Below are 237,103 nucleotides of genomic sequence, written 5' to 3'. Positions count from 1 at the left end.
GCGCATGCGGACGCGGTGATGCGGCATATGCGATTATGATATTATTTTTTTAAAGGCATGAATGGACTGCACGCCTTTATTTCCAAGTGACAATGACAAGCATACAATACAGCTTGCCTATTTGTAGTAAGTACTAGCAGGCTATAGGCGTAAGGGGCTTAATCATTCACCATTTATAAGTGCTTAGACAGTTTTGACAGTTCAGATAAAAGCGAGATCATTTTCGGGGCTCGGGAGGACGGGACCGCGGCGTGCGTCGCCAACACATACCAGCGCAAGCGGCAAGCCTTCATCCATATGTTTATGATTCGTTCATCAATGATCAAATCACTACATAAACGTTGATTGTGAACTGCCTTGACGACATGATAGCCTATCTCTCATGCAGGCATGTCACCCACAGGACTTTAATATCACAGCAGTGCGCAGTAGCCTATCACGCCTTCGCCGTGCACTGCGCACGAATGGGTAAAATTAATATAGGCCAGCCTACAAAAACTAATTCCATTCATGGCGATGCGATGTCGATGTGTCATGTATATGCGTGCATGCGTGGACATGACAGCAAAGCAAGCGAGGTGAGAGGAAAACAGACAGGGTAGGCCTACAACTTTATTTAATTCATGCAGGTGTTCGTTCTTTATTTAACAAGACACCAGTGGGCTTGCAAGTTGCGTGTGCTTCTGCGTGTGTGTGTGTGTGTGTGTGTGTGTGTGTGTGTGTGTGAGAGAGAGGTGCGTGAGGCGGGCAAGGCACGGGAGAAACCTTTTTTCCATAGTAAAAACTTGTTTCCATGGTTCCCACAGGTCGTAATTCATGTGTTCAGTCGCAAAAACGAGGGCGAGGCTTGATTTCATAGGGCGTGCCAGATAGATTTCAGCCGTCACATTTATTAACGTGAGAACGAAATTAAGGAAGGATCAGCTGTTTGCGATCACTTTATAAATGCCGTGGCGACGTGGGTGTACTACGAAACCTGCACTCGAATCTGTGGCAGATTTTACACTCGATTGATAAATGAGGGCCTATGTGTTTGTACTATATTTTCATCAATCTAATGAGCAGAACTACTTTAAAACAAAAATCTGAATCTTCTCTGCAAAATATAGAGGTATAAATGTTTTTTTATAAAACTGCAACCATATGGTCTTTAGCCATTAAAGAGAAATCTGATGACTTTCAAGAAATATTGGGACAGTTATGGACAGCAATCCATTAGGACCTGTATTAGATAATCCACAGTAATGTGGGGAGGAAAATGGGGACCATATCTGTTTTAGTTGTTTGTTATGATTGTATTTTTTATAAATTTTTTGTCATTGTATTGTATTTGTGTATCTGTTATGTTTTTTTTTCTGGACATTTTATTAACAAGAGAGCTAAACTGTAATGTTTTATATAATTGAAAAAGAATGTCAATAAATATATTGTTAAAAAAAGAAACTGCAACCATATAGTATCTAGTACCAGGAGCTGGTAACAATTTGGTCTCATTGTAGGCTCTCAAGAGGTATAATGAATTATTGTTAAACATCTGCATTACTTCATTTACACATCATCTCATCATTTTGGACCATGGGCTATAGCCCATATAGTACGGCATACTATAGCGCGCCGTTTTTCATCATTTTTGAGGATTTGAAAAAAATGACGAAATTACAAAAACGATGGGTTATAGCCCATGTTTTTTGAAATTTTGAAAAAAAAAGTTAGCCTCGTTTCTCATCATTTTGGACTGTGGGCTATAGCCCATATCGTACGGCATACTATAGCGCACTATTTTTCATCATTTTTGAGGATTTGAAAAAAATTACGAAATGACAAAAACGATGGGTTATAGCCCATGTTTTTTGAAATTTTGAAAAAAAAAGTTAGCCTCGTTTCTCATCATTTTGGACCATGGGCTATAGCCCATATCGTACGGCATACTATAGCGCGCCGTTTTTCATCATTTTTGAGGATTTGAAAAAAATGACGAAATTACAAAAACGATGGGTTATAGCCCATGTTTTTTGAAATTTTGAAAAAAAAAGTTAGCCTCGTTTCTCATCATTTTGGACCGTGGGCTATAGCCCATATCGTACGGCATACTATAGCGCGCCGTTTTTCATCATTTTTGAAGATTTGAAAAAAATGACGAAATGACAAAAACGATGGGTTATAGCCCATGTTTTTTGAAATTTTGAAAAAAAAAGTTAGCCTCGTTTCTCATCATTTTGGACCGTGGGCTATAGCCCATATCGTACAGCATACTATAGCGCGCCGTTTTTCATCATTTTTGAGGATTTGAAAAAAATGAAAAAATGAAAAAAACGATGGGTTATAGCCCATGTCTTTTGAAATTTTGAAAAAAAAAGTTAGCCTCGTTTCTCATCATTTTGGACTGTGGGCTATAGCCCATATCGTACGGCATACTATAGCGCGGCATTTTTCATCATTTTTGAGGATTTGAAAAAAATGACGAAATGAAAAAAACGATGGGTTATAGCCCATGTTTTTTGAAATTTTGAAAAAAAAAGTTAGCCTCGTTTCTCATCATTTTGGACTGTGGGCTATAGCCCATATCGTACGGCATACTATAGCGCGCTGTTTTTCATCATTTTTGAGGATTTGAAAAAAATGACGAAATGACAAAAACGATGGGTTATAGCCCATGTTTTTTGAAATTTTGAAAAAAAAAGTTAGCCTCGTTTCTCATCATTTTGGACCGTGGGCTATAGCCCATATCGTACGGCATACTATGGCACGCCATTTTTCATCATTTTTGAGGATTTGAAAAAAATGACGAAATGAAAAAAACGATGGGTTATAGCCCATGTTTTTTGATTAAAAAAAAAAAAAAGTTAGCCTCGTTTCTCATCATTTTGGACCATGGGCTATAGCCCATATTGTACGGCATACTATAGCGCGCCGTTTTTCATCATTTTTGAAGATTTGAAAAAAATGACGAAATGACAAAAACGATGGGTTATAGCCCATGTTTTTTGAAATTTTGGAAAAAAAAGTTAGCCTCGTTTCTCATCATTTTGGACCATGGGCTATAGCCCATATCGTACGGCATACTATAGCGCCCCGTTTTTCATCATTTTTGAAGATTTGAAAAAAATGACGAAATGACAAAAACGATGGGTTATAGCCCATGTTTTTTGAAATTTTGAAAAAAAAAGTTAGCCTCGTTTCTCATCATTTTGGACTGTGGGCTATAGCCCATATCGTACGGCATACTATAGCGCACTATTTTTCATCATTTTTGAGGATTTGAAAAAAATGACGAAATGACAAAAACGATGGGTTATAGCCCATGTTTTTTGAAATTTTGAAAAAAAAAGTTAGCCTCGTTTCTCATCATTTTGGACCATGGGCTATAGCTCATATCGTACGGCATACTATAGCGCGCCGTTTTTCATCATTTTTGAGGATTTGAAAAAAATGACGAAATTACAAAAACGATGGGTTATAGCCCATGTTTTTTGAAATTTTGAAAAAAAGAGTTAGCCTCGTTTCTCATCATTTTGGACTGTGGGCTATAGCCCATATCGTACGGCATACTATAGCGCGCTGTTTTTCATCATTTTTGAGGATTTGAAAAAAATGACGAAATGACAAAAACGATGGGTTATAGCCCATGTTTTTTGAAATTTTGAAAAAAAAAGTTAGCCTCGTTTCTCATCATTTTGGACCGTGGGCTATAGCCCATATCGTACGGCATACTATGGCACGCCATTTTTCATAATTTTTGAGGATTTGAAAAAAATGACGAAATTACAAAAACGATGGGTTATAGCCCATGTTTTTTGAAATTTTGAAAAAAAAAGTTAGCCTCGTTTCTCATCATTTTGGACCATGGGCTATAGCCCATATTGTACGGCATACTATAGCGCGCCGTTTTTCATCATTTTTGAAGATTTGAAAAAAATGACGAAATGACAAAATACGATGGGTTATAGCCCATGTTTTTTGAAATTTTGAAAAAAAGAGTTAGCCTCGTTTCTCATCATTTTGGACTGTGGGCTATAGCCCATATCGTACGGCATACTATAGCGCGCTGTTTTTCATCATTTTTGAGGATTTGAAAAAAATGACGAAATGACAAAAACGATGGGTTATAGCCCATGTTTTTTGAAATTTTGAAAAAAAAAGTTAGCCTCGTTTCTCATCATTTTGGACCATGGGCTATAGCCCATATTGTACGGCATACTATAGCGCGCCGTTTTTCATCATTTTTGAAGATTTGAAAAAAATGACGAAATGACAAAAACGATGGGTTATAGCCCATGTTTTTTGAAATTTTGGAAAAAAAAGTTAGCCTCGTTTCTCATCATTTTGGACCATGGGCTATAGCCCATATCGTACGGCATACTATAGCGCCCCGTTTTTCATCATTTTTGAAGATTTGAAAAAAATGACGAAATGACAAAAACGATGGGTTATAGCCCATGTTTTTTGAAATTTTGAAAAAAAAAGTTAGCCTCGTTTCTCATCATTTTGGACTGTGGGCTATAGCCCATATCGTACGGCATACTATAGCGCGCCGTTTTTCATCATTTTTGAGGATTTGAAAAAAATATCGAAATTACAAAAACAATGGGTTATAGCCCATGTTTTTTGAAATTTTGAAAAAAAAAGTTAGCCTCGTTTCTCATCATTTTGGACCGTGGGCTATAGCCCATATCGTACGGCATACTATAGCGCGCCGTTTTTCATCATTTTTGAAGATTTGAAAAAAATGACGAAATGACAAAAACGATGGGTTATAGCCCATGTTTTTTGAAATTTTGAAAAAAAAAGTTAGCCTCGTTTCTCATCATTTTGGACAGTGGGCTATAGCCCATATCGTACAGCATACTATAGCGCGCCGTTTTTCATCATTTTTGAGGATTTGAAAAAAATGAAAAAATGAAAAAAACGATGGGTTATAGCCCATGTCTTTTGAAATTTTGAAAAAAAAAGTTAGCCTCGTTTCTCATCATTTTGGACTGTGGGCTATAGCCCATATCGTACGGCATACTATAGCGCGGCATTTTTCATCATTTTTGAGGATTTGAAAAAAATGACGAAATGAAAAAAACGATGGGTTATAGCCCATGTTTTTTGAAATTTTGAAAAAAAAAGTTAGCCTCGTTTCTCATCATTTTGGACCGTGGGCTATAGCCCATATCGTACGGCATACTATGGCACGCCATTTTTCATCATTTTTGAGGATTTGAAAAAAATGACGAAATGAAAAAAACGATGGGTTATAGCCCATGTTTTTTGATTTAAAAAAAAAAAAAGTTAGCCTCGTTTCTCATCATTTTGGACCATGGGCTATAGCCCATATTGTACGGCATACTATAGCGCGCCGTTTTTCATCATTTTTGAAGATTTGAAAAAAATGACGAAATGACAAAAACGATGGGTTATAGCCCATGTTTTTTGAAATTTTGGAAAAAAAAGTTAGCCTCGTTTCTCATCATTTTGGACCATGGGCTATAGCCCATATCGTACGGCATACTATAGCGCCCCGTTTTTCATCATTTTTGAAGATTTGAAAAAAATGACGAAATGACAAAAACGATGGGTTATAGCCCATGTTTTTTGAAATTTTGAAAAAAAAAGTTAGCCTCGTTTCTCATCATTTTGGACTGTGGGCTATAGCCCATATCGTACGGCATACTATAGCGCACTATTTTTCATCATTTTTGAGGATTTGAAAAAAATGACGAAATGACAAAAACGATGGGTTATAGCCCATGTTTTTTGAAATTTTGAAAAAAAAAGTTAGCCTCGTTTCTCATCATTTTGGACCATGGGCTATAGCTCATATCGTACGGCATACTATAGCGCGCCGTTTTTCATCATTTTTGAGGATTTGAAAAAAATGACGAAATTACAAAAACGATGGGTTATAGCCCATGTTTTTTGAAATTTTGAAAAAAAGAGTTAGCCTCGTTTCTCATCATTTTGGACTGTGGGCTATAGCCCATATCGTACGGCATACTATAGCGCGCTGTTTTTCATCATTTTTGAGGATTTGAAAAAAATGACGAAATGACAAAAACGATGGGTTATAGCCCATGTTTTTTGAAATTTTGAAAAAAAAAGTTAGCCTCGTTTCTCATCATTTTGGACCGTGGGCTATAGCCCATATCGTACGGCATACTATGGCACGCCATTTTTCATCATTTTTGAGGATTTGAAAAAAATGACGAAATTACAAAAACGATGGGTTATAGCCCATGTTTTTTGAAATTTTGAAAAAAAAAGTTAGCCTCGTTTCTCATCATTTTGGACCATGGGCTATAGCCCATATTGTACGGCATACTATAGCGCGCCGTTTTTCATCATTTTTGAAGATTTGAAAAAAATGACGAAATGACAAAATACGATGGGTTATAGCCCATGTTTTTTGAAATTTTGAAAAAAAGAGTTAGCCTCGTTTCTCATCATTTTGGACTGTGGGCTATAGCCCATATCGTACGGCATACTATAGCGCGCTGTTTTTCATCATTTTTGAGGATTTGAAAAAAATGACGAAATGACAAAAACGATGGGTTATAGCCCATGTTTTTTGAAATTTTGAAAAAAAAAGTTAGCCTCGTTTCTCATCATTTTGGACCGTGGGCTATAGCCCATATCGTACGGCATACTATGGCACGCCATTTTTCATCATTTTTGAGGATTTGAAAAAAATGACGAAATGACAAAAACGATGGGTTATAGCCCATGTTTTTTGAAATTTTGAAAAAAAAAGTTAGCCTCGTTTCTCATCATTTTGGACCATGGGCTATAGCCCATATTGTACGGCATACAATAGCGCGCCGTTTTTCATCATTTTTGAAGATTTGAAAAAAATGACGAAATGACAAAAACGATGGGTTATAGCCCATGTTTTTTGAAATTTTGGAAAAAAAAGTTAGCCTCGTTTCTCATCATTTTGGACCATGGGCTATAGCCCATATCGTACGGCATACTATAGCGCGCCGTTTTTCATCATTTTTGAAGATTTAAAAAAAATGACGAAATGACAAAAACTATGGGTTATAGCCCATGTTTTTTGAAATTTTGAAAAAAAGAGTTAGCCTCGTTTCTCATCATTTTGGACCGTGGGCTATAGCCCATATCGTACGGCATACTATAGCGCGCCGTTTTTCATCATTTTTGAAGATTTGAAAAAAATGACGAAATGACAAAAACGATGGGTTATAGCCCATGTTTTTTGAAATTTTGAAAAAAAAAGTTAGCCTCGTTTCTCATCATTTTGGACCGTGGGCTATAGCCCATATCGTACAGCATACTATAGCGCGCCGTTTTTCATCATTTTTGAGGATTTGGAAAAAATGAAAAAAACGATGGGTTATAGCCCATGTCTTTTGAAATTTTGAAAAAAAAAGTTAGCCTCGTTTCTCATCATTTTGGACTGTGGGCTATAGCCCATATCGTACGGCATACTATAGCGCGGCATTTTTCATCATTTTTGAGGATTTGAAAAAAATGACGAAATGAAAAAAACGATGGGTTATAGCCCATGTTTTTTGAAATTTTGAAAAAAAAAGTTAGCCTCGTTTCTCATCATTTTGGACCATGGGCTATAGTCCATATCGTACGGCATACTATAGCGCGCTATTTTTCATCATTTTTGAGGATTTGAAAAAAATGACGAAATGACAAAAACGATGGGTTATAGCCCATGTTTTTTGAAATTTTGAAAAAAATAGTTATCCTCGTTTCTCATCATTTTGGACCATGGGCTATAGCCCATATCGTACGGCATACTATAGCGCGCCGTTTTTCATCATTTTTGAGGATTTGAAAAAAATGACGAAATGACAAAAACGATGGGTTATAGCCCATGTTTTTTGAAATTTTGAAAAAAAAAGTTAGCCTCGTTTCTCATCATTTTGGACCATGGGCTATAGCCCATATCGTACGGCATACTATAGCGCGCCGTATTTCATCATTTTTGAAGATTTGAAAAAAATGACGAAATGACAAAAACGATGGGTTATAGCCCATGTTTTTTGAAATTTTGAAAAAAAAGGTTAGCCTCGTTTCTCATCATTTTGGACTGTGGGCTATAGCCCATATCGTACGGCATACTATAGCGCGCTATTTTTCATAATTTTTGAGGATTTGAAAAAAATGACGAAATGACAAAAACGATGGGTTATAGCCCATGTTTTTTGAAATTTTGAAAAAAAAAGTTAGCCTCGTTTCTCATCATTTTGGACCATGGGCTATAGCCCATATCGTACGGCATACTATAGCGCGCCGTTTTTCATCATTTTTGAAGATTTGAAAAAAATGACGAAATGACAAAAACGATGGGTTATAGCCCATGTTTTTTGAAATTTTGGAAAAAAAAGTTAGCCTCGTTTCTCATCATTTTGGACCATGGGCTATAGCCCATATCGTACGGCATACTATAGCGCCCCGTTTTTCATCATTTTTGAAGATTTGAAAAAAATGACGAAATGACAAAAACGATGGGTTATAGCCCATGTTTTTTGAAATTTTGAAAAAAAAAGTTAGCCTCGTTTCTCATCATTTTGGACCATGGGCTATAGCCCATATCGTACGGCATACTATAGCGCGCCGTTTTTCATCATTTTTGAGGATTTTAAAAAAATGACGAAATTACAAAAACGATGGGTTATAGCCCATGTTTTTTGAAATTTTGAAAAAAAAAGTTAGCCTCGTTTCTCATCATTTTGGACCGTGGGCTATAGCCCATATCGTACGGCATACTATAGCGCGCCATTTTTCATCATTTTTGAAGATTTGAAAAAAATGACGAAATGACAAAAACGATGGGTTATAGCCCATGTTTTTTGAAATTTTGAAAAAAAAAGTTAGCCTCGTTTCTCATCATTTTGGACCATGGGCTATAGCCCATATCGTACGGCATACTTTAGCGCGCCGTTTTTCATCATTTTTGAAAATTTGAAAAAAATGACGAAATGACAAAAACGATGGGTTATAGCCCATGTTTTTTGAAATTTTGAAAAAAAAAGTTAGCCTCGTTTCTCATCATTTTGGACCATGGGCTATAGCCCATATCGTACGGCATACTATAGCGCGCCGTTTTTCATCATTTTTGAGGATTTTTAAAAAATGACGAAATTACAAAAACGATGGGTTATAGCCCATGTTTTTTGAAATTTTGAAAAAAAAAGTTAGCCTCGTTTCTCATCATTTTGGACCGTGGGCTATAGCCCATATCGTACGGCATACTATAGCGCGCCGTTTTTCATCATTTTTGAAGATTTGAAAAAAATGACGAAATGACAAAAACGATGGGTTATAGCCCATGTTTTTTGAAATTTTGAAAAAAAAAGTTAGCCTCGTTTCTCATCATTTTGGACCATGGGCTATAGCCCATATCGTACGGCATACTATAGCGCACCGTTTTTCATCATTTTTGAAGATTTGAAAAAAATGACGAAATGACAAAAACGATGGTTTATAGCCCATGTTTTTTGAAATTTTGAAAAAAAAAGTTAGCCTCGTTTCTCATCATTTTGGACCATGGGCTATAGCCCATATCGTACGGCATACTTTAGCGCGCCGTTTTTCATCATTTTTGAAAATTTGAAAAAAATGACGAAATGACAAAAACGATGGGTTATAGCCCATGTTTTTTGAAATTTTGAAAAAAAAAGTTAGCCTCGTTTCTCATCATTTTGGACCATGGGCTATAGCCCATATCGTACGGCATACTATAGCGCGCCGTTTTTCATCATTTTTGAGGATTTTTAAAAAATGACGAAATTACAAAAACGATGGGTTATAGCCCATGTTTTTTGAAATTTTGAAAAAAAAAGTTAGCCTCGTTTCTCATCATTTTGGACCGTGGGCTATAGCCCATATCGTACGGCATACTATAGCGCGCCGTTTTTCATCATTTTTGAAGATTTGAAAAAAATGACGAAATGACAAAAACGATGGGTTATAGCCCATGTTTTTTGAAATTTTGAAAAAAAAAGTTAGCCTCGTTTCTCATCATTTTGGACCATGGGCTATAGCCCATATCGTACGGCATACTATAGCGCACCGTTTTTCATCATTTTTGAAGATTTGAAAAAAATGACGAAATGACAAAAACGATGGTTTATAGCCCATGTTTTTTGAAATTTTGAAAAAAAAAGTTAGCCTCGTTTCTCATCATTTTGGACTGTGGGCTATAGCCCATATCGTACGGCATACTATAGCGCGCTATTTTTCATAATTTTTGAGGATTTGAAAAAAATGACGAAATGACAAAAACGATGGGTTATAGCCCATGTTTTTTGAAATTTTGAAAAAAAAAGTTAGCCTCGTTTCTCATCATTTTGGACCATGGGCTATAGCCCATATCGTACGGCATACTATAGCGCGCCGTTTTTCATAATTTTTGAGGATTTGAAAAAAATGACGAAATTACAAAAACGATGGGTTATAGCCCATGTTTTTTGAAATTTTGAAAAAAAGAGTTAGCCTCGTTTCTCATCATTTTGGACCGTGGGCTATAGCCCATATCGTACGGCATACTATAGCGCGCCGTTTTTCATCATTTTTGAAGATTTGAAAAAAATGACGAAATGACAAAAACGATGGGTTATAGCCCATGTTTTTTGAAATTTTGAAAAAAAAAGTTAGCCTCGTTTCTCATCATTTTGGACCGTGGGCTATAGCCCATATCGTACAGCATACTATAGCGCGCCGTTTTTCATCATTTTTGAGGATTTGGAAAAAATGAAAAAAACGATGGGTTATAGCCCATGTCTTTTGAAATTTTGAAAAAAAAAGTTAGCCTCGTTTCTCATCATTTTGGACTGTGGGCTATAGCCCATATCGTACGGCATACTATAGCGCGGCATTTTTCATCATTTTTGAGGATTTGAAAAAAATGACGAAATGAAAAAAACGATGGGTTATAGCCCATGTTTTTTTAAATTTTGAAAAAAAAAGTTAGCCTCGTTTCTCATCATTTTGGACCATGGGCTATAGCCCATATCGTACGGCATACTATAGCGCGCCGTTTTTCATCACTTTTGAGGATTTTAAAAAAATGACGAAATTACAAAAACGATGGGTTATAGCCCATGTTTTTTGAAATTTTGAAAAAAAAAGTTAGCCTCGTTTCTCATCATTTTGGACCGTGGGCTATAGCCCATATCGTACGGCATACTATAGCGCGCCGTTTTTCATCATTTTTGAAGATTTAAAAAAAATGACGAAATGACAAAAACGATGGGTTATAGCCCATGTTTTTTGAAATTTTGAAAAAAAAAGTTAGCCTCGTTTCTCATCATTTTGGACCATGGGCTATAGCCCATATCGTACGGCATACTATAGCGCGCCGTTTTTCATCATTTTTGAAGATTTGAAAAAAATGACGAAATGACAAAAACGATGGTTTATAGCCCATGTTTTTTGAAATTTTGAAAAAAAAAGTTAGCCTCGTTTCTCATCATTTTGGACTGTGGGCTATAGCCCATATCGTACGGCATACTATAGCGCGCTATTCTTCATAATTTTTGAGGATTTGAAAAAAATGACGAAATGACAAAAACGATGGGTTATAGCCCATGTTTTTTGAAATTTTGAAAAAAAAAGTTAGCCTCGTTTCTCATCATTTTGGACCATGGGCTATAGCCCATATCGTACGGCATACTATAGCGCGCCGTTTTTCATAATTTTTGAGGATTTGAAAAAAATGACGAAATTACAAAAACGATGGGTTATAGCCCATGTTTTTTGAAATTTTGAAAAAAAGAGTTAGCCTCGTTTCTCATCATTTTGGACCGTGGGCTATAGCCCATATCGTACGGCATACTATAGCGCGCCGTTTTTCATCATTTTTGAAGATTTGAAAAAAATGACGAAATGACAAAAACGATGGGTTATAGCCCATGTTTTTTGAAATTTTGAAAAAAAAAGTTAGCCTTGTTTCTCATCATTTTGGACCGTGGGCTATAGCCCATATCGTACAGCATACTATAGCGCGCCGTTTTTCATCATTTTTGAGGATTTGGAAAAAATGAAAAAAACGATGGGTTATAGCCCATGTCTTTTGAAATTTTGAAAAAAAAAGTTAGCCTCGTTTCTCATCATTTTGGACTGTGGGCTATAGCCCATATCGTACGGCATACTATAGCGCGGCATTTTTCATCATTTTTGAGGATTTGAAAAAAATGACGAAATGAAAAAAACGATGGGTTATAGCCCATGTTTTTTGAATTTTTGAAAAATAAAGTTAGCCTCGTTTCTCATCATTTTGGACTGTGGGCTATAGCCCATATCGTACGGCATACTATAGCGCGCTGTTTTTCATCATTTTTGAGGATTTGAAAAAAATGACGAAATGACAAAAACGATGGGTTATAGCCCATGTTTTTTGAAATTTTGAAAAAAAAAGTTAGCCTCGTTTCTCATCATTTTGGACCGTGGGCTATAGCCCATATCGTACGGCATACTATAGCGCGCTATTTTTCATCATTTTTGAGGATTTGAAAAAAATGACGAAATGACAAAAACGATGGGTTATAGCCCATGTTTTTTGAAATTTTGAAAAAAAAAGTTAGCCTCGTTTCTCATCATTTTGGACCGTGGGCTATAGCCCATATCTTACGGCATACTATAGCGTGCCGTTTTTCATCATTTTTGAAGATTTGAAAAAAATGACGAAATGACAAAAACGATGGGTTATAGCCCATGTTTTTTGAAATTTTGAAAAAAAAAAAGTTAGCCTCGTTTATCATCATTTTGGACCGTGGGCTATAGCCCATATCGTACGGCATACTATAGCGCGCTATTTTTCATAATTTTTGAGGATTTGAAAAAAATGACGAAATGACAAAAACGATGGGTTATAGCCCATGTTTTTTGAAATTTTGAAAAAAAAAGTTAGCCTCGTTTCTCATCATTTTGGACCATGGGCTATAGCCCATATCGTACGGCATACTATAGCGCGCCGTTTTTCATAATTTTTGAGGATTTGAAAAAAATGACGAAATTACAAAAACGATGGGTTATAGCCCATGTTTTTTGAAATTTTGAAAAAAAGAGTTAGCCTCGTTTCTCATCATTTTGGACCGTGGGCTATAGCCCATATCGTACGGCATACTATAGCGCGCCGTTTTTCATCATTTTTGAAGATTTGAAAAAAATGACGAAATGACAAAAACGATGGGTTATAGCCCATGTTTTTTGAAATTTTGAAAAAAAAAGTTAGCCTTGTTTCTCATCATTTTGGACCGTGGGCTATAGCCCATATCGTACAGCATACTATAGCGCGCCGTTTTTCATCATTTTTGAGGATTTGGAAAAAATGAAAAAAACGATGGGTTATAGCCCATGTCTTTTGAAATTTTGAAAAAAAAAGTTAGCCTCGTTTCTCATCATTTTGGACTGTGGGCTATAGCCCATATCGTACGGCATACTATAGCGCGGCATTTTTCATCATTTTTGAGGATTTGAAAAAAATGACGAAATGAAAAAAACGATGGGTTATAGCCCATGTTTTTTGAATTTTTGAAAAAAAAAGTTAGCCTCGTTTCTCATCATTTTGGACTGTGGGCTATAGCCCATATCGTACGGCATACTATAGCGCGCTGTTTTTCATCATTTTTGAGGATTTGAAAAAAATGACGAAATGACAAAAACGATGGGTTATAGCCCATGTTTTTTGAAATTTTGAAAAAAAAAGTTAGCCTCGTTTCTCATCATTTTGGACCGTGGGCTATAGCCCATATCGTACGGCATACTATAGCGCGCTATTTTTCATCATTTTTGAGGATTTGAAAAAAATGACGAAATGACAAAAACGATGGGTTATAGCCCATGTTTTTTGAAATTTTGAAAAAAAAAGTTAGCCTCGTTTCTCATCATTTTGGACCGTGGGCTATAGCCCATATCTTACGGCATACTATAGCGTGCCGTTTTTCATCATTTTTGAAGATTTGAAAAAAATGACGAAATGACAAAAACGATGGGTTATAGCCCATGTTTTTTGAAATTTTGAAAAAAAAAAAGTTAGCCTCGTTTATCATCATTTTGGACCGTGGGCTATAGCCCATATCGTACGGCATACTATGGCACGCCGTTTTTCATCATTTTGGAAGATTTGAAAAAAATGACGAAATGACAAAAACGATGGGTTATATCCCATGTTTTTTGAAATTTTGAAAAAAAGAGTTATCCTCGTTTCTCATCATTTTGGACCATGGGCTATAGCCCATATCGTACGGCATACTATAGCGCGCCGTTTTTCATCATTTTTGAGGATTTGAAAAAAATGACGAAATTACAAAAACGATGGGTTATAGCTCATGTTTTTTGAAATTTTGAAAAAAAAAAGTTAGCCTCGTTTCTCATCATTTTGGACCGTGGGCTATAGCCCATATCGTACGGCATACTATAGCGCGCCATTTTTCATCATTTTTGAAGATTTGAAAAAAATGACGAAATGACAAAAACGATGGGTTATAGCCCATGTTTATTGAAATTTTGAAAAAAAAAGTTAGCCTCGTTTCTCATCATTTTGGACCATGGGCTATAGCCCATATCGTACGGCATATTATAGCGCGCCGTTTTTCATCATTTTTGAGGATTTGAAAAAAATGACGAAATTACAAAAACGATGGGTTATAGCCCATGTTTTTTGAAATTTTGAAAAAAAAAGTTAGCCTCGTTTCTCATCATTTTGGACCGTGGGCTATAGCCCATATCGTACGGCATACTATAGCGCGCCGTTTTTCATCATTTTTGAAGATTTGAAAAAAATGACGAAATGACAAAAACGATGGGTTATAGCCCATGTTTTTTTAAATTTTGTAAAAAAAAGTTAGCCTCGTTTCTCATCATTTTGGACCATGGGCTATAGCCCATATTGTACGGCATACTATAGCGCGCCGTTTTTCATCATTTTTGAGGATTTGAAAAAAATGACGAAATTACAAAAACGATGGGTTATAGCCCATGTTTTTTGAAATTTTGAAAAAAAAAGTTAGCCTCGTTTCTCATCATTTTGGACTGTGGGCTATAGCCCATATCGTACGGCATACTATAGCGCACTATTTTTCATCATTTTTGAGGATTTGAAAAAAATGACGAAATGACAAAAACGATGGGTTATAGCCCATGTTTTTTGAAATTTTGAAAAAAAAAGTTAGCCTCGTTTCTCATCATTTTGGACCATGGGCTATAGCCCATATCGTACGGCATACTATAGCGCGCCGTTTTTCATCATTTTTGAGGATTTGAAAAAAATGACGAAATTACAAAAACGATGGGTTATAGCCCATGTTTTTTTAAATTTTGAAAAAAAAAGTTAGCCTCGTTTCTCATCATTTTGGACCATGGGCTATAGCCCATATCGTACGGCATACTATGGCACGCCGTTTTCCATCATTTTTGAGGATTTGAAAAAAATGACGAAATTACAAAAACGATGGGTTATAGCCCATGTTTTTTGAAATTTTGAAAAAAAAAGTTAGCCTCGTTTCTCATCATTTTGGACCGTGGGCTATAGCCCATATCGTACGGCATACTATAGCGCGCCGTTTTTCATCATTTTTGAAGATTTGAAAAAAATGACGAAATGACAAAAACGATGGGTTATAGCCCATGTTTTTTGAAATTTTGGAAAAAAAAGTTAGCCTCGTTTCTCATCATTTTGGACTGTGGGCTATAGCCCATATCGTACGGCATACTATAGCGCGCTATTTTTCATCATTTTTGAGGATTTGAAAAAAATGACGAAATTACAAAAACGATGGGTTATAGCCCATGTTTTTTGAAATTTTGAAAAAAAAAGTTAGCCTCGTTTCTCATCATTTTGGACCATGGGCTATAGCCCATATCGTACGGCATACTATAGCGCGCCGTTTTTCATCATTTTTGAAGATTTGAAAAAAATGACGAAATGACAAAAACGATGGGTTATAGCCCATGTTTTTTGAAATTTTGGAAAAAAAAGTTAGCCTCGTTTCTCATCATTTTGGACCATGGGCTATAGCCCATATCGTACGGCATACTATAGCGCGCCGTTTTTCATCATTTTTGAAGATTTGAAAAAAATGACGAAATGACAAAAACGATGGGTTATAGCCCATGTTTTTTGAAATTTTGAAAAAAAAAGTTAGCCTCGTTTCTCATCATTTTGGACCATGGGCTATAGCCCATATCGTACGGCATACTATAGCGCGCCGTTTTTCATCATTTTTGAAGATTTGAAAAAAATGACGAAATGACAAAAACGATGGGTTATAGCCCATGTTTTTTGAAATTTTGGAAAAAAAAGTTAGCCTCGTTTCTCATCATTTTGGACTGTGGGCTATAGCCCATATCGTACGGCATACTATAGCGCGCCGTTTTTCATCATTTTTGAGGATTTGAAAAAAATGACGAAATTACAAAAACGATGGGTTATAGCCCATGTTTTTTGAAATTTTGAAAAAAAAAGTTAGCCTCGTTTCTCATCATTTTGGACCATGGGCTATAGCCCATATCGTACGGCATACTATAGCGCGCCGTTTTTCATCATTTTTGAGGATTTGAAAAAAATGACGAAATTACAAAAACGATGGGTTATAGCCCATGTTTTTTGAAATTTTGAAAAAAAAAGTTAGCCTCGTTTCTCATCATTTTGGACCATGGGCTATAGCCCATATCGTACGGCATACTATAGCGCGCCGTTTTTCATCATTTTTGAAGATTTGAAAAAAATGACGAAATGACAAAAACGATGGGTTATAGCCCATGTTTTTTGAAATTTTGAAAAAAAAAGTTAGCCTCGTTCTCATCATTTTGGACCATGGGCTATAGCCCATATCGTACGGCATACTATGGCACGCCGTTTTCCATCATTTTTGAGGATTTGAAAAAAATGACGAAATTACAAAAACGATGGGTTATAGCCCATGTTTTTTGAAATTTTGAAAAAAAAAGTTAGCCTCGTTTCTCATCATTTTGGACCGTGGGCTATAGCCCATATCGTACGGCATACTATAGCGCGCCGTTTTTCATCATTTTTGAAGATTTGAAAAAAATGACGAAATGACAAAAACGATGGGTTATAGCCCATGTTTTTTGAAATTTTGGAAAAAAAAGTTAGCCTCGTTTCTCATCATTTTGGACTGTGGGCTATAGCCCATATCGTACGGCATACTATAGCGCGCCGTTTTTCATCATTTTTGAGGATTTGAAAAAAATGACGAAATTACAAAAACGATGGGTTATAGCCCATGTTTTTTGAAATTTTGAAAAAAAAAGTTAGCCTCGTTTCTCATCATTTTGGACCATGGGCTATAGCCCATATCGTACGGCATACTATAGCGCGCCGTTTTTCATCATTTTTGAGGATTTGAAAAAAATGACGAAATTACAAAAACGATGGGTTATAGCCCATGTTTTTTGAAATTTTGAAAAAAAAAGTTAGCCTCGTTTCTCATCATTTTGGACCATGGGCTATAGCCCATATCGTACGGCATACTATAGCGCGCCGTTTTTCATCATTTTTGAAGATTTGAAAAAAATGACGAAATGACAAAAACGATGGGTTATAGCCCATGTTTTTTGAAATTTTGAAAAAAAAAGTTAGCCTCGTTCTCATCATTTTGGACCATGGGCTATAGCCCATATCGTACGGCATACTATGGCACGCCGTTTTCCATCATTTTTGAGGATTTGAAAAAAATGACGAAATTACAAAAACGATGGGTTATAGCCCATGTTTTTTGAAATTTTGAAAAAAAAAGTTAGCCTCGTTTCTCATCATTTTGGACCGTGGGCTATAGCCCATATCGTACGGCATACTATAGCGCGCCGTTTTTCATCATTTTTGAAGATTTGAAAAAAATGACGAAATGACAAAAACGATGGGTTATAGCCCATGTTTTTTGAAATTTTGGAAAAAAAAGTTAGCCTCGTTTCTCATCATTTTGGACTGTGGGCTATAGCCCATATCGTACGGCATACTATAGCGCGCCGTTTTTCATCATTTTTGAGGATTTGAAAAAAATGACGAAATTACAAAAACGATGGGTTATAGCCCATGTTTTTTGAAATTTTGAAAAAAAAAGTTAGCCTCGTTTCTCATCATTTTGGACCATGGGCTATAGCCCATATCGTACGGCATACTATAGCGCGCCGTTTTTCATCATTTTTGAGGATTTGAAAAAAATGACGAAATTACAAAAACGATGGGTTATAGCCCATGTTTTTTGAAATTTTGAAAAAAAAAGTTAGCCTCGTTTCTCATCATTTTGGACCATGGGCTATAGCCCATATCGTACGGCATACTATAGCGCGCCGTTTTTCATCATTTTTGAAGATTTGAAAAAAATGACGAAATGACAAAAACGATGGGTTATAGCCCATGTTTTTTGAAATTTTGAAAAAAAAAGTTAGCCTCGTTTCTCATCATTTTGGACCATGGGCTATAGCCCATATCGTACGGCATACTATGGCACGCCGTTTTCCATCATTTTTGAGGATTTGAAAAAAATGACGAAATTACAAAAACGATGGGTTATAGCCCATGTTTTTTGAAATTTTGAAAAAAAAAGTTAGCCTCGTTTCTCATCATTTTGGACCGTGGGCTATAGCCCATATCGTACGGCATACTATAGCGCGCCGTTTTTCATCATTTTTGAAGATTTGAAAAAAATGACGAAATGACAAAAACGATGGGTTATAGCCCATGTTTTTTGAAATTTTGGAAAAAAAAGTTAGCCTCGTTTCTCATCATTTTGGACTGTGGGCTATAGCCCATATCGTACGGCATACTATAGCGCGCCGTTTTTCATCATTTTTGAGGATTTGAAAAAAATGACGAAATTACAAAAACGATGGGTTATAGCCCATGTTTTTTGAAATTTTGAAAAAAAAAGTTAGCCTCGTTTCTCATCATTTTGGACCATGGGCTATAGCCCATATCGTACGGCATACTATAGCGCGCCGTTTTTCATCATTTTTGAGGATTTGAAAAAAATGACGAAATTACAAAAACGATGGGTTATAGCCCATGTTTTTTGAAATTTTGAAAAAAAAAGTTAGCCTCGTTTCTCATCATTTTGGACCATGGGCTATAGCCCATATCGTACGGCATACTATAGCGCGCCGTTTTTCATCATTTTTGAAGATTTGAAAAAAATGACGAAATGACAAAAACGATGGGTTATAGCCCATGTTTTTTGAAATTTTGAAAAAAGAAGTTAGCCTCGTTTCTCATCATTTTGGACCATGGGCTATAGCCCATATCGTACGGCATACTATGGCACGCCGTTTTCCATCATTTTTGAGGATTTGAAAAAAATAACGAAATTACAAAAACGATGGGTTATAGCCCATGTTTTTTGAAATTTTGAAAAAAAAAGTTAGCCTCGTTTCTCATCATTTTGGACCGTGGGCTATAGCCCATATCGTACGGCATACTATAGCGCGCCGTTTTTCATCATTTTTGAAGATTTGAAAAAAATGACGAAATGACAAAAACGATGGGTTATAGCCCATGTTTTTTGAAATTTTGGAAAAAAAAGTTAGCCTCGTTTCTCATCATTTTGGACTGTGGGCTATAGCCCATATCGTACGGCATACTATAGCGCGCCGTTTTTCATCATTTTTGAGGATTTGAAAAAAATGACGAATTTACAAAAACGATGGGTTATAGCCCATGTTTTTAGAAATTTTGAAAAAAAAAGTTAGCCTCGTTTCTCATCATTTTGGACCATGGGCTATAGCCCATATCGTACGGCATACTATAGCGCGCCGTTTTTCATCATTTTGAGGATTTGAAAAAAATGACGAAATTACAAAAACGATGGGTTATAGCCCATGTTTTTTGAAATTTTGAAAAAAAAAGTTAGCCTCGTTTCTCATCATTTTGGACCATGGGCTATAGCCCATATCGTACGGCATACTATAGCGCGCCGTTTTTCATCATTTTTGAAGATTTGAAAAAAATGACGAAATGACAAAAACGATGGGTTATAGCCCATGTTTTTTGAAATTTTGAAAAAAAAGTTAGCCTCGTTTCTCATCATTTTGGACCATGGGCTATAGCCCATATCGTACGGCATACTATGGCAAGCCGTTTTTCATCATTTTTGAGGATTTGAAAAAAATGACGAAATTACAAAAACGATGGGTTATAGCCCATGTTTTTTGAAATTTTGAAAAAAAAAGTTAGCCTCGTTTCTCATCATTTTGGACTGTGGGCTATAGCCCATATCGTACGGCATACTATAGCGCGCTATTTTTCATCATTTTTGAGGATTTGAAAAAAATGACGAAATGACAAAAACGATGGGTTATAGCCCATGTTTTTTGAAATTTTGAAAAAAAAAGTTAGCCTCGTTTCTCATCATTTTGGACCATGGGCTATAGCCCATATCGTACGGCATACTATAGCGCGCCGTTTTTCATCATTTTTGAGGATTTGAAAAAAATGACGAAATTACAAAAACGATGGGTTATAGCCCATGTTTTTTGAAATTTTGAAAAAAAAAGTTAGCCTCGTTTCTCATCATTTTGGACCATGGGCTATAGCCCATATCGTACGGCATACTATAGCGCGCCGTTTTTCATAATTTTTGAAGATTTGAAAAATAATGACGAAATGACAAAAACGATGGGTTATAGCCCATGTTTTTTGAAATTTTGAAAAAAAAAGTTAGCCTCGTTTCTCATCATTTTGGACCATGGGCTATAGCCCATATCGTACGGCATACTATGGCACGCCGTTTTTCATCATTTTTGAGGATTTGAAAAAAATGACGAAATTACAAAAACGATGGGTTATAGCCCATGTTTTTTGAAATTTTGAAAAAAAAAGTTAGCCTCGTTTCTCATCATTTTGGACCGTGGGCTATAGCCCATATCGTACGGCATACTATAGCTTGCCGTTTTTCATCATTTTTGAAGATTTGAAAAAAATGACGAAATGACAAAAACGATGGGTTATAGCCCATGTTTTTTGAAATTTTGAAAAAAAAAGTTAGCCTCGTTTCTCATCATTTTGGACCGTGGGCTATAGCCCATATCGTACGGCATACTATAGCGCGCTATTTTTCATCATTTTTGAGGATTTGAAAAAAATGACGAAATGACAAAAACGATGGGTTATAGCCCATGTTTTTTGAAATTTTGAAAAAAAAAGTTAGCCTCGTTTCTCATCATTTTGGACCATGGGCTATAGCCCATATCGTACGGCATACTATAGCGCGCCGTTTTTCATCATTTTTGAAGATTTGAAAAAAATGACGAAATGACAAAAACGATGGGTTATAGCCCATGTTTTTTGAAATTTTGGAAAAAAAAGTTAGCCTCGTTTCTCATCATTTTGGACCGTGGGCTATAGCCCATATCGTACGGCATACTATAGCGCGCCGTTTTTCATCATTTTTGAAGATTTGAAAAAAATGACGAAATGACAAAAACGATGGGTTATAGCCCATGTTTTTTGAAATTTTGAAAAAAAAAGTTAGCCTCGTTTCTCATCATTTTGGACCATGGGCTATAGCCCATATCGTACGGCATACTATGGCACGCCGTTTTTCATCATTTTTGAGGATTTGAAAAAAATGACGAAATTACAAAAACGATGGGTTATAGCCCATGTTTTTTGAAATTTTGAAAAAAAAAGTTAGCCTCGTTTCTCATCATTTTGGACCATGGGCTATAGCCCATATCGTACGGCATACTATAGCGCGCCGTTTTTCATCATTTTTGAAGATTTGAAAAAAATGACGAAATGACAAAAACGATGGGTTATAGCCCATGTTTTTTGAAATTTTGGAAAAAAAAGTTAGCCTCGTTTCTCATCATTTTGGACCGTGGGCTATAGCCCATATCGTACGGCATACTATAGCGCGCCGTTTTTCATCATTTTTGAAGATTTGAAAAAAATGACGAAATGACAAAAACGATGGGTTATAGCCCATGTTTTTTGAAATTTTGAAAAAAAAAGTTAGCCTCGTTTCTCATCATTTTGGACCATGGGCTATAGCCCATATCGTACGGCATACTATGGCACGCCGTTTTTCATCATTTTTGAGGATTTGAAAAAAATGACGAAATTACAAAAACGATGGGTTATAGCCCATGTTTTTTGAAATTTTGAAAAAAAAAGTTAGCCTCGTTTCTCATCATTTTGGACCATGGGCTATAGCCCATATCGTACGGCATACTATAGCGCGCCGTTTTTCATCATTTTTGAAGATTTGAAAAAAATGACGAAATGACAAAAACGATGGGTTATAGCCCATGTTTTTTGAAATTTTGAAAAAAAAGTTAGCCTCGTTTCTCATCATTTTGGACCATGGGCTATAGCCCATATCGTACGGCATACTATGGCAAGCCGTTTTTCATCATTTTTGAGGATTTGAAAAAAATGACGAAATTACAAAAACGATGGGTTATAGCCCATGTTTTTTGAAATTTTGAAAAAAAAAGTTAGCCTCGTTTCTCATCATTTTGGACTGTGGGCTATAGCCCATATCGTACGGCATACTATAGCGCGCTATTTTTCATCATTTTTGAGGATTTGAAAAAAATGACGAAATGACAAAAACGATGGGTTATAGCCCATGTTTTTTGAAATTTTGAAAAAAAAAGTTAGCCTCGTTTCTCATCATTTTGGACCATGGGCTATAGCCCATATCGTACGGCATACTATAGCGCGCCGTTTTTCATCATTTTTGAGGATTTGAAAAAAATGACGAAATTACAAAAACGATGGGTTATAGCCCATGTTTTTTGAAATTTTGAAAAAAAAAGTTAGCCTCGTTTCTCATCATTTTGGACCATGGGCTATAGCCCATATCGTACGGCATACTATAGCGCGCCGTTTTTCATAATTTTTGAAGATTTGAAAAATAATGACGAAATGACAAAAACGATGGGTTATAGCCCATGTTTTTTGAAATTTTGAAAAAAAAAGTTAGCCTCGTTTCTCATCATTTTGGACCATGGGCTATAGCCCATATCGTACGGCATACTATGGCACGCCGTTTTTCATCATTTTTGAGGATTTGAAAAAAATGACGAAATTACAAAAACGATGGGTTATAGCCCATGTTTTTTGAAATTTTGAAAAAAAAAGTTAGCCTCGTTTCTCATCATTTTGGACCGTGGGCTATAGCCCATATCGTACGGCATACTATAGCGCGCCGTTTTTCATCATTTTTGAAGATTTGAAAAAAATGACGAAATGACAAAAACGATGGGTTATAGCCCATGTTTTTTGAAATTTTGAAAAAAAAAGTTAGCCTCGTTTCTCATCATTTTGGACCGTGGGCTATAGCCCATATCGTACGGCATACTATAGCGCGCTATTTTTCATCATTTTTGAGGATTTGAAAAAAATGACGAAATGACAAAAACGATGGGTTATAGCCCATGTTTTTTGAAATTTTGAAAAAAAAAGTTAGCCTCGTTTCTCATCATTTTGGACCATGGGCTATAGCCCATATCGTACGGCATACTATAGCGCGCCGTTTTTCATCATTTTTGAAGATTTGAAAAAAATGACGAAATGACAAAAACGATGGGTTATAGCCCATGTTTTTTGAAATTTTGGAAAAAAAAGTTAGCCTCGTTTCTCATCATTTTGGACCGTGGGCTATAGCCCATATCGTACGGCATACTATAGCGCGCCGTTTTTCATCATTTTTGAAGATTTGAAAAAAATGACGAAATGACAAAAACGATGGGTTATAGCCCATGTTTTTTGAAATTTTGAAAAAAAAAGTTAGCCTCGTTTCTCATCATTTTGGACCATGGGCTATAGCCCATATCGTACGGCATACTATGGCACGCCGTTTTTCATCATTTTTGAGGATTTGAAAAAAATGACGAAATTACAAAAACGATGGGTTATAGCCCATGTTTTTTGAAATTTTGAAAAAAAAAGTTAGCCTCGTTTCTCATCATTTTGGACCGTGGGCTATAGCTCATATCGTACGGCATACCATAGCGCGCCGTTTTTTAACATTTTTGAAGATTTGAAAAAAATGACGAAATGACAAAAACGATGGGTTATAGCCCATGTTTTTTGAAATTTTGAAAAAAAAAGTTAGCCTCGTTTCTCATCATTTTGGACCATGGGCTATAGCCCATATCGTACGGCATACTATAGCGCGCCATTTTTCATCATTTTTGAAGATTTGAAAAAAATGACGAAATGACAAAAACGATGGGTTATAGCCCATGTTTTTTGAAATTTTGAAAAAAAAAAGTTAGCCTCGTTTCTCATCATTTTGGACTGTGGGCTATAGCCCATATCGTACGGCATACTATAGCGCGCTATTTTTCATCATTTTTGAGGATTTGAAAAAAATGACGAAATGACAAAAACGATGGGTTATAGCCCATGTTTTTTGAAATTTTGAAAAAAAAAGTTAGCCTCGTTTCTCATCATTTTGGACCATGGGCTATAGCCCATATCGTACGGCATACTATAGCGCGCCGTTTTTCATCATTTTTGAGGATTTGAAAAAAATGACGAAATTACAAAAACGATGGGTTATAGCCCATGTTTTTTGAAATTTTGAAAAAAAAAGTTAGCCTCGTTTCTCATCATTTTGGACCGTGGGCTATAGCCCATATCGTACGGCATACTATAGCGCGCCGTTTTTCATCATTTTTGAAGATTTGAAAAAAATGACGAAATGACAAAAACGATGGGTTATAGCCCATGTTTTTTGAAATTTTGGAAAAAAAAGTTAGCCTCGTTTCTCATCATTTTGGACTGTGGGCTATAGCCCATATCGTACGGCATACTATAGCGTGCCGTTTTTCATCATTTTTGAGGATTTGAAAAAAATGACGAAATTACAAAAACGATGGGTTATAGCCCATGTTTTTTGAAATTTTGAAAAAAAAAGTTAGCCTCGTTTCTCATCATTTTGGACCATGGGCTATAGCCCATATCGTACGGCATACTATAGCGCGCCGTTTTTCATCATTTTTGAGGATTTGAAAAAAATGACGAAATTACAAAAACGATGGGTTATAGCCCATGTTTTTTGAAATTTTGAAAAAAAAAGTTAGCCTCGTTTCTCATCATTTTGGACCATGGGCTATAGCCCATATCGTACGGCATGCTATAGCGCGCCGTTTTTCATCATTTTTGAAGATTTGAAAAAAATGACGAAATGACAAAAACGATGGGTTATAGCCCATGTTTTTTGAAATTTTGGAAAAAAAAGTTAGCCTCGTTTCTCATCATTTTGGACCATGGGCTATAGCCCATATCGTACGGCATACTATGGCACGCCGTTTTCCATCATTTTTGAGGATTTGAAAAAAATGACGAAATTACAAAAACGATGGGTTATAGCCCATGTTTTTTGAAATTTTGGAAAAAAAAGTTAGCCTCGTTTCTCATCATTTTGGACTGTGGGCTATAGCCCATATCGTACGGCATACTATAGCGCGCCGTTTTTCATCATTTTTGAGGATTTGAAAAAAATGACGAAATTACAAAAACGATGGGTTATAGCCCATGTTTTTTGAAATTTTGAAAAAAAAAGTTAGCCTCGTTTCTCATCATTTTGGACCATGGGCTATAGCCCATATCGTACGGCATACTATAGCGCGCCGTTTTTCATCATTTTTGAGGATTTGAAAAAAATGACGAAATTACAAAAACGATGGGTTATAGCCCATGTTTTTTGAAATTTTGAAAAAAAAAGTTAGCCTCGTTTCTCATCATTTTGGACCATGGGCTATAGCCCATATCGTACGGCATACTATAGCGCGCCGTTTTTCATCATTTTTGAAGATTTGAAAAAAATGACGAAATGACAAAAACGATGGGTTATAGCCCATGTTTTTTGAAATTTTGAAAAAAAAAGTTAGCCTCGTTTCTCATCATTTTGGACCATGGGCTATAGCCCATATCGTACGGCATACTATGGCACGCCGTTTTCCATCATTTTTGAGGATTTGAAAAAAATGACGAAATTACAAAAACGATGGGTTATAGCCCATGTTTTTTGAAATTTTGAAAAAAAAAGTTAGCCTCGTTTCTCATCATTTTGGACCGTGGGCTATAGCCCATATCGTACGGCATACTATAGCGCGCCGTTTTTCATCATTTTTGAAGATTTGAAAAAAATGACGAAATGACAAAAACGATGGGTTATAGCCCATGTTTTTTGAAATTTTGGAAAAAAAAGTTAGCCTCGTTTCTCATCATTTTGGACTGTGGGCTATAGCCCATATCGTACGGCATACTATAGCGCGCCGTTTTTCATCATTTTTGAGGATTTGAAAAAAATGACGAAATTACAAAAACGATGGGTTATAGCCCATGTTTTTTGAAATTTTGAAAAAAAAAGTTAGCCTCGTTTCTCATCATTTTGGACCATGGGCTATAGCCCATATCGTACGGCATACTATAGCGCGCCGTTTTTCATCATTTTTGAGGATTTGAAAAAAATGACGAAATTACAAAAACGATGGGTTATAGCCCATGTTTTTTGAAATTTTGAAAAAAAAAGTTAGCCTCGTTTCTCATCATTTTGGACCATGGGCTATAGCCCATATCGTACGGCATACTATAGCGCGCCGTTTTTCATCATTTTTGAAGATTTGAAAAAAATGACGAAATGACAAAAACGATGGGTTATAGCCCATGTTTTTTGAAATTTTGAAAAAAGAAGTTAGCCTCGTTTCTCATCATTTTGGACCATGGGCTATAGCCCATATCGTACGGCATACTATGGCACGCCGTTTTCCATCATTTTTGAGGATTTGAAAAAAATAACGAAATTACAAAAACGATGGGTTATAGCCCATGTTTTTTGAAATTTTGAAAAAAAAAGTTAGCCTCGTTTCTCATCATTTTGGACCGTGGGCTATAGCCCATATCGTACGGCATACTATAGCGCGCCGTTTTTCATCATTTTTGAAGATTTGAAAAAAATGACGAAATGACAAAAACGATGGGTTATAGCCCATGTTTTTTGAAATTTTGGAAAAAAAAGTTAGCCTCGTTTCTCATCATTTTGGACTGTGGGCTATAGCCCATATCGTACGGCATACTATAGCGCGCCGTTTTTCATCATTTTTGAGGATTTGAAAAAAATGACGAATTTACAAAAACGATGGGTTATAGCCCATGTTTTTAGAAATTTTGAAAAAAAAAGTTAGCCTCGTTTCTCATCATTTTGGACCATGGGCTATAGCCCATATCGTACGGCATACTATAGCGCGCCGTTTTTCATCATTTTGAGGATTTGAAAAAAATGACGAAATTACAAAAACGATGGGTTATAGCCCATGTTTTTTGAAATTTTGAAAAAAAAAGTTAGCCTTGTTTCTCATCATTTTGGACCATGGGCTATAGCCCATATCGTACGGCATACTATAGCGCGCCGTTTTTCATCATTTTTGAAGATTTGAAAAAAATGACGAAATGACAAAAACGATGGGTTATAGCCCATGTTTTTTGAAATTTTGAAAAAAAAGTTAGCCTCGTTTCTCATCATTTTGGACCATGGGCTATAGCCCATATCGTACGGCATACTATGGCAAGCCGTTTTTCATCATTTTTGAGGATTTGAAAAAAATGACGAAATTACAAAAACGATGGGTTATAGCCCATGTTTTTTGAAATTTTGAAAAAAAAAGTTAGCCTCGTTTCTCATCATTTTGGACTGTGGGCTATAGCCCATATCGTACGGCATACTATAGCGCGCTATTTTTCATCATTTTTGAGGATTTGAAAAAAATGACGAAATGACAAAAACGATGGGTTATAGCCCATGTTTTTTGAAATTTTGAAAAAAAAAGTTAGCCTCGTTTCTCATCATTTTGGACCATGGGCTATAGCCCATATCGTACGGCATACTATAGCGCGCCGTTTTTCATCATTTTTGAGGATTTGAAAAAAATGACGAAATTACAAAAACGATGGGTTATAGCCCATGTTTTTTGAAATTTTGAAAAAAAAAGTTAGCCTCGTTTCTCATCATTTTGGACCATGGGCTATAGCCCATATCGTACGGCATACTATAGCGCGCCGTTTTTCATAATTTTTGAAGATTTGAAAAATAATGACGAAATGACAAAAACGATGGGTTATAGCCCATGTTTTTTGAAATTTTGAAAAAAAAAGTTAGCCTCGTTTCTCATCATTTTGGACCATGGGCTATAGCCCATATCGTACGGCATACTATGGCACGCCGTTTTTCATCATTTTTGAGGATTTGAAAAAAATGACGAAATTACAAAAACGATGGGTTATAGCCCATGTTTTTTGAAATTTTGAAAAAAAAAGTTAGCCTCGTTTCTCATCATTTTGGACCGTGGGCTATAGCCCATATCGTACGGCATACTATAGCGCGCCGTTTTTCATCATTTTTGAAGATTTGAAAAAAATGACGAAATGACAAAAACGATGGGTTATAGCCCATGTTTTTTGAAATTTTGAAAAAAAAAGTTAGCCTCGTTTCTCATCATTTTGGACCGTGGGCTATAGCCCATATCGTACGGCATACTATAGCGCGCTATTTTTCATCATTTTTGAGGATTTGAAAAAAATGACGAAATGACAAAAACGATGGGTTATAGCCCATGTTTTTTGAAATTTTGAAAAAAAAAGTTAGCCTCGTTTCTCATCATTTTGGACCATGGGCTATAGCCCATATCGTACGGCATACTATAGCGCGCCGTTTTTCATCATTTTTGAAGATTTGAAAAAAATGACGAAATGACAAAAACGATGGGTTATAGCCCATGTTTTTTGAAATTTTGGAAAAAAAAGTTAGCCTCGTTTCTCATCATTTTGGACCGTGGGCTATAGCCCATATCGTACGGCATACTATAGCGCGCCGTTTTTCATCATTTTTGAAGATTTGAAAAAAATGACGAAATGACAAAAACGATGGGTTATAGCCCATGTTTTTTGAAATTTTGAAAAAAAAAGTTAGCCTCGTTTCTCATCATTTTGGACCATGGGCTATAGCCCATATCGTACGGCATACTATGGCACGCCGTTTTTCATCATTTTTGAGGATTTGAAAAAAATGACGAAATTACAAAAACGATGGGTTATAGCCCATGTTTTTTGAAATTTTGAAAAAAAAAGTTAGCCTCGTTTCTCATCATTTTGGACCGTGGGCTATAGCTCATATCGTACGGCATACCATAGCGCGCCGTTTTTTAACATTTTTGAAGATTTGAAAAAAATGACGAAATGACAAAAACGATGGGTTATAGCCCATGTTTTTTGAAATTTTGAAAAAAAAAGTTAGCCTCGTTTCTCATCATTTTGGACCATGGGCTATAGCCCATATCGTACGGCATACTATAGCGCGCCATTTTTCATCATTTTTGAAGATTTGAAAAAAATGACGAAATGACAAAAACGATGGGTTATAGCCCATGTTTTTTGAAATTTTGAAAAAAAAAAGTTAGCCTCGTTTCTCATCATTTTGGACTGTGGGCTATAGCCCATATCGTACGGCATACTATAGCGCGCTATTTTTCATCATTTTTGAGGATTTGAAAAAAATGACGAAATGACAAAAACGATGGGTTATAGCCCATGTTTTTTGAAATTTTGAAAAAAAAAGTTAGCCTCGTTTCTCATCATTTTGGACCATGGGCTATAGCCCATATCGTACGGCATACTATAGCGCGCCGTTTTTCATCATTTTTGAGGATTTGAAAAAAATGACGAAATTACAAAAACGATGGGTTATAGCCCATGTTTTTTGAAATTTTGAAAAAAAAAGTTAGCCTCGTTTCTCATCATTTTGGACCATGGGCTATAGCCCATATCGTACGGCATACTATAGCGCGCCGTTTTTCATCATTTTTGAAGATTTGAAAAATAATGACGAAATGACAAAAACGATGGGTTATAGCCCATGTTTTTTGAAATTTTGGAAAAAAAAGTTAGCCTCGTTTCTCATCATTTTGGACCATGGGCTATAGCCCATATCGTACGGCATACTATGGCACGCCGTTTTTCATCATTTTTGAGGATTTGAAAAAAATGACGAAATTACAAAAACGATGGGTTATAGCCCATGTTTTTTGAAATTTTGAAAAAAAAAGTTAGCCTCGTTTCTCATCATTTTGGACCGTGGGCTATAGCCCATATCGTACGGCATACTATAGCGCGCCGTTTTTCATCATTTTTGAAGATTTGAAAAAAATGACGAAATGACAAAAACGAAGGGTTATAGCCCATGTTTTTTGAAATTTTGAAAAAAAAAGTTAGCCTCGTTTCTCATCATTTTGGACCATGGGCTATAGCCCATATCGTACGGCATACTATATCGCGCCATTTTTCATCATTTTTAAAGATTTAAAAAAAATGACGAAATGACAAAAACGATGGGTTATAGCCCATGTTTTTTGAAATTTTGAAAAAAAAAGTTAGCCTCGTTTCTTATCATTTTGGACTGTGGGCTATAGCCCATATCGTACGGCATACTATAGCGCGCCGTTTTTCATCATTTTTGAAGATTTGAAAAAAATGACGAAATGACAAAAACGATGGGTTATAGCCCATGTTTTTTGAAATTTTGAAAAAAAAAGTTAGCCTCGTTTCTCATCATTTTGGACCGTGGGCTATAGCCCATATCGTACGGCATACTATAGCGCGCCGTTTTTCATCATTTTTGAAGATTTGAAAAAAATGACGAAATGACAAAAACGATGGGTTATAGCCCATGTTTTTTGAAATTTTGAAAAAAAAAGTTAGCCTCGTTTCTCATCATTTTGGACTGTGGGCTATAGCCCATATCGTACGGCATACTATAGCGCGCTATTTTTCATCATTTTTGAGGATTTGAAAAAAATGACGAAATGACAAAAACGATGGGTTATAGCCCATGTTTTTTGAAATTTTGAAAAAAAAAGTTAGCCTCGTTTCTCATCATTTTGGACTGTGGGCTATAGCCCATATCGTACGGCATACTATAGCGCGCTATTTTTCATCATTTTTGAGGATTTGAAAAAAATGACGAAATGACAAAAACGATGGGTTATAGCCCATGTTTTTTGAAATTTTGAAAAAAAAAGTTAACCTCGTTTCTCATCATTTTGGACCATGGGCTATAGCCCATATCGTACGGCATACTATAGCGCGCCGTTTTTCATCATTTTTGAGGATTTGAAAAAAATGACGAAATTACAAAAACGATGGGTTATAGCCCATGTTTTTTTAAATTTTGAAAAAAAAAGTTAGCCTCGTTTCTCATCATTTTGGACCATGGGCTATAGCCCATATCGTACGGCATACTATGGCACGCCGTTTTCCATCATTTTTGAGGATTTGAAAAAAATGACGAAATTACAAAAACGATGGGTTATAGCCCATGTTTTTTGAAATTTTGAAAAAAAAAGTTAGCCTCGTTTCTCATCATTTTGGACCGTGGGCTATAGCCCATATCGTACGGCATACTATAGCGCGCCGTTTTTCATCATTTTTGAAGATTTGAAAAAAATGACGAAATGACAAAAACGATGGGTTATAGCCCATGTTTTTTGAAATTTTGGAAAAAAAGAGTTAGCCTCGTTTCTCATCATTTTGGACTGTGGGCTATAGCCCATATCGTACGGCATACTATAGCGCGCTATTTTTCATCATTTTTGAGGATTTGAAAAAAATGACGAAATGACAAAAACGATGGGTTATAGCCCATGTTTTTTGAAATTTTGAAAAAAAAAGTTAGCCTCGTTTCTCATCATTTTGGACCATGGGCTATAGCCCATATCGTACGGCATACTATAGCGCGCCGTTTTTCATCATTTTTGAGGATTTGAAAAAAATGACGAAATTACAAAAACGATGGGTTATAGCCCATGTTTTTTGAAATTTTGAAAAAAAAAGTTAGCCTCGTTTCTCATCATTTTGGACCATGGGCTATAGCCCATATCGTACGGCATACTATAGCGCGCCGTTTTTCATCATTTTTGAAGATTTGAAAAAAATGACGAAATGACAAAAACGATGGGTTATAGCCCATGTTTTTTGAAATTTTGAAAAAAAAAGTTAGCCTCGTTTCTCATCATTTTGGACCATGGGCTATAGCCCATATCGTACGGCATACTATGGCACGCCGTTTTTCATCATTTTTGAGGATTTGAAAAAAATGACGAAATTACAAAAACGATGGGTTATAGCCCATGTTTTTTGAAATTTTGAAAAAAAAAGTTAGCCTCGTTTCTCATCATTTTGGACCGTGGGCTATAGCCCATATCGTACGGCATACTATAGCGCGCCGTTTTTCATCATTTTTGAAGATTTAAAAAAAATGACGAAATGACAAAAACGATGGGTTATAGCCCATGTTTTTTGAAATTTTGAAAAAAAAAGTTAGCCTCGTTTCTCATCATTTTGGACCACGGGCTATAGCCCATATCGTACGGCATACTATAGCGCGCTATTTTTCATCATTTTTGAGGATTTGAAAAAAATGAAAAAATGACAAAAACGATGGGTTATAGCCCATGTTTTTTGAAATTTTGAAAAACAAAGTTAACCTCGTTTCTCATCATTTTGGACCATGGGCTATAGCCCATATCGTACGGCATACTATAGCGCGCCGTTTTTCATCATTTTTGAGGATTTGAAAAAAATGACGAAATTACAAAAACGATGGGTTATAGCCCATGTTTTTTGAAATTTTGAAAAAAAAAGTTAGCCTCGTTTCTCATCATTTTGGACCGTGGGCTATAGCCCATATCGTACGGCATACTATAGCGCGCCGTTTTTCATCATTTTTGAAGATTTGAAAAAAATGACGAAATGACAAAAACGATGGGTTATAGCCCATGTTTTTTGAAATTTTGGAAAAAAAAGTTAGCCTCGTTTCTCATCATTTTGGACTGTGGGCTATAGCCCATATCGTACGGCATACTATAGCGCGCTATTTTTCATCATTTTTGAGGATTTGAAAAAATGACGAAATGACAAAAACGATGGGTTATAGCCCATGTTTTTTGAAATTTTGAAAAAAAAAGTTAGCCTCGTTTCTCATCATTTTGGACCATGGGCTATAGCCCATATCGTACGGCATACTATAGCGCGCCGTTTTTCATCATTTTTGAGGATTTGAAAAAAATGACGAAATTACAAAAACGATGGGTTATATCCCATGTTTTTTGAAATTTTGAAAAAAAAAGTTAGCCTCGTTTCTCATCATTTTGGACCATGGGCTATAGCCCATATCGTACGGCATACTATAGCGCGCCGTTTTTCATCATTTTTGAAGATTTGAAAAAAATGACGAAATGACAAAAACGATGGGTTATAGCCCATGTTTTTTGAAATTTTGAAAAAAAAAGTTAGCCTCGTTTCTCATCATTTTGGACCATGGGCTATAGCCCATATCGTACGGCATACTATGGCACGCCGTTTTTCATCATTTTTGAGGATTTGAAAAAAATGACGAAATTACAAAAACGATGGGTTATAGCCCATGTTTTTTGAAATTTTGAAAAAAAAAGTTAGCCTCGTTTCTCATCATTTTGGACCGTGGGCTATAGCCCATATCGTACGGCATACTATAGCGCGCCGTTTTTCATCATTTTTGAAGATTTGAAAAAAATGACGAAATGACAAAAACGATGGGTTATAGCCCATGTTTTTTGAAATTTTGAAAAAAAAAGTTAGCCTCGTTTCTCATCATTTTGGACCACGGGCTATAGCCCATATCGTACGGCATACTATAGCGCGCCATTTTTCATCATTTTTGAAGATTTGAAAAAAATGACGAAATGACAAAAACGATGGGTTATAGCCCATGTTTTTTGAAATTTTGAAAAAAAAAGTTAGCCTCGTTTCTCATCATTTTGGACTGTGGGCTATAGCCCATATCGTACGGCATACTATAGCGCGCTATTTTTCATCATTTTTGAGGATTTGAAAAAAATGACGAAATGACAAAAACGATGGGTTATAGCCCATGTTTTTTGAAATTTTGGAAAAAAAGAGTTAGCCTCGTTTCTCATCATTTTGGACTGTGGGCTATAGCCCATATCGTACGGCATACTATAGCGCGCTATTTTTCATCATTTTTGAGGATTTGAAAAAAATGACGAAATGACAAAAACGATGGGTTATAGCCCATGTTTTTTGAAATTTTGAAAAAAAAAGTTAGCCTCGTTTCTCATCATTTTGGACCATGGGCTAAAGCCCATATCGTACGGCATACTATAGCGCGCTATTTTTCATCATTTTTGAGGATTTGAAAAAAATGACGAAATGACAAAAACGATGGGTTATAGCCCATGTTTTTTGAAATTTTGAAAAAAAAAGTTAACCTCGTTTCTTATCATTTTGGACCATGGGCTATAGCCCATATCGTACGGCATACTATAGCGCGCCGTTTTTCATCATTTTTGAGGATTTGAAAAAAATGACGAAATTACAAAAACGATGGGTTATAGCCCATGTTTTTTGAAATTTTGAAAAAAAAAGTTAGCCTCGTTTCTCATCATTTTGGACCATGGGCTATAGCCCATATCGTACGGCATACTATGGCACGCCGTTTTCCATCATTTTTGAGGATTTGAAAAAAATGACGAAATTACAAAAACGATGGGTTATAGCCCATGTTTTTTGAAATTTTGAAAAAAAAAGTTAGCCTCGTTTCTCATCATTTTGGACCGTGGGCTATAGCCCATATCGTACGGCATACTATAGCGCGCCGTTTTTCATCATTTTTGAAGATTTGAAAAAAATGACGAAATGACAAAAACGATGGGTTATAGCCCATGTTTTTTGAAATTTTGGAAAAAAAGAGTTAGCCTCGTTTCTCATCATTTTGGACTGTGGGCTATAGCCCATATCGTACGGCATACTATAGCGCGCTATTTTTCATCATTTTTGAGGATTTGAAAAAAATGACGAAATGACAAAAACGATGGGTTATAGCCCATGTTTTTTGAAATTTTGAAAAAAAAAGTTAGCCTCGTTTCTCATCATTTTGGACCATGGGCTATAGCCCATATCGTACGGCATACTATAGCGCGCCATTTTTCATCATTTTTGAAGATTTAAAAAAATGACGAAATGACAAAAACGATGGGTTATAGCCCATGTTTTTTTAAATTTTGAAAAAAAAAGTTAGCCTCGTTTCTCATCATTTTGGACTGTGGGCTATAGCCCATATCGTACGGCATACTATAGCGCGCCGTTTTTCATCATTTTTGAAGATTTGAAAAAAATGACGAAATGACAAAAACGATGGGTTATAGCCCATGTTTTTTGAAATTTTGAAAAAAAAAGTTAGCCTCGTTTCTCATCATTTTGGACCGTGGGCTATAGCCCATATCGTACGGCATACTATAGCGCGCCGTTTTTCATCATTTTTGAAGATTTGAAAAAAATGACGAAATGACAAAAACGATGGGTTATAGCCCATGTTTTTTGAAATTTTGAAAAAAAAAGTTAGCCTCGTTTCTCATCATTTTGGACTGTGGGCTATAGCCCATATCGTACGGCATACTATAGCGCGCTATTTTTCATCATTTTTGAGGATTTGAAAAAAATGACGAAATGACAAAAACGATGGGTTATAGCCCATGTTTTTTGAAATTTTGAAAAAAAAAGTTAACCTCGTTTCTCATCATTTTGGACCATGGGCTATAGCCCATATCGTACGGCATACTATAGCGCGCCGTTTTTCATCATTTTTGAGGATTTGAAAAAAATGACGAAATTACAAAAACGATGGGTTATAGCCCATGTTTTTTTAAATTTTGAAAAAAAAAGTTAGCCTCGTTTCTCATCATTTTGGACCATGGGCTATAGCCCATATCGTACGGCATACTATGGCACGCCGTTTTCCATCATTTTTGAGGATTTGAAAAAAATTACGAAATTACAAAAACGATGGGTTATAGCCCATGTTTTTTGAAATTTTGAAAAAAAAAGTTAGCCTCGTTTCTCATCATTTTGGACCGTGGGCTATAGCCCATATCGTACGGCATACTATAGCGCGCCGTTTTTCATCATTTTTGAAGATTTGAAAAAAATGACGAAATGACAAAAACGATGGGTTATAGCCCATGTTTTTTGAAATTTTGGAAAAAAAGAGTTAGCCTCGTTTCTCATCATTTTGGACTGTGGGCTATAGCCCATATCGTACGGCATACTATAGCGCGCTATTTTTCATCATTTTTGAGGATTTGAAAAAAATGACGAAATGACAAAAACGATGGGTTATAGCCCATGTTTTTTGAAATTTTGAAAAAAAAAGTTAGCCTCGTTTCTCATCATTTTGGACCATGGGCTATAGCCCATATCGTACGGCATACTATAGCGCGCCGTTTTTCATCATTTTTGAGGATTTGAAAAAAATGACGAAATTACAAAAACGATGGGTTATAGCCCATGTTTTTTGAAATTTTGAAAAAAAAAGTTAGCCTCGTTTCTCATCATTTTGGACCATGGGCTATAGCCCATATCGTACGGCATACTATAGCGCGCCGTTTTTCATCATTTTTGAAGATTTGAAAAAATGACGAAATGACAAAAACGATGGGTTATAGCCCATGTTTTTTGAAATTTTGAAAAAAAAAGTTAGCCTCGTTTCTCATCATTTTGGACCATGGGCTATAGCCCATATCGTACGGCATACTATGGCACGCCGTTTTTCATCATTTTTGAGGATTTGAAAAAAATGACGAAATTACAAAAACGATGGGTTATAGCCCATGTTTTTTGAAATTTTGAAAAAAAAAGTTAGCCTCGTTTCTCATCATTTTGGACCGTGGGCTATAGCCCATATCGTACGGCATACTATAGCGCGCCGTTTTTCATCATTTTTGAAGATTTGAAAAAAATGACGAAATGACAAAAACGATGGGTTATAGCCCATGTTTTTTGAAATTTTGAAAAAAAAAGTTAGCCTCGTTTCTCATCATTTTGGACCACGGGCTATAGCCCATATCGTACGGCATACTATAGCGCGCTATTTTTCATCATTTTTGAGGATTTGAAAAAAATGACGAAATGACAAAAACGATGGGTTATAGCCCATGTTTTTTGAAATTTTGAAAAAAAAAGTTAACCTCGTTTCTCATCATTTTGGACCATGGGCTATAGCCCATATCGTACGGCATACTATAGCGCGCCGTTTTTCATCATTTTTGAGGATTTGAAAAAAATGACGAAATTACAAAAACGATGGGTTATAGCCCATGTTTTTTGAAATTTTGAAAAAAAAAGTTAGCCTCGTTTCTCATCATTTTGGACCGTGGGCTATAGCCCATATCGTACGGCATACTATAGCGCGCCGTTTTTCATCATTTTTGAAGATTTGAAAAAAATGACGAAATGACAAAAACGATGGGTTATAGCCCATGTTTTTTGAAATTTTGGAAAAAAAAGTTAGCCTCGTTTCTCATCATTTTGGACTGTGGGCTATAGCCCATATCGTACGGCATACTATAGCGCGCTATTTTTCATCATTTTTGAGGATTTGAAAAAATGACGAAATGACAAAAACGATGGGTTATAGCCCATGTTTTTTGAAATTTTGAAAAAAAAAGTTAGCCTCGTTTCTCATCATTTTGGACCATGGGCTATAGCCCATATCGTACGGCATACTATAGCGCGCCGTTTTTCATCATTTTTGAGGATTTGAAAAAAATGACGAAATTACAAAAACGATGGGTTATAGCCCATGTTTTTTGAAATTTTGAAAAAAAAAGTTAGCCTCGTTTCTCATCATTTTGGACCATGGGCTATAGCCCATATCGTACGGCATACTATAGCGCGCCGTTTTTCATCATTTTTGAAGATTTGAAAAAAATGACGAAATGACAAAAACGATGGGTTATAGCCCATGTTTTTTGAAATTTTGAAAAAAAAAGTTAGCCTCGTTTCTCATCATTTTGGACCATGGGCTATAGCCCATATCGTACGGCATACTATGGCACGCCGTTTTTCATCATTTTTGAGGATTTGAAAAAAATGACGAAATTACAAAAACGATGGGTTATAGCCCATGTTTTTTGAAATTTTGAAAAAAAAAGTTAGCCTCGTTTCTCATCATTTTGGACCGTGGGCTATAGCCCATATCGTACAGCATACTATAGCGCGCCGTTTTTCATCATTTTTGAAGATTTGAAAAAAATGACGAAATGACAAAAACGATGGGTTATAGCCCATGTTTTTTGAAATTTTGAAAAAAAAAGTTAGCCTCGTTTCTCATCATTTTGGACCACGGGCTATAGCCCATATCGTACGGCATACTATAGCGCGCCATTTTTCATCATTTTTGAAGATTTGAAAAAAATGACGAAATGACAAAAACGATGGGTTATAGCCCATGTTTTTTGAAATTTTGGAAAAAAAAGTTAGCCTCGTTTCTCATCATTTTGGACTGTGGGCTATAGCCCATATCGTACGGCATACTATAGCGCGCTATTTTTCATCATTTTTGAGGATTTGAAAAAATGACGAAATGACAAAAACGATGGGTTATAGCCCATGTTTTTTGAAATTTTGAAAAAAAAAGTTAGCCTCGTTTCTCATCATTTTGGACCATGGGCTATAGCCCATATCGTACGGCATACTATAGCGCGCCGTTTTTCATCATTTTTGAGGATTTGAAAAAAATGACGAAATGACAAAAACGATGGGTTATAGCCCATGTTTTTTGAAATTTTGAAAAAAAAAGTTAGCCTCGTTTCTCATCATTTTGGACCACGGGCTATAGCCCATATCGTACGGCATACTATAGCGCGCCATTTTTCATCATTTTTGAAGATTTGAAAAAAATGACGAAATGACAAAAACGATGGGTTATAGCCCATGTTTTTTGAAATTTTGGAAAAAAAGAGTTAGCCTCGTTTCTCATCATTTTGGACTGTGGGCTATAGCCCATATCGTACGGCATACTATAGCGCGCTATTTTTCATCATTTTTGAGGATTTGAAAAAATGACGAAATGACAAAAACGATGGGTTATAGCCCATGTTTTTTGAAATTTTGAAAAAAAAAGTTAGCCTCGTTTCTCATCATTTTGGACCATGGGCTATAGCCCATATCGTACGGCATACTATAGCGCGCCGTTTTTCATCATTTTTGAGGATTTGAAAAAAATGACGAAATTACAAAAACGATGGGTTATAGCCCATGTTTTTTGAAATTTTGAAAAAAAAAGTTAGCCTCGTTTCTCATCATTTTGGACCATGGGCTATAGCCCATATCGTACGGCATACTATAGCGCGCCGTTTTTCATCATTTTTGAAGATTTGAAAAAAATGACGAAATGACAAAAACGATGGGTTATAGCCCATGTTTTTTGAAATTTTGAAAAAAAAAGTTAGCCTCGTTTCTCATCATTTTGGACCATGGGCTATAGCCCATATCGTACGGCATACTATGGCACGCCGTTTTTCATCATTTTTGAGGATTTGAAAAAAATGACGAAATTACAAAAACGATGGGTTATAGCCCATGTTTTTTGAAATTTTGAAAAAAAAAGTTAGCCTCGTTTCTCATCATTTTGGACCGTGGGCTATAGCCCATATCGTACAGCATACTATAGCGCGCCGTTTTTCATCATTTTTGAAGATTTGAAAAAAATGACGAAATGACAAAAACGATGGGTTATAGCCCATGTTTTTTGAAATTTTGAAAAAAAAAGTTAGCCTCGTTTCTCATCATTTTGGACCACGGGCTATAGCCCATATCGTACGGCATACTATAGCGCGCCATTTTTCATCATTTTTGAAGATTTGAAAAAAATGACGAAATGACAAAAACGATGGGTTATAGCCCATGTTTTTTGAAATTTTGAAAAAAAAAGTTAGCCTCGTTTCTCATCATTTTGGACTGTGGGCTATAGCCCATATCGTACGGCATACTATAGCGCGCTATTTTTCATCATTTTTGAGGATTTGAAAAAAATGACGAAATGACAAAAACGATGGGTTATAGCCCATGTTTTTTGAAATTTTGAAAAAAAAAGTTAGCCTCGTTTCTCATCATTTTGGACCATGGGCTATAGCCCATATCGTACGGCATACTATAGCGCGCCGTTTTTCATCATTTTTGAGGATTTGAAAAAAATGACGAAATTACAAAAACGATGGGTTATAGCCCATGTTTTTTGAAATTTTGAAAAAAAAAGTTAGCCTCGTTTCTCATCATTTTGGACCATGGGCTATAGCCCATATCGTACGGCATACTATAGCGCGCCGTTTTTCATCATTTTTGAAGATTTGAAAAATAATGACGAAATGACAAAAACGATGGGTTATAGCCCATGTTTTTTGAAATTTTGAAAAAAAAAGTTAGCCTCGTTTCTCATCATTTTGGACCATGGGCTATAGCCCATATCGTACGGCATACTATAGCGCGCCATTTTTCATCATTTTTGAAGATTTAAAAAAAATGACGAAATGACAAAAACGATGGGTTATAGCCCATGTTTTTTGAAATTTTGAAAAAAAAAGTTAGCCTCGTTTCTCATCATTTTGGACCGTGGGCTATAGCCCATATCGTACGGCATACTATAGCGCGCTATTTTTCATCATTTTTGAGGATTTGAAAAAAATGACGAAATGACAAAAACGATGGGTTATAGCCCATGTTTTTTGAAATTTTGAAAAAAAAAGTTAGCCTCGTTTCTCATCATTTTGGACCATGGGCTATAGCCCATATCGTACGGCATACTATAGCGCGCCGTTTTTCATCATTTTTGAGGATTTGAAAAAAATGACGAAATTACAAAAACGATGGGTTATAGCCCATGTTTTTTGAAATTTTGGAAAAAAAAGTTAGCCTCGTTTCTCATCATTTTGGACCGTGGGCTATAGCCCATATCGTACGGCATACTATAGCGCGCCGTTTTTCATCATTTTTGAAGATTTGAAAAAAATGACGAAATGACAAAAACGATGGGTTATAGCCCATGTTTTTTGAAATTTTGAAAAAAAAAGTTAGCCTCGTTTCTCATCATTTTGGACCGTGGGCTATAGCCCATATCGTACGGCATACTATAGCGCGCCGTTTTTCATCATTTTTGAAGATTTGAAAAAAATGACGAAATGACAAAAACGATGGGTTATAGCCCATGTTTTTTGAAATTTTGAAAAAAAAAGTTAGCCTCGTTTCTCATCATTTTGGACCATGGGCTATAGCCCATATCGTACGGCATACTATAGCGCGCCGTTTTTCATCATTTTTGAGGATTTGAAAAAAATGACGAAATTACAAAAACGATGGGTTATAGCCCATGTTTTTTGAAATTTTGAAAAAAAAAGTTAGCCTCGTTTCTCATCATTTTGGACCATGGGCTATAGCCCATATCGTACGGCATACTATAGCGCGCCGTTTTTCATCATTTTTGAAGATTTGAAAAAAATGACGAAATGACAAAAACGATGGGTTATAGCCCATGTTTTTTGAAATTTTGAAAAAAAAAGTTAGCCTCGTTTCTCATCATTTTGGACCATGGGCTATAGCCCATATCGTACGGCATACTATGGCACGCCGTTTTTCATCATTTTTGAGGATTTGAAAAAAATGACGAAATTACAAAAACGATGGGTTATAGCCCATGTTTTTTGAAATTTTGAAAAAAAAAGTTAGCCTCGTTTCTCATCATTTTGGACCGTGGGCTATAGCCCATATCGTACGGCATACTATAGCGCGCCGTTTTTCATCATTTTTGAAGATTTGAAAAAAATGACGAAATGACAAAAACGATGGGTTATAGCCCATGTTTTTTGAAATTTTGAAAAAAAAAGTTAGCCTCGTTTCTCATCATTTTGGACCACGGGCTATAGCCCATATCGTACGGCATACTATAGCGCGCCATTTTTCATCATTTTTGAAGATTTGAAAAAAATGACGAAATGACAAAAACGATGGGTTATAGCCCATGTTTTTTGAAATTTTGAAAAAAAAAGTTAGCCTCGTTTCTCATCATTTTGGACTGTGGGCTATAGCCCATATCGTACGGCATACTATAGCGCGCTATTTTTCATCATTTTTGAGGATTTGAAAAAAATGACGAAATGACAAAAACGATGGGTTATAGCCCATGTTTTTTGAAATTTTGAAAAAAAAAGTTAGCCTCGTTTCTCATCATTTTGGACCATGGGCTATAGCCCATATCGTACGGCATACTATAGCGCGCCGTTTTTCATCATTTTTGAGGATTTGAAAAAAATGACGAAATTACAAAAACGATGGGTTATAGCCCATGTTTTTTGAAATTTTGAAAAAAAAAGTTAGCCTCGTTTCTCATCATTTTGGACCATGGGCTATAGCCCATATCGTACGGCATACTATAGCGCGCCGTTTTTCATCATTTTTGAAGATTTGAAAAATAATGACGAAATGACAAAAACGATGGGTTATAGCCCATGTTTTTTGAAATTTTGAAAAAAAAAGTTAGCCTCGTTTCTCATCATTTTGGACCATGGGCTATAGCCCATATCGTACGGCATACTATAGCGCGCCATTTTTCATCATTTTTGAAGATTTAAAAAAAATGACGAAATGACAAAAACGATGGGTTATAGCCCATGTTTTTTGAAATTTTGAAAAAAAAAGTTAGCCTCGTTTCTCATCATTTTGGACCGTGGGCTATAGCCCATATCGTACGGCATACTATAGCGCGCTATTTTTCATCATTTTTGAGGATTTGAAAAAAATGACGAAATGACAAAAACGATGGGTTATAGCCCATGTTTTTTGAAATTTTGAAAAAAAAAGTTAGCCTCGTTTCTCATCATTTTGGACCATGGGCTATAGCCCATATCGTACGGCATACTATAGCGCGCCGTTTTTCATCATTTTTGAGGATTTGAAAAAAATGACGAAATTACAAAAACGATGGGTTATAGCCCATGTTTTTTGAAATTTTGGAAAAAAAAGTTAGCCTCGTTTCTCATCATTTTGGACCGTGGGCTATAGCCCATATCGTACGGCATACTATAGCGCGCCGTTTTTCATCATTTTTGAAGATTTGAAAAAAATGACGAAATGACAAAAACGATGGGTTATAGCCCATGTTTTTTGAAATTTTGAAAAAAAAAGTTAGCCTCGTTTCTCATCATTTTGGACCGTGGGCTATAGCCCATATCGTACGGCATACTATAGCGCGCCGTTTTTCATCATTTTTGAAGATTTGAAAAAAATGACGAAATGACAAAAACGATGGGTTATAGCCCATGTTTTTTGAAATTTTGAAAAAAAAAGTTAGCCTCGTTTCTCATCATTTTGGACCGTGGGCTATAGCCCATATCGTACGGCATACTATGGCACGCCGTTTTTCATCATTTTTGAAGATTTGAAAAAAATGACGAAATGACAAACACGATGGGTTATAGCCCATGTTTTTTGAAATTTTGAAAAAAAAAGTTATCCTCGTTTCTCATCATTTTGGACCATGGGCTATAGCCCATATCGTACGGCATACTATAGCGCGCTATTTTTCATCATTTTTGAGGATTTGAAAAAAATGACGAAATGACAAAAACGATGGGTTATAGCCCATGTTTTTTGAAATTTTGAAAAAAAAAGTTAGCCTCGTTTCTCATCATTTTGGACCATGGGCTATAGCCCATATCGTACGGCATACTATAGCGCGCCGTTTTTCATCATTTTTGAGGATTTGAAAAAAATGACGAAATTACAAAAACGATGGGTTATAGCCCATGTTTTTTGAAATTTTGAAAAAAAAAGTTAGCCTCGTTTCTCATCATTTTGGACCATGGGCTATAGCCCATATCGTACGGCATACTATAGCGCGCCGTTTTTCATCATTTTTGAAGATTTGAAAAATAATGACGAAATGACAAAAACGATGGGTTATAGCCCATGTTTTTTGAAATTTTGAAAAAAAAAGTTAGCCTCGTTTCTCATCATTTTGGACCGTGGGCTATAGCCCATATCGTACGGCATACTATAGCGCGCCGTTTTTCATCATTTTTGAAGATTTGAAAAAAATGACGAAATGACAAAAACGATGGGTTATAGCCCATGTTTTTTGAAATTTTGAAAAAAAAAGTTAGCCTCGTTTCTCATCATTTTGGACCGTGGGCTATAGCCCATATCGTACGGCATACTATAGCGCGCTATTTTTCATCATTTTTGAGGATTTGAAAAAAATGACGAAATGACAAAAACGATGGGTTATAGCCCATGTTTTTTGAAATTTTGAAAAAAAAAGTTAGCCTCGTTTCTCATCATTTTGGACCATGGGCTATAGCCCATATCGTACGGCATACTATAGCGCGCCGTTTTTCATCATTTTTGAGGATTTGAAAAAAATGACGAAATTACAAAAACGATGGGTTATAGCCCATGTTTTTTGAAATTTTGGAAAAAAAAGTTAGCCTCGTTTCTCATCATTTTGGACCGTGGGCTATAGCCCATATCGTACGGCATACTATAGCGCGCCGTTTTTCATCATTTTTGAAGATTTGAAAAAAATGACGAAATGACAAAAACGATGGGTTATAGCCCATGTTTTTTGAAATTTTGAAAAAAAAAGTTAGCCTCGTTTCTCATCATTTTGGACCGTGGGCTATAGCCCATATCGTACGGCATACTATGGCACGCCGTTTTTCATAATTTTTGAAGATTTGAAAAAAATGACGAAATGACAAAAACGATGGGTTATAGCCCATGTTTTTTGAAATTTTGAAAAAAAAAGTTATCCTCGTTTCTCATCATTTTGGACCATGGGCTATAGCCCATATCGTACGGCATACTATAGCGCGCCGTTTTTCATCATTTGTGAGGATTTGAAAAAAATGACGAAATTACAAAAACGATGGGTTATAGCCCATGTTTTTTGAAATTTTGAAAAAAAAAGTTAGCCTCGTTTCTCATCATTTTGGACCGTGGGCTATAGCCCATATCGTACGGCATACTATAGCGCGCCGTTTTTCATCATTTTTGAAGATTTGAAAAAAATGACGAAATGACAAAAACGATGGGTTATAGCCCATGTTTTTTGAAATTTTGAAAAAAGAAGTTAGCCTCGTTTCTCATCATTTTGGACCGTGGGCTATAGCCCATATCGTACGGCATACTATAGCGCGCCGTTTTTCATCATTTTTGAGGATTTGAAAAAAATGAAAAAATGAAAAAAACGATGGGTTATAGCCCATGTTTTTTGAAATTTTGAAAAAAAAAGTTAGCCTCGTTTCTCATCATTTTGGACCATGGGCTATAGCCCATATCGTACGGCATACTATAGCGCGCCGTTTTTCATCATTTTTGAGGATTTGAAAAAAATGACGAAATTACAAAAACGATGGGTTATAGCCCATGTTTTTTTAAATTTTGAAAAAAAAAGTTAGCCTCGTTTCTCATCATTTTGGACCATGGGCTATAGCCCATATCGTACGGCATACTATAGCGCGCCGTTTTTCATCATTTTTGAAGATTTGAAAAAAATGACGAAATGACAAAAACGATGGGTTATAGCCCATGTTTTTTGAAATTTTGAAAAAAAAAGTTAGCCTCGTTTCTCATCATTTTGGACCATGGGCTATAGCCCATATCGTACGGCATACTATAGCGCACTATTTTTCATCATTTTTGAGGATTTGAAAAAAATGACGAAATGACAAAAACGATGGGTTATAGCTAGTGGTGTCAAAAAATATCGATATGAATCGATAATCGATTTTAACATTAACGATGCGACTACATCGATGCACGTGTGTCTGGATCGGTCAAAATAGCGTCTGCATCGGACGTTGGTTCGATCCTAAAGCTGCGAATCGATATAATTCAACTAACTGCAGGAAAAACACAGATGTACAAGCCCAAAGCGCTGTGCATTGCGACGGGTAGATAGCTTGTAGATCTGCTACTTCCAGCGCAGGACGGGCGCATGCTTATGATGACGCTCTATTGCATCAGCAGCCAGCGACAACAGACGAGCACAGTAGCAGCATAAACCACTCGTTGTCAGACGGAATACACATGCAGATACGAGTCACGACACAGCATGATTGCACATCTGTGCTTTGCCTTTCATCCACGCTTCTATAGCCTTTTACATTTCATTTCCCATCCACGGGCACAAGCAACGTGATATCAACAGCTTCCACCCGATCTGGATGGTCGTGTTGTTTCTGACGAGGGTAGCAACAGTTAGCATGGGAGCTAACATTAGTTTAACTCTGGTCCATATCGTTAGAAGGAGTCCTCCTTAATAACTCTATGGTCCATTCGTTCCCCAACCCTCACACTCGATGCTGCGTTTACACAGACAGACACAAAGACGAATGGGAATATCATTTGGAGCAGGCCGAGCAGCTACTGTACACGTCTGTTTGCATCGACAGTATGACTGTATCGTTGCGTCTGTCCTTGCCACAGCAGGCATGACCTGTCAAAACAATGCACTTCCCAAAGCTCAGAGATATGCCACCAGTCTCCACCACCTATAAATTCAAACCCAGAATGTCTTTCCCCAGCTATCTCATTCCACTTTCATTTATTTTATTCCATAGTCTTAGTTTTTCTCTTATAAAGTTGTTTTTATTAGTTTTCTAATGTTCCCCATGAAAAGCGTCTAAGTACTCAGAGAAGCATTATATAAATAATAATATTATCACTATTATTATTACAACTTTTTTAATTGCCTATTCATTCATTGATTCACTCGTATCCAAATCCATTTGAAATAAAAGCTCACTGATCAGGTCAAATAGGCCTATTGATATGTGATTAATTGAGATTAATTAATCACAAATCCTCCAATTAATTAGATGGTTTTTTTAAGTCCCAACCCTATTCTTTATAGATCTAGCTTCAAATTAAAAATCTAAAAAAGGTTAAATGTGTCAGATCGCACCGTATCGCATCGAATCGCATCGAATCGCCTCAAATTCCACAAAATCGAAATCGCATCGAATTCCACCGAATCGAATCGAATTCGAATCGTTCTGTGTATAAATGTATCGTCTCTGAATCGCATCGTAGCCCATGCATATCGATACGTATCGAATCGTCTTGTAAAGGAGAGATGCACACCCCTAGTTATAGCCCATGTTTTTTGAAATTTTGGAAAAAAAAGTTAGCCTCGTTTCTCATCATTTTGGACCATGGGCTATAACCCATATCGTACGGCATACTATAGCGCGCCGTTTTTCATCATTTTTGAGGATTTGAAAAAAATGACGAAATTACAAAAACGATGGGTTATAGCCCAAGTTTTTTGAAATTTTGAAAAAAAGAGTTAGCCTCGTTTCTCATCATTTTGGACCGTGGGCTATAGCCCATATCGTACGGCATACTATAGCGCGCCGTTTTTCATCATTTTTGAAGATTTGAAAAAAATGACGAAATGACAAAAACGATGGGTTATAGCCCATGTTTTTTGAAATTTTGAAAAAAAAAGTTAGCCTCGTTTCTCATCATTTTGGACCATGGGCTATAGCCCGTATCGTACGGCATACTATGGCACGCCGTTTTTCATCATTTTTGAGGATTTGAAAAAAATGACGAAATTACAAAAACGATGGGTTATAGCCCATGTTTTTTGAAATTTTGAAAAAAAAAGTTAGCCTCGTTTCTCATCATTTTGGACCGTGGGCTATAGCCCATATCATACGGCATACTATAGCGCGCCGTTTTTCATCATTTTTGAAGATTTGAAAAAAATGACGAAATGACAAAAACGATGGGTTATAGCCCATGTTTTTTGAAATTTTGAAAAAAAAAGTTAGCCTCGTTTCTCATCATTTTGGACCACGGGCTATAGCCCATATCGTACGGCATACTATAGCGCGCTATTTTTCATCATTTTTGAGGATTTGAAAAAAATGACGAAATGACAAAAACGATGGGTTATAGCCCATGTTTTTTGAAATTTTGAAAAAAAAAGTTAACCTCGTTTCTCATCATTTTGGACCATGGGCTATAGCCCATATCGTACGGCATACTATAGCGCGCCGTTTTTCATCATTTTTGAGGATTTGAAAAAAATGACGAAATTACAAAAACGATGGGTTATAGCCCATGTTTTTTGAAATTTTGGAAAAAAAAGTTAGCCTCGTTTCTCATCATTTTGGACTGTGGGCTATAGCCCATATCGTACGGCATACTATAGCGCGCTATTTTTCATCATTTTTGAGGATTTGAAAAAAATGACGAAATGACAAAAACGATGGGTTATAGCCCATGTTTTTTGAAATTTTGAAAAAAAAAGTTAGCCTCGTTTCTCATCATTTTGGACCATGGGCTATAGCCCATATCGTACGGCATACTATTACGCGCCGTTTTTCATCATTTTTGAGGATTTGAAAAAAATGACGAAATTACAAAAACGATGGGTTATAGCCCATGTTTTTTGAAATTTTGAAAAAAAAAGTTAGCCTCGTTTCTCATCATTTTGGACCATGGGCTATAGCCCATATCGTACGGCATACTATAGCGCGCCGTTTTTCATCATTTTTGAAGATTTGAAAAAAATGACGAAATGACAAAAACGATGGGTTATAGCCCATGTTTTTTGAAATTTTGAAAAAAAAAGTTAGCCTCGTTTCTCATCATTTTGGACCATGGGCTATAGCCCATATCGTACGGCATACTATGGCACGCCGTTTTTCATCATTTTTGAGGATTTGAAAAAAATGACGAAATTACAAAAACGATGGGTTATAGCCCATGTTTTTTGAAATTTTGAAAAAAAAAGTTAGCCTCGTTTCTCATCATTTTGGACCGTGGGCTATAGCCCATATCGTACGGCATACTATAGCGCGCCGTTTTTCATCATTTTTGAAGATTTGAAAAAAATGACGAAATGACAAAAACGATGGGTTATAGCCCATGTTTTTTGAAATTTTGAAAAAAAAAGTTAGCCTCGTTTCTCATCATTTTGGACCATGGGCTATAGCCCATATCGTACGGCATACTATGGCACGCCGTTTTTCATCATTTTTGAGGATTTGAAAAAAATGACGAAATTACAAAAACGATGGGTTATAGCCCATGTTTTTTGAAATTTTGAAAAAAAAAGTTAGCCTCGTTTCTCATCATTTTGGACCGTGGGCTATAGCCCATATCATACGGCATACTATAGCGCGCCGTTTTTCATCATTTTTGAAGATTTGAAAAAAATGACGAAATGACAAAAACGATGGGTTATAGCCCATGTTTTTTGAAATTTTGAAAAAAAAAGTTAGCCTCGTTTCTCATCATTTTGGACCACGGGCTATAGCCCATATCGTACGGCATACTATAGCGCGCTATTTTTCATCATTTTTGAGGATTTGAAAAAAATGACGAAATGACAAAAACGATGGGTTATAGCCCATGTTTTTTGAAATTTTAAAAAAAAAAGTTAACCTCGTTTCTCATCATTTTGGACCATGGGCTATAGCCCATATCGTACGGCATACTATAGCGCGCCGTTTTTCATCATTTTTGAGGATTTGAAAAAAATGACGAAATTACAAAAACGATGGGTTATAGCCCATGTTTTTTGAAATTTTGGAAAAAAAAGTTAGCCTCGTTTCTCATCATTTTGGACTGTGGGCTATAGCCCATATCGTACGGCATACTATAGCGCGCTATTTTTCATCATTTTTGAGGATTTGAAAAAAATGACGAAATGACAAAAACGATGGGTTATAGCCCATGTTTTTTGAAATTTTGAAAAAAAAAAGTTAGCCTCGTTTCTCATCATTTTGGACCATGGGCTATAGCCCATATCGTACGGCATACTATATCGCGCCGTTTTTCATCATTTTTGAGGATTTGAAAAAAATGACGAAATTACAAAAACGATGGGTTATAGCCCATGTTTTTTGAAATTTTGAAAAAAAAAGTTAGCCTCGTTTCTCATCATTTTGGACCATGGGCTATAGCCCATATCGTACGGCATACTATAGCGCGCCGTTTTTCATCATTTTTGAAGATTTGAAAAAAAGGACGAAATGACAAAAACGATGGGTTATAGCCCATGTTTTTTGAAATTTTGAAAAAAAAAGTTAGCCTCGTTTCTCATCATTTTGGACCATGGGCTATAGCCCATATCGTACGGCATACTATGGCACGCCGTTTTTCATCATTTTTGAGGATTTGAAAAAAATGACGAAATTACAAAAACGATGGGTTATAGCCCATGTTTTTTGAAATTTTGAAAAAAAAAGTTAGCCTCGTTTCTCATCATTTTGGACCGTGGGCTATAGCCCATATCGTACGGCATACTATAGCGCGCCGTTTTTCATCATTTTTGAAGATTTGAAAAAAATGACGAAATGACAAAAACGATGGGTTATAGCCCATGTTTTTTGAAATTTTGAAAAAAAAAGTTAACCTCGTTTCTCATCATTTTGGACCATGGGCTATAGCCCATATCGTACGGCATACTATAGCGCGCTATTTTTCATCATTTTTGAGGATTTGAAAAAAATGACGAAATGACAAAAACGATGGGTTATAGCCCATGTTTTTTGAAATTTTGAAAAAAAAAGTTAACCTCGTTTCTCATCATTTTGGACCATGGGCTATAGCCCATATCGTACGGCATACTATAGCGCGCCGTTTTTCATCATTTTTGAGGATTTGAAAAAAATGACGAAATTACAAAAACGATGGGTTATAGCTAGTGGTGTCAAAAAATATCGATATGAATCGATAATCGATTTTAACATTAACGATGCGACTACATCGATGCACGTGTGTCTGGATCGGTCAAAATAGCGTCTGCATCGGACGTTGGTTCGATCCTAAAGCTGCGAATCGATATAATTCAACTAACTGCAGGAAAAACACAGATGTACAAGCCCAAAGCGCTGTGCATTGCGACGGGTAGATAGCTTGTAGATCTGCTACTTCCAGCGCAGGACGGGCGCATGCTTATGATGACGCTCTATTGCATCAGCAGCCAGCGACAACAGACGAGCACAGTAGCAGCATAAACCACTCGTTGTCAGACGGAATACACATGCAGATACGAGTCACGACACAGCATGATTGCACATCTGTGCTTTGCCTTTCATCCACGCTTCTATAGCCTTTTACATTTCATTTCCCATCCACGGGCACAAGCAACGTGATATCAACAGCTTCCACCCGATCTGGATGGTCGTGTTGTTTCTGACGAGGGTAGCAACAGTTAGCATGGGAGCTAACATTAGTTTAACTCTGGTCCATATCGTTAGAAGGAGTCCTCCTTAATAACTCTATGGTCCATTCGTTCCCCAACCCTCACACTCGATGCTGCGTTTACACAGACAGACACAAAGACGAATGGGAATATCATTTGGAGCAGGCCGAGCAGCTACTGTACACGTCTGTTTGCATCGACAGTATGACTGTATCGTTGCGTCTGTCCTTGCCACAGCAGGCATGACCTGTCAAAACAATGCACTTCCCAAAGCTCAGAGATATGCCACCAGTCTCCACCACCTATAAATTCAAACCCAGAATGTCTTTCCCCAGCTATCTCATTCCACTTTCATTTATTTTATTCCATAGTCTTAGTTTTTCTCTTATAAAGTTGTTTTTATTAGTTTTCTAATGTTCCCCATGAAAAGCGTCTAAGTACTCAGAGAAGCATTATATAAATAATAATATTATCACTATTATTATTACAACTTTTTTAATTGCCTATTCATTCATTGATTCACTCGTATCCAAATCCATTTGAAATAAAAGCTCACTGATCAGGTCAAATAGGCCTATTGATATGTGATTAATTGAGATTAATTAATCACAAATCCTCCAATTAATTAGATGGTTTTTTTAAGTCCCAACCCTATTCTTTATAGATCTAGCTTCAAATTAAAAATCTAAAAAAGGTTAAATGTGTCAGATCGCACCGTATCGCATCGAATCGCATCGAATCGCCTCAAATTCCACAAAATCGAAATCGCATCGAATTCCACCGAATCGAATCGAATTCGAATCGTTCTGTGTATAAATGTATCGTCTCTGAATCGCATCGTAGCCCATGCATATCGATACGTATCGAATCGTCTTGTAAAGGAGAGATGCACACCCCTAGTTATAGCCCATGTTTTTTGAAATTTTGGAAAAAAAAGTTAGCCTCGTTTCTCATCATTTTGGACCATGGGCTATAACCCATATCGTACGGCATACTATAGCGCGCCGTTTTTCATCATTTTTGAGGATTTGAAAAAAATGACGAAATTACAAAAACGATGGGTTATAGCCCAAGTTTTTTGAAATTTTGAAAAAAAGAGTTAGCCTCGTTTCTCATCATTTTGGACCGTGGGCTATAGCCCATATCGTACGGCATACTATAGCGCGCCGTTTTTCATCATTTTTGAAGATTTGAAAAAAATGACGAAATGACAAAAACGATGGGTTATAGCCCATGTTTTTTGAAATTTTGAAAAAAAAAGTTAGCCTCGTTTCTCATCATTTTGGACCATGGGCTATAGCCCGTATCGTACGGCATACTATGGCACGCCGTTTTTCATCATTTTTGAGGATTTGAAAAAAATGACGAAATTACAAAAACGATGGGTTATAGCCCATGTTTTTTGAAATTTTGAAAAAAAAAGTTAGCCTCGTTTCTCATCATTTTGGACCGTGGGCTATAGCCCATATCATACGGCATACTATAGCGCGCCGTTTTTCATCATTTTTGAAGATTTGAAAAAAATGACGAAATGACAAAAACGATGGGTTATAGCCCATGTTTTTTGAAATTTTGAAAAAAAAAGTTAGCCTCGTTTCTCATCATTTTGGACCACGGGCTATAGCCCATATCGTACGGCATACTATAGCGCGCTATTTTTCATCATTTTTGAGGATTTGAAAAAAATGACGAAATGACAAAAACGATGGGTTATAGCCCATGTTTTTTGAAATTTTGAAAAAAAAAGTTAACCTCGTTTCTCATCATTTTGGACCATGGGCTATAGCCCATATCGTACGGCATACTATAGCGCGCCGTTTTTCATCATTTTTGAGGATTTGAAAAAAATGACGAAATTACAAAAACGATGGGTTATAGCCCATGTTTTTTGAAATTTTGGAAAAAAAAGTTAGCCTCGTTTCTCATCATTTTGGACTGTGGGCTATAGCCCATATCGTACGGCATACTATAGCGCGCTATTTTTCATCATTTTTGAGGATTTGAAAAAAATGACGAAATGACAAAAACGATGGGTTATAGCCCATGTTTTTTGAAATTTTGAAAAAAAAAGTTAGCCTCGTTTCTCATCATTTTGGACCATGGGCTATAGCCCATATCGTACGGCATACTATTACGCGCCGTTTTTCATCATTTTTGAGGATTTGAAAAAAATGACGAAATTACAAAAACGATGGGTTATAGCCCATGTTTTTTGAAATTTTGAAAAAAAAAGTTAGCCTCGTTTCTCATCATTTTGGACCATGGGCTATAGCCCATATCGTACGGCATACTATAGCGCGCCGTTTTTCATCATTTTTGAAGATTTGAAAAAAATGACGAAATGACAAAAACGATGGGTTATAGCCCATGTTTTTTGAAATTTTGAAAAAAAAAGTTAGCCTCGTTTCTCATCATTTTGGACCATGGGCTATAGCCCATATCGTACGGCATACTATGGCACGCCGTTTTTCATCATTTTTGAGGATTTGAAAAAAATGACGAAATTACAAAAACGATGGGTTATAGCCCATGTTTTTTGAAATTTTGAAAAAAAAAGTTAGCCTCGTTTCTCATCATTTTGGACCGTGGGCTATAGCCCATATCGTACGGCATACTATAGCGCGCCGTTTTTCATCATTTTTGAAGATTTGAAAAAAATGACGAAATGACAAAAACGATGGGTTATAGCCCATGTTTTTTGAAATTTTGAAAAAAAAAGTTAGCCTCGTTTCTCATCATTTTGGACCATGGGCTATAGCCCATATCGTACGGCATACTATGGCACGCCGTTTTTCATCATTTTTGAGGATTTGAAAAAAATGACGAAATTACAAAAACGATGGGTTATAGCCCATGTTTTTTGAAATTTTGAAAAAAAAAGTTAGCCTCGTTTCTCATCATTTTGGACCGTGGGCTATAGCCCATATCATACGGCATACTATAGCGCGCCGTTTTTCATCATTTTTGAAGATTTGAAAAAAATGACGAAATGACAAAAACGATGGGTTATAGCCCATGTTTTTTGAAATTTTGAAAAAAAAAGTTAGCCTCGTTTCTCATCATTTTGGACCACGGGCTATAGCCCATATCGTACGGCATACTATAGCGCGCTATTTTTCATCATTTTTGAGGATTTGAAAAAAATGACGAAATGACAAAAACGATGGGTTATAGCCCATGTTTTTTGAAATTTAAAAAAAAAAAGTTAACCTCGTTTCTCATCATTTTGGACCATGGGCTATAGCCCATATCGTACGGCATACTATAGCGCGCCGTTTTTCATCATTTTTGAGGATTTGAAAAAAATGACGAAATTACAAAAACGATGGGTTATAGCCCATGTTTTTTGAAATTTTGGAAAAAAAAGTTAGCCTCGTTTCTCATCATTTTGGACTGTGGGCTATAGCCCATATCGTACGGCATACTATAGCGCGCTATTTTTCATCATTTTTGAGGATTTGAAAAAAATGACGAAATGACAAAAACGATGGGTTATAGCCCATGTTTTTTGAAATTTTGAAAAAAAAAAGTTAGCCTCGTTTCTCATCATTTTGGACCATGGGCTATAGCCCATATCGTACGGCATACTATAGCGCGCCGTTTTTCATCATTTTTGAGGATTTGAAAAAAATGACGAAATTACAAAAACGATGGGTTATAGCCCATGTTTTTTGAAATTTTGAAAAAAAAAGTTAGCCTCGTTTCTCATCATTTTGGACCATGGGCTATAGCCCATATCGTACGGCATACTATAGCGCGCCGTTTTTCATCATTTTTGAAGATTTGAAAAAAATGACGAAATGACAAAAACGATGGGTTATAGCCCATGTTTTTTGAAATTTTGAAAAAAAAAGTTAGCCTCGTTTCTCATCATTTTGGACCATGGGCTATAGCCCATATCGTACGGCATACTATGGCACGCCGTTTTTCATCATTTTTGAGGATTTGAAAAAAATGACGAAATTACAAAAACGATGGGTTATAGCCCATGTTTTTTGAAATTTTGAAAAAAAAAGTTAGCCTCGTTTCTCATCATTTTGGACCGTGGGCTATAGCCCATATCGTACGGCATACTATAGCGCGCCGTTTTTCATCATTTTTGAAGATTTGAAAAAAATGACGAAATGACAAAAACGATGGGTTATAGCCCATGTTTTTTGAAATTTTGAAAAAAAAAGTTAACCTCGTTTCTCATCATTTTGGACCATGGGCTATAGCCCATATCGTACGGCATACTATAGCGCGCTATTTTTCATCATTTTTGAGGATTTGAAAAAAATGACGAAATGACAAAAACGATGGGTTATAGCCCATGTTTTTTGAAATTTTGAAAAAAAAAGTTAACCTCGTTTCTCATCATTTTGGACCATGGGCTATAGCCCATATCGTACGGCATACTATAGCGCGCCGTTTTTCATCATTTTTGAGGATTTGAAAAAAATGACGAAATTACAAAAACGATGGGTTATAGCCCATGTTTTTTGAAATTTTGGAAAAAAAAGTTAACCTCGTTTCTCATCATTTTGGACTGTGGGCTATAGCCCATATCGTACGGCATACTATAGCGCGCTATTTTTCATCATTTTTGAGGATTTGAAAAAAATGACGAAATGACAAAAACGATGGGTTATAGCCCATGTTTTTTGAAATTTTGAAAAAAAAAGTTAGCCTCGTTTCTCATCATTTTGGACCATGGGCTATAGCCCATATCGTACGGCATACTATAGCGCGCCGTTTTTCATCATTTTTGAGGATTTGAAAAAAATGACGAAATTACAAAAACGATGGGTTATAGCCCATGTTTTTTGAAATTTTGAAAAAAAAAAGTTAGCCTCGTTTCTCATCATTTTGGACCATGGGCTATAGCCCATATCGTACGGCATACTATAGCGCGCCGTTTTTCATCATTTTTGAAGATTTGAAAAAAATGACGAAATGACAAAAACGATGGGTTATAGCCCATGTTTTTTGAAATTTTGAAAAAAAAAGTTAGCCTCGTTTCTCATCATTTTGGACCATGGGCTATAGCCCATATCGTACGGCATACTATGGCACGCCGTTTTTCATCATTTTTGAGGATTTGAAAAAAATGACGAAATTACAAAAACGATGGGTTATAGCCCATGTTTTTTGAAATTTTGAAAAAAAAAGTTAGCCTCGTTTCTCATCATTTTGGACCGTGGGCTATAGCCCATATCGTACGGCATACTATAGCGCGCCGTTTTTCATCATTTTTGAAGATTTGAAAAAAATGACGAAATGACAAAAACGATGGGTTATAGCCCATGTTTTTTGAAATTTTGAAAAAAAAAGTTAGCCTCGTTTCTCATCATTTTGGACCACGGGCTATAGCCCATATCGTACGGCATACTATAGCGCGCCGTTTTTCATCATTTTTGAGGATTTGAAAAAAATGACGAAATTACAAAAACGATGGGTTATAGCCCATGTTTTTTGAAATTTTGGAAAAAAAAGTTAACCTCGTTTCTCATCATTTTGGACTGTGGGCTATAGCCCATATCGTACGGCATACTATAGCGCGCTATTTTTCATCATTTTTGAGGATTTGAAAAAAATGACGAAATGACAAAAACGATGGGTTATAGCCCATGTTTTTTGAAATTTTGAAAAAAAAAGTTAGCCTCGTTTCTCATCATTTTGGACCATGGGCTATAGCCCATATCGTACGGCATACTATAGCGCGCCGTTTTTCATCATTTTTGAGGATTTGAAAAAAATGACGAAATTACAAAAACGATGGGTTATAGCCCATGTTTTTTGAAATTTTGAAAAAAAAAAGTTAGCCTCGTTTCTCATCATTTTGGACCATGGGCTATAGCCCATATCGTACGGCATACTATAGCGCGCCGTTTTTCATCATTTTTGAAGATTTGAAAAAAATGACGAAATGACAAAAACGATGGGTTATAGCCCATGTTTTTTGAAATTTTGAAAAAAAAAGTTAGCCTCGTTTCTCATCATTTTGGACCATGGGCTATAGCCCATATCGTACGGCATACTATGGCACGCCGTTTTTCATCATTTTTGAGGATTTGAAAAAAATGACGAAATTACAAAAACGATGGGTTATAGCCCATGTTTTTTGAAATTTTGAAAAAAAAAGTTAGCCTCGTTTCTCATCATTTTGGACCGTGGGCTATAGCCCATATCGTACGGCATACTATAGCGCGCCGTTTTTCATCATTTTTGAAGATTTGAAAAAAATGACGAAATGACAAAAACGATGGGTTATAGCCCATGTTTTTTGAAATTTTGAAAAAAAAAGTTAGCCTCGTTTCTCATCATTTTGGACCACGGGCTATAGCCCATATCGTACGGCATACTATAGCGCGCCATTTTTCATCATTTTTGAAGATTTGAAAAAAATGACGAAATGACAAAAACGATGGGTTATAGCCCATGTTTTTTGAAATTTTGAAAAAAAAAGTTAGCCTCGTTTCTCATCATTTTGGACTGTGGGCTATAGCCCATATCGTACGGCATACTATAGCGCGCTATTTTTCATCATTTTTGAGGATTTGAAAAAAATGACGAAATGACAAAAACGATGGGTTATAGCCCATGTTTTTTGAAATTTTGAAAAAAAAAGTTAGCCTCGTTTCTCATCATTTTGGACCATGGGCTATAGCCCATATCGTACGGCATACTATAGCGCGCCGTTTTTCATCATTTTTGAGGATTTGAAAAAAATGACGAAATTACAAAAACGATGGGTTATAGCCCATGTTTTTTGAAATTTTGAAAAAAAAAGTTAGCCTCGTTTCTCATCATTTTGGACCATGGGCTATAGCCCATATCGTACGGCATACTATAGCGCGCCGTTTTTCATCATTTTTGAAGATTTGAAAAATAATGACGAAATGACAAAAACGATGGGTTATAGCCCATGTTTTTTGAAATTTTGAAAAAAAAAGTTAGCCTCGTTTCTCATCATTTTGGACCATGGGCTATAGCCCATATCGTACGGCATACTATGGCACGCCGTTTTTCATCATTTTTGAGGATTTGAAAAAAATGACGAAATTACAAAAACGATGGGTTATAGCCCATGTTTTTTGAAATTTTGAAAAAAAAAGTTAGCCTCGTTTCTCATCATTTTGGACCGTGGGCTATAGCCCATATCGTACGGCATACTATAGCGCGCCGTTTTTCATCATTTTTGAAGATTTGAAAAAAATGACGAAATGACAAAAACGATGGGTTATAGCCCATGTTTTTTGAAATTTTGAAAAAAAAAGTTAGCCTCGTTTCTCATCATTTTGGACCATGGGCTATAGCCCATATCGTACGGCATACTATGGCACGCCGTTTTTCATCATTTTTGAGGATTTGAAAAAAATGACGAAATTACAAAAACGATGGGTTATAGCCCATGTTTTTTGAAATTTTGAAAAAAAAAGGTAGCCTCATTTCTCATCATTTTGGACCGTGGGCTATAGCCCATATCGTACGGCATACTATAGCGCGCCGTTTTTCATCATTTTTGAAGATTTGAAAAAAATGACGAAATGACAAAAACGATGGGTTATAGCCCATGTTTTTTGAAATTTTGAAAAAACAAGTTAGCCTCGTTTCTCATCATTTTGGACCATGGGCTATAGCCCATATCGTACGGCATACTATAGCGCGCCATTTTTCATCATTTTTGAAGATTTAAAAAAAATGACGAAATGACAAAAACGATGGGTTATAGCCCATGTTTTTTGAAATTTTGAAAAAAAAAGTTAGCCTCGTTTCTCATCATTTTGGACCGTGGGCTATAGCCCATATCGTACGGCATACTATAGCGCGCTATTTTTCATCATTTTTGAGGATTTGAAAAAAATGACGAAATGACAAAAACGATGGGTTATAGCCCATGTTTTTTGAAATTTTGAAAAAAAAAGTTATCCTCGTTTCTCATCATTTTGGACCATGGGCTATAGCCCATATCGTACGGCATACTATAGCGCGCCGTTTTTCATCATTTTTGAGGATTTGAAAAAAATGACAAAATGACAAAAACGATGGGTTATAGCCCATGTTTTTTGAAATTTTGGAAAAAAAAGTTAGCCTCGTTTCTCATCATTTTGGACCGTGGGCTATAGCCCATATCGTACGGCATACTATAGCGCGCCGTTTTTCATCATTTTTGAAGATTTGAAAAAAATGACGAAATGACAAAAACGATGGGTTATAGCCCATGTTTTTTGAAATTTTGAAAAAAAAAGTTAGCCTCGTTTCTCATCATTTTGGACCGTGGGCTATAGCCCATATCGTACGGCATACTATGGCACGCCGTTTTTCATCATTTTTGAAGATTTTAAAAAAAATGACGAAATGACAAAAACGATGGGTTATAGCCCATGTTTTTTGAAATTTTGAAAAAAAAAGTTATCCTCGTTTCTCATCATTTTGGACCATGGGCTATAGCCCATATCGTACGGCATACTATAGCGCGCCGTTTTTCATCATTTGTGAGGATTTGAAAAAAATGACGAAATTACAAAAACGATGGGTTATAGCCCATGTTTTTTGAAATTTTGAAAAAAAAAGTTAGCCTCGTTTCTCATCATTTTGGACCGTGGGCTATAGCCCATATCGTACGGCATACTATAGCGCGCCGTTTTTCATCATTTTTGAAGATTTGAAAAAAATGACGAAATGACAAAAACGATGGGTTATAGCCCATGTTTTTTGAAATTTTGAAAAAAAAAGTTAGCCTCGTTTCTCATCATTTTGGACCGTGGGCTATAGCCCATATCGTACGGCATACTATAGCGCGCCGTTTTTCATCATTTTTGAGGATTTGAAAAAAATGAAAAAATGAAAAAAACGATGGGTTATAGCCCATTTTTTTTGAAATTTTGAAAAAAAAAGTTAGCCTCGTTTCTCATCATTTTGGACCATGGGCTATAGCCCATATCGTACGGCATACTATAGCGCGCCGTTTTTCATCATTTTTGAGGATTTGAAAAAAATGACGAAATTACAAAAACGATGGGTTATAGCCCATGTTTTTTTAAATTTTGAAAAAAAAAGTTAGCCTCGTTTCTCATCATTTTGGACCATGGGCTATAGCCCATATCGTACGGCATACTATAGCGCGCCGTTTTTCATCATTTTTGAAGATTTGAAAAAAATGACGAAATGACGAAAACGATGGGTTATAGCCCATGTTTTTTGAAATTTTGGAAAAAAAAGTTAGCCTCGTTTCTCATCATTTTGGACCATGGGCTATAGCCCATATCGTACGGCATACTATAGCGCACTATTTTTCATCATTTTTGAGGATTTGAAAAAAATGACGAAATGACAAAAACGATGGGTTATAGCTAGTGGTGTCAAAAAATATCGATATGAATCGATAATCGATTTTAACATTAACGATGCGACTACATCGATGCACGTGTGTCTGGATCGGTCAAAATAGCGTCTGCATCGGACGTTGGTTCGATCCTAAAGCTGCGAATCGATATAATTCAACTAACTGCAGGAAAAACACAGATGTACAAGCCCAAAGCGCTGTGCATTGCGACGGGTAGATAGCTTGTAGATCTGCTACTTCCAGCGCAGGACGGGCGCATGCTTATGATGACGCTCTATTGCATCAGCAGCCAGCGACAACAGACGAGCACAGTAGCAGCATAAACCACTCGTTGTCAGACGGAATACACACGCAGATACGAGTCACGACACAGCATGATTGCACATCTGTGCTTTGCCTTTCATCCACGCTTCTATAGCCTTTTACATTTCATTTCCCATCCACGGGCACAAGCAACGTGATATCAACAGCTTCCACCCGATCTGGATGGTCGTGTTGTTTCTGACGAGGGTAGCAACAGTTAGCATGGGAGCTAACATTAGTTTAACTCTGGTCCATATCGTTAGAAGGAGTCCTCCTTAATAACTCTATGGTCCATTCGTTCCCCAACCCTCACACTCGATGCTGCGTTTACACAGACAGACACAAAGACGAATGGGAATATCATTTGGAGCAGGCCGAGCAGCTACTGTACACGTCTGTTTGCATCGACAGTATGACTGTATCGTTGCGTCTGTCCTTGCCACAGCAGGCATGACCTGTCAAAACAATGCACTTCCCAAAGCTCAGAGATATGCCACCAGTCTCCACCACCTATAAATTCAAACCCAGAATGTCTTTCCCCAGCTATCTCATTCCACTTTCATTTATTTTATTCCATAGTCTTAGTTTTTCTCTTATAAAGTTGTTTTTATTAGTTTTCTAATGTTCCCCATGAAAAGCGTCTAAGTACTCAGAGAAGCATTATATAAATAATAATATTATCACTATTATTATTACTACTTTTTTAATTGCCTATTCATTCATTGATTCACTCGTATCCAAATCCATTTGAAATAAAAGCTCACTGATCAGGTCAAATAGGCCTATTGATATGTGATTAATTGAGATTAATTAATCACAAATCCTCCAATTAATTAGATGTTTTTTTTAAGTCCCAACCCTATTCTTTATAGATCTAGCTTCAAATTAAAAATCTAAAAAAGGTTAAATGTGTCAGATCGCACCGTATCGCATCGAATCGCCTCAAATTCCACAAAATCGAAATCGCATCGAATTCCACCGAATCGAATCGAATTCGAATCGTTCTGTGTATAAATGTATCGTCTCTGACGCATCGTATTCCATGCATATCGATACGTATCGAATCGTCTTGTAAAGGAGAGATGCACACCCCTAGTTATAGCCCATGTTTTTTGAAATTTTGAAAAAAAAAGTTAGCCTCGTTTCTCATCATTTTGGACCATGGGCTATAACCCATATCGTACGGCATACTATAGCGCGCCGTTTTTCATCATTTTTGAGGATTTGAAAAAAATGAAAAAATGAAAAAAACGATGGGTTATAGCCCATGTTTTTTGAAATTTTGAAAAAAAAAGTTAGCCTCGTTTCTCATCATTTTGGACCATGGGCTATAGCCCATATCGTACGGCATACTATAGCGCGCCGTTTTTCATCATTTTTGAGGATTTGAAAAAAATGAAAAAAACGATGGGTTATAGCCCATGTCTTTTGAAATTTTGAAAAAAAAAGTTAGCCTCGTTTCTCATCATTTTGGACTGTGGGCTATAGCCCATATCGTACGGCATACTATAGCGCGGCATTTTTCATCATTTTTGAGGATTTGAAAAAAATGACGAAATGACAAAAACGATGGGTTATAGCCCATGTTTTTTGAAATTTTGAAAAAAAAAGTTAGCCTCGTTTCTCATCATTTTGGACCGTGGGCTATAGCCCATATCGTACGGCATACTATAGCGCGCCGTTTTTCATCATTTTTGAAGATTTGAAAAAAATGACGAAATGACAACAACGATGGGTTATAGCCCATGTTTTTTGAAATTTTGAAAAAAAAAAGTTAGCCTCGTTTATCATTTTGGACCGTGGGCTATAGCCTATATCGTACGGCATTATAGCGCACCGTTTTTCATCATTTTTGATGATTTGACAGATGAAAAAAAACGATGGGTTATAGCCCATGTTTTTTGAAAAAAAAAGTTATCCTCGTTTCTCATCATTTTGGACCATGGGCTATATCGTACGGCATACTAAAGCGCGCCGTTTTTCATCATTTTAGAAAAAAAATGTAATGAAAACAAAATTTGTATGTCTACTTGGAAGTTATGCACATTTTATGATAGGCCACTCCCATTACATCTCCCCCACCCCTTTTAGCCAGTTGGTCTGAAAGCACATGACCTTCATGCAACATTTCAGTCTTCTACAGCAAATATTGTAGCTGCTAGAGGGACGTTTAGGAAGATTTGACAAAACCGCTGGCGGCCATTTTGAAAAATGGCTGCCACACCCACCAGAATAAGAATTTGGGATGGCCCAATATCCAGTTTCGTTACCAATATATCTGTCAAAACTTGCCAAATTTGGCGCTTACGTCATAAAATGAACGATAGGTTAGCTATGCCGCCTCACTATGGAACGAAAATCATTCCGAGACCATGGGCTATAGTCCATGATCTTGGAATGATTAGTCCACTTTTTCAAATCCTCCAAAATGAAAAACGGCATACTGAAAAACGAGGATTTGAAAAAAAGTTCCATGGACTTCTAATATGGACCCCCAACCCCCAACTGACTGCCGAGTGTGACCGTGGACTGCCATTTTTGGTGGAAGGAGAAGAGAAAACCAAGAGTACCTTCGGGCTTGTCCCTAAATAGACTTGTAACCCAAATGTAGAGAGTACAAACGCAGTAAAGAACCTGGGGGTTATAATCTCTGAAAAGGCAACAATGAGCAGAAAATGAACCATGTAAATACAACAAATTGAGGGCACCGCAGGGAGTTGAACCCCATTCTGGTAAACCAGTAGTACCACACCAGTGCCTTAGTTTGTTTTGTTGTAATTTACAGGTCCAAAAGCAATCACATTCATAATAATTTGAATCATAATGGACTATAAATGATAGCCATGATTATGTCTTACAATTGAAATCGAGAAGAAGACTAAGGAAAAGTCCTCAGACATAAACTAAGAAAATATTTTATTTTTCCGTGCTCATAAAGAGCTGCAAAGTGCTAAAAGTGAAAAGTGCAGCAGAAAACCTTTGGGTCATAGGCCCATCGTCAATGCCTCGCCTACTGACCGGCATGAATTAAGTTTTAGCTGCAAATGGCAGCATAAATAAATCACATCAATACACACCACATAATGTGATGTGAACTGACACCATGAAGCTTCAATCGCACATTATAAAAGACATACATCACATCAATCCACATCACATACCTAACCCTAGCCCTAACCCTAAATTCATCATGTGATGTGGGGATGACGTGATGAAGCCTTACTCACCAATGTGAAATGATACGAGACATAAACACACATCACATACCGGGCCTGTGTTCATATGTGATGTGGGCTTAGATGAAGCTTTACTCACAAATTGGATCTGATAATATAGCACAAACAATGCTCTTATGACCTAGAGGTTTGCTGCTGGACTTCTCACTTAAAGCACTTGGAGCGCTTTATGAACATGAACAAAACAAAAAGATTCTTGGTCTCCGCCCAAGCAGTTGGCCTTAGGTTTGTGGCCAGTCTTTCTAGCCAGTTGTCCCACATTTCTATTTTAAAATCTACATGTTTTCAAAAGAATTGCCCACATTTAAATATACATTACAATTTATGCCATTTGTGGACGATTGACAAATTATACGAGGTGCAAATTATGCAATGGCAGAAGCATTCTTTGGACCCCAGTATTTGTCAGCAATACAGCAACACTATGAACATGAGAACACAACATACATACAACACTGAGGATGACATTAGAACACAAGAGCAATGAACAGAGTGCATGGCGTGCAACGAGCTATCCGCAATTTGTGAAATAATCACATAAAAATATCACATAAATGCACATCACATACCGGCTGTGTTCATATCTGATGTGAACTGACGTGATGGCGCTTTACCAGCAAATGACACAACGCAAATGACGTGAAACGATACAGCTCCAATCAAATGATTAGAAACTGTATGAGAGACACGACCCGACACACGCACCACATACACTAGTGAAGAACTAGTGATAGATAGGAAAGAAAGAAATGACTTATGAAAAATAAAGCAAAATGCGATTAAAAACTCTGACCAGAAAAAACAAGAACTTTATTAAAGCAAAGAATAGAGAGAAGAGAAGATGAAAGGTCGGGGTAGAAACCGTGCATGTTCGATACTAATAGGTTATATTCAATAATGGATGATCTTTGCATCGTGAGCTTGTAGATCAGCTATTTGCTACTTTAGTGTGTGACATGACACTGTAGCATGACCAAGTAAGGAAATTAATTTACAAAAGGTTGAACTATGGAGATACAAGGTTTCTGCCCGACATCAAAAGATAATAAACTACGCCCACTTACCTTCAATATCAGCACTAAACAAAACAAACTAACCAACGAAGAAAATCTGCCATAATTTTCTTCCTGTTAGTTTGGACAGATCTACAGCATAGAAGGCTGTAAACAGTGTTAAGCAGGCTACATGCTACCATAATGACACCGGAAATAAGTCGCATGACGCCAAATCACATTTTGTACACACAGTCCACTAGTGAAGAACTAGGGCAATGGGCAAGGAGAAATAAAAAAAATACTTTTTTTTATTAAAAGAGAAAGGAAATAGAAATTCGAATAACTCGACACAGAAAACAGCACAGAAAGACTACAACAGAACATACATAATGTGATGTGACGTGACGCGACAGCTTTACCCGTAAATTATGTTAAACAATACATAAATCACATTGCGGCATGTGATGTAGAGTGGCATTATACACAGATTACGTGAAACGATACACGGTGCGAATGACAACCTATGGTATGGTAGCATGTAGCATGTAGCCCACTTACACAAGCATCAGGAATCAAAAGGTTCATTACTAACCTTCACTGCCAACAGCACCCAGGAGTGGCAACAGCACTGTACCTTCAATACCGACGTCGCCTTGTCAGCTTCACGTTCTGAAATGACAAGAAAAATATATATCTATTTAGTTGTCGGCCTACAGGATGACATTTTGTAAGTCATAACAGTCACTGAAAGCTGTGTCACCAATATCTTACTTTATTATTGTCACAAATTGTGATTAAAGCTCCTATAAGCAATAATGTCAATTTTAATGATTTTTATTTCATTCAGCAATGAGTAAAACCCACATGATTTAGTCTCTGCGATACATCTAGGGGCCACAATCTGCAGTCAAAGATATTCCTAGAAGCTTTGTCATTGGTCAGAGAAAAAAAAAGAACCCGGTCAAAATGACTGACCAATCAGGAAGTAGACAGGCAAATCGACCAATGACAAAGCTAGGAACATCTTTGAATGCAGATTGTGGCCCCAAGATGTGTCAGAGACAACATTGTTTTACCCATTGCTGGCAGTCTGAATACCATTTTTTTTAAAGTATACATTTGACATATTGCTTATAGCAGCTTTAATGATTCAACCCATTAAACGGCGACTTCACCCCTTTTGCAACCAGAGCTTATTTTAATGATGTTTGGGAGACAAGAAACACTTTCCTGGGTTTTTTATGTGGGTAATCGTCGTTTTTAGATATGTAGTATTTCAAGTGTCCATGGGCTCCATGATGTCATGGACAATGGGCTCACTTCCTCCCTAGACTACATGTTGTCTCAGTAAGACAGCCCTCCCCTATGCACAAGGAGCAGTGCACCAAAGCATTATGGGAATTGTAGTCTGGGTAGGAAGTGTCCATGAAATCATGGACACATTGAAATACTAAAAACACATAAAAACCTCAGTAAGGTTTTTCACCCAAACATATGTAAAATCATATGTATGACAATGAATGGTCAACTTGTCATGTAATGGTGACACTGCCCTCGTTTCTACTACAGCCACATGTAATCCAGGTACATACCATGGGGGGGCTTCCGTCGCTCAGTTGAAGATAGCCGGTATTAATAGAGCCGCGTAGGTTGTATGGCACAATACGTCCCGAGCACCGTACGCCTCGTAATCTCAGGGAGCGTTCGTTGACACCGTTATACGTTTCAGCTCAGCCGAGTAGACACTCTATTATCAATACCAGCCATCTCCTGATGACCCCATCCAAGGTCACACATGACACCAAGGTCACATGATTAACCTGCAAGACATAAATAAAAACAACATTACTCTTTATCCAGATTTCATACATTGTAAAATTCATATAATATTAAAAGGATATTTCACTTTATCGTCTACTCAGGCTTATGTGAACACTGCAGACAGCTTTTAAGTTGCTTGATTCAGTATTTAAATATTCATTTTAGCTTTTTAGCATTTTAACTTAAAAACTGTCTGTAGTGTTCACATAAAAAAAGAGTAGATAATACAATGACAAAAAGTTAGTTTTTTAAAGTGAATTGTCCCTTTAAGATATTGGTAAAAAAAAATCTAAACTTCAAAATCTACATTATATAACTTGAGTCAAAGTTAAAAGGTTTTGGCATCAAAATGTACTTAAACATTTCAAATGGGACAATCTTGGTCATTTTGAACAGAAAAAAACCTTTTGAAAATAGCAGATCTAAAAGCTCACAATGTGTCACATCACATTCACAATGCATTGTGAGCTTGTAGATCAGCCATTTTCACAGACAAGACAATGCTTTTGTTGCGATCAAGGCCCAAGGCCTCAGTCACACATAAGCATATGTTCTGGGCTCTGCCTGTGTTTGATTGCCCCCCAAAATCAAACACAAATGTTTGGTCAAAGCATGTGCCTCCCATTGGAAATGCATTGGGGCGGCCATTAAACAGACAAGACAAATTTTTTTTTGTGTGATCGAGGCCCAAGGCCAAAGAACGAGTCCTATAAAAGGACAAACATTGCTGACATTGTTGTCCATTTAGTGTCACAATAAACAACAGTCTTATAAATACTCTGTTTAAACAATAAACAGTCCTATAAATCATCTTAATGTCTAAACAACAACAGTGCTCAAGGATAAAACCGTGTTTCTCAAACAAACGCTTCTTACCTTGGAACAATCAGCTCTGCTCACAGACAGCATGAAGTGGATCCCAAACCAAACAGCATGCTGGGAAAAAACATGGCCGCTCCTATTTAAATCCAAAGCCCCGCCCACTGGATCCGGTCACCTGTTCAACTAGTCCGTCCGTCATTGGTCCGTTGATTTGTGTTTGGATCATCCACTGTTGATGTAACTGCTGTGTGCACCACACACACACACACACACACACACTCATGCACTCACGCATGCACGCACGTGCATTATTTCACCCTTTGGTTGGTTATAAAGGCTTATATTAATAAACACAAGGACGTGTGTGTCTGTGGCTGTCTGTATCAGCCTTTATAGGTTTGTTTATTCCGCCATCTTGTTTGATATTTGTTTGAGTGTCACCACCATCAGCCTTTAACAGGTGTTCAATCAGGCAAATGAGCACCAGCAGCCATCTAGCAGCTGATGCACTCTGGGAGATGTAGTTGTTGAGACTGTAGAAGTTGTCTGAGGTGTCTTGTAGAAGATCCATGCTCCATTTATGAGTTTTAACTCAACAATAACGATTCATTATGAACTAATAACCTATAAGCTCATCAAGTGTGGTAGGACAAGGTGTCAAATCTTGAGGTCCTGCAGAAGTGTGGTCTACCCAGTGTTGAAAGCCTGATCATCAAGGCCCAGTTCCGGGCAGTAATGATACTGCCTGTGATACTGACATGATACTGATACGATGTAAAACTTTTCTCAACAATATGACCCGTAATTACATTATTAACTGTGAATTGAGCGGCTACATGTAACACATTATTGAGTAACACATTAAATGAGTAGTGATATGGCTGACTGAGTAAAATAAAACAATCTACCTGAAAATAGATAGCTATAAGTGAAGAGCAATTTCCGCAATTTCCGCAATTACCATTTCCGCAAAGGGATATTTCTCATCCATTTTTTTATTCAAAATTTCAGGAAAAAAAAAGAAAATACAAGAATTTCTCAGATATACATTTGGAGATGGCATGTCAAAAATACACCATCTCAACTATAGATGTGAAAACACTTTGAGGCCTCAGATACAGAACTAGGAAGAAGATAAAGGCTAGCAGAGCTTTTTGATCCCCCCCCCCCCCCCCCCCACAGACTGTCAAATGTTGTTAAAGTGAATAAAACAATAGCAGATCAAGGGCCCCTTCTGAAGTTGTAGGAATGCAAATCATAGAATTAGAAGCATGGTACTGATAAACCTCAAACTAATTATTGCGTTTTTGAATGCATTGATGCATCCTCCATTAAACCTGAGGTTTGCATTAAGAACATTCTGAAGAAGATAAACCAAATTTAGATAAAAAATGATTATTATTATTGACATGTATTATTTTCAGTCAGTATACTTTGTATATTCCTCACAATCTGGCAATGCGAAAAGCAACTATCCTATTGTAAACATAGGCCTATGATCTGACTCTACTCATGTTGTGTACTCTTCATCATGGCTACCCGTAATCTACTAGACATCCGTGTCTGATTCACATCCACATATTTCCTTACCTTACCAGTCAGTCATAACAGGTTTATTATGACTGACTCGTAACTAAAGAGCTTTGACATATATATTCACAAGACTAACTTTGTGTCTGTTGGAAAAACTGAAAGACCAGAAATAGGTCACAGATGTCCATATATTTTGTCATCACATACACTCAAACTGAAATGCCATTAAAGAAATGTAATAAGTAGCAACATAAACACAGTTGGCGTTTGTGAGTGGTAATCTTTATGCCACACTCTATGATGCCCACTTACAATCCAACTGTGATAATTTCCCCCAAAGATTTCTACTTTTTTCGATTGTACAGTATGTTTAAGAGGAACCCAGTACAACTACATGCGCCCGAGATTTTACCTCAAAGATCACATCAGAAGTGTATACTAGTGACCTGGCTATACAGTATGACTCCGATTTTGTTTTATTTTATTGCATTTGGGGTGTTATTTCAACACGTCATTTGTTTTTAAATCAAATGCCATTTTATGCATATTGCCCTGAGACAGTGCCCTCTGTATGCCCCCTAAAAGATCTAAAAGCTACTGTGCCGTCATTGCACTTGACACTGGAGAGGATTTGGATTCCGTCAGGTGATTCTTGGAACCAGCAGCATTACTGTAAGCAGCAGTAGAACAAGTGTATTACTTGCAATTCATCAAAAGGATGACCCAAAGTGAGTCCACACAAGTTCCAGAATGGTTACAAAATTGGTGTTTACAGAACACAGCCTGGCTATAGGGCTTGACATACTTTGTTGCATGTGTGATGTTGTCTTGTACCGAAAATAGATCTGCAAGCTCACACGCAATGCATTGGGCGCTTGTAGATTGGCTATTTCCAGTGTGCGCAACAACCGAGTATGAATCCGGCGTATGCTGGACATGAGTCTAGACCTCAGTGAAGAATCGGCAGGCGTACAGGAGAAATGATGGTGCACGTGTGACCACAGTGTGTTTTGGGGCAGAAGTAAAGAGAGTTGCAAGTTCTTGGCGACATTCAAATCACACTGCCAACAAAAGCAGTTTGTGCTGAGGCTTTGGTTCCAACATTGACCTAGAAACCACTTGAAACTCTCAGGGCGGATGTGCATTGTGGAATTCCAAGTGTTCAACCACATTGGAGGTGGAGTCACTGCTATCTCGTATTGTAGAGGCAAAGAGAAATCCTTGCTAGACTTCACAGTACAGACGCATATACAGGATAGGATCATATAAAAGGTTGTTGTGTGAGAACAGCATGGCAGAGACATTTCAAAGTGTGGAATAGTTTGTTGTAATGTGGATTTGAACTGACAAATTGATATACTCCTCATATAAATGTACTGTGGAGGTAAAAAATATGTTTTCCCTTTCTTTTATAATAAGAATAATCTCCATAACTGATTTATGTATGAGAAAATAATAACCTGTTTTGGTAGTCTGAGGATTCCAGGTTGTGAAATTGATTGTGCTGCAGAGTTGGTGCATGAGATGGAATGTCTGATGGTGTTGACGTTGTGTCCTGGCCTCTTTTTGATACTACACATTGCACAGTTCCAAAGCCTTAACAACACTGCAAACCATCCGCTCAAAAATAAACGCAACAATAAATGTTTTAATCTGTTCTCATATGACAAATTGACAACGCAGACAATCTGCATTGTTTCTGCACAGAACGAGCCTCTGCATGGCACCGCACCACAGGCCTCTGTTGGCCTATCAGTACAGTACAGTACTGGTATCACATACATACACTGTTCCCTTTTAACTCATACACCTATACACTTGCCTTCCTAAAGGATCATTAGACCAGAAGCTGATTGAACAATCTTGGGCACAGGACAACAATTCAAACCACCACCAAGAGAGATTCCATCCAAGGTGTGAGGTCTTATCGAGATCCCTGCAGGGATTTACTGTATCCAGAACACGAGGGTTTATCCAGAGACAAGGGTTTTCTATGAAAACTTATAGAGAGGGTGAAATGTTTTCTTTTTTCCTTTTTCTTTTTTTTTTCTTCTTTTTTTCTTTTTCATATGCATACATATATTCAAAAAGAGTGAGGTAGATACATACTTGAAGGAAAAATAAAATAAAGTAAAAGTCCCCCAGTCATGACACCAAAGAAAATACATACAAAAGAAAGTCCAACTTTATACTGAATCATGGGGCATTTTATACAGTGATTTAAACTGATATCACAAAAAAAGGAAAAATAAAAAAAATAAATAAATAACACTCCTACAGGAAAAGGAAAATAATTCAAAGAAGGAAGAAAATAAAATCACCAAGCATCATTTCAAAAGATGAGGAAGAATCCTTCAAAAACACTTTTTCTTTTCTTAAACTACTCAGCCTCCATGTAAGACCTATTCCATGAATGACATTGACATGTCATCCCGTCCCTGGACATTAACCCATCATTTTTGTTTGTGTTGTTTTTCTTTTGGTTCACAGATAGGATGATGATGACCAACAATAAGACCTGTTGTCGGAATTAGCAAGTCAACAGAATGCAGCAGAAGTGGCATAATATTGCGCTTGAGGAGATTTAACGCAGGAAACAAACGAGAAGGAAAAAAAAGTTAAAATGACTGAATGGTTGTTCCAAGTGGTTGGGATAATTAAGGCAAATGAGACAACCCAATTAGCCCTATTAACAGGAAATGGGATGGGTTAAAATACCAGACTCTGGTGTGGGGAAAACATCCTGCATGCTTGAACTTGTCCTGACTTCAAAAGGAGCCACCGGGGAGGGGAGTAGGCCTACGTGTACCACAGTGGCGCTCACTTTATTTAAATTGACTTGTATTTGGCTGTGGACCACCTTCACCATAGATGAGCCATTTTCAAATAGCCGTGGTTTAACTTGATTTTGATGCTGCATTGACCCAATTCTGCTGGGGACCACCCTTTAAACCTTCTGACAACCACTGACGTTCTGTACCCGTCATGGAGGCTGGGGGTGGGGCAGATAGGTAGCCTGGGTTCCAGCCTGATTCGCTGCGTTCCGTAGATTTGTAATTGTCACTCCGTAGCTTTACTTTATTTGTTTATTTAGATGGGACAATGCACTTAATTCCATAAATGCCATGTAAATACACCAGATTTAGCAAAATTGCTCATTTTCATCCGCAGTCCCCAGACTCCCCACAGTAAAACATAAAACAAAACAAGCAAACAGTACCTTACATTAGGAAACAAAGCATTTAAAAACATACATACACAAGGAAAGCACAAAGGTAGCGGAGTGACAATTACAAATCCACTGAACGCAGCGAATCAGGCTGGAAACCAGGCTAGCAGTTAGGAGGAGGCTAGGCGTAGGTACTGTACATGTCATGGAGGAGTTTATGTGTACTGTACCTGTCATGGAGGTTCAGAGAGGGGTGGGGCACCCTTGGACTCCCATGAAGCACGAGGATTGTACTACTACAACAACAACAACAAAAAAGGTGAGAAAAGTAGAGGACAATCATGAGAATGTATGGAGAAAGCAAAGCCTTTACTTTGACCTGAGATTGAGACGCACCTAGAGGACAACACTAGGTGCAGTGCTAGACATCTAGAAACATAAAGAAAGAAGGGTGCAGGAAGTACACGCTCAGACATGGAGCTAAGGTGTCCATTCCTAATAATAATTATTATTATGATGATGATAATAATAATAATAATAATAAGTATAATAATAATATAAAGACATCTACAAAAAGAAGACAGAAGGAAACATTTCATAAAAAAATAAAAGGCAATGAACAAAATGTAGTGATAAAGAAGACCTTTTGGGGTAACTTAAACCTTTTTTTGTGTCGGACTTTGTAATTTTCGTATTTTCGAAATGGACTGTAGTGGAAACCATATAATATCAAACCTGAAGGATATAATGTGTGTGTGTGTGTGTGTGTGTGTGTGTGTGTGTGTGTGTGTGTGTGTGTGTGTGTGTGTGTGTGTGTGTGCGTGTGCATGTGCGCGTGTGTGTGTGTGCTGTATATCATATAGCTATACTGTGTGTGTGTGTGTGTGTGTGTGTGTGTGTGTGTGTGTGTGTATATATACATACACAGACATAGACATGGACAAAAAGAGAAACATAATAAAATAGCAGCTTTGTTCTGTACAGACACAGAGGCGGACATCTGAACCGTAAAAAGGCTATAAAAGTGACAGACCAATGATGGGTATAAAAGTGATTCTGCATCTAACATACACTGTAAGACCTCTCTTTATATGTATATATATAATTATTATTCATATTTATTTATATACGTATATGTATGTAATTGTAGAGAGTCCTATGACTAGTCTAAAAGAGACCTGTTGTGGAAAACCTGACTAGGCTACAGAATAGAAGAATCTTCACAGATCCAATAATTTATCTAATCTCTACTAACCAGATCTTTATCTGTTTAATGTTGTGTATTTGGTGCTATGTCTGTTTAAACAGTCTCATTGAGAGATGTTGATCTCTAGGATGAAACTTAAAAGTTAAAAATGACAGATTAATGCTCTGATTTTAAAGTTTGGAGAACTGGAAACAAAACAGGGAAAATCCTAAAAATCTGTGAAACTCAGCGATTAGCATTGTGAGAATTATGCGTGTGAGTTTTTTCTTTCTTTCTTTCTTTTTTTTGTTGTTGTTGAATCCAATGTCGAGCTATGGCTTTGATTCAGAGTTGGCTGACTTATAGGTCACATGCATACAATTCCTTCAGATAATACAAAAAATGTGTGGGGGGAAAAAAAGTAATTCATTCATTTCAGACCTGGGGTAATCCATCAGAAATATACTAAAACATGTCTGATATCTGCCCCAAGTTGCCACATTTTGTCCACAGAGCGTTATCAGTGGCCCTTTCTTGGGTTTAAATTGAGGAAATGACCGAGGCTTAAAACATACTCAATATGATGGAGGCCAACAACTTTGTTTTGTCATCTCCATGTAGTTAGCTACCAGGTTTTCGATTAGATTCACAGTAGAATGATGGTCTACCTTTATGTGTAGTTTTGTGTAAGTGATAATGTGTTGGTATTATATTATTGCCAGTAGCATAGACTCTTGTCTCAACTCTGAACCATAGCCATATTGCAAGAAGGGAGACCTATACAATGTTTTAAGAAAAACTTAATTTGGCAAATGTTTGGCAGATACACAATAGCCCCTTCTCTTCCATTTTCACCCACTCCTGAAAGGATCTAAAAAACATAGAAATATCAACAGGAAAATCGCACAATGATCGTAGTCCAAAAATTCATGGTTGAGGCATCCTCACACGGCATGAGCTAGTCTCACGCTCATGGAAATAAAGTCATATCAATGGAAAGACATTTTGGAAATGGAGCTATATCATATTATAGAGAGAATCATGTGTTGGTATAAATACACACTCAGATATCCACAACATCCTCTCTAAAATCATCATCAAAAAAGTGCTCTTCTGTTGGATTTGCTGGCAGATATGCTAGGAAATTATTATCTTCAGTTCATGTCTTACAAATAACTTGTACGTTAGGATAAATGCCTGTGTCAATGTCCTTCTTCTTGAAGGAATTGTGTAACAAACGTACAATACAGGCCACACAGGAAGGAGACTGCAGCGCTCCCCAGTCTTAAAGCCACAATACTCCAAACGCTTTAGCAAGGTTTCTGTGCTGTATCAGTCTCCATAGAGTTCATCATTGACCTCAGTACTGCAACCATAAAGAAGTGCAGAGATCAGCCTACTGCTTTACACATCTCTTACCTCATCCATCCCTCCATTAAGAGACTGGAGGGGGGGGGGGGGGTGCTACCCTGTGTGAGAGGAGGAGGGGGCTGGGCTGGCCCGCCGGGGGGGCTGATATCAGCAGGCCGAAGACTGGGGCAGTGGCAGAGCGCGTTCATTCTTCCTGCCGCCGTTCATATGTGCATAGGGCTGCATCTCGTCAAAGTTGGGCCGCAGCAGCACCATGGGCCCGTTGGCCGAGACCTGTCCTGAGTGCTTGTTGTCCAAGGCTTGGCCCCCCGGAGGAGACCCCAACATGGCTGATGCAGCCGCCGGGGCCGTGGAAGGCGAGCCGGGTCCCAGTAAAGGAGCGGCGGGGCCTTGCATGGGGGATAACTGCTGCTGGGGAGGCGGCGTGCCTCCGATGGCACTGACGCTCCCCGGAGAGGGGGCGGGGACGGCAGAGGGCTGCCGGGTCATGGACGCGGGGTCCAGGGGAAAGTTCTCCATGTTCTCCACCTCCATGTCCAGCTCCTCGGTGTCCGGCGGCTTGTTCTCGTCGCTGAAGAAGAAGCTCATCTCCCGGAAGGGAGGCTCCAGGTCCTCCTTGATGCTGTTGATGATCTCCAGGAAGGACGGACGCATCTTGGGGTTGTACTGCCAGCACATCCGCATCAGCTCGAATCTGCACGCAGCACACACACACACACGCGCACACACACACACACACACACACACACACACACACACACACACACACACACACACACACACACACACACACATTTTAGATTTTCTGTTTTACACACCATTATAATGTTTTTGATCATCATAGCACTGTGACGGCCCCCTGGGCCTTTAGTCTACTATATGGGGTTCTGTGTGTGTATGTGTGGCTGTGCCTTTAACAGTTCTGTTGCAGTGCTGGATTGGAGGGCGGAGCCAGAGATGATGAGTGGAAGGGGAGACACCAGGCCAGTGTCCTCCCCAAACACTATTTAAGACACCTGCTCTCACAGCGTTACAGATCTGCATTTCTCCACAGGCTGCAGGGACAGCCGCAGGAGAGCACCCTTGTTCTTGTTTGTTTGGTTCTAAGTTAAATTATTTAATTATCTCTTCACGTAGTATGAAGATAAAAAGTATGAAATAAAATACTTATTTTTGGATTGTCCTCTGGTGTCGTTTCCCCTTTTTCGTTATGGCCCCAGAGCCAGCCATAACAGCTCCCACTTACTGAATGTCAAGTCTCCAGGTTTTCTTCAGAATGTGTATGGCAATCATTTACTATGACACTATCGCACATTAGGAGTCCACTAGTACTAGTAGAGGTTCTCAAATGTTTAATTTGAAAAGACCCCCTTAACTCTGATAGTGTTCAAATGGAAACAAGGGTCCTTTTGCTTTCATTTGAACACTCTCCGAGTTACAGATCTGTTTTGTCATTCAGGGCTATCTATGTGTTTTTGGTAATATTATTGTCCACTCATTTTGTATGTCCATGTTGACTAAAACGTCCACCATAAGCCAACATGGCGATGACCCCTGATGAGATGAGATGAGATTCAATTTATTGTCAATGTACAGTACAAGTACATATTTGATCTTTTATTTACAGTTTCTATTCCCTTAATAGACTTCATATTTTGTGGAAAAAATCTTTCTGTTCAGTTTAAATCTGCTGTGTCTGTTTCACACCAGCAGGTGGCAGTGCACACCAGTTTGTCAGTATGTCTAGGGCCAAAGCTCCAGAAGTCTGTCTATGCTATATCTACAAACATATCACCCTGACATGCAGAAACTGTACACAAATTAATATAGGAAACACACTTTTAACCTTGTAACACATACATTCCATTAAAAGGTTAGTTCAGATTTTTGGACTTAAAGCTGTAGGAAATACTAGATATTAATTGATTCCCTGAGACCCATGGTGGGAGTTCTGGTCTGGTGTTGGTGAATATTCAGTAGTTCCGGTCATTTGGTGGGGGGCACTGGGGGCCATGCATAAAATAATAATAATGCATTTTAGAGTGACCGGATGGGAACCACAAGGTTCCCAGTTCGAACCTGGGCTCCCCCAGAGTTACTGTCGAAGTGTCCTTGAGCAAGACACTGAACCCCTAATTGCTCCCGATGTGCTAGTTGGTGCCTTGCATGGTTTCCGCTGCCATCGGTGTGTGAATGGGTGAATGTAATGCACAATCTATGTAAAGCGCCTTGGATAAAGGCGCTATATAAATGCACCATTTACCATTTACCATTTACCATTTACAAGGTTAAAAGCATAGCAAAAGAAATAAAATAAAAATAAATGAATCCACAAAACTAGCGTCATTTGTATTGTTCACCTATTTCTGCATATACCGGTAGTGCAACTTTCATTCAACTTTGACCCCTCTGTCACATGGAACTAACTGTTTTGTGCTGCTGCTGCTGGACACAAAACATAGTTGTCACAGAGGGTTCTAAGTTGAACGAAAGTTGTTATATGCTTGCTAGAAATAGGTCAACAATACAAATGATGCTAGTTCTGTGTATTTTTAATACGTGGCCCCCAGACCCCCACCAAATGACCAGAACTACTTAATATTCTCCAAAATCAGACAAGAACTCCCACCACGGGACTCATGGAATCAATTAATATCTTTGCAACCACTATATTAATGGCAAGTATTTCCTGGCTACAACTTTAAGTCCAAAAATCTGAACTAATCCTTTAAAGCCAAGTATTCTCACTAAACTGGTCACTTTGAGTTTAGTAATGGACTTTGTATACAGCGGCAACATAAATCATACATAAGCACATACCGTGCCAGGTCGGCAGCAGAACTCGGGGAATGTCAAAACAACATCATAAAAGAGAGAATTATTACAGTTTGGTGTGGTGCTACACCACACACCACAACTTCAATTATACACAAACAAGCTAAGAATACCCTTCAAGCACTACTAACACCTCAGTCATCATCTCTCTCACTCCTTCTGTCTGAGCTTCCTCTTGCGCGCTCTCTCTCTCTCTCTCTCTCTCTCTCTCTCTCTCTCTCTCTCTCTCTCTCTCTCTCTCTCTCTCTCTCAGCTTTTGCCTGCCTCTGCAACAGCCTGTGTTCAGCTGGGTGCCAACTCTACTCCACAGCAAGGAATTGTGGGTAGTGCTTTCCTAAGCATGCGTCTCGCTTAGAACTCTGAAGCATGTTAGCTTGTTTTTGCAGTGAGCTCCCTTTAGAGGTTGACATTCACATGTCAAAAGCCCGGGCTATGAGACCTGCCATGAAAAGCAGTGTAATGTTTGGAGCCAGGCCCTGAATGCGGCTCAGAGTAACCTGTCTGCTCGGTGCTCTCACACAGTGCCATCTGTCGCTGCACAGAAGACCGGAAAAAACGAAAAAACAAAAACACTGCAATAAATCCTGCCTGCTTGTCAGCTCACAGAGACACATGCAATCACCTTTTAGGGCATGTCATGAATAACGCTGGAGACACATTCAGTGGGAATCCACACATCCACATCCAGTCCCATGGCTCTTCTTCACAGAACCAGCAGGGTCAAAGAGTTCAGTGTCTCTGTGATTACACCTGATACTCGCATGCAATGTTTGCCTTTCGACCACACCGGTAGTAATTCAATAATCTGTGTAGATGAAAACAAATCTGGATTTACCATCAGGCTTGGAGGTGGTCAGGCTTGCACTGTGATAGAAACTAAAGTATAGTGGACACTGCCCAACCGACCACAATGCCACACTGTCACTTGTTGTGAGCAATGTGAATATAACATGGAGAGAAAAAAACAGAGAACTAGTAATGTGGACGCAGATTGAAGGTCAGGATGCAGAACAATTTGGAGTCACGACTCGAGTCACAACATTAATTATTTAGGACCAGGCATCAAAATTGTAACCCACATCCTACGATGGATAGATAAGTTGATCAAGCGCTGCAAGCAGCAGGATACACTAACATCTCATGGATTGGTTTTTACGTCCAGATACCCCGTCCAGGACAGGCTTCAGACTCCGCTCAGATCTGAACCCATTAACACAGCGGTGTCCAAACTACGGCCCGCGGGCCAACTGCGGCCCGTGATCCATTTTTAATTGGCCCGTATCAAATTCTAAAAATATAATGGAATATGGCCCGCACATGAAACTTGCACTTGACTGTATTGTATTTCTTAGTTTTAACACTAGGTGGAGCTACTGTCTTGAACAAGGCAGCTTCTCCACAAAACCAAAACCGATACCTAAGAAACTTTTTCCCACTCGAGTGATAGATTGACAGGTTCCTAACCAATCAGATTTCGAGTTTGCCCTAGCTGGCCTTTGGCGACATTAACGTCGTGCTTGGATCCCATCTGCTGAAAATATTGTCCAATGAGAAAAGAGTAGGCTACTGGGTGTTTGAAACCTTCTGCGCGAGTTTCCATCTGTGGGTTGATTGAGCTCGCTAAATTAACAGATTTAACTCACAAACAAACACCAAAAATGACTGGACTAGGAGAACATACTTTGGTGGTGGATTTACAGTCAAAGCCCTTTTCGAGAAGGAAGGACTTCAAGAAAAGCTTGCCATTGTAACGAAGGGTCGGCATGATATATGATCAGCCATGGTAAGGATATTATGACATGCGATACGATACGATGCAGCTTATTGATCGATTTATGGCCGGGTCCGTGTTGAAGAGAATAACAAATTATACGTTAGTGGGCCCTCTCTCTCTCTCTCTCTCTCTCTCTCGCGCGCGCTGTGTGCGTGTGTGCTGTTTAGTCCCCCGTGACAGGTTGACACTTGACAGGCTGCATCTTATTGTTTGTTTGTGCACGCACGTTTATGCACGGGCGGCCGTTCCGCGACCGTCCCGGATGGTGATGTAGGCTGTTTTATTTCTGTAAGCATATTCAATTAACAAGCATAATTGCAAACGCACTGAGCACTTACTATGAGACCTAGCAGATCATGTCTGTCTGTCTGTGTGTGTGTGTGTGTGTGTGTGTGTGTGTGTGTGTGTGTGTGTCTGTGTGTGTGTGTGTGTGTGTGTGTGTGTGTGTGTGTCTGTGTGTCCCACCTTTGTGCCCATATATGGAGCTGAGTGATTTGTTTGTGATTGATGCAACACACTCCATATTTGGACGTATAACTGCTTTGGGGACTCCTTATATGGTTATGGCTAAGTTAAAAACTTAACTTAAAAATAATAACTTAAAAATAAATCTTAAAAAAACCCAAATATGTACGAGCTGCGTTCGCTTCCCGCGTTTGCGCGTCTTACTGGTTTACCTACATTTGATTGATTTTGCTAACTTTAATACACAACGGGTGAGGCGATATACCTCATCTCTAGTGAGTGGCCCAGCCCTTCCTATATTTTTCTGGATTTGGCCCTCAGTGAAAAAAGTTTGGGCACCCCTGCATTAACATCTCATGTCCAGTGAAAACCTCATGGTGATATTGCACATTTTACAAATGGTGTTTAACCCATTTTGACCTGAGATCAGATTAAAAAAATGTCTTCTACATCCTGACAGTTTTCTGAAAAAGCTATGTTTGTATGTCAGTGGTTCTTCGATTTTTCAAAAATAGCAGACCTACAAGCTTGTAGTGCGCCACTCGGTGGCGCGCTATGAGCTTGTAGATCTGCTATTTTTCAATAGCTAAAGCATAACATAATACTAACACCAAAAGGGGTTCCCGCCCAAAATGGGTTTAAATACAGTAAGTATTGTTGCTACTGTATACCGATCTCTACTTTGATACCAATACCAGCCACTGCATCCAGATTTAAACAAAGTCATTGAAGTCATTATAAAAGGCATTATAATGTGTTATGATTGCGCTATAAGTGCTTTTAACTTTTAAGCCGATTACAACACTTTTATAATTGACCTTGTTTATAAGTAATTATAAAAAGGCTTTATAATGTTTTATGTTATTTTTATGATTATTTCTGAGTTCATATAAATGAGCCGTAGCCTGCGGAGTTATCTCAGTCAGACTCGAGGGAGTTGCTCAAAGGTTCATACTATACTCAAGGGGTTAACATGCTGAATTTCTATGTGGGTGTATAAGTGTGTGCAAGCCCCACACGTCATTCGCTGATGTGGCAGTCAGCTGACCAATTGGGCGGGGTATTTAAGCTCTTCCTGCCTTCCTCTGCAGATGGTTCCTGGTTGTTATGTGATGTTTGCGTCCACCACCACCCCAGCACCACCGGTGGGCTCTGTTATGTATGTTCCCCATGGGGGTTTTATTGTATATCTATCTCCCTGCTCTTAATGTTTTACGATGATGTTGAATCAATTAAAGGGAGAAACTGCTGCAGAGCCGAACGCCAAGTCAAATATCATATGCACACTTTTATTCTCATTCTATAATAAATATTGGTTAAATCTATTCGTGAGTTGTCTGACTGAACTATAATTATACAGAGTATAGTGCATAGTACAGTATGTTACAAGGCATTATAGACATTGAACAGGTGTTACCCAAGTGTACATATTATATATAACATGTTGAGAAACATGTTTAGAAATGTATGCTTTACAAAAAACTGAAAATCAGGCCAGTTTTTTTAGTCATGCTATTCACAATACCAATGTTATGTCCATGTATCACTGTAGACGCACGCACGCACGCACGCACGCACGCACGCACGCACGCACGCGCGCGCACACACACACACACACACACACACACACACACACACACACACACACACACACACACACACACACACACACACACACACACACACACACACTCAGAAGTTATGTACACTGTAGATTCCTCAGTCCATTTGTAACTCAGAGAATGTTCAAATGTCATCCAATCTCAAGAGTTAAATTTAGACCGAGGAGCCCTCAGAACACATTCCACGGCATATAAGTCACATCTGCGAGGATTTTACTGTGTATGACATAATGTTTAATAACTGACCTACTTGACCTTTAAATCTGAACTTTCACCATGAATCGTAAATTGTCAGATGATATCCTACAGACAGGCGGACGGACGGACGGACGGACAGACGGCGTTATTAAGTTATTACAATAGCTTCACAATCTCTTCACGGCTCAACTAAATGACTGCATATAGCGTTGTCCACGATACCATTTTAGAAACGATATCTCATCATGTAATGTAATGGTATTATTCTGTCTTTCATTTCTGCCCATCCCTGTGAAAGAGAGTGCTCTTTTGTCCACATGAAACACAAGACAGGACTCATGGGAAATCCAATCCGTGACCCAGAGCTGTACCTGACCATGGGAAAGACAGAAAACAAGGAGGGAAGACATTCAAAGCTTTCCAAATAATTATGACTCATCCCTTTCTTTCTCCAGAATCTGGCCCTTGTCCTTTTCCCGCCAGTCGTCGATTCTGTCCAGAACCTGTGAGTGTAGCCAGCTAGGCCACGGCTCGCTTATGCACAACTTTGGAAGTCTCTCCACTGAGTCACTCTTACAGGCCAGGCAAACAGTGGCGGGAGCCTCGTTTCCCTGTGTGTGCTGCTTGCAGACCAGGACACAGCCCCCCCCCCCCCCCCCCCCCCCCCCCTCCCACCCACCTCCGTAACACAATCCACACACCCCTGCAATCAGGACAAAACACTCAGGCTGCCATGGCAACCGTAGGTTTGTGTCTGCATAACACACAGCCTTCACTTCTTTCTTTCTTGCTTTCTTTCTTTCTTTCTTTTTTTTTTACATGCACTCTCTTCCTAAGGTGAGGTCAGCCATGAAGAAAGGAGGGGGGCAGAATGCCTGCTCATTGAGGTCAGCCATGAAGAAAGGAGGGGGGCAGAATGCCTGCTCATTGAGGTCAGAGGAGCAGAAGAAAGGAGGGGGGCAGAATGCCTGCTCATTGAGGTCAGAGGAGCAGAAGAAAGGAGGGGGGCAGAATGCCTGCTCATTGAGGTCAGAGGAGCAGAAGAAAGGAGGGGGGCAGAATGCCTGCTCATTGAGGTCAGAGGAGCAGAAGAAAGGAGGGGGGCAGAATGCCTGCTCATTGAGGTCAGCCATGAAGAAAGGAGGGGGGCAGAATGCCTGCTCATTGAGGTCAGAGGAGCAGAAGAAAGGAGGGGGGCAGAATGCCTGCTCATTGAGGTCAGAGGAGCAGCAGAAAGGAGGGGGGCAGAATGCCTGCTCATTGAGGTCAGAGGAGCAGAAGAAAGGAGGGGGGCAGAATGCCTGCTCATTGAGGTCAGAGGAGCAGCAGAAAGGAGGGGGGCAGAATGCCTGCTCATTGAGGTCAGAGGAGCAGAAGAGAAACGCATGTACTGTATAAGTAGCAGACCAGCCAGACAGGCAGGCTGTTTTATCCCCTAAAACAGCCTGGTCAATTAATTAATGGCTGCCTCTCTAAGCCCCCCTCCCATCTCTGTCCCTTGGCTGACGGGTGGACACCGATGCGATGACCCTTCCCAAACGGCATCTTTCACACACAAGTCATGGCTACCCTTCTATGGGCCTATCGTCTGACTGCAGTGCGGACGAGGAGGAGGGTCCCCCTACAACCGGCTGCCAGCTGGGCACTGGGGCCATGTGGTCAGTGGGCTGCATTTAACCTGTGACGTTAATGTCACCAGCCGTGCAGGCCTGCGGCTTGGCTCTAACACTGGCATACTGTATAAAAATTATCACATGATGTCCTACGCACGTCGTCCAGCCACCACAACTCAAAATAGAAGCTGGGGCATTGACCGGCAAGGGGTTAATAATACGTTTATGGGACAGAGGGACCTATGAGACGGTAGCAGAGGACGAAACAATACATCCTTCAAGGTTACATTACAACACAGCGGGGCTGGAAGGCCCCGGAAAAGAGTGACATGATGATTTATTTATTAGCTTTAAGGAAGCACAAGTACTATTATATACACAGTTGGAGAGCATTAGGTTAGAGCTGTGGTTCCCAAACTTTTTAGCCCATGACCCAAAAGAGAGATTAGATGTTCGCACCGCGTTATGAGCTTGTAGATAGGCTATTTTTCACTACTTATTATCATTTTCATTTATATAATTTCTTAGATTTGTTTGTTCGATTGTTTTAAAATGTATAATAAGTCTTTAAAAATTATAGCCTATATTCAACTGTAGGTAAAAGATTTTTACTCCGTGACCCACAAATACTTGGGAACCTGTGGGTTAGAGAGTGTGCTCACAGAAACAAACACAGAGGGACTTACAGCATGTCGGGGCAGTTGTCAGGTTTGTCTAGGAGGCCTCCCTCCATGACGAAGCGTAGCACTTGTTCGTTGGACATACCCTGGTAGGGTTGTTCCGCTAAGGTGGCGATCTCCCACAGAACCACACCAAATGACCTGCAGCGGGAAACACACAGGAGAAAGGACTTCAAATAAATGCATGCGCAAGCCGCACACACACACACACACACACACACACACACACACACACACACGCACGCACGCACGCACGCACGCACACACACACGCACACACACACACACACACACACACACACACACACACACACACACACACACACACACACACACACACACACACACACATACTGTAGAAAGTCTTGTTTTTGTTTAGGGATACGAGACAATGGACTGAGGTCTACTCTGCTATACTGCTCATCAAGTTACATTATTAGCTCCATGAAACATATACCATGGTTTCAAATGATACAGCAGCATTAAGTATTGCTGTTGTGTGTGTAGCCAGTCAGGCAGATGGTATGTGAAGCCCAGGCGATGAATCACGGCTGAATCCATTGCTCCGAGACAAGCTGCGGTGTGGAGGACGTATGGGTAAATTTATATTATGGGTAACCTCACTATAACCCTGCGCCGCACAGTCAGCGACGCAAACAAGTGTGCGTGCCACATTGCATGGAAACCTCTACGAAACTGAATGAATGGAGCAGGAAACTACTGTAGGGAACCTTGACATGCTAAAAACAAAGAACACAGTGTTGTCACTGTTTGTTAGCTCTCGGCAGTCACATTCTCACCGCTGGCGAGGCATCTGAGAGTGCACTCAGCGCTCTTTAAAAACAGACTATTACAACACCGACTTGTATCTAATTGGCTAAAAGGGTCCCGTGTTGAAAGACAAAAACATGGAGGAAGCTTTTCTTGATCAACCAAATAGAAAGGCATCCACTGGTAGAGGCATTTTGTCGGAGGCCCAGAATGGACTCTCGCAAAAGTGGACTTGATCTTTGTGACATCAAAGAGGAAGTTACTGTATAATGCGTGGATGTGGAGGTGGGTTTGTGCTGGCACCGCAACCTCTCATTTGGAAACATCTGGATCAGTTTAGGTCCTCCTCGCGTAGGGACAGACCCGTGGGACACACTCAGTTAGGAAACAAACACTTGCTAGGGAGCTCGTAAACAGCTACATCTGTCTAAAACCTTATACTTTAGTTGATAGAATCTGGTGGTTGTCGAGCATTTAACTGAGGCCACGCCGAGAGCCGAGACACACAGTGTCAACAGAGAACAGTAAAGAACATAAATATCATCGATATCGTAAAAAAACAGGGATAGCATGAAACAGCGGTATAGTACCACAGTACTGTTACACGTGCCAACACCAACACATTCACACATACACAGTAAACATACCTCTGAGATACTATGCAAGGCCCCCTCTGGAATGGCCTTGAATTTGTACAAAGTAGTTTGCATAATACATATATGTGCGTGTGTGTGTGTGTGTGTGTGTGTGTGTGTGTGTGTGTGTGTGTGTGTGTGTGTGTGTGTGTGTGTGTGTGTGTGTGTGTGTGTGTGTGTGTGTGTGCGTGTGTGTGTGTGTGTTCGTGTGCAATAATGTCATACCAGACATCAGACATGGTGGTGAAAACTCCGTCTTTCAGTGACTCCGGGGACATCCAGCGGACCGGCAGCAGGCCTTTCCCTCCTTTGCGATAATAATCTGTCTCATAAATGTCTCTGGTCATGCCAAAGTCTGAAGTGAGGCAGGGGAGAAGGACAACATAACAGAGGTCAGTGAAGACACTAAATAGCATTAGTCTGACACCCTACCCAAAACCCAGACCCTAAACCTAACCTCACAGGGAGCCACGGGTTAGTTTTAACCTGCCACGGGATATTTTTAACATGCCATGCATGTCGGGAGCCACGGGTTAGTTGTAACTAATGCCTGTCGGACTGTTAGTATGTCTAACCAACTTATGCACCCTGACGGCTCCGCGTGAGTTGGACATCTTACCTCCGATCTTGACGGTGTAGTCCTCCGCCACCATGCAGTTCCTGGCGGCCAGGTCGCGGTGGACGAACTTGTTGGCGTTTAGGTACGACATGCCGTCCGCAATCTCCCCCGCCATCTGGATCATCTTCTTCAGAGGGGGCAGAACCTGGGCGTTGGAGTTCTGTGGTAGAGGAGGGAGAGAAGCGGGGGTAGCACAACAAGCGCCATATTGAGCATCTCACTTGTCTTCTTCTGCTGCTGTCTCTCTGCAGAACTGGAACTTAACCAAAGCTCAGGATACGCACCATAAAGTGCGTGATGTGTGCGTGCGTGCGTGCGTGCGAGTGAGTGATGAAGTGAGAGGGAGTGTAAGTGAGCGGAAAGAAAGAAAGAGATGGAAGGAGAATGTGTTTGTGTCTTTATGTCCTGCTGGACAGAATCCAAACTCTGTGAGACTGATGTTGGCTGAACTGTTTTGCTCCTCAGGGGCCACGCAGGGCAGAACTGGAAGGAAAAAGCATGCTTACTTCTTTGCGCAAAGAGCGCAGGTGGCTCTTCAGGTCTCCACGGGTCATCAGCTCCATTATCACGAGGGTTGGCTGTCCCTGTGAGACCACACCCAGCAGCCGCACCTATAGACCAATCATCACATAGCATACGTATGTCAGCTAGGTGGGGACACCACTCCTCTCCGATTGGCTAAACTCTACTTAATATTCCCACGAAAGTACTATGGGGCCAGAGACATATGTTTTCATAGGCGTTATATTTCACAAGGCCTGTAAGTGAGGTAATGAGGATTTACTGGGCTTTGGAAAATCTTTAAATGTGGAGCTTTGAAGCATGTAAAAAAAATCCATTAAATTATTCAAATTGAAGTTAATAATTAAATGCTTGGCTAGTTGGCTTTTAAGCAGCCAGACATTGTAAAATGTTGTAACGGTGGCTTTCCAAAGGGTAAACTTTTAACACTTCCGTTTAGCTTAACTAATGAGGGGCATGGCTGTGATGATGCTGAAGACAATCAGTGAGTATGTTTAACCCAGCAGCCTGTGTAGACATCAGCAGGGTTTACGCTGTATAGCCAAGCAGGACAATCAGGAAATGATTACAACTGTAACATAGAAATGCACTGGGTGATTTCTCATTTCTGACCGTGCCAAGCAACACATCTACTCAACTTTCCCCTATTTTCTTCACTGAGTGCAAACAACAAATGGATCTGTTACTTTCATGAAATAGACAGATGTAGCGTATGACATAGTTATATACAGATTCAAATCCATTAACGGTAAGACACTCAGGTGACAGAGAAATGTTTAAACATTGAGGCATAGTGTAGAAAAGGGAACGTGACCCAATATCAGAAATATGCTGCTAATGTAATGTTTACCTAGTGTGTGTGAGTGTGGTTGAGTGCGTGTGTGTGTGTGTGTGTGTGTGTGTGTGTGTGTGTGTGTGTGTGTGTGAATCACTTCTAATTAATCACTCATGTCAAATATGTTCCTCACACAAGTGTCATAATAATTACATGTGGAACAATGGCTTTCAACTCCAGTCCAGGGGATGTGGACTTTGTGGAGTACCCCTGGCTCGCATTCGAAACGTCCAATCAGTTATGTAATTAACAGGACAGGAATGGCATGGTGGAAGTCAGCGTCTTGTTTAGATTTTGTTGTTGTTATTGATGATTTGAATTTTGTTGTTATTCTTCATGTCATGTCTATGAATTGATTGCATAGGGCCTACATGGAAACAAGAGCACATGGACTTTGTTTTGGTGCTATCCCTTTTGAACTGAGTGTTTGACTGTACTCTGTTGCTGTTTTTACATTTATGTTCAATAAACTATTAAATCAATCAAAGTCTTCCCGTCGTTCCTTACCACGTGGTGACAGTTGAACTCCTTCATGACGGAGGCCTCGTTCAGGAACTCGATGCGCTCGCGCATGCTGGCCGACTCGTTGACCGTCTTGATGGCCACGCGCGTCTCGGGCTCGTCCTTGACCACGCCCTTGGCCACGCCCTCGTACACCATGCCGAACGAGCCCTGGCCCAGCTCCCTGCTCATGGCGATCTTCTCCCGGGCCACCTCCCACTCGTCTGGGACGTACACTGGCGGCACAAAAGACCACTGGTCAGCGCCACATGCACGCACGCACGCATGCATGCACGCAAGCACCCAAAAGTAAAAAGTACTCACTAATGTCTACAAATCTTGCAAATCTTACATGCAAGCTCACAATACGTCGAGTTTGTATCTGCTATTATTATTATTATTAGTGGTTAATGTTTTGTAATGATAATCAGAATCTACAAACTAAGTAGCCTAGTAACTAATGTTTTCAAATTTTGCCTCTGAAATGTAGAGTAGAAGTAAAAATATTGGAAATCGGAAACACTCAAGTAAACACTCAAGTACAAATAACTCAACATTTTACAGTACTTAAGTAAAGGTACTTAGTTAGTCCACCACTGTGCACATGCACGCACGCCTGAACGCACGCACGCACGCAGTACAATACAAGTCTGCTGAAACAAAGGCAAGACTGTGCGTGACGTCCCGGTGCAGAGGTGGTTCTGTGCGTGACGTCCCGGTGCAGACGTGGTTCTTACTTTCGGCAGCACTGAAGTACTCTGGGTTGACGGACGCGTAGAGGACTCCATTCCCCAACCTGTCACTGTTCCTGTGGGAACGGCGAGGAGCACAGATTGATCAGACGACCCGCACATAGAACAGATCGTTTGCTATAAAGCCCACCGACCATTCACAAGGGAGAGTTAAAGATGGAGTGCCATCGCCGTGATTTTTGTACTTTTTCTGTTTTGTGTGTGTCTGTGGAGATTACTAATAGACCACAAGGTGCGGTTAGAATATTCAAATGTCTTCCCTGTGTATTTTTGGTTTCTTCCTGGAAGCTGAAAGCCTTTGAGTCAAAAGGCCCAATCAAAATTACTCCACGCTAGTGACATCATAACCCTAACCCCTCCCCTAACCCCTCCCCCATTATCATACAACAACAGCTGTGGGCGAGGCTTAAGTTCAGGTGGGTGGTGCTAAGGTGAAAACCACGTATACTTAATGAACTGGTGAGTGTGGCCACATAAAAACATAATTTTAACACTTTCTGTACACTTTTTGAGAAACAAAAAAAGCCTCCTAGTATAATCATAGTACCTGATGATCAATCAAACGTTATAGTGGTCGTTATGTTTTATGGCTAACAATATAATAATATAAGGACTTTGTCTGACGATGTGGAAATCTCCTTGGTGGGAAAAACAAATACTTGCCTCTTTTTGTTGACAAAGAAAAGAGCAGTGATGAGGCTGGCGATGAGGAGTATAACTATGATGGGCACGACGATGATCACGTAGAACGTAACATCCAGTTCTCCTGTCAGACACAAAAGGGACAACACGACTGATGATGAGTATCTATAGGTTGTTTTATGAGTGGTGCTAGCGCCACTCCTATGCAGAGCTATGTGTGTATTGTATATGTCACGGTCCACTCCTCAGACTGTGCACTTTGACTGTCCTTATTTAGATTTTGGACTTATATATGTATTTCTGTCATTTCACTGCTTTCAGTATGTTTTGTATGTATATGCGCATGTGTTCCTGACTGTTTCTCTTTGGTTTTGGTTTTCTGTTACTCTGTTGTTGCCCTGGTTTTGTGTATCTTATTTTGTAGTATGGTTCCTAGTGTCTCCTGTCTTCCTAGTTACTGTTAGTTACCTTGTCTAACCTACTTTGTAATTTGTCAGTGTTTCCACCTGTGTCCTTTTAGTCCCCCAGCCTATCCTAGTGTTGATTGTATTTTGGTTCCACCTGTGCCCTGTTATCGTGTTTATTTAAGTCCTGTGTTTGCATTCTGTTATTGTTGGTTCATAGTTCCCTGTTGTGTGAGTTACTGTATGTTTTCTGTGATGTTTCCTGCCTTCTTTGCCCTGTTTATGGAAGAAATTGATACAGGGAATGGAAGACATAGCTTTTCTCCGTACGTACGTGGGGGTTGGGGCACGTAGAAGGATATGGTCTCGGTCCAGGAGCCATTCCCTGCCAGAGAGGTGGCGCGCACGCGCGCAGAATAATTCCCAGAGCCTAAGTTGGTCAGTCGCGCTCCTCTGTGCTCGCGGTACTGCTGCCGCGACACACACTCATGTTTATCCGGCTGTAGGGGGAACAACAAAAAAATAAAACGCACTCAGGTTAATGCTGCGCGGCCACCACCGAGGGTTCAAGGTCAAGTGTCAGGTGTCAGGTGTCGTCGGTCTGTTAAATATTCTGCAAGACTTTTAGTTTGACCAGACAAAGGAGAAGAGAAATGTCCACTCGCTTCTTTTTGATATATATAGCTTCAAACAATATAGTGATCTCTGTGCGTGTGGGATTGTGTTGAATCACATTGAATAAAGAAAAAATAAAATCTCATGACGGTATTATCATTCTTTGTTGCTGCTGTTCCACATAACAGCCAACCAGTTGAAGAAATCATTTTAGGCTTTAGTTTAAACCTTTGCTTTTATCACATTTCTGAGACCACTCATGTCTATGGAAGATGCTTAATGTATTCTTTTGTTCAAAGTTCAAATACTTTCAATAATCTTTAAATAACTAAACCTAATCTTAAAATAACTAACAATTGAAAATAGTCCATCTATAAGCTCACTACACGTTGCAGTGCGACGTGTTGTGAGCTTATAGATCTGTTTTCGGTGAATGACGTTACTTCCATGGAAGACATGCGTGGCTTTCTATGGAATCCAAATGACTGAAATAAGTCTTGGTTACTGATTGGTTGAATCATCAACTAAAATAAAGAAGCGTACCTCATTGGGCAGACGGAACTTGATCTCATACATTAGGATGAGGGCGTTGGGCCTGGCGGGCTCTGGCCAGTGCAGCACAACACAACCCTGCACCTTCTCATCCCTCTCATAGATCACCTTTCCAGGGATGTCATCTGCTTTGTCTGAGGGACACAAACACGCACACACGCACGCACGCACGCACGCACACACACACACACACACACACACACACACACACACACACACACACACACACACACACACACACACACACACACACACACACACACACACACACACACACACACACACACACACACACGTCACACACACACACACACGTCACACACACACACACACACACACACACACACACACACACACACACACACACACACACACACACACACCAATACCACATTTGTGAGTCTGTAGAGTGAAGACTTTAGAAAAATGACCCCTATTTAGCCCAGGTTAATCTGCTAAATAGAAGATAGTAGATACCAATGTCATCTAACCTCAAATAACCGCTATCTCAGTCTGGCTGGTATATAGTATATATTGGTCTGGCTCGAACAATAAATGAAACATTTATAAATATTCTTCCTATCAAGAAGAATGCTCAAGCATTCTGTGCTCCTTTTCTCTCTGATGAACGACATCAATGCACCATTTACCATCAAGCTTCGTTTATTTTATTCCTCACCTGCAGGTTTAGTCCTGGAGAAGACGAAGGCTGCGGCGCTGCATCGGCGCACCTCCTGGTTGCAGGCGTGGATGTCGATGCGGTAGACCGTGAAGGGACGCAGGTGGTCGACCTCCATGTGTTCCGTCGTGCTCCGCTCCTCCGCGAAGGGGAAGTCGATGAGAGGAGGGACCCCGTCGGTGCTGTTCCCCTCGCCTCCACCGGGGGTGGAGGTGTTTCCCCGAGCCTCGCGCGACGACAGGGTACCGTTAGCCACGCCGAAAATGTCTCTGCGGCGGCGGTCCGGTGGTCTGGAAGAAGTGGCGGCACGGAACAATCGTAAGAATAGTGACTTCATTGTGAAGGTAAAAGACAGCGAGGGGACAAAACTGTGTTCTTGTACAAACACTAGAAACTTGCGCGGGACGTCTAACATCACGCGTCTGTATTGTTGTTGTTTCTCCGTGAATATCGTGTGTCCAAGTGAGACACTGACAACGTATTTTCCATCACATCACGGAAAGGGAAACGGCTAAATGTTGACCCCGCTGTGGGAAACTGCGAACAGCCACAAAGCTGTGTTAGACGCAGAGGTAAAGTTAGACTTGGCCACCCGAACTGCGCACAAAGTTTTGCGCACACAAAGTGTGCTCTTCTCAATTGTAATAATACTGTAGATAACTATGCATGTACAGTATATTTGTTAGGATTAGTTTACAATTGTTTTTACAGACGGAAATCGCAACTTCTGCAAAGCTGAAGAGAACTCACTGGAACAGGTGGAGTTGGCAGGATTCAAGTATCAGTACAGTTAGGCCTACAGTATGCTGAATTCCTGTGTGTGTGTGTGTGTGTGTGTGTGTGTGTGTGTGTGTGTGTGTGTGTGTGTGTGTGTGTGTGTGTGTGTGTGTGTGCGACGTGCGTGCGTGCGTGCGTGTGTTTCGTGTGTCCAGCTGCAGTGCGCGCCTGCGCGGCTCCCTATGGAGAGAAATTAGGTCAGAGAGATCCTAGTGAGATGGACCGAGAAAAATGAGAGAGTGAGAGTAAGAGAGAGAGAGAGACTGAAATGTACCATCCATTGACCACTGCACAATAACAGGGTCTTCCCAGGGGAATAAAGCCATAGAAAGACGGCGCATCCTGCAGGGCACCTGTATAAAAGTCACTAGCAGTGACACCACACGACTGGGAGGCCAGCAAACACATAAACCTGAGTCATGATGACCACGGCTGTTTTTCACAGCTTAATGGGAGAGGGTGAGGACAGTGAGGTCGACAGTAAGGTCGACGCCGGACAGATGATGGCAGAGATATGGAGCTGGCTGTGGCTGGACGCTGGTAGGACAGGCGGGCGGCAGCAGCTCATAAAGACACTACAAGGCCACAGACGCCCCCGCACGACCTCGCCAAGAAGGGCTGTTATGGGACGCTGGTGAAGGCACGCCTTTAGACTTACGTTTAGCAGACACAACGATTAACTCTGGCAGCGTAATAACGATTGGCTCTCAGTGTGTGTCTTTGAAAGAAGTCAACAATCGAACTGACAGCTAGGGCGGTCGACTGAGGTGGAGGGGGGAGACAGAGAGAGAGCAGGAGAGGGAGAGAGAGAGGGGGGGGGGGGGGGGTTGCGCTGGCTCCGACTGAGTGGGAAAATGAAAGGCCTTATTGATCCAAAGGAGTGGCACTGTAACAGCCTAAGAGGTGATACACACGTTTATGGAACACCACAATGATCCGTTCAGTAGATGTTTTGAACTGTCCGACAGATGAGAATGAGCTGTAACGAAAGAGGAATGCAGCAAAGGATTCAAACTATGTTGATTTTGACAAAGTGCTCAAATTCTAACAAGGACGTCGCTGAGCAAGAGCCGATCTCGAGAGTCTCTTTCGACATGAGCACGCAGACACCCGAGAGAGGATTGAATGCACTTCTGAAAAAGTGAGACGTGCACAAATCTGTGGGAAAGACCAGTAGCAATCGCACACCCCTGTCAACATTCCATTCCAGCAGTTTTGTCTGGCGCAGTAGAATACGAGTCCAAAACTATCAGTTACTGTTAAACAATGCGCCAAACTGTTATGTTATGAAGGCTGGCTGTAATAATGACCCACATTGAGCACATGGAGGCAAGCATGAGTCCGCCTGGCACTGAATAGTAAATCCTGGGCAGGTCTATGGAAAAAGTGGTGTTAAAGAGGACAATGGCTAGACCCGGCTGAGCATACAGAAGGTGGCCCGAGCCAGACATTGGGAGACTCCGGGTGCCGTCTCTATTCATATATACTCTAAGGTCTTAAGTGCGACATAAGAGCAAAATGACACTTGAATCTGAATCTGGTCAATGTCTTTGGCCAGAACAGAACACCATTTTACTAAACCTCAAACTTAACAATGTACAGTACAGTATACTAATAGCATATGCTTACTGTAAGTCGCTCTGGGTGTCTGCTAAATGCCTAAATTGTAAATGTCTATAGAAAAATAGTACTGAAAAAACATCTGGAAGGGATTGGATCACTGCATGCACGGCATGGACGGTGAGCTAAAATGTGCCAAGCTTTCTGTGAGTATTAATAAAACGATGTCCTAATTCAATCTATCGTTCCGTCCTGTGTCTGTATTATCGCGCATTACAGCAGCAGGTAATAAGGGCTGTAATTGACCAGTCAGTCAGCTGTTGCAGACTGACTGAATATGCCAGAAGGTCCCCTGGGCATACGGATAACCTTCCTCACTGTGTGTGTGTGTGTGTGTGTGTGTGTGTGTGTGTGTGTGTGTGTGTGTGTGTGTGTGTGTGTGTGTTTGTGACTATATTCTCTCCTCCAGTCAATCAGTCTGCCTTCCTTTCTTTCCACACGTCTGTCGGGGCTCCCTGGCCGCCTCGATGGGGATCTTCCCTTCTTCCCTCATTCATTTAAATTCCAGATGGCTTCGCTGTACATTTCCTGGCAGCTGGCGCACTCCAAAAAAACCAAAGCCCATAGACAAAGGGAGCGTGTGAGGAGAGGAGGAGAGCAGAGTGGAGGGGGTACAGAAATGGAAAACATTTCCTCTTCTTTTTCTGTTTCTGTTTTCTTCCCTCACCCCGGCTCTCTAAACCCTGAACTTTTGAAAAAACCCTCCCCGATTCCACAAAGGCCTTTCGGCGGAGCAGTGTGTGTTAATAATGCCGGCTCTGTTACAGTGGAGAGCTTGCACACACACACACGCACACGCACACGCACACACACACACACACACACACACACACACACACACACACACACACACACACACACACACACACACACACAGCCTGAACCCCGTGGTGAAGACTATGGTTACCCCCTGTGGCTCAGGAGGTAGAGCAGGTCGTCCAATGATCCATGGGCGGCGACACTGAACCCCACCTTGCCTCCAGTGGTTGCCACCATTGGTGTGTGAATGTGGGAAGTGAGGACGCTGGCGTCGACTGTTCGCCGCCTCACCGCCCAATTTATGAATGAATGCAAAAGCGCTTTGAGTAAGCACGTACTGCATAGAAAAAAACTTTTTCGCAACACAAGCTAATTTCTCTTTTGGTTCATGTGCTAAAATGAGAACCACTGCTATAATAAGCCAACACAGGCTGCCTTAGGAGGATGGAATAGAATGTGTTTTTATTATTATATGTCTGTTCTTGTTGACCCAACTCAACAAGAACTTGAAGAAGACAAGGAGATGGACGCAATAGCCACACTTTTGCCCTACAAAAACATTGTAGGGCAAAACATTTTTAACATGATAAACTTGATTATGCTGCACAGTACCAGCTGAATCCACTAGAGACACTGGTGTGGCGCATTAAGATATGGATTCATCAGGTACCTGCTGAGGCCTCACAGCTGAAACTAACAAGTACGTCAACACTCCAAATTGTTCTCAAATTAATGGTTTGGTGAGGCAGTGAGCGACACAGCACCAATACACAAACACACTCTCAACCGCGCGCACACACTTACATGCATGCATGCGTGCGACCGTGCGTGCGTAAGAGATTGTGTATATAAGAAAATAAGTGAGTGTGTGCATGGGAGAAGAAAGAAAGGGGGCCGTGAGACTTTGAAACGGTAAAACATCCACAACCACACAAGAAAAGGTAAGACACAACACAGGGCCCTTTCAGACCGCTTAATCACATCTCTCTCTCTCTTGGGTTTGTTTGCGCTGTCTAAATTGCTGCCTGCTCGCTCCAGGTCACGACATATCTCTGTGCCGACGTTGCCATGGCAATTGAGGTTGTGGCGAGAACGCTGGGCAACCCCCGCTAAGCAGGTGTCCTCATCAGCATACCTGCCTGCCTTACTTCTGCACTGCAGTGGCAAATATTGTACATTTACTTTTTCCACCAACCTCTGCTCCTAATTTGTAACCTTTATAGCTAAGCCAAGGAGCTTAACCCCATTGATGATATCCTCGGCAGGCCGAGAGGAGGTTTAGGAAACTGGGAGCTGTTAAACGTTGGTGAAGGAGGTCACTTGTGGGATCGTGGCAAAGCATTGGCGGCTCGCGGGACGTACCTGGGCAGGAAGATGGCATTGTGAAGGAAGTTCTCGAAGACTTTTAGGAAGACTCGTTCGTCCTTCTCCCGGTCCTTCTCCTCGGGGGTCTTGGGACAGACACAGCACGGACCCTTCTCGCCCCCGGCCAGGTCCGACTTGGTGGGCTTGGTGTTCTCCTCCATCTCTGAGAGGCCCGTGGCTGAGATACGGATAGGCATCTTCAGTTCTGTTTGTAAAAAAGAAAAAAACAGAACAGGGGAGTCAGCACAACGTCATAATCATTCAACAGGTGTGAATACCTGGTATTACACCCATTGTTACGTGCCACGTAGTGTAGTTGGTGTAAGTGCTCTGTATTCCTCCCCTGTCTCTCCTTCCCTCCACTCTCTCATTCTCTGCAGGTTTGAAGTCCCCAGTCACCTCATCTGTCAATCAGCCAGTTACCTGACTCCACCCTCATCCAATCACCACCACCTGCTGCCTAGTCCCACCTGGGCTCACTCTCTCAACCAGTACACCTCAGTTCAGTTGTTTGTTTGTAGCCCTGTCCCTGCTGCATCATTTTAGGCAGGCTTTTGTTTGACTAATTACTAGATAGTTAGTTAGTCTGTCTTTTGTTTCCCTAGCTCCTTCTTTTGTTATTTTGGCAACACCCGCGTCCCCTGGCATGTGGCTTAATTGTTTTTGCTTTAATGTATGCTTCGTGCATATATTTTGACCTAATGTAAATATACCTCCAATGAAGAGTAAAAAGCACTTCACCTTTTTCACTCAAAACCTGTGTTGACTCCGTTTATTTGCACCTCCAATGCTTGATATCTCTTTTTCTTACATTGTTGTGAAACCCTAGCTAGCCTCTAGACATGTCATCATAAGACTATTAACATAGGGGTTTCGTAACACCCATCCCCATGTGTCCCCCAGGGCCGTGACTTCACATACATGACCTCCTCACAGGACGAAGGTAGAGGTCAATAGGTCACCGACCTAATGACTTATGGACTTATGGGTCCAGTGGATCCCCTCAGTCAGTATATAAGGGGATCCACTCAGTCAGTATAAGATCTACCGTACTGTATGACGGCAAAGCAAAGGCTTTCCACCTCCTGCAGTTCCGAGCAAAGGAAGGAAAACTCGCTATGCAAGTAAATCTTGGTAGTTTTAATGGCATTTGGTTATAATATATTCTCTTTCCCAAGACATAGCACATAGTATAATATAATTAAATTGACTGGAAAAAGCTCAAACGAGCCTTAATTGTATTCAGCTGGAGTTGAGATTCACCATTCATTGTCTATGCCGGGGCCGCCTAGAGGGCGTGCCGGAGAGTAACAGTACATCGTCCAAACATCTCTTGACCACATGACCCCAAAAAGATGGATTGTCCTGTTCTGAACAACAGAGCGGTGTTCGAAATGAGTGGAAATCCCCTTCAATTACCTGTCAGAAATTCAGAATCTCACAACTGAGATGAGAAGCTCCACTGTAAAGGAGGAGCTTCCTGTAAATGTTATCATTAAGCCAATGTGTGTGTGTGTGTGTGTGTGTGCTGTGTGTGTGTGTGTGTGTGTGTGTGTGTGTGTGTGTGTGTGTGTGTGTGTGTGTGAGAGAGAGAGAGACAGATCGAGAGAGAGAGAGAGTTTGTGAAACAAAGACATTATGGAGAAGAGGTTATGATTCAACGGAGACCTTTGGAACAGTAGTTGTGTAAGTAGAGCTCCCTGTCCTCCGGCTGCTGCTGCCAGCGGACCAGGTAGAAGGTCAGGTTGCCATTGGGAGAGAGCGGAGGCGCCCATTTCACCACCAGCTTGGTGGAGGAGTTGGCGTACACACGGGTGTCCTTTGGCATCGATGGCTCTGCAGGAAAGGCACATGTTAGGGTAACGTTAGCGATTGAAAAAGAGGTACCGTGACATGTCTCAGCGGCAGTGCTGCGCCATTACAGTGAACTATAAACCTACACCAAAACTATAAGGCCTCTGCGGGCCCTAGACCTGTTTTTGCTATTCCTGAACCTACTGTGGATTATACCAGGGTCCAGGGACTAGTTGACTTGGACTTTATCTCTTCGTTGGACCACCCCTCCTTGCACCTTAATCCGTGTCCTAGCACCATATATGCGTGTTCATGCGAGGCTGTGCCATATTAAGTGTCTTCCGAAACCAAGCAGCCTTGAGTGGAAGTGGCTTAAAAAGCCCTCAAGAGCGAGTCTGTGCCGATCTAGACTCGATTGCCTTGTGCAGCCCTGCTCTCTGTCCTCATGGAAACCGTGACCTACAAATGTAACTACCGCCACAAATAAATGATAAATAAACTCCTCCTAAACAATCTTCATCTGATGCAGAATAGACAACGCTCCAACTGATGAAACCACACAAACAAAACAACTTTTAACACAATGATGACATGTCATTTTTGACAGTCATGCTGTATTTCCTTTTTCCATATTAATGAAATCCACATGTCACACAAACATACACGATGCAATGCAATATAACTGTACAAACTAAATAACAGGTAACACAATTGCATGATGGTAACCATGGCAACGAATGGTGTCTGTTTCCTGTTTCTGCACAAGGAGGGCGAGTGTATTTCCAAACAGTTTTTTATACCCAGCACCCTAATCAAGGGAACTTGATTCAGCTAGAGGGGCACTTCCTGACGAGGGAACCTCCCGAGAGCACTTCAAGTCAAGGGACTGGTTTCAGAAAGGGCCATACCCATTCAAAGCATTATCTCTCAGGGCGCTACAAATATATCTACAGATCCTGTAAGTTCACTTAAGAAATAAAACTAGTGTTGACTAATCATTACCAGTATAGCTCTTATTTTGAAGAGGAAGAGGAAGTCTGTTTCGGTTGTAGCCTACTTCCATGACAGACAGTTGTTTTTCCAGATCATGATGCCAGTAGGGAAGGACTGACAGACTGTAAACATTGATTAGAAGTGATGGTGGTGGTGGTGGAGTTTATATTAGTTTATATTACCATATGAAAGCCATGATGCTGCGCATCTTTGACTTAAACAATGTGTACACACTTTGGAATATACATTAAACATGGTGGAAGTGGATCCTATCGAGCTACTGCGGCGGTAGCCAGCATTAGGTGAGTAATTCATTAATTGTAAAAGTATCACGCTGAAGCTGGTAAAATCATCATCAGCAGCAGCAACAGGTATAGGCAGCAGGCAGGCTACAGCAGGCCTACAGTACTGTCACTGCCTGGCACAGCAGGCAGGCTACAGCAGGCATACAGTACTGTCACTGCCTGGCACAGCAGGCAGGCTATACAGCAGGCCTACAGCAGGCCTACAGCAGGCCTACAGTACTGTCACTGCCTGCAAGGATGTACTTGGTTGGAACTGTTGGCCTGACCTGGCCGCCGTGCCATATTCATTTTAGTTCAGAAGTGGCTCCACCGTGCTGCAGCACCACGGTCTGGTGCACAAATGCAGCAAGCATACAAATAACTACGATTTGTAGCTTGTCTGACACCTTAATCAAGTTGAGAGAGCAACTAATCTGCAGTTGCTGGGATGTTTGTTTAAAAGTGATGTTACACAACGTCATGCGACACTGTCGATATAATATGACGGTGTCGCATGACGTTGTGTAATATTATGGCATGTAGGGGGGGGGGGCATGCTTTGGGAGTCAGGTTCAGTGGGGCCCGATCGTGCGGTCACCCCCCCCCCCCCCCCTCCTGGCCTGGTACCAAGTTGTTCCGCCAGTGAGCCCCTCCTATGGCTTGATGTTTGTCTTTAGTTTGTTTGTTTAGTAAACGCATTGACAATGAAGGGAAACTTACGCCGCCCATAATGTATCGTTTACGTCATATTGTCTCTTTATTGTTAATGGCGTTTAATGTTTGTGTTGTCACCGTTTGTTTTATACAGGTTTAATGTTTGTATTTAGTTCAAAGTTTGTTTAGTAAACTTTTAAAAATGTACGCCATAATGTATCGTTTACTTTACGTCATATTGTCTCTTTATTGTTAATGGCATTTAATGTTTGCGTTGGAACCGTTTGTTTTACAGCACCATTACATCACCTAATCAACATGAGTTAGACTTTAATATATTGGCGCCCCTCACTTCACACAGGTGTGATTTTTAATAGCGACCTAGTCATGATTGGCTCCCCCTAAGCTAATGGGAGTCTGACCCCATACTCTGAAACGTCACCTAAGCCAATGGTCTGAACCACTCGTGTAGTAGCGACCTAGTCATGATTGGCTGCCTCCTAAGCCCTGACAGCCACTAACTTATGAGCTAACTGTCTGGAGCTACAGGGGGGCCATAACACAACACAGTGATTGAACCAACAAAAGAACGTCGTCAACGAACGAAAACTACAGCCGCGAGGTTGTGACAGAGAAACATACACGTACACCTGGCAGTTAATGATACTCGTGTCATTCTTGTTTTACTCTTTGTTTTCTCTTTCTTGCAGCACACTTTATTTTATACCTTTGTTTGCTGTGCTTACTGTGTTTGTTGTTAATTTTAATATTATGTTATTTATGCTGCTGCATTGTCTGAAGGAAGCCAAACAAAAATACATTTTACTCTTACTGTATGTACACTGTACACAAGATGTAACAATAAAGTACAACCTTGAATCTTGAGTGGCACTATATTGCACGCGGTCAGGTCAGTCAATCAGTCTTAATCAGTCTTGAGTGGCACTATATTGCACACAGTCAGGTCAGTCAATCAGTCTTACGTGACGGACTGGTCCGGATGTAGACCACGTCGCTCTTGGCGCCGACAGTGTGCTTGTCCTCCACGCGCAGCGTGATGGCCCTGACGAACACGGCGTACTGCGTCCAGGGCTTCAGGTGCTTGAGGAGCACGCGGGGGTCCGTGCTCTTGTCCGTGCTCTTATCCGGGGGAAGGTCTACGTCCACCATATTCCAGCTGTTGGAGCCACAGCCGTCCTGGCCGTCGAACTCTGTGATGTTCTGGAAGGGGCTGCGGTGGTATGGACAAGATGGGAGTCAAATTATTGTGCCACGATTATCATAACCTAACGCCACAAAGTCAGTTATTGTGATCACAGAAGCACACTGATCTCCTTAAATATATATCTTCGCTGTTGGGTAAAATAATGAAAACAACAATGCACTGTACTCACGACTCCTTATAGTAAACCACGAAGCTGATCAGATCCCTGTAGTCCGGCGGTCGGTAGCGCTCCCAGGTCAGCTTGATCAGGTTGCTCGTGGTGCTGTTGGACTTGAACTTGAGTATGTGGCTTTCACCTGCCGTGAACAGAGCGAGAACACTGCTAAGATAAACATGTACACGTCTGTTTTAATTATTATTATTTCAAAGCATTTTAAAAAAAAAACGTTTAATTAATAATAAAATCCAAAGATTTTCTTTTCAGTAATGTCATGAAGAAATGAAAGACAAATCTACAACATTTTATAAATTAGAACAAATATTTAAGAAGTGGTGAAAATAAAACAATTGTAGATCATCTATTTTCACTAGTTCGGATCCCCGGGGGGAATATCTAATTTCTGTTTTGGGTCACGGGACTGAAACGTTTTGGGAACCACTATAGATAGAGCTCACTCACAGCTCGCTCTGTCGCCATTGTTGCGGAAATCGCCCTCCTGCGGCTTCTCGGCGATGCCTGTCTTCTCCCACATCTTGTGGATCTCCGACATGCACAGCTTGGGGTTCTGGCGGAAGAAGAGGCGCCCGGCCCTGATGGTCAGGTTGTGCTGGTTCCAGTCCCACAGGAGCTGCAGGTGCTGGTTGTCAATGGCCGAGAACGCATACATCCTGATGAGGGGGAGAGATCAAATCTTCACCAGACATATCTTTGAATCTACCCAGTCTCACCCAAACACGGTGAAATACAGTAGCACGGAATTTCAATTCCGTGCATAAGCGTCTAGAAAACCTGTGTCGAACGTTGCGGAGTTCTGTAGAGCCGACTCAGCCCTGTCCGAGTTGTAACCTGATATGGACAGAATAATAAATAATGTCAAACCCAAACTCACCCAGCCCGACCCAAGTGAATAGCCCTTTCGTACAGTGAAAGCCACGTCTCCGTCACGGTCAAAACAGTAGTCGTGTAATATGTACGGATCTTTGGGTTGTATGTACGGAATGTGCTATTTCGCCGTATTTCTGTGAGATGGGGTTGCTTTGAATATATAAATTCAAACGTTTTTAACTAAAATCTTTGCTTCCGGGGGTCCTTGGCTGGAACAAAATATTTTGAGATGATGGTCGGCGGCCGTGTAATTTACACGACTAAGCGCAAAAAAGCAACAGATCGGGTCATCTTTTATAGAAAACACAATATGGTCATTTTACTTTGGCAAACATGTAGTAAGACGCCTAACCTTAAGGGCTAAACAACAGACTTTAAAAAATAGTCAGTGTAAATCTGGCAATGTACACACACACACACACAAAGACTAGGGCTGTCTTTGACTCAGGATGTAGCAAGTGGAAGTGGGGTGGGGGGTTTTCAACATAAATACAGACAGCCGTGCATATAAGACATGGTGGGGGTGGACATTAAATGACGAGAAAGTTTGTGTGCAGTTGAGTCAATCATGGAGAAGAGTAGAAAGAACAGAGATGAGAATAATGTATGTCTTTGACAACACGTGTCGTTGTCAGTTCGTCTATTTCTATATTTCTTTGAATGAGACCATTACTACCACACTGCGTAAAAGTGAAAGTGGATGGCGCTGGCTACTTTGAAAGGTGCAAGAAGTAGCTATTAACAACAAGTTGTAGTATTTCCTCTCAAAATGGTAAACTTCAAAAGAAGACCTTCCTGTAGTATGATCAAGTGAACTTTCAAGTCACGTAGACAGGTTTAATTTTAAAGGCAACTTATAATTAGTAGGACGTAAGATGGACTATTAGAAGTACATGACATCCTACTCCAGTGGGGTTTAAAGTAGTGCAGTAGTAACTGGAGCTATAAAATATAAAGACCAGCGACGGCAGCAGTAAAACAATTGGCGTCGACTGCAGGGTGTTGGACTGAGTTGTTGATGCGTGGATTTTTAGCAATACAGTCGTAACAGACACACACACAATCTGGAACAAACACAGACAGACAGAGAGAGAGAGAGAGACACACACACATGGGAGTCAGACATAGTTTGGTTGTTTCACTGTCAGAAATCTAGTGTGGGAATGCACAGTCAGTCCCACCCATAGAAACGCATAAACAAACAGACATTGCATTTACCATGAGGCTAGCTGGTTATTTAGCTCCAGGGTGTCATGCATCCGCTGCAGGGCCTTGTCCATGGCCCTGCGGTCCTGGTGGCCCTTGGCATCGTCGTTTATCTTCAGGAAGCGCGCCCACTCGCTTGCGCGAGGATCAGCAGGTTGCAGACACAAGCCTTGCTGCGATGTGACCCTGGAACATCCAATGTAAGCGATCCCCAGACTGTGCTAGGAAGGTCCTATGTCGAGGCGCACCTTTTGCCTAGTCCAGCCCTGACTCTTGTGTATTGTGATGGCGAAGGATAGACACAGGGGAATCCTAGTGTGTGATTACACCTTGTCAACTTTCATTCACCTGATGGTGTGTGTCCTGATGGGCACGGTGCGTGCGTAATGGTGGAGAAAGGTTGGCCCTTTGTAGAGGTCAAATTGCACAAAGACTGCCACAGGTAGGGCAGGTGGCTGCGTGCCGTTGGGATCGTAAAGGACCCCGTGTACTGTTCCCAAGGCTCCGTTGGTCAAGCCTGCATCCACCCAAAGATTTTGGCGGAGCATGACACGTGCACCCTTTGCCACATGTAAGAAGTTGGCTAGGCCCCCCGCATCATCTGCCTTGACAGACTGTGCCCCAGGACCTGCGTTGACAGCCTGTAGCCTAGGCTTTTGGTGTGTCAAATCTGTGAAGTTCTGCACGGTTGTGGTTCCTCAGCCTGGTACAGTATGTGCTGACGAGCACCTGGGCGTCTTTGAAGCTGGTCTGTTCCTCTGCGTTGAGCATGTGGTATGATCGTTGCATGGGGTACTGCCAATCTGCATGTGCGACCTCACCATTTCTAATCCGTGCGAGAAGGGCTGTGAAGTCCTTGGATAGTGGTGTGTCGCCCGCGATGCTTTCCACAGTGTGAAGAACGAGACCCTGCTTAAACACTGTGAAATCTCTCCTCCCTGCATCGCTCAATCCCTGCTTTGGCATCTTTGAATACATGGGCGGTAACTGGCCAAAGTCCCCCATGAGCACAACGGAAACGCTGCCAAACCATTCCCGACAGTGCTCAATTCATCCACCACCAGGACCATGTGGCCCTGGATCCGTGCCTGGAGGTTCCCGAGGGCCTCGGGTTGCATGTAGGGCAGAGTGCTGGGCAGGGGCACCGGCAGGGACAATAGCGAGTGGTTCCAGTGATGTTGAAAGCAGCTGTGCCAGTGGGAGCTGCGAGTCTGATAGCTGTCGTAGCATGTTCGTCACCATAGAAGACAGAGCGACAATGCTGCACCAAGCATTTGATGATGTAGCTCTTCCCTGTGCCTCCGGGGCGAATTGGGCGTGAACAGTGCGGGCGTGCATCCAATCATCCTGCAGGTTTTGTGTGAAGTCCGCCTCGTCGTTGGAGCTGTCGGACTCCTCAGGGGTATCCACACGTTCCTTTATCCGTGGTCAAGCGCCTGTAGTCGGCAATGACGTGGTCTGGGGCGGAAGCATTTTCCATGACGTGTTCCAGGGCATTGCTCCAGGACCCCATGATTGCATAGGAGGTCCTCCTCGCTGCAGCAGGCTATGTTGACCATCATCTGGATGCGACACCATTCATCAAACTTGTCGTGGTGGTGGTGGTTGGCACACTAGATCCGAGGGAAAATGCGGGGGGGGACTTCTTTACGTCGCCTCATGTATGTGCTCCAGTAGAAGCTGTAGATGGCAGTGAAAGTCTTAAACAACACTGTTTCCGTCTCCTCATCCGTGGGTCGTGCCGTGTAGATTTCCCAAAGCGACTGTTTCAGCCTGCCTTCCTCAACGCTCCACTCCTTCGCCCCCGTGAGGCTGGCGATCTGGAAGGAACGGGAGCATTTGAAGGCGGGTAAAAAGGTGGTGCGCAACCTCCTGGGCAGTGTAGTCGCGATCCCCCACAGAGCCAGCCAGCGCTTTTGCAAATGCGTCACTGGAAGTAGCGTTGTCGCGATTCTGTTACTTCTCTGTAACCTCCTTGAGTGTCGCAGAAGGCGGCTCGTGCTTCGTGCAGTACTTTGTGAGGTACTGGACCATGGCATGTTGGCTTGTGACCAGTTTGATGTCCATGTTGGCGCGCCAGCACTGGTAGGCATCAGCTTTGAGCAGGTAGGTATTCATCAGTGGATCATTTTGTGCTGGGATGTAGCCGAAATCGCCAGGGACCCTTCCGTGGTCGCTAAAGCAGGACTTTGCAGCCAGTTGCCACAGCGCACCGGCCTTGCACTTCCAATGGCCCTGGCGTTTCTTCAGGCAGGTTTGTGTGGAGCATGTTTTGTGGGTTGCCTGGGAGGTGAGGGTCAAACTGCTTGCGGCAGGGGTGTTCCATATTGGGTGGCAACGGCAGGTGGGGGTTGGCAAGCTGTTGGTGTTTGTCTTATTCCAGCAGCATGGCCCGGGGCTGCTCGTGGTCCAGAGGCCATTGGTGTTGTACTCGGATCTCCTCCAAGCCGATGGATAACCCATCTTCGGGTAGCTGCTGGACAACGTCCCATCAGATCTGAATGGGCGTGTGTGTGTGTGGCAAGCAGCATGACATGAAGAGCATGACAAAGCCTTACATGAAGAGCGTGTGACGGAAGCATTATGTAACTAAGAGATTCGACGAGTTAGCTATATTTTATATACACAGATTAAGAAGGAATAAGCAAAAGTCCTGATGCGACATTTCCTGGATTAATGCGGGCGGTCGCTTAGCGCTCTGCTGTTACTCCGGAGCTGAAACTTAAGCATGACATGAAGAGCGTGTGATGGAAGCATTACATGAAGCGTGACAGGCTTGAGCTTAGTGAGCGTAGCGTAACGGAAGTGCATTACAGGCAAGCACTCTCATTGGTTGGCCCATAGGAAGCACTCTCTATGGTTGGCCCATAGAAAGCACTCTCTATGGTTGGCCCATAGGAAGCTATGCAAGGACTACAGGCAAAGCAAGTACAGGAAGTGTGACAGGCTAGTGTGACAGGCTTGAGTGTGACAGGCTTCTTGCACGTTGTTATAGTAACTGCGACCTGCAGTCGCAATCACAGGAGATTAAGAAGAGTGAACGTTGTCTAGAATAGCGAGGATATTAACAGGGCCAGACGTCAAGGGGAGCTCGGATTTCTGCGAGTGTGCGGGTGTGTCGAGTGCGGCGCTGAGACGCACATTAAACAGGGCACTGCCCCTGTCATCCCTATAGCCCCGGCAGAACACCTCAACAACGAGGGGAATGCCTGCCCTCAGCCACAGCATTCCAGCAGCTGAAACCCTACTCTGGGAGAGTGACAACAAGAGGGCCTACAGGCTTTCCCACGCCCCCCCAGGCCATCACCAGAGACCTTTTCTCTCTAAAGAGGGGCTTGAGTGGTGGCAATGTCATGCGATAGGCTAACCTGAGTACACTCATCCACCGTGCCACATTTGTTAGTTAACCTACTGGGAAACAGATACAGAGTCAACTTTGTTTGGCAACACTTTTTTTTTAAAGGTAAATGGACTGCATTATATAATGGTAAATGGACTGCATTATATAATGGTAAATGGACTGCATTTATATAGTGATCTTCTCCAAAGTGCTTTACATTGTATTTCACATTCACCCATTTACACACCCATGGCGGAGGAACCCAACCTGCTCATCGGGAGCATTTTGCTCAAGGACACTTTGACATGTAGCCAGGAGGAGCCAAACCTGGGACCTTTGGATTTCAAGGCTCTACCTCCTGAGCCACTGCCACGAATATTAATGGTACCACAATCTCTCCAGACAGCCCAACCTAGAAAACCTTTGTTTGGTCCATTGAAAATAATCCCATGAATATGGATCGTTTGATTCCAATTATATAAGTTCACAATTCAATTGAATGCAGATGTGATGATTACAAAGTAGGCACACGCACGCACGCACGCACACACGCATGCAAGCACACGCACACACTTGCAGGCGAAGCGAGACAATCCCTTACCCCTCCAAGAGCTCCTCTCCGTTGATGTTACGCAGGCTCTTGAGGAAGGAGAGCGAGCCAAGCGTGTGGGAGTGGCGGATCCTCACGTAGCCCGTCACTGTCTGGATCAGCCCCATGAAGCTCTCCAGCTCATACGCTATGTTATCTGGGGAGAGAAGATAAACACACACACACACACACACACACACACAGCGTGTGAGAACCAGGGCTCTGAGGAACACATTCAAAATCCACAGAGACCTCGATCTACTCGGCTGCCATCAGCCCCCAAACATAGCGCCCTGGACAAGAAATACCCCAGTGAATAGTTTGTTTATGAGCTTTATCATATCGGAAGATAAGCTCGTGAGCCACCCCCGTCGACTGTGCAAATAAATTGCAATATAGCATAATGTGATACTGATAATTGAGCTGGAGTGCAGGCTGCTGATGTCATTTCGAATCCCCCCGGGGCTCCCTATTTTCTCAGTCCCAAGAGATAGTCGTCATACTATGGGATAGTACCAACTAAGGTATACGTAGCAGTTTCAGCCAGCTAACATGTTGTACCGGGCTGAGGATTTGTATAGTGTGGTTTAGTGCAGTGTGTAGTATGGCGTAAATGTCAAGTCTGCAGCATGGTGTATTGTAGTGGCGTTGTGGTTTACACACAGGTCTATTGGAGCTGATGTTGTATTCCAGAACTCTGTGGTGCATGGAACATAAAGTGATGTTTAGCATAATTGTATGCTAAACATCCTTTAGCATCATCATCATCATTTTTAAATATATAGCACTTTATGTAGACTTAGATAGTATTTTTAAACAGACTTATAGCATGTTACGTATAGACAGCACTAGAATTGCATTTTATGTAGTCATAGCACTTTATAGTACACATGTATAATATTTAACATAGTATAGTATGTATAGTTTACATAGATACTCCCCTGTTACGTTCTTAGCTTACACATGTTTCATGATAACTACTTTTATATATGTGATGTATGCCATGCTTTTTGTTACTGCTTAATGTAAATTGCTCTGGATTAAGAGCCGAGCGTCAGCTAAATGCCTAAATTGTAAATTGTAATTTTTCGACCGTGGTCGAGATCGTGCGTCCGTCCGTCCGTCCGTCCGTCCGTCCGTCCGTCCGTCCGTCCGTCCGTCCGTCCGTCCGTCTGTCTGTCTGTTGCACTAGTTGTACTCACTCCCACGGCGGATGTTGATGTTAAGGTTTCCCTTGATGATGGTGCATCCCATTAAAGACTGAGCGGCATCCACCGAGTCGATGACGGAGGTCGAGCAGATTTTATCGCACAGGCCGTCGCAGGCACTGCAGAACATACTGTAGAGAGAGAGAGAGAGAGGAGGGGCATGTGATTGCGTAAAAGGTTGACGGGGACGGAACGGGGGGGGGGGGGGTGCATGGGAAAGAAAGGAGGAACTGTCAGAGAATCTAACAATCTAATCTAAACTTCACCGACTAACATACGTCACCCCTGAGTGACTTGTCCACACCCCCTTCCTCTGACTCCCTAGCATTCCAACAACACATTCAGGCATAAATTCTCACCGTGTGATGCGAGGTCAGCTACTCACACGGAGGCCTGAATCTTTTATGGGGCCTGGGCTGAACCTGCTCCGTGAGAGAGGCTGAACCTGCTCCGTGAGAGAGGCTGAACCCTGCTCCGTGAGAGAGGCTGAACCCTGCTCCGTGAGAGAGGCTGAACCCTGCTCCGTGAGAGAGGCTGAACCCTGCTCCGTGAGAGAGGCTGAACCCTGCTCCGTGAGAGAGGCTGAACCCTGCTCCGTGAGAGAGGCTGAACCCTGCTCCATGAGAGAGGCTGAACCCTGCTCCGTGAGAGAGGCTGAACCTGCTCCGTGAGAGAGGCTGAACCCTGCTCCGTGAGAGAGGCTGAACCCTGCTCCGTGAGAGAGGCTGAACCCTGCTCCGTGAGAGAGGCTGAACCCTGCTCCGTGAGAGAGGCTGAACCCTGCTCCGTGAGAGAGGCTGAACCCTGCTCCGTGAGAGAGGCTGAACCCTGCTCCGTGAGAGAGGCTGAACCCTGCTCCGTGAGAGAGGCTGAACCCTGCTCCGTGAGAACCCTGCTCCGTGAGAGAGGCTGAACCCTGCTCCGTGAGAGAGGCTGAACCCTGCTCCGTGAGAGAGGCTGAACCCTGCTCCGTGAGAGAGTGACAAGACAAAGACATGAGCAGCAACGTCGTGGCCAAAAGTGATATGGGAGAGAGAAGACTCTCGTACATGGGAATTTCGGCAAAATGACAAACTAAATACAGGGAGTGTACTGCACGTTGCCGTGAGTAACAAACAAAGACGCTCTCTTATCATGTTGTGGTGGGTTGGGTGTTTGGGTGGGATAAGTAAAAAGCACAGCACCGATGATGAATCCCTCCTGAAATTCTCAGAGCGATGCTAATCCACGGAAATAGTGCAGGGCATTAAGTTCAGCATCTTTATGCTATTTCTAAAAAGCCTGGAAAGTCTGGCCTTCAATCATTCATAGCCTCGCATGCCTTCTAGCCTGCTGGCGCTTCGGGCTCTGAGTGCTCTCTTGTAGAATGGAATGGTTTACGGGCCAGGTGAGGTCAAGTTCAGCTCCAGGTACAGGAATTCTTTATGCTAATTCATGCGGGAACGCAAAAAGTACGCACTGAACCAAAACAAAGTCTGTAACACCAACTCTCTATGAATATTTGTTTATTTATTTTTAACTCTAGGACTCAGTGAAATAGAGTTATGGGGTGAAACCATGGGTGAAACCATGGGTATCCCCTCCAGGCAGCAATAGGCTCTGTGCATAATAAGTGTATTCTCTGCCAGTCTCCCGAAGGTGGCATACCTTGTTTCTGTTTCCACTTCCACTCCAGCTTCCCATGTAGCTATATTGGTGTGGCAGCGGATTTCTTGATAATCTCTTCCGGTTGGTCCCTAGCTGGCCAAACCTTTTCAAATGGGGGTCTGTGGCCAAATGCATGAAACAGTTTGAGAACCACTGGTGTATATGGTATTATTTACCTGTTGGTCTCGTTGCGTGTGAAGCCAGAGGGGCACTCAGGCATACACTCTCCTCTGTGGATGACAAAATCGATGTCGCTGGGCAGGTGCACGCGGGCGCAGAGGTCCATGGTGATGCAGCGCCAGCCCTCGAACTTGTACGTGTCCGCAGGACAGTCGGGCACGCAGCGGCCCTCGTGGTAGTAGTGGAGGCAGCCGGAGCAGGCCATGTCGTTGCCGGGCTCCGTGCAGCTTCCCAGGCACTGGCTGTGACAGCACTCCCCCTCGTCTGTGCACGCATGCTTGCAGTTGTCTGGGCAAACTGGAGGAGACAAAAGATAAACACAGACAGGGGCAAAGGTCAGTTCAGGGTGAGCGCAATAATCTGCACTGCTGGCCAACACAACAAATCTGGATCACAACAAGGTCATACTGACGCCACCACGGTTGGCTACAGATTAAACCCTGTTTTTGTTCGAATGTGGCATTGTTTCAAAAAAAAATGCGAGGCACGCTGAGCAATAGCAATAGATTGCGTGCGTGCGTCACGATCCGTTCTGTGTTGTTTATGTGTTCCTTGTTTTCTAGTCATAGTTAGTGGTTTACTTTTCAGTTGTGTTCTTTTGATCATGTGGTATTGTTACCTTCCTTATTTCTTAGTTTGCACTTTGCAGTGAGTTTTGCAGTGACTACCATTGAAAATTAATTGCGAGCCATGCGACACACAGAGGACACAGGAGACACACAGAGGACACAGGAGACACACAGAGGACACAGGAGACACAGAGAAGACACGCTGTCTTTCATGTGTGACTGAGGCCTAGCGAGCTGTAAAAGCATGACGCCAGGAAGGGGCCGAGGAGCCAGCCAGAGTTGGATAACTCCCTCACAGACCCAGGAAGGGGCTGAGGAGCCAGCCAGAGTTGGATAACTCCCTCACAGACCCAGGAAGGGGCTGAGGAGCCAGCCAGAGTTGGATAACTCCCTCACAGACCCAGGAAGGGGCTGAGGAGCCAGCCAGAGTTGGATAACTCCCTCACAGACCCAGTTGGTGTGCCGGGCCGGCAGGACGCAGAATGTTTGCGCAAGGGCCCCTCTCTCCGCTCTATGCCAGCTTTGTTAGTAAACGGCAACGCTGGCCTCACTACAAATAAATATTAAAGCCCCCTTATACTTGGTTGGGTGCTGGTGTCGCACACCAACAACAGCAGACCTTCAAGCTCACGGCACACCGTACAGTGTGACGTGTTGTGAACTTGTCGATCTGCTATTTCCCATGCACGGCTAACTGCAAGGATGAAGCCGGGCTTTATTGCCGCTTGTAGCTGTTGAGGGAATTCATTTTGGAGACTCTGAGAGAGGGATGAGAAACGAGCAGTGTCTCGCCAACAGATGGATTGCCGTCGATTCCACGTGGAAGGGAGAGAAGGAGTGACACTGACAGGACAGAAATGGGTACTAATGTCTAAAAGTGTAACTATACCTCATAACCACTGCTGGGGAACACAACGGTCCTCACCTCTGTAATCTATAAAGCGGGGTGTGCGCACGAGGGGGCTTTGTCCCCATAATCAAAGATCTTATAGCAACACTATGGGCCTAATTCATCATTAAAAACATATGAACATGAGGGGGGGAGGGGGCCATAATGTCTTCCATTGGTTTACCAACATTCTGTTTTAACGGTGGGGGAAGGAGGGGGGTGGGCAAACGAAACTGACTCGAAGAACTACAGCTTCCAAGAGAGAGAGAGATCAATGCTTGCAAAGGGGGGGGCTGTGAGAGAATCGACAGCGAAACGATTGTGTGGAGAAACGGCTGGGGTGTTTCAAATTATCTTTTAGCGAACATGAATAACAGAATGCTCTCTGTGTTTACTGAGCCTCACTTAAGGGCCCCCGACCACATGGCAATGTGTTATCAATAACAACGCATTCCGGCCGCTTGGGACATATGTACACTTTTGCTTACAATACAGGGGGGGAGGTGGGGGGGGCTAGGAACGTGCTGTGCTCTGCTTAGAGGAGAAATACTGAACTTTTCACCCTGAAAGCCTCTGCGTCCATATTTTATCGCCTTATGAAATGGAAAAATTACCATTTTGTCCAAGTGTCAACAACTCTGACGAAATCAGGCACCGTGCCAAATCACGGGAGGCCTTAAAAACAACACATGATAGGTTGTTGGGCTGGTCGTGATCACCAATGATCCCTAATCCAGGTATTAAGACATACGTTAAGTTGTATTATCTTACAGTTGTAATAACCGCTTGCATCAGACTTGCAGAGATAAGAAGATTTTCCAGTGAACACTAAGGTGACTGTTTTGTTGTGCATGCCATGGTCTCTTGTCGGATGGAAACCACACATGTCCAAGATTGTTACTTTTCAGGATTCAAATGCAAAAATAGCCAAAGTAGCAGATCTGCAAGTTCAAAACGAGGTTGTGGATCTGCTACTTTTGATGCAACGCTGTAGTATGATCAAGTAGGGCATTCATTTACAGGGAAAACTAAACAAAAAACAAAACAAAACAAGAAGTTTGGATATAGGACGTTTTTGTCTGACAGCAACGAAAAGGCAACTGTATACGGCTATATGCACAGCAGCCATTTTGGAAAGAATTCTTCCTATTTCCGGGCCCCTTCAATACTTACCGATGATACTAATGAAGGCTCTGTTCCATTTCGTGTACAGTGGTTCTCAAACTTTTACATTTCAAGGACCCCCCCTAATTCTGAGATCTGAGAATGTACAAATGGAACTGGAACTGTATACACTCTCAAGAGTTACACACCCATGCCCGGGACCATTTGGAACCCCCTCAAGGACACTTTGAGGCCCACAGGTGTAGTGGAGTGTTTTCCAGTGAGCCAACATGCACGATAGCAGCACCCTGACTCTGTTTGACCAGAATGGAACAGGGCCTTCATTAGTATCATCGGTAACACCTTCTCCTGTCCCTCAAATGAACAGTTTGGATCTGGCTAACCCTAGTAGAGAGAGTGTGCATATACCCAAGGAAGAACGGTGATGAAGGAGTGTCCCTCTGCCAGCTACTCTTGAGGTATGTCCTCGTTTCACAAAGTCCACGCCAGTGAAAAGCACCTGGAGCAGGAAGTCTTAAGTTGTAACCCTAACGAGCTCTTCTTGCAGCTCTTTTTCCACTACAAGAGCTAGCATGTGAACAAACGGTGCTGCAACGTATTCATTTCACAGGTTCTGGAGTGCTTTCCATGCGTTAGGGCTTTAATTGGTTTCAATTAGTCTCTCTGGAGACAGACTGTGAAATGAGCGCACAGTTTTTCCTTTGTTTTACTAATGAGTACCCAGATTGGGTTTCAATTATCCAATTAAGACCTGAGGCCGGTACTATATTTATATTCAAAAATAGCAGATCTACAAGCTTGTATGAGCTTGTAGATCTGCTATAAAATAAAGCTCAAATCTAACATGACACAGATGCTTGTATAAGTATATACACTGGCCCCTTGCTCCAATTCCTATACCTCACAGAGACCTGATTGGCTCTATGCATTCTGGAGCCCCTAAACTCAGCGGTGATGTCAAGTACATTGTTCATATGATAATAAAAAAATAACATTAACAGGGGTGAGTAAGTAAATTATATATAGATATGTATATATATTTATGTGTGTGTGTGTGTGTGTGTGTGTGTGTGTGTGTGTGTGTGTGTGTGTGTGTGTGTGTGTGTGTGTGTGTGTGTGTGTGCGCGTGAAGTGCGTGTGTGAAGTGCGTACGTGTGTGCGTGTGAAATCAGCAAAGCATCAATTGCTTGGATGTCCACCAAAAGGGGGCAGCCAAAGCAAACTCTAACGAGCCATGTTGGAAGGAGGCGGACGTCTCGTTATGCATCATTTTAACAGATTCCTCAATGAAGAGAAATTCCAAACATGCATACCTTCCGCCGAGAGGAAGGAAGAGAAAAGAGGAGGATTGCGAGGCCTGCTGCCTCGCAATCCATATAAGTCGACCCGGTTTTCCCTGTGTGACCAAACCACCCCGCGGTATCAAGGATACAGTCCTCTATTTATAGATGCTCCTAATGTGAAGCCCTATTTCCACGCCGCTGCTCTCCATGGCATCGTGAGGTTTCCACTACATCAATGGCGAGGGACTACCTCCTGTAACAAGGGGCTCCTCCGTCAGAGAATGTAGTGTCCTCATTCTACTCACTGTCCGAGAGCACTCTCTCTGTGGGCTGTGGCTATAGCTGCTCTAACACACAGAAAAGGGAGGACGCCGCCCCTGTACAGTATACGAAGAGCGTGAATGAAACCTAATGACACTATTTATGGTGAGAGAAAAAAAGAAGGGGGAAAAGGGAAAAGTACAATAAATGAAGGAACTAAATCTCTGTGTATAGGGGGGCTTAAAGTGCTATTCCTCTCACACTGCTGTTACACAACCGGCCACCCCCCACCTAACCCACCCCCTCTTTTCCCTCAACAAATGGTCGGCCCAGATGCCACAGACACTGCGGCCGTCGTCCACCCATGGCTGTACACAGAATCACTGAAACGTGCAGGGTGGCGTGGTCCCCCCCCCTTCCCCAAACACCAGGTGCATTCCTGCAATCTTCGTTCGATAAACCGAAAGTGCCGGTAAACAGGAGGGCCGAGGAGAAAACACTGCTGCCTGCAGTGCACGAGGCTGCTTCGGTTTTCTGTCAAAAAGGTAATACCCATGGTCTCTGGACTATGTGAAGAATTTCTAGAATGTTCCAGGCAGCGGAGGGAATCGCAGAGGAGAATGTTAATCCCTTATTCCCCTGTGCCCAACAGAATAACAACTTTAGGAGCTTTTGCTACAGAAAAAAAGAAGAAAAAAAAGAAGACGAAAAAGAAAGCATGGGTTTCTACCCAAGCTTTCTTTTGCGGTTCATTTCCCAGTCTAAACCATGCTTGTGGTTGGAATAAAGGCAGAGAAGCATGAGGCAACAAAACAACAGCAGCAGCAGAACAAGGAATGCCAATAGCTCTCTGGGAGAGACAGGATAGTATTTGGTGATCACATAAAACAAGAGAAGAGAGAAGAAACCCATATGAAGAAAGCAGTGTTGGAAAGTAACTAAGTACATTTATTTAAGTACTGTACTTAAGTAGGCCTATACAAATCTGAGGTATTTGTATACTTTACTTGAGTATTTCCTATTTCCAATACTTTTACCTTTACTCCACTACATCTCGGATCCAAATATTGTACTTTTACTCCACTACATTTATTTGAACACTTTAGTTAGTAGTTACTTTGTAGATTTAGATTATTATTACAAGACATACATTAACCACTTCAGTTCTATATACATTTCGGCCATTTGAAAATAGCCGCTCTACATAATCTGCTATTTCCAAATGATTTTTTTATACATTTGAAAACTTGAAATTGTCCATTCTGCACAATGAGTACTTTTACTTTTGGTAATTTAAGTACATTTTGATACCAATACTTTTGTCAAACAATTGAGTATATACTTTTTATACCACTGGAAGAAATGAGAGAAGAAGAAGCGAACCTATGGCTCAGTCGCGGACTCTCTGCCTTTACAAGGAGGCGTGTGTGTGTGAGGGAGGGGGGTCAGGGTCATGTGACCGGTAGCCAGTCAGCCATGCCCTGCCCCCCTCGCCTCTCCCTTCTGTCTGATGTGTATGGGGAAATTTTGAAAAGCACACAGGCACACGCACACGCACACACACACACACACACACACACACACACACAGCTCCAACCCGATAAGGCAATGGCCAGATTTCAACACCGTCTGCATGTGCTAGAACAAAAGTATTTTATTTTATTATTGAGCAAAGAAAACAGCCACACACATGACGCACACACACTGTGCTTTGGAAGAGGAGGATTGCAATGCAGCAAATGCTGCCTCATCTGAATGCACGTGCTGTCCCTCCAGCTAGGGAGAGCACGCTACTACTACTCTGTTTACATCATGGAGACATGGTGACAGACACGTTTACACTGCCTCTCACTCGCTGGGAAATATAAATAAATCATACAATATACAACAAATACACGTTTCTGTAAACAAAGACATTGGCACACAGTAAATGGTGGCTGGTCGTGGGCAGCAGGCCTCTTTTCTCCATATTTTATCTCTTTATGGTTTGTTTTGTAAATGAATGGCCTACATCGCCAGGCTACACTACAGTGTCACAGGAAGGAACAAAAATAGACCCATCTACAAGCTACAAACATAAGCCGTTTTCAGCTTGTAGATATGCTACTCTTGCTGTTCTTGAATTTGAATTCTGAAAAATAACAGTATTTGGACATACAGTACTGTATGAGGTTCCTGCTTTACGGGACCATTTGGTCACTCTCCCGGTGGTTAAATGAACACTCAGGATTTTACCCCGTAACAATATCTATACGGGAAAAAAAGACGCATGAAAGGGGAGAAAAACTGAATCCCATTAATGTCAGCTGTGTATCATAACCCTGTGTCATTCAGGATGAATAGGAAGCGTGACAGACAGTAGGGATATCATTCATTATACACAGTGGTGGGGGGGTGTGAGGGGGAGGAGTGTGAGAGGGAGGGGAAGGAGGGGGTAAACTGGGACATTTGCAGTGGACCAGTGGCAGGCGAGCAGGGGAGGTTCTAATCCTGATGATTGACATGTTATTGAGTCTGGAGCAGAGACGGTAAACAAGTCCTCTGTGGAGAGAGAGAGCAGGGCGTCGGGAGGGGAGGGGAGAGAGAGAGGGAGAGAGAGACGGAGAGAATGAGAGAGAGAGAGGGAGAGAGAGACGGAGAGAATGAGAGGGAGAGAGAGAGAGAGAGAGAGAGAGAGAGAGAGAGAGAGAGAGAGAGAGAGAAAGAAAGAGACGGAGACGGAGAGAGAGAGACAGACAAGAGAAAGAGAAACGGAGAGAGAGAGAGAGAGAGAGACAGGCGGTGAGAGAGAGGAAGAGAGACATGGAGGAGAGGGGGAGTTGTAACCATAGCAATTAAGCATGGCTTTTTCCCGGATTCAGAAAAAAAAGAAAAACATAGTAACTCTAAAAGGGAAAAAAGCTGAACGGATGTGAAGAGTAACCAACCAAAAAATACTGCTGCTAATAACAAGGCTGACCTTTTATGTTTGAATGGAAAATGTACCAAAACCTATACGAATTAACTAACACTAACAATAAATAAACTATACCACGACCTGTAGGCTACACCAGATAAGTGTGTGTGTGTGTGTGTGTGTGTGTGTGTGTGTGTGTGTGTGTGTGTGTGTGTGTGCGTGTGTGTGCGTGTGCGTGTTTGTGTTATATCAAGTGCACTAAGTTATACAGGCACTACAGAGTACAGACCCACATTCATAGTATTATTATGTCTCTTTACAACCTCTACTGTACAGTACAGTAGCTGTGGAACGGACAGCCAGTCATACTGTTCGCTCTCTAAACGCATCCGTTGTTCCATTAGACCAAATGATTCCATTAATCCCAGCATCAGATCCAGTTCAGTTTCAGTTACTGAATCATTCACTCCATCCATATACTGTACCTAAATCAGGGGAGTGTTGGTAACCAAATGGACAGTTAGTGGTCCATAAAGAATATTCTTTAATTTTGGATCTGAGAGGCTAAATGTCATCAAATGGTGGTCTGTGGCTCAAATGCTGGATAAACAATGGGCCTTGATATGAAAAAGGTTGAAAACCACTGACCTAAATAAATCTACTCAACGTAGATTACACGTGATACGTGATACACGTACTCACTGTACTACACTGTACTCTATATCATTGCCCTCGGGCAGACACCTTGTATCTCCAGATGTCACCTTTTTATGTTTTTTTTTATTAGTAATGGCCTACTTTGTCATATTACAGTGTCGCACAAAAATAGTAAGAAATTGGCTATTTTAGCATTTTCTTTTTTAAGTGAAAGTGGTTAAGTGTGTCTCGTTAATATTAAATATTAAACCAAAGTATTAACAAGAGAGAATCAACTGAATTGGATCCACATTGAAACAATTGCTTTTCCATTCCCTGAAAAGTAACAGTTTTAATGTGGACATTCAAACAGCGGTGATATACTGTATGCAGAGAGGACAGGGGAGCTACTATGGCTGTCCAGCTCAGGTTCCACAGCCAGGTAGCAAAGCAGGAGTATACGGTAGCAGGCGGGGGTGGGGGCGAGATCCTGGCTAGGGAACAACCGCAGCCCCACAATGCATGGCGGAAGGCCGAACCCCCCCCAACCCCCAGGGTTCTATCAGGCCACATCCTCTTCCGGCAACCCGATCGTCCCCGGGAGCCGCCAGCTGATCACTCCAGACACTTGTTTAAACCACATCTAGCCCCAGACGGCCAAGAGAAGAGGATGCTTCCTCCGCTCACGGCCAAAGGCAAACCGCACCGCAGAAAGAATCCAATACAGTCGTCCTATAAGTGCTGCGGCAGTCTCCTCCTGCTCTGCTGGAACCCAGCTCTGCTGATCTCATCTGCTGCTTTTCACCTTTTCACAGTTTTCAGACAAAGCGGGTCTGGCCCTGTGCAGCGCATAATGTGTGTGTGTGTGTGTGTGTGTGTGTGTGTGTGTGTGCGCGCGCGTGCGTGCGCGCGTGCGTGTGTAGGGTGCTGTTTTGCTGAGTGTTTTGGAAAGGAGAAACATTGCATGGCGTCTCGCGCGGGGTGATTTTTCTCGCGCAGACAGCTGGCTCAGGAGAGCGTCATGGCTTAAAACTCGCCAACACAAAGGTGTATGTGCGTGTGGATGAACCCGTTGCTCCCGAACGCCAGTGTTTCTGGGTATCTTCCACTCCCGTGCCCACTAAAGACCAGCGCTGTGTTTTTCACACAACTATGTGCTGGTCTGTGTGTTCAGGCATGCGTGGCATTTCCCCTCACTCGCGTTCAGTCACAACAACATACACACCCACACACATGCGTGCGCACGTGCACACACACACACACACACACACACACACACGCACAACCCTTCCTTCTCCCCTCAGGCCCCACTATGCAGCTGCTGCTGCCGCTGCTGTTGTTGTTTTTGGTGGTGTTATTTGTATATCTGCTAAGTCTAACTGTACACACAGGTATGCAGCACCCGCCTAACAACAAACGATATGGTGGAAACACCGTATTACTTTCCCTTTTAAGGTGAGACACCCCAGGTGAAATCATGATTTTTCTTTTTTTTTTTTTTTTGCTATTTTGCTTCCTAAACATGTTTTCTTTCAAACTAAAGCAAAATACACATTAAAAATACAGATTTAGATGTTTAGTTGGATAGTTTATTTTAGCCAATGACAGCTCGTTTTTCGGGGTGAAAAGCCACCATCTCTATTTTCATGATTGGTTGTTGGTACAAAGGAAGTGACCATATTTGGATCAGACCACAGTCAGCTTGAGGTCCAGACCTTTCCAATGATATATGCCATTATATGTTGTTGCCAAGGTTTGGATGAGATATTTTGTCTCAAAATAGTGGCTTCAAATAAAACGTTTTGGAATTTTACAATACAAATCTTTAAAGGCCGTTTTCTCAAAATGAGTTTTCCTCATACTTGGGACAAAGAATTTCCACTTCAGTTGAACTCACATACACCAAACTTTCCAGTCTTATTCATAACTATATTCCGCAGACATTTACACATGGATTTGTTGATATATCATTCACAGCCTGATTTACATCACATTTTATACCAAAAAAATGCCGAAAATTGGGTTTTTTATGCCTGTTGACACTATTTTCTGATTTGTGGAGTGATAATTAGAGATATCAAAAATCCCATGTGTAATTTTCTTTGTCTCTAATGTGTCAACAAAATGAAATGATCATTTTGAACCTGGCTTTATCCGATCTTCAGATTTATCGTCCCGAAATGTATGCAAATTAGCGCATATAATGCCTAATTTGCATATTTAAACATATAATTTCAGAAAACTTGTAATACAAAAAATCTTAGTTTTAATATAAGTAATCAACTGGAGAAGTTTCATTGTGATAGCTATTATTTAACTTTTTTTCCCTATTCACCTGGGGTGTCTCGCCTTAAGACGTACACCATTTAAGCCCGAGTTATACTTGGTTGGACATTGTGTCTCGCATATAGAGACAAATGGCAGATCTCCAAGCATGAAAGTGAGTAAATAGCCAGGACACACTGAATGTCCTTTTCACATGGTTTATTAACCTCTCGTGGACAGAATCAACGGACGCGCTTTCACCTGATAGGTCTTCCTCAGCGTTGAGAACAACATGTCCTCACTTTCATTATAGACAAATTCAGAAACGGGGTCTCATGGTCGCAGCTTACATATTTCCTGTAGGCGGAGCCGACATAGCTGCGGTTTAAACCTGCACCTCTTCTACTACATTGAATGGTAGAGTGACTGATGTTAGTCTGCTCAAACGTTACTCCTTTACTTGCTTTTTACTAACACTAACTTTACAAAGATGCCCAGAACATCAGAATGAACCTGTGTAGTTTATGGCTGCTCCAACAGTAGTGGCAACATTCAACTTTGGAGAAAAACGGAATGTCAAAAAATGACTGAGACCAGAGCCATAGAATAATGGTTGAGACGAAGCAGTGAAAAGTCCTGAAAGATACATAACGTCAGTCTTACCCAATACCCAATCTTCTGTTTTCTGTATAATCTTCTGTATAAACACAAGGCTGTACTTAATACCTCATACTAAGCATTTAAAGTATGAGGTATAAAGTACAGCAGCCTTGTGTCCTAGCCTTGTGCTGTGTCCTAGCACCTTGCACAATGCCCTTACACAACGGCTGCTATATGCTCACGCACCTTACCGGTATAATCTTATCTCAGGTACTATGTGTATATATGTTTTTGTTTTTTTGTTTTTTATCATACTGCGGTTTTTAATATGATAGTGTAGATATTATATCGATATTAGCCATACTGTCTGCAGCATGCACTGTACATAAACATCTTCTCGCATTTAGTGTTGATCTGAGCAGTCGGCCTAAGTTCCAGCTCTGTTTACATGGTAACATGCTAATTCATGTATAAAGGGACATTTGTATTTTCTATGCATATGAAATGCATAGAAAAAGTGAATCTGGAATAACGTCTTGGTCAAGATATTATTGCCGTCGAGCAGAAATCTAGTATCTCCCTATTTCAACATTCTATGGTGTTTTTCCCCCCATAAATTAACGCCCTACTTCATATTTTTTAAATAATAAGAAAAAAGGGAATAGTTTTGGACATACAGGGTTTCCACCCGACAGCAGCGGTATGAGGCGGTTGTGGTTGTTTCAGAGAGACATGTGAGCAATGCGTCCGGCTCATATAGCACGGCCAGAAATGAGCCCAGTGACCATGGCTTCTAATGGCAGCTCACTTGCTCTCCTCTGGAGCGCCTCTGTATTCCTATTTTTAAGAGAGTACCGGTAATAGGTTTCCTCAACAGTCTCCCTTATTAAATCAGAAAACTCAACAGAGGAATTCGCTCATTGCACCCTGTGTGTGTGTGTGTGTGTGTGTGTGTGTGTGTGTGTGTGTGTGTGTGTGTGTGTGTGTGTGTGTGTGTGTGGCTGTCACGTTTTGGCGTGTTTGTGAAAAACAGGTGATGCTCACGGGCGAGGACTGCAGCTAGGCATCTTCCTCGCTTCTCCCTATCTCACACACTCTCTCTCTGTTTTTCTCCTTCCCACACCTCATGTTTGCAGTCACAGTCACCTGTCCACCAACGAACCTAACGCTTATCTATTTTCTTCCGAGGAGCATTGTGTAAAAAAAAAAAAAGAAGCAAGCGTATTATTATTATTATTACTATTATTAGTATTATTATTACAGGTGCCTTTCCTGTGACTTCCTATCCAATGAGTATAGCGTGTGTGCAGGGTGCATGCATCACACACCCTTGCATTTATAAGGCTAATCTGCCCGTTGAACAAATGGAATGTGATGTGATAACACCGATAGCGGTGACAAATCGAATTACTGGCAGATTCGTTCCGGTTATGCTTGATAATGACATTCACGGAGACCGTCCACACTCAGTGTCGGTTACCCGAGTTACAGCTTGGAGTCACCGGCTGAGTATAGGCATGAAGTACGTGAGAGGCAAGCTCAGGGAGAACTCAGGCAATGTTTTCATTATTTATTATTTTTTTTGTGTTTTTTTTGCACCCTTCTGAGGTGTTTCCTCTCACACTATAAGTGGCTTCTAAAAATACCTGAGTTCCCAGATTTGCTTCATTAAATACAGTGTGTTTCCTGGCAGCACGGTGCTGGCTGGCTGGATGGCTGTTTGGCTATAGCTCACCAGCTGGCTGGCTGGCTGGTTGACTGTCTTACTGTACTAACAGCACGGGGGTTAGACTGTCTTACTGTACTAACAGCACGGGGGTTAGAGCGAGCATTGTGTGTCCAGCCCTCAGTTCGTCGTCTCCCTCCTACACACGACATTCTGGTACCTATACCTACCTACTTGCGGAGGGAAAACTGCATAATGTACTATCACTAAATGCAGTATATCTATTATAACAATTGTAAAGTTGGTCACGTGGGCAAAAGATGTGCGGTCTAAGATGTGGCGAGCCAAGATGTGGCGAGCCAAGATGTGGCAAGCCAATCACAGTCACCAGCTCTCAGCCCACACTAGGCCCGCCCCCGGCTCACACGTCAATCACAGTCACCAGCTCTGGCCCGCCCCCACACTAGCTTCACAATGTCATCTCGCGCAGGACAGAATCTGATCTCGCGCAGAAGGAAGACGAGGAATTATAGGATCGCTATTTTGCTTATTCCATCTAAATCTCTGTATTTACAAAATAAATCACTCTGCGATTCCCTTAGTTACATCAACATTGTTCTTTGTCATTCCTTGGATTGTGCCAAAACCGATCACTTTGCCTATTATTTTCAGCCAACTGCCCAGTACACATACATACGCCTGCACGTACATGCACGCCTGGCGTGCACACACACACACACACACACACACACACCAACCTCTCTCGCCACACCACACACACACACACACACACACACACACACACACAGGAATAGCATGCAGGCTATACGGCGGCGAGACAAGACGTTATAATCTTGCGTTTCATTAAATAACTGTCTTTCTCTGCACGCGCACGTGCGCACACAACATTACTCAAGTGAAATGCGTAACGGCAATATTGGGCTAATATAGGCTACCAATACAGGACTAATCTTCAGTTTCATTACATCACTCTGTCTTACTCCGCACGCACACGTGCAAACACAACATTACTCAAGTGAAATGCGTAACGGCAATATTGGGCTAATATAGGCTACCAATACAGCACTAATCTTCAGTTTCATTACATCACTCTGTCTTACTCCGCACGCACACGTGCAAACACAACATTATTCAAGTGAAATGCATAACCAATATGTGGCTAGCGTTTGTTTTATGGACTTGAGAGCTACTTTCAAATCCCTTTCTCACAATCTACAACAGCACGTTATCATTGTCATTGTGCTATAATAATAACTAATAACCCATCACTTACTACATGTGGAGTCAACTCCCGCAATTTCCTTCTTCCCATAGTGCGTGGCAAAGTAACTCTGGGATTGAGAAATTCTAGTTAATAACAATGCTGACACAGTACTGACAGGGAATCAACCAATCATCATGGCCACTAAAGTCAGACATACAGTGTGTGTGTGTGTGTGTGTGTGTGTGTGTGTGTGTGCGTGCGTATAAAATGTGTGTGTAAAATAAATAGCTCAGCAAAACAGTCGGCCAGCTTGTGTAATATTTTGAGTGACGTGCAGTCTAACATGTAGCTGTGTACCTCCTGCTCTTCTCCGTGTCCCTAGATTGGCTGCTAACCAGAGAAGCGCTGCCGCCACATGGTCCAACATTACATGACAACGCTGTCTCATGCCAGAGAAAAGAAATCAGCTTCTTAACAAATAATTACTCTACCTGTGAGAATGCTGTTTGCATGCAGTGGCGACTTTTACTTTGCGCCCAAGCTTTATTTATTTTCTATATTGTTCTATTATTCTTATCCCACGATTTTGCAACCAATTTATTTCTACCCAGTGTCAATTATCTAATGTAATCCTGGGCGCTACACTCCTTCTGCCAACCTGGGGAGAGCAATGGACTGACCTCAAGTTTCCTTCTATGCATGAGGAATCCAAGCCACTTCTTTTCACCTGACAGGGGGGGGAGTTTCCCCGCGTGGAAGGAACACGTTATTCCAACCAGTGTCTTTCCCCCTCCATTAGGTGCCCCAGCTGGCCAGGGGGAGGTAGTATAGAGCCAAAAGGATTGTGAGGGTACCTACCCTAGGGAGAAACATGCAAACTCCACACCAAGCTTTAGTTTTTTAGCCTATCTTGAGCCTGGTGTATGGAGACTGCGCTCCTATTTCTGTAGACAGCCATCTGCAGCCTTGTGGCACGCGGGCTTCTGTGGCATTGGCACAACACAGTGGCTGCCTTTCATCCTGGCACACGTTCTCTCTCTGTGCTGGCAAGCCTGGCATGGCATGACATCTGGATCCAGAAAGACGCATCTCACATTGACTTCAAGGATGCCTTAGCTCTGATTGAGCAGAGCAACATTTTCTTTTTACAGTTGAGTTAGAAAGCGGATGAAAATGAGAAAAGAAATGCTTTACAGGAACTGATAGGTCATTAGTCAATTGCTGTACTAACAGCTGGCTGACTACAAGTCCTAAAATTATACCATGTGTGGTTATGTGTGCAAATGTGCAAGAAATGAGCAAACAAAATGCAGCTCAGAATGGATGCTCTCTCCTGATTGGATGAAATTGTAATTTTTCCTTTTTTTAGGTTTTCTGAGCTCAATTGCACCCAATAAACCTGGACTTTTAACATTCAGTAGGTTTTCTGTGGTCGGCGGTGTTCTGCCTCAAACAAGTGTTCTGCTTTTCCTGCTGTTTGTGATGTAAGAGCCAGCAAATCCCATATATGTCAATGGGATTTGCCAGCAGATGTCACTGTTTTCACTGTTTTCATTGCAGCTCAGAAGGCTTGGAAAACTCCAGCCAACAGAAAATCCACTGAACGTTCAAAGTTCAGGTTCTTTCGGTGTAATTGAGGTCATAAAACCAAAAAGAAAAGAAAAGTTACTGTATGCTCTAAAGTAATGATAATATGAGAACATAGAGCTCTCTATAGTAATGATAATATGAGAACATAGAGCTCTCTATAGTAATGATAATATGAGAACATAGAGCTTTAACCATTTGACAAACGGTTCCATCCAAACTATTAACCATCCATCCAAACTACTAGGTACAGTGGGAACTATTAACCACTGAAGTGACCGAGGTATAGGTTTGTACAAGGTCCACTCTTTTTGTGCATGCCCTACGCCAAATCTGTTGCCTTGAGATCTTGTAGATCTGCCATTTTTGGCAAACATCCCCCCGGAATAGGGCTGCTTGCTGCTAGGGTTCAAGTGGTTAACATGGCGCCCAGGGAATGGTTGGGGATCAATGTCTTTCTGGAGGACACTTTGACAGTAAGCCTGAAGGGAGATCAAACAGTGGGAACGTCTGATTTCCAGATGGCTGTTCTACCTCCCGAGCCACAAACCTCTATATTTAGGAGTACCGCTAGTTCCTTTGAATTTCCGGCTCCTCACCCTAAATGTACCAGTTAATTTTATTGGCCCCCACCCCTCCACCCCCCTTTATGATATCAAATAAATAATGAAGAATTCCAGTTAATCCCGTTTACCAGAAAATAACTTTACAACGTGATAATAGCTTTCCTCCACAACATTTAGGCATGATTATCTCCTTTAATTACTCCCAGAGTGCTTGAGATTTATGTATTTAAGGCATGGAATTCTGAAAGTTTTCTTCCACTATAGGGGATAAGCTTAGCATTAAACAATGCCAGAAACCTCCTGATTAGCACTCAGCTATGCATGTCTGCACAGTCTCTTAAGTTATGTGACTGCAGTTTCTCTCTCTCACACACACAAACACAGACGACAGTGGCCAGGATGCTGGCATGCCCAGACAGCCTGCGGTGGGTGAGAGACATTTTGTTGCTCTGCCCATTTTCTCCGGCGCATCTCTGCTCTCCTCTTTGGGACGCGAGCCCGGGTGTCTGCCACCTCATCGCTCTGGCTGGCGCAGCCCCGCTAGCCACTTCAAATATGACATCTGGCACCAGGGTTTCCTTTTCCTCCTCTTAATTTCATTTTCTCAGTGTGTTTTCTTGACGGCGCGCACGCTCGCACACAGCATCCGTTTTTGTGTGGCCTGCGGGTTCATCGGGGGCAGTTGTGTTAACATCTGTTCAGACAGACAGGACACTGGGACCATTCTCCCCTTGAAGCGCACAGGCTGCGCCCAAGCTCACGCTTTGGCCTTTCAAGTCTAATGGCGTGATAAGAAATCTGCTCTCTCAAATGGTTGATCCGCTATCTGCCGCCTGGAAAGCTTCACTTAGCATGAAGGAGGCCTGAGAAAAGTGTATTTCTCCCTCATAAACACACTTCCCACTGTATCTGCTAATCTTGTGTAAAAAATCCGGCTCACCGGTAGAGTATGGACACTTGGACAGCTGAGCAGCAAAATAGACTAGAGGAGAACACTTACCTTTGACCTTTTTGTGTTTGGGCTTTGATAAGACCAGTGATGGGTACAGTTCATACTGTACCTGGAGGTGTTTGCCAGTGCTCAACAGCCCCCTGCCCGCCACAGGACTTTCATTTGATCCCCTTGCACCAAAGGGCGTGCCTGCAAACCCGTATTAAAAGTACAGGCGATATCACCTCAAGCCTTGCTTTTTTATTTCCCATTGTGGACGAGGACAATCAAACAGCCGGTGTGGGTTACCGTGTGGATTTAAGGGCTTTGATTACAATAAGGAGCCATTGTGCTGCGGTAAACAATGAACTCATAATGGCTTGTCCTCATTAGCAATTGGGCAACAACAACACCAAATAAGGCTCTGCCGTTTTAACGCAGCCCACACGCTGGGGGTGTAAAACACGTCACTGTTTACAAGTCTCTCAACAGATTTGGTGTTACGTCGCCTCAAGTTTCACTCTTGGGCTCATCGGCACATGCAGGCACATGCATGCGTGGGCACGTGGGTACGCACAGTATATACTCACATTGCCCTTTCAGTGCACGTCAATCTTGGCTTACAATGAAGCCTGTATCTCGTTCGCTCCTGGTCTCAGGAAACAACTTCTCATGAGTCGTGACAGACTCTGAGAGAGGGAGAGATTCTGGCAGTCCTCAATTCCCTAGACTAATCTCCTCCATACTTTAATTTATGGACATGGCAAATGAGATTATTATGTCAGAGATAAATCAAACACAGCGATTAATTGCAGTCTTTGAGAGCATATAGTGTTGTAGTCTGTAGTGTATGTGGACTGTAATAAAGCCCAAACCACACCAAAGGGTTGGGTCGGGACAAAACGGTTTTGAAGGTAAACCACACCAATGCAACTTATTGAGTTGAAAGGACTTGCATTGTTGTGGTTGACCTTAAAAAAAAAAAAAAAACATTTTGTCCCCACCCGACCCAATTGGTGTGGTTTGGGCTTTAGGTTGGGATAGCAGTGACCCTGGATGGGTTTAGGAAGCAGGCCTGGAGCCATGATGGGGCGAGAGGCAGAGGCATGGTCTAGTATGGCCTCAGTGACCTGGCCTTACTGCCTGAGACCAGTGGCCGGAGCAGGACAGAACATGGTCTAGCACATTTAGACCCGAGACCAGATTCCTACTAAATGTATTCTGAAATATGACAGCTTTCAGAAAAAACTATGTTTCTATGTCTTTGGTTCTCAAAGTTTTTCATGTCTAGGACCACAAAAACTATATGTAATTGGCCGCCGACCCCCATCTGAATATATGTTGTTCCAGGGACCCCCCAGAAACAATGATTTGAGTTAAAAATAGCAGATTTAAAAGATCGTAGCGCGGCACTCTGTGCCGCACTATGAGCTTGTAGATCTGCTAATAGTATAACAACAACAAAAACACCAAAAGGGGTTCCCGTCCAGAATGGTCTAGTCTAGTATGGCCTCAGTGGCCTGGCCTTATTGCCTGAGAGCAGTGGATGGAGCAGGACAGCTGACAGACCTTAAACAGTCCCCAGCCCAGCCCACACTTCCTATTGGCTGCTCGGTGACATCATGCTTCTATTCCCTCCACGTTTCACCTGCCTCTTTTCACAGTGGGAGGAAATGTTTCTCTTTTTCCTCCTCCTCCTCTCTTTCTCACCCCACTCTGACTCTACCCCCTCTGTCTCTGTCTGTGTGTGTGTGTGTGTCTCTCTCTCTCTCTCTCTCTCTCCAATGCCCCTTTCTCTCGCTCTTTCTTTCTCACACCTACTGTACTGTTTCTCTTGCTCTCCCTTACACACACACACACACACACACACACACACACACACACACGTGGGCGTGTGCATGCTCAAACGAACACACTCTCTCTCTCTCTCAGTCTTCCCCCTTTTAGGGACCTCAACAACTCACATGGCCACCCCTGTATAGGAGGTGGGAGAAAGAAAGCGAGAGTGAAGGAAACCACGAGAAGAAGAAAAGCAAAACAAGACATAAAGAAACTACAGACACCGTAACGTCACCATTACGGAACTACTGTAGAACTGTACCACGCTGTACAATCATTTAACTCCCAGTGTGTACTGTACAAACCATGGAATGAGTCCATTTGGTTCCATTTTTGTTCAATTACAGCACTGCAGGAAAGCATGTTACCAATAGAAAGGCAAAGCTAGGGCGCTGTCTGTCTGTCTGTCTCTCTCTCTCTCTCTCTCTCTCTCTCTCTCTCTCTCTCTCTCTCTCCTGTATTGATATGGTGTCTCTCTATCTCTTGGTGAAGGGCTGCGTGCGAGCTGGCTCATCCCGTCAGTGTGGGAAAGTGGTGCACGCTGAGTGTTTGACACTCACAGGACGTGGCATGTATGCAGGGCTGCAGAGGCCACCCGAACACACACACATACACACACACACACACACACACACACTGTACACACGCATGCACGCACGCGCTGCATGCACGCATATAATTCTACCGAAAATGGTTCCGATTCCTTATCCAACACACTGTCAGTGTTGACAGAACAGGAAGCTTAAAGGGAGGAATTGATGGACGGACAGATAGATGACGAATGTACATAAGACAGACATGACAATACATGACACATACAAACAGTTACATAATTAAATGACACATTAAAAAACACAAAAAAACAAGATGAATTGAACAACAGATCATTCGTCCATCCAGGGAGTCCACGTCGACACACTGGCGACGTGTTGTTTTGGTATGAATCACAACGAGGACTGATCTCTGCAGCAGACAGACAGGTGTGTCTCCGTGTCTGATGATGAGGGGCGAAGGACGGAATATGTGTGTCGGTGTAGTGTAGTGTAGTGGGTGTGTGCGTGCATGCGTGTGTGTGTGGCTCGGGGGGGGGGGGGGGGGCAGACAACCATCTACCGCATCACGGACATCTGAGGACACGGACACACACAGCCCACCCTCCTCCTCCTCCCTCATGACACATTAGCCCTTTAAGTGGGATTAAGGAGGAGTACGTCAGCTCTCTGAGTCCATGTAATGTTAGGACAGGTGAAATGTCAACATCCTCTCCTCTCCTCTCCTCTCCTCTTCCTCTCCTCTCCTCTCTCTCCTCCCCCATATTTACTTTACAGACGTCTGACCAAAAGCTTCTAGAAAGTAACAATGTCATTCAGGTTATTTACAGAGGTGACCTGTTTGAGAACATACAGTATGATACAATAACATTAATTCATAATTTAATAAAACAATCTATTCACAATCGATCCCTATTTTGACTGAAATAGTTCAAGTAGACGATCTGACACTGTGAGCTTGTGGTTCGGCTATTTTGACTATTCTTGCACGATGCTGTTTTGCGACAAACGTGCACACACGCACGCACACACGCACAGTCGCACACACGCACACACACACACACACCATAGCTCATGCTGCCATGTAGATAATCCAACATGCCATCAGCGCTTGTGTGTCAGCAGCACATCACAATAACGCTCCACAGGTGTGTGCTGCGAACACATGAGCTCAGTTGTCGGCGCGTCACGAAGAAAGGAAGCGCTTCAGTAGATTATACAGTGGCACACTGCCAGGGAGCACATAGGGCATCATGCCAGGGAGAAGAGAGAGAGAGAGAGATGAGAGAGAGAACGGCGCTACAGTGGCCAAAAGAAGCGCCCATATAGAGAACAAGTCCGCTCCAGCCACAGGAAGTGCTAAGCCCCCACCATGTCAAACATAAGACTTCCAGAAATGATTGAAACTAAATACCCACGCTTTTCGCCCCCAAACAAACAATGGCCTTTCATTGTGGAATGTTGTGGCACACTCACAGCTAGGGGACACATAAAGACGCAGTTTGAAAACGCTGGGGCATAGTCTACTCTAACCCCTCTCCTCTCCTCTCCTCTGGCAGGCAGACCCCTCTCTCTCTCCTCCGCAATATTATGGTCAATGCCTGTGTGAAAAGTCGGAGCGATTGATGCAGGCAATGAGGAGCTACGACAGTGTTTCAGACAGACAGACAGACAGACATTGAGTGAATTATAATATGATTACCCCGTGGACCCCAATTTGAAAATATATGCAAAGGACCCCATAAGAGAAGCTCTAGCAGTGATTCTCAAGCCGTTAATTTCAAGGACTCCCAGTTTAATATGCATTAGTCTACGGACCCCCATTTAATGGCATTTTAATGCATTTCTATCTCTGGGACCACCAATTTGTATTGCAAAATCAATGTTTAATTTAACAGGTCCATTTGGTTCCATTTGTACACTCTCAAGAGTTACAGACCCATAAGGGTCCATTTGGTTCCTAATTATCATTTGGCTGCATGGGGTGGGGACCCCCTGGAACTCCTTCAAGGACCCCTGGGGGTCCCCGGACCCCACTTTGGGAACCACTGATTTGCAGCCAGGACCATGCAGCCAACAGCGTGGCCCACTCCACTCCGCTCTGCTCTGAACATGCCCTTTGTCTTCCTGTCCAGAGACCTCACACACAGTTCCACAAATGGACCCGCGCGGGCTGCACCGCCGCCGTTTGTCCAACAGGGGGCCCCGGCCACAGGGGTTCGCAGCAAGAAGCAGCACAGAGGTATTAAGGCTTGCACTCAGAACGGGGGCTTTGTTCTACAGTATCATTCTTATTTGGACTCCCAAATTAAAATTGTAATATTTTGTTCCTGGGATTTTCCATACAAGATTTGCATAGTTCAAGATTTGTTTTGAAAATAAGATCTATGTACAAGCTCACAGCGCATGGCGGTGCGCTGTGAGCTTGTAGATCGGCTGAAAGTGCTCATGTGGCCTATATAGTCTCTTTTCATAGACCTGGTTGCTTACTTCTCTCACAAAATCTGGCAACACCAGTTAGGCTACACGACAGACACACATCCACAAACACTCAGAGAATGTAAACAACTCGCTGAGACGGGATCTTTTGGTCCTTTCACATTCTGTGGCATATTTCCTGTAACTGATTCCTGACAAAAGTGAGCAAGTTTAGCGTGAACATGACTCAAGACATAATATTATAGGTATAGTAAACACACAGTAAAAGTATGTAATTAAATATAAGGTGTCCGTGATTGATCGGATCGATGACGGACTAACAGGTTTTCATAGTAATCTGCGACCTAATCACATTACTCATGACTTGACAGAGTGCTTTTCACTAGACAATGGCCTTTATGCAATCATTCTTCAACCAGTAAGTGTGCTGTGAACGCATATCTGGGCTTACAGTATACTGTACGTATATGCAGTACACCAACTGGTTCCTCAAACACTGGGTCGGGACCCTTTTGTGGTTGTGGACACATTTTTATGGGTCCCTTTATTTTTGATTTCCTACATTACGTTTTAATTATTATTATTAGTTCAAAACATTTTCAAAAACAATCCCCCTCAAAAAAGCTACATTTCTGTGATTTTTCCCCCAGTAATTTCATGAAGAAATAAATGACAAATCTAAGAAAAAATCTAAGAAATGTTTTAAGAAGTAGTGAAAATAGCCGATCTACAAGCTCACAATGAGGCGCAAAGCGACGCGTAGTGAGCTTGTTCCGGGCAAACATCTAATTTCTCTTTTGTGTCACAGGCTAAAAACACTGCAGTACACAACTCATAAATCAACCACCCCCCCCACCCCCCAAACCACCACCTCTCTCAAGTGAAGCCACACACCAACATCCTCACTCGGTCGAACAGTAATTCGACTTTTATTTATTATCATTCCACTCACTCACTCTGTCGTATTCTGCCTGAGGAGGGCTTGCCCAAACAGACTTTTACTTGCCATACTTACAAATTTGCTTCATTCAAGAAGGCGTTTCATTTCCATTGACTGAACCGGAGAGGAGAAGAGAGCACCGACCACCCGCCGTGAGTGTGCTCTCTCGTGCGCACATGCACATTACATAATGCTGATCTTTTATATAGAACTAGTATAGAGTTAACTGTAAGGTATGGAATGGATGGTATCACCAGTTGGTTTGGAAACCTAACGGTAAAGTACAAATCTGAGAATGAGATCCTTAGATTAGCCAAAATGGATGGATGTCTACACCTCCCATCACCCCCCAAGTCATCTTTGAGCAGGCCACCATTGGCAGGTAAGAAAATTGACACATAGCGGCGAATTGTGAGCTTGTAGATCGTCTTTTTTCAAATGGAAAATACAGTGGTTACTGTATATTTTGTCATAAAAATCTAAAAATCTAAAAAGTAACTTAGTAACTAAAGTTTACAAATACTTGTAGTGTATAGCAAAAGTGCAATATTTGCCTCTGAGATGTAGTGGAGTAGAAGTAAAAGTACTGGAAGTGAAAGAATACTCAAGTAAACTATTGCACTTTAGCACACTGGTGAGCACAAGGCTCCAGCATTGAAGTTGAACCTGTGTCTCGTCTTGCATGTCTTCACCTCTCAAGTCGAAAGCATAAGAAATGCTAAATGCTAAAACTTGACATAAATGTTGTAGAAAGGTACCACTTGTGCATTTATGAACTGTAACAAATGGAAGGCCCCGGGGCAACGTTTACCACTCCGTCTCCGTCCTGCTGCTACAGCGCTGGAACTGCTTCAGAAAGCATGTACGCCTCTGCATTTAAAGTATTAGTGTTTCTATATCTGCACCAAATAGTGGTGACAAAAGGGCCCTTTGTCCATTTCAAATCCAAAGTGCACCACACACACACACACACACACACACACACACACACACACACACACACACACACACACACACACACACACAATACTATCTTAACCAAGTGGCTTGAACTGTTAAATATTGCCCCGAGCATTGCTGTCAGTTACACATTATCCTTTGTTGAACAATGAGACCATAAGGACCGGCAGAGGATTCCCCCACCTGCTAGAGCGGTGATTTCTTGACGCACAACCTCCAAAAAAACACACACCACTGCCCCCCCTCCATAGCTGCCTGGTCCTAATGACCTGGCCTTGGCCTCAGTGTGGCTCTGGGCTGGGCTCGGGCTGCACACAGCCAGGGGGACAGATAGCTTGGTCTCAGTGTGGCTGCACACAGCCAGGGGGACAGATAAGCTTGGCCAGGGGGACACAGCCAGGGGGACAGATAGCTTGGTCTCAGTGTGGCTGTACACAGCCAGAAGGACAGATAGCTTGGCCTCAGTGTGGCTGCACACAGCCAGGAGGACAGATAGCTTGGCCTCAGTGTGGCACTGGGCTGCACACAGCCAGGGGGACAGATAGCTTGGCCAGGGGGGGACACAGCCAGGGGGACAGATAGCTTGGTCTCAGTGTGGCTGCACACAGCCAAAAGGACAGATAGCTTGGCCTCAGTGTGGCACTGGGCTGCACACAGCCAGGGACAGATAGCTTGGCTAGTGGAGAGGGAGAGAGGGAGCACACGCTGCTCAATCAATGAGCCATCAATCACACGGCACAGGGAGAGAGAGCAAACACAGGAAACAGGAGACCATATCCTTTTAACTACCACTCAAAAGAAAGCCATCAAAGGAGCTGGCTCTGACTTCAGGGCTTTTTTCCAGGGCCAAAATTTCCGAGCACCGCCGCTCCCCCGGCTTGTGGGGTGATTTGATTAGGGCTACCGGGAGTGTGTGATGCCCCCCGCCCTAACCCCCTCCCACCCGTCCCAGTGTGTCCCACTCACTGCACACAATCCGGCTAGCTACTGCCCTAACTAGCCAGACCGCTCAGTCAGTGGCCTCGCTGCACTTTCTCGTGTTTTTCAGATGCCACAGAGACGAGTCAACCTGGGACTGGGAGGGATGGCTGTAATAATGGTGTAACGCATGCACGTCTGTTCTCTATTGGGATACCTGGAGGAATGATAGGGCGATGGAAGGAGAGAAAGAGAGAGAGAGAGAATGCAAAACACCAGTCTGTCAGCGGCCTGCACCAGACAGCTCTCTCTCTCTCTCTTTCTCTCTCTCTCTGTCTCTCTCCATCTCTCTCTCTCTCAGATCAAAGGCAAATTCCACGATTCCTCTCACGGCCCCCATTCCGCCTGCAGGGCCACATTCCTGCTACATGTAGGTAATATCAGCACACACCTGAAGCATTTTATTACCGCCTTGCCTTTTCCTGGAGGCGACCGCCACAGCACGCACACACGCACATTCCAGTTAATCTTAAACCTGAGTTATACTTAGTTGGGTGCGAGTGTCATGCACCCCAAATAACCAAACAACAAGCTTACAAGGCGACATGTTGCGGTGTGTCGTGGGCTTCCAGATCGTGTTGCAAGCTTCTAGAGATACTGTCTCTGTCCTTCTAGAGATACTGTCTCTGTCCTTCTAGAGATACTGTCTCTGTCCTTCTAGATATACTGTCTCTGTCCTTTGAGATTTATGCGTTGGCTATGCAAAAATAGCAGCCCACGGCGAGCTTGATAATCTGCTATGTTTGAACATCTATGTTTGAAGAATCTTTAAAGCATTTGAAAAACAGGTTTTTTTTAAACACAAACCTAAAACTTTGTGGGCGTCGGTCCCTCATGGCTCATAACATTTTCAGATGGGGGGGGGGGGGGGGGGGGGTCCGCGGCCAAATATATATCAATTTGGGGGTCCTCCTTGGCACAAAAACTACTGATTGAGATGGCATTTGTATAGTATACTATAGTAGGCCTATAGGTCTTAATAGTTTGGGTCTCAGGGAGACCTTAAATTTCTCTTTTGGGTTACAGGCTAAAAGGTTTACGAACGTGACTCTGAGAAAGTTCCAAACGGTCTCACTCGACTCTTTGGTTCCGTCTCTCTCTCTCTCTCCCCCCCCCCCCCCCCCCCCCCCCCTCCCCCTCGGGATTATAGGAGGCGGGCGGGGCTCCCTCCCTCCCTCCCGGGAAGGTTCGTCAGAGTTCATGTACACGGCGGTTGAGGAGGAGTAAACAACACCCGAGGACGTCCCCTGTGTTCCCTGGGTGACAGCGTGTCCTCTTGTCTGCACTGTCACTCAGTGTCGGCTCTCGTTACCGTACGCCGCGCGCCAACACAACACAACACAACCCGGACGGACTGACTGACGGACGGGACAACTAATGGCACATGCTGCCTATTGCTGCATACGCCTCTGTCTGTCTGTCTGTCCCTCCCTCTCAGAGGGAGAGAGAGAGAGAGAGAGAGAGATGGCGGGGTGGGGGTTCACCATGACAACACAGAGCTCCCGTGACCTCGCTGATGTATAGGGACTCACCGGCCAATTGACAATGTCGTAATTGACAATATATAAAGTCACAACACCAACTTTGATGAGGCAATATTGCTTTGTTTTCAAAATAAAAGGTTTTCTTAATTTCCTGAAAAATGTATATTTTTCATTTCCTGAAATATTAGGCTGGTTTCTTCCTTACGGCAGAGATATGTGACAAGACAAGGGAAATAAAATTAAGACAAGAGCATTGATGCTAAACAAAACCTGGACCTCTGTTGAACTCCTCCCCATCTGTAGTTTCAATAAGAGGTCCTGTTGTCTTCTCCTTCAACAATGGCTGTGAGTCATTCGCGTTAGCTTCACATAGCATAAATACCAACGGAAAGGTTGAAGGAGGAGGCCCTGAACATTCACACACCCTTTCTTCCCCTAAAAGCCTGGTGTATACTCAGCGTTGGCGCTGCGTGCCGTGAATAGCAGATATACAAGCTCTCACAACGCGTCACATACCATATGTCGTAATGACTGATTTTACACTTGCTGAAAATCACAACTAGCGTGTATCTAGCGTGTAGATCGGCTATATTCAGTATACAACCAAGTGTAAAATGACTTATACAGGAACTCTTGTCCACTTGTCCAACAGTTCAGTCTTAGTTTTAGTCATCATAGTTTTTATTTAGTTTCCATTTAGTTTTCGATCGTCAGTGAAAAAATGTTTGGACTGTGTGAGCGACGAGCAGATCAATATGAGCCTGTAGCCTGTAGGCTTCGGACCCCCATTTAATGGCATTTCTATCTTTGGGATCCCCAATGTATATTAATACATTAATTTAATGGATTCCATTTGGTTCCATACGCTCTCAAGAGTTGCAGACCAATTTGGTTCCCAACTATAGCTGGGGAGCCCCTGGAAGTCCCTCAAGGAACCCCTGGGGGTCCCCGGACCCCACTTTGGGAACCACTGGTGTAATGTAGTGCCACCACAAAGGAACACAGGCTCAACTCCCTGTGACCCTCCACTCCCAACATATGAGAAGAATGCTGGTGCATTCCAGCCAGCCGAATGCACCACGAAAACAAGCCAATAAAGTAGGAGAACCTCCGGAGAGAGAGCGTATATGCATGGCTAATGTCTCTTCCTCCTACACCGTGTCTGGACTTGCCTCCATTGTATTCAAGATGTTAAGATATATACCCATGTGTTCTTTGGCAGCAGAAACCAAAAAAATTGTGATTAATAATATGTTATAATAGTTTTCAGCTACCATGGTGATTTTATATTTAAACGAAAAAGAATAACAGAGGTCTGCCAGCTCTGCCTAAATGCAATAAAAAAAGAAAACGCTAGTAATGATTAGGATATTATTTGAGAAGCATTTCTCTAATAATATTAGAGTTTATCTAATATCTTCGGATAATATGTTGAATTCAGCCTGACAAATTTGGTAAATGTAACATAAATAAACACATTCTAGTAATAAGTAATACGTGATATTATTAAAAAATATATATAATAATGTAACAATAAATATTGTTTTACAAATGCAGTCCCAAAATAACTCAAACAAACATGTTTACACCAAGAACCTCCTCTCGCTTTGAAGGACGGCAAAGGAAATCCCCATAGGAGTGGAAAAAAGAGAGGCTTGTGTTTACTAGCAGGTCTAAATGAAATAATAGTCAAATTAAACAATTGTGCATTTGGCTGGTCCCTCCTGGGACCCTGCTCTGAACACCACTAGGGAGGAGGACTTGTTGGAACGCACAACACCAGAGGAAAAACATAACACAGTGCTTGGAAAACTGGGAATCTATGGCAGACAGTCAACATCTCACACACAAATATATCGCACACGCACACACAAATGCAAATCAGATGCAGGACAGCTCTCCCTTCTCCCTTAGTGTGCCACGTGAGGCTTCTTTGTGAATCTTTATCTTTATCTTTTTTATCTTTTTGTCTTTTATACTGTAAAAAAATATATTTTTTGTTTGGTAGCCCCCCTATCTTCAGCTAGTGTTGATTTCCGTCTTACACAAACTCCCATTGACAATGAGTGGAGAATTTATTTCATAATTATGTGCACAAGCAATTCGGCTATTTTCGTCCTACACAATTGACAATGAATGGATGATGAAAAGAGCGGCCCTCACTTCACACGGGAGTGAATTTTACATCCTATACACTGCACCTATACAGCACAGCACCGGGCAGCCATCTATCTATCGAGCCATCTAGCTGCTAAGTGAGCTGCAGGATGCGGAAGCGCTGCCTAAATTGGGTCTTATTTTTATGGCTGCTTGGTGCCTCAGTCAGTAACAGGCACGGACAAAAACACAAACACACTAAACCACTAGCAAAGAGGCAGAGTGTATGTGTGTGGGCCCACCCCAGGCTCCTCCTCAGTCTGAACACACACACACACACACACACACACACCGTGACACGGACAAAAACTAACAACACAACACAACCTGAAGGCCCAACCCCCCCCCCCCCACCACCACCACCACCACCACTCTCTCCCTCCTCCCTCCCTCTCTCTTTCTCTCTGTCTCTCCCTCTCTCATTCCCGCCCTCATTCATAAAATGGCCGCTTCACAACTCCAGCTGCTGGCATGGAATTTATGGATGAGGGGTCAGGAGGGGCAGTTACGGGACAGGAGGCAGGAGGGGAGGGGGAGGAAGAGGAGGAGGAGGAGGAAGAGGAGGGCTTGTTTGTTCTATTTTCCCCCCTCCCCACGTCAACCCCTTCCCGCTATCTCTCTCCTTGTCTCTCCGCTTGTCCACGACGTCTCTTAGCGGGTTTCTTCCACTCCTTCCGCACCGCGCAAACATTTTGTCCTGCGCGTCCTAAGGCTCCTCTCCATATATGCCAGCCGTCCCCTTCCCCCTGCCCCCCCTCCCCCCGTCCAAAACAAACCTGATACCCTCATGGCCTGGGAGGAGGGAAACTGAAGCTGTGTGTCTGGTATAAAGGGGGAGGCAGGCAGGAGCAGAGCGCTGCATGGTGGCTCCTCCTCAGAGGCCAGCGAGAGGAGAGGAGAGGAGAGGAGAGGAGAGGAGAGGAGAGGAGAGGAGGACGGGGACATTCTCACGTTCCATCCTCCGGAAGACAACCTCCATGTTTCTGCCATTTCACCACATCAGACAACACGCACAGACTCTCAGGGCACGCTTTCAAAGCAACCCCACATTCATTGCTAACTTTTTTCTTTTTTTCCTTCTCCTCAATGTTTTTCTTCTTCTTCTGCTTCTTCTTCTCTTCGCTGCTCCAAAAATAGGGAGCAAAGTTTCTCTCTCTCTCTCTCTCTCTCTCTCTTTTCGTCGTTCGTACGTATATAACATTCGGGGTGTTGGAGTGGGCCAAACAATCTCTCTGTTACAGAAGCTGGCAGAGAACATATAGGCTCATTCCAGCCTGCCACGGAGTCTTATGAACTGATCAATCAGAGAGAGAGAGACAGAGACAGAGACAGAGACAGAGCTTCAGTTCTGGGGGAGAAAACAGAGGCATCAGTGCCAGAATCGTTCAGACAAAAGCCACAGGGCTCGGTAATAAGTGACATTGTCCATGCGTGTGTGTGTGTGTGTGTGTTTCCGCGCTCGTCTGTAGTCTGAGGTGAATGAGTGCATGAGCACTACTGCGTCTGGCCTCTCTCTCTCTCTCCCAGCCCCCCCCCCCCCCCTCCCTCGGCCACGCTGCGGCGTCTTCTGCTGTAAGCAGACAAATTAAAAACTCACTCAAGCAAGAGGCTTGACTGCCCACCACCACCAACCCCCCTCCCCCCTTTTTATGCGTCCATCCGTCCATCACTCCGTCCGTCCATCCGTCCCTCTCTTTCTGCAGCCTCAAGCAGACAGGAGTATACTGGGGGAGGCTCGGGGAGGGAGGCCGGGGGAGGCAGGGGGTAACAGAGTCCAACAGACCCACCTCTTGCTTGAGTGGGTTTTAATTTGGGAGGGGTGCGGCAGGGGCGGGGCTTCTGTGGTATAGGACATGCACGTGTGCCACACAAAAGGGACATGTGTGTGTTTATACGTGACAGACACGGGCTATACACAGGCATGCACGTGCGTATGAGCGCGTACACGCATGCACTCGCGTGGCGGTACAGATTGGTACCAACAGGTTATACGATCTGGGGCAGCATTACTGTGCATTACTGTACATTTGTGTCTCGCAAAAATAAAATAAAGGAAGCATGTTGGGTTGTTGGGCTATAATCAGGATAATGCATTCCCCCCATGCAAATACCTCTAGCCCACCTCCAGCCCACCTCCAGCCCACCCTCTGCCTCTCAGCTCCACTCCACTCAAACCTTCCCCCCAGTCGGGAGCCTATAAAGAGAGCCGCGTGTGAGCCGTGTGCACGCAGCGTACAGTACATGGCAGAGCCGTGTGAGCCGTGTGCACGCAGCGTACAGTACATGGCAGAGCGCACGTCGTCAACCACACCACATGGCCCCTCAGGTACCGCACATTGGGCCTGAGAGGCGGAGTCAGGAGGGGGGGGAGGGGGGGGTGCTGCATGGGGACAACAGTCACTCATCATCACTCTAGACTATAGAGCAGTGCAAAATACAAAAACAACATTTGAAATCTATTCTTTTTTTGTTTGTAGGAAAATGGCATTTTTATTCGACTTGTGACCCATACAGATTGGTCCGTGACCCACAAACGTATCTCGAGTGGCCCACTGTTTGGGGAAACAGTGAGATGGAGAGAGAGAGAGAGAGAGAGAGAGAGAGAGAGAGAGAGGGGGGCAGCATGGCAAATAAACACACTGTGTGCTGCTGCATAGTGTGGTTTACTGCAGCCTGGCTATTTATAATGTCTGTGTCCCTCCTTCAGCGAGAAGGAAGCCTCTCCCATTGGCTCCAGATGCCAGAGGAAGGACGGACGGACGGACAGACAGACAGACAGACAGACAGACAGACAGACAGACAGACAGACAGACAGACAGACAGACAGACAGACAGACAGACCGTGTCCCAGGACATGTCAGAGACAGACAGGCACTCCGCTTTGGCCAAGATAAGATTGCAGAACATGCCTCTGTGCCAGTGTTGACTTTTTTTTGTTTAGTCATAGTCATTTTTGTGGGGGGTGGGGACTGAAATTTCATTTAGTTTTAGTCCTCTGCACTCTCCTATAGTCCTATTTTAGCCATCTGAAATGTTTTAGTATTAGTCTAGTTTTAGTCGACTAAATATCAAAAACCTTTGGTCGACTAAAGCTACAGATGCTTTTGTTGACAAAAATGTATTTTGGTGGTGCCTTGATGGCATGGCGTCGTAATGCCTGATTTTACACTTGGTTTGATGCTGTTTGACGCGTTGTGAGCTTGTAGATCTGCTGAGTGCAACCAAACATAAAATGTCTTTTAGTTCTACTGGATATCTTCTCCACTAGTCCCTCCCTAACATTTTAGTCTAGTTTTTATTTGTTGACGAAACTTGTCAATATCTTTAGACTTCGTTTTAGTCCTCATAGCTTAGTTTGCATTCAGTTTTCATCAGTGTAAAAAGGTAGTCGACGAACATTTTTCGTCATAGTCTTAGTTGACAAAATCAACACTACTGTACAGCATGACTGACCAGCTGTGCTGGAGAGTGAAAGGAAGGGATACTGTTGAGCACTATAAGGATGATTACTGCTGCTATTCAATAATTCTATAATACAGCCAAGCTGTATATCCTTTGTATAGTATACGTGGGAAATACAACGTAAATCCAAAACGCACACACAACTCACAACTCACTGAGGAGTGTGAATGTAGGTCAAATAAAAGGATTGTGGTCTCTAGAGGCCATTTCCGGATCTATCCGTATCACTTAAATATTTCATTGGCCCCTGGTCAAGATGCACGGGTGGGTGATGAAACCAAACAGTTAGGGTAGAAAGAAAGCATTCTTCTAATGAACTGTGGTTGTGGCCCTCTCTCTACGATGGAATCCCACCAATTCATTTACTACGAAGACATGCATCTCCTGTCCGTCAGTCACCCCATGCCTCCATATATGGTCATGCCTCGTGACATCACACCTCCATATATGGTCACTCGTGACATCATGTCTCCATATATGGTCACGCCTCATGACATCACACCTCGTGACACGTCACACCACCATGGTCATCTCCATATGTGAAGATCACGACACTGACCTCATCTAACTCTGGATAACCACACATGGAGAAGACTGGATCATCACTTAGATCTGCATATCTAGTCTTACGTCTTACTGGTTTAGATTGTTGCACGCACGCATACACGCATATACACGCGCACACCCACCCACACACACACACACACACACACACACACACACACACAAAATAGCCTTATATGTCCAAGCTCACAACGCGGCACGAAGCGACGCGTTGTGAGCTTGTAGATCTGATATTTTCACTATACTCACTACTCTAATTTATGGAATTTATTACATTTTTTTTTATTTCTTCATGGAATTACTGAAAAGAATAATTTAATTTAGTTTTTAATTCATGAAAAAGTTTTGTTGATATGTTTTTTTTAAATGTTTTGAAATAATCTAAAAACCAAATGTAGGAAACCAAAAATAAAGGACCCACAAATGGGTCCCGACCCAATGCTTGGGAAACTGTGATACAGCCCGTGATCTGAACAACAGCGTCAGCCCGCAAGCAGCCAGCCTGACGTCAGCACCATGTGTGCTTTCTTTGACCAGGCGCCTGAATGACATGGTTTGAAACGAAGGAGGGGCGGCCAGGAAGCGGGGTGGGGGGGAGGGGGCGTTTGAGGAGAAAACGCACGGCCCGGGACGTCACGAAAAACTGCGGCCCAACCAAAAAACACCCGAGTGAGATCAGCTTTGATTAGAGCGGCGGGGCAAAATGAAACACCAGTATTTCACTATAGCGAGCATCGCTGTCAGTGTAATGGTATAATTATGTGTCTCTCCTCTTCTCTCAAATAACTCTTGAGGCATTCCTGGTGCCCACAGTAGGGCCAGTGTTCAAATAAAATAGCTCTGTCTGGTTGACCTGTGGCCACTGGCTTGTGTTTGCAGAGAAGTGATATGGATGGTGAGAGGGGACAGTATAATAAAAGTAAATCTTTTCACCAGTCAGAGATACATTAACGTCAGCTCGGATTGGATAAACAGGTTTCTTGGAACGTAATCATAACGTTTCTTTCAAAAGTCAATATTCTCCACCTCTGGCCCACGTTTCATGAACAAACTGTTTTGTGCGCTGTGGTTCTTGCCCGTGGCCTGGTAACAAAGATAGACATGGGCCAGTGTTGGATTACGTTAGCTAATAAATGACATCCTGTCGTTGGCTGCATTAATTTGAACTGGGGAAGAAGTAACAGGAAGTTAGTCTCTCTCTCTCTCTCTAACCAAATGGACCCTTATGGGTCTGTAACTCTGAGAGTGTACAAATAAAACCCTTCCATTTGTGCAATCTCAGAGTTAAATTAACTTTGATTTTACAATTTAAATTGGGGTCCCAGAGATAGAAATGCCATCAAATGGGGGTCCGTAGCCTAATGCATGTCAAACTGGGGGTCCTTGAAATTAAACAGGTTAAGAATCACTGCTAGAGCCGTAAAAATCTTCTCTCATCGCATATCTTTTCCAATGGGGGTCCTTGACATGAAAAAGTTTGGGAACCACTACTCTAACACATACACACAGACATGTCGTGACTCCAGAGAGGCATTCCATCAGTCCCCTCAGGCCTCTGATGTTGCCCCTGCGCCCTCCTGACTGGTACCCCCTTCCTAGCGGTTCCGTTCCCCTCTCCCCCACAGGGCCACCCGCCACGAGGGGGGTGGGAGCAGGCCGTAGCATTCCACAGGCCTACGTGCAACACCAAACACACCGCACAGGCGGAGAGGAAGGGCAACATGGGGCCCCTATACCCTAACAGCATACTCCGTCACACTCAATCACAAGGCCGGGCAATTAACCCAAATGCATTGGAACCCATATTTAGAACCAATAACCCACCAATAACCAAATAATCGAGAAGCACATTTTTGGTGTTTTCTTTTCTTCTTTTCTATATCAACGAATCGACACGAACAGACCCTAATAGAGTTTTTTATAATTTACTCAGAATTTTATTGAAAGGATAACCCCAGCATCTCATTTTAGAGGGGGTCCCATAAACAGGGAAAAACATTACATACAGTACAGTGCAGTTACACAAATAGACAGTGCACAATAGACAATACAGACATGTACAGATACAGTTAGCTTGCTCTTCCTCTCCCACCCACTGCCCCCCCCCCCCCCCCCCCCCAACTCTCTCTAGACAAGCACATTACAGTCCAGTACAGTGACTTGGACAGGGGTCAGAAGTAAACAGCAGTACGTAACGGGCAGTTTTAGTAGCATGAACAAGTTGTTTTGGACAGGGGTCAGAAGTAAAAAGCAGTATGGGCAGTTTTAGTAGCATGAACAAGTTGTTTTGGACAGGGGTCAGAAGTAAACAGCGGTACGGGACAGTGTTAGTAGCATGAACAAGTTGTTTTGAGGTGAGAATACAGGGAGGTCCTGAAGCGGCCATGGGGAGGTCACAGATCTGAGAGAAAGAGGAATATTGTTCCAGTCAAATGGAGCTCTAATGGAATCACCTGCGTCCAGATTCGGAGAATATTCTTAGTAGGGATAATCCACTACAGTAAATCAATTAGTCTGATGAACCACTTGACCTTGTGTTATACTTATACTGATAGTGGTACCGTGATGCCACGTGTTGTTGTTGTTGTTGTAGATCTGCCATTTTAACAATTTAATTATTTTTTTAATTAATCCTAATGGAGGCAAAAGTTTGAAATAATCGTGTTATTGATTTGAAGTCATATCGCCCAGCCCTACTATATACACTAAGTAAGACTTTTTAAGTAAGTAACTTTTTTTCCATTATTGATCCTGTTTTCTTAAGTTCTTATAAATGTCAGTATGCTGTCTGATACAATTCAATAGGGCCAAACAGTCTATCCTTCCTAACCTTTTCCAAGAATTCAGAGTGAACACAATAACACTCAGTCACTCCCATCGCATTTAAACATTTCTTTTAGCCAAATATAAACAATTATCACTCAAAATTCCAGCAGGGGTAATCCTTGTAAAACTTGTTTCTGCCAAGACACTCCCTTGTTTACTCTACACAGGCTTGTGCTGAATAAAGTAGAGCATAGTGCTGGCCAACCCATAAGATGCATGTTGACAATGTTCACGTCGTTGAACTTTACATGAAGGCTATACTTATGATAGAATTCATCATGTTTAAAAACGTTAAATGTATCGGAAAGTCAAAGGAGAATAAGACTCTTTATGACGGGTCAGACTGAGTTCAAAGACACAACACCACGATTTGACACAGTGAAAATCACATGATTAATTCCTTCCGAGAGTTGCTGCTTCCTACAGTTTGTTTTGAATTCGTCACACGTCTTGCTCAACACTGTCTGACGTGACCACCATATGGTCAAGACAGCTCCGAGGCCCTGCTCTGGCCACGGAGGCTGCATGCTGTGCTATCAGAACAGTTTTGAACTTGGGGTTTGGTGACCCAACAGCGGAGTGCAGAGGGTCTAATGGGCTTAAGTCCGAGTCCCAGACTGCCCACTGCTCGCCTATAAGCCTGTTTGACCAGCTGTCTGTCTGCCTAATGACGGGCTAGAGAGTGCCTCGCTCGCGAGCACACCCCGACTCAGGAGGGGAGGGAGGGGGCCAAACGTGCTCTAGTTACCGCCCCCTTCCTATCACCCCTCCCATCTGGTCCTCCAACGGCAAAGGAAAATGGGTCTTTTTGGCGTCCCTCTCATTAAGACCTCAGTTTTCATGTGCGGCCATCAGATATAGCCAAGTTCCCAGCATACAACAACAACAACATGCACATTGCACACGCACGAGCGTATACACGTCAGTCAAAGTTCATTACACAGACGCGCTGACGTATTGCTATTCCCTGTCAGTCATGCTGTTACCACCACCAGACCTCCGTGGTGTCATAGACAGGAGGAGCCGTCAGCCGAGAGGCCGAGTGTGAATGCTTCTTGCGGAGTGTGTGAGCGCACACTTGTAATTGTGTGTGTGTGTGTGTGTGTGTGTGTATGTGTGCGTGTGTGTGTGAATGTGTGTGCGTATATGTGCGCTTTGGCAACGCACTTCCCTCCACACTCTCTCATCTCATTAGCGGTTAGCGCAGAGCAGGTTGACTCGCTGGGATGGAGTCTGTCAGGCCTCTCTCATCACACTGCAACAACCCTGGCCTCCTCCCGTCCCAGCCTACATTTCCTCTGCTGCTATAACCAGGTAGAGCTGCTACATGGGAGATGAATGACCGCATTAATTGGCCGTGATAGCTCAGGGATCTGCATTGTGCGTGGGAGGGACATGCGCGCGCGTCTGTCTGTATATATATGCCTGCGGTGTGTCTTTGCACACACACGCGTACACGCACGCATGCACACGCACGCACACCCACACACACACATCCACGCCAACAACTCCAGCTCCTTCGGCTCCTAGCGGCGCCTGACGAGGGCCAAAAGTGTCCCCGGTGCTTCTGTCTCCTGCTCTAAATGAAGCTCATAATGGAACATGGCAGCGGGGCACTTAACCCCACTTTGTGAGAGACGGCCACATGGCCGTGTCCACCTCCTCCTCCTCCTCCTCCTCCTCGGAGGTGAGCTCCCTGGCCTGGTCGCCACAACACTGAGCATTCGTCCACCTCAGGCCGCTTAGATCACTGCAGCTGTCAGGAAGCCCTGTTTAGGCCTCTCGCTAAAGGCAAGCACACTAGCTCACGCACACACTCCCCACTCCATGGGATATAGGCTGTAGTGTTCATGGTATAGCAGATACACATTCACGGCGAGGCGGCATTTTGATGCACTCTGATGGTCGAGGTCCCTGCAGGTGCTCACTGCTCACCGTGCCCTACGAACGCGGTTACACGCTATACTCCCTGCTGGCTTTGCCCAAGCTGTCCCCCGCAACGAGCGTGGGGTTACAAAGCACACGGCAGAAGAGCTATAGGGCAGTCGTTCTCCGCAAGTGGAGTCCGGGAACCCCTAGGGGTCCTTGAGGGGGTTCCAGTGCAGGTGGTCCCTAGATAAATGGATAGTTGGGAACCAAATGGCCCCAAAATGCCATTAAAATGGGGGCCTGTAGCCTAATGCATGTCAAACCAGGGGTCCTTCAAATTAAAATCGTTGAAAATCACTGCCAGAGACGTAGAAACCTTCTCTTATGAGGGGTCCTTGCCTTAATTGGCATATATTTTGTAAAGGGGGTGTAATGAGTGTCAATTTGGGGATCCTTGACATGAAAAGGTTTGAGAAGCACTGAGCTATAGGGTATAAGGGTTAGCTGGTGGAGAAGCACTGAGCTATTGGTGGTGGTGGCGTCTGCTTCTCTGTGCCGTTGTTGTGCATGTGGCGCCGTGCCGTATCATTATGGCACCTCTCTCCGGAGGGCACCTCTAATCCAGTTACGCATTTAAACAAGGGAAATGGTTCCAAGGCATCCGTTCCACTTATCCTCAGATCAGGAGGAGAAACAGCACGGCTTATCATTGTCAACCACGACAGGGGCTACTTCAAAGGGGTCAACAGTCTAAACATTTGTCGAAAATGTGCGGAATTCAACGTATAGTTTATAGTTGCGCCCGCCCCGTCCAAGGGGGTGCATTCCGAGCCATTAGTCAAAGGCCCCCCCCCCCCCTCCCTGAAATAGACACTTCAGCTCTGATTGGACTAAAGTGGCACATGATGAATCTATATTTATTTCCATTTACATTGGTGAGGGTCAGCAGTAGTAGCATTAGTAGCATAAGTAGTAGTAGTAGTAGTAGTGGTGGTGGTGGTGGTGGTGGTGGTGGTAGTAGTGGTAGTGGTAGTGGTAGTAGTAGTAGTAGTAGTAGTAGTAGTAGTAGTAGTAGTAGTAGTAGTAGTAGTAGTAGTAGTACAATTTACAATTTAGGCATTTAGCAGACGCTCTTAATTCAGGGCGACGGACATTTAAGCAAGAACAAAGAGTAGTTATCATGAATCATACGTAAGCTAAGAACATAACAGTGGAATATCTTTATAATCAAACTATGCATATAGTGCTATGTCTGCATCAATGTCTCCATAAAATACTATCAATAAAATGCTATCTGTTACATAAGTTGAGCCTTTGCATATACGCCTGCGTTACGGCTACTACTAGGTGACCTAGTAGTGTTTTGGTCTGTGTATAATCCACTGTTAGTGTTTTCCAGTGCTGATGATGGATGGTGGGAGTGGCAGTAGAGATTGGAGGCGAGTCGTGGAGATTGTGACACACCTGGGCCTCATCACCACCCAGTATAAAAGGAGCGAGAGAACAGCCCACAGGCTTTATATTGCCATTGTAACAAACACCACATGCTGCTGAGACCCTGTTTTTTCTGTGAAACAATACTAGTCACTAGTCTGACAAAGTTGTTAGTCAAAGTTACTTTAATCAACTCAACTCATATAAATCATAAGGTCGTCGAAAGAAAGAAAGAAAGACCAGGCCAAGAGCAACAGTGGCGATATCCATTCCCCCATACGTCACTTTGCAGAGAAGCAACCAGTGCACGTCTATAGCACTGGTTCCCAAACAGTGGGTCGGACCCATTTGTGGGTCACAGACCAATTTTGAGAAAAAAAATATTTAAACAAGATTTTGTTTTTTTAAGAATTTTTTAAACAACCAAACAAAAAAAAAAAATCCATAAATAAAAATAATCTTACTTAAGAACTAGCTATTTTCACTATAGTTTTTTGGAACCACTGGTCTATAGGGTTCGAGCCAAAGCCAAAACAATTCTCAGTGTTCATTTACACATTTGTAACTGTGAGAGCGCAAAATGTAACAACAACGTGTGCATTTGTACTCTCTCAGAGTTAGTGCAGTAGTAATGATGCTCTGAACTGGAAGCAACCTTTGCTGCACAATGCGAGGGTGTGTGTGGGGGTGGGGTTGAGATTAATGAGACAACATGCAAGTCTATCTATGAAAAATTATGATTTCTTTCTCAGCCCAGCGGACAACGTGCTCTGAGGAAGGTGTTTGGACGTGGAGAGCCAATGGGAGGCCAGCGAGCAGCATGCGTGCACGCAGACTCGCAGAGCCTACGTGCGTGCCGACCTAACGCAAGTCCCTTCACGCCAGCGCGAGCTCAATAATCACCCGAGTAGAGGGAAAACAATGAATAAATCCCAGTTAGCATTCATCATCGGCTAATGAGTGTTAAGAGTTGAAAAGGGAATGAGACGAAGTGGAATTTTCTAAAAATACCCCCGATTTGCTGTGGGGCTTTAAGAGGCTAAATGCCGCATTCTGGAGTAGAGCTGAGCTGAATGGAGATGACGTTTCAACGGATCGCGTCCCGTCACGCATTCTTTGTTTTGCGCCGTGTCCCCTGTGACTCCCTGGGTGAACCTCTCTGATGCGGGGCATGCTAAGGAACATAGGGTTAGCATGGAAGTGACCTTTATAATGGGGATTACAGGGCTGAACCAGACTTCAATGTATAGGTCTGTGGCGACCATAGATTTTTTTTTGGGGGGGGGGCACTGACAAAGTATCAAATGCGTCTAAAAAACATCCCTCTTTCTCTCTCAAAGTAATTTTTTTAAAACATTTTTATCCCACGATTTTGCAACTAATTTTTCACCTGTGTCAATTACGTATCTAATGTAATCCTGGGCTCTACACACCCTCTGCCATCCTGGGGAGAGCAACGGCCTGACCTCATGCTTCCTTCTATGCATGAGGAGTCCAAGCTTCTTCTTTACACCTGACATGGGGGGGGGGGGGCCGGGGGGGGGTTCCTAGGTTGGGCGTAGCACGTGGAAGGAACACGTTATTCCAACCAGTTCCTTTCCCTTCCATCAGGGCCCCCGGCTGGCGAGGGGGAGGCAGTATAGAGACCAGGATTGCTGCATGTTTTCTGTGAGGGTACCTACCTTAGGGGACACGGGGAGGACATGCAAACTCCACACAGAAAGGCCCTTTAACCAACCAAGGAGAATACACACTCCCAGCGCCCACAGTGTCCCCAGCGGGAATCGAACCCAGGGCCTTCTAGCTGTGAGGTGACAGCGCTACCGACCACGCTACCGTGCTCCTGCTCTCTCAAAGTTCTGGGGTCTACAAGGGATGAGGGAGGGGGTTTCTCCAGCAACACTGACAGTTTTCAGAGGAAACAAGATGTGAATGTTTCTATTTCAGCAGTAAGTAATTTGTGTAAAGTAATTGTACAGCAAAACCAGAAATCAGCATTTCATAAATGCGTATTGAACTGTGGATGGCGAACTGTACGGTTTAACATTAAACTGAGCACAGTAGTGTCTACGAAGGAGGCTTGATGACACCCCTCGGCGCTCTCATCCATATTTTTCCACTTTGCCGGTGTACGTGAAGTGAAATGTCCCAAGGAAAAGCAATGAGTCACCCTCTAAGTATGCCTTACCAGGGCTCGAAATTAACTTTTTTACTTGGTAGCACTGGTGCTCCCAAATTCAGAATGAAGGAGCACCAGAAAAAAATTAGGAGCACCCACCAAAATTTTACGAGCACCAATATGTAATCGATTTTTTACATTCATTATTATTACACTTGTAGCCTACAGCAGTGGTTCCCAACATTTTTCATGTCAAGCACCCTCAAATTGACACTCATTAGCCCACGAACCCCCATTTGAAAATATATGCCAGGGACCCCCATATGAGAAGATTTTTACGGCTCTAGCAGTGATTTTCAGTTATTTACATTTCAAGGACCCCCAGTTTGACCTGAATTAGGCTACCGTTCCCCATTTCTATCTCTGGGACCCATAAAATCAAAGTTAATTTAACTGAGTGTACAAATGTACAGTGAAATTGGTTTACCCATAGTATGTAGTACACTCTCAGAGTTTCAGACCCATAAGGGTCCATTTGGTTCCTAACTATCATTTAACCGAGGACCCCTAGGGATCCCCGGACCCCACTTTGGGAACCACTGGCCTACAAGCCAGTTGGTATGAGATGCTATTTTTGTGGCAATAAACCAGTTGAAAATATAATTAAATTCTAAATACTGTCTCTGCTATAATTTCTGAATTTGTAAATGGCTACAAAACCCTTTGTTTTATGTAGGCCTGCTTTTTGATTGAAGTAAAAAATAAAATAAAAAAAAATATATATATATACTGTATACTACTGTATATATTTATGAGAAGTTATTTTCATAACGTCATCATAAATGTGTGTGTGTGACTCCACACATTCCATTCAATTGAGCCCTTTTGTTGTCTCTCACAGCTGAGGACCTCAGGTCCAGCTGATGTTGATCACCCAATCAGTCCACGGACTGACGGGAGGTTAGAGGAAGTAGAAGAAGCCAAGGAGATATTTCTTTAAACAATCATAACTCTGGACAGGAATGGACTAGGAACTTACTTTTTTTTTTACATGCTCAGATCTTTATGCTCTACAAGTTTAAATCATCTCGCGGGAGGGAACCGGCCCGCGACACTTTCGGTCGCGATCGTTTTGGTCGCACTACAGTAATTATATGCAGTAGCACTGGTGCGCCCAGTTATATTTTGAGATCGCACAGATTAAAATTCAGGCGCATTTGCGACCAAAATGGTCGCTATTTCGAGCCCTGCTTACATTGTTTAATCGCACTGATCCAGTGAATGGAGGGTGGGGGGAAATGAGGGCAAGATGAGCCCGACGAGCTGAGAGGTGCATGTGTGGACTGAGGACTGGGGTGGGTTTCAGTTGTGTGTCCTTTTTTCTGTCTGATGAAATGACATAAATGGGAGATTTTGTATAACAGCAATAAATGAACTGTGCAGACAACAAACGGCAGTAGCCTTTTTACATAATGCCATACCCAGATAGCCTTTTTTCTTTCTTTTTTTCATCCTGGGAAAGCAGGTCAACAGTGCCCAAAGGCTCAGAAGAGAGGAGGAGGCCATCCCTGCTTATAGCAGCTGTTCTGGTCAAGAAGACGAGCACAGCCAGCCATGCAGAAGGAGGTGAGGAAGAGGAGAAGGACACGAGGAAGACCGGTGAGATGAGGTGTTGACGAGGAGGAAGTGGGGCAGCTGTGGCGGAGCGGGGGAGGGAGGGTGACTGAGGAGAGTGAATGCTGTCAGTAGGGTTGTCCCGATCCGATCACGTGATCGGAAATCAGGATCGATCACGTCATTTTCAAATGATCGGAATCAGATCGGGAGCAAAGAAACGTGATCGGGACATCCCTAGTATCAATATTGTACCCATATCATGATATCAGACTGGATATTGTCTGTGATTTGGGATATTATTGACATAATATTAACATTAATTGTTCTATAAAAACATAAATATCGGATCAGGAAAAAGCAGAATTGGCATATACTCCAAATTAATTGATCGGAATCGGATCGGGAGCAAACAAAACGCGATTGGGACATCCCTAGCTGTCAGCGTTCAGAGCCAGAGTTATTCCTTAGACAAGAAGACCAGTAGTAATGGAGAAACAATAAACATTCCTGGAATTCTCCCTCCAAGTGGAAAGACGGCCGACGAGGTGACACCACCACCGTCCACTGACCCCCCCTCCCCCATAACACAGGCTTGTGTGTTGTGACCAGTTGCTTTAACTAAGAATAATTAACAATGCACCCACCACCAAGCTTTATTTAATGAGATAGACATGACGTCACCGTTCAGGGAGAAATACCAACGCTATGACCACACCAACATCATTGCTGCAAGTTCTGAGCATGCACGCACGCACGCACGCACGCACGCACGCACGCACGCACGCACGCACACACACACACACACACACACACACACACACACACACACACACACACACACACACACACACACACACACACACACACACACACACACACACACACACACACACACACACACACACACACACACACACACACACACACACACACACACACACACACACACACACACACACACACACACACACACACACACACACACACACACACACACACACACACACACACACACACACACACACACACACACACACACACACACACACACACACACACACACACACACACACACACACAGCCAGCCTGTTGGCTCGCGTTCTAGAATCTGCCCATTGTCTGGCCGCTGCTCTAGACAGACAGACCCTGTTTGGCATCTCCATCCCATCCCTCATCGTCATTGTGTGTCTCCTCCTCTCCTTATCGGTCTAATAGACGGAGGAATCCTCAGTATGTGGCCCAGGAATGGCCGGACAGCCCCGGATCGCCTGTCCTCTGAGGTGACTCGACGGGCAACAGGAGATCACATCACAACAAGCTCCTCAGCGGGGGTCAGTAAATATGGCCACAGCACCGAGCCCGAGTGGATCCGTGACAATTTGGTCTGATTCCCGCTTTCTCTCTTTCCTTATGGACCCTATTTTTACGACATCCGATTATTTACGAGATTTTAAGACCCTGACGTGCAATCCGTGAGCGGCAGTGTTTTACATTCAAACCAGCCTGGCAGGCAGTGGCCGCTGGCTTGCCTTGCAGTATGGTAGACTGCGCATGCTTTGTGTATATAGCTCAACTTCATTCTTTTGTCGTGCTGATCCTAAACTAGCCTAAAACATTACATACAGGTATATCAATATCGGTTCATATTGGTGTCGGAAATTAGGAGTAGGACAATATTGGAATATACCCGACGACTGACACGGGGTATAGGCCTGGGATCAGCGTCCCGGCCTGGTGGAGATCTGCACTCAGAAGTTTTGTTTCTGCTTTTTTTATATTTGAAGCCTGTCATTGGATTTCATAGAATGTAGTCTAGCAGATTCCCAGTCACCAGGGATGCCATGGCGGTTCCCATATTGCAGAGTAAGCCACCAGTATACCCGTGCCCGTACAAGGCTCTGAATACCTCCCCGGGGAGAGAGGAGAGACAGCCATGAGCCAAATGAAATCAGCAGAGAGGCTTTTCTTTTTCAATAACGTCGTCCACACACTTGTTTATTCCTGGTCATGACATTCTCTTCCACGGATTTAACGGAGCAGCACACTCTAGAAAACTCAATTAGCAGATTTATGGTCCTTCAGCCTGTGGCCACACACGCACGCGCACGCACACTCACACACACACACACACACACACACACACACACACACACACACACACACACACTCACACACACACAAACAGTCGCACACATACACACGCGCACCCACAAACAGTCGCACACATACACACGTGCACACACATGTGCAGGGGGAGTACAGGCGTAAGCAGAGGGCGCGCACCTATTAGGCTACCTACCTACCGCTCAGGGATCAATTCAGAAGCGATGGCAGCGATGATAATCAATACACTGATTAAATAAATGAAATAGAAACCTGCCACGCCAATCAACTGACCCCGCGAGGCATGAGAGAACAGCAATCTGATTACTTTTCCGATGTGGTAACCTCCTTCAATTTACACAGAACAATGGGAAGTCATCAGGACTGAGGCGTCAATCCTGACATGTTTCTATGTCAGTGGTTCTCAAACCTTTTCATGTCAAGGAGCCCCACAATTATATATATTCGGCCGCCGACCCCCATCTGAAAACATGTTGATCCAGGGACCCCCGCCCCCAGAAGCAAAGATATGAGTTAAAAATGTTTGCTGTGAAAGAATATATATTCAAAGATTTGCGCCATATTATCAAGATTCTTCAAAAATAGCAGCTCTACAAGATGGTAGCGCAGCACTCGGTAGAACTATGAGCTTGTAGATCTGCTATTTTTCAATAGCTAAAGTTTTAAATAAAGTGGTTAAAAGCTAAGGAAGGTGACACAGATACGTTCCAGGTCTTAATGGGTTCATCGGCTGAAGACGTCCAGCGTTCCAACACTGACAGAAGCACTGCAGCGAGGCCAGAATCGTTACATTCCCCTAAAGTCAACTCCCAGAGTCTGTGATTTAACCGAATGAGATTAATTGTCCCAAATAAAACAAACAAGCCATTAGAGAGAGAGAGACCACTGGTACAAAAGATGCCAGTTAATTTCGGCTCAGTATAATGCAGACAACTTATTACCAACAACACAGACGGACAAGCTGAAGAGGACCGAGGTGCAGACTTGAACTGTCTTACAATCACCATCGAAGTTCAATCAAAATCAGGAGGGCATGGAAACACAGAGGGAGGTGCAAAACAAAAGAAAAGCAAGGGGCGGGGGGGGGGGGGGGGGACTTCAAACAGTGCAGCGCAGTCCCGATCAGAAAGCCCTTTGCTCTTCCGAAGGATGCTCGCCGCAAAAACCCAGAGATGAGGCAGGATGCCAAGCAATTAACTGGGAAACTCACTGGTTCAACAGTCACGGTCTGGAAGCATTTTAATAAGCTGGAAACTATTTCCAAAATGGTTGACGGTTCCGATGCCGGGCCGGAGACAAAGCCTGCATTGTAAAGGCAGGCCGTGTATTTTTTTTCCTCTTCTCTGATCAAATTTGCTGGCAAGAGGCAGGGAACAGGCGACAGACCCAAAAGCGGTCGCCTGTTGTTTCTTTTAGACCCCCCCACCCACTCCACCCCACCTCCGACACACAAGCACACACGTGCACATGCACGCTCACACACGCATGAGAGAGAGAGAGAGAGAGAGAGAGAGAGAGACAGAGAGAGAGAGAGAGAGAGAGAGAGACAGAGAGAGAGAGAGAGACAGAGAGAGAGGGAGGGATAGAACCTCAAAACGGAACAGAAAAGCAAGACCTCCTCCACTGCGCTCTGTTACTGTAGGTACAGTATAGATGCCACACAGCCGACCATCCCCTCAGTGGCCTATTGCCATAATGAATCTGCTTATGATAACCCTAATTTGGCCCCAGTCAAAGGGGGGGGAAGTAATTACACGAGAAAGTTAAAGTCAGTAAAAACCACTAGAGATTCCTGGAATGGGTGTGTCAAGCTAGTTTACCAAAAAACATGAGAGAGAGAGAGAGAGAGAGAGAGACTTCCCAGCACAATGCCTCCGCTGCAATTACAGGCAGCACAACAAAGATGCAGAGATGCTTTTTCTCCTTTCTCTCTCTTGTCAAGACACACATCTCTTATTCCGCAGTTACTGTACGTGCTGGCGTACACGCACACACGCACGCACGCACGCACACGCGCGCGCACGGACACAGATCTTGCCATTTTATTATTACTACTCTGCTCCACCTGTGTCCTGTTAGTCTTGTAGCCTATCCCTGTGTTGATTGTCTTTTAGTTGCACCTGTGTCCTGTTAACCCTGTGTCTTTATATACTCCCCTGTTTTGTCAGTTCCTTGTCAGATTGTTGTATGTCACTAGTGTTATGATCCTAGTGAATGCTAGCCTCAGAAGCCAGAATAGCAACAGATTTTCCACCACTGATACTACTTCTGCTACCTTGACCACCATGGTTCTCTTGTAAAATACAAAAATACTTTTTTTTAATTAGCTGGACAGTCTCACTTTGCTTTGAGCAAAAAGGAAACAGTAGGACAGCTAGTACAATACAGTACACCCAAATGGAAATAGAAAATATCTGATTAAAAAAGCAATTCCACGTGTGAAAAATGCACTATAGAAAGTCAACAATGCCAGGGAGGCTCAGCAGCAGGTATTAATCCTGGACAGTGAGGCAGTGACAGGAAAACGTCATGGTCTCAAAAAGCGTCCCTCGGTTCCTGGAATTAATTTCCTTCACTCGAGGACCAACATGCTCACGCAATTACGCCACCACACCTCACGTTTTCTCGCTTAATTAAAAGCCTACACCAGTCAGTCAAGGTGTGAAGCAAAAAAAAAGAGACTTCAAGAGCATTCCAACACTGGCGACTCCATATAATTCCTAGGCTCTCTCTCTCTCTCACCCCCCAGTGTGAGGTACTAGCTAAGTCTTTTTTATGGCCGGGAGGCCTCCGGGGGGACAGCAAGCTAATAATACCATGTCTGCAACAACTATTACACACCAAGGAGTGGGCTGGATTCCAGTAAAACATCCAACAATTCCTCCATTTGCCCGCCGTGCAAGCCAGACAGACAGCCTCCCCCAGTGGCTTGATATTCAGACTGGTCTTCGTAGTATCTGCTACAGGCTCAAGGTTCCTCAGGCTCAGACAGAGTTGGGCAAGACAGCTTTTTTCTGTCAATGGCCCAACCTCGTGGAATGGACTTGAAAATTCCTTAAAACTGAGCTCCCTGCCATCCTTCGGTCAGTTCAAAGGAATGCTCCAGAACATTTGTCACCGTGATTGCTCCTGCTTCAATTGATTTATTTTACTGGTTGTTCTGCATTCCTTTGTAAATGTATCCTGATTTATAATGTTGTGTCGATGTATTTGTGAATTGTAACCTCGGCTACATTGAAAATGAGGGCTTGCCCTCAACTGTATTTCCGAGAATAATTAAAGGTGATGATAATGATGACAGGCCAGCCGGGGTTCCCAATGGTTTCGGATACATTTGGTTGTCTTGTTTCCCCAAGACCCAATTCCAAACATATAACAAGAATGGACACAACAAGAAGCGTTGTGTCTGCCAGCCAGACACAACACAGTTCACTATTAAGCCCTAATGATCAGGGCTTAATAGTGAACTGTGTTGTGTGTATTAGGGCCTAATCCATAGTGACCCAAACGAAGAAGCGCTCCCATTGAAGCCATGCCGCTCATCGCTATACTTCACCGTGAGTTATGGATTCTCCAACACTAATGCCGCTATTCACAGCCCTGTCTGCGCCTCTGTGATTAAATGACGTCTCTCTCAGTCTCTCTCTTTTTCTCATCTCTCTCTCTCTCTCTCTCTCTCTGCCCGTCTCTTGGTCTCTCTCTTCCAGTTTCTTTCAAATATACACAAATAGTGTGAGAGGAGGAGGGGGGGGGGGGGAAACGCTGGCTAGTTGAGAAGTCTATCGGTGGCGGAATAAGCTTTCAGTGAGGACTGCGGAGATGAGCAGCAACAACATGGGAACTCTCTCGCCTTGGCCAGACTCGAGACAGATTGATAGAGAGCCCCCAATCACTGCCAAGATTTACTGTAACCAGTGAAGGAAGAAGGCTATACATCAACTTAATGTAGTAAAATGTAGTAAAACACATCAGGGAAAAAAATATTACAATGACTACAATTTGTAAACAAGATAAAAAGGTTTTAGTCATCTCCGAGGGGACATTATTTTGGTTGTTTCAGTAGAAAGCTGAGAGAGAAAGTTAAGTACACAGGTCGGTTCGAGTTGCAGTGTCTTGCTCAGGGACACCTCCACACATCTCTGAGCTCTGGAGCAGTGTCTTGCTCAGGGACACCTCCACACATCTCTGAGCTCTGGAGCAGTGTCTTGCTCAGGGACACCTCCACACATCTCTGAGCTCTGGAGCAGTGTCTTGCTCAGGGACACCTCCACACATCTCTGAGCTCTGGAATCCATCGTGGGGCCTTTGGAGTGCCGCAACCGTTGGGCTAAAGCTCAGCATGGCTCCTGGAACCTTTGCGCTCCCTTTTAAGTTAGCCTGATTAGCCTGTACGTGATACTGTGCTGCTCGAGCTCAAAGGCCAGGACACTCTCCCACGGTCACACAGTGACAATGTCAGGCTGATGTGATGTGTCCTCTCTCTCTCTCTGCTCAGCCTCAGGCTAAGCCCTCTGTCTACCCAAACTGTCACCATATCATCTCCCATCAACTTTCACCCTGCTGCTGCCACGCAGATAAGAGAGACACATACTGTATCTGAAGACCCCGGCCCACCAACACAGTTGTGCTGTCTGATACTATAGGCCACCTGAGTGTGTGTGTGTGTGTGTGTGTGTGTGTGTGTGTGTGTGCAGGCATGTGTGCAGGCATGTGATAACTCCACACAGAGCAATTCAGAGCATTCAGATGTTGGGTGGCCCTTTTTCCACAAAGCTGTCCCTGCAGGTTGTTATTCTTTCGGTCGCAATTTTATAGTACAGGGAAGATTGACATGACATCTACCACCACGACCCGCACTCGAGACCGAGATCTACTGTGCGTGCGTACGTGAGAGTGAGGTGTAGGACAGTTGTTCCATTTACGTACTTATTTACGACCATCATTGACTACAATTGTCTATTATTTGTGCAGGACAATGCCGTCGGTCTCCGCGATGACGGGGGCCACTGGCTGGCTGGCTGGCTGGCAAGCTAATCACGTTCACTTAATGACTCTGGCGTAAACAAAATTACCCACTCATTTGAAAAATGCCGTGGAGCGAAAGGAAGGTGGGGGGTGGGGTTGTGGAAATCCTCCACACACACACACACACACACACACGCATACATTTGAGCCAGAGGAAACGGCATTCTACGATGCGGATGAATGACCCGCATGTGCAGAGTGAAAAAACACACACGTGTTTAACAATGCTTACAACAACCCCTCTGAACAAAGGCCACTGTGTGTCTGAGTGCGCGCATCCATACACGCGCACACTAGGGGTGCAACGGTTTTCAACCGAAAACCGAACCGTTCGGTTCCACATACACGGTTCAATGCGCTCTAATGAACCGCGCTATTTCGGTTTGCATTAATTCATTTATTACAGCTGCGAAGAATGTATTTCTCGGTCACACACTGGCCTACTTAGAAGTCTAGCACTCTATCGGTCACACACCGTCCTACTAAGAAGTCTAGCACTCTTTCGGTCACAGAAGTGTAGCACTCTGTCGGCCCACCCCCTACACACACACACACACACACACACACACACAGAGAGAGACGGCATGATGAGGAGAATCCAGCACTCGTCTTTAAACGTCGTTCTTGGAATAATTATTGATCGTCATACACAGAGACACACACAGCGGAGTAACCTCGCGCCAACAGGCTTCTAAGCACGGTCGTTGTAAGTTTGTTCAGATCTGATTCTGCATCTGCACTCGCTGTTTGAGTGCTAATTAAGAGGGAGAGTGAGAGCATAAACAACCCGCAGCAGGACATTCATTCCGTCAGAAAAGTACCAACAAAATACTCCCATGTCCAATCCATGACTGTAGATAGAAGCCCTTCTTCTAACAATATAAGCATAATATCCTTAAATCCTCATGTAGACTTATTGTAAACTTTTGTAGGCTATTTTTCTGAGACACGACGCATTCACTGTGAATGACTCCCCTCCCAGGAGGCACTCTCCTCTCCTCTTTCCTGCATGTGCTTAATGCCCCGTGTGAGCGCATAGGTGCATTTATTTCCCCTTGAAAATAATGATGAGGCACATTAAAATAGCAATATAAGGTATTTTTCCCCCTTTCAAGTTCAAAATAATGAAAAGGCAGAAATGCCTAATAAAATAATATATGCTAAAAAAAGAGAAGAAAAGAAAATGCTATAAATAAACTTTTTTGAGTGGTGCAAGCCACTGCCTGGCTGGCTGGCTGGGTATGAGCATGAAAACAGCGTGGTTGTTTTTCACCACCTGTGCACAACCTAACACACACGCAGATTATTAACTGTATATATGATGATTTCGTGTGTGCCAGTACAGTGACACTAGTACAGTACAGTACAGTAGAGGGTACAGTAGGGCGCGTTCCTGGGGATCACTTCACAAGGGGGTATTTTTTTTTACTGTACCGAAACCGAACCGAAACCGTGGCCCCCATACCGAGTTTCGAACCGAACCGTGGTCTAACTGAACCGTTGCACCCCTAGCGCACACACACACACACACACACACACACACACACAGAGAAAGACATATACAAACAGGCATACATGAACACATAAGCACTAGTGCACACAGAAACACACACACACCCCTCCCTATAGTATAGTCCCGCCTCCCAGGCCTGGTCCCCTGCCATGCATGTCCAGAACACACACACACACACACACACACACCACACACACACACACACACACACATACACACACATCTGGAGTTGGGCTTGGACGTTTAAGGGCATATTTGTTTAAACACATGCATGCACTTGGCGTGAAAAGTTAATCTCAGGCTCTTCTGAAACTTTGCTGCAGACAAAAGGGTGTCCTATCTGAGGGCAAAGAACTGACATTATTTATAGAGTTAAGCGTTCAAACTTGAGCTATACACAAACTGCAATCCAAATCTTGATTCGCTGCAGTGTTCGAAAAAAGGAAAACACAAACTAGAAAAGACAAAAGTTACACAATGCACAATGCATGAAACAGAGCAACAACAACAACAACGACAACAAAAATGTAAGCTAGTAAACCGCATACAAAATAAAGTGATCACCAAGTGCAGCCTTTAAGGAAAAGTCCACCCTGGAACTCTTTAACGCTGATTGAAAACAGATAATGACAATATAGCATGGTGTTGTTGGTGTTGTTTTGTTTTTTGATGCTGTATTTTTTCCCGCATCTAGCCAAACATAGACAATGTGGTCAGGTCATGATATTTCCAGCACGGCTGCAAAGCAGTTTAATAGAAGAAAGATATTAATTAGCTAAAACAACAACAACTTTCAACTGTCAGCTTTAGGTTGTCAAATCCTAAAAATAAAAGACAAAGAGGCTTCTTCCCAATGATCCAATAGAAGCCAGGAAGATATCAAAGGTTTTAATTTCACAGTAAAATCCACAGTTAATTCATCCATTTGTAACTCCAAATTTGAACTCCAAATTCTCAGAGTTAAATCAACACGGATTGGTGATAAATAAACGGTGGAATTGTTTTAGACAGAGGAATTTTCCTTTAAATGTGCCGTGATCCCCCCCCCCCCCCCCATAAAACATACAGTACTATGATTACACTATGAGAAAGATTATTTAAAAAAAAACAGAAAGCGTTAAAATTATGTTTTTATGTGGTGATGGGTGGTGATCCACATGAACTGAAGCCGCACCCACAGGCTTAGGTTAGGGGAATGGGTGATATTGTGATGTCACTATATCACTGTCATTTCGATTGGGCCTTTTCACCTTGGGCCTCGATTGGGCCTTTTACCCATATCTTCCCCACGCTCAACTGCTTTGTGCTTAAGATTGTCTCCCACGATCTTGACTGCAAATGCTAACCACACGAATCTGACACAGGGAGAAACACATTACCCCTGGGGAGATTGGTCTGGCACTGCTCAGTTTGAATTACATTTCTCTCACCTCAGAGTTGTGGGTGACCAATCAGAGCCCATTATTCAAAGTGAGACTGTTCGTAACGCCCCTTGGGAATAAATCTTCCACAACGAAATCCCAGACTAATATCTACACAGTGATATTAGTCTGGCCATGCCATGCTATATGCAAATCCAGCAGGTCATACTACTTCTTGTCCTCTTGCCACCAGGCAACGCATCTCAGCCAATAATCTACATGATCCCCAGATATGTGTGCCCACACACCACCACAGCGACAAGTATAAACAGATGATAATAAACACATATAGCATCAGTCTCTCTGCCGTCAACTGAGCAGACAGTGGAGAATGGGAGCAGGGTGAGGCCTCTGGGGCGGGGAGGCTTTCCTTAGAAACAGAAGCATCCATGTCATCACAACAACACCCACAGGAGGAGGAGGAGAAGGGGAGAGGGGGGGAGAAAACAAAGCAGCAAGAAGGTAAACCATATATCATGCAGGAAGGGTGGGTGGAATGCAAAAACAAGTCCTTTTTTTACAAGTTAGTGCATGTCTGACCTGGGAGTCTGAAGTGGAAACAAAAAAAACATGTGGGAAGGAACAGTGTCTGAAGGCCTGGGAGAGCTATAGTGACACGGCGGTGCCATGGCCTCGCGTTTTTCCCCAGAAGACGATCTTTTTTTAAATTCATTATTATTTTATAAAGCGCTTTATATAGATTATACATTACATTCACCCATTCACACACACATTCATACACCGATGGCAGAGGAAACCATGCAAGGCACCAATTAGGGGTTCAGAGTCTTGCTCAAGGAGGACACTTTGACACTAACTCTGGGGGAGTCCACGATCTAATTGCAGGTAACCTCACGGTTCCCATCTGGCTGTTCTACCGGCCACTCTAACCCTGACTGCCGTCACTCCTTCCACTGCCGAAAACAGCAGACCTACAAGCTCGTAGCGCGCCACTCGGTGGCGCACTATGAGCTTGTAGAGCTGCTATTTTTCTATAGCTAAATTATAACATAATGTTTAAAACACCAAAAGGGGTTCCCGCCAAAAATGGGTTAAGACAAACTATACAGGCTCTAGTAAAACATGGGATAGTATCCTTTATGGTTTCATACTTGATATGCATCAAATAAATGAACAAATACATGTATGAATGTTATATTAATATATAACTGAAATGCCCTTTGATGAGGAGTATAGAGTTCCTAAAGTTCCATCAATACACGAGTTATGGGCTTAGTAGTTTTATTTTTTAAAGTGGATAATTGGGCAAACTAGACTGTAAATTGTATGCATACAACTGTCACGCCCCACTCTTCTGCCTTTGTATTTGAGCCGTGACTATGGCTCCAAACTCTGAACTCTTATTATGACATGACCATTTTGTGTTTAGTTCATGTTCTGTAATACCTTGAATGTAATGCCTTGAATGTTAAAGAAAGCGCTTGTCATGTGTGTTGCCTTTGAACACTTATGACAGTCCTAAATCCTAATAGGTTTTGGACTTATTCTGTTCTGTATTTGGCCTTGTGGTGTTTGGTTTTGGTTTACTGCTACTCTGTTGTTGTTTTGGTTGTGCCTTGTTTTGTAGTATTGTTCTGTGCTTTCCTGCCTCCTCTTGTTGGTGTTTCCTGTTCTGTCTTACCTACCTGATTATTGTATCCTAGTCATGTGTTCTGTTTGCCTGTTAGCCTATCCTGTGTTTGATTGTATTTTGAGTTCACCTGTGTCCTGTTACCCCTGTCTATTTAAGCCCTTTGTTTGCAGTGTGTCCTTGTTGGTCTGTAGACCTACTGTATGTCGAGTGGGTTTTGTGTCTGATGTTGCCTATGTTTTACCTTTTGGAATACCCCTGATTTCTAGTCAAATAAACACTTTGAAGTTAATCTACTCTGCATCTGGTTGCCTGCTTTTGGGTCCTACTCCGAAACTCATTCCTGACAACAACATGAGATCAGTTTATTTGATGCCTATCAAGTATGAAGGCATACAGTATACTGGTCACAACCTAAGGCAGAGAGAAAAGCCTGGTCACAACCTAAGACAGAGAGAAAAGCCTGGTCACAACCTAAGGCAGAGAGAAAAGCCTGGTCACAACCTAAGACAGAGAGAAAAGCCTGGTCACAACCTAAGGCAGAGAGAAAAGCCTGGTCACAACCTAAGACAGAGAGAAAAGCCTGGTCACAACCTAAGACAGAGAGAAAAGCCTGGTCACAACCTAAGACAGAGAAAAGCCTGGTCACAACCTAAGACAGAGAGAAAAGTCTGGTCACAACCTAAGTCAGAGAGTCTATCGGCGGAAGTGTCAGATTTCCTCCGGATACGTTATATTTTTCGACCAATCACAACACTTGTTTCATTCACGAAAAATGTAAACAGATTTGTAAAGCGTCAACATAATTTCCTTGAGCGGTACTTCCGCCAAAATCCTGCTACTTCCGCCCCCAAAAGATGATACACTCTACAGTGTAGGTCTTGCTCAGCATGTTTAAGCCTAATTTGTATAGTTGCACATAAATACACTTGTCAAAACACGTGAAAAGATGGACGCCCCCCCCCCCCCATGTCGCGAGAATTCATTTAAACAAATTTCTCCACTCACGAGCTGCAGCAGAGACGGACATATTAAGGAGGCCGGCCGGGTCGAATATGTGTGAGTGAGTAACGTAACCTAATAAAAGATGAATGAAGAATGGGCGGTGTTCTACGACATGCGGGCTGTCTGTGAGCTATAGCGCCTGTAATGTTTACCAGGCAGACAGACAGAGAGAGAGAGAGAGAGAGAGAGCGCGAGAGAGAGGAAACTCCTCCTGAAGCAACGCTCAAGTGCAAACAAGCCCAGGTAGGTATATAGCCCCCCGTCTCCAGAGCTGACGCAGTAGTAATAGGAGGAGGGGGGCTGGGGACGGGGTGGACCCAGACTGGGGACTTCAAAGAAAGGCCTCCTGGATGCTTATCAACTAACGTGCTCTCTCATCAGCCACAAGAGGACGGAGCAGATGAAAGGAGCGCTAATGCACCTCGTGCACGCACGAGAAAGAGATTTAGACAGACACAACACAGAAACGCGCACGCACGCACACACGCACTCGTGCGCACACACACACACACACACACACACACACACCCACGCACCCACACACACACACACACACACACACACACACACACACACACACACACACACACACACACACACACACACACAGCGCACTTAAGACCGTCAAGATTGAGAATCAGTGTCCAGACTCAGTGTCCAAAAAGCCCGTTTGCGCAGGGGATGAATGAGGACAGCAGCAGGTGATGACGTGGCCTTGAGACACACACACACACACACACACACACACACACACACATACACACAAGCGTAAAACACATCACGTGTTGTAAGCTTGTAGATCAGCTATTTCTTGCTATTTTGGGAAATGTTTTAACATGGAAAACGATTGACTTAAATAGTATAGTTACAGCTGCATGGGAGCATAGCTGTATCAGTATGTATTCTCTCTCTCATCCTAAGACTTGAAGACACACCATCAGGCCTGCTCCTCGCACGCACGCACGCACACACACACACACACACACACACACACACGCGCGCGCACACACACAGCACAATACACTAATCAGTGTGAGCGTCGATGCCACTTATGAGGACGTCTCTCTTTCTCTTCCGACGGGACGAGCAATAACACTAAACTCCACCTTTAAAAAGCCAGTCGCGGCGTGTCGGCGCGCCTCCACTTTACTTAAATCACATTCTCCCTGCAGGAGAAGGAGGCGGCCCGTCTCGCTGAGCCCATCCAGGGCCATATATGTCAGCGGCGGCGGAGGCGGCACGGGGACCACCCCCAACGCTAACAAAGCAGGCAACTGGTGGCAACGACAGGGGCGTGCTGCTGGAGTGGGGCTCTCTGCTGCCGAGGCCTGCCAAGCAGCCACCCGCTCTGCCAAGGAGAGAGCCCGGGCCAAAGAGGGCTGGAGGAGTGCAGAGGAGTCCCAACACACTCCCCCCCCCCCCCCCCCGGCCACCTGTGCCCATTAGGCTGGGCGATGACAACTGCACCAGTTCCCTGGGGGATCGCACCCAAACAAGTTAGACAGACAGAGAGAGAGAGGGAGGGGGGGGAGGGCCCCGGACAGGACAGGGGTCAAGGTCATTCTTTCCTGTACTGACAGACATACAGACAGCAGACCGATGCCAGACACTGTCATCATTAGACAGCCATACATGCAGGCTGTGCTATCGTCGAAGATAATGGTCAACGGCGGATGAAGTAAGTGAAGATTAACGCGGTTTTGGAGCCGAGGTAACCATTAGATCCTAACGCTGAAGGACGGACGGGCGGGCGACATTCGGGGGGAAAACGGGTTACAAGGGGAAGTATGTGTGGTTATCAGAGGCATTGCAATTAGCTGAGTAACGCCGTAAGATTTCCTTTGTAATTTTATGACGCCCTTTCATCTCCTCAGCTTGCACAAGCTATAAAAACACTGCTATGGCACTATGTGGCCTGCTTGATATCTCTTTTTATTGATATATAAAAGCATCCAGTGCACATGCGAGCACACGCACGCACGCACGCACGCACACACACACACACACGCACACACGCACACACGCACACGCAAACACACACACAACCATTAGCCCATGACTCATGTTGAGCGTTGCTTTAGTGTACAATGATAATGACGATCATTTCTCTCATTTCAGCCTGTGTGCAAATGCACGCACGCACGGACGCACTCTGACATGCCCCGAGGAAGAGGATCTGCCTTCAAAGAAACAATCTCACACACACATTTCAGCCATGTGTGGAGAGGAGAGCAAGATGCAGACAGGAGATAGCCCCCACCCCACCCACCACATCCACACAAACACTCGTACGCACGCGCACACACACACACACACACACACACACACACACACACACACACACACACACACACACAAGCCACTCACCATCATTACTACCATCACCACATCCACACAAACACTCGTACGCACACACACACATGCACACAAACAACACCGGGCGGGGGAGGGGGGGGGAGTGTTTCTGCGACCACAGTAAACCTGACAAACTTCCACAGCCCAAGTAAGGACGCTGTGTTTTCTCCTCTGACTTATTATTATATATGCACCTATAAATCACCTCAGCAGGACATTTCTTTGTTTTTGTCTAACATTCGAATACATTTGCAATTTGAGAGCTTTACACGAGAGCATGCCAAGCCTGCCCCAACAGCTTGGACAGGTCTGTCTTCCCTATTTTGGGCCTATCATCATGGGGGAAACTAGTCAAAGAATTTAAAATTTGATAATAATAAATCAAATGTCAATCTGCAGACTCACAAGTCACAACACAGCTTTTTGATCAGCTATTTTAGTTATTTATAAAACCCTTCATAGAAATGTAGTCAATAGTACAATATTTCTTTCTATAAGCGGAGTGGAAAGTCATCAGCTTGTAAGATAAACAAAACAACAAATACTTAAAAAATGTACTTCAGTCAGACAACTCAAGGAGATATATTTATTAAATATAAGATAATCAATGCAATATATTTATTATGGTTTGGCGATGTATTGGATCTGCTTTTTAGGTACTCAGGTCAAGCGCATCAGTCCCGACCATAGGGACTCCGAATCCCCCGTAACTAAAACAGTAGATCCAAAACGACAGGTGGTAGCTGGGGTGGAGGTGGGTGAGCACTTTGTATACAGCAGCGCACAGTATACAATAAAGCAGCAGCAAGCAAGCAAGCAGGAGGATGAATGCAAAACCTTCGGTTAAAGTAGCCGGTATGAGATTGGGTGAGCGTGTGATTGGCTGGGTGAATCATGTGGATGAGAGCCTGATGGTGGCCTAATTAACGGCCGGCGCGCTGACTGAGGTTCCCTGACTGAACTTGCTCTGCGCATGTCTACGACAGGCGCAAATGCTCATTTAACCCTACTTATTACCCTTGACACAATTGACACAATTAATCAAAAAATACCCCACTACCGTTGACGTAATTGTTTTATTCCGTATAATCGGGGGCTTTGTTTTAAATTATGTAGCAACTTTTAGTATGTTTGGCTAACGGCCGATGTCCTCCACCTAAAACCGGCCAAAATCCTCGCGCGCGCGGTCTTTATGTACATAGCTGTGTAAAATACGATATTCGTGGCTTCATTAGAGCTTAATTTGACTCAGATATTAAAATAAACGATCATCGCATATATCGCTGACAGATGACTGTGTAACACAGTGCAGAAAGATAGCGGATGTTGATGTTCCGTTTAACTGGAAATGACGACCGGAACTGAGCAGAGCCTAGCACAGAGCCACAGGCAGGCACTGAGCAGAGCCTAGCACAGAGCCACGGGCAGGCACTGAGCAGAGCCTAGCACAGAGCCACAGGCAGGGACTGAGCAGAGCCTAGCACAGAGCCACGGGCAGGCACTGAGCAGAGCCTAGCACAGAGCCACAGGCAGGGACTGAGCGGAGCCTAGCACAGAGCCACAGGCAGGCACTGAGCGGAGCCTAGCACAGAGCCACGGGCAGGCACTGAGCAGAGCCTAGCACAGAGCCACGGGCAGGCACTGAGCAGAGCCTAGCACAGAGCCACAGGCAGGCGCTGAGTTGAGCCTAGCACAGAGCCACGGGCAGGCGCTGAGTGGAGCCTAGCACAGAGCCACGGGCAGGCGCTGAGTGGAGCCTAGCACAGAGCCACAGGCAGGCACTGAGCAGAGCCTAGCACAGAGCCACGGGCAGGCGCTGAGTTGAGCCTAACACAGAGCCACAGGCAGGCGCTGAGTTGAGCCTAGCACAGAGCCACGGGCAGGCGCTGAGTTGAGCCTAACACAGAGCCACAGGCAGGCGCTGAGTTGAGCCTAGCACAGAGCCACAGGCAGGCACTGAGCAGAGCCTAGCACAGAGCCACACAGCCTGAGGGGCCCCACTGCCTGCGAGAGGAAGTCATAGTATTCATACAGATTTATGAATGAGCGTCGTCGGGAGCAAAGGATGAGTCACAGCTTCTGTGCTGCACAGCCAGAAGGCAGCATGGATGGAGGCAGCCCTATCACCACGGACTGGAGGAACTGAGTGGCTCAAAGAGACATCATCAAGCTGGCTAGAGCTCTACACTCCTGCTATACACCAGTGGTTCCTAAACTCTTTCATGTCAACCCCCAAAATGATACTCATTAGCCTGCGGACCCCCATTTGAAAATATATGCCAATGACCCCCATAAGAGAAGATTTTTCCGGCTCTATACCAGTGATTTTCAACCATTTTTCCATTTCAAGGGCCCCCAGTTTGACATGAATTAGGCTACGGTCCCCTATTTAATGGCATTTCTATCTCTGGGACCCCAGTGTATATTATACAATCAAAGTTAATGTAACTCTGAGAGTGTACAAATGTCTCTTAGGAGGCAAGAAAGCTTGACACAGGTCCTATTTTGGTCACTCAAGGCTATGAGAGGAAACCTTGGAAAAGGGGCCAATCTGTCAACACTTTGAGAGGAGTCCTTTGTAGCCTCAGGAGGACAGGAGTCGGATAAACTCTCAGGGTCAGCTATCAATGGACAATAGGCCCTGCTGTTCATACACGGACAATAACACACTGTAGAAGCATATCATCATGAATGAACTTGTCTAACTACACAATCAAATTGAAATTACGCCAAGAAAAGACACGGCTGTCGACGCTTAAAACCATAGCAATAGCGGTCGACACGTGGGGCTTTTTTCACGAGTCTCGCTGCACTCCGCTGCTCACGCAGTGTGAAGGAAAAGATATGTTACAATTTAGCTTTTGGGAGGAACTCAAAACAAATCAGAGCGCGAGGTATTATACGCGGAATTCCATTCTGACCAATCACGCTCGCCACTCGCACCCCGTGACTCGCAAAATGTCTAAAGGCAACAAATAAAACCAATTGAGCAGAAAAACTATTTGTAAGCAAACAAGACACCCTCCCCTCGCTCTGAGAGAGCTCAGGTTCTGAGGTAGTTCAATGAAGAAGGCCTCTATTATGGGCAGACGTATAAGATCTCCTGCGAAACGTCCTCAAGAATGACATTTATGAATGTGACCTAGATGGGAGAAAATGTGGCAGAGGCCCAGCAGAGGGAACCCAAAGGAGAGAGAGAGAGAGAGAGAGTGTGCATGTGTGTGTGTGTGTGTGTGTGTGTGTGTGTGTGTGTGTGTGTGTGTGTGTGTGTGTGTGTGTGTGTGTGTGTGTGCACTGAACTATACTGCAGCACCCAGGAATGCAGACCCCCGATAACGTTTGATATTTATACGTGCAACTGTGTAGCAATGTGTTGGTGGTGGTGATTAACTCACTCGTATGCAAACGGATATCTGAGAAGTTGGACAATGAAATGGATGCCACTGTCATTAGTACCACTTCGTTATGCAGTCATATTATAAGAACAGCAGACTGAAGGGTTGTGGCTGATCAATGGTTTCTGCAGATAAAACCTTTCTTAGTGAGGTGCAGGGGAGAATCCTTATAGTGTGTCCTCTAGCCATCTTCTCCATGTCTCTCTCTCTCTCTCTAGCTCACACAGAACCCTATTTACGGCCTGTCAGTTTGCATGCCCCCTACCGCTCTTTAAAAAGACATAAGCGTCTGAGAAAACAAAGACAGAGAGAGAGAGAGAGAGGTGTGGGGGCATGGGGGGGGGAGTGGGGGTCTTCACGCACAAGGCTGCCATGAAGGGAGCTCTGTGCCTGCCTTCTCTAATTTATTTATTTTCAATGGCACCGCGTGGAGTAGCTCCACACAGAGAATCGATAGTCTTGCATGCAGTCCTCCGGGGAAATAATGGAGACAGGGGCACGCTAGCAAGCAAGCACACACACACCACCACGCCGGCAGCAAGGCTGGGGTTAACTGAATGGGACGACTGCATCTCTGTATGTTGATTACATCCCGCCCCTACCCCCCAAGAACGATCCCGGGTTACGGACACCTTCCCCTGTAATGTGTGTCGGCGACGACACTCTTCCGCTCTTTAAGCCGAGGAGGAGTTAGCCAAACCTGGGCGTGCAGCGAGGCTTTGACATGGCGGTAAGCTAAGCTAGCACAGCAGCACTAGCCACGTTGTTTTCTCTGTTGTTCTCTCTCTCTCTCTCTCTCTCTCTCTTTCCCAGACTCATTTGCTCCTGCTCCCAAGGAGCTGTGGTGACCCACGGAATGAGAGAGAGAGAGAGAGGCTGCGGGGCAGCGCATGATGGATCTGATTAGGCCGCCGTTTAGTGCGGTGATGGTGGGGCTTGTGGTGGGAAGGCGTACGGCATGTGAGCCAATGGGCCTGATCAACACGTGAGTGAGTGGCATCTCTCCACCGTTGGGCACAGCGACCGGGTGCTTGGCAGAGCGTCCCCCAAGCCTTCTAAGAGAAGGATGCATGGGCATTGAGTCACTGTACCATACCCCCCCCCCCCCCCCCCCCCCCCCATTCTCTCCCCCACGGAAACCACCGAGCTCTCCAAAGCCTGCGTGCATCCTGTCCCCTCAGTCACCACCACAGCCCCTTTGATAAACCTCAGAGAAAAGCCTTTCCATATTGAAACGCTACGAGCGATTGTGTTGTTGGTTCAACAACACATAAAAAATAATCTAAATGACAAACAAAGATAGATCCCACCTTGGCTCTGACAGCCGTAGAGACAGATGATGCTCCGACACACACACACACACACACACACACACACACACACACACACACACACACACACACACACACACACACACACACACACACACACACACACACACACACACACACACACACACACACACACACACACACACAAACGCCCACATTTATATCATCACTGCTGTCAACAATCTCACTCCTATATTCATTCCATACAAACGGTCTCCGTATGTCCCGGCATGAAGTGTCTGCACACACAGCTGTACACTGTGTATTTTCCCCTCTCTATCCCCTCACAACTGCAGTGACTAAGCCAGCAGGAATGTCTACCTTATATACTCACTTAAAGGGGCAGACTTCTTTCCATCCAATTCCAATGCAACGTGTATAGCAGCTGTACATAATGTATCGATAACAACATGGCGGCTCCTGTACCGCGCGCACATTCATACAAGCGTTGTTTTTTTTCTGCATGCGTGGAGAAGTCGAGGGGCGACAACACAAGCGTATTGACGTGGGCGCGGCCCCGTGAAATTGTCGCACGTGTGCTTGTTTCGAGACTGACCAGAACTGCATTCTGTTGAGCTCGCATTGTCGCGCCCCTCATGAGCAGACCTGGAGCAGACCTGTCGTTGAACCAGACCCTCATGAGCAGACCTGGAGCAGACCTGTCGTTGAACCAGACCCTCATGAGCAGACCTGGAGCAGACCTGTCGTTAATCCAGGCCACAACGTCTGCATGAAACCATGCCCGTATAAAAGGACCTTTACACAATTCAGTCGCTCCACAAAACACTCCTCATCTCGTCAACGCCAACAACCAGCTGCTGTCTGAGATTACGTATGGCGAAAGAAAATCAATACACAAAAAGCTCAGATGAAGGTTGAGAAGCGCGTTTGTTACACCATTTATTTGTATCTCCTTGCCTACAATTCCTCAGTGAGACAAATTTGTCTCGCTAGCCAGCAAAACAATCCACAGTACAGGACAAATTATACTATAGCTGACCTGGCGCACGCAATGGTTTTACTCCATTATTTGAACTGGGCTGTGCGGCCCTCCACACACAATCATTCTACAGCTGTGGCCCCCGACCTAATCTAGTTGAATACCCCTGATGTACAGTATGATGAATAGAGCGCCCCTCACTTCAAACGAGTGTGATGTATTTTCTTTACCCTTCCAGATTCAAAGTGTTCCAACGTTGAGACAGTTCAATTCCAGATGTGTTGCCTTATAGCTGGTGTATCTGGCTCATGCAAATTCCTCCGCAAACAGTATACTTTTAATTAATGCAGTTTCTTGTGCGCTCGTAACACAGAGATTCAGGAAATCGTGATATATCACAGAGGTCACACTCTCAGTTCAGAGTGCTGCGAGGGAGCAGCAGTCATATCGAGTTGGTCTCTGGAGTCAACAGATTATCAAATGCAAAAAAGATTTTAAAAGTCTCTCAGGGTTGAGAGCAGGAGAACTCTGTCGACTGCCAAGGCTCCTAAATGCCTTTCCTTTGCTGGGTTCAAAACAAGGCCATAGAACTCATAGCAGGGCAGGTTTCCCTATAGCTCACTGCCCAACAGCACTAACGCTCAACCAGGCTAATGGACTGAATGTCCAACATAATTCTACCACCTAAGTCTCTCTCTCTCTCTCTCTCTCTCTCTCTCTCTCTTGTTTCCCGGGTTGTAACCCTGAAATGAACCCTTCATGAGCCTTGCCTTGTTAGAAAGGAATGGCAACGATGGCACGTAGTCCCGCAGGATTGCGATGATTAACATTTTTGATTTATCAAACCCTTCGGAGAGGAAGGGGCAAGGAGGCAGTCTGCCATTTGCTAAAATCAATATGGGTTTTACAGCGTTTGGGACGTTGACGCACAGTACAATCCTCAGTGTTAATGTGACTCATAGACGCACTCTCTGAGTCACATTAAGTGAGGTTCTGCTCAAATCACCTGACTGTGCATAATGGGGTGTGGGATTAAGGGGGGTCTGAATAAAGTGAGTGCCCATGTGTGGCTGAGCATAGCCTACTCTACTGTAAGTTAATATTCCAACACATAAAGGAGACATGCAAGCTATGTGAAGACAGGCAAGTGTGCGTGTGTGTGTGTGTGTGTGTGTGCGCGTGCAGAGTGACCTGCTCTGAGACAGGCCTCTGAACAGGGGTATAGTGCGCCTCCCGTGCCTGTCTGGGACACTGAGACCTGAGAGGGGCCTGTTCTGTTCAAAGCATGGCCAGAGAGCACACTTTAGTCACGGGACCCACCCGCCCGTTTTAAAAGCAAACAGTGGCTGCGCACAGCTGCACACGCACGCACACACACACACACACACCGTGTCACAGTCACACAGGAACACACGGGGCTCGGCTAAACAAGCGGAGCTGGCCGCCGCCACCGCTGGAGAGTGATGAGAGAATGCCTCCGACAAGTAAACAGCAGAGATATCCGACAGCCGGAGCTGTTAACAGCCCCTGATAAGACCGGCGGAAGAGTGAGAGAAAGAGAGAGAGGGGGGGGGGGGAGGAGGGGGTAGAGAGAGAGAGAGAGAGAGAGAGAGAGGGGGGGGGGGGGGGAGAGAAGGAGGGAGGGAGGGGGTAGAGAGAGAGAGAGAGAGAGAGAGAGAGAAGGGGGGGAGGGAGGGAGAGAGAAGGAGGGAGGGGGTAGAGAGAGAGAGGGAGAGAGAGAGAGAGAGAGCGAGAGAGAGAGAGAGAGAGAGAGCGAGAGCAGAACAAAACCAACCACACTAGTAACACTACTGAAGGGTAGTATAGTACGAGGAGCGATCTTCGCCGAGAAGACGAAGACATGAGGAACAAAGGAAGGGTGAAGACAAGAAAAAAATGGAGGGGAGGGGAGGGGGAGAGAGAAACAAGGGGGAGGACGGAGAGGGGGAAAAGGGAGGGAGGGAGGGGTGCGGGGGTGGGACAGGGCGGTGTGTTTTTCAAGCCTGCGGGCCTGAGTGTGTGTGTGTGTGTGTGTGTGTGTGTGTGTGTGTGTGTGTGTTAGCGAGCGCTCGCCGACGGCAAGCTCGTGTACTTGACATTTTCTCTGACATTTCCCCTCAGCAGCCCTCGTCCACAGTCCACACACACACACACACACACACACACATAACACACACAGGCCTCTCCGCGCCTCGCTGCACAGTAAAAATCCTCGCCGCTGAGATAAAACTGAGATGGTAAAAAATTGACCAAAGCGGGTCTATTTTTAACGGACGGCAATGATTGTCCTTTTTGTGTACCTCCCTGTCGTTAAGAAAGGACCCCAGAAAACCTTCTGCTCCAATCTGCGCTCCCCGACGCGGTCACTCCCACCCGCTTCCATCCGGCCAAGTGTGGCATTAATTAACATTAACCTGGCTTAAGCTCCTTCCTTCCTAGAGTCCTCTCCTGAGTGTTCCCACAATGTTCAGGTCGAGACGGTCCCAAAAGAGAGATTAGACATTTGCCCATGATCCCAAACTAGTGAAAATAGCCGCTCTTCAAGCTCACAACGCTTGTAGATCGGCTAGATACTTTATTTTTTATTTTATTCATGCATTTCTTAGATTTGTTTGTTTGTATTAAAATTCATAATATTGTTACATACAATATAACAACATACATTACAATATTAATGATGTAGGAAAATGAAATGGGATTTTTACCCGAGTCGTGACCTACAAATGGGTGATTTAACCCCAGTGCGAGCTTTTACCGGTCGGCGAGCTGTTTGAGCTGTCTGAATCTGTATCTAGTGAGCAAACAAACACGCAAGAAGAGGAGGAGGAGGAGGAGGAGGAGGAGAAGGAGAAGGAGGTGGAGTAGGAGGAGTTGTGCTGGGTGAGCCAGCCTGCCTGGAAGCCCCACAGGCTAGGGTAGCGTACTACGAAGACAGCACTCCCTACCCATGTACTGTAATTAAAGAGGAGACTGGTCCGTATTGACTAGAAAACCACTGCATGCCCTTGAAGGAACATCTGTACTGGAGAAAAACAAGACAATTATGCAGAGGGGCGAAGGGAGAGGGGGGAGGTACACACATCTTGCCTTCAAAGACAGAGAGAGACAAGGAGAGGGGATAGAGACTAGAGAGAGAGAGAGAGAGAGAGAGAGAGAGAGAGAGAGAGAGAGAGAGAGAGAGAGAGAGAGAGAGAGAGAGAGAGATCCTATACTATATGGATGTATCCCTGACAGAAAATGCACAATCTTTTTATAGCTTCACAAGAGAGTATTACTCAAAGTGTTAATATAATACAGCTCTGTTTACACCTTTACTTTATTCCTATTTATATTCATTATCTATTCGTACATACATTGTTTTTATCTTGATTGTTTTGTTCCACTTTTGCTTTGACAATGTAAACGTATTTTCTCTCTCATGCCAATAAAGCTCCTTTGAATTGAAATTGAGAGGAGAAAGAGAGAGGGGGGGGGGGGGAACTCATCTCTGCTTCAGGCCCTGATATTATTGTGACAGGCATCACAGTAGTTCTGTTGCTCTCATTCTTATAACTTGGGTTGCCTCCTCATTGTTCTGTCTCTGGTTATGGGGTTGCCCAAAGCTTGTATCTGTAGTGCCACAGTGGCCTCTATAGCTTCTCCACCGGGGTTGAACCGCTTCGCTTCCTTTCCACCGTCGATAATACTGAACCAGTTCAGAGTGTTTACACTGAAAATGAGTTACCCTAAAAGTTGATTCGAAAATGGAACCAAAAGAAAAATGGCCGCCGGTTCCGTGAAAGCACCAATGTTCCAAGAATCTAGGACGGAACCAGTTCTAGAACCAATGTACTTTTGGTGGAAAATACCTCACTGGTCCATTTGGTTCCATTTGTACACATCCATTTGTACACATCAGAGTTAAATCAAGCCTGAGGATTTTTCCAACTGCAAACTGATTGAAGCGTTGAAACTCCAGCAGTGCACCTCTGACGAGACTCCTCCGGACTAAAAGGCCAGTCAGAAGAAGGAAAACAAGAACACAAGCGTAAACAGTCCATAGATGGTCTATAGAAACAGGGCTGGTCACTAAGGAAGGGACTAGAGGTTGATTTACACTATTTGTTCTGAGGGATTGCCGGGGGTGTGTGTGTGTGTGTGTGTGGGGGGGGGGGGGGGGGTGTTTGAGACTCCCAACTGACCATGGGAGCTGTACACAGGTCTTCAATAGACGAGGGCTGACCATGGGAACTGACCATGGGAGCTGTACACATACAGGTCTTCTTTCCCACTGTCGCCTTTGAGGAGGGGAAATGGGGGAGGTGACGCACGCAGGAGTTGAAACTTTGTTTTCATTGTGTAGCCTCAAGGTCGCCGAGCGAGAACATGCCGAGAACATGCCGAGATACGGCGGAGAAAAGAGGGAGAGAGAGAGAGAGAGAGAGAGAGAGAGAGAGAGAGAGGGGGGGGGGGGGGGAGCAGACGCCCAGTCATACCACAGTGTGTAAAAGTCGAGGCAAAACAAACAAACAGAGGGCGACAGGAGCCTAGCTGCCCATGCCTTGGCACTGATATCACCTTCTCGCCCGCACATTACTTCTACATCAACATCTGCTAACTAGCACAACAACTCAGCCAAACCTTAAGGCACTGCTCGATGTCAACAGCTTATAAACTTTTGTTTATGTTAGAACCATGGCAAGTTTTCCTTTCCATGAACTCATTATCTCTGCTCTGACATGTGCCATATGACAAGTTATTACTCAAACTGTCTCATAATACCACACAGAAAAGCCATTTTGTCATTTTAACCACGTATGCCCTATTTTATATTTATATTTTTATTTGTAGTATGGTGGTGCTGTGTATAGCGAAAATAGCGTACAAATCTGGAACAAGCTCACATTTTCACCTATATAATGACAAAATAGGGATGCTCAGGTTTGAAACGTAGTTAAAAAGGGTATCATTCTTCCGGAGAGAATTCTTGTGCAATGCTGTGCCTCTTTCGGCAGCACAGATAATAACACCGTGAAGACCTGTATGATGTTTTTGTTATTATGCAGCCTGTGAAGATAAGTCAGCCCTCAAACACTGGTGACCGTTCTTCTAGTAAAAAATTATGTTTGCTGTGAATTTACCCGAAGCCTTTTAGAGACTACTAATGACCCTCCATTAGTCAGTCTACACACAAAAAGACATGATTGCTGACCTAACAGGTCAATCAAGTGCTGTGCTTGCCATTTTCAAAGGGATTTGTACAAGAGCCTGCGTGTGCATAAAGTAATACAAAATAAAAACAAATCATAGCAACACACCTCAAAATGAAAAACACGAACCTAAACCTAAAGCAGTATAATACAATTTTAACATACAAGGCATGTGATCATGATCGTGGTGATAGCCTCTCCTTGTGCAATACAGTCTGTGTGAAAAAGGCAGACACGGCAGACAAAAAGACAAGTACATGACGTTGTATTGTGCAACTGCCCTCTAGTTTTGAACAGGCAAGGACCCAAGACAGCTGACCTAGTTGTCCCATCTCTAATGCCTTGTCTGACTCAGAGAAATAGTGTTGAGGAAAACGTTGCCGCTGGCTGTTAAAGCCCGACTGAGAAATCCGAACAGATGTGATTTACTACGTGGAATAGACCTGCATATGGAGTAAATATCAAAATTCCAACATAACTGACCCTCCACTGAACTGTTTTAGAAAACGTCTAAACCTGCCCTCTGGGCTGAAATTAAACAAGGATGACCCTCCACCAAATTCCTCCATATACCCCCTTTCCATAAATTGCCAACAGTCCCCAAGGCAAATATTTAACTGGCATGGTCCAGACAGGTAGACTAGCTCATTTTTTGGCAGAGCGACTCTAACCTCAACTGAGTCTGCCTTTCTAATACCTGGTGCTGAATATTGCAGCCATCCCTCACTCCACAAATAGCCTGATCTAAAGGCAGGTTCTCCATAATGAACAGAGAAGAGATGTTTGCACTGGCCCGTGGACAATCCTGCAGGCCTGACAGAAATGAAGAGAAAACACTGTGCGTGTGTGTGCGTGGATTCATGGGATTTGTTCACAAATGAAGAAATACTGCAATTTCAGAGTGTTTGTGAATTGTAAGCAGCACCAAAACCCACCTACCTAGATCAAAAGCGTGCATCTGCGTTTGCTTGCATAACACGCAAGAAAATCAACCTTAACCCGGTTACAAAATGAGGATGTTGTTTTTTAAGCCAGCGGGCTGACTAGTGGACAGACACGTACCTTTCTGACACTGGGTGGATGTCCAGCAGCGGTAGTCGTAGTTGTCGTTGAACATGGTGCGCCGGCACAGCGGGCTGTTGTTGTTGTTGTCCAGTCGGCCCGGGCAGACGTCGTCGCACTCCTTGGACTGCTTATTACCACTGACAAAGTTGTTGAAGTCGGCGTCCATGACAAGCGACCAGTCCACCGAGTCCAGGTAGCACAGCTCAGGGTTCTTCTCGATACGGATGGCGCCACGTGTGACGTTCCGCAGGCTGTACAGGCCGATGTCCTTGAGGCTGGTCATCTCGAAGATCACCAGCGCATAGTTGTAGAAGAGGTTGCGCCCACGGATGACGCTCAGGTTGGGGAAGAGCGTGCTGAGGCTGTCGAGGCCCGCCACACGGAACAGCAGCAGGTACTCAGTGATGACGGTCAGCTTGGGGAAGCTGAGCGAGCGCAGGAGCTCCTGGTTGAGGCTGCTGGTCTTGTCGGAGATGAGTAGGATCTGCAGGTAGCCCTCCACCACCGTGCAGTTCTCCAGCCGCTTGAACTGGCTGATCTCGTTGCGGATGTCGATGCCCGGACCGCAGACTAGTGGGAAGACACGTGACAAGAGACAGACATACGTATTAGATATGTACGTACGTACGTACATGTATACGTAGTAGACACATTAGACATACACATTAGAGCAGTGGTAACTAAACTTTCCCGCCCGTGACCCAAAACAGAAATCTGATATTCGACCGGAGACGCAAACTAGAGACAATAGCAGCTATGTTCATTAATTCAGAAATATTTGTTCTAATGCATGTCATTTCTTAGATTTTTCTTTAATTTCTATGACATTACTGAAAATCATTTTGTTATTAATTCATGAAAAGTTTTCTTTTTTTAATGAATATTTTTAAATAATTAAATAAATAATTAAAAACCAAATGTAGGAAACTAAAACTAAGGGGACCCATAACGATCCACAAATGGATCGCCCACTGTTTGGGATCCATCCAACAATGTTATGCATACTTCTTGATAGAAATGAGACGTCTCCAGTTCGATTCTGTCCGGAGACGTGTGTTTCACATCTTTCTCCCCCTCTCTACCCTTAGCTTCCCGACTCTCTACACTGTAAATAAAGCATCAAATGCCTAAAGAAATCTTTAGTAAAAAAGGAAGGAAGGAAGGAATTAGGGCTGTCCCAAATGCCTTTTTTGGAGGGACTTTGAAGCTTCAACACAAATTGTCAATGAGCCTAAGCCTCGAGCTTGAAACAGACTTTTGTATACTACCTACCATTTTGAATAATCCACTACACGCTTGAATCAGGTCTCAGGACATAAAAACCTCTGTTTAAAGTCCAGTGTTCTCACTCAGTGTTGTTGCTTTAATAATATAATATAATAATGAATGCTGTCAAAGTTAACGCGTTATTAATGCATTAACGCAACACCTTATTAACGGCACTAATTGTTTTATCGCATTAACGCAACAAAAAAAAAACACAGAGATTGGCAGGCGGGATGTTGAGGAATACTGGTTCCTGCAATGCACTCCCTTCCCAGACCCCTTGTTAGGATGTTTTAAGTGGAGTAACAGCCTTCCATTTACATTTCACAAAGGTTTTGCTCGTGTCGTACGTTCCAGTCCAAAAAAGCTTGAGAAACCTGTGCAATTCATCCATCCAGACCCAAAGCAAAACCCCCGCTGTTCATTTTGCATCGCATTGTAAACAGCTGTGCCTGTGCCTCGTTATAGCCACGCACGTTTCTAACTTGCCGTCACAGTCGCGATACTTTTCAAGTTTTCAGTTGTGTGGTACTTGTTTATGGATTTAACTGTAACAGAAAGTTCTATCCAGGCTATCCACAGTCCCATCACCCAGTCACGGAGCTGGTACTGACAGTACACAGTAGCCTACAGAGACGAGTCGAGCAGCAGCAGCCAGACGCACCAGCTAGCTACCTAGAAGCCAGGTGTTGCCAATATAACTCTATGGCAGAAACAAGCCACCTAGGTCTATACAAAATAAGACAAAAAGAAGCAACACTGGTCGTTTTTGTCCAGTGTTGCCAAATAAGCGATTAGTAAGTAATTTAATTAAATTTATAAGCGATTTTGGGATTATTTTTGTAGATTGAAAAAATATTGGGGGTCCTTTGCTCTTGGCATGAAAATGTTTGAGAACCACTGCTCTAAAACAATATTAGACAAAGTTTGAGCCACAAACACATTGCTCTCTCTATTCTGCTTATAGAGTAGCCTATGTTAGTTTGTTTTATGGAAACAGTTGTTTGTGTTGAATGTGCTAATTGCACAGAATTATTCAAAAGAGAGAAAATGGGCAAGCCATAAAATAATGCACATTGCACTTGTCTTTTCATACATCATGTGGAAAAAAGGTAAATAAAAAAAGTAACATTAATGTTGCATGGAGCATCTCTACAATACAGCGTTTTCCTTCAGTTCATCATTGAATTTAGAGCAAAAAAGGTTTTGCGATTAATTGCGATTAATCGCGCGATTAACTACACAAATCATGCGATTAATCGCGATAAAAAAATGTAATCGCCTGACAGCACTTGATGCAACACATCAACCAATATTCTTTTTAAGATTTATGTTTTGCCTTGCATTGAGGCTGGTGCTAGAATCATAATACTGGCAATATGGCTGGAAAGCCATTTTCTCATATTTATTGTAGACGTAGTGTAGTCGTAGTGTTTTTGAGGTTTGGTTAGGAGTTTGATTCAGCTAGTGGTTTCTCGGTACAGTTTTATGTTATATAAATATGGCGGTGTGCCTTCCATTTTATTGAAATGAAACTGGCTACAAAATGTTAACTAATTATACTACTTATCTGATCAAATCAAAACAAAAACGAATTGCTCCTATTGTCACGTTTCCATGACTAATGGTGTGTGTGTGTGTGTGTGTGTGCGTGTGTGTGTGTGTGTGTGTGTGTGTGTGTGTGTGTGTGTGTGTGTGTGTGTGTGTGTGTGTGTGCATGCGTGCATGCATGCATGCGTCTGTGAATATACTATAAAACATAAATAGCATTGTACATAGATGCTCATATTAGATTATTATGGAGATTAGTTTTCTCATGAAAATCTCCATGATAATAATATTCTTAAAGTGTAAAATCCTTTAGTCAATGTGGCGGGACTAGCGCTTAGCTACCAACATGTCATGTCTTGTTACCGTAAAATAAACGTTGCAGACAACACACAAACAAGAACTGCATAAACAGCTTTCAAATGCAGCTCTCGCGCGCAGTGTGCAGCCCCTGTTTTCTATACTTTGTACAGAATTCCCAAGTTATTGTTGCTTTGTGTTACAGTACAATCTATTCCTGCCTTTGTTTCGCTCCCCTCCCAGAAAATAAACTATATGGTCTGATATGACACTGTATATCTTTTAGACGCGAGTTCGTATCGTAAACAAAGGACACGACGTGCATGAACACGGTCAACTGAGGAGAGCGCCATCTTTAATGTCAAACTTAATGTCAAACTTAATATCGCAGCAAAAACAGTCACTATTGTGGAGGATAAACTTTGTGTTCACGGAGTAGAATTCTCCTCCTCTGTAAAAGGCTTTCTCTGTCACCTCGGATGACCCCGGCATTTGAAAAAGCAATCCATCTATCTACTCCGCACACAGAAAACAACACTTGAAACCACACAGTGCCTGGAGCCTCCTCTGACACCACGCACGCACGCACACACACACGCACGCACGCACGCACGCGCACACACACACACACACGCACGCACGCACGCACGCACGCACGCACGCACGCACGCACGCACACACACACACACACACACACACACACACACACACACACACACACACGCACACACGCACACACACACCAAAGGCGCCATTTATTATTGATGACAATCATCTCTGCTTTTAATTGTGCCTGTCCATTACTTCAACTAGGAACTGACAGCATCTTAGCTGAGAGGGGTATTCTCACAGATTAAATATGCACCAGCGTAACCAGCCAAAAACGTTTTGGGGGCTTTTTTTTGCCTTTATTGACAGGTAGGCTACAGTGTAGAGAGAGACTGGGATGAGAGCGAGAGAGGAGAGTAATGACATGCAGCAAATGATCTGGCATGTCTGGAATCAAACTGGGGACTTGCTGTCAAGCATTAGAGCGCCCTAACAATTTGCCTATCGGGACGCACAAACCCTTTTTCTTACCAAAAGAAAAACATACAGCCATGCAACATATACATTAAAGATTAGTGAAATTGGTACATTGCAACCGGTTCCAGGATGTTTTGAAATGTTGCTGGGAAGGTTCAGCAGAATAAAGGCCTTTGACGTATATGAGCTCCTTAGCTAAACCTGTAATGTTCTTACAGGCTTAGGATGCCCTCACAGCGAGCAGCACTGTTATGGGGCCTGTCCAATAAGACAAAACAACCATGTTTTTAATAACAGTCTTTGATCCTTATAAAAACACTGTCTCGCGGAGACTATGAGGAAGCACTGAACCTCGAAAGCTAGTCACACAGTAATAACTGTATGACTGGGGCATTTGGCATACTACGATAGATTTAATCAAAACGGACAAAACTGGAATTTATGGACAAGCACAAGTGCACAGTCTCTGTTGTCACTGCTGAAGTGCAGTGACAACAGAGACTGAGCACTTTTCATTTCAACCTCGGAGAACACACTGAGGGCTGGGACCCTCTTTTTCAGCGGTGCCGAGATTACAACAACAAAAAACACAACAACAATGTAAAAAAGGTGGGGACGACAAAAAGAACATTTCATCACATAGTTTATCAAGATCAATTAAAACAGGTACAATTAAGATTGACCAAAGTTGATATGTCCAACTGAAAACGACCCAGGGAAACAAGAGAGCTGTACTTGAGTGAAGTCTGTAAGGTGTTCCAAGTGTGCAGGGCACAGCACTTGAAAGCAGATTTTCCAATCTGGAGGCATGCATAGTATGTCTCAAGCATCAAATAGTTCTGAGAGGGTGTGTGATAAGAAATAGTTTTCCATTTTAAAAGAGAATTTAAATAAGAGGGCTTTAGAGATAAATAAGTACCAATGCTGGTCTCTCCTATAGTCGCAAGGGAGGACCAACCAACCTTATTGTACAATATGCAATGATGGGTGTTATAGCTGTCGCCTCTACTTAAACCGATGTGCCACCAAACATTGGAAGCACATCGTTCATCACCATGAATGGGCTTTATTTGCTCCTTGTCGGGGTGTTTCACTTCTCCAAATATAGAACGGAAATTATTGCTCTCGGTAGAAAATAGTATTTGCTTTCTCCAATGGACTCCAATGCCCCTGGGCTCCACTTGAGAGCCATCAAGCTGCATGTCCTCTTTGTTTCATTGAGAATTTTCCCCAGCTCCTCCTCCCATGCAGTCAGAGAGAGAGAGAGAGAGGGTGGAGCCACTCAAGTACAAAGACTAATTTGTTTGTTAGTAAAGAGAAACTCTAGGCCTCACTTCCTGATGGAGGCATTAATAAAATCAAGGGGGCGTCTGGCCAGAGAATGGGGGGATATACTGTGGTGGTTTCTGCCAAGCTTTAGCCTGGGAGGCATACCATTTCGGCTTCATGATTCCGGTCGGGAGCGGATGATAACTTACGCCATGTTGTATAATGTATATGGTTTGGTTTGTAGTCATCAGGCCGGAACCCCCAAACCGGAATCAGAATTACCTCAAATAATTCTTGAATCATAATTTTAGGGCCCATACCCAATAAAGCCTTGATGTGATTGTGATATATGAATCCGACAAGTTTCTTCAATTACTTTCTTGGAATAGTTAATTTGGTATAGGGTGGGGGGGGTACCAAAACAAAATTTATTTTATTTTTCATTATTTTTATCATCCGTTCTAAACCACTCCTAGACGGGATCACATGGGCGATTTAGGAACACGGACCAGGCCTTCCTCCGAGGTGAAAAGTCTAGTGATGCAAGGTTAGCCAAGCGTAGCTATCTGTGACTTTCCTATGCAAAAGAAACTAGAAAAAGTGCCCACAGATCTCCACCAGGGTAATAGCATTTGTGATGTTTGGACAAAATGTGTAGGAGTATTATATGAAAAATCAAACAGATCTGTGTTGAACACGTGACTACAGAGATAGTGTATACTGATTTGAGTAATTTTCAGAAATGTTTTTTGCAAAAGTTGGCCTCATGGTGGCGCTATAACAGGCCGGAAAGATTGGGGTAGAGGTTCGTCGAGTGTGTGTGCCAGACAGTGTGTCGTTGGAGTTTGCTCCCTCCCCCCCACACACACTCGCTACATACACTCGCTACACATTGGAACAAGCACACACTGTTTACCTTTCGTCAGAAGCTTTTACATGGCGGCAGCGTCGCGGTACAAAGGCACAAATTAATGTAAATATAAAATGTGGATGGCAACAGATCCACCAAGGACAGCGATCCTGGAGTCCGAATAATGGAGCTTTGAAAATCCTCCTTTCAACTGCTTTGCATTGTGAATAGTTTTTTAATCCCATAGTTGGAACGGTGGGGCGTTGCTATAGGAACCGGACCAATGTTAAAAGCTTCCGTAGGCCTCAACCATTATATAGACGGAGTATACGTTGGGGTACGTATATATACGGGCCTGGGATATAACGCCACCTAGCGTCGACGTCTTTAAATACGTATCTGAGTCAAGAAGCTAAGTTAAGAAAGGAAGGAAACCGCTACACCTCTTTGTGATTCCCTTCTTCTACTCATTAGCCATGTTAAGTACCAGGAATTCCAATCATTTACTTGCAAAAGGATTGAGTAGGCTGCTGCCTCAAGCTAAGCCGCCAGGCATCTGTCCAGCTCGCCATTAGATCCATTTGTCATGAGGGCAGTGAATGCTTCAATAAGGTTCAAGATAGCAAAATCCTTAGCGTCCATTTAACTCAAGAGTTTACAAATGTAATGAAATGGGCCCATAAGGGTGCAAATGTGGTTACATTTGCACACTCGTTGAGTTACAAATTTTAACGAATGTCTAAATTACCGCTGAAGATTTGACTGTGTACATGTACACATTATGATAGTTCATGGTGATGTGCTATAGGGCAGTGGTTTTCAACAATTTTCATGTCAAGGCCCATTATTTTTTCGTCATTTGAGCCAAGGAACGGACCACCATTTGATGAGATTTAAGCTCTGAGACCCAAAACTTAGAATATGTTGTTGTCGTTGGATAAGAGTTTGTCCACAATTCCATTCTGTATTGATGTGGTACCATCCATAGGAGAGATAACAATTCTCTAATTTTGCAGACTTCTTGTAAATTAAGTAATGCAGATGTTTAACAATAATTTTAATTTAACTCTTGAGAGTAAAAGATCCATAAGGGTCCATTCGGTTACCAACCCTCTATGATTTAAATGTAACTGGGGACCACCTGGAACCCCCTCAAGGACCACTGGTTGAAAACCACTGCTATAGGGCACTCACTCACTCATACATAGATGTGTGTCTCTCCCGCTGACCCTTTCCCCCCAGACCCTCCCTCTTTGCTCTTCTTCACACTGCTGCACTGCTGACTGAGTAAACAGACATATCTCCATAGCGTAACGGGATCCATTGGGCTCATGTTTATGATTGATAAAGCTTGCCATGGCACTCTGCGCGAATGTCATCACGTCACACAACCACACACACGCATACTATACATAGTATTCCTCAAAATGTGTATGGCACGCCATTAAACGTGAACCCACCGGGTCAAAAGAGCTGATGCACCTAGTAATAACCCGTGGCGAATTATATTAGGGACGATGACCACATCTTAGCTACCGGTAAATGATACCACTAACCACTTAAAGAGGCACTATGTCCCTTGTTTTTTTGTTTTGAGTATGTTAATACAATAGATTTAGAACTATACGATACGATAGGGGTGGTTGTATTTTGTCTCCCAATACTCTTCTATTGATTTAGATCCTGTGTCTAGGTGAGACATGACCTTTGACACGATCCTGTTTCTTGTTTGACACAAATTTTGACCTGAAGGTCAAGATTCAATTCAATTGTGCAGGAGACCCGGGTTCAAGTCCAGGGTAGAAGAGAAAAGTTACATTGTGCAGCTTTAAGCACAATTGTATACTTAGCCATATGATGGTTTTGCATGGCAAAAAAAGCTTGATAGGCTTGATATGCCATTTTCACATAATTTTACATAACATCATTTTTTAATTTTTGAAAAGAATAGGCTATTAAAAACATAGCCTATATTTCTTATCACATGCTTAAGTGTCTGTGATTTGACACACATTTTAGAGCTGTTTATCAGGGCCCACATTGAGAGCACTCTGGGAAAGGACATAATTGTATCATTTTCCGGTTATCCAGCTGGCCACCCCAGGAAGGTCGTTAGAGAAAGGAAGCCAGCTACCGCTTCAGAACTTTGATGTGATGGAAGTGCAACGCCACAGCTTATTGGATTTGAGAACCCTCTGGTTCCGTGTTTCCCAAACAGTGGGTCGGACTCGGGACCCATTTGTGGGTCGTGGACACATTTTTATGGGTCCCTTTAATTTTGGTTTCGTACATTTTGTTTTTAATAATTAACATTTCAAAATATTTTCAAAAAACATTCCCAAATTTCATAAAGAAATCAATGAAAGAAATTCCATAAATTAGAAAACAAATGTTTAAGAAGTAGTGAAAATAGCCGATGTACAAGATCACAACACGTCACTTTGCGCCACGTTGTGAGCTTGTAGATCTCCTATTTTCACTAGTTTGGGTCCGGGGGCAAACAATCTTCTAATCTCTCTTTTGGGTCACAGGCTAAACCAGTGCTCGAGTTCCCCTCCATCCAAATGCATTAGCATCCTCTCTCCTCCTCACATCAAAGGTGCTGCAGGAAGTATACATGTGCTTTGTTTTGCTCAAATGTCTCTCGCTACATCTCACATGATAGAGCCTGCCCAAATTTCAGATGTTTAAGAGATTTGATGTCCATCTCCTAACGACATGTAAAAGCTGTGTCTAATGACAAGGGACACCTGGCTGTTGGTGCATTATACTGATTATTGTGTGCTGATAGTGATCTATTTAATTAAGAGAAGCAAAATGTACTAGTTTGCTTACTTACAGTATGAACAGCATTCATGAAAGATCTGATAATGCTTATATAACAGCTTTACTCTATCACAACAGCTTTACCCTGTCACAACAGTGAATGGCGTAATCTTCGTGCAACAGAGATGAGCATTGGAAAGTAATGGGGATCACATTACAACCGCTGTAAAATTCGTAAGTATCTGAATATGGTATTGAAAAACAATCATTTCAAATGGCAGCTGGCACTAGTTATACAGCAGTCACTGGCCAGTCATGATTGTTCCCTCACACCTGCCACCTCAACTGGCCCTAATCCCCGGCATACTGGAAGTCATCTGACCAGCGATCTGGTGGACAACTTCCCCTCAGCGGACCTCACTTCAAACACGCTGGCTCAGATATCACACTCCAAACAGTAACACTACACTCCCCGCCATGACAACTCTCTCTCTCTCTATCTATCTCTCTCTCTCTCTCTCATGCACGCGCGCATGCATACACACGCACGACACACACACACACACACACACACACACACACACACACACACACACACACACACACACACACACACACACACACACACACACAGTCTTTCTGGTGGTGGTGGTGGGGGTACTTGTGGTTGGAGGCCAGGGTAGATGACGTCCACACACATACCTGCCATCTTTTTTTACGATCATTTAGTGTCATATGTTTGGGCGCCTTGCACTCTCTGATCATATTCCAGTGCTATCTGCGCATTGCAAATTTCTGCAATCCCTGGTATGATGAGACATTTGTCTACATGTTTTTAATTGATGATGACACCCATCGTCCTCAGTACGTGATAGGTCCACATTCCATTTCTGATTAATAGCTGCTCCATTGATACAGTGAGTGCCATCCATTAGAAGGACTAACATTTGTAATCATCGCAAATTGTACAATACTCCATGATGATGAAGTGTGTGCAGTTTGCCAGAGACAGACAGTGATAGGCTACTTGAAATAAAGTGTTTAATTAAGTATTGTAAACCTCAGCTGGCAGCCTGGAAGAGCCATAGGACATTTTGACTGCATTCTCACAAACTATCCCAGTGACACACTTTCATATCTCCACGCAGGCGTATGCCAGTGGCTCAGGCTGTCTCACTGCTGCAGTACGCAGAGAGATGCACACAGTGCTCAAACACACACACACACACGCACACGCACGCACGCATACGCACGTGCGCACGCACACACACACACACACACACACACACACACCAAGTTACGCCATACATCTCCTGGCCGGGTGTGCATTCCGGCAACACCACTAGCCAGTGAGAGGGGGGGGAGATAACCTTAGTCACAAGATGGAGCGACGTGCCTTGGAGAGAGTGAGCAAGGTTGCGTTTACATCTGAGTCACTTGCCCCGTCACAAGGAGTGCTGTACCGTAACATTCTATACCCCGCGGCAAAAGTAGAAGGGGTGTCTGTCTGTCAAATGCAAAGTTAGCTGTAAGCATGGTGAGCAGTGAGCACGCTCTCTCACTGCCATTCAGGTTTTCAAGAGCGGGTGCATCCTCTCATAAATAAACAAACAGAAACAAATTCCGTGTGTCCTCACAGAAAAGGACAGGCCGAAGATGCCTCATACAACCCCTTGGCCGATCAATGTCTCTGGTGGTGACACATCAGTGTGTGTGTTACTTTCAAACAGCACAGAATTACGTAGAGCCATACCTTTTTCTACAGGTAGATTCCAGCTATGCATTATATTCTGAATCCCATACGGCCTGTCTTCCCTCATGGACATATCGAACCACCGAGTCAACGGAGGCCGACACTGACCTACGGTGGCCCATAGGAGCATGTGCCAGCTGGTAGGTGGAGGGCTGAACTTCAACTGGAGAAAGCCACCAGCCTGTGCCACCAGGCCGTCAAGAGACCGCCCGTGTGAACAGCAAAAGCCAATAAAACAGTTCACAAACTCTCTACTCTTCCAATCAACAAAACCATGTCTGTTTCCCTTGCAAGTGTATTTCTGTACATTCTATTTCCAAACACAGAGTCTCAGTTGCACTCTCTCTCTCTCTCTCTCTCTCTCTCTCTCTCTCTCTGAATCATGGAGACTTGTTTGCTGTATACTCTGAAGCCATGGCATGGAAAGTTTACTGTGGTGAGAGTTAAAAGAGTTAAAAGGGAGCTTAATTAAACTTTATTGGTGTGGACAGATTATTAAAACGCACAGAGCAAAAAGTATTCAGCCCCTAATGCAGCTCTGTTTGTGCCTAGGACAACTATTAGTTTCCATCTATCTGCATTTGCAAGCGATGATAAAACCTGGAAAATCTGATCTTGTAGTCCAGAGAAGTGAACATCAGACTGAATTTAAAAAAAATTAAAGAGTGGGGGAAATTGAACGCTGCTTTGATATTCTGCACAGTTGCTTTGTCTTTGAACTCTTTGTTCTGAATGGCCTGATGGGGAATTACCAGGGCACCCCAAAGTTCAACAGTAACATCTTTGCACCCCAACCCCCCCAAGTGGTGTGGATGTGATGGTGTTGAGTCTCTGTGGCCCAGTGGTGTGCAGTGAAAAGACTACCCCCTCCCGCCCTGTGTTTCTGGTCCAGCTACTGGCCAATAGGCCTGAATGAAGTTTCTCTTCTATTGGAATGCAAATAGAGGTCAGTCACACGCCTCTTTCCCATGTCAAGCTATCTTCACCGTCTCACATCGCCTCAAAGCATACAAACACTCATTAATGTCATGTACGCACACACATGCACATTATCACATTCACATATAAATTACACAACTATTCCACGAACAAGCAGCACACACCTTAACCTGTGAGTTCAAGTAGTGAAGCCGCACCATGCAGTTTCCGATGCATGCATGTCTGTCTTCCTGGATTATTGATTAGCAGTCAAGTGATGATGGGTGTTTTGGTGTAAAGTAAACTAATCCATTTGGGGAAAACAAAATGTCACTTAGGCTATTTGACTATTTTACAATAAATTCTTTCTAGTATGCATAAGATTTATATTTAATTTAATATAAATATATAAAATGTGTGTAGGCCAGATATTGTCATGGTTGTAACCTGATTTATAAACCTTAATTCTCACATCAATTAACATAGACTACTATGTTTCTTGTAGATGATGAATAAGGCTTTACCAAACCACACATTTCATCCAGTTTGTGTTGGCAAAGTGATTTTTCAAGACATGACTCAGTGCTTGTCAGAGCTTTCAGACCGGCACATGGTCTTTAGTCTTGGAGATTCCACTAAGCAGCTTAATAATACTACATTTGTTCAATGTGCTGTTATGTCTAAATATAAAGATCACCAGTGACTAAAACAAGAAGCAAGCTAACCAGTAGGCCTAATCTATAACCCTAGATTATTAGGGTATATTTAGGTTGGAAAAGTTAGGTCATGTGAATGGCAGCTGAGGCACAGGGCACTCAAAACTTGAAAGCTTTGAAAACACATTAAAAAAAATGGCGTGGGGAAATAGTCAAACGCATGTTACATGGTTATAATGAATACATTAATCGCTTGAAACGTGGTTTACATTCAGGAAATAACAGAAGTGTCATATTTACATCATCACCCAGCCAGCCTACTGTAACATGTGTAATGCAGATGGGCTATAGGCCTACTATTTCAATATACGGAATATTGTTCCCAGGAAAATGTTTAAACGTTTAAAAATAATAATAAAATCTATTGAACATGAATGATCTACCTTATATTAAGAAACCAAAACGATAGCTATTCGCCATTCACCTGAATGCTGCTTCATTTTTGATTATCCATAGCCATAGGACTACTAGGTCATTTCGGTTCGTTAGCTATGTTGTTTCAATTATTTATGGGAATCAAGTTAAATGTCAAACCATCGTTGCAATATGTGGGAATAATCGTGGACTTTAAAAAAAGATCTTGTTCCCTGCATGTTCACTACGAAATGCAAAATGGCCACATGGCCGTAGTAACCTTCACCAGTGGTCCATGGATTCATCAGCTACTTCAATGCTGAAGATTTGGGCGACATGTGGCCGGTACCTCTTCGCTATTACAACGTGAATAAACAATACCCATATATATGCCTTTATTGAGTTATCATATAATATATTCCAAATAACAACACAATCCCACCTTGGTTAAGTCTAACTCACGTAGTGATGACTGTTTCATTTGATAGGTCTATTTATTTGAAGCAACAAGCAATAAGGGGACGAGCCCATACGTCGGTATGGGCTTATCGTTTGAACAGAACCCACGCACATATCAAATAATTATTAACCATATGTTTGAACAAATATGCACGAATTAATTATTATGGCAATGCTGCTGATTACCTACAGATAATCCAGACACGAGAATGCATGCCGGCGAAACGACGCATCTGGACTGGGAGATATAGCCTACAAAATGTTTGCATCATGGCATTGGCATACCAATAAACAGGCTATTGTTATAAATGTCTGCAAGCCAATTAAACACTATTAACTATCGACATAACCATGATACTTACTCTCTCCATATGAGGACCATACACACATTGTGGAGACCGACAGCATCAGACCCCAAAACAAGGTCGGGCTACCCCTCGATGTCTCCGATCTCATTCCTGTTGTTATTTATTCCAGTCTCAGAAGAAAAAAAAAAAAAAAAAACTTGGCGAGGTGGGAAAAGATTCTGTAGTTAGTCTACCCAAGCCACTAAAAACAGCAAAAAGAAAAAAGGAGAGAAAACGTCTTATTTGGGCTTTAGCTTTAGCACCACTATTGCCCTTGTATCAGTTTTTTTAATAGGCTAGCTGTTGCCTAGATTGTATCCTTTGAATGTATGTGTATAAAAAAACAACGAATCCACTAAAACAGTTTGTTATTTTTGCCAAACACACAATAGTTTGACGTCGGCTGATTGGGCATGCAAGTCACTGATTTGACTCGATAGATGGTCGAGTGGATGGTCCCCATCCTCAGTCTCCATCTCTTGAAAACAGCAGTAAAATGTACGAGCAGGGCTGCAAATAGCAGATGGATGTTTATTGTTATTATTATTACCGCCAAGATAATTCCAATGTCACCCGATAATTTACGTGTGGATTTGCTTGTAGCCTATGTGGAAAATGGGTTACAAATAGAAAAACACGTCCAGATCCACAGGGTGGTGGCTGTAAAGGAGAAAATGAATGAAAAATCTTTATAGCCGATATTCCATTCAGTAGACGAGCCAGCGAAATCCACCAGGAGAATATCGTTTCGCCAAATTCACCCTGTTTTCACCCCTCTCTGCGTGTTCTTATCTTAGCTGTCGGTCGGATTTGCAGCAGAAAAAAAAGACTTGTGCCACGCACGAGAAACGGGTCTCCAGCCTCAGTCCAGTTTAGATGGCTTCTGTTAAAGGGTGGAGTTAGAATCATTTATGTCCTATATGTGGGTCCGTTCAGAGATCATTTTCTGTATCCGTTTACCCAGAAAACGCCAGTAGCAGAAATCCTACGACTTGCCTTTCGGTGAGGCTGTCGATCTCCCCTCCGTAGAATCACTGCTGTAAACAAGAGTCGGCTTCTCTCTCTCTCTCTCTCTCTCTCTCTCACACACACACACACACACACACACACACACACACACACACACACACGCACACACACACGCACACGCCCAAACACACACGCACGCACACACACACGCACACGCGCACGCACGCACGCACACACACACACACACACACACACACACACACACACACACACACACACACACACACACACACACACACGGTTTAAGCCAAGGTAGCCCATGAGCCTGTGGGAAAAGCCGGGGTGGAGTTAGTAGACTGCGCTACACCGACGTGGAATATAGCGGATCAGAACCCAGAGGCGTTTTAAAGCCAGGAGGTTATAGTAGGAATTGGATCTGGCATTGTTGAGGATATATCACAATACAACTTCTTCAATTGAGATATCACAATACAATTTCAATTGACAAAGAACAGTATATTGACTTATATATTCTATTCCAGTCGGTAACAAGACAACTCAAGCTTTTTCCACCTCCGAGTGTGGACAAATCACCCTGAAAGTCCGGACAACTCACTGGACATCACCCCGAAAGTGAAGACAACTGAACTCACCCCGGTGAGCTGTCTTCACTTTCGGGGTGAGTTGTCTTAGGGTGAGTTGAGTGTTTGCAGTGTGTGTGCATAAATGTGATTACCCTGCCTGTGTGAGCTCTTTTTTATATATATAGTTTACTGAATATTTCACAAGAATATCACAAGAGTCAAATGTACAGTCAAAATGTAATGTAGTTTATTTTGCAACATCAACACAGTACAAAAAATATAGAAACAAGCACAACATTGTAAACAAGCACAACACTGTTCCAAAAAAACTTCAGTGTGTACTAAAAACAATATAGAAACAATTAATGTAAATAGCTGCAATTTGTTCTGTTCACCATCACCCTCTGTGAGCTGTCTGTATTGAACCAATCTGAGAAATCCATCATCAAATATTCGGCCACAGTCTGTCTTGAGAGACTATAGTATTGAACAATAGCATACGTGATGGTGGTAACCACTTGAGTGGTATACTCAAGTGCTTACAGATGCCTAAAGTTTTAAGTTTCAGTTAGTTATGTTTAGTTTGTGAATAAGATGATTATTAATCAATACAACAGCATGATATAGCTCTGTCCCCTATAGTTTCACTCAACCCTATTATTATAATATATCTATATAACAGTATTGAATTGGCCCTGTTATTTCAACAATATAACTCCCCTAATGAACATTCTTCAGACAGCAAAAGGCAATAACAACTTATTTAACAATAATTATGTCTTATAGTCATTTATACTGCATGTCTTGTGGTCGGGAGATATTAAGGCAAGCTGTCCACGTCTCTTGGGCGAGCTGTCTTTTCCCTTTACCAACTCGCCCCCGCAGAAAGTAGCCTACAGACAACTCACCCCACCATGACAAAAAGTGAAGACAACTCACCGGGGTGAGTTATCCAGTATTACCTCAGTCACTTTACATGAATTCTTAACACAGAGCTGGAAAATGGTAGCCGTGGATAATAGTAGGCTATACATGGTATGCAATTTATAGTGGAAATGGAGGTCTAATGCTGTTGTATTTAGCTATAATTTTCATCAACTATAGCCTACGCCCTATGTTGTGCTATAGTTCCAAGACAAAAGCATTTTTGAATTAGTAACATCATATCTGATGTCAGATTTGGATCTATCTATCTATCTATCTATCTATCTATCTATCTATCTATCTATCTATCTATCTATCTATCTATCTATCTATCTATCTATCTGTCTGTCTGTCTGTCTGTCTGTTTTTGATATGATATGTCTTGTGTCCACTATACCCAGCTATATGTGTGGTGTGTTATTTGTTTCGTTTTTTGAGGTGTACTATATACAGGATAAATATTTGTTTTTTGTTCAATGTTTGTTTTATAAACGCCATTGACAATGAAGGGAAAATTTATGTAATCTTGTCCCTAACACAAATATTAAATGCCATTAATAAAGAGAATTATAATGTTGTTTTGCCACCGTTTGTTTTACATCACCAATTACATGATCACCCTAATAATCAACATGAGTTAGACTTTAGCGCCCCTCTACTTTCCTATGAGGTGAACCGAACAGGTCTAATTTCAAACCTTCTTTTCTATGCGTGTTGCACTTTGTGCACTGGGCCACTAGCTGTTGTTACTGTATGTATGTTATGTTACACTACAGTCTGGAATCCGCTGACACAAGCCCAAAGGAAAATCCGTCACGGAGTTTCATTCAAGAGTGCGCACTGGAATTGACGCGTCTAGATACCATGGCCGGGAGGGACGTGGGCTGCGCTGTGATTAGTTAATTGGTTGTCAGGCCAACTGCTTCTTTAGCCATCGACAGGTTTCTGGCTCACACTAGAGTTTCATTAAACGAGTTGCTTGCCAATCTCTCTTCAGTAATCTTCACTAAAGATAACAGGCTAAAAAGCTAGGAGATCTGTCACTATGCATATTGCATTCCAGACAATATAGGCAATGATATCTCCACAATGTTTTTGTTTACTCTGTCGATACGCGTTATGGATCCCATCCCACGATTCCCACGATTCCCACCGCAGTTCTGCAGAATCTGCACTCAGTCACCAATCACCATCAATGCATGCACCACTTTGCGTTTGTAGCGGGTGCATTCACCGTGAATCCATCATGCATGAGATTCAGAACCAATAATATCCAATCACAGCGCGACCATCCAAGTAATGGGATATAATTATGAGTAGGCCTACCATTTGTCAGTGGTTCACATTCACCCTAGCTCTGGACAGCGCATAAATGGAATGGGCGTGGGCGTTCTTGCAGATTTCGATTAATTAATGGTCAATTAATTTGTTCAGAATAAAATTGCAGGCGCGTTTTACTCAGTGTTGTAGGAATATAAGAGCAGTTAATTTAATTAGGCCAATATTAATTGATGATAGGCCTACTGAATTGAAATTAAATTCTAAAATGTGTCTACAATTTAGCCTACCCCCTGTAGCAGCTCACTGAATACTGAACTGCTGCAGCATTCGGACTTTAGCCTAGTTAATTGAGTCTCACTGTGACTGTGTCATGCACATTGCCTAAATAATGAGCAAGAATGCACATGTTACAGGTTTATTTTTTCTCAAATGTTTTCTTCTTTTTTAAGCATAGGCTAACGAGGGAAGCAAAAATGTCATAGGTTATATTAACAACAAATTCTAATACATGGTTGATGGTATAGGCAGTCTTAGTTTTTGAGTTTCTATCAAATCTGGCTGATTCGGCATGGTAGCGTAGCCTACTGTGCCCTACGGGTTGAACTTGCCAGTTGACAATGAAAGTGAAAAAAGAAGACCAACAGAAAAAACAAACAAAAACATGTTCCTTAATTTCATAATTAATTTATTAACTTTTTTTCTTTCTATACTATTTATAGGATACATTTATAATATAGGCCTAGCTACATTTGATAAAAGTCATGGGAGGGTCAATTCCATTTTAGCCAGCAAATTTGAAATGCAAATGTTGAGATATGTTAAACTAAGCAAAGGGGGGACATTGTGTTAATGAAATAGCCTAATTAAATGAATGAAACAAAAAATATAATACATCAAAATGCATTAAATGTTTTGTTAAACTTGTGCACTTAGGCTAATTTGTGAAATGTAGGCTGCCTGTGTTGTGCTCACATTTGTATCAAGAATTCTGTTCGTTGCACTAGGCCTAATATTTATCTGACTATAAATAGGTATAGTACAATTCCATGTTTAGCCTTTGTAATAAAATATTGCGAGTTGGTTAGTAGCCTACTTTCATTTATACCTCTTTGCCGAAGTCCAATCTGTCCATCGTTGTTTCGTTTGTCTGGAAACTGCGTCACCCTCACCAGGCTGGTTTGGCCCAATCTATGTTTAAGAGTCGCCCTCTGCTGCTGGAGAGTTGCACTTGCAGTTGCCAGTGACAGTCTTTGTTTACCAGTGCCCACTTTGTTTTAGTGTCCAGTATTCTACATTTTAACTTCTACATTTTAAACTAATGTACAAATTCCAATCTGGCTTCAGAACATCCCACTCCACTGACACATGCCTCCTCTATTTGAGCGACCACATCAAACATGAGGTGGATGCTGGCAAATACTGCGGCATGGTCAAGCTGGACTAAGACGGAAGTCCCTGGATGAATCACAGAGAGTCCGATCGAGGCCAGATCCACTTAAGTCATATCATAACTAGTCAGATCTGGCCCAGAATAAGCTATATTATTTCAACTGGTGAAGACGTCCTGGAAACTACGTAAAGATCATCCCCATATGGGCTGTGATCTGGCCTAGTCCTGAACATCACCGGAGTTACTGGAGGACGTCATCATAACGTCATCATGACGTCATTTGGCTTGCAGGGCTGGTTAACAAGCTAAAAGCAATTGGTTTTGATAGGACATCAGTTAGCTGGATGCAATCCTACCTGGAGGGGGGAGAAGTTGAGAACAGATGGTGGAGGTGAACGGAACACTGTCCCCCCCTCCAAGTGAGCTGTGCCGTTCCACAAGGAAGCATACTAGGGGCTTGACTGTTCCTAATATATGTAAACGGTAGAATTTGCACCAGCAGGCTCGCTGATAACAAACTATCTTTACACCTGGGAAAAACTGAATCAATTCTCTTTGGATCAAATAGTAATCTCAGCAAGGCAGATGGCTTCTTGGTTAGTGTAGAAAAGAGTCAACTTAGTTATCAACACCAACGTTCCCCCTGGCCTATTCCATGTGGACCCACCCACCTCACTTGCTGTCACTCCCTCTCAATCAGTAATCTCACCTGCTCCCACTCACACCTCAATCAATGGCCAGCTATATATACTGCCTGAGTGCCTGTCCATGCAGTCAGTGTTTGGCAGCAGCAGCAGCAACAACAACAACAACAACAACAACAACAACTCCACATCCTCATCCTCATCCTCATCCTCATCGATGTTGTAAGATGAGTGCCCCTCACTTCACACGGGTGTTATTTTTTTGTTATATAGAAGTGTATATTTGTAAAGTGTGTCTTTTTCATGATTGTATGTGAAACATTTAAAGAAACAATACAAATATTTTAAAAAATCACACCTGTGTGAAGTGAGGGGCGCTAATATATTAAAATCTAATTCATGTTGATTAGGTGATGTAAGGTGATGTAACACAAACATTATGCCATTAACAATATGACGTAATGAGGGACATATGACGTACATTTTCCCTTCATTGTTAATAGCGTTGAACATTGAACTAAACATTGAACTAAAAAAACAAACATTAAACCTGTGGGGCTAGCTAAAAAGAAGTGTAACCATATTTATTTTGTCTCTAAATGTTCTGATGAATTGAAAATGGTGGATCCTATTCCTACAAGTGTAATGCTTTATGGTGTCATCCACAGTTAACAGTTTTTGTATTTGGTTGTGCTTGGAATAGTCTGCATACTGTTAAAGGCATAGTTCAGATTTTTTTTAATTTATGAAATACTTACCATTTAATATAGTGGTTGCAACTGTATTAATTGATTGCCCGAGTCCCGAGTTCTGCTCTGGTATTGGTCAAATTAAGTAATTAATGTTCTTCTTTCACAGAAGCTGAGATTTGACAGTTTGTAGCGGTTAACAGTACCGCTTAATTGCGCACTAGTAGGGCCTACTAGCGTGCAACAAGCAACTAGATGTTGCTTGTTGCAACAAGCAGTTCTAGTTTAATTATGCAATTAATCTCTAAATCCTGCACTGCCACAACAATAATAGACAGTAGCCTATACAACAGTCACATCTTACATTCAATTGGTTACCTTACCTATCTTATCTATGAATATATTCATATCTGACTCCAACTCCAACCATGGCCATGGGTCGCTATTTCAAGTAAACACAATTCGATACTAACCACTTACCGTGTAACACTCTATACAACATCTCTTCCGTCCACATGAGAGCGCTCTTTTGCTATTTAAGAACGCATCTGTGAACATCTGCCAGATAAATGGATCGCTTGAGACTATAATGAAGACCCGCCCACCTTCTGCACTTGTCAAAGGCACTGTGATCTCATCACACCGTTGCATTGCATTCACAGCACACTGCTTGCTTGCGCTGCGCACACGCAAATTACACCAGGAGTCAGAGAACCTTTCTTACAACAAATTCCATTATAATCGTCAGTATTTAATTTGTTTCATCGCAACAAAACAAAATGCTTAAAGTCAGGAGAACCTTCGAGGGCGAAAAACATCAATTGCAGGAGCTCAACAACAGACTTGCCCAGTACTTGTCAAGAACGAAGCAATTGGAGCACGAAAATGCACATCTGATCACCGAAATCAACAAAATAAGGCAAACGAAGACGGCTCAACGCGAACACAAATACAAGGATGAAGTGCGGGAGCTGAGGGGAATGGTGGGACAGTTGTCGTTTGAGAAGTCCCGGGCCGAGATGGAGAGAGAGAAGCTATGGCGAGAGTTTCAGATGATCCAGTCTCTGCGCCGGATGGAGACTGACACATGCAAAGGCGTGGATGGCGACCGTAAAGGCTGTGAGAAGGAGCTTCAAGGTGCTCATAACCATAACGTTGCACTCGAACAACGTTTATTCCAATTAGAGGGTGAATACAAGCACTTGGAGGACGCACACAGGCAACAGATTGACCATCTTCGCAATCAGGTGGATGCCCGGATGATGGTGCCCGTTACTCAAACTTATCACGGTCCTTGCACATCCCTGGAAGATGTGCAAGAATGCGCCCAGACCCTCTCCGAAGGATGGATTGACACCTTTGAAATGTATCAACGAAAGGTAGAAGAGATGGAGCAGTCAATTAGAGACGACCAAGCACGCCTGAATGATCTTCAAAGGGAAAAGATGCTACACGCCTCCGAGTTTAACAAATTTCATGCAGAAGTGGAACAGCAAAGTAACATCCAAATGCACCTTGAAGAGCAACTCGTGAATATGCAGGACAACTTCCGCAGGGATTTCAACCAGTATCAGGTAATAATGACGTCGGTATTATTATATTATGTAAGACAGAAAACAGCAATTAATACATTTGAGGAGGCAGCTTCATTATTGCCACAATTGTATCCCATATGCCATATCTATCTCTATATTATGTATAATCTCCTTTGTCCCAAAGACTCTGGCTACTCCCTCTGCTGTTGCCTAGCCAGTGCCACACCCACTACAATGCAATTAGCAGTGATGCAAGCATACAGCTGCAGCTACAAATTAATTGGCTAGAAGTTGGTCCTTAAGATATTTAATTTGTGCCAGCCCTCTGCCCCCCTAATCATGAATAAGGCATTATGTTATATGATTGCTATGATGCTATCCCCCCCCCCCTCTCTCTCTCTATCTCTACACACACACACACACACACACACACACACACACACACACACACACACACACACACACACACACACACACACACACACACACACACACTTTGGCTATTGCTGTATACTGTATTGTCCATTCTATGACTATCAGACAGAGACTTTAATGAAGCATTGATTGTGGTTGGATGACTTAGAAAAACTGAAATCCCCCCAATATGAAATATTTCTTGAAAAGGACTGGTGAGGAGGGCTATGTACATGTACAGTAAGAAGGCTGGGTCTCCACTCTCCACTCAGGCTGAAATAACAACAGGAATTATTTATGATTTCTGTTTCTATGTGTCCTATAATCCCACAGAGTGGGATACACTGGTAGCACATGACACAGTAAAACATTTTCATTGTATTAATTCTTCCAATTCAATAGATATATACTGCTGGGTTTGGTCTGAACTTGAAGTCAATAATGTAACTCATAAATATAAAAATGAATGCATATACACTTTGTACAGTATCAGCATTACACCCCCCCCCCCCCCCCCCCATCTAAAAGGATTGGATATACTGTATTCAGCAAATGGCATGCCACCCCTCCAAACTCGCATTGTATGGTAGCGAGACACGTAAACCAATTATCTGTGGTGGGAATGACAAATCCCCACTCTAAGATGGAGTCCAGTGCTGGTCAGTCAGTAGGCTAGTGAGTGACTAGACTGGACTGGTTACTCTGCTTTTGTAAGAATACCAGCTTTAATGTTGTCAAAAGTTTCTCAGAGCAGAGACCATTGTTAATACTCATTGAGGGCAATCTGTAAGAAGCAAGGTGTGTGAAGCAAACTGTCCTTCTATGGGACAACAGGAATTAAAGGGACAGCCACAGACTTACCTGTTGCAGATGATTCATGTTATCCGAGGGTTAAAACAGGAAGTGCTGAGCCACTTCAACATGTACCTGTAGAATCTACAGTGTAGATAGGTGTCAGAGAATCAGAGATGGGTGCCTTAAATAGCCCTCATGTAGCATAATATGCCATTCAGAACCCAATTCGGTGTCATGTTCCCAACTTCATACAGGAATAGGTTATAGTAGCCTCAATATAAACTGCTGCTCAAACCGAAGCAAACAAACAAACAATAATACAGGAAAGATCAGGTTTCTTCAGTCTGGTACACAACACTTTGCAATGCAAGACGTTGAGGGCTTGTAGATCTTCTGAAAAGAGACTCTGTGTCGTCAAAAAAGAGGGGACTTCATTATAGAGTTCAAAACGGGCCTGAGAATTAAGGCCCGGCCCTAACTGGGCCTTAACTGGTCCGGCCCGACTAATTGGCATACATTTTAGGCCCGACTCTGCCCTAAAACGTTGGGTCGGGCCGGGTCGGGTTTGGGCAGAATGATTGGCCAATCAACACCATCTTCATAATAGATAAATACACAAGCAGACAGTATTATTTTTATTACTATAAAAATGCAATATATTTAAAAAGAAATCATGGTAGCCCGAGGCCCGGCCTGACCCTACTGCATACATTTTAGGCCTGGCCCGGCCTGAAATTGTCGGGTCGGGCCAATTCGGGCAGAATTTGAGATCTACTTCATTATAGTCAATGAATTATATTCATTGTATAAATAGTGAAATATGTGAGATGAATTAAATCAATGTAACTTAAAAGATCTTAAAAGGTCACAATTGGGCCTGGGCTCAGTGGTCCAGGCACCTTGGCCGGTAGCTCAAGGCTGGCGTGGCAGTGTGCCGTGGGCTCGATCCCGACGGCCTTTACTGCATGTCACCCCCCATCTCTCTCCCCACTTCCTGTCAGCCTACTGTCTGTCCCTCTATAAAAAATATAAAATAAAGGCGAAAGCCACAAAACAAAACATAAAACAAAAAGGGTCACAATTGAATTCTTCTTGGATTTTTTTAGATGATTATTGAAGAGCTGGAGAATGAGCGGAATATGCTGGCCGACAGCATAGCAAACAAGGTGCGTGATTACCAGCATCTCCTTCAGGTCAAGATGGATTTGGGCATGGAGGTGGCTGCTTACAGGTAAGACCTTTTATTTTCTGTTTTTGTAGTCCGAACATACCTAATTTCCCTTGCAATGCACGTTTAATGGCTGCACACATTAGAAGGAATAATGCTGTGTGTGTGTCTGTCTGTCTGTCTGTAACACTTGTGTAAAGTGAGGGGCGCTCTCATCATCATACATCATCATACAACACATTCCGTGCTCAGCCAACAAAAGTCATTCCAGGCAATCACTTTTGGCGTCTTTACTTTTCTGCCATCACTTTTATCTTCAATATGTACTTTGCTCAGCCAATCAAATCATCGCAATGAGGTGATCAGCCAATCACAAGCCAAAGTTTGTGTTCACACAGACCCACAAAGAGAGCATACAGTTATAAGTTTGGCACCTGTCAAAGAAATGCTGTTTCCCCTCACAGCTTCCTCACATTCTGGCAGCTGCAACTCACGACTTGCATAACCCTGGCTCAGCAACCTAGTCTGGTGAAGATATAATCACTCTGGTGACTCCGGATACAGATACAAAACAATTCACACCCGACAACATAACATCTAACAGAGATGGTACAATTTTAGCTTTGCTTTAAAAATTAGGACTCGACACAAAACAACACTCGACAAACTCTGTACCCTTCCTCCCTCCCTCATGGGTCTTTAGTCCCCGTTCACTTCACCACACAGACATAAGCAAAATGATCCTAAAAAAAGTGAGAGGCCCTCTTATCATCATACATCATCCAATAAAAAAATGAATATACTTCCTCATGATTTTGTCAACTTATGTTATTATCTTTTAACCATGATACAATGTTAAACAAATATTCAATGTATTTAATGTTAATAAAATTATAATTATATAATTCTATATATATACCGTATAAAAAAGCCTGAGCTGAATTGAAACGGTTGCACTGTGTTTAGAAAAGTTGGTTTGCTCGTCTACATATGACGTAAATTATACTTTCATTGTCAATGGCATTTAATGTTTGTGTTGCCACAAAAAGCCCATTTCCTTTCATTTTCATTGTCAATGGCAATGTGTTGTGATGAAAGGCTGTATATAGGAGGGGCTAGTGCCCCTCAAAAAGACAGAGTGATGTCATACGGGACAGGTGGGGAATTGATGGGGGGTCTCTGAAGGGAGGGCGTTGTCATGGGCAGCCCTATATAGCATCAGGAAGTCTTGTTGTCAGACTATTTTTAACACAAAGGCACTGTTTACATGGCTATTTATATACAGTATATAAGCCAATGAGAAACATAATATTTTCATTTAATATGCTCTCTTCACCCCTGATGTTATCTATGCATTCCATTATCTCATCTGTCCATCCGTGTTGAAGTTTGAAGTGGAACTTTGTCTAGCTGAGGGGCTTAGAGAACTCTGTGTCTGTTAATGTCCAGATCACTTCCGGGGTATATTTGCCAAAGAACTATCTGCTTCAGTTTGTCTCTATATGGAGTTTTCTCCAGTGGCACATCTGGGCCTTTGTTTTGAATATTTGGAATAGGCTGAATGTTTCTTTAGTCATAGGGATGGCTTCACTGGCTTGTGAATCTGGGTCTATGTGACCAGCTTGCCTGTGCACATTTTCTGTTCATTGCAAAGGCCAGACAGCAGGGCATTGTGGGTGTTATTTTTAGGTCTGTCGTTTAGGAGTGTTGTTTTGGGAAGCACACTCCAGTGAGGTTATTCCTTTCTGAAGGACTTATGCTGTCTCTCGTTGTGTCTTTACTTGAACCGTGGCCAAGGAAAGGTGAGATAGTTGATCAAGTTTAGTTTATGGTCAGATCAGATGGCATGTTTTCGTGTTTTTCCTGAACACTGCTCTATGGTCAGGTCCATGGATTGATTTCTAAGCCTATCGTGTTCCGTGTTTTGAGATGGCAGAGCTGAGTGAACTGAGTGAACAACTTATGAGGTATTTTCAAAATGGCTTTAAGTATCAAAATATAAATATGAATGACGTTGAAATATGAACTTTAACAAACTATGCACAATTAATTATTTACTTTTGACAAATGTTTTTGTATTGTTTTTCAGGGCGCTCATGGAAGGTGAAAGAGTGGATATGCAAGAGGTAAACAGGAGGGTCAATCGGCATCAAAGAGAAAGAATAATAGGTACTGGAATTCATCAATTATAATTTGAGCAGATTATTTTGTTATACTGACCATATAGACTATAGAGGGTATGCGCATGCATAAAGTGAATGGCAGGATCGAGTGGCAAATAAAGTGGAAAAGTGAGTTTAACTTCGTTTAATGTCGTTTAATGCAATCAGATAGGACTTTTCTGTTTGGATGTATGGGCTGTCATGGCCAGAAAGTAGTTTTTTGACACTGAGTGTCTCCCACATAAGTTCCGGGTATGATAATGATGTCACGCACATACCCTCTATTGGAGTATTTTATGAAACTATTTTAAGTTAAATATTGTTACTATATGAATTATCGTTATATTCAGTATCAGAATGTTGCGTTATTTGATTGATTATATCCATTTAGTCATGTTCCATAATGAACTATAACATTAACCACGTAAACCCTCTGTAACTGAGATATCCTGTACTCGCAGGGAGCTGTCAGTGGGTTGTATAAGAGGCTCCGTTTGAGGAGGTCTTATAGCTGACAAACACCCTCTATTCTAAGTCAAATGGACCTGAGTTAACTGTACTTAACGTTTACATTTGCACCAAATCTCTTTGCCAAAAATAGCCGATCTACAAGCTCACAAGGTCTCCTAAACATCTGCTATTTTTGGCAAATGATCCCCCCAAGGATAGGCATGCTGCGGTTTAAGTGGTTAACATAAATTGCAGCAGCAACTGTGTGTGACATTTTCATTTATTCTGTGTTCCCAGATATCAAGCTGCCTTCACAACCTTACCAACCCAGGGCTTCCACCTCCACCAGACAACATACGGATGTCAGGTACTCGGAACACACCTCAAATCAGAGTAGACCTCCTGTGCCTCGATCTGGAACCATGAGTCCCTCTAGGATCATTCCTATCTCAGTTACAGGCAGGGCTCTCCACCAGGGCTCCTCTGCATCCAGGAGAGACATGGTCTCTTTCACCAAAGCTCAGGCTGCATCCTCGGCTGCCACCGCCGTGGACAAAACCATGGCCCAAAACCTAAACCGAAATGGTGAAGGCCCACAGAAGAAAGAAGCAGAGGAAAAGATTGTGAAAATCACAGCTGCCTCGTCACAAGCTGTTGTAAAGGATACATTTAGACCCATCACCTCGCCCACAGCTGAGCCCAAAGTGAGAGTGGTGTCGCCGCCAATGATGAGCTTCAACAGAAATACAGAGGCAGATGCCAAGAGTAAAGTCAAGCCAGAGGATTTGCGTGATGTCAAAGGTCAAGAAAGTACAAAGCCGAAGGTAGACCTGGGTGAGAAGAAGCCACTAGACTCTCCTATGGTACAGGAGATCATTAAGAATGTGATGAAACCTGCTGGTATGGATTCTGCATTCAGCCTCTCTGGAGAGTCACCACAGATGACCTACCATGTGGAGAAAATTGAGCAGGAGGACGGCACGACTAAGACACAGATCGTTTTGGAGTCCAAGGTGGAGGAGGAGATTGACATTTCTTCAGACTCTGCACTGGAAGAATTACTCAGCAGAGGGGTGAAGAAAGTGTCACTGGAGGACATCAAGGGCACAGCAACGGGGAACATGATCCAGAATCTGTTGAGCGGACTGCACGGGGCAGAGGACCTGGTGAATAAGTCGGTCAATGTGGAAATCATAGAGGAACCTGTCGACTCTCAAAGCGATGAGGAGTATGAGGCAGAGGAGATGGCTTTGGCCGGTTTCTTCCCGGCTTCTTCAGCTGTGTTCCAAATCGAGGAACTAGAGAATGTCCCTCACGATTCTAAGAATCAAAAGAGTGGTGGTGATGCCATGAAAAGCTCGGAGACCAACAGAGGCAGTGGCCAGAGTGGCTTTGTAAGAGTTCAGGAAAGCTCTAGGGAGAATGTCTCTCCGTATTTTTCCCATGACCAAGACGAGTATTTTGTCTCCACTCCAGATGAGAATCTGTCTGAACCTGAGGAGGATGTTGGTGGCATAACCTCATATGGCCATTATGGCATGGTGGATGACCTGTCGGATGAGAGGTATTATCAAGACGAAGGCTTTTCAACTGAAACCAAGGATGCTGACGAGTACAAGTTCATGTCAAGTGACCACTCGTTTGTCAGAGAGAGCATCCCAGAGTGCATCATCGAAGAGGAGGTTCACGTGTCCCCAACGGTGCAGGAGTCCATGCTTGAGATGTTCAAAGAGGACTCTTCTTTTAACCCCAAGCAACAGCTTAAGGGAGCACTGGAGAAGATCCAAGGGTCTGTGTCTGGTTCACTGAAGGACGAGTTGGCTTTCCTCACGAAAGTTAGCAGTGACAGTTCACAGAACGTAGCGGTCAGAAGCGTGCAACAATCCAGTGACAACGGAACCACGACAATCACCGCCGAGCTGAGTGTGTCTGAGACGCTGCAAGAGTCTGGCCTGCTCGAATCAGATGACGATGAACTGTCTGAAGAGCAGATTATGGCTGCTCTTCGGTCTTCTAATCCAGGTCTCCAAAAAGCTCTCCAGAGTGGTGCAGCAGGAGGGTACAGCTTGAGGATCTCCAAGCATGAGGATGTTACACACACCGAGGGTCTGGAAGGAGAGTCAGTGCCTGAAAAATCTGAGAAGCATATCCAGCTGGGTCCATCAGAGGCCCAGTCCTTCACCTTTCAGATGGACATGAACAATGCTCAGGCCAGCTCAGAGCGAGTGCTTCAGTCTCACGTGGTGGATGCTCCACTGAAGAGCTCTCATGAGAAAAGAGTCGCAACAGTTTACCTAGATAGTTCTACAGATGAGTAGAGAAGAAGAATCAACTCTTTCTTAATCACACATACAGTGTGTGCTGATAAAGCCATGTAGCATAATATATAATAAATAAAATTAGCGTATAATAATGTAATAATAAACTAGAGCAGGCAATGATAATAAACACTACACCCAATGATGTTTTCCGTTTTACAGGCTAGCTTCAGTTAGGGCACTAATACACATTATTACAACTTCATAGCTCAACCTTTTGATTGGGTTGTTTTGTTTGTATTACTACTTTTGCAGTTGAGTTTCCAAAGTTTCTTAAATATTCTATTTCTATCTCTATTTTTGTACTAACCTGTAACCACAACTAACCATTCATTTTGCCTTAGATATAACTTCAGAGTGCAATGACATTAATATACTGTATATCCTGCATTGCGCTGGTTTTTGTTGTCTAAGCCATTTACTTTTTCCATACGCAATAATATATTTCTTGAAAATGCTTTGCTTTAGAAGCGAAATGATTGATGATAAAAAGCTATTGTGCAAGTATATAGAGGGGGATGTGAATGTGTTTGTTAAGGAACACTGAAAATTCATGCAATTCAATTACAATTATCCAAATATTTGTCTAATATATAGCCTATTTTGAATGTACTATTCATTCATGTATAAATCAAATGCATGTTGTGGAACTTAAATGGTGATTCAAAATGTGTGATCAAAGTAATCAACGTGTATATACGTACTGTCACTGCCAACATGTTAAAGCTGCACCATATCTTACTAGTCATTAATTTCTGAATTTGTCAATCAATGAATGTGTTTAGGGGGCAAGAATAAGATATCATCTGTCATTGTGAATTCCAAAAGTGTTTGAAGCTGTTGGTAGGATGACGGACAAGTATGATATATGGGGAAATCAGTGAATTAAAGTGGTATTTCACTTTCACAAAATTGTCATTTTATCGCCAGAGTTTTTAAGTTACTTGATTTAGTATTTAGATATTTTATATTTATTTTAGCTGCGCCGACTTTTCCTATACAAACCCATTGTAACTTCGAACCGTCCTTGGTTCAGGTGACTGATATTGTCCTTCTAATATGAGGGAGCTGTATTTTTTTCAATGACTATTTTCATTTATTTTTATTTTTTCATTTTCTAAAATATATACAAAATAAATATTTTTTTTAATAGAAAAAACACAGCCCCCTCACGTAATACAATATCAGTCAGCAGAACCAAGGACGGGTGTTTTCGATTAATCTATCATGGTTAAAATGAAGTTTAAAATTACAATTTGTATAGGAAGTGACCGAGGCAGCTAAAATCTATATAAAATATCTAAATACAGAATCAAGAAACTTAAAAACTATCTGGGGTGTTCACATCACAAAGCCTGAATAGAAAAGTGAAATATCCATTTAAGAGTAGGTACTGTACAGCCTTGGTGATGAGAGTAATGATAAAATATAAGCATAGCTGTTTCTCACTAAAGCACATTATACCTGTAGCTTGTTTGAAATTGCCTTTCTTGAATAATGATGTTCTGCTGGCCCACAAGGTTTCACCTGCTTTGAGATGAGAATGTCGTCACTAGCGTGGCTATATTTGGATTGGCTAGCTTAGTGACACTAGAGTGGTCTTAGGGTGTGCTGTGCACTAGTTGTAGTGGTTCTGTATGGTTTAGCTCATTAGTGCTTTGCACGTCTTCTCTAAGCTTCTTTACAACTCTAGATCCCTCACTTCTTAACCACAGAGCACACCGTAAAATGTGTTCAAAATGTACCCAAATAGCCCATTTGGTTTCATTTGTACACTCATGGAGTTACAGAGGATTTTACTCTGTCTTGCAACACTTTTTAAAAGAAATATAGCTGAATATGAATTCCATGATGTCAAGATCCTTAAGATGATTAGATAGCAAAACTAATAGCTAATGTAAAAATATGTTGCAATCTAGTGTGCCGATGCAGTACAGTACATAAACATGTGCTTTAAAATGACAAAAACTGCAATAATTTGTGTAAAATGACCAGAACAGTCTTAAATTGAGGCTACATTTTTGCTTTAAGGCAATCCAGTACAGTACATTTATGATTTGAACACTGTCATTTTTATTGAAAGTCATTTGGACACTTATGCAAACCTTAAAAGCAATTAAAACGCTATTTTGAGTATGTATGTTTTGTCATTCTTACCAGCTTGCTTATTTCACAAAATGTACAAAATGTCTTGCAGGCCAAGAATAAGATGAACAACTGTCAGTTTCTGTCTTCTGTCAGTGTTGCCCATGTTGTCTTGAAAGCAGACTAGATTCAAACGAATACACAATGAAAGGGAGATGATTGAAGTCTGTCTTGATTAAACCCAAGCCATGAAACATCTTGCGGCAACAAAGTGTCTTATGTTGGTGGCCCAGCTGCCCAACCTACAGTTACAGTACAGTAGCTGCAGTCAACAGGTTCTCTACTCTAGGGTCAGAGATGGCGCCTTCCCCTCTTTTCCATTGGCTGGTAGAGCTGCACAGGATGCTGGCCTTGTATTCCCACTACCTTGCTTCTGCCGTCTCCCAGCAACCCCTGGTGCCCTGGAAAAAACAACACATGGTAATACCACAACAAACAACATGCGTTTTTTATCATGTAGAATAGAATAGAATCTATTACTCAGTGCAAAGTTAATGATGGTGAATCTGATTTATTTGTAATAACAGTGTGAATCGTAAAGGATGACGCATGTACTAGTGTATACAACTTAAGATGTCTGTGCATTTACCTGGCCAGCATGTCCACAGTGTTCTGTGTAGCTTTGGTCTTCTTATGCTGTGGGCCATACATGATGTTCTGGATCTCCAGACACTGAAATGTAAACAACAACTGAGTGGTCATTGGAATAGAAGCCATAAGATAAAGAAAGCATTTCAGATGAAGAGCTACTGTATTAACATCCCAAAATAACCACTGTTCTAGGGTGGGTTTCAGATAACGATAGTGCTGACCACTTGGAGAGTAGGTTCTCCTCCAGGTCAGCGAATTCATACTTTTAGGTCATTGCATGTATTGCATGCATCCGTATGTATGGATGTAGGACTCCAAACAAGTTACAACCAACCCAATAATCTACACTGATGAAGTTCTATATATCAAAGATGGCTTAGCTGTATGATGTCACTAGCTAAACACAATGTGTTACTGCAGAACACATGCGTACCAGATACACATGATGTCATGTAACAACAAAGATAACACTGTCATAAATAATGGGATGTCAAGAGAACTTAGCAGGGAAAGAGAGAGTTCAAGGTTTCCCCATTGGCAACACAGAGTAGGGCATTCTGGAACAGTTTGGAAATGATCCACTTGGCCAGAAGAATGTTTTCACTGCTACTAAGGTTGATGTAATGGAAGGCTTTTTCCAACAGTATGACTGAGGGAAAATGTCAAGTGTGTGCGTGCGCTGTGCGTGACACATTGTTCTATCTTTTCTCTTGTCTTTGGGTTTCATGACATGTATGTACATACAAGTGATGCTTCCTTCGGAACCCCCTAATAATACTCCAATGCAAGGGCACATCTGTTCCCAAGACAACCTTCATGTACGGTACTTGTTTTTGTAAATTCTCATGGCCAACCCAGATTTCTGCATGGAACATCATTCTTCCAGGGTGAGCTCGTTTTGCCGTGATTAAAAAAACATGAACAGTCCGTCCTGTCCTGTGTCAGGGGGAACTTATGAAAGGTTAGCTGTCTGATGAGATGCAGACAGATTGGGGGGGGTGGGGGTCTGAGGCACCCTGTGATACTTGGACTGTATCTGCTTGGATACAATAACAAAGCAACATAGCAACTGGTATCCTTAACTCCAAGCATGTCATTACTCGTGTAAAAATCCCTCCTTTACTGAGGCCATTTTAGTCTGTATGGTGGATGGAGGAACTGAGCTTAGAGGGCAAAAAAGGGGGGGTGAACTGTCATAACAGGTGACTCATAGATTATATCAGTATTTCTTACATTGCTTTAATGGAACTTTCAAGTAAATCAGTATTCTTCCACCACTGCTTCTACTTACACAGACTTGTTTAGAAGGCAGGCCACTTTAATTGAGGTCATATCCCTTTAATTGAAAGCAGTTAGTAGAATTCCACTCTCCCTCCAAACTTGAGCTGCCCATCTGTTTGGCTCCATCCAACGCGAGAATTCTGTGTGATATTTTACACCCACGAGAGTGGCTCTGCACCTCTCCAAGATTAGCATGCTACTCTACTGTAATGGCGCAGAGCCTCAGAGACCACGGTGAAAATAGCTCATCTCAATATGACATGAACACTTTGTGTATATTTAAGCCGGCTTGTCGACCTCGTATTGGTTTATTTCGTTATAAAAGAACCACACCCTCTGACTCCTGGCCTTTAGGAAAGGCCCTCCCAAATATCTTGGCTAAGAAAAAAGGTCAATATTATGTCATGTGTGGGTGAATATAACATAGCCATAATTAGAATATAGCAGGCGTAGGTTTTCAACCAGAATGTTTTACTTACTGTCAGCCTGCAATTACAGGCTATAACAATCATCACAAATGAATGTATGCTGTATGCGATCCGCAACTACTGTACCTTCCTCAGGGTCTTGTGGGCTTCCTTGATCCGGCCCTGGGTCATCTCCACGCCTCCTATCAGCTGTAGGGTGTCCGCCACCTCGCCACTCAAGTCACCAAATGCAGACCTCTTTGGCGCGACAGACAACCTTTGCATCTCCACGCATCTCTGCAACGGTACACATACGGTAGATTCAGGAACAAAACCTGCTGCCTTCAGCGGGGCTAGCTGCAAAGAAACCCCAGGCAGCAGAAACCATTCCCAGGCAGTCACACAAACCCCTGAGAGGCCACAAAAAAACTGTGAGAGGCCCGATTTATACTTCATCCTATGAGGGTGTGGCACTATCTTCAAGCTCACAACGCATCACATTGAAGATAGGCTATTTTGTGAGCTTATAGATCCTTTGTTTTCGGCAATCCACACCATCACAACATGTATATAATCATGTGCAGTGTGTGTGTGTGTGTGTGTGTGTGTGTGTGTGTGTGTGTGTGTGTGTGTGTGTGTGTGTGTGTGTGAGAGAGAGAGAGACCTCTTGCTGTCCGTTGAGCAGGAGGAAATGACAGTAGTCATCCTGTGCAGTGAGGAATGCTACATCATGTGGACCTACACAGCTCCTGTAGGCACTCAGACTCTCATCGAAGTAGTGAGCTGCAGCTTCTGGAACACGGGAGAGATGCAAAGTGCAAACAGTTCTTCATTACATTATGTTGGTCACTATCTGATGATATTTTGGATTCCGTCTCCACCTGAACCCCCCAATTGCAAAACAATATATATGTTACAATAGCAGCACAAGTGCAGTGTTCTCCGTGAAGCTACATCTGCACAGTAGTCATTGTGGGTCCATTTTTAGATACAGTTAAATTAACACTCCACATTTTATTGTGCACCATAATGCTCTGTTAAAACATGATCTGAAGGCTGGATTTACATATAGGAAGACAATGGGACATTCAAATCCCAATTAACTCATCCTACGGCGCTAGTCTTGTCTACTATCTCCAGCCTGCGTGTGTGTGTGTGTGTGTGTGTGTGTGTGTGGACATAGACTCACCATTGTGATGGGGCTCTGCTGCACCAGAATGGACGAGGGCCAGGCTGTGAGAGATGTGAGCCCCATCCGGGGCCCCTGGGCTCTGACTCACAGCTATGGCATGAGCCTAGCAGAAACACCCACATGAAATAAGACACATCACATCATCACCATGTACCAACCACGGAAAGATTACCTTACCTCTCAAGTATACCTCATATATCTGTGTGTGTGTGTGTGTGTGTGTGTGTGTGTGTGTGTGTGTGTGTGTGTGTGTGTGTGTGTGTGTGTGCGCGCGTGCGGGCGTGCGTGTACATTGTTGTGGCTGTGCATGTGTTTGTCATGTCGTCTCTTGCCTTGGACAGATGCTGTATAGCTTGGTCCAAATGGCCTCGGGCCTGCTCAATGGCTGCCATATCCTTATAGACGGAGCATATCTCCTTGGGTTTACCTCCTTTGCCCTCCAGCAGCTGTAGAGACCTTTCACACTGATCTAAGGCCTCCTCTGGCCTGGCCTGTCTCTGATACACCCTACACAATAGATTTAAAATGCGTAGTTCCATTATATAGATATTCCACTGTTACGTTCTTAGGTTATATGATTCATGATAACTACTTTTTATATATGTGATGTATTGCCATGCTTTTTGTTTTTGTAATGTAAGTCGATTAAGAGCGTCTGCTAAATGCCTAAATTGAAAATTGTAAAAATAATGATCCAAACAGTCAGAGAAAGAGAGAAAAGCAGAAAGATAATTATTTAATATTTTAATTACGAAAGCAAATTCAGATCGCATCCATATTTGTTGTATGTCAAATAGCGAACATAAATGTTATTTATAAAGTGTCACCAAGTTACAGTGGTGATGTACAATATAAACATTGTTATAAATTAACAGAATAAGTAGGGAAAGTCAAAAACATAAAAATACTAAATATTATGGCATGGTTATTTTTTTGCTAAGTTACATGATCACATTTGAATCCATTTATAATTGTGGATTCATTTGAAAAGTCTAGTCCAAAACAATGTAATGATGACTCTTTTAGTTTTGCAAAAAATAAACACTAATTGGGCTAAAAACGGCCATGCCCACTTGGCCAATTGTGCTTTTGTGATGACGGCAATGGCCGTTTTTAGCCCAATGAGTGATTCTTTGCAAAACTAATGCTTGGAATGGATTCAGCATAATTGTTGTCACGGAAACGGTCAGTGGCGTGACGTCAGGCCACGATGTCACGTCACCCTATAAAGTATGGCGCAGAAGACAGAGTTCCTCAGAAGTGACCCAGAAGAGATTACCTCAGAAGCGTCAGAAACGTTCAGTGTATTCCAGTGTTCCAGAGAGATTAACTCAGAAGCGCCAGATCTAAGAAACTAAGTGCTAAGCCACGGCCAGACAGTAAGACCGAAGCGGCGCTAGTCAGAGAGATCAATTCAGAAGATATATATAACATAATATAAGCACCATAAAAATACATCAAGATACTTCGGGCTCAAGCCTATAGACTCCCACCCACAAACCTACCAGCCCTTGACAGCTGCCTATGAATATAGGAAATCGTCAGTACAATCATGAAAACCCCCTAGTTTGACACGTCACATGCTACATAAAGCATGATGACATTTTGAATATTTTGCCTTCTATAGGTCACATATTATGCCAATTATGAAAATTGCTCAACATATGCAAGTTAGCATTCGGCAGTTTCCACATGCTGGGGACCCATACTAAACATTTATAACATAAAACGTTGGTGTACTCAACATGTCCGGGTTCACATTCTGGCTACTAGACTACCGTAAATGGTGATGTAGATGAAGATTGATTCTGATTCTGAGTTGTGCGACTGCTTTTAAATTAAATATGATACATGCCATGCTAGAAGCTGTGAATACACCATGACTGGAAGGAACGGTATAGCTTCCAGTACTGCTGCACTCAGCTGTCTATCTGTATGTGTATTGTGTATACCCAGGACTGCCTCACTGAAAGCGAGCTTCCTATAGTGTTGGTTGGGGTTTCCGTCAAAACAGGGCCCTGGACAAGAGTGAGGGCTTTGGCTGGCTGGCTGCTGCCTTTGAAACCTGGCACAGTGCACACTAGAACAGAGCAATCCCGAACCAAAGCATTGCTTGCAGTCTCAGGCTGCATCCATCAACATGTCCCTAACAGAGTCCTCTGGGCTGCTGCTCTAAACTCTGTCTCATAAATACAACCTACAACGCAGGGCTCAGACTCCCAATTAAATGTACAGTATGATGTCTAAATTAGGCTTGCCCTTGCAGTCTCCTACAGTGGAAATCATGTAAACACAGGTGTGGATCCAAGAATGGGTCACGAGGACATGGGCGTGGCACAGAGCAGGTCAGTGGCACTTATGCACTGCAAAATCTTCATCTTCTGCAAATTCTACTACAGACGACAAATATGTACTTTATAGGGTGCTGCTATACACATTTAATATTATACATCAACCACTTTCAACCTGGCATCCCTCTAATGCATTATACTGTAAGGGCCCTATCATGGGCCGAGTTCACTAAAGCCTCTATTTGGGGATTTAGTATTGCACAAGGAGTGTTCCCCCACAGAGGTTGTGATCTTGGACACTAGCCTTTATCCCTAAAACACCTGCACTACCCGTTACATTATGCATAGGTGTGATTTGATTAAACCAATCACCCATGGCCACACCTCCAGTCACAAATAACAGAGTCGGCATGATGAATAGCGGGTTAGTGTGGGCCTAAGACACCATTTAGGAACAGTGCAAGCTGTAATTCACGGGCAGCAGGTAGTGCCACCGGGTAAGGCACTGGCAAAAATAGGGCCCTAAGTATGTTTATTTATTTAAGTGGTTAATGCATACAGTGCAAGGCTAGGTTTAGATGGTCTTAAAATAAACCCTCATGGTCTTCTATTTAAGGGCCTGCTGGGTGCAAAAGAGCAAGAGAGAAGTACGAAGAGAGACAAGAGAGAAAGAGGAGAGATTGAGGCTGGAGGAAGGAATGAGACTGGCTCTATCCATATGCTCTGCTAACAGCTTCAACTCCCTATAGGAGGGGTTCAGGGCTCTCTAATGGACTCCAAATTCAATTCAGCTCTGCAGTCAAGGAGGCAGCGTTTCTTTGAGCATGGCCCACTCTCATCAATACCCTCACTAGTAGCCACGGTGCGATCGTCACCATGCAGGCAGGCAGGATGCAAATCAATCTTTCTACATACACACTCTGCAGAGTTGACGCATGCCTGGTTGCCCGGATGGCCGCTGATCCAATTTGTTTATCCACAGAGTGTAGATGGCTGCCAAGCTGTAGTCACAACACTAGGCTGGTTATTCGTGTCTGATGGCTGAGCGGTGGATGGTGGCAGCAAAAATCCCCCAATGTCCATCTCTTTTCAATCAATTTTTCCATGAATAAGACTATCCAAACATGCCTTGTGGGAAGTGGGAGAGTTTCCACTGAGCAGTCCCAGATCCTTTTAGGGCAGCATGGAATAACTCCAGCACAACTGCAGTCCAGCGAGGCCGGATCTGGCCTTTTCTGCCTGCACGGCCAGACCTGGAGACAATGCCCCTCTATCCTCTCATTCACCATGTATCCTTACACACTTCCTGGTGGGCGAAGGAATACAGTAAATGCAGCTGGAATCTAATCCTGAGTTTACAGTGTGTGGAATTACTGTCATCAGAGATTTAGACATAAGCGTTAAGTGTTGTTGCCAAGGTGCCCACACAGCTCTCTGTTAGTGAACACTACCAGACCATTACTGACATTACTTTGCTCTGGGCTCCCACTCAGGCAAAAATTAAGTGCCTATTCTGTCACACAAATTAATAGATATGTATTGCTTGTTGAAAATGTGTTATTTACCACAAGGACATAGTTGCACGAAGTATAATCAGATTTTTCATTTTTCGTAACAACCATTGTAATGACCAGCATTGTTATTATTATTATATAGTCTATTGTTCTCAATAATGTAAAACAACAATTATACTACTAACTACCGGTCTGCACTGAAAAGCCATGCAAGGTACCAACCAGCACATTGGGTGCAATTTGGGGTTCAGTGTCTTGCCCAAGGACACTTTGACATGTACACAGGAGGAGCCGGGATTCGAACCGCCGACCCATGGATCATTGAACGACCTGCTCTGAGCCACAGTCGCCCGAATACAATGTTTGGACTAGGGTCTATAACAGGCAGCACTGAGCTTTATTGTTGCAGGCCTTAGTGGAAACATTCCTCTGATCACAACATTATCGACTGACATGGGCTTTAGAGCCATGCCAAACGCTTACTCATCACCCAACAAAAGAGGTTTAGCGAGATTAAACACCAGCCACAGTCTGCACATTTTTCAATTACACAAACTCATGTCAACAAACACTCACAATGACCACTTCAATTTAGCAATCATATTCTGGGCATGTCATTACCGGTGCAAGTGAAGCTAAAGCAAAAGTTTTTGCTTATTTAAAATTGAAATAAACCATAAAATACATTTTGAAAAGTATTTCCTTCTATTCATTTCTTAAATCTCTGTCAACCTGTCACGGGCATGTGTGTCTCACTCATATGACCCCAAGGTGTAACCTGTCGAATGAGGTTAGGTTACAGGGAATATCCTATCTGTATCTGTCTGACCACTGGTAATGTTGGGATGGAGGAGGCAAAGGAAGTTTATCAAATTAAAAAGTGGGTGAGAACAGAAGGTACAGTATGAGAAGTAGGAGAGAGGAGGTCATCATAAAAAGCTTAAGAAGAAGGACAAACTAAATACGAGAGCTGTGTTCAAAGGTGGAGGAACTGAACACAATTGGAGGCATGAAGCAAAACGTGATGCGCGTGGAGCTGACAACGGAAGTACGTCAGATATCAGGGGTACAGCACAGTGCATGTTTTCCCAACTTGCATCGTTCCCAACATGCATGGCATGCAGGCCCTAGTTTAAATAATAATTCAACTTCAGCACGATGGGTACAATATGGGTGTATTGTGAGCTTGTAATTCGAGTTATTGTTTTAAGGCTATAAGTTCTTTAACATAGCATTCTGTCTGACTTCTCTCTCCAAGGACGGGTGCTGTTTTTGTGTGTTCTGCGTCCATAGAGGGCAGTACAGTACAGTACATCTCTCCAGCTATGCTAGACTATCAGTCCTGCAGTGTTGATGCTTGTGTGTAGTAGAGCCTCCATTGTGATCCCCTAGCTCTTTCATCTTCTCCTCAGCCAGGGATGACCTTGAGCCCTTCCTTGTCAATATCGACACAGCTACAAAGACATACTTTGAGGGCAGAAGCAAATCAATAACATGCACACAGTTTTCTGCACATGAGACAAATAAAATGATCAATGGGTCTTTTGTGGAGCATGGCAAAATAAATCCTTTACAGGCACTAGGGGAGTGAACCTGATGGTGACGGCCATGACACATGAAGGTTGGGAACAGTAGTAAATCATGGAGGGTAGTGGGGGAGGGGCAGGGTTGGGTGACGTGAGATATTCTTTAAAAAAAGAGAGAGAGAGAGAGAGAGAGAGAGAGACACACACACACACACACACACACACACACACACACACACACACACACACACACACATACACACACACACACACACACACACACACACACACAGGGAAAGAGAGAAACGGAGCCAGGGGGGAAAAGCAATTAAGAAAACAATCTAAAACACGCAAAGAGCAGGAGAAATCCGAGAAATCCTCATAAGACCATTATGCCTCTTCCCTCCATGCTTGTGCTCTAGTCTAGCAGTCACTGAACAACTGGGACATGCAGAGACCCCACCCAGCTGCTCAGCCACGCACCCCTACAGGCCAGTGTGTGCACCACACAAAACACTCCATCACAAAATCCTGACCTAAAAGTCAGTGTGCCCACTGCCCACCGAAACACTTTCAGTGGACACAACCCCTTACTGCTTGTATATTCCAAAGGAAGACTAAATATTTCAATAAAGAATGACATCCTTCAAAAGGAGTGATGTCAAACCAACCTAACACAATATTGGAGTTGGTTGATTTTCAACAGATTTGCGAGACATCATCGCCCTCTTGTGGCGATATCTGACCTCCAGAAGAGGTTTCTGGTAACAATTTTTTTTGGTTGTTGTTATTTACAGAACTAAGAAAGAATAGAACTGGCACATCTACTGGATGGCAGGTGCAGGACCTATGTGCAGGACCAACAGTGGATAAGGCACTATATAAAAAAATTAAGTTTGCACACTTCATCAGATGAAGCGGACTCTGATACGGACTTCAAATGAAGTCTCTGTGTCGAAACGTTAATCTATAATAAAGCCTTGACTGGGAGCTTTACCAAGTTAGTGTGCCGACTTCTATTTTGTATATGTTATTTACAGAAGACCCTCTCTCCACCTGCCACTTGAACATGATACTTTAATAGTCACAGAAAATAAATAGAGCAAGGCAGGTGATTTCCAGGCAGCACTCTGGTAAACACCAAACTACATTCTACCAGTATAAGAAACATAATAACTTTCAACTTCTAATCATAATTTGATAGACTTTCAGTTGTGACTATAACTCTAGGTTAAAAAACAATATGTATAGTTAATACACAATGGGAATGTTTCTGTACTGTACCTAGATAGAAAAGTGGCGATTTCCAGTTCATTCTTTATCTTCTCTTCCTGAGTGATGCCACCCTGCCGATGAAGCTCCTCCACTATTCGCTCTGCCTTTAGATAAGAGGACTCTGCCTCTTCAAAAGTTAGGAGAGTCAAGGGGGAAAGACATTTCTCAGGAAATTCAAAATAATATAATTTAAGTAGATGTGCTGGGCAATAAATTGGATTCTATGAATATATTTTAATTAATAATGTGAAATCAGTAATTTCGAAATATTATTTTAGTGATATCTTATAACAAAATAAAGGAAATGTATTTGCTCAAACCATCTCCCTCTCTACAGTATATTTTACTTTCTTGGAAACAAAGCTGAAGAATTGTGGGCCGCATTCATAATTGCTACAATAATGCCTTGCACTAGCTCACATACTTTCATCACACACATGTTCAGTTGTTTACAATCACAGCAGCCGTTGAGAGTTGAGACAGAAAGGATATTCGGCTGTGAGACGCGCGGCACCTCCTTGTGTCAGCAGAATGCAGAGGAGACACGCGAGCACTTGTAGTCTGTCCTCTCTGGGGGTGGACATGGGACAGCAGAAGGGCAGCAGCTCCCTGGCCAAAGACGAGTGCTCCTGGGCCTGGGCTGGCCAGCCTGGGAGGAGCAGAGCATAATCACTGTGTCGTATGATCGTATCTGAATGTGAACCGAAATAATCTTTGAGTTTGGATCTACCGTGATGTTGGGATTATTAAATCCATTATCCACTTTAATAAACTACGGTACTAACATTATTTTACTAGTAAAAGTAAGTATGTAAAAGTTTCAATGTTTCAAAAGTTTCAAAAGTTTCAAAAGTTTCAACTGCAATGTGGAAATAGACTATGTTACAAGTAAAACTCAAGGGATATTTCCCTTTCAAATAAAAGAAACATTGAAAATATAAAAATAAATGAAAAAGGAATGGAAAAGCCCCCTCACGCTTTAGGACATTTTGTGGGTGAAGGGGCCGTGATTTTTCCATTTCTAGCCCCGCCCCCAGTTGAGAAACTCTATACAATACACTAAATGACAACAAATGTGCTATTTATTGTACAATATCCTAAAGATATGTATTATGGTAAAGACATTTTAGACACACCATTTTTGCTTGTGCATTTACCTTTACTATGAAGGTATACATCAGCCAGTCTGGCATGAGCCTTAGCTAGTTCCAGTCCGTCTCCGTGTACAAGCCTTGTCAGGGCCACACATCGAACTAAGTCCTGGATGCACGCATCAATCTGTGGAAACAAATTAATACTACTACTACTACAACACTACTAACAACATGTTAGCTAGGTGGCTCATCATGACTTGAGAGACAGGGACAGTACATCAGCAGCCCTTGCCGTCATACTAACTGTGCTCAGCTGTGCACATGCGTAAGCTATGCTTGGACAAGAAAATTCTTGTTTTTCTTAAAAAACAGGTTTATAAACTTCATCTTCATCTTCTATGAGTACATGAGAGTAAACTAGCAATGTGTGCGTGGGTCCAGAGACTCCTACTTCGAAGTATTATGCATATTCTATGTGTGGCCAGTGCACGGCACAGTAGTGTTTATAGTGGCTATTATGTATGTATATTAAAAACATACAGTGTGTGTGTGTGTGTGTGTGTGTGTGTGTGTGTGTGTGTGTGTGTGTGTGTGTGTGTGTGCATATGCTGTATTGTATAATGTATGTCTTAAGTCCTTGTTTGTTTATGTTTTTGTTATCATGTTTTCTTTACTGATGTATAGGATAACTACTGTGCACATGGAGGCTTGTGTGCATTTTGTGTTGAACTTGTTTTTCTTTGAATTCAGGTGTCAGCAGCAACTGATAGATAAGTGATGGTTGTAAAATGTCATGTTTTTTATATTGTTTTAAACTTTTTGAAATGTTTTGAAAGTTTCTAAATGTTATGTATGCCTACAATGGCATGTCAAAAATAGGGTGCCAGCTAGGGCAGGTTGGAAGTGGTAAAAAAATGTATTTATGGAATGCCTGCCCTGCATGCCTAACCATCTTACCTGTTGACTACTTTCCATATCTTGGGCTCTTCTCTTGAAATGTTTGAGTTTTTCTTCAGGAGGCATCATGATTAATCCCCTCGTAGTTGGCATATACCCTGTTTGTGGAGGATTTACATCACAGACTGGTGATGCAACAGTCCCATTGATGCTGCTGTCAGTGGCTCTGAAATACATACCCATTCATCATCATCATCATCATGATCATCATCATTATCATCACCACCACCACCTATCTTGACGTCAATGTTTTGCCCTTAATCCTGTGTAGGCTGTATAGCTAACTAAGCTAAGGCTACATTAACCTAACCTTTACTACATTTAAGTTTATATTCTTAATGTATAATTGTATATGTAAATATACTTATAATTATTAATAATTTTACGTAAAATCACAGCCTAGGAGTTAGGACTAAAGCCGACTTGGCTTTTTTAATCTATTTATTACAGAGGTGAAGAGACTGAAGACTAAATCAACAGATAAATGATGAACTCGATGAACGAAGTTTAGGACTGAAGTCGACAGGAGACCGCGACCGTGGGACAGGACAGATGCAGTCCAACATCGGTAATGTATTAATGTAATGTAACGGACCGGTACCTACATTTCACCAGCAACTGGGGATTTAGAACTCGTTTCTGTAAACGAATGGTCGTCGCTCATTTTCCTCATTCAGATTCGTTTGTTGTCGTTTTGCTATAGTTTCCGTGGATACGCAGCTAACGCACTAACACTACAGCGTCACCGTGTGTAGCTGTTCCCCTCTGGACTGTGAGTGCATGGTAGGCTACTGTACATTACGCCCTCTTCGTTTCTTGCTGAAGATTTTGAGTAAATCTGTAAGTAAAAGCCAAGTTGACGCCGATGAAACGTGTCCACATACTACTAACTGAGGGTAACTGCACTAACCGGAGAACTCGCCGGTTTTTCGACTCGTCGCGGTTTAGTGCATGTTAGTTGTCTCCACCAGGCCGAAGGCATGGGGAGATAGTATGTTTTGCACCGGGTGTGTGTGTTATGTCCGTCTGTTACCCTTACCAGCTAATCTCCAGCGAAACTTTGCACACACTCCCTATGCCAACATGAACCTCTGCCCCAAATCTTCCAGAACGACCTGTTATAGCGCTGATAACAAACTATCCTTACACCTGGGAAAAACTGAATCCATTCTCTTCGGATCAAATAGTAATCTCAAAAAGGCAGATGGCTTCTTGGTTAGAGTTGGTGATGATATTATCACACGGAAGGATCAAATTACCTACCTAGGTTCCATCCTGGAGGCCAATCTTTCCGGTGATAAGATGGCCACCAACGTAATCAAAAAAGTCAATCAAAGAACAAGATTCCTCTACAGGATCTCCTCACTGGTCGACAAAAACACCTTGAAGACCTTAACAGGAGCCCTTGTACAAGGTTTCTTTGACTATGCATCCACCTCCTGGTACCACAGCACCTCAAAGGCCCTTAAAACAAGGCTCCAGACCTCCCAAAACAAACTGGTCAGGCTCCTACTTGGCCTCACCCCCCGAACCCACCTCACCCCTGCCCACTTTGACAGGCTGGGATGGCTTAGGGTCGACGACAGAGTACAGCATCTTGCAATGGGTCTGGTCCACAAGATTAGATACACCACCAAGATACCCATGTACCTGTCTAAATACTTCCTTAATGTAAACGAAGTCCACACCCACAACACCAGAGGGAGTGCAACAAACCATGTACAACCCAGATTCGGCACAAACAAGGGACTAAATTCTTTTCGCTCCTATGCGACCAAAATGTGGAACGCCCTACCAACAGTCATTAAGACATGTGAATCCCTTGGCTCCTTCAAAACTGCTCTCAAAGGGCACCTACGGATGGCTGCAATTCGAAACTGGCCTCTGTAAAAGCTGAATTTGTATCTGGATTGTACTATGTTTTTGTATGGACGTGGTGTTGGGTGCCTGCACATATGCACACATGGCATCAACGCATGGTGTTGTGTGCAGGCGCCCTACACTCTGTCTTTGTACTATGGATTGTACTATGTTTTTGTATGGACGTGGTGTTGGGTGCCTGCACATATGCACACATGGCATCAACGCATGGTGTTGTGTGCAGGCGCCCTACACTCTGTCTTTCGTTTTCTTTTCTTTTATCCCCCTGTTCCCCTCACTGTATATATACTTTTTTTCCCTTTTCGCTTCCTATATGATGAATTCCTGTTCTGTTCTTTAACTACATAGAAGTGTCTATTTGTTTGTCTCTAAATGTTTTGATGAATTGAACAATGTGGACCCTGTTGTAAACAAGTGTAAGGCTTAATTGGGTCGTCCACTCACAGTTAACAGTCTTTGTATTGAGTTTGTGCTTGAAATGTACTGTAATTCTGCAAACTGTTAATAAAGATTTCAATCAATCAATCAATAGCGCCACCAGGAGGCCGACTTTTGTAAAACACATTTTTTTATATTACTCCTCCATATTTTGTCCCAGAATTCCGCAAATCGTTACACAGTATCTATATAGTCATGTGCTCAAGACAGATCTGTCCAATATTTCCTATATTCCATCCTGACTAGATGCCCTTTTCTCACATTGGCTTATTATAGCGCCATCAGGAGGCCACAACCTGACCTGCACTGGTGGATAATTGTGTCCCAAGGGGAACTTTTTCTAGTTTTATCTACTTCACCTTTATTACTTGCGCAAGTACTAGTTTCGCCCGGGACTCGTATGCACCGTCCCAGCCGTCCCGCCAATTTTTATGCGTATGCACCGTCCCAGCAAATGACGTAATGACTAATTGTGCCTGATACGGCAGTGGTGCCAGATTACATACATGTATACATAAGGAGCATTACCTTTAATCCTCCCAACACTAAAACACATCGTCATTACGTCAACATCGAAAACCAATTACACTCTGGCATTGGGTCCTCTTTACATCTTTATTACGTAATCATTGAGAGCTAGTTATACATATACTATGTTATAAAACCAATGGTTTTCGATGGTGGTGACGTAATGACGATATGTTTTAGTGTTGGGAGGATTAAAGGTAATGCTCCTATGTATACATGTGTGTAATCTGGCACCACTGCCGTATCAGGCACAAGTAGTCATTACTGAGATTTGACAGTTTGTAGCGGTCGAAAGTACTTGCGCGCTCTGCTTGCGCACTAGTAGGCCATTTATGGCCTACTAGTGTGCAACAAGCAAGTATGCACTCGACAGAGTGCAGTTCTAGTTTAAATTGCATTGAATTGAATTGAGCACGGAAATAGTACAGGTTTTTCTCAGATCTACAAGCTCAAAACGTGTTGTTGTGCAAGTACAGTACAGTATTCTTTTTACATTCCACTCCCCCAACCAACACACAAACACACACACACACACATGCACGCACGCACACACACGCGCACACACACTGTCTGAAGTTTGTGCTAGTATAATATTGTTCAAGGTCGATCATTTGACTATGGAGATTAATATCTGCGTGTGTGTGTGTGTGTGTGTGTGTGTGTGTGTGTGTGTGTGTGTGTGTGTGTGTGTGTGTGTGTGTGTGTGTGTGTGTGTGTGTGTGTGTGTGTGTGTGTGTGTGTGTGTGTGTGTGTGTGTGTGTGTGTGTGTGTGTGTGTGTGTGTGTGTGTGTGTGTGTGTGTGTTTGAAGCTGGGTTTTTACTCAGTATTTCTACCATAACCAGCTGACATTAATAACAACAAGATGGACTGTGGCTGGTTAACTAGCACACTAGCCTGGAGGAGAAGAGAGTGTGAGAGACATTTCAACAACTTTCTGAGTGAGTATGGATGCTATCTGAGAAGTGTAATGACATGAACATTTACCGGTAGTCATATTGCACATTGATAGAATGCTGTCATATTGCATACATTTCACACATTATAGGACATAGGAGTGATCTATGGCTGAGTACTGTAATACATGGAATGTATGTAATATCACAGCCATTCTAGGACTAGGACCTTTAACCCATTTAGACAGAGAGAACAGATTCTACAAATGACATAGAAATCTCTGTTTCTATGTCAATGGTGCTCAATCTTTTTCATGTCAAGGACCCCCAGAATTATCTGTATTTGGCTGCGGACCCCCATCTGAAAATATGTGTTCCGGGCCCCAAAAGCAAACATTTGAGTTAAAAACGTTCGCTCTGAAAGAATATATATTAAAAGATTTGCGCCACATTTTCACGATTTTTCCAAAATAGCAGAGCTACAAGCTTGTAGTGCGGCACTCGGTGCAGCGCTATGAGCTTGTAGATCTGCTGTTTTTCAATAGCTAAAGTATAACATAATGCTTGAAACACCAAAAGGGGTTCCCGTCCAGAATGGTGTTCCAGGGTGCAGGATAGGATCTAGGTGCACACAGACAATGATTTGGAAATGAAAGCAGAGTGATTCACTGCTTCTTTCTGATTGTCCCCGCCACACACACACACACACACGTCTCACACACACACACACACACACACACACACACACACACACACACACACACACACACACCCTGACATGCATATAGAATTGACATTTTGTTTGACTCAAAGTATTGTGAAAATAGCTGATCGACAAGCTTACAACACCTTGTTTTTGCGAGCGGTTGGGAACTTGTAGAGCCTTTTTGAGCAGTGCCTAACCGCTCCAGCTACCAGCTATGTCTGTCTGTCCGTCCCAATGTATGTGTGTCCGTTTCAGCACGGACAGCTGCAGTAGCGTTTTGTGACCTGGGGTGGCACTGTTGGGCGGCATGGCCGTGTGAACAGTACAGTGCAGAGTAGTACATCACATATTACAATACGCCTGATTGCCATATATGGAGATCTAAGGGTTTGAGGTTTGAGGTCAGATGTAGAGCTGTTGGCCAATATTGATGATTCTCTTCAGTGGAAAAGGCACGCTCTACTCAGACAGTTTTATATAGTTTCAGGCGTGTGCTGGGTGCAGATTCCAAAAGAACATATAGAAAATGAATTAAATCCGCACTTCCAGTTGAGTAAGACTATTAATAAAGACAGTGCTCCGCAGCAGCAGTCATACCAGACAGACAAACGCGTTTCGGCGTGCAGGCCTTCGTCAGTGTCAAAATTGCCAATATTGATGACAACAGGGATCGCCATATATTATATTCCAATGAAGTTCCTTTCATTGACATCTGCTTTGCTAGTCGCGTTGGCGACAGCGAAGCGAGCTACAGTAGTGAATAGTGATATGCATGCAGCTCTCGGTTAACGTGAGCTGCATGAGGTTTAGTGGTAACGGCTCCAGAGTAACGCTCAGGCCGAACTTCTCGTTCCTGCCCCTGAGACCTTTACTTCCAGTTGCACTCCGCGGGATCTGGCAGCATTCCATCCACCGCCGTTCTCCTCAGTCGAGGACAGGAGGTAAAACTGTATCTGCCCAGTCAGAGTTCTGAGACTGTACAAGGACAGGACTGTTCCCTTCAGACAGGGCGATCAGCTGTTTGTCGCATGGGGTTCCCTGCGGAAGGGGAAACCCATTTCGAAGGTGAGGCTTTCACAGTGGATTGTGGAAGCTATACAGCAGAGTGGGGTGGAGCTCCCTGAGGGATTACACGCTCACTCCACTAGAGGTATGTATGCAGCCTGCGTCCCAATCCAGGATGTGTGTGCGGTGGAAAACTAGTCGTCTCCCTCGACCTTTGCTTCGTACTATAACCTTGATGTAGCAACTTCAGACCTAGGCCATGCGATGCTGGGAGTTGCTACACGTAGTACACGTTAGGTGCCTGTTACTGATACCTGTCACTACTACACTAAGCATTTACCCTTTGCTCAGTTAGGGTTTCTTAGCCAATGGCTTGGTTAGCGCTTATGCTATATGTGCGTCTCCTTTGGAGGGGGGCCTTGGATCGAATCCTATCAGCCGGTGGTGGTCATACGGGAGGTGTATGCTCCCCATAGTGACTCTCCTTGGAGAGGGGCTCTGATTAACTTTGGGTTACTTTAATAACCTCAGGTAATTGAGCGACTCGAGGAGAGTCACTCTCACTGCCCTTCTGCTTAAAGGGGAATACCACTCATTTTCAACATTTTACTATGTCATTAATATACCTTACTGTGTGGAAATAATAAAAAAAGTCCCCCATTCTGTGTTTCCTAGAACTGGAGGTCTGAAAAACATTAACATGGTGAATCACATCTTGATGATGTCATCAAGATGTGATTCACCATGCAGAAAGCTGGTTGGTAGGAATATCGTCACAAGGTGGGGCCCCCTGTTATATACCTAGGGGGCAGGGTCAGTGACCTCACCTTGAATGACAATTTCATGATCCAATAAAATTGTTTGAGTGTATGTACATAAGATCCTGTGGGGTCTGCGCCACCTGGTGGCTGGACCCCATAGTGACTCTCCTTCTTGAGTCGCTCAATTAACTGAGGTTACTAAAGTAACCCGAAGTTACGTGCATGTAGCGTGGCGTGTGTATGAATCCATTATTTCTGATTAGAGTGATCCAAATAGTGCTTTTTGGGACATTCTCATCGATGCACCACTTACTCATGACTGATGAAGCCAGTTACTGTGTCTGAGAACCCGTTGACATTATTCCCCAGAGGTGTCCTTAAACAGCTCCAGTCAGCCTGCTCAAAGCAGGATTGTAGCATGGAATCTGTATGTTCCGACCTTTTCAGACATACAGTACATTTCACTCACTGGCTCTTTTTTCAGCCTCTGCTCATTATGCAGCGATCAGAGTTTCCAAAGGGTGGCTGGGGGCAGAACCCTAAAGCCCTGCCTGGAAGGGAAAATATCAGCGGTCGAGAGATGGTCAAGAACAGCAATATATATTTACATTAAATATATGTTAAAATCGCTCAAATATGTGGGCCCCTCAGCAAGCCTGCAGTACAAAGTCCCCTCCACAGGTAGATAGATGTTTGACTAACAGGAATCAGACAAGTATTTGAATGATGTTTTGATGTTTTATGTTTTACATGAAAATAAATATAATGTATAAATACTGTAGGACGGTTATAGACTGTAAATCCTGTACGTGTGTGTGTGTGTGTGTGTGTGTGTGTGTGTGTGTGTGTGTGTGTGTGTGTGTGTGTGTGTGTGTGAACCACATTACCTAATCCTATGCACACATTTATTAAGCATAACATTTCCCAATAGTTTCTTCCCAGTTCCCACAGGTTATTTCAGGACTCACACCTCCTCAATAAATAATGTCCACCTTCCCAGTGTTTAATTAAAGCCCTCATATCCTCTTTCCTCTCCTTCCATGTAGTAGTAGCATTAAAGGTCATTGGGGGGAAATTGCTCCAACGACTACTCAAATGGTTAGTAAATTGACTGGTCTTTATGGGTTTATGGTTAATCATCCCAAGGTGTGATGATATAAAGATTAAAGACCATAGCTTCCACATAAGGAGTTCTACTTTTTCTTCTGATGGAGACATTTAATGCTCTGCTCCAGCCTCCAGCCAAGAGAAAAATCCAGTTAGAGGAATCCAAATCCCCATGGCTGGCATTAAAATGGCTGCAAAAGGGTAATAAAAGATTGTATTTTATTTTATTTTGTTTCATCCTCATCTCTTGTTCTCTATCGTGTTCGAGACTGGCTCTCCACTACATATTTTCAATATGTACGGGAACTGACCCCACAGGGCAGTGTTCATGGATATCTCTTTAAGACACATCTTCTATGGTGGCCCTGCCCAGATTCCAATCAGCGGGCTATTTAAGCCCCATCTGTGCAGTGCCGGTCGTCGCGACTCCTCTCAGGGCGCCGCGTAGCTCCATCAAAAAAACAGCAACAGCAACAAGCTGAGTGCCGAATCTGTCTTGCGGAGGAAGCCTCAGTTTGTCCGTGCGACCGCTCCTTGGTGAAACCTGCTCGTTGGGGGAAACCTTGGAGACGGCGTTCGGTCCGTGCGTCCAACCCTTGGTGAAACCTGCTCGTTGGGGGAAACCTTGGGTCGGCGTTCGGTGTGGCCAAAGGGTCCAAGCGTGAAGCCAACCACGTTGGTGGAGCCTTGGTTCCCTGGCTGCAGAAGCGCTGTGAGACCCCGAGCGAAACCGACCTCGTCGGCAAACCTCCCGGTTGACCATCGCGGCTGTATAGTAGACAGTGTATACGGCCAGTTCACACGGCAGAGAGGAAAAAACAATAACAAACTCCCGACTTCCGCGTTGACGTCATCACGTCGGCGTTGGGAGGGGGCTCGAGTGAACACACTCTGTCACCCTCACTCGTCGTGTAGGCTGGTTGCCAGGTTGTCTATGATATAAGCGGGTTTATACACACTTATAGATATATAGGCAGATAGTATACTGTGATACATATCTATATACCCATCTACTAAACTGAATAGCTATACATTCATGTATTTATATATATATATATATATAGAAGCAGAGCGGCCGAGCAGTTTATGTACAACCTCTTCCAGAGGTCCATAACTCTGCTGGTGACACAAAACAAACTGTGGACATTGATTTGGGGACTCTGTCCTAACAAAGAGAGAGCACACTGAGAATCCGCGTCATGGGGATGTCTTAGGGTACCATGTTGCCTTGATTCGTTTATGCAGCATTGTGAGCTGCAAAGGGTAGATTATGACCCCTCACGTTCAAGCAAGTACTATGGGCCCACTCCCTGTGGAGCACAGTCCGAACAGTTAAAATATGGTGTACAATACAAGATGTATACATATATGTATATATAGGTACACATATAATAAATAATATATAGGTATACATATGAATATATCTATATAAAGACAAGAGGAGATGGAAATAGCAGGGGTTTCTCAGGCTGCATGTGGAGCTCACACGCCCACAGAGGATGGCCATGACCAGTGTGTGCCCTGCGGGGGCCCTGGTATGAGGACCTCCTGTATGAATGGTCTCTTCCTTCCAGCTGAAGCTGGAGGGGCCATGCCTGTTTTAGAGGCAAAAGACCAGTCGTTTCCACTGACAGACCCATAAAAATGTATTTTTTATGTGAACGGGTATATGCTATTTGTATACAGCTGTGACTCTGTCTCCAAGACAATGTTTTCTCAAGAGAGACAAATAAAGACTACCTTGAACCTTGTCCCAGGTTGGCAGAGCTGGGCGAGCTAAGCTCAGGCTATAGCTCCACCTCTTTCCTGCCCTGCCTGGTACGGACAGGTCTGTAAAGAAGGATTTAGTGAAAGTTTTCGGGACTAACACAATTCCTTGGGGTCAGACGGCCATTAGAGCACACTATACAGGGTATGGTTTACTGAATGGATCCCCATTAGCTGAGGCCAAAGCGACAGCTAATCTCCCTGGGGTCCATATGAAATAGACATACAAAGAGTACATGAATACATGTATTGTGGGTGTTGCGCCAGCTTACACCCCGGTGATGTAGTTCGGTATTGTGGATCTGGGTTCAGTGACACAAACAGAACGTGCTGGGTCAGTCGAAGGTTTCCCTTTATGTTGGGCAGTCATCATAGCGCACTATACTGTCGTATTTCTGGCGGGGTGTCAGCTCACGCGACAGTGGTGTAGTTCTGTCACAGACAGGACATGCTGTGTCTGTCCGACGTTTGGTAACATAGACATGACATGCTGGGTCTGCCAGGAAGTATGCCTGAATCTCAGCCATTATCACACTATAGGGCGTATTGCTGACGAGGTCAGCTCATGCGTCCGTGGTGTAGTTTCACGGTGGAGCCGGGCTCAGTGACACAGCAGAGCGTGCTGTGGCTGTCGGGCAGAGCACACGATACAGTGTACAGTGTGTCACGGCGAGCCGTTTATGCACCTAGGTGTGACTCTGCGGGGTAGAATCCGGTTACCGGTCTGAAACCACAGAGAAAGCTCTTCTCATCCAGAGAAGTCACGAAGTCATGGCTATCTAGGCGCAGCTAGCCAACAACAACAGCAACAAGACTGAGTGCCGAATCTGCCTCGCGGAGGAAGCCTCAGTCTTGTCCGTGCGCCCGCTCCCTGGTGAAACCTGCTCGTCGGGGGAAACCTTGAGACGGCGTTCGGTCCGTGCGTCCGCTCCCTGGTGAAACCTGCTCGTCGGGGGAAACCTTGAGACGGCGCTCGGTGCGGCCAAAGGGTCCCAAGTGCGAAGCCGACCTCGTTGGTGGAGCCTGGGTTCCCGGGCTGCAGAAGCGCTGTGAGACCCCGAGCGAAACCGACCTCGTCGGTGAACCTCCTGGTTGATCATCGTGGCTGTAAACCGTTGCGGCGGGTAGCGGGGTAGAACCCAGAGGAGCTGACCTAGTCGGCGTACTCTGAGGCCATCTACGGTCGCTGATCGTTGCCGCCGCGGTCCGGCCAGACCACACGGCAGAGAGCGTAAACAAACAATTCCAGGGCCAACCGGCGGGGTATGGCTAGAGGTGCTCAGCACACCGAGCCCACTCCTCAGTCCTGACAGTTCAGGATACCCAGCCCCCACATGCTGTCTCTCGAGACAGTGGCGGTCAATTCAGGTGGACCCCTGAGTAGGTTCCACCATGTCATGGGTTGTAGCTCTCTCGAGGTCGTCCTCAGACGAGCCCTCCATTGTCGTTTCCGGTGATCCTGGATCTCCATCTGGCCAGTTTGTTGGTACTTTGCGCTCCTGCGTCGTTCTTGAGTACATCCACGGATGTTGGCGTGGGACGTCCTCGTGACCGGTGCCCGTTTGTTGGATCCCACAGCACTAGTTTGCTGGCTGGCATCTCTTGGCAGTGAGCCAGCTGGTGCCTCCGCCCCTTAGGGCTGAGGGAGACCACGGTGTACCGGGTGCTCGCACATTAGGTCGGCAGCCCCCCCACGGGAGGTGGTACTGTCTGCCTTGCGGCATGAGCCAATTAAGCGTGGACACTTGGGCGGCTTCTCGCAGGACAGCTTTTTTGTTGTTAGCAGTGTCAGCCACAAGAATGTCCCTATCAGTGCATGAAGGAGGCTGCCGCTTCCTACATGGCAATGGTTAGGTGGGGCTGGCGCCAATCCCTGCACTCTATACCATACGGCCTGATCAGAGAGTGCTCGGGTAGACCATGGTCGAAGGGTGGACTGTCCCACCGGATCACAGGGGCGATCCAACAGGGACAAGCAGGCAGGAGTGCCAGGGTCGCCTGGAAGGCGGGCACACTCTGCCCATGGGACAACAGCCCCCTGGTTGCTGTAGAATGGTGTATCTCTGACAGAGATCTACACAGCAGTGACATGGGCGACTCTGTCTACATTCACCTTGTCCTACCGATGGAACGTGGTGGCATCCGCTCCCCCTGTGGGAGTCGCTCCTGCGTGCTACTCAGCGGTAGGGTCACCAGCACCTTGACCGGTCAGGTCGGCCGGGCATCTGACGGGCTGGCTTGAGCAGCCCTTCACCCCGGTGGTCACTGGCCTAGCATCATGCTGGGCCAGCTGAGCCTAGGTGGCGTCTTGCGCCTAGGCCACGAGTATTACTTACTTGGTATGAATACTGAAGTTTTGGAGCGTTTTGGCAAGCGCCGGTGACTCATGGCGCTCACCACTTATAGGCTCGGACGGAATTCAGGTTAAACTGCCTCGGGCTGCCGCAGGGGCAGCTGGTCTGCTTATTTCCTCGCGGTGTGTCTTAGAGAGTTCCCGTACATATTGAAAATATGTAGTGGAGAGCCAGTCTCGAACACGATAGAGAACGGAGGGTTACACTCTCTGTAACCCAGGTTCTCTGAGTGGAGAGACTGGCTCTCCACAAAAGAGCCGCTCCGAAATGCGTGTCAATCAAGAATTAATCAAAGTGGCACTGCACAGATGGGGCTTAAATAGCCCGCTGATTGGAATCTGGGCAGGGCCACCATAGAAGATGTGTCTTAAAGAGATATCCATGAACACTGCCCTGTGGGGTCAGTTCCCGTACATATTGAAAATATGTAGTGGAGAGCCAGTCTCTCCACTCAGAGAACCTGGGTTACAGAGAGTGTAACCCTCCGTTATATGATGCATAAAGCCAAAACACACCTATTTTGCTCTAATTCAATGCTTATTGTCATATGCGATCTTTTTTCTTATTTCTATGTTAATTTTCATGTTAAACATAGTCATTTGATGGGGACTATACCTGCAGTATACCTCGGGGTCTTCTCCCTCCTAGTGGATCCCAGACTGTAGGAAGCAATCGAGACTACAGACTCGTTTGGTTCCTTTTTGAGCGGTGCCTCCGCTCCATTACGCAGCTGTGTCTCTCTGTGTCTGTCCGTCCGTCCGAGCGCAACACATGAAGTGGCCAGTAGAGTACAGCACAGAGTAAAGTGGCACAGAGTACACTACGAGCCCTCGGCGCGTTCCTGGGGGTCTGGATGTTCCAAGGACCCCCACACAGACCCCCGGGGACCCCCACACGGTAACTCTGTCATTCCTCGACTGTTGAGGATGCGGGGACGGCTCGCCAGAACTGGGCCGGGCCCCTGGGCGCGTTCCTGGGGGTCTGGATGTTCCGGGGATCCCCACACGGTAGCGCTGTCATATCTCGACCGTTACTGGCGCCCCTGTACCGTTCCTGGGGGTCTGGATGTTGAGCACAGTACAGTACAGTAACTATAACAATAAATGTATAGTTGCACCACTCAGTTCACACAGGTGTGATTTTAACTACAGTACACCTTTGCACTACGCGCCCCTAACACCTATGTCGTTCTGCCAATCCGACTGATGTGTCCATATAGATACCGTTTAGAGATCTCTGAATCTGTCAGTCGTATACTGCCGACATCCCATTAGTCTGACTATGTGGCTTCCACATGCGGTTAGGGTTAGGGATAGGGTTATTAATGGGGCCAGTCAGACCAACGGGACGTTGGAATAATAAATGGTCGGGACAATGACATGGCACCATTTTAAAGGATGATGAAGCAAATTGTGTTATTTTTTAAAATCTTTTTAATTGGATTGTCACACCCATTCATGCACTGGAATTGAAGATGCTTTATTATAATTCTTCTGGCCATTACTTTTGCTTTCTTTCCAGATGGTACAGTAGACAGAGACGAAGGTTTTCACAGAGAGCCACGCCATGCAGCACAAGTCATGCAGGTTTGAAGACGCCGACACATTGTAAGTTCACTAGTTGAGCCATCATAGCATGCCAGATATCAATTTGTCCTCAAGCTCTTGGCCGTGATATAGTGCAGCACTAGCATACAGTAGGTATTGCCAGTTCAACTCTCTGCACATCTTAGCAAAATATTGGCAGAGGAAGTGAAGTTGTTCTTCCTCTCTTAATAACAGCTGTATAACTATCCATGTGTCAATACAGTGAATGCCCAAATATTGACTGATGCATAGACCTATGCAAAAAGTATTGAGTTGGAAGTTGGAACAGTTGCCATGTAATTGTCTAATCCTACCAGTAGATGTCAGTCTAGTGTAGTAAAAAATCTGCTATTTAGATGTTTGGAACTTTTAGTATATTTTAGAACATTGAATCTCCCCCTGGTCTGACAAATGTAAAAACTTAGATGTCATATTTTACTCAAATGAAAGGCAATTTGCTTAAATTTTCTATCACATAATCTATACACACTAAAAGTTGTTGTTAACTATAGTAGAACCTCTTTTGGTGCTACATATTACATATTTGTCAGATGGTCTTATAGAAAGATTAGAGGTGCCTAAACTAAGCCGAAGAACCAGTGGAGAACCTCTACAGAACTATACAGGGACTGAATCGTTTGTTTTTACGACAGCGGGACTATGTAGAACCTCAACTACTGAGGAACCAGTGAATGCATAGATGCCTGAAGGACAGGACATTATGACGGAACATACGCATTTCCAATCTTTTTCATCCTATATTTATTCATCAATTGTTATTTATTACATTTTATGGATATATATATATATATATATAATATATATAGTCTGTTCATTTAAAATAATATCATTCTACATTGTAGACAATTAGCAGGTCTTCTTACAGTCGCCTAACTTACTGCCCTGGTCCCCTTTTGCTATTTTAGTTTCGGATTAAGAACTCTGCATCTGAGTTATTCATAATTATTCACATACGGCAAAGTGACTTGCTACAAATGCTTGCACAGTATAATCTCCCTCATTTTGTAGACTCAAGTCATATTTTTAGACCATTATATATCTATACGCACGCACGCACGGCCGCACGCACACACACACACACACACACACACACACCCACCCACCAGTATTTCGACTCATGATGGTATCGTAAACAGATTTTAGAGGTCTCTGATGTCAACAGCCTATAAAATTCTAAGAATTTAATACATTTGTAATTCTAATAGACATAAAGACAAACTTGTACAGTGACACTAGCCCAGTATGTGGGTGGGCCATGCGCCTATTGCAAATTAATCCTAGTGGGAAATACCGTCTTATCTGTCCAATAATACTTAATGTCGGTTATAGTATAATAATACATAGAGCTGCAGTTATTCTTTGTATTCAGTTGATGATCAAAGTTAAATGAGCAATTTATTTGGTCGAATGACTGTATGGTCATAAAATCAAATAACAAGTTATGGAATGATGCATCATTTACCGTGTACATACTACAGCATAATGTGACAGATATGGACAATATAATATGTATTATTATCTTAGTTGTACTGACAATGCCTTAATGAAACCAAATAGCATTGGAGAAAGTCAACACAAGCACTGAAGACCATTATTCAACACTTGGCACCTGCACCAGGAGTCTAAAACGTGGCGTCATTTGTTCTATATGGATTAAATAACATACATATACGCTTTTAGCACATTTTTGGGGAATTCAAAGGTAGAAAATCGACTTAACCGTTCAAAATAAAGACAAAAAATAACTAAACTCTTGAGAAATGTCATTAAAAGAAACAGTATATTGTACATTATATACTGTACATAATATAGTATACTGAGCAGAACCTATATGACCTCTTCAAAGCACATTGTGTTTTTGAAAGTCTTCGACTAACTATTCATCGCCGCCGCCGCGTCTACAGACAGACAGAGAGATGGTTAAAGAATTCCTGTTATACATACTTGTATAGGACATGAATGCTATATGCCAGCAGAGAGAGGAGGAAATGTAAATT

The 237,103-nt window shown here is 42.5% G+C and overlaps 3 protein-coding genes across 4 annotated transcripts; 1 reads left to right on the top strand and 2 right to left on the bottom strand.

Annotated features, from left to right (window-relative positions):
- Positions 1-71,240: 71,240 nt before the first annotated feature.
- igf1ra (insulin-like growth factor 1a receptor) lies at positions 71,241-193,492 on the bottom strand. The gene is made up of 21 exons (XM_080760791.1): positions 192,478-193,492; positions 178,888-179,460; positions 110,195-110,495; positions 108,366-108,502; positions 107,176-107,320; positions 101,603-101,811; positions 101,153-101,279; positions 100,742-100,989; positions 97,702-97,869; positions 96,031-96,238; positions 91,513-91,802; positions 90,825-90,967; positions 90,001-90,166; positions 89,284-89,386; positions 88,606-88,676; positions 87,875-88,104; positions 86,517-86,621; positions 86,011-86,170; positions 85,617-85,746; positions 83,993-84,127; positions 71,241-75,493 (listed from the first exon to the last, which is right to left on the bottom strand). The coding sequence occupies exons 1-21, from the start codon at positions 192,569-192,571 to the stop codon at positions 74,947-74,949; spliced, it is 4,290 nt and encodes a 1,429-aa protein (XP_080616917.1). The 5' UTR covers positions 192,572-193,492; the 3' UTR covers positions 71,241-74,946.
- Positions 193,493-199,587: 6,095 nt separating this feature from the next.
- On the top strand, positions 199,588-209,921 carry synm (synemin, intermediate filament protein). The gene is made up of 4 exons (XM_080761397.1): positions 199,588-200,517; positions 202,794-202,918; positions 204,945-205,024; positions 205,765-209,921. Exons 1-4 carry the CDS (start codon positions 199,723-199,725, stop codon positions 207,783-207,785), a joined length of 3,021 nt encoding a protein of 1,006 aa, XP_080617523.1. The 5' UTR covers positions 199,588-199,722; the 3' UTR covers positions 207,786-209,921.
- On the bottom strand, positions 209,149-222,827 carry ttc23 (tetratricopeptide repeat domain 23). Of its 2 annotated transcripts, none has more exons than XM_080761398.1 (11): positions 222,664-222,827; positions 222,059-222,224; positions 221,165-221,285; positions 220,500-220,656; positions 220,017-220,142; positions 213,734-213,908; positions 213,399-213,504; positions 212,874-213,001; positions 212,357-212,506; positions 210,520-210,602; positions 209,149-210,331 (listed from the first exon to the last, which is right to left on the bottom strand). In XM_080761398.1, the coding sequence occupies exons 1-11, from the start codon at positions 222,729-222,731 to the stop codon at positions 210,211-210,213; spliced, it is 1,401 nt and encodes a 466-aa protein (XP_080617524.1). In that variant the 5' UTR covers positions 222,732-222,827; the 3' UTR covers positions 209,149-210,210. The 2 variants fall into 2 exon arrangements, with proteins under 2 accessions (XP_080617524.1, XP_080617525.1); XM_080761399.1 differs by having other exon boundaries at positions 212,952-213,001.
- Between the last annotated feature and the right edge of the window lie 14,276 nt (positions 222,828-237,103).

The sequence above is a fragment of the Protomyctophum bolini genome (assembly GCF_963924005.1).
Source record: "Protomyctophum bolini genome assembly, chromosome: 4".
NCBI lineage: Eukaryota > Metazoa > Chordata > Actinopteri > Myctophiformes > Myctophidae > Protomyctophum > Protomyctophum bolini.
This window is presented reverse-complemented; position numbering and strand designations above follow the sequence as displayed.

What these genes read in the sequence shown, in the direction of transcription:
- synm (XM_080761397.1), top strand. Translation starts at nt 199,723, where the DNA reads ATGCTTAAAGTCAGGAGAACCTTCGAGGGCGAAAAACATCAATTGCAG. An exon ending in ATGGAGGTGGCTGCTTACAG is followed by an intron (nt 202,919 to 204,944) that starts GTAAGACCTTTT and finishes ATTGTTTTTCAG; the next exon opens with GGCGCTCATGGAAGGTGAAA. An exon ending in TCAAAGAGAAAGAATAATAG is followed by an intron (nt 205,025 to 205,764) that starts GTACTGGAATTC and finishes CTGTGTTCCCAG; the next exon opens with ATATCAAGCTGCCTTCACAA.
- igf1ra (XM_080760791.1), bottom strand. Translation starts at nt 192,571, where the DNA reads ATGAGATCGGAGACATCGAGGGGTAGCCCGACCTTGTTTTGGGGTCTG. An exon ending in CATCAACATCCGCCGTGGGA is followed by an intron (nt 107,321 to 108,365) that starts GTGAGTACAACT and finishes TTCTCTCCCCAG; the next exon opens with ATAACATAGCGTATGAGCTG. An exon ending in CAATGGCGACAGAGCGAGCT is followed by an intron (nt 101,280 to 101,602) that starts GTGAGTGAGCTC and finishes TGTTCACGGCAG; the next exon opens with GTGAAAGCCACATACTCAAG.
- ttc23 (XM_080761398.1), bottom strand. Translation starts at nt 222,731, where the DNA reads ATGAGGAAAATGAGCGACGACCATTCGTTTACAGAAACGAGTTCTAAA. An exon ending in TGTATACCTTCATAGTAAAG is followed by an intron (nt 220,657 to 221,164) that starts GTAAATGCACAA and finishes TGCTCCTCCCAG; the next exon opens with GCTGGCCAGCCCAGGCCCAG. An exon ending in ATCGCCACTTTTCTATCTAG is followed by an intron (nt 213,909 to 220,016) that starts GTACAGTACAGA and finishes TCTATTGTGTAG; the next exon opens with GGTGTATCAGAGACAGGCCA.